The sequence below is a fragment of the Arachis hypogaea genome, chromosome 3 (genome assembly GCF_003086295.3).
Source record: "Arachis hypogaea cultivar Tifrunner chromosome 3, arahy.Tifrunner.gnm2.J5K5, whole genome shotgun sequence".
In the NCBI taxonomy this organism is placed as follows: domain Eukaryota; kingdom Viridiplantae; phylum Streptophyta; class Magnoliopsida; order Fabales; family Fabaceae; genus Arachis; species Arachis hypogaea.
In genome coordinates this window covers 4,201,500-4,464,601 of record NC_092038.1, presented here as the reverse complement: position 1 = coordinate 4,464,601, position 263,102 = coordinate 4,201,500, and the positions used below count along the sequence as shown (strand labels likewise).

Genomic DNA, 263,102 nt, shown 5'->3' with positions numbered 1-263,102 from the left:
TCACAACAATGATGAAATTTCACTATAATCTTCCAGATTACAAACTGTAAAGTGCTAACCCAACTTACAAGGGAATTCCCACAGAATCATGAAACACAACATAGATGTACAAAGGAACTCTAAGGACATCTATGGTTTTTTCTTTTAATTTTGCACTCTCTGCCTTTTTCCGCTCTATGGCTTTTTCATACAAACCTCACTGTTTGCCTTTTTCCATGAGACTCAAGACATGACAAAATTAAACAGAAAAATTACAAAATAGAATACATTAAAGGAGAAGAGAAATATGTTAGTTCAGGTAGCTCTGAGAACACTGTGCCACACACTCTCACACTTTCTCCTTACTTCAACCCATGGTTGTTCTCCCTTTTTATAGAAGAGGGAAGCCTCCACAGTTGAAGCCCAAAAAACCAAGCCAACTTCTTCTTCTCCAAAAACAAAAACCGGTTCGGCCAGAGAGAGAGAAGAGATAACCCATGCAAAACCCAACATGCAATTACCTCTAGTTCTTCCTTGGTCATCATCCTACATCAATCCGAACGCTCCATCCTTGGCTTGCTCTCCAAGATAGATTTCTGGCCCTTGATGCTTCATGATGATGATGGCTTCATCTGCTCCAATCTCTGCCTCTTCCATCACTTCGCCACTCTAGCTACTTCCTGTGGTGGTTGAGCAGAATCAGAGACAAGCCATGCCTCCAAAGATCTCATCCATGCTGGCCGAATCTCCTTCTACCATTTTTTGTATGAAGAAGCCAATATCTCATCACACAATCTTACTACAAGTGATAAGAATCTCAGCCACTATATTTTTTATATTTTCTTGCCATCATCATGATGGTCTTTAGGCTTGCTTTTCTTTCCTTTTGGTAGCTTAAAGTAACTTCCATGGTTGCTGTGACATGACCAAAGAAAGAGAGAAATGAGAGAGAAGATAGAGAAAGAAGAAAAGCAATTAAATGAATTAAGCAAATTAATTGAGTAGAAGTTGTTTTTCCTTCCATGAGAAACATGTAGACTTAATACCATCAATCATATCAATGACATTTTCTCTCTCATAGTTCCATGCATGTATTCATTTTACTTTAATGATATTTGAGTTCCACCACATGCTTCAAATGGGTTCCGTTGAAGGTAAACCTTGCTTTCATTCAAATTTGGTTTCGGACCCATCATGCTTGCCTTCATGCAATTTTAATTTTGGACTTGTAACAATGATAATCAAAATTGGCCCAAAGATATTTCAGCCATGAGATCCCATAGAAGGCATAGGGAAAATGGTAACATTTGCTTTCTTGATGGATTTTTGGATCAATCATTGGGGGCAACTTGCAAAATCTTGGGCTTAAAATAATAATGAGTAAAGCTGGCCCAAGTGACATATCAAACAATTCAGCCATATGGATAAAAGGATTTTATATTAATGCTGAATGACAACTTTAATTTGGGCTTGCATCAACTTTCCTTTCTATTTTCGGCCCAATATAAAAACCTGCAACACAAAATTATTAATTAACATATGCTTAATGAAAATCAAATTATTAGAACTGATCATAAAATTTTGTTGATAATTTCATCTTATACATCTTAAAAATTTCTTCCTGCCTATGTGAAAAGAAAAATTCAGTTATACCTAACTAAAGAAGTAAAAACATATTGACATAATTATTTTTTGGTCATTATGATTCACTTTCCTAATCTCTTAATTAAGAAATTAAGTGATGAATTATCAAATCATATTTACGTAGTTTATTGTTAGTGTTACCAAATGAATTTTGAACTGAACAAAAAATAATTTTTAAATTATAAATCTAAACAAGCAAAGTCATAATCCTCAAAAAATAAAAGATGTTAACACAATTTCTAATTAAAACGTACTTGAATGGAATTATTTTTCTTGTTGAGTTTCTTATTTTCCTTGTGAACTGTAGTAAGTTCTTCATGGATTAATTGAACTTCAATAATTCTAAGTTTTGTCACGGATTTTTAGAGCTCTTTACATTCTTCCTGATAACAATAATTTGGCACATACAAAATAAAATTAAGAGTGTTATTTATTATTTAAAATATAATTCAAATTTTGAGATGTATATCAATCAAGAATAATGTACTTTTTATATTGTATAATATACCTGTTTTCTCTTTCTCTGCCTCTCATTATATTTTCTGTTTCCCTCTCTTTTTCTTTCTTTTCTTAACTCTTCCTATAAAAAATAATAATGCAATTAATCTCATAATATATATGTACACTTCAATAATTGTCTAAATTCTAAAACCTATGTTTTTTGGTGTCTAAACAAAGAAAGAAACAAAGCAAAAACTATTCTAAATCCGAGCGAATGATTTATTAGAGATCAACACAAGGTTCAGACCAAATAACATGATTAGAGTTACTCTTGGCACCATATTTAGCCATCCAATTCGCAGCTCTATTTACTTCTCGGGACACCCATTCAACGTGAACAAGCTAAGGACGAGATAAAAGCTCCTGAATCTTGTGAATCAAATCTGTTACTTCAGATGAATACCCACTTGTAAGTTCATGCATGATGGACATAATGTCAAGGCAATCCGTTTCACATATAATATCCCTCAAACCGCAATTCTAAGCTAAAACAGTCCCCTCCAAACAGCAAATAATTCACATCTGATGATAAATCAAGGGGGAATGCTTCCAGAGCAGCCCGAGATCCAATCTCCCTTAGAATCTCTAATAATACACCCAAATTTCGCTAAATTTGAATTCATATACAAGCTTGCATCACAATTAACTTTAAAACTATTGCCTACCAGTAGTTCCCAACACAGGCAATCTTGGAGAGACCTAAAGGCATTGTTTTGATTCCTATAAACCTGTAAGTCCTTGGCGGTAATTCTGGCCAAGGCAACAACCTTGTGGTCTGTCCAAGGGTTGTCAGTATTAAATATGTCATTGCACCTATGTCTCCATACCCACCAAAGTCATGCACCAAAGGACACCTAATTGTTAGCTAAGGCCTTCTGAAACCACTCTTCAAAAGCAGTACCAGCCGTCGAGTCCAGGATACTAGGATCCAACATATACCAAATTGCCTTTGATCGTTCATAGTCTCTAAGGTAATGCTCCATAGTCTCCTGCGCCTTGTTACATCTCTTACACATATATGAAGAAGGTAAATACCGCTTGAATCGAAAGGTCTCAGTTGGTAGAGCATCATGTAAGCCAAGCCACATAGTAAATTTGAACTTCTCTAGAATGTTTGTATTCGACAACCAGTTCCAATTACTATTGCCATTCCAATTTAATGTTTTCTTTAATAACCATCTGTAACCCTCCCTTGCACTATACTTTTTTGTTACTGCAGGCCACCACTCCCAGTGTAGCTCCAACTCAATCGAACTAAGATATCTTAGACCACAAATAAACTGCTTAATCTCATGCGAAATAGGCGTGGTAAGACTATCAACCTCCCAAGACACCCCTTTCTACAAGTCAGCCACCATGAAATCTGATTCAGAAATATGTACATAAGAAACAAGGTTGCAAAGCTTACCAAAAGGAGTCCACTCATCATACCAAACAGATTTGTGGACATCTCCAATATTCCAATGAAACCCTTCCTTGAGATGCTCATAGGCACTAACAATGTTCTTTTAGGTAGGCGATGAAGAATTTTTACTGTTTCCGTTCATACCAGATTGATTCCTAAGATATTTATGCTTCAGAACCTGCACCCATAACTTCTCACTATTATTTAGACACTCCCATACCAATTTTCCCAGAAGCACCATGTTAGCACAGGAAGTATCCCTAATACCCAATCCTCCGGCCCTTTTAGGAGTTATGGCGACCTCCCACCTGACCAGAGGCAGCCCTTTGCAAGTCACTTGGCCTTTCCACAAGAACTGTCTCATCAAGGAATCAATTTTATTACATGCATACTTCGGGAAAAGAGAAATTTGCATTTCATAAATCGGGATAGAGGCCATAACCGATTTAACAAGACAAAGCCTCCCTGCCTTATTCAGCAGGCATCCTTTCCAACTGGAGAGCTTCTTCGAAATTTTTTCAATAACCTCCTGAGTCGTCTTCCTGGAAGCTCTGGCATGACTGATGTTAATTTTCAGGTATTTACTTAAATCATTGCAGAACTGGATGTTAGAAACTCCTGAGAGAACCTCTTTTCTCCTCTCCGACACCCTCTTGGAACACTGAGCCTTTGACTTATGAAGATTTACCTTTAAACCTGACGCTCTAGAAAACAAGTCCAAACAATGCATGACCTCTATTACTTAAGCTTTTGATGCCTTACAGAAAAGTAAAAGATCATTTGCAAACATCAAATGAGAGAGTCGTGGTCCGTTCCTAGAAACCGCAACTGGGTTCCACAAACCTTGGAAAATTCTATGAGAGATAATGCAGGCAAGTATTTTTATACAGAATACAAATAGATAAAGAGACATAGGATCTTCTTGCCTCAATCCTCTCTTTGGATTAAAATTTTGGAGTCTATTCCCATTCCACAAAACTACCAACGAAGAGGAAGTCACACAATTTAAAGTAGCTTCCAAAGTAGCTTTTTAAAAGCTATGTTTAACACTAAAGATTTTGTTTCTGAAAAATAAAATAAAAAATTCTGCTCCGAGGTTTCTAAAACAAGAAAGTGAGGCTTGTTTTTAATTTTTTATCATTTGTGCTATAAGAGACCAATGTTTATAGGTTTTTTTTCTAGTGTACCAACTAATTTATATGTATTAATAGAATAAAAAAATTATCGTATAAATTATATTTTTTCAATTAACATATTTTTTTTAAAAAAATATTATATCAATACGTAATTATGTAAATTAAAATATTTTTATAAATAATTATAAAACAGATATATTCTTATAATTTTTTTTGTAGCATGTTTTTATAATTATTTTTATTAAAAAATAAATAATTATATTTTATTATTGTGACACAAAAGTATTGAAAGAAAAAGATTAATCTAATAATTTAAAAAATTAAAAATTAAAAATAAAAAAATCAAAGAACAAATCTCCAATTATTTATCTCCAATTAAATTAGTGTTTCAAACTCAAAACAAAGATTGTAAATAAATGATGCACAAATTTTTTTTTTTCTGATTGTTTGATACAAACTTGATCCATATGTGGGGAGATACATTTATGAGGTGATTCATATTCAACTAATTAATTATTTTGGGAAGCTTAATTATCTTTGATACCAATACGAGTAGAGAGTTATTAATTGACTGTAATTTAATTAATTCTCCAACTTTTTCTTCCCACTTTAAGTTCGGACTATAACTTAATTACACACTAATGAAAAAAAAAATTGAAATAGAATTGAGTATTTAAATTTTGGCCCACTGGATTTCAAAAAAAAAATTGTAATGGAAGAATTAGAATTTTGTGAATGTAAAGATTAAAAATTTTGTACATTTAAATTGGAATAAAAATAGAATTTTGTAAATAATTAAAAAATATATATATATTAAATTGATTTGGATTTTTTTATCAAATTGATAAAAAAATAATAAAAAAAAGTAATAAAATACAATGGTACAACTATGTACATCTAATTTATTTTAATATATTTTAATTGAGTCTTTGTTACAAGGTTATAATAACAACGCTATAATATTCATTTGTTGAGTTTAATAGATTATATAAAGAATTTTTTTTAGAATAAAATTTTAAAAAAAATATTTTTACAAAAAATCATTTTGGGATTATATTTCAGAATCTATTTTTTTTTTTTTTTTGCGGGGACAATTTCATTAAAAAATTGTATGGAGAACTTCAAGGTCTCTATGCCTCTAATTTGGGAAGAACATATTTTTTGACCAAAATTCTTACTTCTCACAAAATTTAGTTTGATTTGGGTGAGAAAGAAAGTTGAAAAGTTAAATATTGGACAAACAATAAATATGTCTACTATTAAAGAATACTTACTATTAAAAATTTATTAAAAAATAGATAAAATTATATGTTCAAGTTATTATTTATTCAACTATCACTACAAGAAATAAGAGGTTTAGCCACGAAAAAAATTGTGGCTAAACTCTAAGATAACCGTAGCAACTATACATTGGCCACGAAAGAATATTTGTAGTCACAATTTTAAACATCGTGGAGACCTTTAAAGAGTCACGATTTGTATATCATTGTCCACGCATAATGCCGTGGCTAAATAAGAATAATTAAATAAAAAAATATAATTCTACTACACTTCATCCGTAGTTAATTTGTGCAGGCCGGGTTTTTTAGCCACATTTTTTTTGTGGCTAATGTTGGATTATTTAATCACACTATTTTTGTGGCTAACTCACTATATTTTTCACATACAATTCAGGACTAATTTGTGCTAATTTACTCTAATTGAATAATTTTATTAAATTAAAATTATATTTATATATATTACATTAATAACAAAAATCAAACTTTTTAAATATATAATATCTAACATTTTTCCATAAAAAAATACTAATAAAAATTCAGTATAATAATAATAATAATAATAATAATAATAATAATAATAATAATAATAATAATAATAATAATAGTCTAAACTTATATATAATAAGAAATAAAAAAAATTTAACATAAATAAAATAAATTCTAATCCCATGTCTAACATATCACTGGATAAACTAGGCACTGTATCAATGTATTTTGATAACAAAAATTTGTACAGAGCTGTTATATCCATAGTTTTTTTTCTAAAGTTTCATCCAGTTTCTCTAAATTTATCACACATCATACATTTTCAACACCAAAGACCTTTCCAATTTACAGCGTTGCTCTACGAGCCATTACACCCAGAAATCGTATCAATAAATTTACGTCATTATCTCGACTTTGTCCATGCCCATCAAGTTTCATAATGTCTTTTTCATCCATTTTCAAATGCCAAACTTAAATTGTCGTCCTTTTGCCAGTTGTAATTTCTCCCATAGAAGTGTCTGCAATGAATATAAAATTGAATAAAAAAATAAACTAAATATTAGAATTCAAAAAATCACGTAAAAAAATTGAAATTTCATATACCTTTGACATTCACAACTAAATGGTCATTATAATCTTTTCTGGTAGGTACAGTTGGTTGAGACTTATTTCATCCAAATCTTCTGCAAATTCTTCATTGTTGTTGATATTCTGTGTTATCGTAGTTCTGCTAAAAGGGTCTCTTCTGAATTATTATGTTTTTGCTTCACGAAAAAATCTACTAAAAAAACTAACAAATAACAAAGAAAAAATCGGTATTTTGAGTTTGGAGGATACCCTGTCATATGATAGGGTTCATATAGTGTGGTTAAAGAGAGTGCTTTTAAGGTGCTGCAGAAAAGTAGGAGTTAAAAGACAACGTGAATGATGGGAAGTTATATTAAAATTTGTCCGTGATTATTTTAACTTTCCGTCAAAAACTACTTCAGAAGTTAAGCGCATATTAAAATTTTAAATTTTAAAAATTCAGCTTGACCAATATTGTTTAAATTGTCTTTTAACTTTCTTTAATTTTAAGAATATTTCTTTCATCCTACTGTTTATTATCTACTAAATATACCTTAAATTATTTTATTTTTAATACAATAGTTATTTATTTATTTTTTAATGATCAAATATAATAAAAAATTTAAATTTAAATTTTGATTTTGTAATATTTTTATCTTTAATTTTTATTACAATACCAATAAATAACCAAAAAACTACTTTAATAAATATATGACCATCACAATCTCTCATTTCATGCGGTTGATAGTTGATGATTTAAACAATATATTATTATTTAATTATTTACCTATTATACATGAAACAATATAACAAGAGTTATACATTAAGTAAATTTTGTAAATATTTTTACCTGAAAATTTTAATGTTTAATAAATTTTAATTACTAAATTAGTTACTAAAATTTTATTACATTAGACAAATTAATTATTAAATAAAATTGTTATAAGAAATTTTATAAATTAATTTCTTTGTTACTTAATAAAATTTCAAACTTTTATACAAGTGACTCATAAATTAATTAGTATTAATTTTTTTATAACTGAAAATAATTGTCAAATAATTAATTAATGAAATATACCAATTAAATAATAGTAAAAATAAAAAATTTAATTCATAATTTTACAAAATAATTTTTAAAAAGATAATTATACATATAATAAGAGTACAGTACTCACAAAAATATATAGTATGTACTAAACCATATAAATAAAGACTAATTTTTTTTAACTTATTCTCATTTTTTTAAATTCAAAAAATAATAAATAATTTATTTTTAATAAAAACTAAAAAATCTTTTATACTTATAAATTATTCCTTTTTATTATCTATTCAAATTATATTATTTTAGTTAAATAAATTTTATCTTTATAATTAACTCAAATATTAGAATATTATCTTTATTTTTATAATTTTTTATTTTATCTAAATTCATTTTTTTATATTTTTAGATTTAATTTCATAAATATGTGTTAATGTTAGAATATTAAAAAAAATGATACTATACATTAATAAATTTATTTAAAAAATTAATTTATTCAAGATAGAATAGCCATGGTACATTAATGTAAGCAAGAAATACAGATATTGTTCGTAACAAAAGATTAAATTTTAGCCACTATCCTAATGTTTCGTGATAAATAGAAGACACGCTCATTTATTTTTATCACGATTTAGTGTTCGTAGTTAAAATTTGGTGGCTAAATACCGTTTTTGTGGTAGTGTATGTGTGACACATGTACATGCAGAAGGAATGGTGTTATAAGAATGATGCTTTCCAACACTAAAAACAAAAAGATTGTGAAACTGAAGTATTTGAAGTTCGTCAAAGCCTCAAAGGGCACGATAAATTTGACAAGGCTCGTTGCATGGCAAACTTTTCTCTCCCACTAAAAAAAATTGAATTTCGGGATATAATCTTAGATTAATTTTTCTATGGAATAATTTTTTTATTTTATTCTAAAAAAATTATTATATAAATAACAGTATTTCATTGTTATATAAATAAATAATTTATATTTTTGTTCGAGATCTATGTCGCTGTAAAAATGTGGGTAGAATATCCCGTATTAGGGAGAAAAAAGAAAATAAGAAGATAATAAGAATAAGCATGTATATATAATGTGAAACGATTGTTAAGAGAGAAATTCTCATGTAACGTGCTTTATTCACTTCTTTAAAGTTTTTGGAATTTTGAAACGTACTCTAATGGATTGGTTATTGAATTCTTTTTTCTTTATCATTAACTTCAAAAGAATATCTGAAACAAGTAATATAAGAAAAGAAAAGAAAGCGAGATTGGTTTTATCACTTGTGCTATATATATAATAATGAGAGATATTTGAGATCAATGCTCTTAGTTGAAAAACAGAAAAAATTAGTTAATTAGACAAAATTAATGCAAGAAACATACGTTGAACTCTTAAAATTTTTCATAATATTTATATAGAAAAATGTTACGTATAAAAAATTTGTATCAATCAAATACTTTTTGTTGATTTCAAAATAAAAGCAAAATTTACCCTTTTTTCCATGAATCCAAGATTAGAGATATGACTTAAATGAATAAATAAAACAAATTTTGGAACGGCAAAAAAAGAAACATGTATTTTTAAGTTATTCCAATTGATTTCAGTCATCTATAATATTCTCTAAAGTAAGTTACCAATCATATAAAAATAATAAAAATATTTTTTTTAATTTTTTATTTAGCCACAGTATAAAAGTATATTCTAAAAATATAGATTAATAATAAAAGTATAAGTTATAAAAAAAAATTAAAAATTTAAGAAAAAATAATTATATTAATGATTCTAACTAATATTAATTCAAATGACATCAAATTTTTTAAATTTATACAAAATATTTTTTTAAAAAAATCTCAATTTCACAATAAATTTTATTCTTCAAAGAATTCAAAAATAACTAAGAATTATTAAACTAAAAATAGAATAATTAACAAATGAAAATTGTTAGATTAAAATATAAATCTTCAAAAATCGGAGAAAAGAAAAAAATATTAAAAGAACAATAAAATTATAAATAAAAATTTAACTCGTAAAAAATTATTAAATTCGCAAAATAAAAAATTCAAAATGATAATAAAATGAAAGTAGAAAAATAATATTATAAGATTTATAAAAAAATTAAACAATATATTAATAAATTTTTTGTTAAATTTTAAGTTTTAAATAAATTAAAAAATTAGTATTCAAGTCAAAATATAATAATTTTAGGAATATAACAACACTTTTTAATAAAAATAATATTTTTTTATCAATGTTACGTGTCAAAAATATAATATATGACAATCTATTTAATGGATAAGATTAAACGTCTTTATTTAAAGATGTTTTTGTCCGAATCTCCATCCTAAAACAAAACGGTAAATTTTAGTCAGGTGGAATTATATTTTGTATTTACTTTAGCAAAAGAGGAATTTCTTCAATATAAATTATATTATTATTTATGAAAAAATTTTATCAAATAAAAACTATAATGCACGAATATTGATACGGACATAGAATATGATAGGCGATATGCAGATACAGAATTAAAATTCTTATGAGATACGGAGACACAATATATATATGAAATATAATTTTTTTTAGATAAATTATTATGATATTTTTGTATTTTATTGATATTAAAATATAAAATAATTTTTCAATGTTTTTTTTAATTATATAAAGTATTTAAAAAATATTTTTTGTTTTAATAATTAACAATATATACTATTTCTAATATAAACTAATTTCAAGATAGAATACATGTTATGATTAAAATTGGACTCGTTAACACGTGATGATATTTATATGTGTCTAAATGTATTCGGAGAATAATTTTTGAATTTTGCTAGAGAACCAAGAGGGTCTAGCCAACACTAAGCCAACAAATATTTTTTAATTATATTTTATACTAATTAATAACGTTAATTGTCATTGATTAGTGGTTATTTAATTTTTTTTTAAATATACAAAATTAATGACTATTAATTGCCTCTTCTTACTCTAATTTACCTTTTACCATTTATTACGCAAACACTAATTCTTCCTTTTAAAAAAAACTTTGAAACTCCAAAAAACAAAAAGTACCAAAAACATAAGATAAAGAATCATCCAAATCCTAAGAAAAAAATATATAAAACATAGAAAAAAGAATCATTCAAAACTAATAAAAAGAATCATCTAAAATTCTAGGAAAAAAACATAAATAACATAGGAAAAAGAATCATCCAAAACTAATAAAAAGAATAATCCGAAATGTAGAAAAAAGAAATATAAAAAACTAGCTAAAAAATATTCAAAACCAAATAGGAGCACGCAGGAGAAGAAGAGCCGCAGGGTGGCCGGCGACGACGTCTTGGACGGCATTGTGTGGACAGTGGGGGGACTCGTAATGGCGTGTTGCCACGTGTAATACCCGGTCTAACCGAAATTAATTAAATAATGAGTTAAGTAGGAGCGAATATGGTTGGAAGATTTGGCGATTGGAATTTGATGATTTCAATGTGATATTTGGATTCAGTGAATTTTTCCGAGTCGGAAGACATAGTTTTCTGCGTAAAAGCGCGCAGTGGAATTTTGACCGGCAGTACCGGCTGAGACCTGTCTGGTACTGCAGCTGAGAAAATTGATTATGAGTAAATAAGATTAAGAAATGAGGAATTATAATTAGGGGAGGTAGAAATATTTGAAGTGCGATTTAGAGCGCTAATCTTAAAGGTTTTGGTCCAAAATTTGGCCAACGGACAAAAATAAGTGAACTGGGCCTAAGTGGGCCCAAGACCCAACATATATAAACATTAGTTATGAGCATTTCAGCTCATTTTGCCCTAAAGAAGGTGTGTGGGGCGCTGAATTGAGAAGAGAGAAGAGAAGAGAGAAAACCTAACTCTCTTTGATCTTCAAACCACCATAACTTGAGCTACGGAGCTCCGATTGACGAGCCGTTTGCGGTCACGCGTCGCTCTTCTCATCCTCTACAATTCTATCTAAGTTTTGTGGTGAGTATTCCATTCATCTCTGCCCAGTTTTCGAAATTTCCCACTGTTACAAGTTTTTGGGAAGTTAGTGTTGAAATCTTGTGATTTTGGGTGTTTAGGGATACTCCAACATGGATTCTAAGTGGGTTCTATCCCTACTTCATATGGGCTGAGGTAAGAAGTGCTCAAACCCTTGTGATTTATCATCTTTATGAGCCCTAGGTTGATGTATGTATGTAATATTGGTTATGTTAGTGCATTTGATGGTTTTGGTGCACGATTGGGAGATTGGTGTTGCTTGACGAGCTTTGGTGAGGCTTGGAGCTAAGGTTGGTGGAGACTCCCAGAGAAGAGGCTCAATTGATTTGGCTACAAGAGGTACGGTTTAAGTTTCATTTAAGTACCGTGTGGTGTGATGAGAATTCCTAGGCTAGATGCCCCTAGGATTAAGTTTGGATTGTGTAAATGGTTGGTGCTAATATGCATAGTTGGTATGTAATGTGAATTAATGATTGGGTTGAGAATTGTGTGGCCTTGTATGTTTGGTGTATTGAGAATGGAATGTATGGGGTAATGAGTATTGATTTGTGGTTTATGCTTTTAAATTGTGAAATTGGACCGGAGGCCGAGAAGAGGTAAGGAAGGTAAGTTGATATGTGCATTGTATGATGACACAAGTGATTGGATGAGTTTTAAATAATGAATGTATGAATGATTGGGTTGGTTATTGAATAAAAAGGTTTGAGGAGTTGAAGTGTGGAATTTGGTAATTTTGGGTGAAATTATGTAGATGAGGTATGTTTGGTTTTGGTTGAGATATATTATGTGGTCATATATGTAATTACGATTATTGATGCCTTGAGGATATGATGATGCATGAGAGATATGTATGTTGTGATATATGCTTGAGGAATGATTAAGGTTGATGTGTGGGTGAAACCACGTGATAGTGAGTATAATATTGATTATGTATAATGATGACCGATTGGAAATAGTATTGTTGGAAATTGGGATGGGGAAGGATGTATGACATGTTAATGTGTTGTAATTTCGCCATTTGTTGAAATGGGTAAAAATGGTCATATGGCGATTCTGTGAATCGTGGTAAAGTATTAATGTATGAGTTGAGGAGGCTTGATGTTGATTTTGGTATATTTTGATTGATTTCAAAAAGGGTTAAAATTGGCATGTTTTGGTTGATTTTGAAAAGAGTTGAAAATGACTTGTTTTGAAAATGGCACTTTGTGGTTTTGTATGAAAAATATGGTTTTTTGGACATACTTTGACGGGACATAACTTGGACTACGGATCTCTGTTTTGTGCCAAATCTGTTTAGAAATGAAATTGGATCCGGGATGTCCATGTCGTTCGAAGGACGGGTGAAAAACGATTTAAAATGAGAGAGTTATGTCCGTCGGAAGATTGGGGGTTGAATCTGTAAATTCTGCAGCTTTTAACTTAGAAAATTTTTAGCAGAATGACCCTCCACGCGTAGGCGCACTTGGCGCGTACGCGTCGTTCTTCGAGAAGGCACCATCCACGCGTGCGCGTGGTGTGCGCGTGCGCGTCGATGCGCTGCACCCATTGCCCAGCCATTTTCCCGAGAGTTGTGCCAGAGTTGTGCCAGTCTTGTGGCTGACGCGTACGCGTCGTTATCTATTTTTCAATCCGCGCGTCCGCGTGAATGGCGCGTATGCGCCGATGAGTTTTGTGGCCATCCACGCGTGCGCGTGGAGTACGCGTACGCGTGGCCCTGTTTTCATCCCAAAGTTGATTTTTGAGTATTAAAAGCCAAATCTCATACTTCTAAGCCTCCGATCTCACCCCTTATGTATTAAATCATTATGATATGCCTAGCAATGAGAAAGGAGCTAGGGGATGTGGTAACTTGCGAGTGAAGCAAGGGGAAAAGTTATGATCAATGATGATCAACGATGATTATATGAGATATGGAGGATGACGGTGGGAGTACCGTGTATGCCATGAGCCGAAGGGCTATATTTATTGATAAATGACTGGTTCTTGATTGGACCATGAGCCGGATGGCTGAGTTATTGCCGGGTCACGGCAAAGCCATTATTGATTATGGCTGAGAATAATTGCATACATGATTAATGAATGAATGTGTTAAATGGATAATAATGGAAGATGTTGAAATGTGATGTGTAACCCCGGGTAGTAGGCAGTGGCGTTGTCCACTTGCTCCGGGTGTGAGACGGAAAAGGATGTTTATGATAAATGAGTTTAATTATGGAGTTTTGAATGAATGTATTTGTGATACCTGGGTAGTAGTAAGGGTTGTGGTTCGTCCCACTTGCTCCAGGTTAATGTTTGAGATTTGATAACAATGAGGATTGACAATATGAATTGAGATTGAATGAATATATGTTTGAGATACCTGGGCAGTAGCAAGGGTTGTGGTCCATCCCGCTTGCTCTGGGTTAATGCTTAAGATACCTGGGCAGTAGCAAGGGTTGTGGTTCGTCCCACTTGCTCCAGGTCAGAGATTGTGACGCCTGGGTAGTAGCGGCAGTAGTGGTGAATCCACTCGCTCCAGGTTGAGCTTTTAAACACCCGCCTGGGTAGTAGCCGCAGTAGTGGTTGTTCCACTGGCTCTGGGTTGAGCGGGTAGTAGCAAGGGGGTTGTAGCTCAAACCTACTTGCTCCGCAAGGGGTGTTTCTGTCCAATGGTTAGCTACCAGGACATGTCGGGTTGGCTATATAACCGACAGATGATATCATCAGCCATAGGGCAGGCATACATCATTTGCATATGTTTGAATTGTTTGGGTTTGCCTATTTGTTTTGGATTTCTATATCATACATGCTATGTTACCTGATTACGTGCTACTTGTTCTACTTGTACCTTATTTGTGTATTACTTGTCTGTATTGCTTGTGTTTGTACAACTGAGAGATCCCTCATGTTGGTGTCGGTGGATGTTGGTGGCTGTTCTTGATGAGATGAATTGATAATGCGATTGCATGATGATGATTTTTGAATGAGATAATTTGAGTCCCCTGGGTAGACGCAGTGATGTGATTTCACTAGCTCCAGGCGAGGGTATGATGTATTGATATAGAGTTGCTGAGACAGAACAACTGGTGATGGTTTTGCTTATGATTCTGAGTCTGATTCGTGTAAGAATCAGCGAGTTGAGAAACATGTGTAACATGAACTAGATTTAGTATCCCCTTACGACAGATGCCTATTTATGGATTAGTGAGAATCTAGGCTGGATACTTGGTGAAAAGGAGTTTAGGATGCTTAGTGAGTTTTTATTGCAGTGCATTGTATTTATTTGGCACTTTTACCGTACTGGGAACCCATGGGCCCGGGGTTCTCATTCCGTATATATCTCTTGTTTTTCAGATACAGGTCCAGGTGCTCAGAAGTGAGCTGTGGTTTGTCTGAGAGCCGGCGAAGATCTTTATTTTCTCTACTTTGTGTTTTGCTTAGAATCTCTCCACCTTTGTTTTGAAGATATTATATTATGTGTTGAACTCTTTTGGAACTTGCCTATAGAGGCTCTTATATTTCCTTTGGGAGAGATTAGGATGTTCTGTTGTCAACTACTTTCATACTGTACCCTAGCCGGCCTAAACTTCGCGGGTCGCGACTAGTGGCTATTTACTTATGTTATATATATATCTATCTGTTATCTATCTCTTAATCTCCTTTATGCCTTGTCCATATATCGCTTTCGGCTTCACGTTTTATCTTTTCGTTGTCGAATCGTGAGTGATACGTCTTCGCGATTTTATTTCTACTCTTTTCAGGCTTCTCGATTAATACTCCTTTCGAAATTACCTATGTTTATATATTAAAAAAAAAATCCACCTGAGAGTCGTACCACCGTAATATCATTGACTTATGACTCGAGCATAAGGATTTGAATATTAGGGTGTTATACCACGAGTGGAGGAGTCGTTATGGATCGGAGTAGTTGATCGTGCGTCGCGAATGGGGACCTGGTGGCGGCTGCGTTGCGATAGATGGAGAGTCGTAGGGTGCGAGTGGCGAGCGATGGGACGCGAGGAGGGTGAAGTAGAAGCGCGATGATGGCTGTCTTTCTTGCGCGAACAACAGATGAGGTAGTGGAGAAGGATGCAAGCTAAGGACGACCAGCGATGGCGCGCGAGGACGGCGCTGCGACAATGCTAGCGGTGCGAGAATGAAACCGCGACAATGTGGGGCATTGGAAAAAGGGATTAAGGTTTGTGGTTTTGTGTGGTGAATGATGAGTGAAGGTGAAAATAAATTAGGGTAAGTTTTGATTCAAAAATGTCTTTAATGTCAATTAATCAAATTTTGAGTTTGAAAAAAAAAATAAAATTAATCATTATTAATTGAGTTGTTCAATTCTTAACGGGTAGACACTTGACTCTCTATACTTTTTCATAAAGAATTTTTTTTTATTTAAACACGGATGAACACAGAAAATCGATTGTCTGTCGAATGAGTGTTATGTCTGAAATGTGTTCGATATGCGGACACAATAAATCAGAGAGGTGTTCGAATTTCATAAAATAAAAAATGATGTTATTAATTTGAAAATAATGATGATATTGAATCCCTTATATTTAGTAAAAAGAAAATGTTTTAGATTTTGTTATCCATAGTGTTTGAATTTATTTTAATTTCTCAACTTACTATAGCTAATTTAACTTGTAGCAATGTTCTTCACCGAATATCTTGGTGTTCACACCAAGTAGGACCACTCTTTTGAATATTTAAGATCATACAGCTTGTAGCTAGATAAATTATCTGTTTCTTTTGCTCTTAAACTTTATCTAATTTATCTCATACATATGTATATTGCTATTCCATCTCAATCTAATTGCTAGAAAAATATGCAAGCTTCTTAAACTTAATCCTATACCTTTGATAGAAAATTGGAAAATTAATTATTCATACTATAGAATGTAAGTTAGAATTTAAATCGAAATATGATTAAAACCGAGAGCATAATGTTGAATTATGCTGTCGTAATCAATTACTATTCTATTTGCTTTAATTTAGAAGCAAGAAGCCGTTTAATGAGACAAAGAAACACGAATATACCTTTCACATACCCTTTAATTATCGTTATTAAACGCCACTAATGACTTATGGAAGATGCTATAATACACCGAGTTGAACTTGGTACATTATACATTAAGATATTTAAATCTACACCTGTGAATATAAGAAATTGCCTTGACTTAAAAACTTGCAACAAGCTTGTGCATTTGCACTACTCTGAATTTGTTAGGTATACCAATAATTGCATTAGTAATAATGGGTGCATAAACATTAATAAAAAAAGATAATTCGAAATTTGGAAACTATCGAATAAAGAAAATACATATCAATCTATACTTTCAGTTTGTTGCCCATAATTAAGACACCAAAAAAAGAAAAGGAAATTATATGGTACAGATCTAAATCTGTACAGATTTAAAGATTTGCTTACACCATACTTTCTAAAGTCACACTTTAAACCGTAACTCTTCACAAAGAAAAGCGTCACCTAATGAAAAAAAGTAAATTAGAAGATTTAAGAGAAGAAATAATTAAGTTATCAAAATTAATAGATCAAAAATTAATGATTTTAACTAATGTTAACTGTAATGACACCGAATTCTTAAAATCAATACAAAATGAATTTTCTCAAAATCTTTATTTTACTATAAGTTTTATTGAAGGACTTCAAAAACCTGAAAAAACTTACTTTTCACACGGAATTTCTAAGAAATGTTACCATGAAAATGATTCCCCACATCTTTATCATACTTTTAACCCACAATTAAATTCTATAGTAGATATGCTTGAAGAAATATTAGTATCCGTAAAATTTCAAAGAAATAAGGAAAAAGAGAATCTCAAAAAAGAAAAATTTCAAAATATAATCAACATAACAGATTTAAAAGTAAAACCACCACTAAAATTATGAATATTGAGAAAAAATTAGAAGAAGTTACAATGCTTTTTAAACAATTAAAAATGGCTCAAGAAAATAATATTATGGAACAAGGATTTCAAATAGAAGAAGAATTAGTAAATTCTGAAAATATAGAAAATGAAGAACACATCCTAGATTATTCAAGTGACGAAGAACCAGCAATTCCAATACAAGTAAAAAATGAAGCTGGAACATCTAAAGATAATCAATCTCAATTTAAATGGGAAACAGGTTTTGATAATTATGCTTTCAAAAAAGGGTTTATAAATAAAGATTCAAAATATACAAAAATACCATCAAAATACGTTCCTAAAATCCAGGAAATGGAAGGAGAAAGAATGCTTGACTTAGACTGTAAAAAGAATGAAAAGGAAATTTTTGAAAACTGGTTGAATTCCTTCTTATTGGAAGCCTTTACTAATCCAAAACTTAGTGAATTGTCTGGAAGAGACATTTGGAATTACATAGGGTTTCATACTAAAGGAACTATAAGAGATTATATGACATCAATAGAAAACCAAATAATAGAAGAATTAGAAACAAAAACATCAGCTTATGATAAGATATTATATATAATGATGATTATATATAAAGAATTTTTTGGAAAAAATATTATAGATCATAGACAAGAAGTCTATAATAAAGAATATCAAGAAGCAAAAAATCATTTAGCTAATATTCAGATATATGATTTATGTAATGTAGAGCCTTATATATGTGAATATAGAATACATTATTACAAATTAAAAGAAGAAGATAAAAATCATTATCTTAGTATGTATATAACAAAACTTCCATATCCTGCTAATGAATTTATAATGGGAAGATTTATAAGAGAAATAAATAGAGGAACAATTGAAAATATTTTTGGTGGAGCAACCTCTGCAATAAGAGAGGAAATAAAAGAACGTTGTATGCAAGAAGCAACTCAAAAAAGATTTGCAAATATAATTAGAATTTGCTGTCAGGATAATGAGGAGATACCTCAAAAATATGGTTTTAATAAAAATTTTCAAAGAAAAATAAAATATCAATTTAGAAAAAGAAAATACTATCCAAACTGGAGAAAAAAGAGATATTTTAGAAAGGAAAATAATAATAAAAATAAAAGACAAAGAAATAACTATTGCCCGAATAAAAAAGAAAATTGTAAATGTTGGTATTGCCAAGAAGAAGGACACTATGCAAATGAATGCCCGAAAAAGAAGGATAAAAAGGATCTTACTAAACAAATAGAAATTGCTAAGTCTTGTTTCATGGAACCATTAGAAGAATCTGATGACAACTTAGACTATATTTTTTAATATGTCTCGGAAACAGACTCAGAGACTGAGTAATAATGCTACATTTATTACTATAAAAATAACAGAAAAGTTTATAAATGCTTTCATAGATTCTGGAGCAACACAATGCTTTGCTAGTTCAAATATAAAACTTGATTGGAAAAAATTAAAGAAACCATTAAGAGTTAGAATAGCTGACAAATCAATACATAAAATTGACCAAAAAGCAGAGATGGTTGAAATTTTTATTCAAAATTATAGGTTCATTGTTCCATCAATATATATGTTAGATTCTGGAATGGATTTCATCATAGGAAATAATTTTTTAAAGCTATATCATCCATTCATTCAAGAATTAACATATATAGTTTTAAAAGCTCCACACGATTCTTTAATAAATCAAAAATCAAAACGAATAAAAATACCGACTACTACTATAGATAAGATCTTAAAATTTAAAATATTCTCTATATTAGAGACATGTTATTTAAATCTATACTTTCAGATAAATATCCCAAAAAATAATCTTGAAATAAAGATAGAAGAATTTTTGGATGAAATTTGTGCTGAAAATCCTTTAGATATTAAAAATACAAATAACGAATTAGTAAGTATTAAATTAAAAGATCCAACAAAAGAGATAAATGTTCCAAATAAAATTCCTTATTCCGCAAGAGATAGAGAAGAATTTTCATTAGAATGTAGAGATCTTTTAGAAAAAGGAATAATAAGATTAAGTAAAAGTCCTCATGCGGCTCCAGCCTTTTATGTTGAAAACAATAATGAAATTAAAAGGGAAAAACGAAGAATGGTTATTAACTATAAGAAGATGAATGAAGCAACTATTGGTGATGCTCACAAACTTCCAAGAAAAGATTCTATTTTAGAAAAAATCAAAGGAGCAACTTGGTTTTCATCTCTTGATGCAAAATCAGGGTATTGGCAACTTCGTTTAGACGAAGAAACAAAGAAATTAACTGCTTTTACTTGCCCAACAAAAGAATCAACAAGTGTGTTGCTCTATGAATGGAATGTATTACCATTCGGATTAAAACAAGCCCCAGGTATTTATCAAAGATTTATGGAAGAAAATCTAAAAGAGTTAAATGAATTTGTTTTAGTGTACATTGATGATATACTAATTTTTACAAAACAGGATAAAGAAGATCATCTTAAAAAATTATTAATAGTTTTAGAAAGATGTAAAGAAAAAGGATTAGTTCTTAGCAAAAAGAAAGCAAGAATAGCAAAACAAGAAATAGAGTTTCTTGGGTTAATTCTATCCACTCAAGGAAAGCTAAAACTACAGCCAAATGTCCTAGAAAAGGTAAATTTATTTCCTAATAAAATAGAAGATAGAAAACAATTACAAAGATTTTTAGGGTGTATAAATTATATTTCTGATCAAGGATTTTTAAAGAACATAACAGAATACACTAAAAGTTTATTTCCAAAAATAAGTACTAAAAAAGAATGGAAATATGATGAAAAAGACAGTATGCAAATTCAAAGAATTAAAGAATTATGTGAAAAACTTCCAGAACTTTATATTCCAGATGAAAATGACTACTTAATAGTAGAAACAGATGCTTCAGACATAACTTGGTCAGGATGTCTAAAAGCTAAGAAAACTATAAAAAGTTTGGAACAAGAAAAAGAATAACTAGATTCTAAATATTCCTCAAAGGAATTACTTTGCAGGTATATTTCAGGAACTTTTACTCCAACAGAACAGAGATATACCACTCATGAAAAGGAAACTCTAGCAGCCATTAAATCTCTTAAGAAATGGAAAATTGATTTACTGCCCAGAGAATTTACATTAAGGACAGATTCAAGTTACCTAACAGGTTTCATACGATATAATTTAAAAGTTGATTATAATCATGGACGATTGGTAAGATGACAATTATTTTTGTTACAATATCCAATAAAAATTGAATATATTAAGGGTGACAAAAATGTTATTGCAGATACATTAACAAGAGAATGGAGTTCGCTTACAACGCATTAGATCAAGAAATTCAGAAATACGAACAAGAACTCGAAAAATGCAAGCATTGTCAGCAAATAAGGACACAGATCCAATCCCTCAAGAAGGCCATCGAAGCAATGAAATCAACACAACAACCAAAAACATCAGAGTTCAGCCAGCTAAGCGTGGTGGACAAATCAGGTGAAGAAAAAATTCCAGAAAATAAAACAATTGCTGAAATTATCAAAAAATCCACCCAAGATAAAAAATATTATGTAATTTATAATGGCCCCATGAAAGGAGTATATGATGCCTGGGAAAAAGCAGCGCCATTTACACATCAATCAAGGATAATTCATAAAGGAGGGTTTTTAACACTGGAAGAAGCAAAGGAATCTTTCAGGGAATATGAAGCTCTTCATCCAGAGCAAACCCTAAAAAGAGCAGATAAAGCTCCAATTCAAACCCAGAGAACAGGAATAATAAGAAACATTCCTACAAGGGCTGAAATCAAAGAAAAGAAAAGGGTCTGTAGATCAAATCTCAGAGAAACCCTTAACATAGTCCTAAATTGGACTGAAGAAAAAAAGGGCAATTTTGGGATATTATCCTATTGCCAAAGAACAGTTAACAAAGCTGGTTATATTTCCAGAAGCTTCTCCATCTGACACCTATCAGTTTTTCCAGTATGGATTAATTGATACAATTCTAATTTTTAATGATTTGAAAATTATTAGTGAGTTTCCTGCAGGATTCGTTGATGCAGTAAAAAGATTTAAAAATATGATTGACAACGTAAATCCAAGGGATATATCCCTAAAATTTACAAACAGTCAACCTATTTTTAATGAAGAAGAAGAATGCTTGGTTCCAGCACACCAAGTAATATTCATGTCCGTCTTCCCAGAAAATTTTCAACCAATTGATCAAGTTCAAGATTTAACAATCTACAGTCATGAAGGAAGATTAGCCAGCACACTAGCAAGGGTCTTCGAAAGAACTCAAAAGATAACAAGGAAATCTCACACAAGAATCAATTATAAAAGCAGAAATACTTTGCTGGTGTCCAGTAAAAGGAATGAAATTGAAGAAAGAGAGATGAGACTCTTAGTGGAATTTGAATCAGCATTCTACAACTTATCTGGACTCTTAGAAAAGCTCCCTGAAGGGATAAAGAGGAATCTCTGCTATTTGATAAAAGACAGAGAAGACCACAAGTGCCAGCTATGTGTCTCAGAGTTATCTGAAGAAAGCAATAATGAAACGGAATCAGCCCACATGATAAAGGAAGAAGACAACGCATCTGAAGGTCACATGATGAAAGAGGAGGACTGCACATCTGAAGCATCTCTCAATATTATTGCGTAGTGACGTAAGCGCTTAGGTCATAAAGCACCAACAATGTAGCTGGTGCAAGATAATAAACAATGACGTAAGCAATGACGTCATAAGAAGGGTAAGGATGGGAATTGTCCATCAGACCCAACCATTATAAATAGGTTGCTTAGGCAATTGAAGAAGGCATCAAACCATAGAAAGCAGGAGGCTAAGAGTACTCATATGCTAGGAGAGCAAAGAGGAAGCTGCCGAGGCGATTCTATAGTTTGAAGAAGAATTCCCTTAGGAAAAACCAATTCTAAACTCCCCTCTGGAGTTAGTATCTACAATCTCCCCTCTGGAGATAAAAACATCTTATGTAAAATATTCTAAATAAAGGAAGTTTTTCTCCAGAAAGGTACGCCTTTATCCTAATCTCTTAGTTATGAATTATTTAGAAAGTTTAGAATTAACAGAAGAATCTGATTATTATAGATTAACTGCTTTATTAGATAATGAAAAACAGGCTGTTCTAAAAACAGAATTAAGTCTCAAATCAAATAAAAATTTTAATAAACAAAATCTTTTAAAAGAAGTTTTTAATAGAAAAAATATAATATACTATGGAAAAATTCAACTTGAAGCCCCTATAAAGATAAAATCCGCCAATGGAGAACTTGAAATAGCTTTCATAAATGATGAAGAATTGAGTAAACAGATTGAGAAAATTAAGGATCAACAAAAAAGATCTAAAATTGGATGGATTCATATTAGTACTATACAAGTCTTAATCAAATCTACATACATGAAAGGAATTAATTCACCAATAAGCTTAGCAATCTGTGACAAAAGAATTACTGATGACCCAATAGACCAAATAATTGGAATTGTTCATGGAAACTTGGCAAACGTAAATGTTAAATTCAATGCCCATCTTGGATATGCTATACCTTTATCAACTGAAAACCTTGGAAGATCTATAAGTTTGGCTTATAAATTTCATAGAAAGAATCTAATGGAACAAGACGATGAACCTTTTTCAATTACATATGCAATAAATTATGCTTTAACAAACAGCCATCATAGTATAATATTTAAAAACAAAGAAAGAATTTATGTTGATGAATTATTTCAGAAAATTGTAAAAACAGAAATACCAAAATATAAAGCTATTGAAAACCCAGTTCTATTATTAAAAGAACCATCAGAAAAATTAGTTTCATCGAATTTTCAAATAAGAGAATCTAAAATTAATAGCCCTTTAAGCTTATCCAAGTTAAAAATTAAAGAAGAAAATTCTGAAATAAAAGAATTAACAAAAAAGGTCGAAAAATTAAATGAAACCTTAAACATTAAATTATGACAATAAATAGAGAAAAAATATATGTAACTTATCAAGACAAGAAACAAGAGCTCTTTGAAAGAGAAAATCGGTTGAATTATTTACAGTTTTCTGAAATAAATCAAAGAGCATTCAAAGCCCTAAAAATAATCTATGACAAGTTGAAAAGAGAAGTTGAAGAGCTAGAGAAATTAATAGAATCTCTAGAAAATAGTGATGAATCAATGATAGAGTTTGCAGAAATTCTAAGATAAATAATGAAGCATACAAAGATTGAAAGACCAGAAAACAAAATAAAAAGAAAAAAGGCGAAAAAATTAAAAAGTAAAATAAAGGAATATAAAAGGGAATTAAATAATCTTCAGTTCGAAATTAATGACCTTATAATAAAAAGGATAGAAATAAAAACAAATATAAACAAGTTGGAGCTAAACTTAAAAAATTTATAAATGCCTGAAAAACCATATTATGACTTAAAAGAATTAAAGCTGTTGAAAGAAAAAATGGAGAATGAAGTTGAAAAATTAAAAAGATATTTAGAAACAACAGAAAGTGTAGAAATAAAAGAACTTTTTGAGGATTTGAAAAATTATATTAAAGAAAAAGACAAACAGATAAAAGATTTTATATACAATAATCTATGCAAAAAAGAATATTATAAACTAAAACAAGATTGAAAAATTATAAAAATCAGAATTAGTAATAGTAGAAATGGTCAATACTTTCGATTATAAAATTGCAAATTATAAAGCACCACCAACCGAATCTATACAAATTACAAACTTATTCGAAGCAAAATATGAAGAGTTAATAGAAATTTCGAAAAAGAAGTTACAGAAAAATCGACGACTTTTAAAAATTGGTATCAGAGCCAAGTTAACGATTAAGGGTAACATTTTTTCTTTAAACAACACTTTTAATGATACGCTTTTCAGCCACAAAACAACAAAAATCTGTACATATCCATCTTTACACGGACCCAAAAAGAAATTGTGAGAAATATTAGTTGGAACGTGTCAATGGTAGGGAAATATTCAACTAACCTATAGTGAGTCCACACCCTGCATCATTTTATTCTTTGGCACCAATTTATTTTTGTCTCCTTTGGCTGCTAAATATTTTCTTAAGAAGAAAAAATAATAACCCTCATGCCACGTTGTGCTCTCTTCGAAAATAATAAATAATAAATGATTACTTCATAATAAATAAAATATTAATATATATTATATTCATTAAATAATTAATTAAATATAATAAATTATTTAATTATTCTCAAATATTACATTCACGTACAAACATCTTTACGTGAGTAGTTATTTAAATAATAATAATAATAATAATAAATTAAAAAAAAACTCATAAAGACTAATAATTTTTAATAATTTTAGTTATTATTTGATTAATATAAATATTAAATTATTTTTAATATATAAATTTTATTAATTTATATGTATAAATTTTAAAAATATAAATATAAACGATATTAATTTATGTATATAAAATTTTAATAAATAAAAATATAAATTATATATTTTTTATATATAAAACGTTTATAAATATAAATATAAAATATTATTAATTAAATATTAATAAAAATAATATAATATTTACTGATAAATTAAAGTTGTGTTCTAAATTTTCAAGAAGAAGCTAGGTAAGGCATGGGAGCCAACCAATGGCAATTATTTTCTAATTAAGTCTTCTTTATCTTAATAGTTTGTAACAGCTCATAAGTGTAGTCAAATCCAAGCTGCTGCTGCTTCTTCTTCTTCACATTATTTTCCATCTATACTCTTAAATCTTAATTCATACCTATCATACACTTTATTTTCTTGTTCTGCAAGTAATTACACAATTAATGGGAAAAGGAAATGGTTGCATACCGAGCAAGTCCAAGAAGGTACCGGTGCCGGTTTCCGAACCGGAAAAGATCCAAGAACCGGTTAGCGACGTGGACGAGAGAGCGATCGCGACTACTAGTACGAGCCGAGAAGTGGCGCCACCGGCGAGAGAAGCAAAGGAGAATCTGAAAGTGTTCATTGTTTTTTACTCAATGTACGGTCACGTGGAATCACTGGCGAGATCGATGAAGAAAGGAGTTGAAACCATTGAAGGAGTTGAAGGAGTGTTGTACAGAGTGACGGAGACGCTTCCAAAGGAGGTTCTGGAAGCGATGCAGGCGCCGGAGAAGGATGACGCGGTGCCGCTGATAACGGCGGAGAAGCTGGTGGAGGCGGATGGGTTGCTGTTTGGGTTTCCGACTCGGTTTGGGAGCATGGCGGCGCAGATGAAAAGCTTCTTTGATTCCACGGGGCAGTTGTGGAAGGAGCAGAAGCTTGCCGGTGTTCCTGCCGGATTCTTTGTCAGCACCGGCACTCAGGGTGGCGGCCAAGAAACCACCGCGTAAGATCACCGTAACTTCTCAATATTCAAATCTTGTTACTTTCACCGAAAATGGAAAATGAACTAATTTGGTATGACCTTTTTTTTTTCTTTTCTTTTTTTAGTTTAAATTTCAGACGATTAAAAAGTGATCTAAACCGTGTTTAAGACTTTAAGTAGCTAAATCAACTCCTGAATGACCACTTTAAAAAATATTTTATACAAATATCGAATTCATCCTACAAGTAAAAGGGTTAAAAAATACTGTAAAAAATTTAATTATTAAATTAGCCATATATTATATATATTATTAATTATTTATATATTTTAATATATATTTTTATTTTATATGAACAATTAATGAATGACTTATTTTTTATGTATATATTCTTAACATAATCAAAAGGGGTTTTATTTAACTTTAGTTATTTTATAAATCAAATAAATGCAAGTTTTTGATAATACAAAATTACTATTTACAAGGTGAACATGATTTGATAACATGACCGTATTATTACCGAAAATGAATCCTCTCAATTTTTTTAATAATTGAAGAAATAAAATATAATTTTTTATCATTAATTTTATAAATGGAATAAAAAATAAATATAAAAGAGAGAATAATAAAAGACTAAAAATTATACTTTACACTCTTTTTTTTAACAATTAAAAGGATCTATTTTCTATTATTAAATATTTGTGAGAAATTTTTATACTAAAAATTAAACTGTGTATGTAGATTATAAATACTATCAGAGCTAGAGTTTTATGGACCAGTAAATATTGTGATTTAAAATTCAATGTAGAGTAGGTTTTTGCATTAACTTGATGTGCTGAGAGAGCAGCTAATAGGATAGTACATATCATTATCACATCTTTATGATTAATTATATTCAGAACTAACAAATATAAAAGGTTGGATAGGTTTATAACTATTTTTTTAATTTTTAACTTATAAAAAGATATAGTATTAATGTTTAGTATAATTTTAAATTAAATTATAATTTTTTAAAAAGTTATTTAAGTGTTTATGAAAAATTTTAAAAAAAAGACTTTTTTTATAATAATCTTTTTATTATATTTCTTTTAAAATAAATATTTTAAAATTAAAAAATTAAATATAAAATAACTTATTTATAAATTATTTTTAATATAAATATTTATTATTTAAACTATTTTTTTAAAAGAAGTTATCGAAACTGGACCTTAAACTTCTTTGAATGTTTGCAACATGAATCATAATAATGTGCTTATTATCTATTAGAGAAAAGAATATAGTTCATTGAGAGTCTGGAAATCACAGCAAGTTTTAATATAACCATATCCGTTATTGGTGGTGGATCGGAACTTTACAATTGTAGCCAGCTTAGTAGTGAATATGATTTCAATACATGAATTGTTTATTCTTGGTGCGGGTATTATTAGTCTTTTTAGGGGAAAAATATGTTTTGGTAGGGTCACTGTAGGTCCCTATATGATTCTTTAGTTGATGTAGAATCTTCACAAACTCAGGAAGTAATATCAACATAGGATGGTAATACATACTTATCATTGTTGCTTAATCTAATATTGTTTCCTTATATATTGATTCCATCTAATAATCAGAAAAAAATATATCGGAAGCCAAACATTTTTTGCCCCAAAAATTTTAATATAGAAGAATTGGATGTATATACCCAAAAATGTATTGTGATATGATTAATAAAATATTCAATTATTATGTATCTCAATTTTTTTTTGAGTCATTATCATGATTGTGATATGATTAATAAGGGTCCATCCACTAACTTTAATTTGGCTAATGTAACATTTTATTATGTTGTAGTTGGACAGCAATAACACAGTTAGTCCACCATGGAATGCTCTATGTTCCAATTGGTTATACCTTTGGTGCTGGAATGTTTGGAATGGATTCCATCAAAGGAGGAACACCATATGGTGCTGGAACTTTTGCTGGTGATGGTTCAAGGCAAACAAGTGAAACAGAGTTAGCCATTGCTGAGTATCAAGGCAAGCACATGGCCACAATTGTCAAGAAATTAGCCGACAAGGATTAGATTCTATGTTTCTCATTTCAATAATGATTATAATTTATAAACCAGCATTATTATTCTCAAAATATCTTCCATTCAATGTTTTTGTGTCTATATTCAAATGTTGAGTTTGTTATTAGTCTAAGATGGTTAGGAACCTTAGCTTGTTCTTCACTGTCTTCATTCCAAGAAAAAAATGTTGTACTTTGTGATTGTGTTATTTATTACATTTATATGACACTAATTCTCCTTATAATCGTAACTTCTTTGGATTCTTGAGTTTGATGCTTGTTAAATTGTATTCATATCATATGATAATTTGGGATTTGGATCTTCTAATGTTAAAATTTCACTTTAAAGAGTAAAGTGTGAATAGTTTCTCTTTCATATTTATTCTTGGTCTCACCTATGAAATCAATGGTGAAAGATCACACTTTACTCCATAAAGTGAAATTCAAACTTTAGAAGATTCAAATCCAATAATTTGATTATTTTTACTGTTAATCAGATCATCTTAACTTTAAAGAATTTAATATAACCTCTTCATTATCTATGATTATTTATTTGCTGAGAAACGATCACTGAGTTGACCACTTTTAGAATTTTTTTTAATTAATGAAAGTTTTTAATTGCTAAATAAGCTGCAGAAAGACGAACACTGATTAAATTTGACATCAATGAATCAATTTGTTAGTCCCCCAATGCATTTTTATTATTTTCTTGGTTCATGGTCAACACTCAACACATTAGTTCAAAATTTATAACTAATTATGAGAGCATTCGTAGATGCTTTACTAATAAATATCCTAAAATCTAACGCAACATATAAGTCAAAGATTATAAGCAACACAATTGCTTGAGCCTCAAGTAGGGTTGACAACATAGACAAGAGTTTGATATAAGTTATTAATAGCAATATTATTGTTTTCTTTTTTTTTTAAATAACAATTAGTAATAATTTAGTTATAAATTTTCAAATTATAATAACCTGTTAAAATTTTGATAAAATTATAAATCTATTTAAAATACTCAGAAGAATCCGAGTGCAATATATCAAGAGACAACATATTTAACCACTCAACCAAAGTCTCGGTTACTAAAAAAAAATCATATAGAGTAGATCTAAATTGTATTGGGCTAGTCACCAAAAACGTATTAGGCTACTTCGGCTAGTGAATAAGCAGCCCACGGCCCAAGTATACAATAACTGGAAAAGCACACAATTCTTCAATAATTAAGGGGCCAAAATGAAAATACACAAAATTACAAAATAGCCCCTGCGGTGTGAGAAGACTTTGGTGAAAGAAAAACCATCACACTCTACTTGACTCGCAGTCGCAGTAGAGAGAGAGAGAGAGAGAGAGAGAGAGAGAATCAATCAGCTACAATGTCGAAGAAGCTCATCGTTCTTTTTCTGGGGCTTGTTCCTCTGTTATGCACCTGCTTCTCACCCGATACACCCTCGGATCGTCGCGTTCTGGTTTTGCTGGACGACTTCGCCATCAAATCCTCACACTCCATCTTCTTCAACAATCTCAAATCTCGCGGCTTCGATCTCGATTTCAAGCTCGCCGATGACCCCACTATCTCTCTCCAGCGTTACGGCCAGTACCTCTACGATGCCCTTATCCTCTTTTCCCCCACCATCGAACGTAAGATTTTCCGTCCATTTTCATTGATGTATTAATTGCTCTCAGATCTTTTAGTTTCGGTTACTGTTTTCGCGAAATGGGTATAGGGAAAGTTCTGTTTTTTTCTTTGACTTGTCTGCGATGTAAAGTGTCGATTTTTTTTTTCGGAGAAGTGAGGGTGGTTTGTTTGTTTTGGATTGTGTAGGTTTTGGAGGATCAATTGATGCAGCTGCGATTTTGGATTTCGTTGATTCGGGCCATGATTTGATTGTTGCAGCTAACGGCAATGCTTCTGATTTGATCAGGGAAATTGCCACTGAGTGTGGGGTTGACTTTGATGAGGTGCTTTAAGTGTTGAAATTTGATTAGTTGAATTCAATTTGTGTGTGATATTTGGTTTCTCTTTTGTTGGTCATTACCAGTTATTATGTGATCAATGCTTTCATTTGCAATTCGCAAGTTATTTTGGGCACTGGAGTCTTACTGTTTGTACCCCTTTCTTTTTTTGGTTAATAATTGTTTTTTAGGATTCTAGTGCATTGGTTATAGACCATTCAGGATATGCTGTCTCTGCTACCGAAGGGGACCATACACTGATTGCTAGCGATGATTTTATAAAGTCTGATGTGATTTTGGGAAGTGAGAAAATCAAGGCAAGTGCATTTTAAGCTTAAATGTTAGCTGCATTATGCCCAACATTGATAAAGGCATTAACAATTTAACATATTGTTGTATGTTATTAATTTCTGATCTTTTTGTTCCATGCAACAGGCTCCAGTACTTTTCCAGGGGATTGGCCATTCATTAAACCCTTCCAATAGCCTGGTATTTTCTTTTCTTTCCCCCTTATAATCTTGTAGTGTGATTGTCATCATTAGTCTTGAACCAGGTATAATACGAAGTTGGTTCCTTCATGCAAATGTGTTTCGTTTTCTTTTTGTTTCTTTTTAAATATGTCTTTAATTTCAGGTGTTGAAAGTTCTCTCGGCATCTCCTTCAGCTTATTCTGCCAACCCAAAGTCAAAGTTAACTAGTCCTCCTTCACTTACTGGAACCTCAATGTCATTAGTTTCAGTTGTACAGGTATCCCAACAATTCTTCCTCATTTTTCCCCTCATGTTGTTGCATATATGCATGTGTTTTGTATTGTTTGCTGTCCTCATTTTGATGCCTCTGGCCTCATGATGTCCTATTGCCTTCGAAACACTTCTTTATTTATCCTTTACATTCCCCTTTTTGAGTATCATTATTTGCCATAGTAGTACACAAATATGTTACTTTAATTTGAGTTTCTTTTTGTTTTATTGTGAAGCATGTTTTCATGATGTTATGTCTTCTGTAATGATATCTGGACATTAGCTGTATTTCCTCGCTCATTCTCTTCACGTCTGATAAAAAAAACTCACTTATTCATTCCTTATTCTTTTGGACAGGCAAGAAATAATGCTCGGATATTGATATCTGGCTCATTGAGCATGTTCAGTAACCGGTACGAAATGCTCACTTGTGAATCAGTTTTTTGTAATATGGTGTAAAGTGCATTTTTAACATGTCATACTTGGATTTTTTTTTTCTGCAGTTTTTTCAGGTCTGATGTGCAGAAGGCTGGGAGTCCAACCAAGTAAGTAAAGAAATAAACCTTTTCTTCTTTCCTGTTGTTCACTGCTAGAATAACAAGTTTTGTATGTTAACACTACCATAATAAAGTTTGTAAGAGCTAGTTTATGTGATGTTTTTCACTTTCCAACTTACGGTGGCTGTATGTCCCCCCACCCCGGTCCCCCTTCTCTTCCTCAATACTATCTTCAGCCAAGCATGCTATAAATAAAGTTGGTGTTTATGTTTAGTACTGTTTGAATAACAGACATGACAAGTCAGGTAATGAGCAATTCGTGACTGAGCTTAGCAAATGGGTTTTCCACGAAAGGGGTCACCTCAAGGTAATAAACAAAATGCTTCCATCAATGTTGTTTCCATTCTTTCATTCAGTTGATAATTGACAACACCGTTAGCATCATTTTTCTGATATAATGTCACTTCATGTTTTTATATTAAGGCGGTGAATGTGAAACACCACAAAGTTGGGGAAGTTGATGAACCAGCCATCTATAGGATCAATGATGATTTGGTAATATAGCTACTGTTTTAATGCTTTTTTTTTCCATATAAAAATAAAAAGTAGAAAATTTCTTTGGCTGTGGCTCACTTCTGAAATTTTCTTAAAGGAATACTCTGTTGAAATTTATGAGTGGTCTGGCAAAACTTGGGAACCTTACGTAGCCAATGATGTTCAAGTTCAATTTTACATGATGAGCCCTTATGTCTTGAAGACTTTATCAACTGACAACAAGGTGCTTTGGAATTTGTTTTGGTGATGCTTATTTATTCTTCTCATATAAAACCTTGAGTGTAATTGTCTAAATTATGCTTTCTCTTTCAGGGTTATTATTTCACAGCATTTAAGGTTCCAGATGTTTATGGGGTTTTTCAATTCAAAGTAGAGTATGAAAGACTTGGATATACAAGCTTGTCTTTATCCAAACAGGTAACTGCTGATCCTCTAATTCCATAACACCAATTTATCCCTTGGATTTACAATTATTTCTAAGCAAGGTTGCATTGAAACTTGTCGGCAAACATCCATAAATAACCCATCAATTTTACACACAAGCACCCTCGCCCATATGGGTTTAGAATTTCCTCTTTCCATGACTATGTCAACCTCTATTTCGAAAACTGCATAGATTATTACTGTCATCAAGGTATTGTTACAACACATCATTCTCAAATGCCTTTGAACTTTGTACGTAGATCCCTGTCCGTCCCTTCAGACACAACGAATATGAGAGATTCATACCAGCAGCATATCCCTATTACGGAGCAGCATTTTCAATGGTAAGTACCTTCCTCTCATTCTCATACATTGCTATAAATTTGCCAATTTTGACTAGTTGGCACCTAATGTAATGGTAACTATTTGATTGTGACGCAGATGGCAGGTTTTTTCATCTTCACTGCTGTTCATCTATACCACAAGTAGTTGTAAACCCTTTGATCCAAGATAATGTAGTATGTAGCACCATAACGATTGGATTTGAATGCTGAGATTGAAAATTTTGACTAGGATATAAAATGCAAATTTCTAATTTATTATAGAAGATGCCTTATACCTCTTTTACTTGTCTGTTACTAGTTTTGTTCCCGGTAAGCATCGATGCTTAGCATTTCTTGATTTAGCTATAGGAACCGCTAACAATAATGGGTTGCACATTTTAGACTAAAAATTGATTTCACATTAAAGATTTTCTATGAAACGATAGTTCTGTGTTAAGGCAATGTCTTTAATGCAATTGGGTGTATTTTTGCAGTATGCACAGATGGTATTAGATGGAGTGGAGTTACACAAATATCTATTTAAGTTTTTATTCCCTTATTTCATCCAACTAAAAAAAGGATTTCATACAAATTAATAATTTAATTCTATTTCTTTTTAATCATTTAGTTGAAGCTGAAAAATTCAATCATAGCAATAGAGGAAGTACCATAAACCAATTGAATTGTTTGGATGGTACAAATTAGAGTACCAATTCCAATTTTTTTTTTTTACTTCCCTTTTTTGTTCCTCCATTGTTATTAAAACTTAGTGCATAATTCCACAATGTAGTGCAACCGATTTAACTCGTTCAATGGCGTATTGTATTTTAAGAAAATGTAAAATCCTTTACAGCCCGAAGTATATCAGAAATCAATTACTATAATTATGTGAAAGAACCACTATTTCTTTACAAATTACCTAGGTTTCATCCAATTCGTATAACTAAAATTTCATACACAACTACAATAATTGGTACAGATGGCAATTGTTTGAATTCTTCGAACATCATGCCTTGAATTTTGCAACCTCTTATAGAAAATTTGCTATGTATACTTAAATATCAATCACCATATATATTTGTATATGGAAATTTTTTTTAATATATCTTTTATACTTTAATATGTATTCTATACATATAATAAATTTGATAATTGATTTTCAATGTAAATATAGCATAGTTGAATCTTGTATTTACCTTCCAAGATAAAGTGAAAAGGTTTTATCTTTCATTTAGTAAATGAAATGAATTTTAGTTATTAGGTTTATTGATATGATTATAAAATTCCTTTAATTTCTTTTACTTTGAGGCTCAAACATTGAATGGCCGGCCAATTGGCCATGATGCATCATAAATGGGGGCACTGATGGAGTGATGGTCATCCAAATACATAACCCTAGAGAGGACAAATTTCTATTCAATTCAAATTCAACAGCTTTCTTACTTGTTCCTTTTTAGGGTTTAACTATGATATCAATTGAGAAAAATAAAAGTTTAAATTTTCAATATGTTTATTAAAATAAAAAAATTTAAAAAATTCTGTTAATACCTATAATCCTTAACAACAAGGACAGAGGTAGCTAAATCTTTTATTTTAATGTACTAAAAGCTAGTAACTTAGATATTCAGGACTGTTTCATTACAATAGAATAAGGATTAATCTCAAAAAGAGAGTAAGCTAGTTCTGACCTTTAATTCGTTCCATACCTTGCAATTTAGAAACTTTAAGAATATCATAAAGACTGAAAAAGATTGTAAAATATCAAAACGGTTCCCTTCTATATATTGGATCATATATATAAATAAATAAATAATTTTTGTGGATGGTGAATTTCATAACCAAGTAAAAAAGCTCAGAAAAAGGGAAAAGAATGTATGGCAAAGTTACTAGTAAACGCCTTGATTAGATAAAACGAGATCGGCATTTATCAGCGAAACTTCCAAAATGTCGATTTTGGCCTCCCATGAATCAGTATAAGCACTCCATAGCTTATCTGGGATTATGAAGGCCATTATCGAAACCTGATAACATCAACTACCATCATTTCAAAATTCACTTTTCTTAAAAACACAAACAAAACCAGCACGCGATGCAAACTTCGAATGGAACCCTAGGGTTTTACGATTTTATAGAGACGGAGAGCGATGATTGAGACTTGAGAATGTTATATGTTTGGGTTGGGCTTGACTTATTGGGCTTCACTAATACTTGGGCCCAATGTTTGTATTTGACTACTTGGTCCTTAAGCTTCTACAAATAGCAAATATTTGAATATTTGCCCACAAGTACACGGGTAGAAAAGAAAAAAAAATGGTATTAGGGTGGGGCATAATCTGAAATCTTGAAATTTATGAAGGACAAAAATGTAAAAATTGTGTCTTAATGTTTGTATAAGTGACATACACCTAAAGCTGTGTTTGGTTAATATATAGGCGAAGACATAGACACAAATACATAAATATTGAAGATATAAATAAAGAAACACAAAATGTTTACTTTGTTTTGTAATTATGCACAAGACAGAACATAAATTATAAATGTTAATATTATCCTTATCTTAAAAAAAAAAATTACTATCATTAAAAATAAAAGTAAAAAAACTTATATCTTAACCTTTGTATCTTAGTATCTCAATAAAATAGTAGTACACAAATTTTATGTATTTGTGTACTAATGTATACTATCGTATCTCTTTTTATTTTAAAAACCACACATGAAATATGAGTGTGAATGTGTCACTGTGTCTCAAAATTTGGTAGGCACATCCATTAAACAAACACTACCGAAAATATCAGATTTTATGTTTCTGCATTTTCACTATATATGACCATATCCAATAATTTGTGGATTTTGCAACCAATGCTATATGTGTTTTAGACACTAAACAAACGCTACCAAAGACATATACCACCTATACTAACTTGATTAAATAATTATGTTATATATACACAAAAAATCAGCTACTAAATCAGTATATTTGTTGATTAAGTCAGACTTTTTGCTTAACAAGTTAAGTCTGTATCATAAATAATTTTTTTTAAATTTGACTTGTAATCTATTTGTTATAGTTTTTTTTTCCTATCAATATTGACCCTAGCATGTTCTCAAGTTTAGCCGGGCTTAAAAGTTGTTGTTAATGCTCTACAAATTAGGAAACCTATATAAACATGCCAAAGTATTTGATTGAGGATAAATCAGATTTTTAACTGTACATAGGTCTAAAGTTCTAAACAATTTAGATGTATAAAATATGTAAAGAAAAATGCTAGGGACGAACTTTCTTTAACCCACATTAATTAATATTTTTAAAAATTATATTATTTTTTTAATTTCAAATTCTAAATCATACATTTTTAATTTTACACTCTAAATTATAAATACTAAATCTTAAAATTGATTAATATTGATTAACTAAAAGTTATTTCTCTATAATTTTTTTTCATTATATAATGTCTAAAACAGGTTAACTATATGGCTTTTAGCAAATTATTCAGATGTATAATATACCTTTAGTATAAATGACTTATCAATAGTGCCTTTAAGGTTTCAATTTCATATCACTTTACTCTTATAGAGTAAGTCAATTGGTACTATCAAGCTAAATTAGGTGAAATTTTGTTTAAAAGAAAAAAATATTGACATATTTTTTTTGGATTTAGTCAATACGTGCATACATCCAAAGCCTATTTTTTTTCTTATGATATAGATTTTTATATATAAGTATTTTGTGATAAAAGATTAAAGAGTTGTTACGTTTAAAATGTATACTCAAATAATACATACCCCTTTCTTAGCTCTATTAAACAAATGATAAATAAACCCAAACAATTTAGAGCGAAACTGGGAATAAAATACAACTATAGCAAACTAGAATTAGATATAGCAAACCAAAGAACAACAAATGAAACCAAACATACAATACACATAGTAATTAATAACATACACAATTTTTTTTGTTGTGCCCAGAGTATTCTCCAGTCCGATAGGTCAATGACTAATCCGTCGCGTATTTGAGTCCTGTTTAAGGATCCGATATTGGCCAAGACAAAATTCAAACTTTCAACACTTATTTAAGTGGACCAGCGAGCTGAACATACACATAATTAACACATAGAATAACAAGTTACATAACAACATACACATAGAGAAACAATAATAGAAAGGAAACAAATGAAAAGACATGATCTTTGGATGTTCTAGCAACTCCATGAGGGATCTTTAGCCTTGCACTTAATAGGAAGTAGCATGGCCTTGGTAGGGTCAATACCATAGACACGCAAGTAAGGAGAGTCCTTGTAACCGCACAAGCAATCAAGATCAGCACCTCTCACTGCCTTACAGCAAGGAGAGTTGAATGATGGATCCACTGGATTGGCTACATTATTACTCACACTTGGCTTACAATCATTCAAACCACTTATTGGCATCTTGCAAAACGAGCCTTGACCATTGGCCATTGACCCTATCATGCAAATCACCAACATTATTATCATCATAACCTTCTTAGTGTATCCCTCCATCTCTCTTAGATATATCCAATTTGGAGAGAACCATGTGTCGTTGGCTTTTATAGGGAGTGAGAGAATGAAAGTGTGTAAGAACATGCATGTGCTATTATTGGGTATTTCTGTCTCCTATGATATATTAACAATAATATATATATTTGGAAAACTATTTTTCAACATCTGGTTATCTATTGTATCTGTGTTGCCTTTATTATTTCAGAAGTTTTGTGTGACTTTAACTTAATTTACCATCTAAATACTTCTCATTATTATTGATTTTACTATTGATTTTTGAAAGAATCCCGCTAGGGAGACAATGGACTATTTGTACAATATGTACAATGGGTTATTGAGTTACAAAATGAACATCTCCCATACTATCTAGAATAATCATTTGAGTATTAGGGATAATAAACATCTTTCCATATTATCTAGATTAATCATCCGAGTATTAGAGATAATAAACATCTTCCCAAAAGATTAAATTGATTGGTAATACTAATGGTTATATCTCTAATACTCCATAAATTTTTATTGTAAACATTGTACACGTATTCCATTGGCTAAAACAAAATACAAACGATTAATACTTACTTAAGCATACGAGTAAATTAACCATTCAAATCCATTTAAATTGAATCAGAAGTGGGTAAGTGATCTCGTGACAAATGAAAGGATTGGTGAGTGGTGGTTGTTTGTGATGATACGATGGGCCATTGTGTCACGGGCAAGTATAGTAGTGTGTTGGGGTGGTGCTTTTGATGAGTAATTGGATTTTAGTGATGATATGGGAAATTTTAGTGGTTTAATGTACATCTAAGGATAAAGAATTATTATTAGGTGATAAAGTATATGAAATAATGTGGAAACAAATGTAGCATGCATGTGAATGTGAAGTGTGAAACCAACAGATTCTCTCCCACGGGTGAAGCTTCATCTCTGTGTATAGAGACAATGCAAACTTATTATACATATATAACGAAACTTGATCGGATCCAAATGTGACAGCAAAGAAACACAACCAAAGCATTCATGAACATATATATAGATACATACATATAAGATACATCGTCTTAACCAAGTTGGGTTGTCTGGTGGTTAGTTCACTAGTTTATTTTTAAATAAGTGTCGAAACTTCAAATTTCACCTTGTGTATGTAGCAATTCGTTAGTCAACGACAAATTCTTAAATAAAAATTTGATCTGATTCGCGACAAATTATTTTTTACATGCCGGATTAATTGATACGGTGAAAAAAAAACACATAATCTTATACATATAAAAGATTATTTTTTTATGACTTGTGTAAATTTTGTATTGACATTTTTTTATCATTTTATTACTTGTCTTATATTAAAAAGATTTTTTGTTAATAAAATTAAATTTTAAATTTTTTTCTCATAAAAAATTTGATATCATATTATAAAATTATTTACTTTAAAAATTTAAACTAATTAAAAAAAGTATATTAATAATTATATTTTTAACAGATAAATTATATATGATGAGTCTAAAAAATAACTTAAATAGGTTCCTATGTTATTCTAGAAGGTTTAAGTTGGAGTCAGTTTAATTATAACACTTGACTTACCATTTGAATTAACTGATTCTGATCTTATGTATCTAGTATTAATCTTGGTGCGTGCGTACCGTTTAATTGTGAATTTTAATTTTTTTTGTTAATTTGTTTTGGAATAAAGTCTTTTTCTATTTGGCATTTGCATTTTTCAATGACTTCAATCATAATTATATAATACATTAGCATTTGCAAGTTCCAACTTGGTATTATGAAAAATTGACCACTGGTTTTGCTGAATAGTAGTGAAGCTCGTGACTTAGGCATATATAATAGCTTAAGATCACATAATAAGTACAAACTTTTGAGCGATAAGAGAAGCATATATTCTTGACAAGACCAACACATTGAGACAATTGAAGTCAATGTTTTCAAAGTAGCTAGTCTTGGACCATTTTATTTCTTAAAAATGAAGTTATATTATTATCTGCGAGAAAATAATATTCCACCTCTTATACTATTAATTTATTTATGCAGATTTTGTAGGTAAAGATTTTAACAGATGTTATCCTTAGTTATAAGTTCATAAATAGAGTCTAAAAAGAACTAATACTCGGAATTGAGTTGTTTATTTAATTTATAGTAAAAAGTTGAGTTAATAGTTAATACAAAAGATGTTTAAATAGATTGGACATCATTGAGATAAATGATAATATTTGTGTTATGTGTAATAAAAAAATTAAATTTTTATAATATTTATTTATTACGTGTGAGTATATTAGGTAGATGTAGTATATATGGATTATTGATGTGGGTCATATTTAGATCATCTTAAATTCCATATATAAAAGAATACTTTAAGTTGCAGGACGATGTCTTTAAAAAAAGACGTAAAAAAATAGTTAGTGAAATTCTTTTCAATTATATAGAATATTGTTTATGTAGAAATGAATTCAATTTTTAGAACAAAATAATCGATGTATTAAATTGTGTTATTAGATCGTTTTATTGCTCTAAAAAATAATATAAAAATTATCACATATTATTGATAACAATATTAAAAATGATATAAGGGTTGCTTTATTTTATTTTTCTGACTTTCGTACGTTCTATTGAAGTATTGAGTGTGTTGATGAGCTTTTTTTTAAATAAAAAAAATATTCCACCTCTTAGGCAGCATTAAAAATATATGATTTGATCATAATATCATTTCTATTAAAAATTTAAACCGAAAGTTTTAATACACCTCTCAAATGTTTTTAGGTTTACATAAATTTTCTTTTGTATTTTCTTTCTCTTTGTGTTTATCTTATATTTAAATGGTTTCTTTTGAATTCAACAAAAATTCGAAATCTAAACTTTTCATTCTCCGAAACAAAAGACTAAAGTAATTCGTCTCCAACAAATTAAACTAAATTTATTATTGTTGGGTTTTTTCTTTTTTTTGTGAGGCCCAAGCTCAATATTTTGGGGGTGTATTCTTGCACCCTAGTGTCACAACTCTAATTCAGTTTTTGAGGTCTTTTGAGAGAAAGAGAGAATAGCCACCAAGTGAGAGAGAAGAGGGAAAACAGAATTCCCGTTTTTGCCCAAAGCAGTAAATTTCAAATGGCAGTTTCTCAGTTGTTCATCGTTGGATCGGCTTGAAATTTAAACTGCATGTTCCTATCGTCTTTTTCTTCATTCTGGTCGGTGGAGATGTTGATTGGATGTTTGCAGTAGGAGAAATTGATTTCGCAAGAGAGAAATTAGGTTTCCCGTTTTTACACAGAGCAGAAATTTTAGAACGGCAGTTTCTCATTCTTTCACCGTTGGATCAACGTGAAATTTGAACTGTAGATTCTTCACATCTTGTTATTCATTCTGAACGGTGAAGATTTTAATTGGAGGTCGGCAGAGGGAGAAATTGGCTTCGACATCAGCTCTGTTTTTTGGGTATATTTCATCTTCTTGCCTATTATTTGTGAGCTTTGGTGCATTGATGTTTTGGCTGGTTATATGCACGTTTTTGTATTTTGTTTGAGACTCTCTTGTATCTCATTTGATTATAGTGGAGCTATTTCATTGGTCTGGACGACCCGTGGTTTTTACCTCTCACATTGAGGGGGTTTTCCACGTTAAAATCTTGGTGTGTTCTTGTTATTGCTTTACTTGCTATATTTTCTTGTTATAGTTGCTGCCATATTGTGTTATGAGTGCTTCCATATTGTTCTTGTGTTGGACATTGTTGTCGTTTCCGCTGCTAGGCTCTTTCATACTGGTATCAGAGTTTGTTGGTATTTTTCTGAGCTTGTGATTCTGTGAATAATGGAAGCTAATACTAATACTAGTAGGATGATCACTCTTAATGGTCCTAATTATGATTTGTGGAAGTCAAAGATGGAAGATTTGCTTTATGTCAAAAATTTTCATCAACCAGTTTTTGGTACAGAGAAGCCTAATGATAAGTCTGATGATGATTGGACTTTGTTGCATAGACAAGTCTGTGGATATATTAGGCAGTGGGTTGATGATAATGTGTTGAACCATATTATTGGAGAGACACATGCTCGAACCCTTTGGATTAAGCTTGAACAGTTGTATGCTCAAAAAACTGGGAATAACAAGATGTTTTTGATCAAGCAGTTGTTGGCTTTGAAGTATACAGATGGGACATCAATGACAGATCACTTGAATAATTTTCAAGGAATTATGAATCAGTTATCTTTCATGGGCATCAAGTTTGATGAAGAGGTTCAAGGATTGTTACTTCTTGGCTCCTTACCAGACTCGTGGGAAATTCTCAGAATGTCATTGTCCAATTCTGCTCCTGATGGTGTAATCTCTATGGATCTTGTCAAGAGCAGTGTTTTGAATGAAGAGATGAGAAGAAAGTCACAAGGTACATCAACTACACATTCAGATGTTCTTGTTTCTGAGTCTAGGGGGAGAAGCAAAAGTCGAGGTCCTAAAGGTAGAGATCAAAGCAGAAGTAAGTCTCGAGGAAAGTATAAGAATATTGAGTGTCATCATTGTGGTCAAAAGGGACATGTGAAGAGATTTTGTTGGCAGCTAAAGAAGGAGAAAGCCAAGGCAAGTAAAGACAAGAGCACAAATAAAGATGATGGTAACAAGGAAGACAAGGTTAATGTAACTCATGATGATTTTCTTGTTGTTGAGGAGTTTGAATCTGTTAACCTTGTTGATAATAGCACTAGTTGGGTGATTGATAGCGGTGCTTCTATTCATGTTACATCTAGGAGGGATTTGTTTACGTCCTATACACCTGGTGATTTTGGTGATGTGAAAATGGCTCATCAAGGTGTTGCAAAATGTGCTGGTGTTGGACAGGTTTGTTTAGAAACCTCCAACGGTACCAAGTTGACTTTGAAGCATGTGAAGCATGTTCCAGATATTCGGTTGAACTTACTTTCTGTTGGTAAGTTGTGTGATGAAGACTTGGATAGCTCATTTTCTCGTGATAGCTGGAAGCTCACCAAGGGTTCCATGGTTGTTGCTAGAGGTACAAGACACTCTACTCTTTATTTAACTCAAGCAAAGATTGTGAAAGATGTTGTTAATACTGCTGAGTTTGTTGATGAAACTGATTTATGGCATAAGAGATTATGTCATATGAGTGAGAAAGGCATGAATATGTTATCCAAGAAGAATCTTTTATCTGGTTGTAAGGTTGCTTTGCAAAAGTGCAATCATTGTTTTGCTGGAAAACAAAACAGGGTCTCTTTTAAGAGCCATCCACCTTCAAGGAAGCCGGAGATACTTGACTTGGTGTATTCTGATGTATGTGGGCCGATGAAGACAAGAACACTTGGAGGGTCTATCTATTTTGTAACCTTTATTGATGATCATTCTAGAAAATTATGGGTTTACACTTTGAAGACCAAAGATCAAGTTTTGAATGTGTTCAAGCAATTTCAAGCTTCTGTTGAAAGAGAAACTGGGAAGAAGTTGAAATGCATTCGTACTGACAATGGTGGTGAGTACTCAGGTCCATTTGATGCTTATTGTAAATAGCATGGTATAAGACATCAGAAGACTCCTCCAAAGACTCCTCAGTTGAATGGCTTGGCTGAAAGGATGAACAGAACACTGGTTGAAAGAGTTAGGTGCTTGTTGTCACAATCTGGATTGGCAAAATCCTTTTGGGGTGAAGCTTTGAGCACTATTGTTCATGTCTTGAACCAGACACCATGTGTTCCCTTGCAATTTGAAGTGCCAGAGAAGGTATGGTCAGGTAATGATGTTTCTTATGATCATTTAAGAAGGATGTAAAGCTTTTGTTCATATTCCTAAAGATGAGAAATCTAAACTTGATGTAAAGACTAGGCAGTGTATTTTTATTGGCTATGGCATGGATGAGTTTTGTTACATGTTTTATGATCCTGTTAACAAGAAGGTGATTCGAAGTAGAGATGTTGTCTTTGTTGAAGACCAAACATTGAAGGATGTTGATCATGCAGAGAAGCCAATGGTTCAGCCTAGTAATGATTTTTCTGAGATGGATATTACTCCCTCTATGCCTATGGTAGAAGATGGTAGAGTTGAAGCTCAAAATAATGAGCATGATACAAGTGCAGGTGAAGATGGAACAGTTGATCCGATACTTGATGAAGTTGGTGATGATGATCAAGATGAAGAACCAGCTTTGGAAATTCCTGCAAATACACTCAGAAGGTCTACAAGAGAGAGGAAGCCTTCATCAAGGTATTCTCCACATGAGTTTGTTTTGTTGACTGATGGGGGAGAACCTGAATGCTTTGGAGAGGCTGTTGAAGATGAAAGCAAAGCTCAATGGTTTGAAGCTATGCAAGAAGAAATGAAGTCCTTGCTTGAGAATGATACCTATGAGTTGGTGAAGCTACCAAAGGGTATGCGAGTTTTGAAGAACAAATGGGTATTCAGAATCAAGAATGAAGAACACAATTCTAAGCCTAGGTATAAGGCTAGATTGGTTGTTAGAGGTTTTAGCCAGAGAAAAGGTGTTGATTATGAGGAGATCTTTTCTCCTGTTGTGAGGATGTCATCCATTCGTGCTGTGCTTGGATTAGCAGCATCTCTTGATTTGGAGATTGAGCAAATGGATGTGAAAACAGCTTTTCTTCATGGTGATTTAGATAAGGAGATCTACATGGAGCAACCGGAAGGCTTTGTTGTTAAAGGAAAGGAAGATTTTGTGTGCAAGCTTAAGATGAGTCTTTATGGGTTGAAGCAAGCTCCAAGACAGTGGTACAAGAAGTTTGAATCTGTTATGGGGAAGCATGGTTACCGTAAGACAACTTCAGATCATTGTGTATTTGTGCAAAAATTTTCTGATGATGATTTTATCATTCTTTTGCTTTATGTGGATGATATTTTGATTGTGGACAAGAATGCTTTGAGGATTAATGAGTTGAAGAAACAGTTGAGCATGTTCTTTGCTATGAAGGACTTGGGTCCTGCCAAACAGATTTTGGGCATGACTATTACTCGTTATAGAGATTCCAAGAAGCTTTATTTGTCACAGGAGAAGTACATAAAGAAGGTGCTTCAAAGGTTTGGCATGAATGATGCCAAATGTGTTACTAGTTCTTTTGCTCCTCATTTTAAGTTGAGTACCAAGCAGTGTTCAATCACTGATGAGGAGAAACAAGCAATGAATGAAATTCCTTATGCTTCAGCTGTTGGAAGCTTGATGTATGCTATGGTGTGTACTAGACCAGACATTGCTCATGCGGTTGGTACAATGAGTCGTTTTCTCTCTAATCCAGGTAAAGAACATTAGAATGCTGTTAAATGGATTATGAGATATCTCAAAGGTACAACTAACTTGAGTTTGAGTTTTGGTGGTGAGAAACCTTTGCTAGTTTGCTTTACTGATACAGACATGGCAGGAGATATTGATTCTCGAAAGTCTACTTCAGGTTATTTGGTCAAGTTTGCAGGGGGAGCTATTTCATGGCAGTCAAGGTTACAGAAGTGTGTTGCACTTTCTACCACAGAGGCAGAGTTTATTGCAGCAACTGAAGCATGTAAAGAGTTGTTGTGGATGAAGAAGTTTCTTGCAGCACTTGGTTTTAAGCAAGACCGTTATGTCTTGTTGTGTGATAGCCAAAGTGCTATTCATCTTGCCAAGAACTCTACTTTTCATCCAATATCAAAACATATCGATGTTAGGTATCATTGGATACGGGATGTGTTAGATTCTAAGTTGTTGGAACTTGAGAAAGTTCACACTGATGACAATGGTGCTGATATGATGACAAAAGCATTGTCAAGAGAAAAGTTTGAAACATGTTGTTTGATCGCCGGAATGGCGAGGGCCTCCACCTAGTCGAGAAGGGGGAGATTTGTTGGGTTTTTTCTCTCCTTTGTGAGGCCCAAGCCCAACATTTTGGGGGTGTATTCTTGCACCCTAGTGTCACAACCCTAATTCAGTTTTTGAGGTCTTTTGAGAGAAAGAGAGAATAGCCACCAAGTGAGAGAGAAGAGGAAAAACAGAATTCCCGTTTTTGCCCAAAGCAGTAAATTTCAAATGACAGTTTCTCAGTTGTTCACCGTTGGATCGGCTTGAAATTTAAAATGCATGTTCCTATCGTCTTTTTCTTTATTCTGGTCGGTGGAGATGTTGATTGGATGTTTGCAGTAGGAGAAATTGGTTTCGCAAGAGAGAAATTAGGTTTCCCATTTTTACACAGAGCAGAAATTTTGGAACGGCAGTTTCTCATTCTTTCACCGTTGGATCGACGTGAAATTTGAACTGTAGATTCTTCACATATTGTTCTTCATTCTGAACGGTGAAGATATTAATTGGAGATTTGCATAGGGAGAAATTGGCTTCGACATCAGCTCTATTTTTTGGGTATATTTCATCTTCTTGCCTATTATTTGTGAGTTTTGGTGCATTGATGTTTTGGCTGGTTATATGCACGTTTTTATGTTTTGTTTGAGACTCTCTTGTACCTCATTTGATTATAGTAGAGTTATTTCATTGGTCTGGATGACCCGTGGTTTTTACCTCTCACATTGAGGGGGTTTTCCACGTTAAAATCTTGGTGTATTCTTGTTATTGCTTTACTTGCTATATTTGCTTGTTATAGTTGCTGCCATATTGTGTTGTGAGTACTTTCATATTATTCTTGTGTTAGACATTGTTATCGTTTCCGCTGCTAGGCTCTTTCAATTATTGCCAACAAACGGACCTCAACTTAGTCAATCACATTATGAGCAGGTTATAATAATCTTCATGAAGCTAAAAAACAATCCAATTAATACATATAACGAAACAAAAGATAAGACAATATATATAACTCGAGCTCCTAATATAGACACCGGGTATTATTTGACTTGCAACTTGCTATAAATTACTTTTTTCAAGTTTTAAATCTGATCTTGTTAAATTTAACTTGAACGAAGCCTGTTAAAAAAATTTAGAGAAAATTCCATTTTTTTTACGAGATGTTAAAATAATATTTTTTTTTTCTTATTTTATAAATGTATATTTTTCTTTCTTCTAATTTTTAAAAAATCTCATTTGTAATCTGTTTTAAACTTTTTATGTTAACTAATGTTAACTTTATCTATTTTTTAATAAAAAATAAATTATTTAAAAAAAAAATACAAACTAACAAAAAATTTTATCATTAAATTTTGTTTACCAAAATACCTTTTAATAAATTATTTTTTTATTGATTAAATTATAGTTTTAAAAAATTTAATAATTATATTATTTTTTTCTAAAATATCCTTCAATAATTTTTAATTATTAAATTATATTTTTATAAAATTTTTCGTTAACAATTTTTGTCATATTTTACTATTAATTTTCGATATCTATATATATATATATATATATATATATATATATATATATATATATTATTTTAATATTAAATAAAAAATTTTAGTAAGATTATTTTTCAATATTAATATATATTAATTTTTATACGTATTAACAATGGTAAAAAAAATTATTTAATGTTAAAATAATATATATTGACATCGAAAAATTAATAGTAAACTGTAAAAATAATTGTTAACAAAAATTTTGGTAAAATTATAATTTAATAATTAAAAAATTATTGAAGAGTAGGTATCTTAGAAAAAAATAATTTAATTATTAATGTTTTTAAAAGTATTTTGATAAAAATACAATTTAATCAATAAAAAAATTTATTAAATGATATTTTAGCAAGCAAAATTTAATGATAAAAGATAAAATTTTTGTTAATAGATATTTTTTTAAAAAATAATTTATTTTTTCTTAAAAAATAGATAAAATTAATATTAATTAACACAAAATATTTAAAATGGATTAAAGAGGATATTTTTTAAAAGTTAGAAGGGATGAGAATGTACTTTTATAAAATAAAAGGGAGAGGAGTGTCATTTTAACATCTCGCAAGAGAGGAGAGTGAAATTTTCTCAAAAATTTTATATTTTTTAATATATCAAATTCAATATCTACAATAATATCTAAGTGTTCAAAGTATTTGAATTTAAATATGCACAATTATTTATAATAAAGTTAACATATTCATTCAAGCTTCAAATAAAATAATAGCTTTTTTAATTATGACAAATTATTTATATATTTATTTATATTTTAAAAAGTCTAGATAGATGGAACAGTCAATTAAGTTAATTAGTAAATTTGATCATGATTTATTCCTATTAGACTAATTAATGAGTCATCAGGACTTAATTTATTAATTAATTACAATCCAATTTATTAATTACATTTTTTTATATTTTTATCATAGTACTTTTGATATATTAAATGCATTAAAAATATAAAAGTTACTATTCTTAGAACTTCTAAGGATACTTAATTTCTTATATTAATTTTTTAGTATTTTCTAACCCAATAAATTAAAAAATTAATTTACCGTAAATTAAAATTTTATTTAAGAATTATATTAAATAATAACTTTGTAGATATGAAGTTATTTTTGTACATATCAATTGCCCTAGCTATTTTTGGCATTTTTTTAATCTAGAAGCTAGTTTTTGGCATTATGTGGCAAAACTTAGATCTGAAGAAATAAAATCATATCATAACATAGCTAAAAATGAAATCATAATTCCATATATACTTGTGATTACTTGATTGGATGAATTGGGCGAATTTTTCGTTGTAGGTCTCCATCTCTTTCAGCTACATACATGCATAGTTAGCAGTTCCACTCTTTTATAAATCCAAGTTATCTTCATCTAAATTAAGGTTAGGACTTAGGAAATAAAAGTCTAGTTTCGCATGATGAGATAGACATGAACAATTGAGGCTATATACGTGGCTGATGAGTTTGTAACATTTAGATTATTATTATTATTATTATTATTATTATTATTATTATTATTATTAAGCTCGTGTATTATTTATGTTTCTTCATGCATATATATTTCCACCTTTAATTAAATAAAATAAAGTCAACTCGTATTTTAAAATTTTAAAAATTGTCACGTTTAAATTGTTTTTAGCAAGTTAATAATTAAGATTCTAATAAATTTCAATTTTTGTTGGGTTTGGGACTTTCGTCAAAATAAGAAATAAGTAGTTCTTATTTTAATTTGAAGGTTATATAGTAGTAAAAAGTTAATTGATTATCAATTTAATTATATGTCTTTTGAACTAATTAGATGCAATGCACCTTAGCTTGTTTATTTAATATATATTTGATATTTGATAGTTAACAAAAGATGAGATAATCAAGCCAACTCATTACCCATTAGGTTGCCGTGAAAACCAACCTAAAAATGACGACACGGATTGACGTTTGATCACGATTAACAATTTTCAGAGAGAGAAAAAAAATCATGAAGTTAACATAGTATGATTTTTAAAACTAAATGAATAATATAAATTTTAGGAAATTATATAGTAATTAACTTATAAGGTATACTTATCAATACACTTATATATGTATCATTGAAAATTTTTTATTTATTTCCTTACCTAAAGTTAATTAAAATAATATATCAATATTTTTATATATAAAAAACAAGTCAAATAACTATTTACATCGAGATATTTCTATGTGATGCAGATAATAATTGGAAATCATCAAATAATTTATGTATTTAACTAAATAATTATATTTTTTTACGTGAAAATATCTTTAGATAGATCATAGTCGCAAAACAAAATACCCTAATCCTCACAGCCGTCAAACTCTCTTCATTTTTCTTTTCATACCAAAGCTCATTGAAATATTGATGTTAATACTTTATCTAAAGAATTTAATTTTAATATATTGATAGTGTAAAATATTTTATATAATTATATAATTATATTTATTTTTTTAAATAATTATTTACTTAATTAATATAAAAAATAATTATTTTTATTAATATATACATAATTAAATACACATATAAAATTATTTTATATTTATAATAATTAAAATTAAATTCTTATCTAAATTATTAAGGAGTATCGTGTATGCATGAGTTGTGTATAATAATAAATAATGTAGTAACTCAATAGGAAAAATCACGTGAAGAGAGAAAATTAAAAGAACGTTGACGTAGCGTGGAATCTGTTTAGGGTAGATTTTCAACTTCAACTCGTACTGTGGGTGGCAACCACTGATTTCATAACACGTGTCAAAAAGGGTAACGTGGCAGCATTTAAACCGTCCAATTGAAACCGGAACGGAATGGAAGACGCGGGTATGATGACCTTTGTACACAAAACATGACTTGCCGTTGTTTATAAGCATGCTCTCTATTAATGACATTATTCATTAATTAAGATAGTAGTTATTCATCCTCTCTTGTTTACTTAGTGAATCTTTTTATAGCAATAAAATAGGTAAAGTGTCAAAAATCAAAATACATTCTGTTAAGTAGGGATGTCAAAACTTTCTGAGACGCGAGAATTTTTGTAGAGATTGTCCCGAATAGGGATCCGATTATGAAAAAATTTTTCTGTGGGAATGGAGATGAGGGACAAAATTCTCTCGAAGTAGGCGCGGAGACTCAAGCGAGAATCCCCGTCCTATTCTCGCTATTTTCCAAAATTTATGAATTTCCTAAATTATCCTTAATAGTTTATTTCTCGCATATGTTTTTTAGTCATTTCTCACACACACACATATATAGAAACTCAAAACTCCTAATCTTTATTTGCATAACCCTTCTTCAATTCAGAGATCCCTAACGCTGTCCATACTCCATCCAACCTCTCTGCAGCCACCCTTCTCACCGCATCGTCACACCTCACTGTGTCATCACCCTTACCATGTCGTAATTTCTATTTGCGGCGTTCCTTTTTGTAATTCTGCCGTCGTGTTCATTCTCCTTTCTATTGCCACGTCTCCCACCTCGTCCACTGCTTTCTCCTTTGGCTCGTCGTTGCGTCCTCTCCTCTTGCGTCATTTTGAAAGAAGTCACTATCGTGTCATTTAGACTTTTTGTATAAAATCTTGTAGTTTTTGTATAAGATAGATACTTGCAGCTCTATTCATATGGAAATTAATAATTAGTTAGAACTATTATGTAGATGGGGAATGGGGTCCCCGCGGAGAATGGAGTCCCGTAAAAAATGGAGATGGGAAGCAATATTCCCCCACAACGGGGAATATGGACAGGGATGGGGAACAAATCTGAGGGCAGAGATAGGGAGTAGGGAGGCTTCCCCCGTCCCCACCCTGCCCCATTGACATTCCTACTGTTAAGTAGACAACAAAAAATTTGAACAATGTGAATAATAAATTAAAAATTTGGTCTAATAAAAAAATCACTTAAATTATTCAAACCAAAAATATTATTCGATTATTTCAAAATTTTAACAATTTTTTCTATACTTTAATTTACCAAATCAATTTACTAAATCTTCTGATATCGCGTCTTCATCGATAATCCTCCTTTACCGACGTTAATCTCTCTCACCGAATATCACCGAATTGAACAAAATAACCATCCAATTAAAAATTAAAATAATCATTTACTTATCTACTAAACTGAACATTTAACATGTTTTACTTGTATTTACTTAAACTAGTCATCCTCATAAAAAATACAATAACTATCTGGCAACCTAGTGAACTAAACAACCGGCGTATTATTCGTTATCAATACATGAACTTTCACTGTTTATATTGTTAGATTGTTCACCCTTCACATCAACAGATACGTGAGAAGGAAAACACGGGTGTGACTGTGGCTACGGAGGGAATTACTGTACACGGTGAAACTGCGACAATGTCGGCGAGAGGTTGTAGCGGCGTCGGCACAGCCGGGGTGCAATGACAATGGGATGCATAGATGTAGCTGCAGAGGGATTTTTCTTTGCTACGAAGGGACAATGGCACAAGGTAAGATTTCAGCGATGTCGACGAGGGTGTTTCTTATTCTGGGTATTGGTGATGTTGTAAGGAGACATAAATAAGTTAAAGGGAGGTTTTGAGTTTGGTGGTTGGAGAAAGGGAGATGCGAGAATGGGTTTGACAATGTTGATGGGAGAGAGGGAAAGGAGAAGAACCTGTTTGAGTGTAGAGGAGTGTTAGGGCATCAATAAGTTTTGTGATTTGTAACCATTAATTAGTCATTATTAGTATTTTTAACGGTGTGAGATTTCATCCAATAGTGTTGGATTACTTATTTTTTTTACTGGTTAAGTACTAACCAAATTTTAATAAAAGTGTTAACCCCTAGACTTTCTCTTGTGTGTATTTTGTCTTCTGTGTTGGACAGTGATTGAAAGCTATTTTCATATTTTCATGCATGGACTGTGGTGTTTTTGTCATAGACCAGAGAACGACGACGGTAAGTTTTGGGTGTGGATCGGAGATTGAGAGATTATAAATAACCGTATAATAGTGTAAATGTATTTAATTGCTCATTCTAATTTTTTAATTTTATTTTTTTTAATTCATTGTTCATATTATTCACGATTATTATTATTTTCCTGTACTTTTTCGTCAAATAATATCTAAAAATTTTAAAAGATATTAATGATAAATAAATTTTCGAAAGATTTAAATACGCAATAAAAAAATTAAATATTAAATATATATAATTTAATTTTGATACATATAAAGAAATTTTTTACGTGTATTTAATTACATAATACCACATTAATAAAAATAATTACATTTTACATTAATCAATAGTCCTAAAAAAAATAAATATGATTATATAAATGTGTAAAATGTTTTACACAATCAGTATATCAAAATTAAACTCTAAATATATATTCTAAAAAATAATTTTAGATATTAGATTTTGATACAAATTTTTGCAAAAACTATTATAAAAATAAAAAATTTTCATCTTTAAATTTTGATAATTTTATATCAAGTGATTTTTTTTAAACAAATTAGTATGAATAACCACATTATTTTGAAAAATATAAAAAATAAAATTTAAATTTATTTCAAATTTTTTTACGCCTTCTAAATATTTATTTAAATATTATAAAAAATTTAAATCAAATAGTTAAGTTGTTTACTAAATATATATGAAAATTTTTTGCCATTTATTATTTTTATTACATTTTCAAATTATTTAAAAATTATTTTATTGATAACATTTTTTGAATACCTTTTTATTAGCATTTGAAAATTTTAAATATCAAATTAATAGTTAATTCTATCCTTAAAAGTTAACATCTTTAATAAAAATATTAAAAGATACGACTAAATTAACTCCCAAAATACTTAATTATATATTCGTCGCATAAAAATTGAAATACGTTAAATTAAACATTTTTTAATCAATAATCTTTATTATAGAAAATGTACTGTTACATATATTAAAAAAAAGTAATTACTATATATTCCCATATAAATATATAAATTATTTTATATATTTTTAAAAGATATTTTGTCAAATCAACTACTATAAAATAACTAATTTTTTTATATACATATCACATGGTTATCTTATTTTATATATATATATATATATGGTGTAGTTTATGGTGGTCACAAGTTTTGATGTCTATAGTGGCTATAAATTTCACAAAATGATATTTTCAACCAAATAAAATAAAAAATTAAAGCACGTTTCAGTTCTATTAATAAATAATGACATGTTTATGAGTGTAGATAAAAGAAAAAAATTAGTCCATTTATCATATTTCTTGACAAAAAAAATAATCTATCGTTTTCTTTCGTCGTCGGAAATGAAGTCGCTACCAATGCCCAAAATTTAAAAAATGATAGTATCTAAAAATACTTACATTGCATTGATATTTTTATTATCTACTTATACTTTTTTTTTATAATTAATAATTTTAAATTTCACTTTACTAATATTAAAATTTAATTAATAACAGTAACTTTAGACTTCAAAATTTTTATTGCAGAATAAAATGATTATTTTAATTAAAAATAAAAAATATAAATAATTATTTATTAACGTGAGAAAAAAATTAATGCAATGTAAGTATTTTTAGATACTATCATTTTTTAAATTTTGGGCATTGGTAGCGATTTCATTTCCGACGACGAGAAAAAACGATAGATCATTTTTTTTGTCAAAAAATATGATAAATGGTCTAATTTTTTTCTTTTATTTACACTCATAAACATGTCATTATTTATTAATAAAACTAAAACGTGCTTCAATTTTTCATTTTATTTGATTAAAAATATCATTTTGTGAAGTCCATAGCCACCATAAGCACCAAAACTTATGGCCACCATAGACTACACCTATATATATATTATATAGTGGCGGAGCTTGAAACGAAATTTTGGGGGAGTCAGATAGAAGATAATTGTCAAGATGTTTTTGATATGAATCTCATTTAAGATAAGTTTGTCTAACCTCATCTCTCTGATTTGGATAATATTGCCAAATTTAAAGCCATTTTTCAGGGTATCGTTATAAAGAATTAAGGTCAAACTTATCAGATATAACTCTTTAAACTTTTAAATGTTGTATCTTACTTTTTTCGTGATTCATTAAAGTAGAAGAACTATCTACAGGTGTTGATATTGTAAAAGTTATATGTTTTCCTTCTTAAATATTAGTCTTCCTCTTAAAAAATGCATCATCAACTCTTTGATTTTTTATGACTATTTTATATAAAAATTTGAATATATATCCAGTAAAATATGTAAAAAAAGAAATTAGAAGGATAAATATTAAAATTTATAATATTTATTGAATTTTTTTATCAATTTATACACATATAATAATATCAATACTTATTGAATATTCTAATATTTTTATCATATAAAAAATTAAATTAAATAAACAGTAAAATATAAAATAATATTAAATTACATAAATAAAAAATACCTAATTTTTTATATTTGAACTCAAAAGTAAAGGGAGTGTTGCTTATTGAATAGAGAGTTGCGAAATGCAAATACACTCAATTCAGTCCAAATCCAATATGTTTTGAATGTTTAAAACTAAAAATTATTGTGCAATAAAAGCAAGAGACGAAGATTAAATTTTGGTATTTTAAATCATAATAAAATATTTGAGCCAACTGAACTATTTTTTATTTTTTGAAAAAGTATTACTAAACTTTTTAATAAAAATTTGGGAGGACCATGGCCACCCCTTGTCTGAACTAAACTCTGCCACTGTATATATATATATATATATATATATATGAAACTTATTTGATAATCAAAATCTTCTTATTCTGTACATATATATCGACCGTCTAAATCATTCCTATCTTTAGTAGCATAATTCGTTTATTATGTATACATTATACATACATGTCTAAAGTATTCAAGGCAATCCATCTATATGTTATTTGTTGCATGAAAATATTAACCTCATCAATGATGATTGGCATAATTGATAAGAAGAGATTTGAATCTTAAAGAGTCAATTTCATTTCATTTACTAAAGTTAAAAACAATTTAGTAGATAATTAGTGAATACTTTTATAAATGTTGAAAATATTCTAGTCATCCCTGATTTTAGTAGAGCTAGGATGATTACTAGTGCTGAATCTAACTAAATTTCTACTAATAAAATATATATAAAAAAATGGTAGTTCCTTTTTTTCAGTTATTATTTAAATCATAATGTATTTATAAGAATAATATACTAAAAGGTGTTAATACATTTTTCTAGCTTTATCCATATTTCTTGTTATATTAACTAAAAATAACGTTAGGAAACTAATAATTTTTTTTCAACTAACATAAAAAAATTGTTTAAAATTATTTTATTTATCTTATATTTTTAGACTCTAAATTATAAACTTTTATTCTAAATTTTAAATTATAAAAATAAATTATAAAATTAATTAATGTTGACTAACTTTTAATTCTAAATTTTAAATTATAAAATTAATTAATATTGACTAACTAAAAAATTATTCTTATATTTTTTCTTAATTAAATAAATATAACAAGCATAAATTAGCAACGACTTTTATTGCTAATTACCAAATCAACCACCCATAGATACCTAATTCTTTTCGTTTTAGAATTGTTTCCCAAAATGGAATTCTATACACCTGTATATATGGAAAGGGTTATTCGATTCTTTAGACTAATAATGATTTTCTCATAAATGCCTTTGAAATTTTGAAAACGCCAGCTTAAATGCTATAAAGCATGTTTGGAAATCATCAAAGATATTTTTATTTTCACTAGCTTGGGATGACTATTTTTTGTTTTATTAATACTATTGCAAATCCAAAAGCTAAGGTTTTATATATAAATGAAAACTCACATACAGTTAATTAATAATTACTAGACAATAATTTAATTAAATATGTTAAATTATTTAATATTTTTAATTAATAAATTTGTATAAAGACAATTATATATCTCTACCATATATATATATATATATATATATATATATATATATATATATATATAATTTAGTTGCTATGTATGCATGCACTTATCCTTTAAGTATCATACTCTTAATGAGTTCTTCATTAATTTTCATAATAAATTCATTGAGTCTACGTAGCAATTCACTCTCTTTTGGTACAAGCAATTCTCCTTTTCATTAGAATAATAAAATTGCTACATTCTTTTTATGAATATCTTGATGGCTGCTACATATGGTGGGTCATTTGGTAATCATATAATAATAAATTAATAATAATAATGCTTCTAATTCCACACATGTAAAAACGAGAGATAATTAATAAATGATAATGCGACAATATGATGAGAGATCATATATAATACGAAAGGATGTTTTACGAATTACCATATGAATAAAAATTTAGTTAAATAATCGTGCGAACTTTTTATCTCTTAAAAAAAAGGAAAAGTATATATTGTTCACAAAAAGGAAAACCACATTATTCGAGTGGTAAAAATTTTTATATAGTTATTTTTATATAAAGTTAATATTTAAAAATTATTAAATAATTTAATAAGTTTAACTAAATTATTATTTAATAATTTTTAATTATAAATTTTATACGAAGACAATTACATATGAGTGTTAAGTTTACCTATACGAGCAACCAAATCAGATGCAAATTTTCGGGAAAAAAAATTATTAACTCAAACTTTGTTTAAGTTAAATATTTATAATGCAAATCATATCAAAATCATCGTTTTAGACGTTAATTATATATTGGAATAAGTGACAATAGTTCGAAAACAATAAACTATATATACTTCATTCTTAATACTTCACAATAACTTAAAAGAACTACGTAACACCTTCGCTTAATGTGTTATAAATATAATCACTAATCATCAGATATCACATTCAAAATATGAAATCAAATATCATCACATTACTACATTTTTTCCACAAAATGTTGTTTAGTTATACACGGGTGATGTGAGGAAAATTTCGAAGTCAAAAAAAAAAAAAATCTTTCGCACACACTACCTAAGTACCTATACTTAGCTTAAAATTATACGTAAAAATAATTGGCATTATGAGTATTATATATTTAGAAAAATATTAGATGCCTAGTAAAATTTATTAATTTTTGTTATTATTTTTAATTATTAGTCTAATTTTTTTAGTTTAACAATTTAATAATATATCTTAATTTTAATCAGTATTTTTAAATATTAATAATTAATTATGGTTTAAAAATAATAAATTTTATTAATTTTTTAATATTTTTTTCAGTCATATTAAATGTACATCAAAGTCAAATATTAGTATAAAATACATATTAAAAATAAATTAAATAATATATATTAATAATAACTGATTTTGATAATTAATTTACTGTGCAAATATATTATTTGGATATTCCTATATCACTTAAAAAGTTGGGACATTATTCACAGCAAAGTAGCAACCGTGTTTTCAAGTGACTTTCCCTTTGCAAACTTGATATACAAATAACCTCAACCTCTTTTCTTTCTTTTGTTCACTAGGTAAACAAATAAATAGATTTTAAAAAATATCATGTTTTAATATATTATTAATTATTTTCTATCTATCTATCTATCTATTATAATAAAGGATATAAAAACAGCGTACTGTAATTTTTTTCTTTCGTTTTATATAATACAAAACACATATTTTTACTATTTCAAAGACTTGAATTAAAAATTTATTGATTAAAATATTAGATATTTACGATTTTAACTATTTTTATATTTATTATTATATATATTTAATTCATAAAAAATATATTAATAAATACGTTGGTGTCAATTAAGGATAAAAATGAGTTGAGCGGATCCGAATTGAATTTTAGTTTTGATAAACCTGACTTATGTTGTAAATAGATAGTTCAAGTCTAGGTCTATTATCTTTTATAGACTTTTTTTTTAAATTCGAATCTAATTTTTGTTTAAAATCTGACAAACTCAGGAGCCTATTTGAAAAATATGTTTTCTGAATTATAACTTAAAATAATAAACTTAGAAGTTCTAAATTAACATTAAATATATTCTAAAATTTATAATTCATAATTTGTAAAGCATAATTCATTTATATATCATCAATCATTACTCACATATATCATCATAGCCATACTTACAATCTATAAACTTTTTCTTTGAACAAAAAGTTACAATCTTAACTAAGTTTTGAACAATAATTTTTTTAGTTTTGTTTTGTATTTAATATAAATAAATAATTAAAAATCAAAACTAAAAATAATTTATTTTTATAAAAAAATATTTTACGAGCCGACTCAACAAGTTTAATTTTGTAAGTTTTTTTTTAAACCTATGATTTGACATTTTTAACTAACATGCTTTATAAAAAGTTCAAACAACCTAACCTATTTAATAAAACGAGCTAAGTTTAAAATAAATCGAGTCACAAACCTCCATCGGATACAGGGACGATTCTAGGTGTAAGGGTATGGGGACAAATACCCCACTATAATTTGAAATTTTTTTGAATAGTACATGATAATAATATTTATTTGTCCTCATTAAATTATTAATTTTGACCTCATTTTTCTCAACTTTTTTAAACTTGATATTTAATTTGAGAATTTCATATTAAATGTGTTATAACGATCAATTCTCAAATTTAAATGAGATTAGTATTCTTTCTTAAAAATTGATTTGCAAGAATATTATTTATCTATTGATATTTCTTCTTTTGAAGTTAGTTTTAATTTTTTTTATGACAACTGTATTAATGAAAAGAACTTTCTAAACTATAAATATCATCAAGACTTAATTATATTGTGTGAAATGTGAATTTTTAGATGATTATTTAATGATACATGTAGACGAAAAATGTTTTAATTGTATTATTAATTTTTTTTCAATCTTTCTAAAATATGAAACTTAAAAAAAAATTTTAAATTATATGTTATTATTTAAAAAAATAAAAAATTAATCATATTTTATAATACTAATAATAATAATAATAATAATAATAATAATAATAATTATGCTACCTGTGCATAAAAAATAACTATTCGTAAGAATATATATTCGAATATAAAATATATATCAAAAATTATTTAAATAATATATGTATTTATATATAAATATATAATAAATAATTCAATAATTAATTTTTTATGTAATTTTAATATTTTTTATAAAAATTATTATCATATTATATATATCTATTTTCACTATCAAAATTTTTTAGATTCGTGTTATTGATTAAATAGCCTGACCCACTTTGACTCATAGTGCCAATCAATAACCAGTGCTAATAATAGAAAGTGTAAAAATATGTATTCATTATAATCGAATAATCAAGTAAGAAATACTTTTTTAGTAATTAATTAATCACTTATGGTTAGCATATACTTAGCATAATTAGTTGTGGCCTAGCCTGACCACTAAGCTGAATCCTATGCTTCTTGTTTTGTTGCTTCCAAATTTCTGTTATAAGAGTTATTATTTTATTATTATTATCATTATTATTATTTTGCTTTGCACCTTAAAAGTCTGTTCGTTTTTTTTTTTTGATTCAGTGTAGAAAGAGTTTCAAGAGAGAGAAAATAAGCCTCATTGCTTCCCGCGTTTTCCATCTTCTCCAATACCACTTTCTTTCTTTTCTTTTTCTTTTTTTTTTTTAATTATGCGTGCAAGCGATTCTCTTATACTCTCATCAAAACCCTACCTTCCCACATTTCTTGGTCCCCATAACACCTTTTGTTGTTTCTTTAAGCTTCTGCATTCACTTCCCAACCTCACATTTTCTTTAAATTTTTTTGCTTTTTTAATTTCCTCTTTCATCTTTCTTTTTCAAGAAGGAAATAAAAACACACAGAAACCGAAAAAAAATAACACCATTTTAGTTTTCTCTCAGCTCAATATCAATTTGCCTTAGCTTGTCCTTGTCTGGGGTTTCGTAATCTTCTTCAATCGCTTTCAAAGGTTTGAACTTTTCCAAATTTCTCTATTTGGCTCTGTTTGATCAAGCATGTTTTTTAAGCTTTTTGAGGTGACTAGTTAGTTAGGTACGGTTTCTGATCATCATAGATTCAATTACTTAGATAGAGATAGCAATCATTGCTTTGTTGAAGTAGTTTTGGTTTAACTGTTTGTTGGATCTCTCAAATTCTTAGAAAGTTGCACTAAGAATAATCTCATATATATGTGTTTACTTTTTCAATTATCAACTTCGATATGACAAAAGGAATCACTTTGTGGAACTATTGGACTTTCTTTTTTTTTTTTTCTTCTGATAAAGGGGTTTTGAATTGAATTGGTTCTGATCTCTATTGTTATCATTGTTTAGATCATTTTTCAATTGAACAATGGGAAGCCATATGAGCAAGAAGATCCCTGAAACATCATCAACTGTTAGCATCAGTACCGATATGCACTATCGAACCGAATTGAGTTCCTATGAGGCTGCTTGCAAGCTTGATGCTGATTTGCAGTCATTCGACAACATCCTTCAAGCTCGAACGAATCAGGTCATCAATACTCTCGCAACTGGCGTTGAAGTTCGAGCTCTTTCGTTCGATTCGCTCAAACAAGTCACAGAATGTCTTCTGGAGATGAATCAGGAAGTTGTGAAGGTAATCTTGGACTGCAAGAAAGATATATGGAAGAGCCAAGAATTGTTTGAGCTTGTTGAGGAATACTTTGAGAATAGTTTGCAGACTTTGGATTTCTGCACTGCATTGGAGAAGTGTCTGAAGAGAGCAAGGGATAGCCAATTGCTTATCCTTGTGGCCCTTCAGCAGTTTGAGGAGGAAACAGAATCCGGGGATAACCGGTACACGAGGACTTTGCAGGAGCTGAAGAATTTCAAAGCAGCTGGTGACCCTTTCACTGAAGAATTCTTCCAAATCTTTCAATCTGTTTACAAGCAGCAGATACTAATGCTTGAGAAGTTGCAATTCAGGAAGAACAAGCTTGATAAGAAGCTGAGATACATCCATTCTTGGAGGAAGGTGTCTTGTCTGATATTTGTGGCTACATTTGCTACTGTCTTGATCTGCTCAGTCGTGGCAGCGGCCATTGCTGCTCCTCCGGTTGCGGCCGCAGTGGCTGCTGCTACCTCTATCCCAATTGGTTCAATGGGGAAGTGGATTGACTCCCTTTGGAGGAACTATGAGAATGCATTGAAAGGGCAGAAGGAAGTGATTAGCTCGATGCAGGCCGGTACCTATGTTGCTATAAAGGATTTGGACAACATCCGGATTCTCATTGACCGGCTTGAAATTGAAATCGAATCTCTATTGCACAATGTGGATTTTGCTATAGAAGAAGAAGCCGTGAAGGTTGCCATAGTGGAGATCAAGAAGAAGCTGGGAGTGTTCATGAAGAATGTTGAAGATTTAGGAGTTCAAGCCGATATGTGTAGCCGCGACATTAGGAGAGCAAGAACTGTGGTTCTGCAAAGAATCATAAAGCATCCAAACAACTGAAGAACAATGTCTTAATTATACCTCGCCAATCAAGTAACTGATACAGTTTGTTGGAGATTACATTATGTGTTCCTTATGATAGTTTCTTGATCTTTAGTCATCTTGGATCCAAGAACATTTGGATTCATGTTAAAGCTAATAATTGGACTATACTATGTTGTTCATTCTGCTTGTCTAGGCAGCTGAAATTTTTTATTCTTTTCATACAATAGTGTACCAGCAATGTAAATATTTATTTTTTGTTTCATGATTTCATTATTTTTTATTAAAATCTTGTTTCTTTCAACCAATTACTTGCATGCTAATCATATAAAAATTTATCTATACATCACCTCCACATTAAATTAAACTTACAAATACGGTACACATGTACTTGTATAATAATGAATGTAGAATTAAATTGAGCTAGACAAATATAGAAACAGAGGTACATAAGGTAGAAATATTTGGTGTTAGATCATATCTGCATTAATTAGTGCCAAATATGGATAAACTTGGCATGCAAGAAAGCATGGAAAGAAGAAGCAAATCTTAAACAAATACGGGTATGTTATGACTTTGTTGTCCTGTGTAAGACTTAACAAAGTGGAGAAGAAGAAGTTACACGGAACTTGGAAGATTGATAATGAAGATAGTTAACAGATGGCAAATTAGGTAGGTATCACTAATCTTGATAGGAGAAGAGTCACGTTCTATTATCTGTATCACTTTTGGTTTATCTAAGAGAATATTATTAATCACTTCTTTTTTCTTTTCCTTTTTTATAAGAATCCTACAATTCATTGCCTTATATGTTGCTTGGAAAATTAGTGAAACTCAAATTTATTGCAAAAGTGTATTTAAATATGAAATGTTACATGTTTTATATCCAAGTAACCATATCTGCAAATACAAACTATATGGTCTTTGTGACATAAAAAACATTGTTGCTAAACACATGAATCCTAAAGAAGTTTTAAGAATTATAATAGGTATACGAGGCAAAACTTGGTTGATCATCTGAACGGGTTTTCATACAAATAGAATTGCATGCAGCAACAAATCCATGCTCTAAGGGTGACACTTAGATCTCGTCTTCAGAAAGCTGAGAATCGGTTGAGGCCGAATATTGAAAGATGTTGCCGGAATCAAATAAGCGCAGACTAAAGACACATAGAGTTTGAACCAGACACAGGAGAAAGTGTAGTATATGCATGTGCCGGTCACCATAATAACTGTGATACAATTCAGAAAGCTTTTTGCAGTAGGCAAGTCCAATTCGGTTGCTTGATCAGGAAACTGACCTTGAGATTGAAAATTCGCAAGCAGATGGTCCTTTACTTTGAATCTATCTACCAACCACATGGAAATTTCCTGTTCAGATTCCGGTATGCAATCAAGGGGAAATCGGCGGATGTGCATATGAACTTCTGAAGGTTCCACCCCAAAGACATTGTCCAAGAAAGTTGGGCAGCGGTATTTGTAGCCAATGGTCACGTCATAAACTGAAAAATGGAAGTTAAGAGGAAACAAAATTTATAGTGGCAGTATCGAATGACCAAAATTATGAACTATGGTATTTTATATATGATTATCAAAGTAGAAAAAGAACCAGTTAGTCATAGAGGCTGTAATAAGATATCAAGAACCAGCTACAAGCTTAAGCTATGTACTTTATCAAGAACTAAAGAACGTCGAAAATAAAGGGCGATAGGACAACCTGCAGTCAGAGAACCTCTCAACTCTCGCAAGCAGGTGCAGAAGCCCTTTGTCTTTGGAAGTAAAACATTTTTCAGAATCGGTAACCCATGTTCCACAGCATACTTTTGACTCCGAATACACTTCTGCTCACTACAAGAGAAAAGATTTGAGAGAATAAATGTGGAGAAAGTTATAAATGTTCTACAAACTGGTGATGGCTTATTGATGTTTCAACAGAGAAGAAAAAGCAATTCTATGATGCAAGAGACTTGGCACTTTACTTTCTCCCCCATTCTCATGATGATCATAATTCATAAACAAAGATATGTATCAAAGTTACCCCAGCATAGCAGTAACAAAGTTAAAAACTATTGAGAAGTATGAAGCTTACGTAAAATCGGTGCCTTCCGGGAAAAGAGCAAGCCAAAGAGGATCTTGGGGATCCTTGAATGTTGAAAGCATACGGTGCAAGGTTGATTCATCAGCCTCCCACTTCCTTTCCACCGGAATGAACTCTAATATGTGAAATGCCCAACCAAAAACCGGAAGTTTCATCAAGCTGCTCTTAAGTATATATCTTATGTATCCGACACATCCTTTCCGCAATGCAAGGTCCCATAAATACATCCAGTCAACCTCGGTTCTATGATTTGCAATCAGCAAGATTCTTTCTCTAGAAGGAACAATATCTCCAGAAAACACAACTTTAGTCTTGTTGATCTTTTCAAACAGAAAAGGCCACAAAGCTAACCATGCACCAAAGAAAAAGGAAGTTGCTCTTCTGCTGTAATTCATGCTAAAAAGTCGAACTATAACAGCACCATTGAAGCCAAAGAAGACTAACATTACAAATGCTGTTGAAAACAGCACCAACAAACAGATCAGGCCCCTTAAAACCCTCAATGGAGCTAAAGCATGATGCTTTTCGTCAAAATCTGCACCTACAGATTTAAGAACTGCCATATGCCTATCAATGACAAACCACAGACTTGAGTAAAATAGCTGCACTGCCTCGTCAAGATTTACCTCCTCGACAAAATTGGCCTATAAACAAATTTTGATATCTACTAATCTACACACAAAGAGTTTCCTTTTTCTGATGCCGACCAAAAAAGAGGCATACTCTGCTACCTGTGATTTGCTGTTTAGATTACTCAACAAGAGAATGATCTTCTGAGAATTTCGGCCACAAAATGAATGAATGCACCTAGGATAAAGTTGAGGATGCCATATCTTTTACCTTGAAGGAAGATAAGAATTGAGCAATGTCAAGTATAAGGAGATAAAAGTGGAGAACAAAATACACGTCTATTAAACAAAATCTTAAACATTCTAAACAAGTATTATGACAAATTAATGAAGACATATAAACAGCTGAAAGTGCATCGTTGCTTATGAAGGCTACACCTCAATAATTTAAGTCCAATAGTAAACAAACTCACTCTTAAGAAAATCAATCTTCCTTGTGTAAATCAAGTCAAGTAACAGCTAATAAAAAACACATCACTTGAACATAAAAATAAAATCACCAGCTCCTTCAATCACAGTCATGTCTAACATCAGCTAGAGAAAGATAAATAAAATGCCTAAAACATATGAAATGCAACGCATTCAGCATTCTGGAATATTGATTCTAAACATGAAAAAAAAAACAAGAAAATATGATCACTTATGAAGCTGATTACCTGAAGAGAACCTAGTATACAAAACAAAGCCACATTTCGCAAATGGCAAGGGTTTTTCCTTCTATTCACAAAATGATTCAAACCCCACTATTCAACAGGCTTTAAAGTAATGGAAAGCATAGATCTTTATCAGAAAAACATGCTTAAAGTACTGAAAAAATGAAAAAAAACAAAAAGGCAATATAATTTCTTACAATGTTGGGATAATACAACATAACCACCAAGGAATTTTTTTACCATGATAGACTGATAAACAATGAGGTTGAGTCCCATGTTTTTCTGTTTCTTTTCACACTCACCTTTCATCAATCATGTGATGGGCATTGAGATCAACAAGAAATGACAAAGTGGGAAAGTGAGTTTGTAAGAAAAAAGTGATTTTTTTTTTGTTTTTTGGTTTGGAGTTGAGGAACAGTTAGATTAGATAGAAGGAGTTAGAAGTGAGGTGTAGATTCTGGTGATGGTTCTGTTTGTGAAGCAACAATAATAGCAACCTTTCTCTGTCAATTACTACTACTACAGTCTACAGTTCCTAAAGAACTGAACAGAAACAAAGAGAGTAGAGAGTGTGGTGTGTAATAGCTAGAAAGCACGTATGACTATGAGAGAGAGAGAGAGAGAGGAAAAAAGAAAAGGCTGCAAAACGTGGAAAACTACGAAGCATGCCACCTTGTCTTTTTAATAGTTGTGGTGTTTATTTATTGTTTTAAGTAAGTTTTGTTCCAATTTCCAAAGGAAAGTGCTATTTCCCAAACCTTGTTGAAATGACAAAAATCATAAGTTTGTGTTAATTAATGTATGATTTGCTTAATTATTTGTTGAATGTGGCGTTAAGTTACTGAAAAGTGATCAAATGACAAATGTGTGTGTCGGTTCAACATAGAGTGGCCTGGTCCCACTTTGTTTTCTATTTTTTATCTCAAGAAGAAATAAAATTTACTGATTTAGAAAATGTGAATTATGTTTAAAGGAGATTATTATATACTAGTGTATTAATAGATATTAAAATATTTATTTATTTATTTTTATTTATTAAATATGTAAAAAATGATAAAAATAAAATTAGTTAAAAAGAAAGTAGTTATAATTTAACTAAAAAAATTTAAAATAAAAAATTTAATATATAGATATAGATATTTGATATTTGATATTGTGACAGAAAAAGAAATTTTGGTGTTACATAGTTATGTTGTGTTCACGAATTGCATGTGAAACATTTTCAAATTTCTTTAGGTTTAAACTTTATAATAACATCTGAAGTTATATATTTTGAGATTCTTTTTAGCTAATTGGGGGCATTATACTTTGGGACTTAGGACTCTTTAGGACCTATAGTTAATAAAATATAAAACAGTGATTGATTTATTTTTGGTATACTATGATGAATGATTTTAAATGCTTGTAAAATAAGTTACTGCCTGAGATTATATACCTGAGAACATGTGTAATTTCAAAATAGTATTTATTATAAAAAATATAGCTGAGATTGTTTTTATTTTATAGATAAATAAGTCGGATAATTTTAGTGTGTATTTTTTTTTATTATTTATAGTATTTTTTAATTTGATAGGCGAAGACTAATCCGTAACAAATCTGATTCTAATGTGTATTTACTATTATTATTTATAACTAGGTGAAACCTCATGCCATTTTTTTGGACCTGTGATCTCATGCTTTAAAAGTTATTTTCTGAACTAAAAACAAAATAGTTGGGCCTATCTCTAAGTTCCTTGGGCCTTGCTTAAAGATTATAGGCCCATTGAAAGCACTAGCTGGTTGACCAAACATATTGCATCACCAGTTGACCAGCAAAATAGTGAAAATACACTGAAAATACTAAAATAGTAGACAAATAATAATAAAGAAAATAGCGATAATCAGATTAGATATAAGCAACCTATTAATTTTCTTAATTTAATAATTAATACATAATGCATGTTGTAGTTTTTTTTTAATTTTAATATTATTTATGATGAATGATGATTAACAATAAACCTAATAATAAGTGACCATTTCTACAAAATTATGATAGTTGTTTTTTTATTTAAAAAAAGATTATTTATAAAAATATTTATTTTTCTAACTAAATTTTATTTAATTAAAGTTTTGTTTAGAGTAGAAGTGTTGAAGAAGCAAAGGAAGGAACTTTGGTACTCTCTCCCACTCTACCCTGCTGTGAACTCCTTCTTCAGCTGGGTTTTACGTTCTTCTTCTCAGTTCATAACAACATTAATGGAGATCGATTTCAATGAGTATCAGTTGCGCTGTGAACTCCGTGGCCACGAAGACGACGTAACATTCAATTCTCTCTCTCTTTTTCGAGTTTTTTTGTTTGTTTGTTTTCGATTTTTGAATTGATCGGTTGAATTGAACTGAATAATCGATTTAGGTTCGTGGAATATGCGTGTGCGGCAACGAGCGCATAGCGACGTCGTCGAGGGACAAAACCGTTAGGCTTTGGTCTCAGGACCCTTCTGAGAGACGCAAGTTCGTGTCTTCGAAGATTCTTTTGGGTCACACCAGCTTCGTTGGACCAATTGCATGGATTCCTCCCAACGACGAGTTCACAGAAGGTGGGGTTGTGTCAGGTGGAATGGACACACTCGTTTTGGTTTGGGACTTGAAGAGTGGTGAGAAGGTTCAAACCCTCAAAGGCCATTCTTTGCAGGTCACTAGCATTACATTGGATAATGGGGATATTGTTTCATCTTCTGTTGATTGGTAGGGTTCATTGACTTTGAAATTATTTTCGATTCGGCTATGTTGTTATTCAGTTTGATTGGTTTCCTTGTTTGGAAACTTGAACGGGGATGCTCAAATATAGAGATATCTATGTGTTGAATATAACTGTAATCACTTCTTCCCCAAGTATGTCTTCACTGTTTAGGAATATTGAATTTGAGATCAGCAATGTTGTTAGAGTCTAATAATTGGTTGTGATTCAGTTTGCCTGGTTTCTTGGTGGATAATTTGAATGTGGATAAGTATATTGAAGATGCACTGCATTGCAGTACGTTTGTTTCTTCTGGAGTAGCTTCGTAGGGTTTAGGGTTTACTTGATTTTAGTATTGCTCTTTCTTTACAAGATTTTCATCCCATAGGACACCAATGAGAATCTTTTGTGAAGCTTTTAGCTTTCAACCATCTAAGTTATTACAATTTTGATCCATGGTTTTCAAACTGTTGTTTTAGTTTATTTGATACCTTTCTAGTTGCTACCTGTGTTTGTGTTTATATTTTGTTTGTTTTTGTTCTTTTAGCGTATCCTATTCCTAGCTCTATTATGTTTATTGACTTTCCGAATTATTATGCAGTACCTTGAGACGGTGGAGAAATGGGCAATCTGTAGAGACATGGGAGGCTCATAAGGCACCTATCCAAGCTGTTATAAAGTTACCTTCAGGCGAGCTTGTTACAGGTACTGTCACTCATGCATTTTGCTCTCCAAAAATCTCTTCATATCTTTTTGATCTGTAGTCAACTAGTCATTCTATTCTATGAAATTGTTTATAATTGCTTTTCCTCAGAGCAATCATGAAATCCCATATCGTTAACTGAAAGTAAAAACTTTATTCTTGTAAACAATATTGAAATGGCATTATAGTAAGTTAAGTTATTTAACTTATCTTCTGACATGTTCTAGGTTCAAGTGACACAACTTTGAAGCTTTGGAGAGGAAAAACTTGTTTACATACTTTCAATGGACATGCAGGTTTGCTTTTCATCATCTTTAGACACATTTTAATGTTTATGTTGTCACCATATAATATTGATTTTGTAAGTTTTTCTTATGCATTTCCTTGGGTGGTGAGGACTGATTGAATTAGGTTAGTTCTTGATTAACAATTGAAAAAAGGCCAAAGTGACCTTGCAATTACATTACCTTGAGAACATGTTTCTTATGCTACTTTGTGTTGTTATGGGGTGCTCTTATTTATTTTGTTGTTTCATGGTAAATCCTGACGTCTTCTGAGGAGTGTGCAGATACAGTTAGAGGATTGGCTGTGATGGCTGGCCTTGGGGTCCTATCCTCATCACATGATGGGTGGGGGTTTATTTCTGAACACACTTTTAAATCTAATCAATACTGTATTCCTGCTTTGCATCAGAATAATATACTCCATTTGACTTGCTTCTATTGGTACAGTTCTCTGAGATTATGGGCAGTAAGTGGTCAAGTGTTAATGGAGATGGTTGGCCATACTGCAATTGTTTATTCAGTTGATTCACACGCATCTGGACTTATCGTCAGTGGTAGTGAAGACCGATTTGCAAAAATATGGAAAGGTGATTACATGTTTCCTACTTATTGGTGTGTCGCTGGAATATTTTCTGGAATATTGTCAGCGGTTCAGCAATGATGCTCAATATCGTCTAGTGTGTGTTTAATGAGCTACAGAATTAACATTGGTAGTCTCTCCACAAAGTTTATTGGGGAGGAGTTCTGTCTCTCACTCTCCCCCTTTATGTCTTGCATTTTTCCAGATGTTAGCAAGCAAATTTAGGAAACTGGTTCATGTTTGTCTTTGTCTGATTAGTTCAGCTTCACATTAAGCTTTATTATATTGGCTTATGCTAATTAATTTCTATTCTTTTTACAGAATGTGTAAAATATTTATTTATTATTTATTTATTTATTTCATTTGCTTATGTAACTTGTGTTGGAATTTTTTTCCTTCATAATTTTCAGATGGAGTTTGTGTTCAGAGCATAGAGCATCCTGGTTGTGTTTGGGATGCAAAGTTCATGGAAAATGGGGATATTGTGACAGCGTGTTCGGATGGAGTTGTACGCATTTGGACAGTTCATCCAGATAATATTGCTGACCAGCTTGAGCGTGATTTATACGCTTCTGAACTTTCTCAATACAAGACTAGTAGGTATAGTCAATTAGTCATACTCCTGCTGTTTCACAATGTCGTTTCTCCTTTTCTGTCTGTCCATATTGAAATTTTCTTAACCATCAGTTCAACTCTGAAATAGATGGTTGATTTGACCTTGCCACCTTGTTGTTGTTGTGTTCTTTTTTTTTATTCGAATTGTGTCATGCTCGGATTAATTATATATTGCTATCATACGTGATTGCGGACTAGCATTTTCTTTTAACTTTTGTAGAAAAAGGGTTGGTGGATTGAAATTGGAAGAGTTACCCGGCTTGGAGGCACTGAAGATCCCAGGTCTGGTTTATCTGTTTCCTTTTCAGTTTTCATTTAGCCAAAGCTTTTGTCCCCCACCCATGTTATTTGTTTCTTCTTTTGATTATGATTTCTTTTTTAATAATCTTCCGGTTATGCACAGGTACTAGTGATGGCCAGACAAAAGTAGTCAGAGAGGGGGATAATGGGGTGGCATATGCTTGGAACATGCCAGAACAGAAGTGGGATAAAGTAATTCCCCTTCTTGATTCTTTTGAGTTTTTGACTATATTGGTGATAAGAACTTCAAATCAACAAATATGTGTTCTAATGCTTCAGCCTCAGTCACTTGCCAACCTGTCTAACACAGGGTTATTTTTTATTAACAATTTATGTTTTCCTAAAGATTGGTGAAGTTGTTGATGGACCGGAGGAATCAGGTCGCGCTTTCCACGATGGTGTTCAGTATGACTATGGTCAGTTTCCTGTGGTTCCCTTGCACAGTTTATTGGCTTTATCTTCTTCAGACTCCTTTCTTATAAATTTTTACTTCTGCGGTTCAGTATTTGATGTCGACATTGGAGATGGTATGCCTATCCGCAAGTTGCCATACAATCGATCAGGTACACACTTCAACCACAAGGCTTTTGCTGAGGTGCTGTCATTTTATATTCTTGAGGAAACAATCTTTGGATTACTCTTTTGTGCTGCAGCAAGAGATGTAACTCTACTGCTTGGGTCTAAGCAACTTTTGTTAAAGAATCTCCCTTTTGGATGTGTAGCAAATTTTTCGGAGCCAGTAGAAGCATATTATTAAAGTATTTAACTAAAATAGTTTCTGTGTAGTTTTAGATATACCATATAATTGCCATTCCAAGTCTGTATATTAGTGGATTTATTTATTCATATTCCATTTGAATGTAAGCATTCTCATTTTGCTTATGCTCTGAACAAAGAATTCATTGTACTTTCAAGGCAGTAGAAAGTGTCAATCTACTCAAATATTCTCCCTATCATTATATGCAACAATCAACGGAAGAGACAAAAAAATTTCATATAGTTGCCAGAACTTGGGAGTGATTAATTAGGTTTCTAAGGCTTCTCATTGATGTAATGATCCAAAAATTCTTTTCAGCTACTTTTTTGCACATTTTCTTCCTTTTGTTTTCTTGTCTCTTGCTATTGTTTGTCTTATATAACCCAACTTGGATGTAGAACATCAATTTTTTTTTCCTATTTTAAGTAAACCTTTGAGTCATACTTTGAATAGCTTCATGTTTTGCTTGCTCAAAATAGTTTATTCTTGTCAATTAATAAGCAAGTTGTACAACATCTACAGATAATCCCTATGATGTTGCTGACAAATGGCTACTCAAGGAGAACCTTCCTCTTTCCTTCCGTGAACAAATTGTACAGTTCATACTTCAAAATACCGGACAAAAGGATATTACCTTTGATGCTTCATTTCGTGATCCTTACACTGGTGGTAAGTATAATTATGCCTTTGCTCAACTTTAAAAGAATGATGGTAATCAATGAGGTCAAATATATTTGTTATTCTTCTATTTTTGCTTGATTGTTTTTTCCTTGTTTTTCAGCCAATGCTTATGTACCAGGACAACCTTCACGAACATCTGGTGAAAATCCAACTTTCTTTGTCCTGCTTTAGTTCCATCCATGCTGCATTATGTGCTTGTGTGTGTCGGTCTCCATTAAAACAATTGTTATTTTTTAATTACAGATGCTTCTGCGAAACCTACTTTCAAGCATATTCCTAAGGTATACTTTCATATTAACATTTGGCATGTATATCAACAATTTTAAAAATGAGATTGTAATTTGTCTAGAGGCTAGGACTATGGTCTCAATACCCATGCTTTAAGAGAAAAGTTGATTTGTTCACTAATGTGCTACAATAGCAAGAAAGGACTCTTGGCACAAGTTACTTGGTTTATTTCACATGCAAAAGGGTCTCTTGTTCAAGAAAATTGCCTGATTAGTTTCTGTATCATTTTTTTTAAAAGAGAGGATTGAATAAGTGTTGAAACCTGTCTTATTGTTCTGATAATGGAACTTCATACTTTTCTTTCCCTCTTCAAGTTAATTTTATAATGTGAGCTAATGTTCAGCACTTAATTCTATTGCCAGAAAGGGATGCTTGGTTTTGATACAGCTCAGTTCGATGGGATCCTCAAAAAGATAACTGAATTCAACAGTGCTTTACAATCTGACCAGGTATGCTACATAATTCTAAAATTATCCCCAAGTTGTTAATATCTTGCATATGTTATTTGAAGCCATTGGAATATTTTGTGTAGAAAACCATACAGAAATGCTTTATCTGTGGTAATTTTTTACTTCAATATACCTGTTTATCAATGTAAAAATACAGGTTGAGTTTCAATGTAAAAATAACTTTTGATTTTGAACTGGGGAACTACATGTTATCAATCTCTTTTTATACAGCAGACAACATTGACCTGCTGCTTCCCTCCTTTGAAAAACAATTGCTTTGCATACGAATAGTATAGTTCTATGTCTTAGCAAGCTTGCTTCCATGTTCAGTGTGACAGTGTCATTAATTTTCTTGATTTTGCTATGGTTCTTTATGAATTGAAATAATGAATTTCCTGAGTACCTTGGTTGTGTTGTGAATCTCATAGGAAAAGCAGAACTTGTCTTTGACTGAACTCGATGTTTCCAGACTGGGTGCCATTGTGAAAATTCTGAAAGATACTTCACATTATCATTCTAGTAAATTTGCGGATGCTGATATATCCTTGTTGCTGAACTTGCTTCGGTCATGGCCAATTTCAATGATATTTCCTGGTTAGTTGTTGAACCAAAACCGTCGGAGAAATTTGTTCATTGTACGCTCATTTCTTAATCAGTCAACTTATCAGATTTTGGAACTTGGATTTGCTTACTTTTTCATGTTGTGCTTAATCTCTGCAGTCATTGATCTTGTAAGGATGATAGTTCTTCATCCAGATGGGGCTACTATGCTTCACAAGCATTTTCAAGCTGAAAATGGTATCAAGATTACCATCATATTGTTTTCTGACTTCAAATTATGAATTTATTATATCATCAATTTAAGTTCCATCTTAATTTTGTCAAATTTGCATGAATACTGAAGCCCCATTTAACTTTGGCCACCTACACTTTTGGTTGAGGTTCATTTGCTCATTGATTTTCTGTTCTTTAATATTCAGATATATTAATGGAAGTGATTAAAAAAGTCACTTCAAATTCATCAATTCCTGCAAATCTGTTGACCAGCATTCGTACTGTTACTAATCTTTTCAAGAATTCATGCTACTATGGCTGGTTGCAGAAACATCGCAGTGAGGTTAGCTGATGGCATCTTTCTTGTTTTATAATATTTTTGTGAAGAAAGAGGTGCATATAAATTATAGTAATGACTTTGCTGATTAATGCAGAGCTATCCATTACCCTACTTGTGTTAATAATTTAATATGAGCATCTATACATGTGCCATTTGTGACAAGGCCTTTTAATTGCTCAGCTGCTACATTTTTTAGTTTACTGTATTTTTTACCTGGGCCAATTTAGTGCAATTTTTGGTGAAGATTTTCTGTCCTAAAAGAACTACCATGTAATTTGTCCATCTTTTTTTTTTCTGTTCTAGTGATCTTGGCCATTTATTTGTGCTAATTCTAACTTTGTGAGTTGCAGGTTCTTGATGCTTTCTCGAGTTGTAGTTCATCTCCTAACAAAAACTTGCAATTGTCCTATTCTACCTTGATACTCAAGTAAGTCTTTGGTTGATTACTTGAGTTATGTTGGTTCACAGTGTTTGAGGGATAAACTGATACAGATGAGTTATGGGTTTGGTCTTTTAGTAGCTCGCATAATTTCGCTAGTGGATCTCATGCCTGTATTTATGTATGTACAATTCATTTATTTAGATTTTGAAGCCCTCTTTTATGTTGTTGCTTTCTGGTTGATTACTCAAAAATGGAATAAATAAGTTCCAGAGGGAAACTCTCGAAACCTTGGATTCTCCTCCATGTTCAAGGCTACTTATTTGAGTTATTGCCATTATTCTGCTGCATAAGCATAGATACTTTAGCTGCGGACCATCACATATTAAGATTTAAGATCTTAGTTATAATTCAGTATTTCCGTTATTTCAATTATTCGCTTTCAGAATTGCAAAAGTAAGGTTCCACAAAGTAAGCTTGCAATACCTTTTACTTCTCATGTAATCCTTGCAGTTATGCTGTTCTGTTAATTGAATCGAAAGATCAAGAAGGTCAATATCAAGTCTTATCAGCAGCACTTGAGGTATGATGTACTTCATATATTCACTCAATCACTCTTTACACCCATGTAATGGAGAGCTTCTAAACTGCAAAGCTTCTCTAGACTTGAAATAATAAATGAGGAGCTGCATAGTATTTTACATTTCCACTTTATTTGAAATATTAAAGTTGCTCAATTTTTTATGTCATCATTTCTTCATTTTTATATTATGCATTTTTTGTTGCAGATTGCCGAGGAAGAAAATGTAGAAGTTGATTCCAAATTCCGTGCTTTAGTTGCTGTTGGATCACTGGTAATTTTAAATGTCTCATCTTGTGCTTTGATGTTATCATGCTCCATGAATCACTTCACTCATTTTTTTTCATTCGATAAATCCTCTTCAAACAGATGCTTGAAGGTCTTGTTAAAAAGGCAGCGCTGGACTTCGATGTATTGAGCATTGCAAAAGCAGCAAAGGCTTCTAAGGAAGCCAAGCTTGCTGAAATTGGATCCGACATCGAGCTAGTAGCAAAGCAGAGTTGAATTCGCGACCTGGGTGACTAATCTCTTCAATTCCTCCGGATAGAAATGAAGGTAAAAAATGGGACATTATCTTACTGCTATGCTACATCTCATTAGTCATCAAACAAATTTTGCTTCTGAGCATCTGCCATTTTGTGGCACTGTTAGAGCATATTTTGTTGCTCGCCCCGGATTGTTTTTCCCTCCGCTAATTACTTGTGTTCTGCAGGACTATCTTTTCGCTGTTAAAGGAGGTGTCTCAGCAAGCAACATGGTTTCTTAGAGCTTAACACGGACATCATTCTTTCCGATGAATGTGCTTTTGTTTTCAAAAACTGCGAGCTGTTGTTAGGGAGATTCATTGAGTCAGGGGATATTGCATTCACAGTGACAGTCAAATAGGAAGTGATACAATTACAGATTCCTCTTCCCCTTTTGAGACAATTACAGCTCAACTGATGTCTTGTTAGCACATGAAAAGTTCTCAGAAACGTTGTGTAAAGCAATCCAATCATATGATTAATCGTACTTTATGACGAGGGAATTTGTGAAATTTTACTTAACAGGACCATTCTTATTTGTCCAAAAATGCAATAATTTCACCAAATTTCCAATCTTTCGAACTGTTATTAGTGATTACTAGTATTCTTATATCTTAATAAAGAATTAAAGATCACTGGCAAATACTAATTACCTCATTAAAAGTCCAATATAACCATGGCGATGATTTCCTCATGACTTATGTAGTAAGGTTTCTTAATCCATTTGCATAAATAACACATCAAGCTATTACTGTTTACTACTATCTTTTCAGTGTGTCAACTCTTGCACACCGCAGTATTAAGTAATAAGTATTATCAAAAAGAAAATAGATCATCTAAATTATTAGTTTAATATTCTTATAGGACTCGTCTGAAATTTATGTCAATCATTGTGATATGATTAAGTGGATTTTTCCATTGAATCTCCAAAGGGACTATTTAATTAAGAGTAATTTTATTTTGTTTTTAAGGTATTTTTCAATTCAACAAGTCAACCATTAAGTAATGAGCCGATACTTAATCAAGCACTCGATCAATTCAAGTTAGTTAGTAATTCTACTTAAATTTACTACTTGAGTCCAAATATAGCACTCTAGTACTCATTGAAAAAAAAAAAAGAAATCATATAATAATATCTGACAATAATAATAAAATATCTATATTTTGGATAAAGTAACCGCTGTGGTCGTTATTATGGCCTCAAATTGCAAGTACAGGAACCTGAAACAAACCGCGAGTGTCTCCGAAGTGTTGATCGATGAAGACACTCAGTCCCTTAAACTCCTCGAATCCATGTCTCCTCAAGACCCATTTCCTCAAAGTTCCCATCTTTAACCCCATTTTCAAGTTCAAGCCATTGCCACACAACACCCACCATGCAAGGATAGCCAAAGTTCCCTCATTTACCATGAACTCTAAGCTAAAAAGCTCTCAGGATATCAATAACACAGGGAAGAAGAGCGTTTCCCAGAAGATTGTGCTATCAGAAACTTCGCCTCCTCCACTTGCAGTTGATAAAGATGGCATCAATGGTGGCAGTGGCAGTGAGAGTGTCCCAGTTAGCTCAAAGAAAAAAGGAGGGGTTTCTGGGTTGGCCAAGAAGTTGAGCAAAAAGGTGTTGCAGATTCTCTCTAATTTGTCTTTGGCTATTGGAGAAATGTTCACCATTGCAGCTTTAATGGCTTTAGGTATATATGTTTGTGTTGTTCAGCTTTATTTTACTTCTATGTGTCTCAATTAAGCTGTTCTTTATTATTATTTTTTTTTTCATTCTATAGTTTCGAAATTCTATATTGTCTTAGGAGCTTGCTGGCATTTTAATTTCCCAAATGTAACTTCAGAAGTATTTATCATGTCGATTGTGCTTGCTTCCTTTTCTTGTTATTTAGAACATGCTCCACCATCCCCACAATATATTTAACTTTGGAAATTCGATCATTCAGTTACAACCCCACTAAATTTTCATAGTGACAGATATTATTGAGAGGAGAGACTAGATATTGTTCCACAGTTTCCTGAAGTTTGATGAGGAACTTAGTATGACTAGAGATGCTATTTGAGTTACTATACAACCATTTGAATGTTATTGTGGCTGCAAATTTTGCTTTAATATGAGTTAAATTGACTAAATGTTGGAGCTTTCTATGATAGGAACTGTTATTGAACAAGGTGAGGCCCCTGATTTTTACTTCAAAAATTACCCTGAAGATCATCCTGTGTTGGGTTTTTTTACATGGAGATGGGTTCTCACCCTTGGCTTTGATCACATGTTTACATCCCCTGTATTCATTGGAATGTTGGCTCTCCTTGGTGCATCTCTGATGGCCTGCACTTACACGACACAGATTCCGCTCGTCAAGGTTTCGAGAAGGTTCGGTTTGGACATTTTCTGTATTCATAATCTCTCATTTAGAAAATTTATTGATCACTTTTCGGGCTAAACTGTGTTGTAGATGGGCATTTTTGCATTCTGCTGAGGCTATTCGTAAGCAAGAATTTTCAGATACGTTGACAAGAGCATCAATTGAAGATGTTGGTACTCTATTGATGGGAGCTGGATATGAGGTCACTAATACTTCAAACGCTTGACAATGTCTTTCTTTCTTTTTTCTTCATATACTTAAGAATCTGTGTAGTCTTAATTGCTTGTATAGTTGTATTTACTAGCTAACAAGGAGCTTGAGTGTAATCTTTTGTTCTGAAGAAGTGTGGTGTTTGATTGTAGGTATTCTTGAAAGGACCATGTTTATATGCTTTTCAAGGGCTTGCTGGTCGGCTGGCCCCTATAGGAGTCCATATATCACTGCTGCTGATAATGGTTGGAGGAACTCTAAGTGCTGCTGGGAGCTTCAAAGGTTCAGTCACGGTGCCACAAGGGCTGAATTTTGTTGTAGGAGATGTTCTTGGTCCTACTGGTTTTCTGTCCACTCCCACTGAAGCTTTTAATACAGAGATTCATGTCAACAGATTTTACATGGATTATTTTGAAAGTGGAGAGGTAAATGTTGATTTCTGTTTTCTGTGAAGTTTTAGAGAACATACTTGCAACTGATTCAGGATTGAATTCATGGAACCTAAATCCAAAAAGAGATGAAAATATAAAATTTACAGTTTTGAGTTCTACCAATGTTGCGTCTCTGATCTATGATTTACTTTTTGGTTTTCGTTACAGGTTTCGCAGTTCCACACTGATCTTTCCCTCCTTGACATGGATGGGAAAGAAGTAATGAGAAAAACAATTAGTGTAAATGATCCTTTAAGATATGGTGGCATCACTATATATCAGACAGATTGGAGTATTTCAGCACTTCAAATTCTTAAGGACAATGAAGGACCTTATAACTTGGCTATGGCCCCTCTACAGATCAATGGGGACAAGAAACTTTTTGGAACTTTCCTACCTGTTGGAGATATCAACTCTCCTGATGTTAAGGGAATGTAAGTATTTTGAAACTTAACCGTGACACTAAAGTATAATGGAAACTCTAAGAACTGTGCTTATTAGGGAAGCATTCCTCTTAGGATATTCTAAAAATAGTTAGTAACAAATTTCAAAGAATCAGATACTTGTATGATTCTTATTTACTCTCTTGTGCCAAATTTTAGATCTATGCTTGCGCGTGATCTGCAGTCAATTGTCCTTTATGATAAGGAAGGGAAATTTGCAGGAGTTAGAAGGCCTAATTCAAAGCTCCCAATCAATATTGATGGCTCAGAAATTGTGATTCTTGATGCAATAGGGAGCAGTGGCTTGGACTTGAAGGTATCATATCAACTTAAACTCGTTAATCATTCACTTACTTCTTCTTTAGCTGCTATTAATTGATTTTATCATTGTCAAATTGTTGGTGCAGACTGACCCGGGAGTTCCAACTGTTTATGCTGGATTTGGTGCTCTCATGCTCACTACTTGCATCAGCTACTTATCTCATTCACAGGTGAGATTTCTGCTGAATAATACCTTACATAATGCATCATTATACAAAGCATATTCTAGTACCATGGCTTTAGAAAGCAAATTCTTTATTTTATGGCTTTTTTCTTGGGTTAGTTGCACTTTACTCTTGAAAGTTGAAATATATGCTGTGCACTTTAACCTCTATATTTTCAAATGTTCATTTTATGGTGGCTATGGTAGCTATGAAACTTTGGTAACATTTAAAAAGTGTAACTAAAATTAAAGTCACACTTTTTTACTATTTGTCAACACCTTTTAATTTTAAAAAGTTGACCTAATTAAAAAATATTGGCAGTGTTTTATAATCACTGAAAGTACAATAATAACAACAATAACAACAACAACAAAGCCTTGTCTCACTTAGTGGGGTCGGCTACATGAATCAAACGACGCCATTGTGCTCTGTCATGTATCATGTCTACAGAGAGACCGTTTACATGTAGATCTCGTTTGACCACCTCATGGATGGTCTTCTTAAGTCTTCCTCTACCTTTCGCCCTTTGTCCATCTTCCATCTCATCCACCCTCCTGATTGGATGTTCTATCGGTCTTCTTCTCACATGTCCAAACCACCTGAGACGCGATTCAACCATCTTTTCCACAATGGGTGCTACTCCAACTCTCTCCCTTATATCTTCATTTCTTATTTTATCCAATCGCGTATAACCACTCATCCATCTCAACATCTTCATCTCTGCCACACTCAGCTTATGTTCATGCTCCCCTTTAGCCGCCCAACACTCCGTACCATACAGCATAGCCGGTCTTATAGCGGTACGATAGAATTTACCTTTAAGTTTTAAAGGCACTTTTTTGTCGCATATAAAACCAGATGCACTCCGCCATTTTGACCAACCTGCTTGGATCCTATGATTTACATCCTGTTCAATCTTTCCATTATCTTGTATGATGCATCCAAGATACTTAAAACTTTTAACTTTTCTAAAGATGTTTTCTCCAATCTTCACCTCTATATTGGGATTTTCCCTTCTCAGACTGAACTTACATTCCATGTATTTCGTCTTGCTACGGCTTATGCATAGACCATACACTTCTAAAGCTTCTCTCCATAACTCCAACTTCTTATTTAGGTCTTCTCTTGACTCTCCCATAAGGACGATATCATCGGCAAAAAGCATGCACCATGGCACAGGCTCTTGGATGTGCTCTGTGAGTACTTCCAAGACTAATGTGAAAAGGTATAAACTTAAGGATGATCCCTGGTGTAATCCTATACCAATAGAAAATTCCTCTGTCACACCACCTTGAGTCTTCACACTAGTTGTGGCCCCATCATACATGTCTTTAATTGCCCGAATATATGCGATCCTTACTCTCCTCTTTTCTAAAACCTTCCATAAGACCTCCCTTGGTACCCTATCATACGCTTTTTCCAAATCGATAAACACCATATGTAGATCCCTTTTATTACTACGATATCTCTCCATCATCCTTCTTAATAGGTATATCGCTTCAGTGGTAGATCTTCCTGGCATAAATCCAAATTGGTTCTTTGTTATTTGTGTCTCTTTTCTCAACCTCCGTTCTATCACCATTTCCCATAACTTCATAGTATGACTCATAAGCTTAATCCCTCTATAGTTTCCGCAGCTTTGTATATCCCCTTATTTTTGTAGATAGGTACCAAGGTGCTCTTTCTCCACTCATCAGGCATTTTCTTTGACCTTAAAATCTCATTAAAAAGCTTGGTTAACCAGTTGATGCCTTTTTCTCCAAGACCCTTCCAAACCTCAATCGGGATATTATCAGGTCCTACTGCCCTGCCATTTTTCATCTGCTTTAGAGCCTCTTTTACCTCAAAGTTTCGAATCCTTCGATAGTAGTCAAAGTTTTGATCTTCTTCCCTTGTGCATAATCGACCAAGGCTCGAAAGAGTCTTCTGTCCCTCATTAAATAACTCGTAGAAGTAGCTCTTCCACCTTTCATTAATCTTCTCCTCTTGAGCCAACACTTCTCCATCCTTATCCTTTATGCACTTAATCTAATCTAAATCTCTCGTTCTTCTTTCCCGACTCTTTGCGATTCTATATATACCTTTTTCTCCTTCTTTCGTGCCCAAAGACTGGTAGAGACCCTCATATGCTCTTGTTTTTGCTTCACTTACAGCCACTTTTGTCTCTTTCTTAGCCGCCTTATATTTTTTTCCAGTTATCTGCATTGCGGTATAAAGACCACTCTTTAAAGCATTCCCTTTTTATCTTTATCTTTTTTTGTATACTCGCATTCCACCACCAGAACTCCTTGTCTCTTGGTCCTATTCCTTTAGATTCACCAAAACTTTCTTTTGCTGTTCTTCTAATAACTTCTGCCATCTCCCTCCACATCTCTTCTGCGCTTCCATTCACATCCCACTTTGCCTCTTCTCCTACCCGTCTTAGGAGGCTTCTTTGTTCCTCACCTTTCATCCGCCACTACCTCGTCCTTGGGTTCTTCGTATGATGTCTTTTCCTCAACTTTTGCTCAACGCGAAAATCCATGACGAGCACCCTATGTTGTGTTGTCAAACACTCTCCCGAGATAATTTTACAGTTAATGCAAAATTTCCGGTCGACTCTCCTTAGCAAAAAGAAGTCGATTTGAGAGCTTGTCATGCCACTCTTATAGGTTATAAGATGTTCGTCTCTCTTCTTAAAACATGTATTTGCGATGAGAAGATCAAAGGTTGAGGAAAAGTCCAAAATAGTTTTATCCTCGGCATTGATCACCCCGAAACCATGGTCTCCGTGAATACTCCCATATCCAGTCACTTCTCTCCCAACATGGCCATTTAAATCTCCTCCTAAGAAAATCTTATCTCCCAAAGGTATGCCTTGAACCAAACTCTCTAGATCCTCCCAAAACTTTATCTTGTGTTGTTCGTCCGAACCCACTTGCGGTGCATAGGCGCTAATCACATGGAAAGCACCTCCCTCCACCACAAGTTTGATAGAGATGATCCGATCTCCCACCCTCTTGACATCCACTACGTCCTTCTTCCACCGCTTATCCACAATTATTCCAACCCCATTCCTATTCTTCACCTTTCATGTATACCAAAGTTTGAAACCAGAAGTATCCAACTCCCTAGCCTTTGCACCAACCCATTTTGTTTCTTGTAGGCACATAATGTTAATCTTCCTCCTTGTCATGGTGTCCACCACCTCCATGGACTTTCCTGTTAGAGTGCCTATGTTTCATGTCCCAAATCTCAACCTTCTATCGCTTCGACCTTTACCTTTTACTTTGTGAACTAGCTTATTTACCCTCGTCCGTTCACGAAAACGCGATAACCCTTGCTCATTTAACACTACATCCGGGCACCGATGCAGCGGCTCTTGCTTTAACACCGTACTCGAGGCATACGACGCGTTGCTTCCGGGCAACGACCTAGCTTTAGTGCAATAATGTCTTTGATTCATGTCATAGGAGTTCGACTATATTTTTATGTTGGTTGCCGAAGACCTAACACAACCCTCCTCCTTTATCCGGGCTTGGGACCGGCTATGTACCGCAAGTGTAACATAGGCGGAGTTTGAAAGTACCATAATAAAATTCATCATTTTGAAAATGAGTTTAATTTTAATACACTGTTAGTGTAAAATTTTACACAATCATCCAATCACGTCCATTTTTTGGTTAACCATTCACGCTGTCAATGTGAAAGATAATTATTTTTGCTTAGGTGGAGTTATGTAAATACACCTGCAAAACTGTTTTACACTAATGTCTAGTGCATCAAAATTAAATTCTTTAAAAATTCTTAAATTGATATTTTGAACATTTTCAAATGTGCGAATCATCCTTATCTCTTATTTGAAAAATGATTAGGAGTCTGAACTTATCCTCTTAATTTCTAAAGAAAGAAAGTTTTGTATTTTTTTTATCTTTTTGATATTTTAAAAGAATACATATATATTTGAATTCTTATTCATTTAAGTATTAGAGGATGAATTAGGCCTTCTAATGATTACTCTTTAGGAAAATTAAGTGAAGGCAGGTCATGCAAAGTTAGAAAACTTCAAGAGATCAATGTACATATTTTCTTCAAAAAAAATAAAAAAAGGAACAAAACTACACATATACATGGTGTAAAGATGAAGAGAGTTTATGTGCATAATAATATAAATATATCATCCCATAAAATTCCTTACAAAAGAAATGGACTGCCGTGCCGTCTAATACTCTTAAATGTTTTTTTTTTTTCAATAGAAAGAGTAATGCTAAGCAGTCAGAAACACAGAAATATATTGTCAAGATTGTTGTTTTGAATATGCCTATTAACTAGTGATGTGTTTGATTAAGTCAATAATGCTAAGAAGTCACTGGTCAAAACTTTCAACTCAGAATCATTTATCAAAATTGTTATTAGAATTTCCCGAGGTATAAGAGTGATGGTTGAATAAGTCAATGGTCAGAAAACCATGCTAGAAATAAAATATTATGTCAATAACACAAAAAATTGTAATATTGAACAACTAAGACGACATAAATGACTGAAAAAACAAATATCTTTGACCAAAAAATTAACAAATTACTTTCTTGTAGATTTATCACATGCAATATGAAACTGATTATTTTTATTTATTGGTCAAATTCAAAGATATGGGCCATACAAGATGGAACAAGTGTGATTATTGGAGGGAAGACTAATAGAGCAAAGATGGAGTTCCCTGAAGAGATGAACCGTTTGCTTGATAAGGTTCCTGAAATAGTTGAATCTTCTTCATCTCAGCAAGTTGACACCATTACTAGTGGCTAGCTTATACCTTTTGAGACTCTTCAATTTGGATAAGTGCCACATTATGTAGCTATGCAATAGTAGTATTTTTGACATACAAATACAGGTAAGACTTCATCAAAATTCAACGAGGTCCCCAGCATGTGCCAAGGATTTGAGATTTGACCAAAGTGAATCAAGGAAATTGTCAAAGTTCTTCAGAGTTGACATTATCTAGCTATAATCAGTTCATTACATGTACATTTCCTGAAATTTTTTATGTTAATATAAATCCAAATGTTAATATTCTACCCTTTATCTTAGCCAATCATTCAATTTAGAGAAAATTACAGTGTTTTCTCAAGATTATGTAATATTATACTCTACACACTTTATTTTGCTATATTTATACTAAGATCTCTTTTGTGATATTAACAATAAAGATTAGTGTCATATCTCACTAAACATACAGCAATATCAAGTGTAATATCATTTTACTTAATGAGAAATAGTGTTAGTGTTTGAGATCAATGTCATTTATTGCTCTTATTAAGTTATTTGAGCATATCAGAAGTGTGATTCTTCCACAATGTAGAGGTTGCAACTTCATGAAAATATGAATCAGTAACTTTTATTTCTTATCTGAATCAAGATATTCCGGTTTTCAATACATTTTCATCTTGTTGCCAAAATTTTACAAATGTAACACTAATTGTCAGCAATAACTAGCACTGATATCACAACAGGCAACACTCACAAGAACTCGAGTTATTCTTCATATATAAATAAATTTTACAATACATGGGACTTTGATAGATTCTGTAATTCATGTCCCTGGTTTCACTTGTACATCAAATAGTGTATGCATCCAGGCCTACTCTAAGCGAGTTGCATTGCTTCTTCCCGTTTCAAGTCAAACACCTTGACAAGCACATCTTCCACAACCTATTTGATATACAAAAGAAATTAAAAAAAAATGGTAAGAATAGAGTAGTATGGTATAAGTTTGATCAATTTATAGAGTAAATCCTAATCTCATCCCTGACCAAACAAATTTGCCCCCCTAATAGGGACAGACAACAAATTTGATCGAACGCCTTTGACTTCCGTGCATTTGCCGGGGACCAGAACCGGGGATTTACTCATTTACAAGCAAGGCAAGAGAAATTACCTTGTCTGGAGTGGATGCACCAGATGTAACGCCAATCGTTATTGGACCCTTCGGCAGAAAGTTTTCTTTCTCCACCAGTTCACCATGCTGATAGACAAAATAAATAAATTAATACTACTGGTAAAGGGTGAAAGAGATCAGTTGATAAGGCATCAATTTCAGTATCCATTCTTACCATCAACTTGTGTGCTATCTTGTTTCCTGGACCAATTCTTTGCTCGCTGTCGATCCAGTAAGAAGGAATTCCGCGTTCCTCAGCAATCTCTTGCAAGTGTGATGTGTTGCTTGAGTTCCACCCACCAACGACTAGCAGAAGATCCATATCTTGTTCCACCAGCTTATACATAGCATCTTGTCGTTCCTGAAAGAGAATTTGGTTTAGCTGTTGAGTTGAATAAATACATATACACTAGCCAGTGCTCTGGCATAGACAAGTTATATATACAACAATCTATAACTGGCTTAAAACTCTGATATCCCTTCTTTTCTGTGAGAATACAAGGTAATCAGATTTTAACTATTCCTATAAAAAAGGAGCAAGAAATCTAATTGGCAGAAAAAGACCACCTGAGTGGCATCACAAATCGTGTTGAAGCTCATGAAGTGCTCATTGATGTTTTCTACACCAAATTTTTGCATCATAGTTCTCTCTACTAGTTTCCCTGCAAAACAATCAGTAAAATAATTATGACAAGGCTCGTAATCTCTGAAGAAATAGCATGAGAAGGAAAGGGAAAAAGAAAACTAACCTATCTCTTCGGTCTCTCCCTTGAGCATTGTAGTCTGATTTGCAATGCCAACTTGTTCAAGGTCCTTGTCTGGATCAAAGCCCTCGGAAATGGCATATTTAAATTTCTGGGAAACAAATGAAACAAAAATTAACCATGACATGGAATGAAGACCAGGATTTTCTAAACAATATTAAGCACATGACAGGAAAATATACCTCTAAAAATGCTTCTCTGGTTGAGCTTGATCCATTTAACTTACCACCAAGAATATAGTCACAAACATACTCTGCCTGGAAGAGGTTAACAAACATGCAAAATTTAAAAAAATTTCTACCATGCAACGCAAGACCTTCAAACACACACAAACACTGGGTATTATGAGCAACTTAGTGCAAACCTCTTTCATATTCTTCACAATAATGTACTTTCCAGCGAAAGATGCAGTTGCTACAGTTTCCTCATGCGCATATTTACCATGGATTATTGAGGTATAATCCTTTTTCTTGTGCTTTTCAACAGAAGTCCACACCTACAAACAATTATTTCATAAATACTCTTAACTCTCAGTATCTGGTGACAGAAGATGAATGTAAACCAGCACAATAGAAGGTCATGTTTTCGAAGAAATACCTTTGAAACCCATGGGCAAGTTGTATCAACAATTTGAACATTTTTCTCACTCAAAGTCAACATCTCATCCACTGCTGCTCCGAAAGCAGGCAATATGACTACATCACCCTTGTTAACAACCTCAAATTGTTTTTCTCCTTCCACAATAGGAATATCCTGCACCTTCATCTCTTGTAATCTCTGCATCAACAACTTACCAAGTTCAGCATTCAACATTAAAAAGGCCGATACGCACACAAAAACTTCATGTTTACAAAGAAAATCAACCATATCGAGAAAATATTTTAGGCGACCGACAAATTCTTATAACTTCATGCACTTTATGGTATAACTAGAAAGCACCGAGTTAAAAATAATCTGAGATCACTGATGGTGATCGATAAACAGAGAATATCAAGAGACCTTATTAACAGTTGGGTTGTGGATGATCTCATTGGTAAGCCATATATTCTCAGTAGGAAACTGCTTTCTCGCCTCGTACGCGATTTGAACAGCCCTCTCAACTCCCCAGCAGAAGCCATAGGCTTCAGCCAGCCTCACTGTGACAGTGCCCCATGTATACTCATAACCATTTTCCTTCAAAGTCTTAATTATGTCACCTGAAATTCCAAAAACATGACACACACACAGTCACTACATAAACACAGAACAAGGTAACATAACATCAATAACAAAGAACACCACGCTGCATGTCTTAATTCTCAGAGAACTAGCTACTCTGGATGATCATGAAAAGTCCCAACAAAAACTAAAGCATAAAGCATATCCAAATAAGCTCAACATCAATCTTCAAGAAAATCAGTTATAATCTGACACATGCAGTTATTCAAAAGTTAAAAAGTAACAAACTTCTTCATTACTTCGTAGCAAAAACAACAGAAAAACCCAACTCAGTTACAATCATTTCTATTTTCGTCTGAGAAGAAAATTTAAGTAATAACAAACTTTTTTTTTCTATGGTAAAGAAGCTCAACTCTAATTCTCAACTCAGTTCCGAATAAATAGATTAAAAAAAAAACCTTTTTTTCCAAAATAGTACTTTTATGCAAAAATAGTAATGAAATTTGATCCGGGAACTAAACTTTGACCAAAACCAAAGACACGGCCAGATATAAAAAAGTAAACTTTTGAGTTCAGAATTCGAAAACAAGAAAAAAAATAAATAAAGATTTAAATTTGCATGAAGAAGAATACTTGTGTATTCACGATTCATGAGCTTGAGGGTCTCTTCCTTGTGACCAAACCCTCTGCGATTATAATTCTTGCTACGAGTCAAATTATGCCTGAAGACCTTGGCATCGAAGTCCTCGGAGTTGTCAACGGCGACGGAAGACTCGCCGGAGCTGCATCGGACGGAGAGAGAGTGAGGCTTCCGGCATCGGAGCCTGGCAAAGGTCTCCGGCAAGGCGAGGTCGGTGCGAGTTGTGGGGAGACGACAACAGAGGTGCGCAGAAAGAGCCATGGCAATTTCACAAATTTCAGAAACACGAAGATGATAAGTCTTTGTTTCAATTCAATGCTCTCCTCTCTCTCTCTCTCTCTCTCTCTCTCTCCCTCTCTTCCTCGTTTACTTCTGACTCAGCTTTCAAAGTGGGTTCTTTTATTATGGAGTTTATGGCTGCTAACTCTTACTTCAACCTTCGTTTATTATACAATTTTGCTAACTTGTGTTAGATACATTAAACATACTATAAAAAAATTATTTTAATAAAAATTATTATAAAAGTTAACTTTTTTATTTTTAATGTATTAAATATATTAAAACATTTCTATTATTATATGAGTTTTGTTAATTTATGTCTTAAAAATATATGTTTAAGTATACTATAAAAAAATATTATAATAATTTATTTATGCGTACATACTATTCTTTAAAAATCTCATATTTTTGTTCTAAAATTTTTTTATTACACCAAAATATTTTATAAAAATAAGATATATAAATTTTTATTTTGTTCTATTTTTAAATAGACAATAAATTCTAAAAAATATGGCAAAATATTTAATATGTCTTACTTTTATAAAGTTCAGTAATCTTAATGTAATAAGATTTTTTTAAAATAAAAATATTTTATGTAAAAAATTTTAAAGATTTATCTATATATACTCTATTTATAAGAATTTAGTTATAGTTTTGTAGTATATTTTAATAGTATAATAATAATTTTTAATTTTTTATATGTTTAATATATTAATTTTTTAAATAATTTTTGTAATTAAAAAATGACTTGCATATTAGTCTCAATATTGTGAAATATGTAGATAATAATCTAGGCCTTTTTTATTTTTTAAATTCAATCATTCAAAATAATAATCACAGAAAAATATTTAATATAAAATTATTAAATTTTAAAAATAAAAATTTATATTTAACAATTATATTACATATATAATTGACTACTAAATTAATTATTGATATAAAATATAAATTAAAATATAAAATACATATTAACAATAAATTATGCTCATATAGTGTTTTTTTTTATTTTGTAATCACGTTGAACAGCGTCAAATACGACTTTTATACAAGTGGATTTAGAATGTTGAAATCCTATTTTATGAGTTATTTAATTGTTAGTTGTGGTGTGGTTGGTAGAGTAATAGTTAGGTGAGTGTGAAGATTGAAGAAGCAGAGCACCAGAGCCACCAGCACCAGCAGCTTTAAAATATATTCATTAGACAGGGATATTAAAATTTTATATATTTTATATTAACTAACAATAACGTGAATATAAGTATATTTTATACCAGCAAAATAACTTTCTGGATTTCTCTATGTTGACATGTTTTTGTTTTTGTTATAGCGAGAGGCAGTAAGTTTATGACATGTCACAATGCAATCTCAAATATTTTCGGTGTTTATAATATTTTTGTTATGGATATTTGTGGTTCAGTAACAACCTTAACTTTGTCTTCGTTTGAGTAATTATTTTGAACACACATCTGTCGCATTATCACCCATCTTCATATATGTTTCTCATGAACAATAGTCACATAAATTTGTTTTCTATACACAACCACCTATGACTTATGTTATATAAGGTATATCCCAAAAGCACAAGATTTTCCGATTAAAAGGTATCTCCCTTCGTTATGGTTTTATTAATTCAAAAATATTATTTATATATTAAAATTATAAAGATTAGTCAATAATATATGTATATATAAATATATAGATTTAATTTATTTTTAATGTGTATTTATATTTCGATATATATTTTCTATTGATAGTTAATTTAGTAATTCATTTTACTATATACGTAATGAGAGCGATTATACATCTAAGTTTTTTTTCACAATCAAGTTCAATACGTAAATTTTTTTATATTTTTCTCTTCTTTTTCTTTTTTTTTTCTATTTCTTTGTGTTTTTCTTTTTTTTCTTTGCGTTCTTTTTTCTTGGTTTTATTTCTTTCAAAAGAGAGTTAATTAAAAAGAATTTTGAGAAAACAAAATAAAAAGGAGAAGATGAAAAAAAATGAAAAAGAAGAAGAAAACTAAGCGAAAAATGAAGAGAAAAATGTAAGTGAAATAAAACCAAATAACCTAAATTAAACTAAGAAATAAATCGAAATTTTTTAAAGGATAAAAATTTGGTTAATACTTAACAAGCATCAAGTGAACCTCGGTTAATTTATAAATGAACTGAAATTAGTTTAAATTTGAACAAAAACTAATTAAACAGTCACATATGAACAAGTTCAGCAAATTTAAGTGAAACGAAACCAAATGAACCTAAATTAAATTAAGAAATGAATCGAAATTTTTTAAAAAATAAAAAATTTGGTTAATATTTAACAACAGTATCAAACGAATCTTAGCTAATTTATAAATGAATTGAAATTAGTTCAAATTTGAACAAGCAGTAAAAAATTTAATTATCAACAAAAATACATCGAAATTATTTTTAGACCTAAATGAATCTAAAATAAAAATATTAGCAAAATATTAATGTTGTTGGTGATGATGATAATAAAAGAGAAAGATAATAGAAAAGAAAAAGTCACTAACAATAAATATATGCACTTAAATTTAAAATATTTAGTTAAACTTGGTTCGAAATTTATTTATAAGTAATGTAATTGTTGTTAATTAGTTAGTGTTCTGCTCGTTAAACTTCTTGGCACTATTCTTTCTTTATTTTTCATTTCCTCTTTAATTTTTTTTTATTCTAGGAAATACAGTTGAAGCCGTGTACCTAATTTATTGTTTAAAAAATCAACCATATAATGTGTATTTTTTATTTTTAATATGTATTATATATATATATATATATATATATATAAGCGAATGATTTAGTAGTTAAACGTTTTACAAATAAAAACAAATATAACGGCAACAATAATAGATTTATTTTTATGTTTAGAATTTAGTTAACATATATTTTTAGTACACATAATAAATTTATTATTAATAACAAATTTTAAATATATTTAATAAATATAAAACAAATATATTAAAAATTTAAATTTTTTATATTTAATTTTTTTAATTTATAAATTTAATATATTTAAGATATAAGATAAATAAATTCTTGTGTTAATTATGGCGTGGCTCGAAAGAAGTGGAAGAACAATAATAACATTAATGAATTTGCGATTTACGATGTAGAGTACTGTTACTTTAGAACACAATTTACAAAATACTATAAAAACGTTGACCGGAAATTAAGTTTTTTTAGTAAAGTAATTAATATCCGATACATTTGAGGTAGACTTTTAAAAAACTTGGTAGATTTTTCAGCTCTTGACCTGATCAAAAAGAGATAATAGATTTATAAAAATATTACCAAATCAGCTCATATATATTCTATATTTTAATATAAATAACTAATTTGCTGGTAAATTTTTGTGTGCATATAACTATATAACATTATGCCAGGTACAAAAATCAAACGGTTGTTGTCCATAAAGTATTAAATCCATCCACAATATCAAATTCTTTTTGTTGGAAATGTTGGATGTGGCCATGTGCCCCTAGTTTATTAGGTATATATTGTTAGTATTGAGAAAATTATAAAAAAAAAAATAAAAATACGTGAATTCATATGGAACATAGAAAACCATCTAAATTTGATTCAACAATGGCGATTCCAACGATCTTGGATACCCACTTTCCAATATCCATTCCTTGAACTGCCGTACACAAAAAATGCTGCACGTAGAAAATTAGCTATTATGATTCCTATATAAATATATGTATTTTTAATTTATTTTTAATATATATTTTATATTTTAATATATATATCAATAACTAATTTGATGATTATTTTTTATGTATATTTAATATAATTGTTCAAAAACAAACCTTGAGATTATATTTACAATAAATAATTTTTTTGATAGAATGTAGTTAATATAAGAGAATTTAATTTTGATACACTCTCAATGTAAAGTAGTCTTGTACTTCACAGTAAAAATAATTACTGCGTGAATAATTATCTAAAAAAACGGATGTGATTATACTATTGTGTAAAATACTTTACAGTGTTAGTGCATTAAAATTAAATTCTAATATAATATATGAAAAATATAAGAAATCAACTTTAAAATTATTAATGTTAATTAATTTTTCAACATTTATTTTTGAAAAATTTTAAGTTTAAAATTACCATTTAAGATATAAAGTTTTAAAATATAAATGTATTATTAGTGAAATATTTTAATTTTTTTTATTTAATAAATACAAAATAAATGCATTAAAAATTTAAATTTTTTTGTATTTTTAATAAAAAATTTTAATTTGTAATCTTAACATATATACTCTTAAAAAACATGATAGATAAACCCGAACATTTATAATTAGAAAGAATTAATTGATATTAAATAAAAAGAATTAACTCTCTAACTGAACTCTGGTTGCTTTAAAGACTTGCTTTGAAACAATCTTCAACTTTTTATTTGCAACCTTGTACCGAAATTAACATAATTATAGTTAACTCCAACATAGTTCCTCTTTATTATTCCAAGCAATCATGTTAAAGAAAAAAAGAAGAAAAAGTAATGGCCTTGAAGAATCATTGATGTGTTATAGTGTGGGGCCATCATATCCTCACATAGTGGAAGATGCCACAACTACCAATCACACAAGATTCTGCTGGATAATATTATCATAACATCAAAACAAAACTATTCACAATCATCACATAATCATGATCATCACATTTTCTCAATTACCATTCTTATTCTGAAGCAAGCAATTGATCAAGCTATGCCTATGGAGTCTTTCTCACTACAATCACTCACACCAACCACCATTATTCCATCTTCTTTGTCTCCAAAAGGAGCTTTCTTGTCAGAGAAGCCTTGTAGCCATGTTAAGCTTCTCAAACACTCTGACTTCATCATGAGGTACCCTTGTTCTACTTCAAGATCCATCATCACTAAGCCTCACAAGTTCCACTACATTAGAGCTCAAGCTGCAGGTGATTCAGATAGAACTGTTAGATATATAATTTTGCTATACATGTTTGGTTTGTGTTGATGATCACTAATATGAATGTTTAATGTTTATACTCTATACAAGGTTCAACAAAAATTGAGGGGATTCCTGAGAAAACAGATTCCAAGGATGATAACTTAGTATTTGTTGCTGGTGCTACTGGTAAAGTTGGTTCAAGAACTGTTAGGTACATTTGTTAGTACTCTTCAATTCACTTGTTCTTTAAGAAGAAACTTCTTTTCTTTAAAATGCTATAGTTTCATTTCAGAGAGCTTATAAAACTTGGATTTAAAGTAAGAGCTGGAGTGAGGAGTGCTGAGAGAGCTGGTCCACTAATCAAGGTACAAGTTCTATCTTATGAACAAGATTTGGTATCCATTAGTGCTTGATGTGAAAAGGATGTGAATTAAGATATAGAACATATGCAGAGTGTTGAGCAATTGAAGCTTGATGATGGAACAAGTGGAGGGAGTCAAGGTAAGACAAGAAAGTTTATGGATTTCATGATTTGTGTAGGTTTGGCAATGAAGAAAATGCTGATGTATTGAATAACAAGAGAATGTTTTTGGTTTTTAGCCCAGCTGTAGAGAAGCTTGAAATTGTGGAATGTGATTTGGAGAAACCAGATCAAATTGGACCAGCACTGGGGAATGCATCAACAGTTATATGTTCCATTGGTGCTAGTGAGAAGGAAGTTTTTGACATCACTGGCCCTTATCGAATCGATTATCGCGCCACCAAAAGCCTTATTGATGCTGGTAAGACAAGATTCTTCACTCTTATGTTAAGATCTTGTTAAGTCCTAATCTTGAAACACAAAACTATCATAACAATTTGTTCCTTGTTATTTGGTTAAGACTAATGTCTTAATATGATGAAAACTTAAAATGGTTTTGTTTCTTCTATGATGCAGCAACTGTTGCCAAAGTAAATCACTTCATACTGGTTACTTCATTGGGAACAAACAAATTTGGTTTACCTGCAGCTATTCTAAAGTGAGCATGAATGAAATTCTTTCTGATATTATCATATTGACTTTAACAACAAGTTCAACTGATTGCTGAATTTCTGATTTTGAAGTTTGTTTTGGGGAGTTCTGATTTGGAAAAGAAAGGCAGAAGAAGCATTGCTAGCCAGTGGACTTCCATACACAGTGAGTAATTACCTGTGATCAAGTTTACAATTCAAGACTGGTAGAAACTCACGTGCAGTTTGTCTTCATATGAAGCTAATAGTTGAGAATCATGACATAGTTAAATAAGTCATATCATCTGACAGTTTTTAACTATCAACTTCCATATGAAAACAGTACTGCATGTGATTTTCCACTTTTAAGATTATGATGGTAGTTATGCCATAAAGCAGGATCCTAACTGTCTAAAACTATAAACATTGTTCTTCAGATAGTGAGACCTGGAGGTATGGAGCGGCCGACGGATTCTTACAAGGAAACTCATAACCTAACACTATCAACAGAAGACACTTTATTTGGGGGTCAAGTATCAAACCTTCAGGTGCTTAACATGTAAACTTTTGTGCTGATTTCCAATTTTGTAAAACTAGTCCTATGAATGACAGAGCAAAAGTAACAATTTCTGTTTCATGGTAGGTGGCAGAACTTATGGCAGTCATGGCCAAGAACCCTGATCTTGCATATTGTAAAATAGTGGAGGTAGTAGCAGAGACAACCGCGCCACTGACTCCCACGGAGGAGCTTCTTGCAAAGATACCATCTCAAAGACCTTACATTTCTTCACCAAAGGTATGTCCTTTCTTACATTACAAGTTATGACAAAGAAAATTTTTTACCTCACTGCTATAACTATACTAAGCTACAATTCGTGATTCATTGTTTATTGTGATTATGCAGAAACCAGATGCTGCAGCCATCAGTGATCCGGCTCCCTCGGAACCTGCCATTGCCACAGCCACTGAGAAGGAAACTGCACAACCAAAACCGGTTGCGAAACAGCCACTTTCGCCTTATACTGTGTAAGCCTAATTAGTACTAGCAATCAAATGTGCAATCATATATAAGAAACTTTGTTCTGCATTTCCATTATTTGATTAAAGATGAAATTCTCAATGTGGATTGTTCTCAGTTATGAAGACTTAAAGCCACCATCATCTCCATCTCCATCCAAGCCTGGTGTCAAAAAAGATCTAAAGATCATTGATTCAGTTCAAGAACCTAGTCCTTCAGAAACTCCAAGCAGCACACAAGAAATAGACAGCATTTCTCAGACAAAATCTTTCTCGAACAGCCGCGAATTTCTTTCGCCTTACGCAGCCTATGAGGACTTGAAACCTCCAACTTCTCCTTGCCCAACACCAAGCACTTCCAATGCAGACAGTGCTGCTAAAATCTCTCCTTCTAAGACTCCAACTTTTTTTCATTCTCCCTATCATGTGTGAGTCTAATTTAACATTTGTTGGAACAAATTACATTTATCTCTCTTGATTTTCATTTCAAGACTATCAAAACTATATGAAATCAACTATATTCATTTCAGATATGCTGATTTGAAGCCTCCAACTTCACCATCTCCAAGGGCACCAAATGCATCATCACCTTCCATATCTGCTGTGGAAAGTAGTGTGTCTCAGATTGAGATAGTGTCAAGTAATGGTCCACCCCAACTTCCAGAGGATGAACAACATCTTCCTCAACCAAAGTCAACACCACTCTCACCTTATACCATGTGGGCTAGCTAGCTTTCTTCAAAATTCATCATCATTTTTCTAGCATCTTAACTAACTATCCAAATTAAGTGTTTTGTTACCCTGTCACTATATATGTTCTTGAAAATGTTTTGACTATGTAGCATTAATATTCAGGTATGAGGACTTGAAGCCTCCAGCATCACCATCACCTGCCTTCAGAAAATCTTAGGAACTTCCAAGGTCAGAAATACTAAGGGTGCGTTTGGTTTGTATCTTCATTTTTTATTTTTATTTTCAGTGTTTTCTGTTTTTAAGATTTTGTGAAAGAAAAAAATACAATGAAAATGAAAAAAATAGAAAACTTAAATTTTTGTTGCATTGCATGTGCAATTGTATATCCTTGAATTATTATGTAGTTTGAGTTTGAGTTTGAGTTTTATTTAATGGTAACAGATCAGAAACTGTTGGAACAAATAGGGAATCAATCTTATTCAAGATTTTCATGCGGCAACTTATGTGGAGGAGTGGATAGTAACTCAGTTGAAGAGAGGAATCATTTTCTGCAAATTGAAATTTTCAGCATTGTTTATATCATTTTGTTTACCTTTTCTTAATAAGGAAAAGCAATTACTACTCTTCTTGCTAAATTTTACTCTAATGATATTTTGTTTTACTTTTACTTATCTACTTTCTGCATAATTATAATTATATTAGAATAGATCCTTTTAATTACATGATTCATTGGATTAGATTAACATGCTAGTCCTAATGGGCTAATTGCTTTTTAGGGAACAAAATAAAAAAAACATTTTTATCATCACACTTTTTCCTTTTCATATTATCAGAAATTTGAGTAGTGAATATTAATTAGCAGAAGTTTCAAAGAAAGCTTAGTTTTATTCTTTTTTAAGCTTAAAGCACAAACATATAAACATTATGGTATACATTCAAATCAACATCTTTCAATTATTTTCATAAGAAGTTACAGAAAGTGGTATCATCTTACTCCAAAAAAGTATCTTTCTCAACCACAATTGGACAATCCAATTTGAGGACTAAACCATTTGCATGTTGTTTTGTCTCATTAAAAAGGAGTTTAACACAGCATACTCCTAATTGAAAAAACTTAAAAATTTGAAAGTTAGAAAATCAATCTTGTTTGTTAGCAAAGTATAGATAGAGATTAAGGCTGATAACTATTGATTTAGCTATACTTTATAAAGCTATAGAGTGATACTTTATTTTATTATTTATGTACATAATACATATTACTATAATTTTTTATGCATAAAAATATGACAAATGTATTTTAGAAGAAATATTTCCTTTCTTTTAATATGAGAAACATTAAACAAGAGAATAATTATATGCTTTTAAACTGTTAAGCTGACAGTTATATGTGAGTTAAGTTTGTTAATAGAAATTAGGTTGAGAATTTGAGATCAATTTTATTATATTGTTAGCGCAAATATTTAAAATATACACCAAAAACAAATTTTATGAGAATTTAATGTAGTTAGTATGTTATTTTAATGGAGATTCCCAATAGAAAAAAAATTTATTGATTAATTTAAATTTTGTAATATTAAATTAATTCGATGGAATTTTCACTTTAAAAAGGGGATTTTTTTTGAAATAATAATAATAATAAATATTAAATAATAAACCAATGGGATTTTGTTGCGCTGAGCTGTGCGTTGCTGCTAGGTGGAATTAGGGTTTGGAATTGGGGTAAGAACGTCGAATCCTAATCAGACAAGCTGAGATTTTTCAGGGAATCATGGAAAGTTCAAATCAAAGCGCCAACCTTGATGACGATGATAACGCCATAACCACAATACCTTCGACTGTAAACGCGTACCTTAGTCCTTCTTACTGGTACTTACTTCACCAATCAAAGCTCCCGTTTTTCTCAAATTCCATTTTTTTTTTCATTTTTGATTAACTTAATCTTATTCTCCTCCAATGTTTGGCATGCTCTGTTGTTAAATTTTGTTGTGATTGTGGGTTTAGGGATGAAAGGTTCAGTAAGGAAGAGCAATATGAATGGTTCAAGGATTATTCCCATTTTCGCCACCTCATTCAACCCCATCTCACACCTCATTCCTCTGTAACATTCTAAATTTCTCTCCTTTTTTGTATGTATATATGCTTTTATAGGCTTGCTTCATTGTTCTTGCATTACGATTGGCATTGCTGTTCCCATGTTTGGATTTGATTCTTTTTGGAGGGAAAAAAAGGTTGAGTTTTTTACTTGGCCCAAATGATTATTATAAGCTGTTTTGATGCAAAATAACTGAATATGTTGTCTTTTTTTTATTAGATATTGTGGTTGATATTGTAGGTATTAGAGCTTGGATGTGGAAACTCTCAAATGTGTGAAGAACTGCATAGGGATGGAGCAATCAATATAACATGCATTGATTTGTCAACCGTTGCTGTGGAGAGGATGCGAAAGCGGTTGCTTTCGCAGGGATTAAAAGGTTAGCTTGCTGATCAAGAAAGGTTGCTACTTGTTTGTGAGTTTTGAGAAAAAGGGATGGAAGGGAAAAGCCTGGAGTATAAATTTGATTTTGTGACTGTCAAGCTTTTCATTTTGATCTCTTATTTTGCAACATGATTTTTTGTATAATTTCATTTCTGTGAATAGACATCAAAGTGCTGCAAGCTGATATGATAGAGCTACCTTTCGAAGACGAATGTTTTGATTTGGTTATTGAGAAGGGAACTATGGTAAATATAATGTAATTTTGGCTTGATATTCTGAATTTAGAATAAGTACATTATCAAGCTTTTGACGAGTAAGAATTAAATGTGAACATGGTATCTTTGGTTTTGAAGGATGTATTGTTTGTGGACAGTGGCGACCCATGGAATCCGAGGCCTGAAACTATGTCCAAGGTTATGGCAACATTGAAAGGAGTTCACAGGGTTTTGAAAGCAGATGGCACATTTATCTCAATAACTTTTGGCCAGGTTTCAAAAATGAAATGCTTTGTTCACCTTTCTTTAACTGGGGATTGTTGTGACTCTAATCTTAAAATTCATGGCAGCCGCATTTCCGACGCCCTATATTTAATGAGCCGGAGTTCAGCTGGTCTGTTGAGTATGCTACTTTTGGTGAAACCTTCCACTATTTTGTTTATGTTCTGAAGAAGGTTAGTTTATATGAATCCTGCTTTTATTTTCTAATGATGATAAGAAAATTTCTTGTTTTCATATGAAGTTAGTGCCACCAAGACTTTATTTAGGACCATTGATTACCTAAGTTTTGTTTATTGAGAATGCATGCTGATAAGGATCCTAATTCTTCATCTACTTGTGGTTTAAATTTTCTGCATGTTTTGACTACAAAGATACATGAACATTTTCAGGGAAAGAGGTTATCATATGATGATGTACCTGTTAAGAGGTTTGAAGCAGCGCCAATTAATCTATTTCATGAAGAGTTAGAAAGTGAAGATTTTGCTTTTAGAATTAATGTTGATGAATTGAACTGTTAAGAGTGTATTATTGGAAGTTTGTTTAACAATTTTGATTCACTTGCTTTGAAGGATGGAATTAAGTTACCCATCACATTTAGACATATTGATGTTGTACTAATGTAGTAAATTCTATTGAAAACTAAAAATTAAATCAGTTATTATATATTTTTGTATATATTTAATTATTTATACAGTTATACATGTTAATTCACATGTTTTTTCAATTAAATAATTAGTGGTCACAAGAATAATCAAACTTGTCAAAATAGGCAAGCAAATCTGCAATGAATGAATAATCAAACTTGTTTACAAGAGTATAATAAAAAAAAAAATTAATGAGATGCTAAATATATAGAGAAACTTTTGGGAGCCACTAATTTTAGTGATTTTGACTATCATTTGATGAGTATAAATATTAAATTATTTTTAATAAATATATTTTATTAATTTATATGTGTAAATTCTAAAAAATATATGTGTAAATTTTGATTAATATAAATATAAATTATATATTTTTTGTGTATAAATTTTTATAAATATAGATATAAATTATTACTAATTAAACACTTATCTAAAATAATAATATTTGTTGAACATGTAATATTACTCAAATATATATTTCTATGTGTGGTTATTGATTAGGGCTAATTTTAAATGAACACATAACATAATTAAAATTCTGTTCCGTGGAATGTGAATGAAGCCATCTCAAGTTGAAATATATTAAACTTTTTAATTTAAAATAAATATACTAATAGTGTGTGAGAAATTATTAGGATCACTAACGTTTTGGTAATTACTCTTCTCTAGTAGTTAAGTATGTAAGACTTAAATGTATGCTCAAATTTTAAAAGATAAAAAAGGTTTCTATTTTTTTTCTTTTGTATTTAGAATTGGAAAGATAATTGAAAGAATAAGCCAGGATTTTTAATTATTTTTTATCTTATATTAGACTCAATACTCTACTTTTGATTATATTTTAAGTTGAATTATGCTAAAGCTAAATATTTCATATTTATCGTTGTAATCAATTAAAATTATATTACTATTTATTACTTGGGACACAAGGATAAACATAGTTTATATAAGGATTAAATAATAATATAGTGTAAGTAGCAGCGTAAAGGGCTAAACTATAGTTTTTTTTTAACATAAATAAAACATAATTATACAATTTTTTAAGGCAATTTTGGTTACATGTGTTTGTGCTTTTTTTATATGTAAATTGTGTAATTAGTTTTTTTTATTTTATTCAAGTAAAAATTCCTAAATTATCATTGGATCCATTCAAGACTAAATTAATCGATTTTTTTTTTCAATAAATCAAATAAATATTTTATTTACTAACATAAATAATTTATAGCTTTTTTATGAAAATTCATCACATCTTTTATTTTGTTTCAACGAAATAATAATACACGTGTTTCGTTTATAGTAAATAAGTGCGTGTATATTTTATTTACAGACTTACAGTGTAACGAAATACATATATTTTTATTTTGTTTATACGGTAAACAAAATAAGTGTATTATTATAAAAAAATTATGATTAAAACAATATCAATTTTATTTTTATTTTTAAATTAATCCAATTTTTAAAAATTATATCTTACCCTACATATTTAAAACTAGTCATTTGAAATTGTTCAATACATTATTTTTTTAAAAATCAACCCATTTAAATTAGTACAAAAAAAGAACACATCAAAAATAGATCGGATTAGATTAATTTAAATTTCAATTTGATATATTTTTAATGTACTTTCTTTGAATACTAATTCTAATTCAAATATGTTCGGTTTTAAAAAAAATAATGTACTGATTTTAAATGGACAATTTTAAATATGTAAAATAGAATTTTAAGATATAATTTTAAAAAATTGGATTAATTTAAAAATAAAAATTAAATTGATATTATTTTAATCGCAATTTTTTTTATAATAATACACCTATTTCCTTTATAGTATAAACGAAATAAGTGTATGAAATAGATTTTTATAAAAATACTACAAATTATTTATTTTTGTAAATAAAATATTTATATTTATTTTATTTATTTAAAAAAATCAAATTGATCAAAATATGCTTAATTGCTTATGGTTTCAGACCCTGTACAAGAGACTGAGAGATAGTCAAGGTATCTCTCCTAAGGATTACTCATTACTGTAACTGAAAGCACAAAATCCTAACAAATCTCCAATTAGTGTGTAAACTCAAACTATATCAAATCAAACTTAAATAATTTTTTTTTTTTACAGAAAAAAACATTTCATTCAAATATACAAAGATCAAGAAAACAATTGAATGATAAATGATACATATCTACTAAATATTATAAAAATGGAATCTTTTATTATTTCCAACTTTTTATTTGATTGTAATTATTATTAAAAATCAATGAATTACATCTATTAAATTATTTAGAGGTGATTTCAGGTAGTATTATTGGCAACAAAAAATCCCAGAAACTAAAATACTTTATTATTATTATTATTATTATTATTATTATTATTATTATTATTATTATTATTATTATAAGCTGTGGACTGAATGTATTACTATTATTGCTAGTATTATTAAAGAATTAAATTCAAATTCTATTATTTAATTATGATAATATTAGAGTGAGAAAAATTGAAGGTAGGGGAAAAGGAAAGGTTGTGTGTTGTGTGTTGTGTGTTGTGACTCTCTTTGGAGAGAGACTGTGTTTCTCTGCTGCCACCTCCTCTCTCTTTCGCCGGCGTTCTCGTCGGAGATTCTATTCCCTCTTTTTTCTCTTTCCGATCGCCCAATTCCATCCATATCCCTAACCCTTCTCAACCAACTCATAATTTCGGCGTTTTCTTTCGTTGGGGTTTTTGCTTCCTTTGTGCGATCAATCAATGGAAGATTACGCTGCCAGCAGCGATGACGAATACCGTTACTCCGATCCGGAGGACTCCGTCGACGCCTTCGATAACGATGATAACGATTATCAATTAGTCTCTTCCAAGGGTCCCTCTACTCAGGTGAACTTTATTCCTTATTATTCCCAATCACCCCCTTTTCATTATTTCTCCAATTTTCAATCGATAGGGATTAGGGTCTCGTTTCTGAATCCCAATTTCATGTTAAAAGGAGTTGTCTTTTCTTTTTCCATGTCGGTGGTTTTCTGTTTCTTTCTTGCGATGATTTACGTCTTTGGGGTTTTGAATTTCTACTTATATGCATTATCTATGATCTTATACGAAAATAGGTTTGTTGAAGATAGGAGCTTTAGAATCGTTACGTTTTTTTTTTTTTTCGAGAGAGAAGGGGGGGGGGGGGTTCTTTTTTTGGGGGTGGACATGTTGCGGAACTAGGAATGTGTTTGTTTGGCACAATGGACATTTCACTGGTTGAATTTTTCGCTGCTTTGTTTTCGAATGATCGGTGTATAGTGGTGATGATTGTATGTTTACTTGAAATCTAACTGTTAACTTGGTTGTGATTCTTTTGCTGTGATATGTGACTGTTACATGCAGCTGAGTTATTTTCCTTTCCTTGCGCTTACCTTGTTCCGCTGAATTGCTTTGCCACTTGCAGGTGATTACGAAGGAGTCATTGCTAGCTGCACAGGTAATGCGAGAAATTAAATTATGAAGATGAATTCATTCACTGTGATCCATTATTCTATGTTGTGTTTATTGGTTTTATTAACATTCATGCAGAAGGAGGATTTACGCAGGGTGATGGACATGCTATCGGTGAGGGAGCAACATGCACGTACCCTGCTTATTTTTCATCGTTGGGATGTGGAGAAGTTGTTTGCCGTGTATGTAGATAGGGGAAAACATTTTCTGTTTTCTGAAGCTGGTGTTACAGTGGATGAACATCGCGACTCTAATTCGTCAGCTGCTCCTTCGACAATAATGTGCGAAATTTGCATAGAGGATGTTCCTAGTGATGAAACAACAAAAATGGACTGCGGTCACTGTTTTTGCAACGGCTGTGAGTGTTGTTTGGTTTTGTTACTATGACTTGTGTGTTTTGTTTCTCCCAAACCTTGTCAAATATGAAAAATATGTAGCTTCTAACAAGATTATGAGGTGGATGGCATGGCTTAATAGTTTGATGGCTGCTTGTGTCTATTTTTACAGGTTGGACAGAGCATTTTATTGTCAAGATAAATGAGGGTCAAAGCAAGCGAATCAGATGCATGGCACACAAATGTTATTCCATTTGTGATGAAGCTGTTGTCAGAACTCTTCTCAGCAAAAAGCACCCTGATATGGCAGAGAAATATGAACGCTTTCTTCTTGAATCCTATATTGAAGACAACAAGAGAGTTAAATGGTGTCCTAGTACGCCTCATTGTGGGAATGCAATACGTGTTGAGGACGATGAATTATGTGAGGTAGAATGTTCATGTGGTTTACAGTTTTGCTTCAGTTGCTTGTCAGAAGCACATTCCCCATGCTCATGTTTGATGTGGGAGCTTTGGGCCAAAAAGTGTCGAGATGAATCAGAAACTGTTAATTGGATAACAGTTCATACCAAGCCTTGTCCAAAGTGCCACAAACCGGTCGAGAAAAATGGTGGTTGTAACTTGGTTAGCTGTATCTGTGGTCAAGCTTTTTGGTCAGTATCCCTCTCTACAGGATATTTTGTTTTTCAACTTTCTTTGTTGATAATGTTTTCAATACAATCATTTCCTTTTTGGTGCAGTTGGTTGTGTGGTGGAGCTACTGGTCGAGAGCATACCTGGTCAAGCATTGCTGGTCATAGCTGTGGTCGCTATAAAGAGCAAGAAAAAACAGCTGAACGGGCAAAGAGGGATCTGTATCGTTATATGCATTATCATAATCGTTACAAAGCTCACACAGATTCCTTTAAGCTTGAGAGTAAACTGAAGGAGACTATACAAGAGAAGATTGCTGTCTCAGAAGAAAAAGATTCTACGCTAAGGGATTATAGTTGGGTAAATAATGGGCTCTCTAGACTTTTCAGATCTAGGCGTGTCCTATCATATTCATATGCATTTGCGTTTTACATGTTTGGCGACGAGCTATTTAAGGAAGAAATGACAGAAGCTCAAAGGGAAATAAAACAGAACTTGTTTGAGGATCAGCAGCAGCAGCTTGAGGCAAACGTTGAAAAGCTCTCCAAAATTTTAGAGGAGCCTTTTGAAACTTTTGAAGATGATAAAGTCATGGAGATAAGGATGCAGATAATCAATCTGACCACTATCATTGACAAACTTTGTCAAAAAATGTGAGCGCTGTTTTAAATAATGTACTTCATTATTACTTGACATTGATGATTCTGAAATCTGATATTTTATGTAGGTATGAGTGTATTGAGAATGATTTACTAGGTTCTCTCCATATTGGTGTTCACAACATTGCTCCATACAAGTCAAAGGGGATCGAGAAGGCATCAGAACTTTCAGTTTGTTGGACAAATGAGGCCAATAATACCGGTAAATTTCTATTGCAGTTTCTTGAATCGTAGTATACAGATCAGACTCTTAGCATTAGCCACATGTGAAGCTTCATCTCATTCCACCAATAAAAATACTTCAAACTGTGCATTTGAGTAGTTTGAGTTAACCATTGATTATTCTAACTTGTTATAAGCTACTAGTTTTTGATGGTTTAATGGTTTTGGTTTGTTGCAGCCATTTTTTAATACCTAAAGTTGCATGAAAAAATAGAGGTATCTACTATATTACCTCAATAGTCATGGTTATGCATCAACACTTCTTATACTTTGTAGCTGTTTTGGAGTTTACATAAAAATTTCGTTTCCGGCAAATTGAGGAGTGTGATGTGCATAGCGTTTGCAGATGATTGAATACATTTCTTTCAGTTTACTATGGAAGAACATGTTTTTAGCATGCAAAATGTTGTGCCAACCTGACTAGCTATTTAATGTTTTGAACTTCATTGTGTTATATAGTGTTATGAATATTCTTATATATCTTTTCTTCAGTTTGACTTTGTGGATGCTCATCAGAAATGTTACTTAGTGAAAAAGGATTATTGTATATATGCTGCAAGCGTAGGTGTAACAGCAGAACTCGATAGGCCTTCCGGATCAGGGAGCTCAGACGATAGTGGATGCTCTTCTCGCAAGCGCGCTAGGAAAGAGGGCCTCGGAGGCGCGTTTTTTGATCTAAACTTACCAGCAGAGTTTGTAGACAGAAATTGACTTTGGAAGGAAGACACCTTATAAATGACCACCATCACCATACAGAGATGCACAGGCCTAACATGAAATGCATTACTTTGCTGCCTTTGATGGAGTTAATCACTTTGGAAAATTACCCTTTTTTTATTATTTTGCTTCATAACTTTATTTTGGGCATGTCTCTGCAGAGATATGATTCCATCTTTATTTCCTACTTAAGCCATCTTCTACCTTTTCTTATATATGTTTGGAATTCTAGCATTGTATATAGCTAGCCTTGGGGGGCATTTATTTACTAATAGTTTTTTTTTCTCTTTTATGTAAATGTCTACTTGGGTTTCTAGCACCCTTGAGGACAACTTCTAGGATGCTTTATTCAGTAACTTATTATGATGGAGTTACAAGTGAAGGTAACTTCACTTATTTTTCTTATGCGTTTCTAAGTAACTTAGATGTTAAGATAAAGCTACTCTTTTTCAAAATTCTAGCAATTACAACTAGTTTCCAGTTCATGGATCATCATCTGATTCTCACTCAAGTTTTCTTGCAAACCATGCTTTCTCTCGCTTTCTATTTCATCCTAAAAGAAAACAGTTTTTGTTATGTTTAAATACAATGAATTCAACCCAAAATGGAAAACACAAAGTAGAACACTTAAAGAGGCCTTAAGAAAGAGCACTATTTGGTTTCTAGATTGATATACATTTATTAATCACTTCAACCAACCATATAAGGAGGGCTAAAGTTAGATATATGTTAAGTTAAATTTGGTGCACAACATACTAAAGAAATTTAATGATATATATGTTTTAGTCATATACTAAGAAATTTGAATCATTAGTTGTTTCTGTGCATGATGCTGTAAGTTTTGGTTAGTATACTATAGTAATATAGTATTGTTCATATTAATTAGTAATAAATTAAGTTAATTTCTTTGGTGAGTTGGTCCCTTTATTTAAGGCTTCTAGCCCAAGCAATAGGAAAGAGGCTAGGTTTTGGTTGCAACTGCTTTAAGAATAAGTCAACAACTTATAGCGAGATTATATCTTCATAGAACAATTCTTCATATTTTGTTTAGATCTGAAACAAAGATATTTTACTTGTGATTAGGAAGGTGGTTAGGGTAAAATTACTAAAGAAAAGTTCAAAGTACAAAATGCTCTAACTGAAAAGTAACTTAATCGCTAAAAAAAAGGAGTTATGATAATGGTATAGAAATAATGTAAATAAATAACTATAATTAGTTATGAAAAATAATTAGAACTTCTAACAAATTCTCTTAATTATCTTCTTAATTTTTTAATTTTTTTAATATTTTACTTTTTGATGTTTTTAAAAGATAACACATATATTTGAATCAACTATATTAGGTAAATATTAAAAATTAGTTATTAAATTAATTATTTTTATAAAATATTTATTAAAATATAAAATATATATTAAAATTGTATAAAACAGTATATACATTTATATCCAAATATATAATGATTTATTTGATAACTGATTATTAGTGTTTATATAATATTTTTGTATTTAAATTTTTATTCATTTAAATATTAAAAAATAATTAAAAAGATAATTAAGAAGATATATTGTCATATATCATCGGCTATTATATTAAAAGGTGTTAATCGGTAATGCTTAGCTCTAACAAACAATGGGTTCTTATAACTTCGCAAATATCGGTATCACCGATTATGTATGAGTAGTGATTTATGTTTTTTCGAAAAACAAGGAGTTTAAACTTTCAAGGATTAATTATGAATTCTTAAACTATGGAGAAGTGTCACAAAAAAAAAAAAAAAAAAAAAAACAATGGAGAAGTAGAAGCTAAGTCTTTGGACTTTTATGCCTGTTGCTTATTAAAAATAAAAATTCATTTTAACTTGTGTTCATATAGAAAAATCTTAATTTGATAATAAATACTATAATATATTATAGAATTTAGCTAAAACATATTTTTAGAGAACTTAACGGAGATAATGATAATTTCCTTTTTACTTTTTTATATATAATGTATTAAACTTATAAAAAAAATTATTTTTTCAATAATTTTTTTGCGCTTTACGGTGTTATTAAACAAAACCCTACATTAGTCACCCAAAAAAAAAAAAAAACAAAACCCTACATTATATATTATGTTATTTTCAAAGAGAAAAAAATAGAAAATTTAAACATAATTACTTTGATCCTTAAACTTTAAACATATTCGATTTTTTTTAAAATTAAGAGTGTGATTTGAATTTGAAGTCTCTAAATAAAGATGAAAAAATTATGTCATTTGAGATATGACTCATTGGTTTAAATATATTCAGTTTTATTCTTTAACTTTTTTCATAACATTTATCAATTTAATTATCAAAATACTTGCGGCTAACTATGATTAACTAAAAACTAAAATAATTATTGAATTAAAATTCAGTAACTAAATTGAATTTTATATTATGCATTAATATTAAAAGATAAAATATAGTTAAATTTTATTTTATTTTATATTTATTAATTTTAATAATTAATAAATATTAAATAAAAAAATTTTAATTAATTTATTTATTTTTTTATTATCAAATTTTTTCGTATATTATATATGCAAAGATTTTAAGTTTGTATGCTTTATTGCTTTTATGTCTCACACAAACACATCTTTATTAGTGGCGGAGTGAATACTCCATCTGATTTTTAACAATTATTTCGAAAGCTGGCTCCTAACAATTATTTCGAAAGGACAAGAAGATAAAAAAAAATATCCAATTCGATTCTTGATAATTTTTTTTAAGATTGATTAGCTCTGTGTCAAAAAAAATATTAATTTTTTTTTATATAGGAACTAATTCATCTCATAAAAATAAAATTTAGGAACCAAATTAATATTTTTTTGTCAAAAACTTTATTATTTTTATTGTTTTTTGAGATAATTGTCAAATACTATTTTAAATTTTTCTTTTAGTGGCATCAATCTCAACACAAAGATTCTGTGTTGTTGAAAGAAACTTCGCTCCCCGTCTGACATGCATGGTTTATGGCTATATAGTAAAATGTTACAAACCCCAACATGCATGAATGCATTGATTCTAATACTATGAATTATGAAAGGTGCAGTTACTCAAACTCATTAATGAAATGACACTCTTTACGTATTAATGACTAATGTAATAAATTATCATATTGATGTTTGTGCCTCTATAACAAACCTCAAAATCCAATACTCTAAACCCTGCCCTCTATCTTGTGCCTCAATTTTCGTTCCTATTTTGTAAGTTCTAATTGACCTTCCAGTTTTTTATACTGGTACCTATTATTATGTTTTAAAATACTATGTTAAAATTATAAATTAAAAAAAAATTAAATTTTTTTACTAATAATAGTTTTCAATATACACTAGCTAAAATTATTTTATTATAGCCGAGCCTAATAATAATAATATCTTAGTTAGGGTTATGTTGCACTGTTTCTAAGGTTTTGAAATTAGTAGAATATTTGTCTGTTTTGGATTGTTAAATAGAAGTAAGCCTCTGGCCTGCTGGTTTGTGTAATTAAAATCACAAGTATGTCTGTCAGTTTCCTCTTTTAATTAAAAATCAATTTGCATGCTACATAATTGTGTTAACTATTCACTTTGGATTTGAATTCTCTAAATTTTAAATTTTATTTTAAAGAATAAAATATAATCTATCACTATTTATTTCATAAAAAAAATATTCAATAATAAAAAAATTTACTTTATTCTCTAAAATAAAAATCTAAAATTTAAAAGATTCAAATTCATTGACTTTTGACTTGCACCAATTTTTTTATGGCACCATCCCAACATGAAAAAATACTAATAGAAATGCAAGATTATCGTCAGCAAATTAAAGTCTAACTTAATTAGAGAATAGGGAATATATATATATATATATATATATATATATATATATATATATATATATATATAAGAAATATTTAGTAACAAATAAAATTAGCTAAAATCAGCCATAATTTATTATAATTAATAAATATTAAATAAGATAAGTTATGATTTTTTTTATCTTTTTAGCATTATCGTATATATAAATAGTGTTAATTTTGATATCCTGACAATATAAAAGTGTAAAGCATTTTACACAATTTAGCAATTACAATCTTTTAGATGACCATTCATATGATTAATATAAAAAATAATTATTTTATTAATATAATATTAGATAATTCATATGATTAATATAAAAAATAATTATTTTATTAATATAATATTAGATAATTAAATATATGTGTAAAACTATTTTATATCTACAGTGCATCAAATTAAATTCATTCATATATATTGTGTGTGTATGACTATAATTTCTTTTGTCATTCACTTCATTTATACATGGAAAGTGAATAGTGAATGAATACATTTTGAAGCAAAGTATTAAAATGATGGTTATGCATGTGTGTTGAACAAGCATTTCTTTTGCCTAATGTGTAATTATGTCTATATGCACATAACCGGATTATTAATAAAATAAATATCAATTATGCTACCCATGTCTGTATTCACAATACACATAAACAGTAGACACATTATTTTATGTGTTAGTTACTTTAATTTATATCCCTACATGTATGGCACCCTCTCCAATATTAATGACACAAAAGGCAAGAAACTTTTATCTTTTTTTCTCCCACCAAACCAAAGGCATTGACAATGCATGGAAGAATTAGTTGTATCCAAATATCTTTGCTATCTATCTCCCATGAAATTAGATAGATAAAGGACATCCCACCAAAACCAGTCATTTCATAACAATCTAATAATAAGTAATAACACTGCTTCATAACTTTGACAAATAAACCTTTCAGCACTTTTGAGGCTATATGCTTTTCTTTTTCCTTTTAAGTGCGTCTCCCTTTTCATAACTTGTCACCAATCTTAATATATTTTCTAGCATCATATGGTGGAGGGGTCATGCCTTTAGGTTAACACTATAATTCTATATATAATATATGGTGCAAACAATACCATATTTTCTTATATTATGATAAATTTTCTTTGTATTTAAAATCATTATGTGTTGTTAGGTAATTATTTTATAATTAAAATATAAAAATATTGAAAAAAATCTGTTTAAAAAGAAAAGAAAGAATATTTCTATTTGAAAATAAAACTGACTTAATTTTTTTTCTCTGTGCCAATTCTCTTATATAAAAAAGATGGTACCATAATAAATTCTTTTTATTTATCTTGAGATACTTGTAAAATAAACCATAAATTTTTATAATTATGAACATCCTTTTTATTTTTGTTTAGAGTAAACTATTAAATATGTATCTGAATTATAAAATTGATAACAATATCTTTTAAATTTGTTAACACGATAAAAATACATTTAAAATGCGATAAAAATGATTAAAAGTATTTTTTTTATAAATAGAGACGATTTTTGTATTTGACAAACCGTTTGAGCATGTAAAAAATTGGACAAAAGTTCAATCTATAAATCTTTTTCAGTTTTTAAATATGTTTTGTCATTAACAAAAAAGTTTAAAAAACGTAAAAAAAACCAAATTTTAAGAATACAAATGGTTTTTTTTTGCGGTATTCTCCAACCCAACAAGTCAAGAATTAATTCTTTGCAAATTTGAGCTCTATTAAAATTTGTTTTGGACCAATGAGTTACCGTATACACAAGACGAAATCCGAATATGCAATACTTGATTTAAGAATACAAATATTAAGATCTTTTGGTCATGCTTGTAAAATATTGAGAGTATTTTTGTTGTTAACGAATTTGAAGAACACTTTAAAAGCATTACTCTTTTGTTTATTTATCATTTTAAATCTTTAGCCAAAATTAGTAACTAATAATAATTATTGCTGCCTTAGCTTACTGGCCTGAGTAGTGAGCTTTCCATGCGAACCGGTTAAGAGTAGGTGGTAAAGTTATTAAGCCAACGGTTTCACCTCCCATTGTAGTAGGAGGATAAAGGTTCTAGTAGTCTAATTAGTAGGTAAACTTTGTTTTTATATAAATAATTAACAATCAAGAGCCTTATTATACTTTAATATAAAGTCAAATTAAAACTTGCCAAGTTATAACTATTATTATTTAAGTGTCTTATTATACTTCAGTATTCATCAATACATAAATTATATTAGATTTTTTAACTTTAAAAGACAAGTTAAGGTTGAAAAATGTCTTCATAAATGTTTCTCAAAAACACTTAATTTTTCAAAGATAAAAAATACAAATACAAAATAAAATATTTATACTTTAAAAAATTTAAATCAAAACTTTACTAAATCGATCCTCTACCATAATTAACCATAATCTAAGGGATGGAGCAAATGATGAGTTGTGAAGTGGCATTACATGGGAGTTTGATCCTTGAATGGCAATAAAAAGAGAAGAAACCAGGTTGCACGAGTGGGACTCCATGATTATGTAAATGCATTCTCCAACAAGAAACTATCATATTAGTCACCACACTCTTTTTTGTCGCTTTCTACTAATCAAATGGTCAATGCTCTCTCTTCTTTCAAAAACATTGTAACAAAAGATAAAAAGAAATCCAAAAACTACTGATTTGCTTCTTTTAATAAAAAAGCTAGTAACCAGCATAAAAGCTTCAAATAAAGTAGGTATATCCCTTTTAAAACATGCATGTGATATATTTCCATGATTGTTGTTGATAGCACAATCTAATCTAAGCCATGAATGTATCTCAATCTCAGTTTATTAGCCTTCTTGTTTCTTGTCATTTCTTTCTTTTGTAATCCCAATGTTTTCTTTTAATTGGAATGAAAAAGGCATAACTTTGACAAAAAAAAAAAAGTCTTCAAAAGGGGTGGGTTAGCATTCATGTCACTAGTCAAAATACCAAAGAAAATAATAATAATACAATGGAAGAGTTTTAAGTATACCGGGAACACCGATATTCCAATTGTTTTAACCGTTAATTTAAATTTTAAAAAATATATATAATATATATTAATTGAAAAATCAACAGTTAAAATAATTGAAACACCGGTGTTTTCAGTACACTTAAAATTTTTCCTATGTTATTTATATACTAGTAACTATTCTATTCACGTAAAGTTATCTTGTATATTGTATATCTTTACAAGATAACAGTATTAGTCAAATATGTTGAATTATTTAACGACTTTCATGTAAAATTGTCTTCATGTGAGTGTTTGCCTTATATATTATGAGCTTCATATATATTCATAGATTGATAAAGCAGACATCACAAATATACCCCTGTAATGTCTTCCTCTAAGAATTATGGTTGAAGACACCATTTGCTTCTTAAGGGACAAGTGAATTTCTGTGTTTGACATATAAATAATTAAGATCCCATATGGTATTTTATAAGCACCAAAGTTGGTTTCAGCTTTTCAAGAAGTAGTCTTGTGAGAAGTCTCATTCCATGACTCTGCTGGTTGTAAGCAAAAGCTATGCTTTGAATTAATGTTGTTTGGAGGTATCTTCCATTTTGACAATGTCACATTGTCACTGTTATGATACTTTGTCAATATCTGGTCCCTTGTATCTGCAGCATTTAATGTTGTTTTGGTGCATTCATTGATTGGTTTTTATGCCAAATTCTGACGCCAAAAACATGCATCACAACATAAAGTGGCACCATTCTGGTTTCAAGCAATTCAGCTTCATGAACACCACAACAACAACAACTGTTTCAGTTTCCACTCACAAGCGCTCCATCAGGTTATTATTTTTCATTTTTAACTTTCTTTGTTTTTTTTTAAATAGAAAATTAACATTGAAGAATTTCCCGTTCTTTCTTTTTTCAGTAAGTTGCATCCTTTACTCTAATGACACATATTTTCTGTCTTCCAGCACATTAATTTCTGAATCATTGGTACTGTTCTAGTCCTTAGCATTACAACAAATTTTAACATGATCGTTTCGTTAAGAAAGGTCAATTATTGGAGGAATTTACTAAACAAAAATAATAATTACAGAATTAAAAGACAAAAATTTCACCTTACTCTACCCTACCTAGTAAAATATCAATGGTGGAAATGATCAATTAATCTACTCTTCATTAACAACAAGATCAATATTAACTATACACAATTAATTAATTAATTAATTAATTCTCTGTAGCATATGAACATGATAGGATCAAAGAACAAATTAAAGCAGGTAAATTTAGAGAAGAGTGATGAGAATGAAGAGAAGAAGAGCAGCAATGAAAGAGTACTTGATTGCAGCGACAAGAATGGCGAAGGAGATGAACAACAGCTGCCAGAGAACTTGAACACTCGCCCATGTCAGAATCCCGGTCAACCCAAGCGCAACCACGTTGTCTGGGTCAGGGTCAAAAAGGGAATTCCAACTCAAACTGAAAATTGTTCTTCTTTCTTTGCTGAAATTCTTCTTGTCATCTTCTTCTTCTCCATTGGAACCACTGGGTTTTTGTTCTTCTTTGTCTTCCACTTCCCTCACGGCTTCGTTATTCTCCTCTTCCTTCTTCTCGTTGTTCGCTGCAAATACCAGGAGTCGTTGTGGTTTCGGAGAGAGAAGAAATTGAGGTTTGACAGAGAAAAATTGCTTGCGGCGACGAAAGAGGGGGCCTGCTACTGGGATTGGGATTGGGATTGGGATTGTGATTGAGGGTCTCCATGAGAAGGATGTGAACCTTGCCATGGAAATTGGGATTGTTAGGGTTTCTTTCATGAAATTGAGAAAGAGGGATTTGCAAAACGGAAAGATGAGTTAGGGTTTAGAGGTTAAACGGTGCATTTCATTTTCTCTTTTTATTTAATTTAAATTCGTCCAAAAATTAGGGTTTTTTTGGAAATAAAAAAAGTTAGGGGACTAAAATGATATTTTATCTTTTATATCTTCTTAAGTTATAACTTAAAAGCTGGTTGGATAAGTAGTTAGTTCAATTGTCTGTATAAATAAATGACTAATAATAAATACAAAAATTCAAGTGCAGTCGACTTCACGTGAAGTTAATAGTTGGGAGTCGTTAGATAAAAATTTAGTTAAATTAATTAAATCATCTAATGGCTCTCCATTATCAACTTCACGTGAAGTTGACTGCACTTGAGTTTCCAACAATAATAAATTATCAGTAATAAATTAGTCTTTAGAGAAATAGTGTAAAAAACTAAAAAGATGTCAATTAAATTATAGAATCTTTCTGTTTCTTAGGAACATGATGCTAAATTAATCTGACAGTATATAGTTTCTTATATTGGATGTCATGTGGCTTAAGACATATATATAATATAATCAGCAGTTAGTTTTAGAAATGAAGGTACTATTATTGTTTTTATCTGCATGCCAAACCTGGCCCAATGAACAACTTGTTTGAACTTTGAATTAGTTCTGCAGTGATCTTCAGCAGTGTTAATTTTAATAATGTTTCTTTGTCTAAACTTGCTCTTGTTGACTTTTTGATACCATGTGGCAGTGAGCCAATGAAAAATAGAGCCATGGAAGAAGAACAAGTAGATAACATCATTCAACCTTCTTATCACCCTAAAATGGTATCTCTCTTTTTGTCTCTTTAAAAATCTTTATGAGCATCTTAGAATAATGACTGTCAGTTATGGAAGTTTTCTTTCTTTTTTATCATGAAAAGGAACTGGGAGAACTCAAGCAAAGCATTGAATCCAAGAAGAGGCAATACCATAATATGGATCTTCAAAGTTCTTTGACTCAAGAGGTAAAAATATTATTTAGATTTGAGTCAAAGAATGATGTGTCTTTTTTCTATATATATTCATTATCTTTTTGTGCATTTCTGAAGATTCTGCAGCTTCAAAAACGATTGCAGCAACAATTTGTGATAAGGCGTGCATTAGAGAAAGCATGTTACCTACCTTATTCACAGGATGCTACATTAGAAAATTCAATACCTAAGGTACATTTTTTTTTTAACTCTCTAAATGGATTGAAATTTGTTTGGTCTTGTTTCTGACTATGAATTGTATTTATCTTATAGGCTGCCAAAGAACTGATTAAGGAGATTGGAATATTGGAATTAGAAGTTGTGTATTTGGAACAACACTTGCTATCTTTGTATAGGAGAAGATTTGATCAACAAATTACAACTCTATCAACCAAGGAAAGAAGATTGGAAACAGCTTCTGACATTGAAAGAGGAACTGTTGAAGGTGCTACCTCAGAAAAGGAAGCTACAGTTATGCAATATAGTAACATTTCACCCAGTAATAATAATTCAACTAACTGTGAGGTCAAGGAATATTACAACCAGCTGGTACCTGATACCGTTTTAGGCTCTAGCGTTCATCGATGTCACTCAGAACTATCTCAGCGATCGGTATGCTTAGTTGAAGCTTCTCCTGAGCACATTAAGAGCAAAACTCTAGACAATTACCATTCTCTGCCATTATCCATGCTAGAAGTAAGTTTGATAAATAAAAGTATACTAGTAGTTGTATTTTCATATGCAACTGTTTATAATATGTGCCTTCAACATTTTGTTTCCACAGCAAGCTCAGTGTGCTAAATCCAGTTCAACCAGCCTGGGAGAGCATCTGGGGAATTTCTATGTTGATAATGTTCCAGAGACGCCGAATTGGCTTTCTGAAGAGATGATTAAGTGCATATCCGCCATATATTGTGAACTTTCAGAGCCATCTTCTCTTGGTCTTAAAAATGTTTCATCCTCTATTTCATTTTCATCATCTGGTTATGAACTTTCTTCAGAGAGCCAGAGTAGTAAGTTGGGATCGCAGTGGAAGAAGCGTTCCTCCTTCAATTTGAACTCCACTAACCCTTTCCATGTCAAAGGATCAAAAGAATTTAGTGAACCTTACTGTTCAATGGTAAGGATTCAGCAACTATGTACAGATGATCAGAAACTAAAAGAGATTGAATACATGCTACGGAGATTCAGGTGAGCCATCTTATAGTGCTTATCCTTTAATTCAAATTCATGTTTTCACCCAGAAACAATGCATTAAAACTTAAAAGCTTTACCATGAAAGCTAAAGAAGCAAAACTAGTATAAATGTAAAAAACCTGACATTATAATCTCTTGCAGGTCACTTGTTTCTCGGCTGGACGAAGTTAATCCTAGAAACCTGAGGCATGAAGAGAACCTAGCCTTTTGGATTAATGTGCACAATGCATTAGCAATGCATGTAAAATTTCTACATATGTAATCTGCTTTAATTAGTGCATGGTATTGAGCCCTTAAACCAAATCTTACCCTATGCTTCATTGTTCTCCACAGGCCTTATTAGTATATGGAGTTTCAGCCAATAATGTTAAAAGAATGTCTACAGTACTTAAGGTATGATGTTCACTCATAACACTGCAAGGATTTGACTCAGTTTTAATGCTCACTAACATAAGCTAGTGAATATTTCAGGCTGCATATAACATTGGGGGTTATACTATAAGCTTAGACCAGATACAAGACTTCATTTTAGGGTGCAGATTGCCTCGTCCAGGACAAGTAAATCTAAAAATTTTGGAAACTTGTACTTGGAACCTGTATTCTTATTTCATGTTAGCAAGAAAACTAGTTTTTGTAGAGACTAGAGACCTGTTATTGTTATCTTACCACAGAAATTAACTTTATTTTTTCTTTAAACAGTGGCTGCGGCTGTGGTTTCCATCAAAGACAAAATCCAAGGTTAGAGATGCAAGAAAAGGATTCGCCATACGTCGTCCAGAACCTTTGTTAATATTTGCGCTTTGCTCGGGAAGCCATTCTGATCCTGCGGTATACTTCTGATCTTTCTGTATTAGTTGCAGTTGTTTAACTAGTATAAACATAAACCTTGATGTTTGGTCTTATTTCCCACTTCACATGATAACTCAAGAAAACATAATTAGTACCATTGTCATGGGTATATTTTAAAACATATTCTTGCATTTATGTAGCTACAAGACATCTTAGAATCTCATCTGGGCTTGGTTGTTATTTTGGCAGCTACATGTGTACACACCGAAGAGAGTCCTTGAGGAGCTAGAATCTGCAAAAGAAGAATACATTCTGTCCACTACCAGCATAACCAAGGAACAGAAAATAGTAGTCCCGAAAATAGTCGAGTCTTTTGCAAAGAGTTCAGGTCTGGGAGCATTTGATTTGATGGAGATGGTTAAGCCTTATTTACCTGATTCTCAGAGGAAAAGCATTAGGGAGTTTCAGTCTAGAACAAGCTGGAAAGGCATTGAATTAGCCCCTCATAACTTCACTTTCCATTATCTGTTGTCAAAGGAACTAGGTTAGTAATCTCACAGGTGTAATGTGCAAGAAGGAAATGTGTCTGCCACTCTGCATAATTGGTGAATAATAATTTGCCTTTGGGTCTATGAGGATATTGAGTTAAATGGCAACACTTCAAGGGAAGGGATTGTAGCAGAGAATGATCTTACATTGGATAGCAAGCTACAATCTGAAAACTATGGAAGCCTGGACTATTATACTATTGTTGAATTGACCTTTTTTTTCTCCAAATTTATGGATGTATATTCTTTACCTCAACATCTGCTATGGCTGCAGGATCAATCGCAAATTCAGTTTTTTTCTTTTGAATGTCTACTCAGTAGAAATCTGTATTGCCATCCAGAAATACTAATGCAAAATTTTGTAGCTTTTGGGTCAAGTAGCATAAGAAGGTATGGAGAATTGTTGAAAAATAATTTCATTTACTCCTAAAATTTCTATGATCTTACTATGATACAAATAACAAAATCACAAAATTTCATAAGCACTAAGCATTAATCCATCTTCCTGATCCTTAAGTAATCAAATATGAGCTGTTGGGCACCACCTTTTTGTCATGAATAATTGCCTTGACAAAAGCTAAGTGTACAAAAGCTCCAATCCAAAAGTAATAAACTCTGACATATCTGTCTCCATAAAAGTTTGCATGCTCCTTTGACGGTCAAACTTTAAATCATTTTGCTAACATATGATTCTATGTTGCTGTTTACATAGTTGCAAAGATTTCCTGTCACAGAATAAAATGATTTTTCTTAAAATACCTTGGACAATATGCAGTAAAGATGATATTGGCAATGAATTGAGATGCATATACGTGTAAAGACTGTATAATAAATTCATTTATGCAATGGTTTCTCCAACCGTGCCGCATTGAAATGTGATCATATGATCACAAAATGGAAAATTATGCCCTCTACAATATTACCGAGTTTGACAAATCTTCTGTTGGAAAATAGACTTCCAAAATAATATTTTAGCTACTAGTTCTGTGAATGGTAAATACAAATTTACATTCAAGCACAATCAAGTTGCATATATTGCATCTCCTTTTGTATGAGATGCATCACCAGAAGTGAATACATGAATACCATCTGCCACATATATCCAACTGCAACCAGCAACCTTCTTAGCCTCTTTTTCTCTCATTTTCTCTCTTATTCTTCCCTTCTCATCCCATTTCCCTTTGGCAGCATAAAGATTGGCCAATTGCACATACCGAGACCCATTATCGACATCAATCTTTAACAGTTTCTCTTCTGCCTGTTTGACAAGGTCTGTATTGTTGCTCATTTGACAAACATTAAGAAATGCACCCCAGATTGTAGCATCTATCTGTATAGGGATCTTCCTAATAAATTCTACTGCCTTTTCTAGTTGATTAGCCCTTCCATACATATCAACAATACATGCATAGTGGTAATTATCAGGCACTACATTGTACTCTTCTTCCATGGAAATGAAAATATTTTCTCCTAGTTCTACTAATCCCCGATGCCGACAAGCCGAAAGGAGTGCAACAAAAGTAATTGCATCAGGCTTGACACTTTTCTTCGACATCTCCTCAAAAAGCTGAATAGCTTTATTTTCAAGCCCATGGTGAGCATAACCAGCTATCATAATATTATACGAGATTGCATCTCTGTTGCTATTGTTAACTAGTCTAAAGATTTTTTCAGCATGCATAATATTCCCACATTTTGAGTACATATCAACCAAAGCACCCAGCAATTTCTCATCCATGAGGAATTTCATTCTCAAGATGTAAGCATGAATCTGCCTTCCCAAACTAAGGGCTGCTTGCATTGTACATGCGCCAAGCACGCGAATAATGATCATCGCTTGAGGAACTAGAGCTTTTGTAGATATATACTCTCTGAAGAGTTTGAAGACTGCCTCGCATTGTTGTGATTTGACATAACCTGAAAATAAAGCTGTCCAGGCAACATAACTTCTTTCTGTAAGTGAATTGAAGAGCCTTTGAGCTTCTATCATGTTACCTTGAGATGAGTAGCATGTAATCAATGAAGAAACTGCAAATGGATTCTCAATCCCAATTCCTGCATAGACTAACTCCGCATATCTAATATTCCCACACCTACAGTAGAGATCAACAATGCCACTGCTAATAAATTGATTTGAAATGCAACCATTTCTCAACACCCAAGCATGAACACAGTTGCCTAATTTCAAGCACTTTAAACCAGAGCAGGTACTCAAAACACTAGCCAAAGTGTGTTCATCGCAGCCGATACCATTTTCAATCATCTCGGCAAACAAGGCAAGTGCCTTCTCCATATAGCCATTCTGAGCATATCCTACAAGCAACGTATTCCAGGATACAATGTTATTTAATTCATGATTTTTCCAAAACAAATTCAAAGCCATGTCCATCTCTCGTTCCCTACAACAAGCTGCAATCATTGCATTCTTTGAAACCAAATCCACCATCCCATCACAACCACTAAACACGTTGCATGCTTCGTGAAAAGAACCACATTTAGAGTACATGTCAATAAGAGAGCTTGTTGCAAACTTGCTTGAATCATTTGCAGTTTTCACCATGTATGAATGTATTTGCTTCCCATGGTACCCCATGCCTAGCTTGGCAGTCAAGTTAAGCATGGTTGTCAAAGTGATCTCATCAATCCCAACCGTGTCGCGCGCAGATTGCATTGCAGCAAAGAAATCAAGTGCCTCGGTTTCATAACCATCAGCGCCGACATAAGCCGACAACATGGAATTGTAAGCAACCAAGTCCTTGTGGGAGGCAGAATCGAAAAGTGATCGTGCTCGAGGCAAATTGTGTGCTTTTATGTAGGCCATAATAATGGCATTCCAAGAGAATTCATTTCGTTGATGCATTCCATCGAACACTTTCTGTGCCTCTTGAACAAAGCCATGGTTCGAGTACCTGTGAATGAGTTGATTACAAGTAAAAATGCTTGATGCCAAACCAGATTTTATAGCAAGGACATGATCATGGTACACCAGAGCATCTCTCACTCTCAAATGCCTCATTGCCCAACAATCTGCATTGGAATTTCACACCTTTGGTTTTTGCTTATGACTAACTTTTCCTTGATAAAATTTCACCATAAGCTTTCCCATCCTTCTAACCTTCATATATCATCATTTAATGCACTATTCCTTGTATTAATTAATTATTATTGTTGTTATTATTTATTAATGGAAATACTTAAATTTTACCATGAATCTTTCCAATGCCTACAAATATTATTTACTGTAAAGCTAATTTTTTGGGGCAAAAATTCAACAATTACTTTCATAAATATTACCTCTTGGTAAAAAAGAAAGATATTGGAATTAATATTTTGTCTTTGGGAGAATTTTGAGAAAAGGGAAAAGTTGGATTCTGTTTCCAAATTGTATGACTGTTATGAAGCCAAGGCAAATTGGGCGAGTGAAGAGTGTGATCTTCACAATTCACAATCTTGCCACTCAGACAGCGACACAAGAACAGAGGAAAGAGAGTATTTTTGGCACTTTTCTTTTTTCTCCCCTTTGATTGAAACTTAGGTCACACTGTCACAGCCACAACTCAAAGAAAGAGAGAGAGAGAGAGAGAAAATAGAAATGGAAGAAGAGGGAATAGGGTTAGTGTTTGCCAGAGCTACAGAACTCAGATTGAAGATTAGCAATTGCATCCACACCGCCACCGCCACCGCCACCACATCTAACCACGCGCCTCCCACTCTCAATGGCCCGTCACCTTCCGCCGCCGACGACGATGATGACGAAGCTACTGATAGGCTTCTCAAAATTTGCGATGCTCTCGAAACCTTGGAGACCCAGCTTGCTTCCTTGCAGGTTACCCCACAAAACTCTTCTGTTAAAAATCGAATATTTTTCAATAGGGTTTCTGATTTGGGGTTTTTCAGTTGTGGTTACTAGTTGTAAGGGAGTCATGGTTCATTTATTAGAAACATGGGTTATCTTTGTTTCTTTCTTTGGATAAAGTTTCCTTTTTTGTTATTCTTTTTAATTGTCTGAGGAAGTTTGAGATTTTGAATTTGTTACAATGCTGCTAACTACAGTTTGTAAGATTAAAGGTAGCTATACCAGTTATACAAGTTTACCAGTTTAGGTACCCTAATCGAGTTTAGAAATTGAGTTTCAAGATTCAAGTTTATTATTCTAGGTTTACACTCTAGTTTGGAAGTTTTTTCATAAGGTGCTATGTAGATTATTGTTGAAGCTTATTGGTATGTTTGACTTATAATCTTGATATTGCTTTAGTCTTGGTGGTTATGTTTATGTAAGATTTTGTTGGTTGTCCTATTCTCTGGGAAAAGTGTTCTATGTATGGTTGATAAAATGTTTGGGAATCTTAATTTTTGTGTTCAATTTCCAGGTTCTACAACAACAGCAGCGATATGAAAGAGAAACTGCCTTGGCTGACATTGAGAGCAGTCGTAAGGTGTTAATCGATAAGCTGAAGGAGTACAAGGGTAAGGAATTGGATGTGATACATGAAGCTTCCATTTTTGCTAGCGAAACTGTCGAAACCAATAATGATCTGCTACTCCCTCCGTATCCAAGCCGCCCCCCATATTCCATGTCTCTGGACAAGGAGTATCTGTCGCAAATCCCTTCTGTGAATAAGTCCGGTCGCAATGGATTAATCACACTCGATCCAATGATTGAGGCAAAAAACAGCCTAGGTGATAAGGAGCAAAATCGTGCTGCAAATGAAGATAAAAGTTTAAGAAAAGGGTTGGGATATTTCATAACTTCTGCAGCCAAAACAATGCTTACAGTTGCTGGAGTGGTATCAATATTAAGTGTGTCTGGCTTTGGGCCTAATCTGGGGAAGTTAGGCGTCCGATTCAATGTACAAGACCGGCGTCAAAGAACAGAAGATGAGAATGAAAGATCTGCTGCCCAGAATGTGAAGCATAGATCAATTACTCAGTGTCCGCCTGGTAGAATTTTGGTGACGGAAAATGGGGAAGCTCGATGTCTTGTGAAAGAGAGAGTGGAAATTCCATTTTCGGCTGTTGCTTCAACACCTGATATAAACTATGGATGTGGTTAACCACATCACTTGTCCCTCTGTCTTTTGTTTCTGTTTCTTGTGGATATGCAACTTCATCAAAATAAAAAAAAAATTATGAAGTTAATCAAAGTTGGCTAGTGATGTCATGGTTTATGGTAGTTGAATTTAGGTAAATGAAGTTAATCAAAGTTGGCTCTTTCTTTCTTTCTTTTCTTTTGGTTGTGAGAAATTTTTGTTTATCTCAATTGTTTGATGGTGTTGAGCTCATCAGTAGTGATGCTTCAGTTGCATACATGACACATTTTGCTTACAATTGACAAAACCGATAGAACACAAATTCCTAAGTGATCACAGCTGGTTAGAATTGAGATAGTTCTGTCTTCCATCTTAGTTTGACTTGTGAGAGATGACTCTTGGCCAGGAAAAATGCTTGCTCTAGTCCCCTTTATATTAAAAGTTATGACTGAGTTAGGGACTTAATTGAAGAATGTTGTGGACACAGAAGTTGTATTTCTGAAATGCTAGCATAAATTAGTTCATCAAAGATGTTTAGTGGCTCAAGTGGCTTATAAAGTAAGGTGAATGCTATGGTGTCTATCACTTTGTACCTAAGTTACTAAAAGAGGTAAATAAATTATATTTAATAAATTTTATATGATTTATTTTTTATTTTAAATATTTTATTTTTTACTTTAAAAGGGAAGTTAGACAATTTAGGCACCATAACAAAGGCACCGGAGAACTCACCATAAAGTAATGGTGGATACTACAATGAAGATGGCATAATTGTCTTCATATGAGTATATTTCTTTTTGACCTTTGGATGATGGATTGTATGGTTAGATTTTGATATTTATAAAAGTGTTGTTTTTGTTTAAAGTGTGGCTAAATAAATAAACCACACTTTTAACCAAAGCATCTTCATGAGAAGATATTTTGCCATCTTCATTGTAGTATCCACCTAAAGTAATATCTACCAAGTACCAACTTCATTGATCCTCTACAGCTGTCATGTGTTTTCTACTCTCTTTTCCTGCTTTGCTGGGACACCCCTTCACTCTAACTTTTGTTCTTTCTGCCTCCTTAGCTTTATTTGCATTTGGAGTGAATTTTTTAAAATAAAATTATGTATATATCTCATCTATGATCACATCTAACCTTTTTGTATGCAAATGATTGATATTGGTTTCCATTTCTCAGTAAGAAAATAAATACTGACTCACTCACCTTAATCATCAGTAAAATTTAAGCCTTATAAGACTAGGTCAACTTGTCACATGAAATCATATATTTTAATTGAAAATTCAATAAAAAACAACTAACATGCAATCAAATTTGACCAGTTTCATGGGTCATTGCTTACGCAAGAAGAGAAGTACAAATTTCCAAAGTTTTGATTGCAAATGGGCACAATACAATGGTTCATTCAAAACCATGTCTTGTTTCTCTTGTAAGTTGGGGCTGCATACACTATAACAATAACAACTACAGCACCTAGTTTTCTGTGCCCCTAGTAATGCTACTTTAGTACTTTTCTTTATCAGATAAGAACAACAAAAGAATTAACTGAACAATCATATCTGACCAACAAAGCATGCCAATTAACCCAACTATACTGGAATGGCTCCCCATTGCAATGAAGAGCCAACTTCTTCTCCAAGTTACACTATATATAAACTTTACCAAACCAACAAGCTTCAACATCAAAGGTTCCCCTCAATCACTTCCATAACCTTTCACAAAACTCTTAACTACTAGAGAATCATGAGCACCCTGGAGGCAACAGCATTCACTGAAGAGCAAGAAGCTCTTGTGGTCAAGTCATGGAATGCTATGAAGAAGAATTCTGCTGAACTTGGTTTCAAGTTTTTCCTTAAGTAAGTCATTTGATAACTCCTTCAGCCTCTTCAAATTCTTATTATTTACAACATGTATTACTCAACTATAAGTTTAATTTTGATACACGGTAAAATATTTTACAATGTTATTCAATTATAGTCATTCTTTTTTACGACCATTTACATAGTTAATAGAGAAAAACACTTGACAGTATATTAAAGTTAAATTTATTAATGAATTGACCAAACTTTTTGTAGGATATTTGAGATTTCTCCATCAGCTCAGAAACTGTTTTCATTCTTGAAAGACTCAAAAGTTCCTTTGGAGCAGAATCCCAAGCTCAAGACACATGCCGTGACTGTATTTGTTATGGTAATAAGTTTAATTTGCAAGCTCCCTGCTTTGACTTTTGCCACCATTTGAATCCAAGAACAAATAATGTCCAATAGGTCACTACATCTTCTAATGTTTTGTGTTATTGCAGACGTGTGAATCAGCAGTTCAACTGCGAAAGGCTGGAAAAGTGACCGTGAGAGAATCAAACTTGAAAAAAATGGGTGCTACCCATTTCAGAGTTGGTGTTGTAGATGCACATTTTGAGGTAAATAACATAACTTTGAATGTAATAACATCATTGCTCATCTCATATTTACTAAGACTCTGTTATATGCATTTTATGTTTGAAAAGGTGACAAAGTTTGCACTGTTGGAAACAATAAAAGAAGCAGTGCCTGAAATGTGGTCACCAGCCATGAAGGAAGCATGGAGTGAAGCTTATGATCAGCTTGTTGGTGCCATCAAATCTGAGATGAAACCTTCTGCTTAATTAATTAATCAATTCCCTTAGCTTTAATTGAATAAAAATGAAATCATAGTGCCCTCTTTGTACATTAAAGCATTGAGTGCTTTGGTGCGTTAAATTGTACTTTATATTGTTGCGGGTTGATACTTACGGATTTAATAAATAATATTATTTGAATTATGCTACATGACCAACAATAAATAATTTATATCTATATTTATAAATTATTTTTATTCAGTATTTAATCAACATTTTACATTTATATTTATAAAAATTTTAAACATAAAAAATATATAATTTAATATTTATAGATTTAATAAATAATTTGACTGATATGATGATTCCACGTGCACCACCAATACAGAGCATTTTTATAATGAAAATTGTTATCTTCTATTGCTAGATTATAAATTATAAATTGGAAACGTATTATATTGTCTCACTCGAGGAAGCTGAGTTTTATTTTATTTTATTTTTTCCGATCTCAATAACTTTAATATGGAGATAAACCTTAAATATGTATTTGATTCCCTTCATATATCCAACTTATCAATATTATTGGTCTAATTCTTTCATGTGGTTCTAGCTAGCTAGGAGATTATTATTATTATTGTTCCTACATAAACAGCCGATTTTAAGATATAGTTCGTCTTGTTTAACGCTTGAACTCTTTTTTTTTTTTTTGGAGTGAATGAATTATGCATCGGTTCTTAAATTAAAAAATGAATAAAATAATAAAAATAATATTCAAAATGAATGACGTATCTCTTTTTATTAAATCTTATTGTATTTATAAAATTGTTGTTTTTGTTGATTATTATTGGCATTTTTGAAACTGTTTAAACAGTTTTAGTTAATTATCTGATAACTGCATCTTAATAACTCGTTTGTGTGTGTTTAAAGAGATTTACCAAAAAAATTGTGTTAATTTAAATTGGCACGTGGTTATTTAATTTTGTTTGCATTTTGAATTCATAGGTTTTTTTTAAACTGAGTTATGACTAACGGATTAATTATTATTATTATTATTATTATTATTATTATTATTAGTGCACAATTAATATAAGCTTGGAAAAAAGAGTACACCTAACTATGCATAATTGTATTTCCTTTAGCATGTTAGAATAAAAACTTGACCATATTAACTTTTTTTTAACCTCAAACAAATTAAAGTGCTCTTGCATGGAGTTGATAAATGTTTATTGGTTGCTTAATTATAGATATTTTAATTTGTTCTCCTGGGCTATTGCCTTTTCTAAATCAATAGGAGATGGGAAAAGTGATGAGATAATAATAAACTAATTGAAAAATAAAAGATATAAATTATAAAGAATAAAATTAAAGTAAATGGACAAATTCTTAAACCAATTGCTAGCCACATGTCCACCTTTGTTTTCAAAAATATATTTTTTAAGTAAATACTCTTTTTCATTTCTAACTATTTTTAATTTAGTAGTTATCGATCATTAAAATAACTTATTTAAACGACAATATAAATAGTAATTTATTAATATATCAAGGATTCATTTAGAATAATAATGACTGCTAAGTTAATTATTTAAATGGTTGAGAATTAATTAAAAATTGTTAAATTATAAAAAAAATATTTTATCTTTTAAACAAATGATAAAGAATTGTTTTAATATTTTTTTTAATTTTTAACTATTTTTAGTATTAAATGTGCACATTAAAATTAAAGTGACACATATATAATGGGTTATTGATAAAAAAAAAATTCTAATATTGTATGTCTATTAAATAATAAATTCTTTAGTCTTTTAAATACGCAATAGTAGAATATTGAATATATTTATTGAATATTATTATAATTTTTTAGTGTTTCATTTTTATTCTTTAATTAAGAGAGGTAATAGTATTTATTTTTTCACAATATATCGATTAAATACATACTTAAATATACCTTCTTATAATTAACAACAGTAATATATAGAATGAAGTAGGAGGAGTACGTACTCTTTTAAATTATTTTGTTTGGATTTTTTTTTAAAATAGAATTCTTATCCCATTTCATAGCCATTTAAAATACATTCTCTCTTGTATTTTTTGAATTCTGATTGATTCTCCCACGATTTTAAAAATCAATGTCTGATGCTCATGAACGTGCTTACAATCTAAAGGTAAAATTCACGGACAAAAGATGTTTTGGAGTAAGACACCACGCAAATGTATCACACGTTTTCAACACATTTGCCAATGCTGTGGCAATGGCTTTGAAATTGAAGCATCAAGAACTCAGCACTCGTGTGAGGTATCGTTCGTTTCTTTTCAGTTCGCTGTTTTTCTTTCTAAAACTAAGCAAATCTAATTAATTTTCTGTTTTGCACTAGTAAATTGGCTTTAACAATAAAAGGAGGACACCGCAGTTGAGATTTTTGCTGAAAAAGAATTTTAAAAAAAAAATTTATAGTTGGAGTACATCTAAATAGCTTATATGATTCGCTATACCTAATACACAAAATTTTCTTATTTTATACGACCTTTTTGGGTGGTTTTAATACTATAGTGAGCTTCGATGAGAAAGAAAGATTAAAATCTTTATCTATTTATGAATGTGTGAATTTTATTAATGGTGGTAGACTAAAGGACTTGGATATGATTGGAAGAAAGTTCACATAGATTAATAAGCAACGAGAGCAGGATCAGATCAAGCAGGACTTGGATGCCTCGCGGTCTCGACTTGTAGAAAATGGTTCAGATCACGCGACCAATCCTCCTTGATACAAATCTGGCCATAAAAAAATCTAAATGAAAGTTTAAGTTTCACGAAAGGTGTGGTGTGATTTAGTAGAAATTCGAGTAATTATGACTGAAATTGGAAAGAAATGGGTGGATGGCTAAACAATGTTTGTTTTAGCTCAAAAATTAAAGCATTGTAGGCACCGTATTATTCAATGGCAGCAACAGAACAAATTTAATTCAAAGAAGGACATTGATGAATTCACATTTCAGTTTGAATTTTTCAGAGAGGAGGATATTATAGGGAGAGAACAAATTGAAGTCATAAACTTGAGGGTGTTTACTTTAGGAAGAAAAGGTACTAGAAGAAAATTTTTTGTGTAAAGTGGCTAAAAGAAGGGAACAAAAATACAAATTTTTTCACCAATCATTCCAATCCAGAATCCGAAAAAATAAAATTTATTAGAAACTGGAAAAGAATGATAGTACATATGCTATCACCGGTGAGAAAATTGCACAAGTAGCTGAAAGATACTTCAAGGATATCTTCAAATCGATTGACCAAGCTAATTCAACACATGCATTCGAAGATTTTGAAACCAAAGTTTCAGCAACCATGAATAGAAATTTAACTAGATCGGTCAATTTTGATGAGGTAAAACGTGCGGTCTTTAGTATTCACCCCAGAGCGTTTCAATTCTATTGGAGTTTAGTAGGAGAAGATGTTTTTAAGACTGTTTGCAGTTTTTTGTCAATGATAGACTATTCAAGAGCTTCAACTATACACAAATCTGTCTCATTCCCAAAATTTCTTATGCAAAGGATATGACACAGGTTAGACCCATCAGCCTTTTTTCAGTTGTGTATAAGATTATTTCTAAAATACTAGTCCATCAGCTATAGAAATTAATGACTTCAGTAATCAGCCCTAATCAGAGTGCCTTTATTAAGGGTAGATTGGTTTCAGACAATGTTCTAGTCGCTCATGAATGTATGCACTATCTAAAGACAAAGAAGAGGGACATATCGACTGAAAGGGCTATTAAATTGGATACGAGCAAAGCCTATGATCGTGTTGAGTGACATTTTCTTTGGTTTATTTTGGAGAAACTGAGATTTGAATCTAGGTGGATTGGTTGGATATAGGAGGTGGTGACTACAGTTTCTTACTATGTCGTTGTTGAAGGACAACCTTTTGGTTTTTTAAACCAAATAGAGATATCCGTCAAGGAGATCCTCTACCTCCCTATCTTTTTTTTTCTGTGCAGAAAGATGATCCTTTTTGCTAAATATGACAGAGCAAAATGGTCTCATTGAAGGTATTCATATCAATTGAAGATGTCATACTGTTAATAATTTATTATTTGCGGATGACTCAATCCTTTTTTACAAAGCGTCAAAACACAGTTGTGAACATATTAGAAGTCTTCTTCAGTCATATGAGGGGTTCAATGGCCAAAAAATTAATTTGCATAAATCACTCTATTCTTTAGTAATAATACTCCTCCTACTGCTCAATTACTACTGGCTCGAAAATTGAAAATTGCTCGTATTGGTACACAGGATAAATATTTGGGTCTTCCATCTACAGTCCAAAAATTAAAAAAGGCCACCTTCGGAGAAATTAAGGACAAGGTGAGGAATTGAGTTCAAAGGTGAAAAAGGAAACTTTTCTCCTCCGTAGGTAGACATGTTCTAATCAAAATTGTAGGAGAGGCTATCTTAATTTATTCATTATCATGTTTCCATCTTCCTGTCACTTTAATTAGAGAGATTCACAACATACTCTCCTAATTTTAGTGGGGTCAAAAAGGTATAGAGCAAAAAATGGTACGAGTTAATTGGGATACTATGACAAGACCGAAATTGAAAGGTGGACTAGGTTTTAAGGATCTAGGGGTTCAGAGTTTGGTGCTGCTAGCAAAACAATGTTGAAAAGTTGTCTCTCAACCACAATCACTCATTCACTCATATCTAGGTTCCTTAAAGGTAAATATTTTTGATACAGATCTATAATGAATGCAGATATTAGAGCAGTACCTTCGTGGGGGTGGCATAGCATATTGGAAGGGCGTAAGGTTGTTGAAAATGGGCTGGTTTGACGAGTTAGTGATAGGTCCATGACGATTGGATTTTTGATGGTATAGAATTTCACAAATGAATTCTCGTTGCAAGTATAGTTTCTAAACCAAGCAATAATCCTTTCATACAAAAAGTTGTTTGTCACTAAAACAAACCCCTAAATTTATAAACCGAAGTATTGAACCTCGGGTCGTTCTCCCTAGGAATTACAATAGAGTGTCTTGTTATTGGTTGTGAGTTATTTTGGGGTTTTGGATAAGAAGCATGAAAAGTAAATGGCAAAGAAATAAACTAACAACTAACAAAGCTCTTGGTAGGATATGAGAACTAGAAGTCCTATCCTAGTTATCTTCCTCAATTGCGATGAGAATTGTTCATTGCTACCACTTAGTTAACCCTTACTAAATAAAGGAAAGTCAAGTGGATGAATTGACTTGAGCCACAAGTCCTAGCCAACTCCCAAGGAAAGACTAGCTTTAGTGCACTCCAAACCAATTAGCAATCTCTCCAATACCAATCAACAAAGGAATTAGATAACTCAAGTGTCACTAATTACTCTACCTAGGCCAAGAGGAACAAAATCTATACTAAAACTAAAAGAGGCATTTCAACAAACACATAAAAGGCAATAAAAGTAAACAACATAAATTGCAAGAATTAAAGAGAGATCTAACTACAAAGGCAAGAGATCAACAATAGAAAAGTAAAGAAGAACAATTATTATGAATTACCTCTTATTGAATTGAAAGAAAATGGAAGGAACAATAGTAGATCTACAACAAAGCATAAGAACAACATAAAGGAAATTATAATAAAAGAATGGAAGAAGAAGGAATGTAACAACAAGGAATTGAGAAGATAGAAGTAGAAGAAAGCAAAGATTAAAACCTAGATCTAAGAACTAATCCTAATCCTAATCCTAATTCTAGAGAGAAGTGAGAGCTTCTCTCTCTAGAAACTACATCTAAAACTTAACTATGCTAAAACTAAACTAATGGTAACTAACATGTGTTTCCCTCTTCACTCCTTGGGTTAAATAGCATTAGAAATGAGTTGGATTGGACCCACAAGGCTTGTAAATTCGCTAGCCACGAGTTTGCATGAAGTGATCACGTGCACCAACGGCGCGTGCGCGTACAGGGCGCGTACGCGTCCTTATATGTATAGTAACGATGGCAAATCTTATATCGTTTCGAAGCCCCGGATGTTAGCTTTCTAACCCAACTGAAACCGCATCATTTGGACCTCTGTAGCTCAAGTTATGGTCATTTAAGTGCGAAGAGGTCGGCTTGACAGCTTTCCGGTTCTTTCATTTCTTCATGAGTTCTCCAACTTTTCATGCTTCTTTCTTCATTCCCTTGATCCAATCTTTGCCTCCTAAACCTTAAATCACTTAACAAACATATCAAGGCATCTAATGGAATCAAGGTGAATTAAATTTATTCATTTTAAGACCTAAAAAGTATGTTTTCACTCTTAAGCACAATTGAAGGGAGAAGTTATAAAACCATGCTATTCCATTGAATAAATATGGGTAAAAGGTTATAAAATCCCCTAAATTAAGCACAAGATAAACCGTCAAATTGGGGTTTGTCAACCTCCCCACACTTAAACCAAGCATGTCCTCATGCTTAAACCAAGAGAAAGCAAAGGGATCAACATTTATTCAATGAAAACTAACTAAATGCAATCTACCTATATGCAACTATCTACATGAATGCAATTGCTTGGTCAAAATAAATTAATTCCCAAGAAGCATATATAAGCACAAGGGCAAAAGGTATTAACAACCATGCCAAACCACAATTGAATTGAGCTATTAAATATTTTTACAAACTTGCATGAAAGGAGATGATCATTGGTGGAAACATGTAATTGAGCATCAAACCCTCACCGGATGTATTTGCACTCTATTCACTCAAGTGTTTAGGGTTGATTCACTCAATTCTCTCCTAATCATGCTTTCTAAGATTTGTTTTTCTTCTAACAATCGACATATATTTCATGCATGCATACAAGTATCATGAGGTCTTTTCTTTAGGTTGTATTGGGGCTAGGGTCAAGGTATGATGCATATTTGGTTAAGTGAGTTTGAAATTTGAATCTTTGATAAGCTTAAACTTCCCACCTAGCCTATGACATCCTATACAATTAAGTTCTAACCTAACTATCCATTCTTCACTTTTTCACATACTCATGCATTTTCTTTTCATTTCACAACACTTATGCATTGATCTTTATTGAGCTTCACTTTTGCTTTGGGGCATTTTGTCCCCTTTTTATTTCTTTCTTTTTCTTCTTTTTCTTTCTTTTTCTATATTTTTTTTCTTTTCCATACTATTTTTTTTCTTTTTTTTTCTTTTGTTTTTCTCATTTTTTTTCTTTCTATATACAAGAATCTCAATGCATAAGGTTTTACATTTGATCAATACATGAGTATGTATCCAATTTCCAATATTTTCAATAACAATACAAAATTACCCTTTTATTCACCCAATGTCCCAAGGTTCCCACACTTGAATGATATTCACACACTCTAGCCTAAGCTAATCAAAGATCCAAATTAAGGACTTGTATTGTTTTTCGCTTTAGGCTTGTAATGTGCTAAAATTAAGAACAAAGTGGGTTAATCGTAGGCTCAAATTTGGCTAACAATGGAAGATAAAAGGTAAGGCTTTTTGGGTAAGTGAGCTAAATGAAATGATGGCCTCAATCATATAAATGCATGAATACACAAAATAATGGACATAAAGAATCAAACAAATCAAAGATTACATTCATAGAAAGAGAATAATGCACACAAGAAGGAAAATAAGTGGTTATAAGATGTAACCACACCATTAGGCTCAAAACTCATTTGCTTGTGTTCTTAGCTTAAAAACATGATCCACAAGATATATAATTCAAGCAAGTTCTATGAAGAGTTTTCACTCAAATCAATTGAGGTGCCCTATACATAGAAATCTTGAAAATTTTCATTATTTTGACTAAGCTTATTGTGTATATATATGCAAAAAATAAGAAAATGCAACAAAAATCCTAAAATCTTAAAATAAAATGCAAAAGTGTTGGGATTAGAAATTTGTCACCCAAAATTGTCGACCGGTCGGACGACCTCCCCACACTTAAAAGTTTGCACCGTCCTCGGTGCACTCAAAGATGAGCAAGGGGGTACGGCGACTCTCCGGGTTGCTACGTGTTCTTAGTTTTGCTTCCGTTATTGCTTGTGGTGCATTCATCATGAAAGACAAAAATATAACACCGTAAGAGGAGAAGATATAAAAGCAAGGAAGCATACATTGTTGGAATGAGGTAAATCACTAGAAATGAGTGAGTGAATTAGCGTGACATTGATGACAAGTAGGTGTATGAATTCTAAATTGCGCGGTTTAGAACACACATTAGCATAAAAGCTATGTCACAAAAGAAGCATACACTTTACTCATTCTAGTATGCTTGAGATGCTCTAAGTGAACTTGTAAGGTAAGACAAGCATTAAAGAAGCATGAAAGCATTCAAGTCAAACACATAGGGATGCATATGATCATGAAATACCATGCATTAAGGTAAATGCACAACATCATCCATCATCAAGAGGTTGCCTAATCACAAAATAAGGCTCAAATCACATGGTGGCCAAATCATGTAATTCAAGAAGAGTTACAAGCTCGAAGGCAATTCTCATCACTTGGTATTTTTCAAAAGATAAGCATGAAAAACTCAAAACCAAGTAGCAAAATATAACCTCAATCATAGAATCCAACAAAGATGATCTAAAAGCATTCATGCTAAAATAGCATTTAGGCAATAAGAGGCAACAAGGTGTAGTAAACAAAGTCAATAATCCAACACTTATAATGAAAAGAGAGAAAATAAAATGAAAACTAACTAATTAACCAACTAAAATAAATGGTTATCCATGGTGTTTGGAAGTGTTGAATGAGGGATTGGAGGAGGGAAGAAGAAAGGAGAAGGAAAAGAAATGGAAAGAGGAAAAGAAAAGAAATGGATGGAAGAAAGGGCATCCACGCGCACGCACGCATGGCGCGCGCGCGTCGATGGCTTATTTCGAGAGTGGCGCGTACGCATCATGTGCGCAAGCGCGCAAATAGGTTTGTGCCTCAGGCCCAATTTCCGCACAGTGCAGGCCTAACTCTCGGGTCAAGGTATGGAAGGTGGAACTTCTCAATCCACGCGTACGCGTGCATGGCGCGCTCGCGTGGATGGTCCAAAACGCTTTATGCACGCGTACGCACGCAGTGCGTGTACACGTGGATGGTGCTCTGTTTTTCAAAATTTTTCTATGTTTTTACACCAATCTAAGCATTCCAAACCTCCAAACAGCTACCAAAACACCATAAAACCTTATTTAACATATTAAACTACCAAATATACTCAACTAACTAAACAAATCATGAAATTAGACTAATTCTACCAAATATTTACAAAAGAGAAAATGAAAAGAAGTTACCATGGTGGGTCGTCTCCCACCTAGCACTTTTGTTTATTGTCCTTAAGTTGGACTTATGGGGAGCTTCTCTCAAGGTGGCTTGTGCTTGTACTCATCTTGGAACTTCCACCAATGCTTGGACTTCCAATAAGCTCCATCATTCAAGATTAATATCTCCAAGCTTTGATGGAGTTCTTCACAAACCATGGGCTCCCAATGTTGATCCTCATGTGTTCCCGGATCCCATATTTTGTCTTCACACCCATCTCCAAGTTGATTATCATTAATCCATGTGGGTGGTGAGCAAGGTGAATTCTCAACAAAGTGACCAAACATCCTTCTAGACCCATGTACTCTAGTTATACACCAATCTTTGCTATCAAGCTTTGGACATGTGACCATAGTGAACCTAGAATGATGCTTCCAACCACTAACCATCTCCTTTTTACTCTTAAAGCCACAAATATATCTAAGTTGACCATCCGTTTCAAGCAAACCATATTCAATGGGGATAATAAAGCTTGAGTATAAGGAATTTACCCACTTGAATGAGAGAATGGATGGTGGTGGCTTGGGGAGAGGTATCTCCAATGTGCTTGCAAGCTCTACTCCCTTGTTTTCATCCTTGATTGCCTCCACCTCCTCATAAACTTCTTCATTCTCAATCCTTTGTTCATCAACTTCATCTAACTCTTCTCCATCACTCAAGTCATAAATGGGAGGACGAGAGAAATCTACCTCCATATCACTTTCAAATTCATTGGGAGAATGTTCTTCAAATTCAAAGGATTCTTCGCCAAGAAGATTGGATGCATGATCTTCATCACCAAGGGAACTCAATTCTTGCTTCATTCTCTCCAAGTCTTCATATAGAATATGCCTTGGAGGTTGTGCACATTCCTCCTCAACATCAACTTCAATCTTCTTGGAGGGGTTTTCTATAACTCTAGGTTCCCATGGAAGTTCCGCATCTCCTAAGTCTTCAACCACTTATTCCTTTTCTTCAATGGTCATAGGTTCCTCCAATTGTTCTAACACAAAGTAGCATTCCTCCTTTTCCACCGACGTTTCCAATCTCTTCTTTAAGCTATGCTCCTCTTTAGATTCTCCACATGTAGCTATGGGAGTTTCTTGAGTGTCCAAAAGTTGGGATGCTAGCCGGTTTACCACCTCATCCAAGGCGGTCATGAATTGTTGCACATCCCTTGTCATCTCCTCTTGTCCTTGAAGAAGAACACCGAGGGTTTCATCCATTAGAGATTGGGGTGGGTGGGAGGGTTCATCATTTTGGAGAAAGGGTTCATTATAGGAAGGTGGTTCTTCTTGGTAAGGTGGTGGTGTGTATTGAGGTGGTTCTTGGGAGTAGTAATCCTGGAATTGTGGTTCCATGTATGGCTCATGTGGTTCAAAAGTTGGTTGGTGTGATGGATAAGGATCATGGTCATAGGGAGGTGTTTGTTGAAAATAGGCTTGTGAGTGTGGTTGAGGTTCATGTTGAGGATATGACTCGTAGGCATATGGTGGTGGTTCTTGAAAGTCACAAGGAGATTCACCATAGCCATTTGATTGGTATGCATCATGGAATGGCTCTTCTTCATAGTTCATTGGTGGAGGTTGTTGCCAAGAAGATTGATCATATGCATATGGCTCCTCCCACCTTTGGTTGTCCCATCCTTGATACATATCTCCATTATAGTCCTCATCACCTACAACATAGTTGTAATCACACTCATAGCCAAAATGAGAATTCATAATGGAAAGAGAAAATAAGGAACAAAAACTAATAAGAAATAATGAAACAAAATACTAAGACTAGCAAAAACTAGCAAGCAATCCAAAAATCAAGCTATTCACAATATTCACATATATACAATAACCAATAACACAACACCATTGCAATTCCACGGCAACGGCGCCATTTTGACGATTGGATTTTTGATGGTATAGAATTTCACAAATGAATTCTCATTGCAAGTATAGTTTCTAAACCAAGCAATAATCCTTTCATACAAAAAGTTGTTTGTCACTAAAACAAACCCCTAAATTTATAAACCAAAGTATTGAACCTCGGGTCGTTCTCCCTAGGAATTACAATAGAGTGTCTTGTTATTGGTTGTGAGTTATTTTGGGGTTTTGGATAAGAAGCATGAAAAGTAAATGGCAAAGAAATAAACTAACAACTAACAAAGCTCTTGGTAGGATATGAGAACTAGAAGTCCTATCCTAGTTATCTTCCTCAATTGCGATGAGAATTGTTCATTGCTACCACTTAGTTAACCCTTACTAAATAAAGGAAAGTCAAGTGGATGAATTGACTTGAGCCACAAGTCCTAGCCAACTCCCAAGGAAAGACTAGCTTTAGTGCACTCCAAACCAATTAGCAATCTCTCCAATTACCAATCAACAAAGGAATTAGATAACTCAAGTGTCACTAATTACTCTACCTAGGCCAAGAGGAACAAAATCTATACTAAAACTAAAAGAGGCATTTCAACAAACACATAAAAGGCAATAAAAGTAAACAACATAAATTGCAAGAATTAAAGAGAGATCTAACTACAAAGGCAAGAGATCAACAATAGAAAAGTAAAGAAGAACAATTATTATGAATTACCTCTTATTGAATTGAAAGAAAATGGAAGGAACAATAGTAGATCTACAACAAAGCATAAGAACAACATAAAGGAAATTACAATAAAAGAATGGAAGAAGAAGGAATGTAACAACAAGGAATTGAGAAGATAGAAGTAGAAGAAAGCAAAGATTAAAACCTAGATCTAAGAACTAATCCTAATCCTAATCCTAATTCTAGAGAGAAGTGAGAGCTTCTCTCTCTAGAAACTACTTCTAAAACTTAACTATGCTAAAAATAAACTAATGGTAACTAACATGTGTTTCCCTCTTCACTCCTTGGGTTAAATAGCATTAGAAATGAGTTGGATTGGGCCCACAAGGCTTGTAAATTCGCTAGCCACGAGTTTGCATGAAGTGATCACGTGCACCAACGGCGCGTGCGCGTACAGGGCGCGTACGCGTCCTTATATGTATAGCAACTATGGCAAATCTTATATCGTTTCGAAGCCCCGGATGTTAGCTTTCTAACCCAACTGGAACCGCATCATTTGGACCTCTGTAGCTCAAGTTATGGTCGTTTAAGTGCGAAGAGGTCGGCTTGACAGCTTTCCGGTTCTTTCATTTCTTCATGAGTTCTCCAACTTTTCATGCTTCTTTCTTCATTCCCTTGATCCAATCTTTGCCTCCTAAACCTTAAATCACTTAACAAACATATCAAGGCATCTAATGGAATCAAGGTGAATTAAATTTATTCATTTTAAGACCTAAAAAGCATGTTTTCACTCTTAAGCACAATTGAAGGGAGAAGTTATAAAACCATGCTATTCCATTGAATAAATATGGGTAAAAGGTTATAAAATCCCCTAAATTAAGCACAAGATAAACCGTCAAATTGGGGTTTGTCAGTCCAATATACAAATCTGCAGCAATCCTTGGCATGCTCCTTCACATCTTTGTGTTGTCCCTCCATCTGAACTTCCAATCTGCAAAATCAACCACTATTGACGGTCAAAGACTTAATACTTTCTAATGGTCTGTGGAATCAACCTCTAATTAGAAGCATTTTTTCTGTGGACAGCGTGTGCTAGCAACAACAATTAGGGGGTGGAGAAGATAAATTTATTGGACCTTTAATAAAAGTGATTTGTATGAAATAAGTATTGGGTATCGTGTAACTTATGGGTTCTCGCATCCTCCTATTGAATTTTACCCAGAGATTATGAAACAACGAAATTTGTGGCGAGAACTGTGGAAGCTGAAAATTTCAGCGAAGACTAAGATTTTTCTCTGGAGGGACTTCTATAAAAAGCTTCCAGTTCTACAAAAACTTCATCATCGCATCTCATTGATTCGGCCCACTTGTCAAAGATACTTATAATTTCTAGAAACAATCAATCATTGCATCTTCCATTGTGAGAAATCAAAGGAGATTTGATCAAAGATGGACTTACTGGCTGTTAGAATGGGCATTGAAGACTCTGATTTCTATGTTGAGTGAAACTTGAGAATGGGGTCTTGCGTACCCAACTCAATAGTTTCTCTCAAAGGATGATGATAGTTATTTTGAGTTGGTTCTTATGGAATGCTAGGAACAGATTTATCTTTAATAATGTATCAACTAGTATTGAAGAGATAACGGCGTTGATTTTAAAACTGCAAAAGAAGCTTCAACTAACAAATCTCCAATTCTTAATTGATGAACACTTTACTTTCTTTTATTTCTCTTATTAGATTATTATATAATATTACCTCTATAGTAGAGTATTGGGATCCAAGTCATCCATTTTTTTTGTTTGTCCCATATATAAACATCTATATATTTCTTTCATTTCATGAATAGAATTATCGGACTAAAAAAAAATACCTTCTTATAACACTCATTGACTTCATATAAAGCAAAAATAACTAATAAAATCTACAAAAAGAAGTAATTATGAACATGAAGGCTGTGCATTTAATTAAGAAAGGAAAGGTTACATTTTAGAGAAAGAAAATAAATAAATAAAAATAACGTGTCAATAATTTTATTGTGTCTTATTATAATATATAAAATGCAGCACCTTGTTTTTAATTTAGGCACCTGGTATGTTGCGTTGATAGCAACATTAATAATTAAAACAAAATGTAAAAACAAATCATAGATAACCAAATTAAAGCTTGATTTGCATGCAAGAAGGGTTCTATAAATACTTTAGCTTTTCTACACCATGCTTAGGGTTTCTCATCCACTTCAGTTAATTATTTCTCACATTTCATCTCCTTAGAACTTAGCAATCATGGCACTCACTGCACAGCAAGAATCCCTCATTGTCAACTCATGGGATATGCTCAAGAACGATTCCGCAGACCACGGCCTCAAATTTTTCTTGAAGTAATTATAATTAAGCCATTTAATTCCTACATGTTTTCAGTTTTCTTAAGATTCTGCTAACAAGTTTTCTAAAAAAAAAAAAACATTAAACTGCATTTAGAAGGAAGATTGAAATTGAGAGACCGAAATTAAATTAAATCTCTATAATTTATATTATATTTGATATAAAATATATTGCATTGAGTTATATCTTAGTATTATGTTTAATTTAAAATAAATATGAAAATTAAATGATAAATTTGGTATTTAAAAAATTAAATAAAATTATTTTTTTAAAAATATTATTAAAATTTTAATCTATGTTTTTAAAAATTTTAATATTCTTACTTTGTGAAAGTACTGAAAAAACTAAAATTTTGGTATTTCTAAATTGATATTTTATTTTCAATCTCTGATCATCAAACACAATACTAAATCTCAGTAAATAAATGCTACCTTAAACAGTCAAAAATAAAAAAAATAATGTTTAAAAGTTATGTATTCACTAATACATTAGATCCTTCAAGAATTTACTTTCTTTTCTGATTTAATTATCTTGAGCTTGCTTATTGCTAAATGCATGACATGCATAATGTTCTTTTTTCCCCCAACAACTAATCTAAAATCACGATTCCATATTTGCATCAAACTACGTAGAATATTTAGTGCTGCACCAGAAGCAACGGCATTGTTCTCATATTTGAAAGATTCAAGTGTTCCTTTGGACCAAAACCCCAAGCTCAAGACACATGCTACTGTTGTATTTGTCATGGTATATATACTTTAACTTAATTTGGATAAATCATTATAATATATAAAATTTTGATAAATTAAACTATATATATGATTATGTTCATAATTCACAAGCCTCTCACAAATTATAATATATATTTCTAAACTTTATGATGTGTATATTACAGATTGCTGAAACAGCTATTCAACTGCGAAAAACTGGAAAAGTCAATGTGGGAGAATCAAACTTAAAACATTTGGGAGCTGTTCATTTAAAATTGGGTGTCACACATGCACACTTTGCGGTATACATTCAATTTCAATGTTAAATTATTAGAATAAAATTTGAGAAAATATTTCTTGAAGTTTTTGTATATATAAATAAAAATATAATAGTATTTTATCACGTAAAAATTTAATTACAAAATTTGATACTCAATAAAAAAATAAAAATTTAATAAAATAATAGAAACTGATAGAATAATTTAATTTTTTATAAATATATTCTTTTATTATATTTAATTTAATTTTTTATCAAACTTTTAAATCTTTGAAGTTTTGACCAAGCTATGACATATATATGTACTTGTTTTTGTTAATTAAATAAAAAAGTTGGCAAAGGCAGCACTTTTGGAGACAATAAAAGAAGGGGTACCATGCATTTGGTCAACGGCATTGAGTGATGCATGGGGAGTAGCTTATGATCAACTTGTTGCTGCTATCAAAGCTGAGATGAAGTAGTAATATATATGCTTATGGATTAGTACCTTCCTTCTCAAAATTTTCAATAAGATTGATGCATCCATCAAGTGTATGTGTTTGTTTGTTTTTTTGTTTCATCATCATGTATGTTATGTCAGGTGTTACTAATAATAAGTAATAACACTGTTCCGATCCTTGGGTCAAATATACACCCTTTACTAGGAGCAGCTTCTTATTAATTATTATTGTTACAAAACTATATAAAATAATAAAATTATATATATATTATATGGAACTCGTCCTTCTTATAGAGTTTATTATAATACTTAGTAGCTAGGGTGATGAAGTCTATCTAGTGCATTTGGGAGTATTTAATATAAAAAATATTATTTACACATTAAAATTAGACTAAAATTAATTATTATGTATTTTTATATAAATATATATATAATTTAATATATTTTAATATATATTTTATTTATATTTTAATATGTATTATTCTAATGATTAATTTAATAATTTTAGTGTACAACTAGCATAATTATTTAATATAATATAAAAAATTAGTTGGGTTTTATTTGTTCTTCCTTCTTTATTCTATGCTATCATTATATTTTTCTCATCTTCATCATTCGTCTCTTCTTCCACTCTTCCTCTCATTCCAATTGCTTCTTCTCTTTCTCTTCTCTCACCCTTCGCTTTTTCCCAATCTACAATAAACCCGTCTTCAAATTTATTTCCAGTGTCTCTATTAGCATCAATAGTTCCACTCCCAAAACTATTTTTTCATTTAACGTTGATACCGCAACTCGTCTTTCTCTCAAAAAAAAAGTATCATAAATAGATTCGTAGCCACGTCATCATTTAGTGCACTTCCAATTCAGGTAGCTCTTAGAGACAATGATAAACCTTTTAGAAAGGCTTTCTTTTTCTTCGGTCTAATCGAGAGTGGAAAGGGGAGGACCTACTTTTTCAGGTACCGCAATGAGGACGAAGAACTCTTGATAAATTACGATGACATTCAAGTCAATCTTGAACCCTCCACCACAATGATGCACTCCTCGACAATTACGAGGACAAAGGGAACGGTGGCGATTGGCAACGTCGCCAGCGCTCGCAAACTCCGGTCTACGATAACGATCTGTCGAAATTAATGCCCAGAAAAAGGCTCATCATGAAGGATGACACTGGGAGACGGTCGATGACATCGAAACTCAAAGACGAGGTGGCGAAAGAGGAGTATGAAGGAGGAGCGAGGTTCACGAAAAAGGGGGCGGAAGAAGGGATAAAGAGGAAGAAGGGGAAGGTGGGTGGAACGAAGTGGGAAGAAAGAGAAGAGGCTTAAGGGGGGAGAAGAGGTTTGCGAGTGGCCAAAGTGGGAAGAGTAGGTCCAAATTTGGAGAGATCTAAAAAAAGAGAAGAAGAATAAATGATGAAGATGAAGATTTGAGAGTTAGGACTTTATAATTGTGTATGGACCAATTTGAGTATTTTAAATAACAATCCCGCTACGTAATCAACAAGAATTCTACCAATTCCTACCAACTCTTGTTTATGGCCATGTTTAATGAAAATATCTTTGTAGATGTGTCTAATAAAAATATTTTTTTTTATGGCTGTATCTAATGGAAATGTTTTTGTGAATGTGTTTCCTGAGTATATCTCTTTATACATGTGTCTTCTAATGAAAGTGTCTTTAATATTAATTATTATTGATAATAAGTTGGCAGATAATATATTGATACTCTATACTTTTTCTTTAAATAAATTTAGAGCACTAATTTAAATTAAATTTATTGTTTGTTCACGTTAATTTGCAGCAAATTATCATATTGGTATTTAACTGCACATATCAATAATATTAAAACAGCGAATGATATTTGAACTAATAAAGATTCATGTTTCTAAAAGTGATAGAAATATTTAGTCATTTTAAAAGGTAAAAGACTTAATTGAAATGAATTAAAAATTTCAAAAATCATTTAATAAGATTTATCTCCATAATTAATAAAATTTATTTAATAAAAATAATTTAATCTTTATACTAAAATAATAGCGAAATATACTAAAAATTACTAACTTCTTATTGTGATGAAGATATATATATTGTGACTCTGTTAAGAAGACGAAATTGTGAAGAAAAGGAATTAAAACATATACTAATGGCTGGTAATTTAATCTAGGGGTGCATATGGGTCGGGTGAAGTCGAGTTTGATGTGACTCAAATTCGACTTGAAATATACACTAGATTTATTTATTAGATCCGAACCCGATTTTAGATCCGATAAAATCAATACACTTTCGGACCACAATTATACTGGATGAAAATTGGGCCGTTAACATTACATTACGTTGATATCTTCTTGTAAGCTAGCATGTAAAAATATCCAAATTTTCAAGACTCCAACCATTATTTAACATGGTAAAATTCACTTAGAAAAATATAACAAGAACCAACCCTTCTTCAAAATTAAAGCATAACCACAATCAATACTAAAGCAAAACAACAATCAATACTAATATTGTCTAATAATACTAAATATTTAAATCAATACAAATAACACAATATTATGCATTAGTCTAAAGTCTTATGCATTCTAAACATAAAATATTAATTATAGTCTTATAATGACTAATAACACAAAATATTAAGGTTTCAATACTTAAATTCCACATAAGAATAGTCATGATCCATCACTAATAACACAAAATATTAACTGTGTATGATGACCGGATCACCGGACCGACTTCAGGTGACCCGAACTATAGTCCGGACCCGATCCGAAATAATGACCGAGTCTAATTTTGATACCCTTATCCGACCCTAAATTCAATAAAATCACACCAAATTAGTCCCTAAAATATTCAAAATCGGACCGGACCTTTGAACCGGACCTGTGCACCCCTAATTTAATCATTGCTATGATATCGCAATTGAGATTACATATACCACAATATACATTTATGTAATACTTAGAAAGATTAAAAAAAATAGTTTAAATTTATTTTATTTAATATTTATTAATTATAATGACAATTAATAAATACTAAATATAATCAATTTTTACTCAATAACTTGAACTTTAATATCAAAATTCTTTCCTTTCATTTTTACTTTTGATTTTAATATTTTTATTGAAAATAATTTAAAATCTTAACTCATCTTTTTAATTATTCTCTAAATTTTTAAATAAAAAATCTTGAATTTTTTTATATTTTTAAAAATAACATATATGTTTAAATTTTTATTCATTTAAATATTAAGAAAATAATTAAGATAACAAATTAAAGTTCTTAATCATTAATTTTTTATTAACACTTAATTTTCAAATGTTAAAATTAAATAACATGACTACAATTAAAAAAATATATATGAAATGAAAAATAATAAAACTCAATGAAAGATGGATACATTTCAAACCATGCTCTAGGATTGGCCAAAACCATTATTTTATTTTTCTCCTCGCCGCATACAGCACCTAGTATTTTCGGCATCTGATGATGCTGAAACAATAATCAATCAATCAATTAATTAATTAATAACTTAATCTAAAATAACAATTAACAAAGCGTGGCAGCCACAACCATATAATATTAAAGAAAATGGCTTCTTGCTAGCTCCATTATTGCATGCCATGAAAAGCCAACAACTACTTACATTATTATATTATTGTACACTCTTAGGTTATCACTCTATAATATAAATACCTTGTGTTTATATCCATATTATGCACTATTCTCATCCATTATTATTTCACTTCACAAAAACACAAGACCTTATAATTAATTAGGTTTAATTTAGTAATCATCATCAATGGAATTCACTGAAGAGCAAGAAGCCCTTGTTGTCAACTCATGGGATGTTCTCAAGAACAATTCTGCTGACCTTGGTCTCAAGTTTTTTTTGAAGTAAATTAATTAACTTTCTAAAGCTTTTATAATAATCGGATTGATTTTTGTTTTTTATTTTAGGTTTAATTACTCTGTCTTTATATAGTAGTTTTGCGAAATTTTTAATTAGGTCCTTATACTTTTTTTCCTTTCAATTGGGTCCTTGTACCAATTTTTTTTTCAATTAAGTCCTTCTTGGTAGTAATTGACGTAATTGTATAAGGACCCAACTAAAAAAAAATTGGTGTAAAAACTCAAATAAAAAGAAAAAAAATAATGTAGAGACTCAATTGAAAAAAAATTTAGTGCAGAGACCTAATTGAAAGGAAAATAAAATATAGAGACCTAATTAAAAATTTTACGAAACTATAGAGGACAAAAGAGTAATTAAACATTTATTTTAAGCACAACTGTGATTTTAATTTTTTTCAGAAAATACTAAAAATAGATAATATATAACTAATTAAATGAAAAATAGAAATCAATTAAAAAACTAATATATTATTTGTTAATATCAGTTTTTTTTTAATTTTGAATATCAAATCTTAAATCGAATTCTCTAAAAAGTAAGAATTAGAAAATAATTTTATAATAAAAAAATAGTTAATAGTGACTAATTAAAGTTGCTTTTGCTAATTTGATTTCAGTTTTACTCATGCTAAAAAATTGAATGGTTATGAATAAACTTCATTTGCAGAATATTTAGTGCTGCTCCAGCAGCTACGGCATTGTTCTCATATTTGAAAGACTCAAAGGTTCCGTTGGACCAAAATCCTAAGCTCAAGACTCATGCCACCATTGTTTTTGTCATGGTAAGCTTTCATGTTAAATTCTGTATATATAAAGTGGTCAATGGAATTAATAATAACAACCTATCAATTTATATAAAATTACACATAATTAAGTTTAGTCACTTAGGTAGCGTTTATTTTGAAGTATTGAGACAGAAATGGGGAGACTGAGATTCAGTATCATATTTCAGAAATTAGTAATAAAATTTTTGTTTCTGTCTCAAAATTTCAGTATTTCAGTACCTCCAGAAAGTAGAGACACAGGAGACTAAAATTTTTAGAGATGGAGACTGAAACTTTAATAATATTTTATACCTAAAATACCTTTATTTCAATTAATTAATTTTAATTTTATCCTTTGTACAAATTAAATTAGAATTTCATTCTTGTTTCAGTTTCTGTCTCCCACTTGCACCAAACAAAACACTGAGATTTATTTCAATTTTTGTCTTTTAATCTCTGTTTCTCAATCTCAGTCTCAGTCTTTCCGTCTCTGTTTCTCCACCAAACGCTACCTTATTGGTATAATTAATTTTACGGTAACACTAGGAATACAAAAATAAATAGTCAAAACTTGTCTTATTTAATATTCATTAATTAAGATAAATTCTCACTGTTTTTGGCTAATTTTTTTTTGTTACTAAACATTTTCGCTAATTTTATACTTACTGTGAACATCTTAATTATTGATGATGGCAGATTGGTGAATCAGCAATTCAACTCAGAAAAACTGGAAAAGCCATGGATGAATCTGACTTGAAACATTTAGGTGCTGTTCATTTCAAATTTGGTGTACTACATGAGCATTTCCAGGTGGAATTACTCATATTAATAACTTATAAATTTATCTCTAAATTTAAACTTTTATCTAAAATAACATCTAATTATTGATTATATAAACATGCTTTTCCGGAATACTCATCAAAGGTGTGTATTTATATTCATTATTGATATCTGATATACGGATTTAGCTCTTTTAATTATTATTAGATTTTATTTTTTTTATCATTTTTTTGTTGTAATGAGTTAGGATTATATAAACCACTTTAATCAGTGTTTTATTCAAAACGTATTTAATATTAGAGTAATAATATCTTAAATCATCAGTTCCCAAAAAATTGTAGTGGAATACTTTAATTCCGAATAAATTTTAATTATCAAATAAATTTTTAACATTTTATTTTATTAGCAAATTAATATTCACGTCAAATAATTTTGATAAAAAATTAAATAAATTCGTCTCTATAATTATTTAATAAAAGCATAACAAATTAATTAATATCTCTATATTAATGAAGTCATCATAATATCTTAAATTATTAATTTTAAAAAAAAATTAGTCGAATACTTTAATTCTCAACAAATTTTAATTATCAAATAAGTTTCTAACATTTTATTTTATTAGCAAATTAATATTCACGTCAAATAATTTTGATAAAAAATTAAAAATAAATTCGTCTCTATAATTATTTAATAAATTCGTCTCTATTAATTATTTTGATAACAAATTAATTAATATCTCTATATTAATGAATAATCCAATGTGAAAGCTCATTTAATCAATGAAACAAAATTTTAATTTAAAAATTGATTTAAAAAATAAAATTTGTTAAAAACTAATTAAAGTGTTGGACTAACTTTTTTTAGACAACGATGAATTTGGGCTATTAGTTATGTTAGGTAATCAATAATTTTCTTGAATAATATAAATAATTACTAATTAAATTAAAATACACTATATTTTTAAATTATTCATCTAAATTTTAATATTAGAATAATCATTCACATGCCTAATAAAATAAACATATGATATATTTATTATTCACGTTTAATATTTTCATTGTATACTTTATCTTGTAATAGTTTTGGCCCTAAGAATTAATGATATATGGTATTGTTTGGTAATTAAGGTGGCAAGGAAGGCACTGTTGGAGACAATAAAAGAAGGAGGAGGTGAATTATGGTCACCGGCACTGAGCAATGCATGGGGAGTAGCTTATGATCACCTTGTTGCATCCATCGAATCTCAAATTAAATGAAATTAAATGAAACTCTCATCGTTCATCAATTAGCATATGGAAGACTATTCCTCTCTTCCAATCCACTCAAATTGAATAAGATTGATATTGCTATGAGAGTGCTCAATTATATTTTATTGTGTTATATATGTTATTTGAGTTTGATACCTTGGAAAGAGGTTGTTAGCAATTTAGCATTTAAGAATAATTAAGTCACTAAATCAAGTAGCAACTTTTTTTTCCAATATTTATATATGTTTATTCTATTTTTTTTTTCTCGTCTTATCCACTCCTAACTATACTCTAAGAAAATGAAGTAATTATATTAGTGTTATATCACTTTCATCGTAGCAACTTTAAATAGATATTTTTTAGTATTATTTTTTATTTTTACGGTAATTGAACTAACTTGAAATTAAAATTTGTGTTAGATATAATTTTTAAAATGATACTAATATTATTAAAAATATATCGTATTATTTTAAAAAAAAGACTAATATAATATAATCACTTGTATATCTATCAAATTCATTAGATAAATATTATAATATTGTTAATAAATTAAAATAAGACCAGACATTAAAATGACAAATCTCATATTAAATATCAAAATAATTTTTATGATACATAATCCTACAAATTACTTATGTGGTAGTTTATAGAACCTAAACTAAAATTAAACTAAAATCAATAATATTAGAGATGCTCTCATTATCATCCACAAAATTTGGGATTTAAAATACCAAAATCTTATTTGTGAATAATATATATATGAAAAAAATATTTCATATACACTAAAAAATCACTCCTATCAAATTAGTCATTATGAATTTATTTTTTATTTAAATAATCAAATTTATTATAGTAGAATAATTAAATTTATTTATAATAGTATAATTTATGAATATTTTGTGTATCTGTATCGAGTGTGAGAGTATTTTCATCAACTCTATAACAATTAAGTGTAGAGACAGATATCTCTCTAAACAAAATAATATAATTGTGTCTTAAAACCACAACAAATATAAGATTTTATCATCTTCTTAATCATAATTTTTCAATAATTTTAGAGAGATATTTTTAAAGATGGCTCAGGATCAAAATACTACATTTAAGATCATGAATCAAGAATTTATTAAGTTAGATCGCTTTGATAGAATGAACTTCAACTGTTGGAAGGATAAGATAATATTTCTTATTTTGGTTCTCAATCTTGCATATGTAATTGATCTAAAGACTACACCAATTATTGATGCCGCTGAAAATACCACACCAGAAGAAAAGGAAAAGATTACTTAATTAAAGAAGAAACGTGATGAAAATACTTTTGCATATCAAGGTCATATTCTCAACACTTTATCCGACTGACTCTACGATCTCTACATGTCAATTCAATTACCACTAGAGATTTGGAAGTCTTTGGAAGAAAAGTACAATACTGAACGACAATGAACATATAAGTCTGTTATGTTGAAATATTTTGAATTTATTATGAATGATACTATGCCTGTATATTATGGATCAAATTCATGAATTACAAATCCTTGTAAGTAGATTTCGTGATCTACAAGTGGTGATTCTTGAATCATTACAAGTTGGAATAATTATTTTAAAATTGTCTTCATCTTGTAATGGTTATAGGAAAAAAATTTTACATCTTGGTGAGGACTTCACAATTGAGAAATTATTAAGGCATATACGTATAAAAGAGAAAACTCGAAAACGTAATGATGTGTATCTTTTTCAAAGTTCTAAAGTGAATCATATTAAGGACATTACATCAAAGAAAGGACATTACATCAAAGAATATAGACTTCTGAAAAAAAAATATTAAGGACCAATTTAGTGGAAGAAAAAGACTTAGTTATTATATATGGTTGTAAAAAAAGTACAAAATATACATATTGTATGCTATGATTATAAAACTCAACATGGCAACACAAAAATAATTACTTGAATGGTGGTTAGATTTTAGGGTTATTGTTAATGTTTGCAATGATTGCAATCAATTCAAAACATATGAAAAAATGAATAATAAAAAAGTCTTTATTGGCAATGACAACTCAACCAAAGTCTATGGTTAAAAAACTGTGAAATTAAATTTTATATTTGAAAATAAATTAAGTTTAGTAAATGTATTTCATATTCTGAATTTGAGAAAAAATTTAGTTTCTATTAGTCTCTTATATAAAATAACGATCTAATCTTGCTTTGGAACCACAATAAATATAAGATTTTGTCATCTTCTTAATCATAATTTTCTAACATAATTTTTATGGACCAACAACAAATTTAAATATAATTTCTAAAAATACTATGTGCACACTAAAAATCAATCATTATATATTTGTATATAAATATATATTATTATTTAATTTATTTTTAACATATTTTTTATTTTAACATGTATTATTATATATGAGTGATTGATTTTTTAAGTATACCTAACATGATTGTATAATTTAATATTTAATAATATCTCCAATAATAATCACAAAAGTTATTTATTTATATCTATATACTAAAATATGCGAAATACTTTAGAGAGTAAAGTATATTTTTGTCTCTAAAATTTGATAAAAGTTTTAAAAATACTTCTAAGTTTTATTTTTTTTTAATTTTGTCCCAAAATTAAAGTTTTTGATTTGCATCAAATATACTCTTGACGGCTAATTTTTCAAAAAATTTAAGACTAATTCAACAACAATTTCATAAGAACAACCCTCAACACAAGCAAATCAAGCATAATTTTCATGCATTATTGTTAGATTGGTCTTAAATTTTTTTAAAATTTTGCCGTCGAAGGTATATTTAATGCAAATCGAAAACTTTTGGAACAAAATTGAAATAAAATAAAATTTAAGAATATTTTTAAAATTTTTGCCAAATTTCAAAAACAAAAAGTATATTTTACCCTACTTTATATTCACTAACAAAATTTAAATAGCAGAAATTGCCTTTTGCAGGCTGAGAAAGGATACAAGAAGTTGGGTAAAATAAAAATAAATAAATTAATGATGACTAAAAATCAAATGATGACAACTTTTCAAATTATGTTGTAGCCAAATGACAATGTTTAATTAAGTCGTGGTACCACCATTGCATTACATGAAGGGCCAACTACTTGTCCATGCAATGCACTATAAATATTTCACACCAAACCATGCATTCTTCAACATCAAATAAAGTTTCTTCATCTATTATTGTTAACAAAACTTGGACCTTAATTAATTATTAGCAATATAATCATGGCATTCACGGCAGAGCAAGAATCCCTCGTGGTGAACTCATGGAATGTTCTCAAGAACAATTCTGCGGACCACGGTCTCAAGTTTTTCTTGAAGTAAATAATTATTAATTGATTCCAATTTCTTTATAATTTAGCTTTAATTTATTATCTTGATCTTAATTATTGAAGCATGCACACTATCAAAAAAAAAATGCTTTTAGTAACAAACTTTTAGTAACAATAATATAGTGGTCATGATATATCTTATTTAATTTATATTTTTACAACAATTATATATATGTTATTATTATTATATGTTATAAATGGTAATTATATATTTTTTTGTAACTACTAAAAATTTTTTAACAATAAAATATAAGACGATTAATATTTAATTACCAATAAATATATTAGTAACTATATTTTTATTATTGATAAAAATAAAATAAATGCTCACTAAAAATAATTTTTCTACCAGTGGCATGACATGTATAATTCAAGATATTATATTTTATATATTTATATTCAATGACTGACCTTATAATATACTCCAACAAATTAAAATTTTGTAGAATATTCAGTGCTGCCCCAGAAGCAACGCCATTGTTCTCATATTTGAGAGATACAAGTGTTCCTTTGGAGCAAAACCCTAAGCTTAAGACACATGCCAACCTTGTCTTTGTCATGGTATATATAATATATGCTTTGTCTTAATTACTTGTCCGTGTCGCCATTTTATTTGATGTGGATAAAGAATCTAACCTTTCTATTTTTCAAATTAAACTCTATAATATATAATCATGATAATACTCATAATAAGTATAAATTATGACTTTACCAAAAAAAAAAAATCAAACGAAAATCAATACTCTATCTATCACTTTTTTATTGGTTTATGAACATACTTTATCATAATAAGTATAAATTATGACTTTATCACTGTATATATATCATTACATCTATCAATAGAATTCAATTAAGAGTAGTCAACTTTTTTAGTTAATATTAGTTAATATAATTTTTTTAATTATTTTTATTCTAAATCTTAAATTTTAAATTTTACAAACAGATAAGAATTTGATTAGTTTTCTATATTTATTCTTATTATAAATAATATATTACATTATTGCAGATTGCTGAATCCGCAGTTCAACTACGAAAAGCTGGAAAAGTGACGGTAGGAGAATCAAACTTGAAACATTTAGGCGTTGTTCATCTCAAACTTGGTATTCAAGATGCACACTTTGCGGTATATACACATACAATTCAAATGTTAATAACATAACTATTTATTTTAATTCATGATATGTACAACAAAAATGCCGTCAAATAAGATATTTGTATAAAATACATGTTAAAATATAAAATATATAATTAAAATGTGTAAAAAATAATATATACATTGATACATAAATAGTAAGTATTGTTATATTGTTAATTTTTTGGTTGGTTTTAATTTGTTAATTAATGAAAAAATGAAATAAAAAAAGGTGGCAAAATCGGCACTTTTGGAGACTATAAAAGAAGGAGTTGGTGAACAATGGTCAGCAGCATTGAGCGATGCATGGGGAGTGGCTTATGATCAATTGGTTGCTGCCATCAAAGCTGAAATGAAGTAGCTTCCTTTCATGCATGCATTCCATCTTCTTCAAATTATTAAATAAGATCGATACTTATTCAAGTATCATCATGCATGTCAGTGTTTGAGTCTTATATATTATATAATATATGCTTTTGTTTTGTTGAGGTTTGATATAATATATCTATGGAAGAAAGGATATATAGATGATCAATAAATAATCTAGCATTATATAGTAGCTAGAAAATAATGAGAGATTAGATATATATGTATAGCTCTCATGAAGACATGTATGTCCTTGCATTGAAATATTTGAGGGTTTCATAGCATTGCATTAGGTTAAGGACTCAATTAATCTTTAAAGATCACTATATCCTTTCATCACCCCAATAATAATGTTCCATCTAGCTCCATTAGGATCTAGTATTATTAACTATATATTAAGGGAGAAAACAAAATAAAATGAAAATTATTATTATTATTATTATTATTATTATTATTATTGAAAAGTATGAGAAGCCAATAGAATATTTATACAATATGTACAACTAAGATTTATGGAGTATTAGAAATATAATAATTAGTGTTACATTTTCCATCAGTTGAACTTTTTGGGATTAGTTGTATCATAACATGGTATTAGAGCGCTAAATCCGAAAGGTCAAGAGTTTGATCCTTGGTGAACTCTAAAATCAGTTTAATTTTTCGAGAAGATATTTATTATCCCTAATACTCGGATGGTTATTCTAGATAGTATAGGAAAATTTTTCGAGAAGATGTTTATTATCCATAGTACTCGGATGGTTATTCTAGATAGTATAGGAGATATTCATTTTATAACTCATATTTATTTTATAACTCAATAACACATTATATATATTGTACAAATAGTCCATTATCTCCTTAGCGAGATCCTATTATTATATACCGCGTGCTGTTGTAGGCTTGTGGCCACTATACCACTTATTATGAGTCTAAGGCGCTCTTTTTTTTATTTTGTTTTTTTTTTTTTGGTAATTAAACGTTACAAAAAGCTCAAAACTCAATGAAGGAAGGAAATAAATTAATAGTAAAAATGAAAAAAGAAAAAGCAACAGAAAGTAAGTATAATTTTGACTCTTAAGATATAGGAGTTGAAAAAAAAAATTTTGGTCTTTTTTGTTATAAAATGGTCTTTAAAATTTAACTTAATTTTAAAATCGTTCTTCGATTTAAAATATCATTTATGTTTCCCTTCTTCTCCAAAATTAACCAAAAATAAAGCAAAAACAACAATGAAATAACAACAACTAACCAAAAGTAGAGAAATAACAATAATACCAACAACAACAATAATAAAATTAAAAGCAAAATTAATGTAATCAGAAGCATAAATAAAATTAGAATCAGAATGAAACAAAACCAGAAACAAAAACACAAAGATCAAAGTTTAATAAACACAAAGTATGATAGGACGAAAAAATTCTCCATTATCAATTTACACACACAATATCAAACATTCAAAGAGAGGAGCAAATATATGAAATAATGATGATGAATTAAAGCCTTGACTTGAAAATAATAGCTCGGATGACTATCTCTGATGGTACACGGTAGCAAGAGCAACTCCAGTAAAAGGTCCAACCCAAAAAATTTACTGCAATAAAAAAAAAGACATGAAATTCAGAAAAAAATGAGTGAGAAAAAAAAAAGCCAGAAACGAAGAAGACATATTTGATCATTTCATGCATAGACTCTGTTGAAGATGATAGCAGCACCAAGGCTCCTAACTAAGTTAATCCTAGTTATAGTGATAGAAATGGTTGTCAAGTGGACCAAGAAGATAACAAACTCGATCAGAAGCAGCGGCAACCGGCGACCAAGCGAGGAGGAGAAGCAGAAACGGCAATGAGAGAGCGGCACGCGACGTCCACCCTCGCAGATCTGTTGGCGTCGACGTCGATGAGCAATGGCAAGGACTGAACGACGAGGAATAGCAGCAAGATCCAGCAACCAAACGACAAAGAGCAGCGACAGCGGATTCCCTTCCCCTTTCCTTCCCCACCTTCCCTTCCCCCTCTTCTTCCATGAAAAAACCGACCTCCCCAAGTGTGTTTAACCCTTTCCCTATTCCCTAGCCCTTTAGCATGTTTTTCTTATATATATAAAATTAGAAGTCGTTTAGTAATAAAAATTAAAATTTCGGTAAAAATAACAGTTTTAAAATTCAGTTAAACTTTAGGGACTATTCTGTAGGTAAAACAAAAAAACAAAAAAAAAATTTAACCGCACCTTAAAGATTAAAATTGTGCTTAACCCAAAACAAAATAATTAAGTGACTTTAAATAAAGAACAACTAAATATAATTTGATTCTGTATCATTAATTTTTTTTTCTTATTATTACAGCTAAACTTTAATCTCTTTATGAGGATAGATATAATTTTAATTTTATGTGGCCAGGTTGAATTCCCATATAAAACTCTATCATGAGCATCTCCTTTATCATCATCAATACATATATGTAAAATAAATAACATAACATATAATAAGTAAATTGACTCGTAGTGTTGAAACTGTATGAGAAACAATTTTGGTTTTCTCATTGCTTGATATCTTTTGAGAAAGTTAAATAACATAAGACGTTAGATAGTAGTTAATTGTTAAAATATATAAATAAAAAATTAAAAATACAAAAATTTATAAAGTTGGATGAAGTACCATGGCGAATTTTGTACCAAAAGATTTCAGAACTTTGCAATATATATCCTGTTTAATTCGATTGGTGGTATAGAGGATATCTGGATATGTGAAAGAATATGTTCTGGATTTTATCCGTTACTATTTTTATGATTGCCATTCAGTACAAAACAATAGGCACAAATTCTATTCTAAGTTGTCTAGAATAATTCAGATCAATGTATTAGCAAAAATCACATGTAAGGTTCTGGTAAAAAGTAGTGCAAATATTTATATTACTTTTTAATATATATTTCACATCAATTCTACATCGCTCTAATAATGGTATGTTATTTCTTTTATTTTCTTTTCATTTTTTGGCTAAGGTATATTATTTCTTTTTAAGTTTTTGTTATACATATATTGTTATTGTACAAAAATTTCATGATATTGGATCAGTCATTCTTGTTACATAGATAAAAAATGGTTTCTTTTTTATACAATAAATATACAAGTTACTTTTATCTAATTCTCAATATTTAATTAGAGATTATTATAATTATCTTTTCACATAAATAAAAATAAAAATTTAGCTATAGTTTTATCTGAAAATATTTGCAAGTGTATTAACATTTCACAAAAGAAAAAGTTTAAAGCGCTAGTACTTTTATTAAAATTTGGCTAGCACTTGACCAATAAAAAAAAATGAGTAATCTTATAGGATGAAATCTCACATTATTAAAAACACCAATAATAATTTATTGATGGCTACAAAACACAAAATTTATTGCCAATAACACTCCTCATAAAAACTTGTTTAGATTGTGACTAGATTATTTTTCATTAGTAATAAAAATTAGTTTTTTTTGTGACTTAAATAGTTAAACAAGAAAAATAAAGGAATTGTTTAAATAGAAGAACAGTCCCGTTTAAGACTACTCTCCTCCTAAGAAAAAGAAAACTCTACTCGATGAAGTTGTAATCTCATCGCTATCTTTGTCATGATGTCTGCCACCGAAAGTCGTGATTAGTAACAAGATTAAACACTTTCACACAATCCATCTCACAAATAACATCTCGTTGACCTATATCCTATGCTAAAATATTCTCTCCAAATAATAAATAATTTCTCTTAAAAAATATTATTCTTCTCAATTATTTTCAAACACCTCTTTTATCAATTCCCATTACAATCTTTAATAACGTAAGTAAAACTAACACTATTACTAAAACCAACATAACTAGCATCACAATTAATCTAAAAAAGTACCAATAGATTAAGCATTCTAAGAAGAGAAAGGATATAAAGTGTACCTAATTAATGTATAAATGTAATTACTTTTTTTTAGTAGGAATACACCAAAAATACATAAGATGTAACTACTTATAAAAAAATTAATTACATCCATATATTAAATAACTAATTTCTATTACTGAGAGAAAATCATCTGGGTAACTTCTTTTTTAAAGGAACAACTTAACAGCCATCATTTAGTTCTACTCTGAAAAACAGCAACAAATGCTTGAATGGAGAGATTCATTATATGAAGGAGAAAAGACCATGAACTCAAATAGTTACAAACTTTAAATTCACTCGGCTTTACAGCTATTAGTAACAATAATACACTGAGTGGATACAAGATCCAAAATGATACAGGTTAAATAAAAGCAATAAGATAAAAATCATCTAAAACTCTAAGTTAACATTCAGATCTCCCTGAAAACCTTCTCTGCCGCTGCTATTGTCTTTTCTATGTCATCGTGGCTATGAGCCAAGCTGGTGAACCCAGCCTCAAACTGTGAAGGAGCCAAATAGACACCTTGTGCTAACATTCCCCAATAGAACTTTGCAAACTTGGCCGTATCACTCTTCTTGGCATCTGCAAAATTGTAAACAGGTCCTTCTGTGAAGAAAAACCCGAACATCCCACTTATATGCCCACCACATATAGCATGCCCTACCTTCTTCCCAGCTTCAACGATGCCGCGAACAAGCTCCCCTGTAATTTTATCCAAATATTCATAAGTTCCTGCCTCCTTAATGCGCTTCAGAGTCTCTATACCTGCCGTCATAGCCAAAGGGTTCCCACTCAAGGTCCCGGCTTGGTACATAGGTCCAGCAGGTGCTACCATCTCCATAATATCTCTCCTCCCTCCATATGCTCCTACAGGCAGACCCCCACCTATGATCTTTCCTAGTGTTGTTAAATCAGGAGTTATGCCGAAATATTCTTGAGCGCCACCATATGCCAAACGGAATCCAGTCATAACCTCATCAAAGATTAGAAGGGAATTGTTCTCCTTGGTGATTTTGCGCAGGAAACTAAGAAAATCAGATTTAGGGGGAATGAAACCAGAGTTTCCAACAACAGGCTCAAGTATGACTGCAGCTATCTCTCCCTTGTTATCCTCAAAGAGTTTCTCAACAGCTGACAAGTCATTGAAGGGGGCTGTAAGAGTTTCATAAGTAGCAGCTTTAGGGACACCAGGGGAGTCAGGAAGTCCTAGAGTCGCAACTCCACTACCTGCCTTAACAAGAAAAGGATCTGCATGCCCATGATAACATCCTTCAAACTTGATGATCTTCTCCTTTCCGGTATAAGCACGAGCCAGACGGAGCACACCCATGCAAGCTTCAGTGCCTGAATTAACAAACCTAACCATTTCAATGCTGGGTACTGCAGAAATAACCATCTTAGCCAAGGAATTCTCCAGAAGACAAGGTGCACCGAAGCTGGTTCCCTTCTTCATTGTTTCAGATAGAGCTGCAAGCACCTGATCGTCGGCATGACCAATGATAGCAGGGCCCCAGGAACCTACGTAGTCAATGTACTCATTGCCATCGATGTCCGTCATGCGAGATCCTTTCACTGAATCAATCACTATTGGTTGCCCTCCCACGGACTTAAAGGCACGAACGGGGGAGTTCACTCCTCCGGGCATCAATTCCTACCAACAACAGAAAAGGAACAAGAATTTAATCAGAATTCCGTTCCCCAATAGCATAAAAGAGAGGAGAGAAGAGACAAACCTTGGCAGCAGTGATAGCTTCTTGGGACTTGGTTAGTGTGAGAGACTTGTTGGTCTTCTCGTCCAAAGACACAGCCATTGTAACCAACGAAGTCCGACTCCTAACCGCGGAGGTGGAAATCCCTAAGGTCAGGCCAACTCCTGAGATGGCGGTGGCAGCAGCCATTGCTCTCTCTTCTCTCTTTCAAAGTCTATAAGAATGGGAGTTCCAATATCAGATCAGATGATAAGATAATGCAGATTTTCAAATGCCACCTCACCCTTATCAATCCATCCGTTACATTATAACTTTTCTAAACTTTTTTTTAAGTAGTTACACATTGTATACTCCTATTAAAAAAATTAATTACATCCATATATTAAATAACTAATTTCTATTGGTAATAGAAAATGGTCCAGGTAACAACTTTAATGTAAAGAAATTTTAAGCCACTAAAAATAGTTTGGATTGAATTTGCTGTATTTTAAATAACAAAATAAAATGATTGTGACTTTTTAAGTATGAGAAAAAGGATTCTAATTTAAGCATGCTAGATAAATTTACATGAGTGCATTCTACATTTTGAAGTCCTTCATTGATTAGTAACTAAAATATCATGCTAAAATAATTACAATTTTAAAGCTCAGATAGTCAATTCCCCCTCTATCAAATATGTTGAAGCAACAACTATTAAATTGAAACTATATCAATGTGAATATGTATTATGTAATTATATTTAACGCTGCTGAATCACATATACAGCGAAAAACTAAAAAGGAATATGAACCGTACGCACATACATCAAAGTGTTCCAAGCTTGTGGTAATATGTGAAGGATATGAACAGAAATAATCAGTACTCAAGTAATTGCATTGCAAAGAAGGAATATTGGATAAAAATGAGAGTAAAGATTATATTATGAATAATTATTCATACTTATACTAATCTATAGAAGTCTAATTGACTTTCTTAATCTCCTAACAACACTCACTAGCCTTTTCTCCTAATTCTACAACTCGACAAAAAAAACACATAAATTTATAACAATTCCATCGAAAATCTAACATAAATAACAATCTCATCAACAATAATAACAAAATTTTCTGCAAAAAATTAAACCAAAAAAAAGCAAATTAACAACTATCTGAAGGAACAAATTAATTACTGTCTGAAAAAAGGTTAAAAAAAAAACAGAGACAGAATAAAAAAATAAAATACAAAATCAGAAAATGATACCACAAATGCACTAACTGAAGAAGAGGGAGACAACACAGCAAACTGGTCAGACGAGGGCGGCGATGCCCGACGGTGTCAAAAACTCACGATGCACTAACAACGGAGCTCCAAGGGTAGTAAATCGCGCAAAACTTTAGCCGCTGTGAACAGTGGACGTCGGGCGAGACTCTGAGTCTGTGGGAGAAGAGAAAAGTGATGAGTGATGATAGGGTTTGTTGGATGTGACTATTGTTGAGGTACTCTATGCGGCGCTGAGGACGTTAGGGAATTTAGGTTATTTTATTGATACGTTTATCGGAATGCGATTCGATTTGGTTCCATTTGTTTAAAAAATAAAACAAATGGAGTTAAACTATGTACAAATCAATTCAAAATAGCTTTTTGTTTTAAGTAATTATATTTTAAGTAATTTTTATGTATTCTTATTAAAAAAATTAATTATACTCATATATTAAATAATTATTTTTTATTGTTAATAAAAAATTATTTAAAATGAATGAATTATAAATTAAATAGTATAATTTTTTATATTTATCTAAAAAATAGTTAGTTCGAATTTTTTTATCTTTGGTTAAAAAAAATGATTTAAGTAACAATATCTTCAATGTATAGAAATTTTATGCCACTATAAATAGTTTATCCGAGTTTTAAATAATATACATGAGCTTATGAATTTGTAGTCCAAACCTCGTTCAAGTTAAAAAATAGTACTCCAGTTGCTATTTTCTTTTTTAATAAAAAATAATTAAGTGTAGTAGGGAACTCCAGGATAAGATTCGTTGCATTATTCTTCTGCAACTTTTCTTTCTCTTACATTAACATTATTGTGTGTCAATCAATGTTGAATGGATCGACTTAGGGAGCCAATCTTTTCCCATGTTAAATTATCTAAAGAATTTTGTTGTTTCACTCAACATAGAGATAATGGCATATAGTTTAAGAATAAAAATATTTTTCTTTTACTCAACCTAGAGTTGATGGTCTAGATATTAAGAATATAAATGAAGTCTATGTGTGTGAGAGAGAGAGTCATAAGTGTACTTTCTCAACCATGAAGAGCTTAACTTAATTTTCATCATTATATTCGTGTGGGGTAAAATCAATTTAATCATGAAATTTTATAATTTAAAAAAAATAATCTAAAAAAATATAAATAACAAAATAACCTCAAAAATATGTTTCGTTTCACAAACTAAATTAAATATTTAATCAATTTACTTATACATGGTTGGTTTATTTTATCAAAAAATTATTATTTTTCGAATAAAAATGACTATTTACTCATACATGCAAACCTTGTAAAATTAACACTTTCATTGTTGATAATTCTTTTTTAGGAGAAAAAGAAGTTAAAATATGAGAAATACACAGTAAAGATATGCAAGTGATCATCATATCTTTTCCAATTTAAACATAGGAGGATCCAAATTTGTGAGACACACTTTGAAGAGTTGAATGTGTAAAACAATCATTCCTATGTGAAACGGAGGAAGACTTCAACATTGAATTAGTGGCAGAATACTCTGAGTGAAGAACAAGTGCTGCATTAGCCTTGATGGCAAACACACACAATTCCTTAAGAGAGAGTGGTATGTGAGATTTGGAGAGTGGAACAAGGAAGTAAATCTGATCCAACTGAAGATCCTCATTCGGATCCACGTGCGGCAACACCGAGCCTACATACATCTTTTCCGAGCTGCAGAGGAAGCAGTCCGAATTCTTGAACAGAGCATGCTCTGCTTTTATGGGCTCCTTGTATTTCTCTAACTTACCATCCATGTCAATTATGTTCACTGAGGATTGCCAACGTTGTTTCCCACTTTTGTTTGTGAATTGAGATGATGCACAAGCTCCCATAAGTGATATAAGTGAATATTTAGTGTGGTTTTGTCTGAGTTTTTTTCAAGTGCAATGTTGGAAGCATCAAACAGGGGAAAACAGAGGCATTGGTATTTATTTTGTTTTTGGGGGATGGGGGTGGTGGGAGGGTGACTTATATAGTGGAAGAGGGGAACTTTGGTACAAAAGAAACGTTCAGAAAATGAAAAAACGAACAATTATAATTAACTTTGTTGACTTATTAATGATGGTAACATATAACTAATGTTAGTTGGATATAGTATCACGTGAGAACTATCCAAAAATATTTTGGAATCAATAATAAAAAAATCATTTTAAAACAGTTTAAAATTATTTTATTTCATGTTTTTAATTATTAAAATAATGAAATAATATTAAATGTAACAAGTGTGTAATTATAAATATTACATACATGAGACTATCAATGTTAAATTAAGTAAGATAATTTTAGGTTATTATTTTCTTAATATTATCGATAACTATTTATTTCAAGTAATGTTTTAACTTCGAATAATATGAGACAAAAAAAATATTTTTTGGGATAATACAAGATAAAAAAATTATTTTTTTCTTTTAATTTTATATGATTAGTAGTGTAGAAGATTTTATAAATATAGTGATTTAACGCACTAAGGATTTGAAATTTTAAATCAAAACTTTATTGCTAAAAGTCATATATTTTGAACTATGAATTTCTTTTGAAAAAGAGGGGAAAACTATTTAATTACTACCTTTAACTTAATAGACTAATCTTAATGTAATACTTGTGACTATATGAACAAAAATAATAATTAACATAAAACTTAAAAGAGGCTATAATAATAAGATTGGAGGATTTTGAAGACGAAAATGTTGACTTGGGGAAAAAACAAATGGGTGATATTTCTGTTTCTGAGTTAACAACCTATGTCCTATCTCATTATTGAAAACAGTATCTGCCAAAATTTCATCAATTGGATTAATGCAATACGTACCTGAAAATTTATATGTCCCTTGTTACTTGTTAATTGTCTTTGTATTTTTCATTGAAGGTAATCAACAAGAGACATGAAAGATAGAGCTCTCACATGTTATGTTACATTAGAAAATGTTACATTTAATTATTTATTTGAAATTAGGTATTTACTCAAATTACTTATGTTATAGGCTTAAAGTTTCCTACCTCTTGCTCCATTTTTCAGGGGAAATGTGCTTCTTAAGGTATGCAATTATGCATTGATCCTATTATACAATTTGTAGAGACTCTTTTAGAATTTCGAAATTTGTTGCAATAAAGGGGAAAAATTAAAAAATTCTAGCGGTGTAAAATTCAAAGAAGTGCCATTATATGAAAATGTATAGGTAGACAATGAGAATACTAAATAATATGAACAATAGATATGTCAGATATTTAATTTAATAGGTATACAGATATTATGTTCATTATTTTTAATAGGATGATTATTTTTTTTATTCGATTTACTCATGCACAGTTACAATGGCTGGATGTTCAATTCATTATGTGTGCAGATGGTTATCTAATATTAAGGTTTAGGAGATAATTTGGAGGCGAAGTATTTTTTTATTTTATGGGTCAATTCTAAAATTTATTGTTCACATTATTTACAAAAATATTATCTACCTAACAAAACCGTTACTATATATATATATCAATTTTGACTGAAGTGTTATCGTGCAGACAACAAAAAAAATTAACCAAAATAACAGAATTTATTTTATTTAATATTTATTAATTATTATTATAATTAATAAATACTAAATAAAATAAATTTAGATTTTTTTTGTCTTTCTAACATTACCGAAAAAACATTATTGGATTTGTGTAATCCCATGCATCATGTATAGTGTGTTTCACTTTAGGAAGTATCCTTCTAGCTTCTTGGTTAGTTCATGCATGGTTTCTATTTTCTTCTCATTGCTTTTGGATTATTTCAGAATATTGGATTTGTGTCAAATTTTATGCTTCACAGCTTCATATAATTTGGATGGTTGCGCTAAGTGGTGGTAGCTATCACATTTATTCATGTGCTGAAAATATTTACTAGCTTTTTGGAGTCACCTTTTTGGCCCTTCAATTTTTCTTTTTTGAAATTCACAAATCATCATAAAATGTTGTCTCCTGTACAGTGAATAATTACATCCACTTTTGAAGCTTTTATTGTCGTTTCTTATTTTTATTTATTTTTTTCCAAGTCAACATATATAATAGTATATTTGAACAGCAATATGTTGGATTATGTTGTAGACAAGCAAAAATTACATTGAATTTTAACGTTTTAATCATATTAATTATACGTAAAATTATAGGGTATAAGTTGTAGTTGACATCATATAGTATATATTTAAGCACTGAATTTTTTTTAATTAAAATAGGGCCCGAGCTCAAAAAAAAAAAGAGATCACATATCAAAAACTGAGGTTAGGGTCCAATAATCTAAAAACAATGAAGCTATAATATGGCCTTCTTCGGTCCAAATGCTTTTTTTTGGCATAATTAGATCACAATAATATATCTTTTTAGAGAGTATAATTAGGCCATAACATATTCAATCCGAATTATATTCATAATGAATCTCGTTAAATTCGATAATAAATCTGATTTATATTTATCTTAAATTTTTTGAATGTGTTATAAATATAAAGTATATATTTTTTTTTGTGGAAATATATAGTATATATATCTATATATTATATATTAGTATTTGTAGATATTATTCCATTTTTTCTTCTAACTTTTCACTAAATTGAATTTAGTGAAAAGTTAGAAGAAAAAAAAAAGCGTCCTCAAGTGCAGTCGACTTCACGTGAAGTTGATATTTGAGAATCGTTAGATGATTTGACTAAATTTTCATTTAACAGCTCTCAGGTATCAACTTCAAGTGTAGTCGACTTCACCTGGTTTTCACTATATTTTTTTTAATTTTTATACCTCTTGAACGATAATTGATTATTTGAATGTTAGAATCACTTGCTGATAATTGATATTAATAACGGAGTGAATGCTATGGTGTCTATCACTTTGTATCTAAGTTACTAAAAGAGATAAATAAATAATATTTAATAAATTTTATATAATTTATTTTTTACTTTAAAAAAGAAATTATGCAATTTAAACATCATAACAAAGGCACTATAAAATTCACCTATTAACTGAAAGTCTCCCTCCTTTTACAAAGAGTAGTAATCTTTTATTAGACTTTAGTTACTGCTGAACAGTGAACACCTACCATATATATAAGTTTGCTATTGTAGGGAACTAGCTAGGTGCTTGGTGTGGTTCATAAGCTATATTATTAGATATTGATTAGTGGTAAAAGGTAGAAAAGTAAAATTAAAAATTAATTCTAGTTCTATATTTTTAGTTTAATTATTTTATTAGTCTCTACAATTTTACTAGATTTATAATTAAATTCTTATATTTTATATTTTTTAATTAAATTTTTATACTATTTTTTGTTTCGTAATTAGGTTTTCTTTATATAAAATATACTAAAATTAATGAATTATTTCTCTAAAAAAATATATATAATAAAAAATTTAATTAAGTCCTTGTAAATATTTTTAATTTGTGAAAAATATTCAATCAATTCTAATATCTTTTATACTAAAAAAATTTAATTATAAAATAAAAATAATATAAAAATTTAATTAAAATAAATATAAAAAACTAATTATAAAATTTAGTGAAATTATAATAATTAAACCTACGTTTTACTAATACAATATGTACAATTAACATGAAAAAAAATGCTAAATACCTTGTCGGTGGGCCCACAACACAAATGTTCTTGAAAGTCAATTCTAACAAGCAAATTTCAATTTGTAAGCTTTTGTTCCTGTTCCTATGATTTAGAAGTCCTGTAGTGTCCTGTGACCTAGAAAATGAAACTTGAACCACTTCCTTTTGAACCATAGTAACTAAGGATAAATACAAGAAATAATAAAAATCAATGTTAATATGAATATTAGAGGTATATTTTTTGTTGATTAATTTTTATTGTCTTTCTAATAAGATCGGCTAATAAAATGGCACCAATAGAAAGTACAAGTTTAATATAGTCAAATGTTCAGCTAAATACATAAAGATGCTTATACATCCCCTCCTATTTTCTCTTACTATTATATCTTGTTTTTCTTCTTTATTGTGGGTAATATCCTATTCTTTTATGCTATTTGTCGGATGGACCAACATTAATTAATCAATAATGTGATATATTTTTGTTAAAAAAAATTAAAGATGATTAATTATTTAACTTTAAAATATCATAAAATCTATTTCATGAAAACTAGAACATTTTTGTAACATTAATGTAGTAATAGTATCCTTAATTAAAATATAAAAAAGTATAGGATACTAATATATTATCTGTTAACTTATTGTCAATAATAACTAATATTAAACACATCTTTACTAGAAGAAACATGTATAAGGAGATATATTTAAGAGACACATCAACAAAGACTTTTTTATTAGTCACACATTCATAAAAAAATATATTTTTATTTGACACATTCACAAAGACGCTTTCATTAAATACAGCCATAAATCGTAAAAATTGACAGAAATTGGTAGAATTCTTGTTGATTACTTAACGAAATTTTAAAATATTCATTAAGTAGTATTTTTGAAAGTAGTTTATATAAAGCTATATATCATAATTTTAAAATATTAATTATATATAATTTTTCCTTAAGTAGTATTTTTGAAAGTAGTTTATAAAGCTATATATCATAGTAAAATGAAACTAGCACCTAGCAAAAGTTTTTGGTGCCCACCTTTTCCATGAAAATTATCCAGGTCCTCTGTATCTCTAACTAGAAACTAGGTCTATTAAATTTCCAACATGACCATGGTGCCAATATCTTTCAAGCTCCACACCTCATGCATTATTAGTGAGTTCAATCATTTATTGATCATTTCATGTCACCCCAAAAGTATTATTCCACATTAAATAAGAATCTTTTATATAAAGACCTAATCAAATAAAAAATGTTGCTACATAGAAAATAAATTCAATAATAAAAGCATTAAGTGGACACACAAAATTAGCTATCATATTAAATTATAAAGAGAATTGAGATTAAACCCTTTACAAAAAAAAAAATAAAAGAACATTATATATGTATTTATTTACTATTTTTGTACGGAGAAGAATAATCCAACGTGAAAATTGTCATGGATGACGAAACCTAATTGGAAGTGGCACCATAGAACGCGTTAAGGCCCACATACATTCGTCTTTGTGCACCACACATAAATACTTATCATAAACATAATTTAATCATCAAAATTCAAAAACTTATGAATTACACAACAAATAATATTTGTATTAGCTTATTGTATGTACATGTACACAATTTGAATTTTGCTCATACTTCCATATTCTTCATGTTCATATTTTCACCGCCTATATATATGAATTACTAAATTTAAAATCCGTGACTAATATCTACTCCCTAAACAATACAAACAAATAAAAATGAGATAAAAATCTAGGTACAGTTAATTTCATGTGAAATTAATATTTGAAAGTCGTTAAATGATTTGACAAATTTCATTAAATTGTCATCTAACGACTTTAATAAACTATCAACTTCACATGAAGTTAACTGCACCTAAACTAATCATTAGTCACTGTTTTACAGTAGATAGTAATACTCAAAACCCTTCGGAAGCAAATGAATAGAATCAAATCGAACCGAACCAAATCAAACCGTATCCATCAAACATATAGAGCTTGAGTTCTTCATCACCATGATGGAATCATCATCATCAACATCATAGAGGTGATTAATTAAGAGATGATAAAACTCAAAGAAACCCATATAGATGTTGATCATGTAATAAGAATTGGGTGTGTTCGTTGAGGCTTCTTCCTTCTAGAAAGAGGAACTTTGTTATTACAAGGCTTGAAGTTATTATTATTGGAAGAAGAATGAGCAAGAGCTGCATTGGCCTTGAATGCTAATTGACCCAAATCCTGCATAGAAAGAGGAACCCGGGATCTGATTCTAGGAACAATGAAGTAAATATGATCCAACTGAAGCTCTTCACTTGGATCCACAGCTTTCATTGTTGAACCAACATTGATTGATTCTGAGCTGCATATGAAACAGTTTGGATTCTGAGACAAAACATGCCATGCTTTCAAAGGCTTCTTCAGTTGTTGCAAACTACCATCCAAGTGAACTATGTTCACACAAGATTCCCATGATGTAAAGTTTCCACCTTTCTTTGATGATCCTTGAATGGAAGCACAGGTTCCCATTATGAAGAAGAGGGTAGGGGTAGGTGTGTTTAAATGTGAGTGTGTGTGGGTATTTATAGAGAAAATTGAAGACAAGAAGAAAAAAAGAAGACGTAAGTGTGTAAAGTAAAGTAATGTGAAGTGAAGTAAGGAGTCACGTATGCAGTTTGGTACTATAAAAATATTATTCGTACACTAAAATTAGTCATTAAAATAATCAGTTATTAATATATTTATATATAAATAATTTATTTTTAATGTGTATTTATATTTTAATATATATTTTATGGTGAAAATTCAGGTGCAGTCGACTTTACATGAAATTGATACCTGAGAACCGTTAGATAATTTGATTAATTTGACTAAATTTTCATCTAACAACTTTCAGATATCAATTTCACGTGAAATCAACTTCATTTGAATTTTCACCATATTTTATATTAATAATTAATTTTAGTGACTGATATTGGTGTATACGTAACATAGTTGCATTCATTGATAATATGTTATGTGAATTAAAGTCATAGGACAAAAATTAAGGACATTCTTGGACACTTTTGTTAATAAGTATGAATGCAAATAACTTGATGAATTTACAATTTATTCTGTCTTTTTCAACATTCTTAGACGCGCTTCTATTGCCTTGTCCAATTGCATATGCTAATGTATCTTGTTGATATACAGTACAAAAACAGCTATATTACTGTTTTAGATTTTTCTTTCCTACAAAGTTTTTTGCCTTTTTGGTGTTAATTAAAAGATGACTAAGATTTGGTTTCGAAAAATCTTTCGAAAATATATTTAAACTTTTTAAAAGTATAAATATCTTGTTTTATGTTTGGTAAATAAATAAAAAAGTTTATATATTTGTGTTGATAATTTTAAATGTTATTAGTACTTTTAAAAGTATTTAAAAAGAATTTTTTTTAAAGTTGACTTATATTTATTAAAATTAAATGTCTAATATAATTTCATTTATTAATTAATATTTAAATTTAATTTTATATTAATATCTATTATATTATTTTTAAATTTTAAAAATTAGTTTATCAAATATGTTTATTGTTACTTGTACTTATTAAAAGTTATTTTTAATTTAATTTACTAGATACAGATATTATAACTCTTAAAAAATTATCTTTTAAAAATTAGTTTTTATAAGTTATTTTTTAAAAATAATAAAAGCATCAAAATGAATTTTGATTCAATTAGATGCAGGGATGGATCTAGAAATTTTACTATAAAGAGATCGAATTTTAGATAATTTTTTTATTTCATAAAAATAATTAACATATAGTTATTAGAATTAATTTTTTAAAAAAATTATCAATATATATATAATTGTAATTTTTTTCACAATTTTATTTTTAATATAATAATTACATAAAAGAAATATAATAATATCAATAGTACATTATAAAATTATAAAATACCAATAATTTATAGCGTGTTTAGTTAAAAATAATCACTTATCTTATTAATTAAAATTAATTCTTTTAAAAATTTTTAAAAATTTGAAAATAAATTATAAATTATTAATTATTTGAAAGACACAGTATTCTTATAAAATACAATATATAAGATATTTTTATAAAATTTTTTCTTTTAACAACGTAAATTTTAAAAAAATGAATATTTTTTACAAAAATATAATAAAGTACATAATATAATATGATTACCAAAATATAACTACGTAAATTATTATTAATATAATAATATAAATGTTAAATATATTAATATAAAAAATAAATATATAGAGATTATTATTTAAAAACTAATTTAAAAAGTACAAAGATTTGAGGATATGATATTAAATTAATTAAATAAAAAATATTAGTGAAATAAACAATTAAGACATAAATCTATCACATAATAAAAAATAATACATATGAAACTATTAAATTATATAATATTTTTTATTTTTTAAATATATATCTTATATATAAGTATAGTTTCTTAAAATTTTGAAAGACGAGGTCACTATTTGTCCTTCTAGATATGTCCCTGATTAGAGAAACAAATTTTTTCATTAATATCAGTTAATTTTTTTATTTTAAATTAACTAATATTTATTAATTAAAATTTAAGTATTAATATATGTTTGATATTTTAGTTACCATCTTCTTAGACAAATATCTACGTCTTAATAATTACCTAATAAAAACATCGTGTCACAAAATTATGGTGCTTATATTAGAGAGATAGAGGGTTATACTAAGTTATAATTTTTTAGCAACAGATATTTCTTTGATCAAACTAACATATAATTTACTGTTTGAAGAATTTGTATCAAAACTAAAATGTTGTTGTAACTTGCAAAATAAAAAAATTAAAAGAGAGATGGTGATGGAACTGTTGGATGGATAATATCACGTAATGCATATATTTTGATTAAACTGTAGACTATACCAAATACAGATAGGGCCATTTCATGGGAAGCATCCTTGAATTTTCTTAGCCACTCCCAATTTTGTTTCAACGTGCAATCCCTATCTTAAATAGTAAATAATGGAAATTAAGTAGAGTTATTTTCATGTAAATTTGATTAAATTATTATTTAATAATTTTTAATTATTAATTTTATGCGAAAATAATTATATATGAATTTTTATTATTTTTAAAATTTTTGTTTATTATTATATATATCAGACATATAAATAAGAATATCTTTTTCTTTTATTAAAGATAGAGATATTCAAATTCACAACCTCTTAGATGAATATAAAAAGATTATACCATTTAAATTATAATTTATTGACAAAAATAATAATATCTTAACTCTTAAGTGTTCTTCAAGTGTAAATTAAATAAAAGCTTTTACTTTATTCTATTTATATTGTGACATAAGTAATATAGATTATTTTTGTTGTTTAAATTGAACCTTTTAAAATTCAAAAAATCAATTTTTGAACTAATTTTCTCTTTTTTCAATATTGATGATGCATCATAATATGAATGGAATAGAATAAAAATTCTTATTTGCTCTTGGGGCAGCAAAGAAATTTCCCCGTTTAACTTTTATTCAATAATGAATATATTGAGTGGATAGACGATAGAGATGCTTGGATGTATTGGAGTAAAAATATTTTTGATAAAATATTATGACCAAACAATAAAAACATGACATGTAAATGTAACACAATTTTTTGTCAATTTTTTTTTTTTTTGTTGAGCCGAAATTAGTTAAATCCAAGGGCGGAGCCTCATACGGTGAAAATTTTATTTTTTATTTTTTATATAAATTTTAGTTTAATCTTTCTAAAATTTTTATTTTAATTTTATTTTATTGTAAAAATAATTTTTTATCTCTTTCTAATATTTCATCTAATTTCACCTCTGGTTAAATTGAAAATAATTAAACCAATTGAATTTTTAAAAATAAAATAGTTAATACTAATTAAGATTACATTTTTGTCATTAACTATTTTATTTTATTAAAAGAAGTGATTGATTCAGTTGATTTTGTCATTTTCAATTCAATCATTTTCAGTTTAACAAAATTAAAAACCAAGTTTGATAAATAATAAAATCACATTACATATCACGCTTTTATTATACTTGTTTATCATACTTTGTATAAAGAATTTTGTCTCCCCTTTATTTGTGGTGAATCGATATAATGTGGTCACATATCATAATAACTCTTAGATATATGAAAAATAGATCCTTTCAATTGTTAAAAAAAATTAAGAGTGTAAAGTATAATTTATAATCTTTTATTATTTTTTTATATTTATTTTTTATTTTATTTATAAAATTAATAATAAAAAATATATTTTATTCCCTCAATTATTAAAAAAAAAAAGTTGAGAAGATCCAGTTTTGGTACGTAGTTGTTCTTTCAGAATCCTTAAATGAAAGATTGAGCTTGTGGTAAAAAAAAAGAAAAGAAATTGTTGTTTTAATTTTTAAAAGGTGATTAGGCTTGTGTAATCTCGTGGTGGTGCAAGTGAAACACGAACTTGTTCGTGTAACAACAATGAACGAAAAAAAAAAAGAGAAAAGAAAAGTCCAACATGGTGGATTGGGTAATGAAAGGTACGTGATAATGGTGCATCATGTGTCTTGAGACCTTGTTTTTTCCTGTGGGAGTGAAGCCAAAACAAGTAGTAATATTATTTAGATTCTTGCTCCCATAATTCTTTTTTCTTTTTCGGTCAAGATTCTTGTCTCTTGCCTTCTTGGTTTCAAATATTTTTGGTCTTTCTTCTTTTACTCTTTTTGGTAGATCTCTTTTTTCTCTTTTTTTTTTCCATGTATCTTTAGGGATATTGGGCCTATATATCACATATAGCCCAATTCTGAGACTGAAATTTAGATTTAAGAAGTGTTAATGAGTGGATATGTGAATAGTGTAATGACAAAAAAAAAATACAATGTAATTATATATCACAAAAAAAGGTTATACATACATATAAAGATATATAGCTATAAAACATGATTAGGAGTCCTAGTTTATTTTTCTACTTTCTAAATAAATAAATTTTTGAATTTTTTATCTTTTTTATGTTTTGATAACATTTCATATCGGTTAAATCTCAATTTGTTCCTGAAATTTGGCCTGATACTCAAAATAACTCTTACAATTTTATTGCCCCAATTAGAACCCTCAAATTTGTAATTGTAGCTCAAACTTATCTCTGGGATCATCTCCGTCACCGGAATGTTGATTTAACGCAATTGTATGACATGGTGGATACTACTTAAACGACGGTGCATTGGTTTCGCACCCAAATCCTTTGGAAACCACGTAGTGTAAGGGTTTTTTTGATATTTTACAACTTATGATCATCCTAGTGGAAAGAAAGAGAGTTTTAACCCACAAAAAACAACGTAGTTTTCAAAAGGTTTGGGCGCGAAACTAATGCGTCGTCGTTTAAGTAGTATCCACCACGTCATGTAATTGCATCAAATTAATATTCTGCTGACGAAGATGATCGCAGACGTAAGCGAGAGCCACAATTACAAATTTAAAGGATTCTAATTGGGACCAACGAAGTTGTGGGGATCATTCTAAGTATCGGACTAAATTTTAGGGACTAAATTGAAATTTAACTTTATTTCATATATATTTAAATTTTTATCTATTTAAGTACTAAGAATATGAACTAAGACTCTCAATCATTACTCTATTAGTATATTATTTTAGTAAGTTTTAACAGAATATACAAACTTTTATACATGAGCGAAAAATCAAGTACTCTTATTTAGATTATTTTTATAGCTAAATTTATTATATTATAGAAAATAAAATAGCACGTTTAATTTTAGGTGAATGCTACTCTATCATCTCTAAAGTAACATGTAAATTATCCTCTTTGATATATTATATTTTAATTGAGTTTTTATTTTCTCCCATGAAAATATTTTCATATATATATTGTAGTTAAGAAGTTGAACGTTTTAATATCTTTAACAAAATTATTTAACATATATAATAATAATATATTTATATTTTAATTATCATCTTTATATTATACGAAAATCTTTTCATATGAGAGCTTTTTTGTATAGGGTTGAATTCAAGTCAAAACTAACTCAAATTCTACATTCAAGTTATCAAATAATTCAAAATTCAGAATCTATGAAAAGATTTACTGGTAATCAACACGATTTTGTTTACACAGTAATTATCTTAGATATATATTAAAATACACATAATATATTTATATATAAATACAATAATTAATTTTGTCAATAAGTTATAACTCAAATAATATAATTTTTTCCTACTCTTTCAAGAGATGCGAATTCGAGACTTTATATTTTTTGGTAAAAAAAAAAAAATCATCATGATAGGCGCGCATAGATTCGTATGAGATTCTAAGAAGTTGAAATGAGTGAGGCAACAATGGCAGCAATGAGAGGCGTTGGATCACCCAAGATGGCTGAGATAACAATCTGCAGAGCAAATGCTGCAATATCACAGCATCTGTTCTTCATCCTCCCCTTACTCCGATGCACACTACTCTGCATGCTGATGCTGATGCTGTTTCTATAAACATGGTGCCAATTCTCCACAAGCATCTCCCTCACACACGCCACATGAACGCTGTAGCTCTTGCACTTCGACCTGTAACTCCAACTACCTCCCTTTCTACCGCAATGGTGGCACCATGACCTCACTTTTCTGTACAGGTAAAGCTTCACTTCACCCTCCTCCACAACCATCGGAAGCTTCGCGCAGCATGGGTGCAGATCATAGCCGCATGACCTACAATGGTACACGAACCCATTCACGTCCTTCTCACATGCATTGCAGTATCGTCCCGTCTCACCTGATATCACCCATTCACAAAATTTTAGTACCGCAAAAACACATAATAAAAGGGCATACACAGATTGATTGGTCGAGTGGTCAGCTCACTCATCTGCTTAAGTAAGTGTCAGGAGAGAAAGTATAGAGAGTCAATAGAGTATATATACAATATGTACAATGGAGTTTAGGAATATTCGATTCAATAGGATATTAGATGTTTATTATCCTGGTACCCGGATAGTTATTGTGGATAGTATGAGCATATTATTTTTGAGAAATTAGTAGTATTTTATTCTGAATGTTTATTTTTTTAACTCATATTGGGCAAAATACACATTGTACAAATTTTCCATTGGCTCTTTAGCGGAATTCGAGATTCGAATCTCATTTTGTGCATGCAACAACTTTTGACCAGCGACAACAGACCCTTAATATAATTGAACAATTGTGTAAAATGAAGGGTAACCTGGAGGGTGAGACATGAATTGGAAGTTGCATTTTCTGTAGAAAGGGTGGAAGAAAGTAGGGGAAGGTAATGCACATTGCATGTGAAGATCATAGTCACAAAGGGTGTTAGTGGAGCATTTGTAGCGTGACCCTATGCCTACTTCCTTGCATCCATCACATTTGAATGGGATTTCAGACTTCTCGAACTTCAGCTTGTGATTAGGGTGGTGAAAATGGTATATCTCATTGTATTTCATGCTTCTCTATCTCTATGTGTTTGTATTTGTGATTATTATGAGAATGGAATATTGGTGTCAAAGGGTTATTATATATACATTTGTTGAATTTGGGGTTAAATTTGGCTTATGGTTGAAGCATTTCAAAAAGAGAATTATGCTTGCTTAGCTTTGAGGAGGTGTTAGAGTTCTTGGGACATACATGCCCCCACTAAAGAATTTATGCCACTTGTTTTGTTTACTTTTCATCATTTTTCTTTCTAAATTTGACTGATTCGATTTCAAGAACTAATGAAGGGATCAATGAAGATAATAACTACAGATCATGCAAGTATTTTATTCAATAAGGTGGATAAAGTTAAACACATTAAAGTTAAGAAAAGGAATAAATTCCTCTTGCTTGATTTAAAGGCTAGCTTATCCATTTGATTGTATCTTCAACAAGAATGGAAATGACCCATGATGCAAATTTGAGGAACTGATTCTTGGATATAAATTAGTACGCATATAACAACTTGTTTCTAACTTTTTGAGGTCATGCAGTTTTCTTAGAAGAGCATCACCAAAGATGTAGAGTGGTTAACTTTGCAAGGTGTCACAATTTGAATAGATGTTTTCCGCAGTGAGTGCTTTTGAGTTCTGAGAATTTGTACTGCTTCTTTGAAGAACAAATGTCACAAGCTAGTTGAACAATAATGACAAAATACTACTTTAATTTTATGATATCTCTCTCCTTTCATTTTGTTTCTTTAACAAACATGAGGAATGTTATCCATTCTGCAGCAATTGTGTGGTGGCCTTTGTTTTGTCCATGTCAAGAATGAAATTTGTTCCCTCCAATTTCCCTCTCAACCTTTCAAACTTAAAGCGGTGTGGTAAGGTAAGGCAATCCATTTTGTAGATGTAAGCCTTTATTGGCATAATTGAGTGATTTTATCAGTTTATCCAATTCAATCTCTCATTAGAAGTATAGATAAATGTAAAGCACTTGTTTAAGAGCGATTGAAAATATTACATGGATGGATATTAGTCTTCACTCACTGCAACATATTGGTTGCTACTTTTGGCAAATCATGTTCTTTGGGTTAAACAAATCACGTGTTATTACATCAATGGTTCTACTCATATTAAACCGACAGATTTTCAAACAAGCAGAGTCCTATAAATAAATCTTTGGGTTAAGTGCTACTTGGCTTTTAATGCTTACTTTGATCTGAAATTTTGATTAGTCCAGTATTTTTATTATTACCTTTTTCTGAATGATCTTTTATTTTTTGTCTGAATGTGTTTTCTTAGGCCTTGTGCTTGAATCCTTGACATGATGATGGTGTTACTTTGTGATAACTGTATGATTTGGTTCCCAAGAAGAGTTATTTAAGTGTTGATAAAGGGGTTTGTGTTCTGAATGGAAGATGGAAGAAGCTTTGAAGCTTCAAGCAGAGATGGTGCTTTTGTTGTGTAATATTTCATTCCCTCTGAATATATTAAATGTCATAAATTATTTATTGTGTAGTTGCAGAAATGACAGTTAAATTGATAGACAATGACTTTACTATAGGATCCGTAATAATGCATTTTTGCCATTGCATTCATCATATTCTTAATGGTGCTCATGACCTATGAATATGTAATGCTACAAACACCTTTCAAATTCATATATTTGATTCCAAAGGTTTCTATGGTGCCCTTTTGTAATATAGCACTTCTTCCATTGGTAAGTAGTTAGAGGCACCAAGAATCTTCTTTTTCATTGCTTATTCAAAAGTCAGACATGAGAATACATAATTGAATGTGTGTATATCTAAAAAAATACCAAAAAATGAAATCTAATATTATACAGGAAAATTACAAAGAGGGTAATAGCCAAAGATTGAAAAGAGAGGATGCCAAAGACAGAAACCATGAGAAGAAGGCCATGATTGCAGATATCCTGTACCTGCTGCAAAGCTTTGGAGGACAAAAATTGCCATGGGAATGGAGCAAGAGATCCACAACACTAGCTGTTGAGCAAGCTGCTGCTAATGTCAGTGTTGATAATATCTGTTTACACCCAAAAGATATATAAACAAACAGATTGTTGCTACTTGCTAGGCTAAGATTTAGACCCAGTAGAAATATTGTAAAATCGATTAACTTATTCAGAATCGTAATACCGAAAGATTCGAAGAGTTAAATCGAAATTCTATCTATTATAGTTGCTATATATCTATATGTCAAGTGATACAAATTCTTTGATCAGAAGAAAAAGATGGTTACAGTTACATACCCAATCTCCAACAACAATAATCATGAGAATTCCTGGTTGACGAATAGGGCATTTGACAAGAACTGAATATCCATCAACCAATGCTAAAGTGAAGCTCCAAGGTATCACCAATCCCATAATTGTTACCAAATAGCTAAAAACAACAGTGAACCCAAAAACAGACAAATTCAGTTATGCAAGCAGAGTTTATGGATAAAACTACAAGTTAAACATTCACCAAAAGACTCAATTATGACGTGAGATATATGATTCATTAGCCTATGTATGAAGGGACTTAACAACAGATCCTAAAATCTCCAGAGAATCTTAGGCAAGCCAGAAAGGAAAAAGAAAACAAACCAAAGCAGAATTAACAGAGAAATTAAAGTCAAAATCCCTTTTTTCTGAGATTAGGAAAAAAGGTGGGGACCAGAAAATGTAGGAGAAGTACCAGAAAGCTGTGTAGCTGTAGAATTCAACTCCCAAAGACATAAAGAGGAGTGAAGAAGATGAGAAAATAGCCTGGCCCAATCTGAGGCTGAAGCTGGCACTGGTGCCCACAGAGCCAGGTAATTCATCCATTAAAAGCAGAAATTTAATGCATGGATTGTACTCTACTACTACTATTAATTCCCTCTTCTTTTTCTTCTTCTTCTTCTTCTTGAATTCCCTTATTATGACATGCTTCTATCATTATCATATCTGTCCTTCAACACTGAAACCACATCCACAGCACCCCCACCACTAAAGTCTTGTAGCTTTCCAAAGTTATAATTCATTCATATGAAACTTTTTGCTGCTACAAACACACACACATGAACCACAACAAGATAAGATCTCACAGCTCCCAAGACTAACTATTTTCTGTAGAAAGAAAGACAAAATTCCCACACTCAATCACCAGTCACCAGTCACAACCCCCTTGTGTTTGTGCCAAGTGTGAAACAATACAATATGAGGACTATAGGAAAAGAATTCCAGTACGTAAGTAAAGAACATGATGATGGGGTGTGCACTTTTTTATAACCATGATGAAGCAGACATCTCTCTTCCAATTCTTTTTTTTCTTTTAGATCATGGAAGCTTGGAGTGGCTCAAAGGTTTTTTATCTTTTGGGTTTGTTCTGCTAATTGAGTAAATGATGTGCTTAATTATTATTATGATGGAGCTGACACATGGTGTTACTTTAATTCCTCGTTCGGTGGCATGTCCTTCAAGGCACTAAATAGGTGAGACTATGACTCTGAGAGGTTTCTTTAGGTACAATGAGAAGACATTTATCCTAACTTTTTTTCTCTCTCTTTATTTCTGTTTATAGTAGAAACGTTTGTGTGCACATAACCCTCCTAATTTGAGAGACTTAAATTTAAGGTAATATCTATTCAAATAAACAAAACAAAGATTATGAAAAGATGATTCCTTTGATCAAAAGATTCGATTTCTTTTCCCTTAATATTTCTTTTTTATATTCCATGACATGCCCTCCTTTTCTTTCACTAAGTTGTGGAAGGCATCTGTGTCGAAATTGAATTAATAAATTGTATGAATATGCTGTAGAGGAACATTGTCAACCAGTGCTTTCAAAAGAAGGAACTTAGATTTGCCATTTGTCACAAGTGTTGTGACCCCATTCTCGTTGGAAAGTGATGTTATCATGTGAAACTAGTGGCAGTAGAAAACCCTCTCGGTGGGGGTGGTAGCTATAGGTGTCAACAAATCATTGGATAACAAAATAATCAAGATATAAATAAATAATATTATTACATGTTCACTTAATAGTTAATACCAATTCAATTATGTTTGCATCTATAATAGCAGTATCTTTTTAGAATAAAATGTATTTCATCACTTGTACTCCTACCTAAATACACCTCATTTAGTAAGCATCTGATTAGTTCCCACCAAAACACATGCAACTTGTGCTTAATAAAAAGGCCAACTATAAAGGGGAAGGGGAAAATTTTGTGTAATAAAATTTTATGCGTCTACGTACTCTGCCTCAAATATTCTCTGTTTGTTTCATTTGGTTTAAAAAAATAAAAATAAAATAAAAAAGAAAAAAACCCTTCACATCACACGGTTTATCAATGTGGTTAAACAGCCATACAGTGTCTACTCACCATTCCAAATGTAAATGGAATACTAATTTTAAACTAACAAGCAACATTATGAGATGGACTAATGATTTGCAGGGTTACAGTGACACATAATTCCCATAAATTCTTTCCGAATCCAAGCACCTATTCCTCCACATCAAGACAGCTGCACAAATTAAGAAGAAACTAGCCATTAAAACAAGTTAATGAACAGAAATGTGGCAAGGTATTAAAACAATATCAATAAATGTAGTAGAAGAAACTACAATTGAATGGTAGACACCAAGAAACTGGATTTCTTAAAAGAACGCACACAAAATAAAAATAAAGATGTTCAGATAACCATAACTATATACAAGAACAACTACTATAAAGGATGATATACCCACCTGAGATCCTAATTTTTGAATTTTTTTTATGATTAATCAGCACATGATTATAAGTTCATCTTTAGCAGAACACACGACAAAGGTTAGGTACCACTACCTCTGTCCAGAATTAAGTGCAATGTTTTGGAACGTGTGACCTCAAATTATGTCTAAATACTTCCAAAATATGACAGTTATTTCCGAATGGAAGGAAATAGGGTGAAAAATGCAATCACTTTATAACTCATGTTTTAGAATAGTTGATTTTATAATTCATACTAATAATCAAGTTGAAAACAACCACATAAACCCAATTTTAAGATGTATACCATATACTATATTCTTTTAAGAAAACATGAATGGCACAATGTTATAACGTCAACAAAGATTAAAGTATAGTCCTCATCCAAAACTAAATTCCTCACATGATACACTCAATTTTCAATTAACTGACCCTAATTCGTCATAAATCCTAACTGAAACAGCATACTGTATTTGCTTTTAAGCTACCGAAAATAAACTCACAGATTCCAAGTCAAATACCTGTTATGTAGAATAAACTACAAATCTTATTGTGTTAACAACAGGACGTTTTAACAGAAACCCTTAACGTAACAATTCATCAATTATTTGCCAAACCAGAAAAGTCAGAAACTTCAAGCAAATAATGAGAGAATTCCCCAAATTCGCATACAAAAAATTGAATCTAAAATGGAAGTGAATTGGGGCGGGGGGGAGTTACCTGATGAAGCTGGAGCCTAAAGCTCGAGCCTGAGCTCGAGGTCGTCTTTGTCGCGGTTGAGAAAGTGAAGAATGTAAGGGGTGATTCGAACGACGACAACCCAAGCACCGAACATGGCGACGTGAGATTTCAGCTGCTTCAATGCCGCAGCTTTATCTGGCTTCCGCATGAACATTCCTGGGAACATGATGGCTGCCTCCTCTTCTGATTTCTTCGAAACTGATCGAAAGCTTAAACCCTAGCTCCCAAATTCGCTCTTCTTGTTCGATTTAGGGTTTTTGGTTCTCCAGCTATTTCTTCCGTTTTGTTATTTGTACCGCACTCTTTCCTGTTTTTTTCATAGCGGTGAGAGCCCACAAGGCCCATATATTTTTCTTTAAAAAGGGATTGGATCCATTATTCCATCGTGTCCACATCCTGTCCAAAAAAAAACCTTGTCTAAATTCCAATTCACTTACAAAAAATAGTAATTTAAAAATATTATTAAAAGAACCTTCACACTCACAACGATTACTGCTACACATACAAGTTTTTTCGACAAATAAGTCCAAACAAATTAACTTTATCTCAACAAAATCCACTTCTATAACACACGCCTGAAATTACGCAGTTCTTCTTCGTGTTTCTTCTCCTTCGCGTTCCTCCTCCAAGGTTTGTACCTCGCGTTCCTCTTCCTCTTCCTTCTTCTTTGCGTTTTTCCTCCTTTTTCTTCGCGTCCTTTCTTTTTCTTCTTCGCGGGTTTCATCCTCTTCTCATTTTTTTATTGCTGTTGTGTTGGTGCATTTTTTCCTCTTCCTCTTTTTTTGTTGATTTTATAACATTATGTATTTTTTTTCTTTGGTTGATTTTTTCATTCCAAAAAATTATGACAAAATGAAATAAGAAGATGAAAAAAAAGAAGAAGCAGCAGAATATGAGAAAGATGAAGAATTTTAAATTATGCAACACTTATCAGAATAAAAATACACATTAATTTCTTAATAATAACACATAAATTTCTTAGTTTTACACTGAAATTTTGTTACAAATGCACAAAAATATTTTTTTAATGCTGTATTTTTTCTTCTTTTTTTCTTCTTTCTTTCTTTTTTTAGTTGAATGAATATAGGTTTACTATCTTTCAAGTAATTTTGCAGTGTTATGTGTTTCTCTTTTTCTTTATTTAATTTTTTTATTTTTATTCTTGTTAAGAGACTAAAACAAAAAATTGAGAAAGTAAAATAAGAAAGAAAAGATAAATAAGAAAAAAAGAAGATGACGATGATGATGAAAAAGAAGAGGAATAAGAAGAAGCAAACGATAAGGAGGAAAAAGATGAAGAGTTTTAAATTATGCAAAACTTATTAGAATAAAAATACATCAAAATTTCTCAACAACAACATATAAATGTCTTAGTTTTTACACTGAAATTTTGTTATAAATACACAAAAATATTTTTTTAATACTGCATTTATTTTCTTTTTTTCCTTAATTTTTCTTTCTTTTAGTTGAATGAATGTGAGTTCATCCTTTTTCAAATAATTTTGTAGTATTATGTGTTTTTTCTTCTTCTTTGTTTAATTTTTTTAATTATTATTAAGAGAGTAAAATAAGAAGAAACTTGAGAAGGTAAAATAAAAATAAGAAAAAAAAGATGATAATGATGATGATGAAAAAGAAAAAGAAGAAGAAGCAGTAAAAGATTAGGAAGATGAAGTGGAAGAATTTTGAATTATGCAGAACTTATAGAATAAAACTATACCGAAATTTCTTAACAATAACACATAAATATTTTAGTTTTTACATTGAAATTTTGCTATAAATACACAAAAATATTTTCTTTAATGCTGCATTTTTTTCTTTTTTTTAATTGAATGAATGTATATTCATCTTCTTCCAAGTAATTTTACAGCATTATATGTTTCTTCTTCTTCTTTGTTTGATTTTTTTTAATTATTGTTAAGAAAGTAAAATAAGAAAGATGATGATGAAAAATAAGAAGAAGAAGCAGCCACAAAAAATAAGGAGGAGGAAGAAGAAGAGGAAGAATTTTGAATTATGCATAACTTATCAGAATAAAAACATATCGAAATTTCTTAATAATAACACCTAAATGTGTTAGTTTTTACATTGAAATTTGAGCAATGCTAGGGGGTCAGCAATATTTGTGATTGGTAGCCATCAATTAGCCATCAATGATGATTTGATGGTGTGAGATTGGTGTGAGATTTCATCCGATGGCTCACATTTCTCTGCTGGTTACATGCTGGCCAAAATACAATAAAATTGCCGGCCCCCTAGACTTTTCATTGAAATTTTGCTACAAATACACAAAAATGTTTTCTTTAAAAATGCATTTTCTTTTTTTTCTTTATTTTTTTAATTGAATAAATATAGATTCATACTCTTCCAAATAATTTTGCATCATTGTATGTTCTTCTTCTTTTTCTTTGTTTGATTTTTTGTTTTTATTCTTATTAAAAGAGTAAAACAACGAGAAAATTGAGAATGTAAAACAAGAAGAAAAAGATGAATAAGAAAAATGAGAATACGATGATGATGACGAAAAAGAAGAAGAAGAAGCAGCAGTAAAAGAGGAGGAGGAGAAAGAGGAAGAGGAAGAGCAAAAGTTTTGAATTATGCATAACTTATCAGAAGAAAAATACATCGAAATTTCTTAATAATAACACATAACTTATCAGAAGAAAAATACATCGAAATTTCTTATAAATATGCAAAAATGCTTTCTTTAATACTGCATTTTCTTTCTTCTTCTTTTTTATTTATTTCTCTCTTTTAGTTGAATGAATGTAGGTTTATTCTTTTCCAAGTAATTTTGTAGCATTATGTGTTTTTTTTTCTTCGTTTGATTTTTTTATTCTTGTTAATAGAGTAAAACAAGAAGAAAAAAGATGAATAAGAAAAAAAAAAGAAGATGATGATGATAAAAAAGAAGAAGAAGAAGAAGCAAAAGATGAAGAGGAACAATTGGAAGAGTTTTGAATTATACAGCACTTATTAGAATATAAATACATCAACATTTTTTAATAATAATATATAAATGTCTTAATTTTTATACCAAAATTTTGCTATAGACACACAAAAATATTTTTATTTGGTGCTGTATTTTTTTCCTTTTTTTCCTTCCTTCTTTCTTTCTTTTAATTAAATGAATGTAGATTCATACTCTTTTAAATATTTTTGCAGCATTATGTGTTTCTTCTTTTTTTGTTTGATTTTTTTGTTTTTATTCTCGTTAAAAGAGTAAAACAAAGAGAAAATTGAGAATGTAAAACAAGAAAAAAAAAGATGAATAAAAAAAAGATGATGAATATGAGGAAAAAGAAGAAGAAGAAGAAGAGCAAAAGATGAGGAAGAGGAAGAGAAAGAGTTTTGAATGATGCAGAACTTATCAGAATAAAAATACACCAAAATTTCTTCACAATAACACATAAATGTCCTAGTATTTTACATCGAATTTTTGTTACAAACTTCAATTAACTCAAAAAATGCACCAAAATTACTTAATAATTGTGATACACAAACTTAATTTGGAAACAACACAAAAAAATGACTGAATTATCAACAAAAACACATTCAAATCAATTTTGGATTAGGCAACGTTATCAATATGGGAAAAATTCTACGATAACGATAACGACGATATGTATAAGAAAAAGACGACGATGATGATAATGAAAATAATTGAGGAGAAGGAAGAAAAGGAATGAGGAGAAAAAATTCCAATTAAAAAAGAAGGAAGTAATGTTGGTAACGACGATAATGAAAGAAAAAGAAGAAAAAGAAAAAAAAGAAAAAGTATTAGCAGAAGAACTTACAATAGAAGCGCAAAAATAAAATAAGTATATGTAAGAGTAAATAATTTAGTTAAATTTTTGGTGAAAACTCAAGTGAAGTCGACTTTACGTGAAGTTGATACCTGAGAACTGTTAAATGATTTGATTAATTTAACTAAATTTTTATTCAACGACTCTTAATATCAAGTATCAACTTTACGTGAAGTCGACTTCACTTGAATTTTCACCAAAAATTATTTGATTAAATAATTTATAAATAGAGATTAATTGAAATACTTGAGAGTACTTCTTTATATGAAATAACTAATTTGAGTCGATAGCGTTTGTTTTAAAATTGCATTATTATAGAAGTAACCTAAAAGGAAAAATACAACCTAAACATTACAAATATAAGGTAATAAAAGAGTATTTATAACTTGAAACTAGAATAGAATGAGAATGTTAGTAGTAAGAAAGTAATAATAATGTTTGAATGTTTGGCGCCTAAGATGGCAGAAGCAGAAAGATGGCGCGTGGAACAGAAGATGGAAGGTGAAGGCGCAGTTGCAGTTGGGTCTAAATTCTAAACTCTTAAATTCAGCAAACCATGACGTGTCGTACCACCACAACCCACACATAAACCTTTCTAAGTGCTGCCAAAAAAGTCAACACCGCTAAATTAACACACGCAATCATTTCTCTCTAAAATAAATGTCTTTTGTGACATCTTTTGCTTGCTAAATCAAATCAAAGTTTTGCCAAGACTAATATACTATTAAGCAAAATCCAATAAATAATTAATGTTTTTTTTCCTCACTCGATGATTAACTAGTAATATTTTATTTTTTAACTGATAAAATAAAAACCTATATAATTACACTATTTTTTTTCATATATTAAATGCGATAATTTCATATACAAATATTTTTATATAAAATTAATAATTTGTAAGAATGAATTTGAAATAGAAATAGATAGTGGTTTATTTGAGGAAGAGGAAGGATTTGTATTAGAAAGAGAAGTAGAAGAAGATAAATCCACAGTCAACGGTTTAGTTTTGTGCATTGCATTATCAATTGCACAGTGTCAGAGACTCACTCTCTTTCTCTTCTCTTCTCTTCTCTTTTTTCTTTTTCTCTCTCTGTCTCATGCAGATGCATCACCGTCATCATCCTAATTCAACCTCCATCATGCCACCTTCTTCTTCTCATCATTGGATATGGCCTCCAACACCATCTCCATCTCCATCTCCATCTCCATCCGCCACCTTCGCCAAGTCAACGCTGCCGCCACCGTCACCTTCTAAGTCTCCGGTGGACTTCAGCCCTCCCCTCATAGCAATGGTTGTTGTCATCGCCGCCGCCTTCCTCCTCGTTACATACTCCCGTCTCATAGCCCGCCACCTCACTCCTCCACTCCACCGCCTCATAAGACGCTTCCGCCGTCGCCGCCGCACTCATTCCTTCCTCCCTTCCTCCTCCGGCGACCTAGACTCCCTCCCTTACTACTACGACTCCCCCTTCGACCCTCATATCCCACCCTCCTCCTTCTCGCCTTACGGCCTCGACGACTCCGTCATCAAAACCATCCCTTTCTCCCTTTACGCCGCCCTATACGCCGGCGAACTCAACAGCACCTCCTCTCGCCGTTCATCTTCACGCCGCGACTGCGCCGTTTGCCTCTTCGAATTCGAAGACGATGATTACGTTCGAACCTTGCCTCTTTGCTCACACACCTTCCATGTTGATTGCATCGATGCTTGGCTTCGTTCCCACGCAAACTGCCCTCTCTGCCGCGCCGGGGTTCTCTCCGCCGCCTCGCCGTTTACTCCCATGTTCGCCGCCAGGATTCGACCAAGTCTCGACGACGATGCCATCTTCCACCGGATAGCGGCGGAGCACACTCCGACTCCGCCGGAGGACTATCGTCATGCTACGACGGCGGTTTCGGCGGCGCCGGAGATTACCGTGGAAGTTCCCGAGGAGGGGTTCAACGGGAGGGACTTTCTATTGAAACGTTCTTATTCGTTTGGGTTCGAAAGGAGCTTGGCGTCGGAGAGGATGTTGGTGATGGAGCCCGCGACGGCGTCCCCGTGGCGGTACCGGAGAGGAGGGAGCAGCAGCAGTTTCTGGAGCAAGAGACCTTCGCCGTTTGGGTCTATTGGGAAGCCGAGGGTGTTCTCTTTCAGATACTACAGAGGGATGAAGTCACCGTTTTTCCGGCGAAGAGGGTTTTTTCCGTTGTCGGAGTCAAGCATGAGGTACGCCGGTGGCGGCAGCTCGTCGCGGCGGAGTAAGTCCATCGCTAGCCCCATGTTCTTAAGGTCTTCCGTATTGACCTCGGCAGCTGGCGCGGCGGGGTTTTCGTCGAGCCGGCTGAGATGCGGAGATCCCGAGGCGCTGCTTTCGCCGGAGAGGTTCAACAGAAGATGAAAGAGAAAAAGAAAAAAAGGTGAAATTTGGAACTGGGTAGGAGAAAAGATTAATTTTTTGGTGGAATTGAGTGCAAAGGGGACACGTGGAAGATGGTGATTGAAGGATGGTTCATTGGAAGAATCGCCGGAGAGAAGGGAGGGGTTTGAAGTTTGAAGCGGTGGTGGTGGATGGCGGTGCGGTGGGTCAGGTCAATGGTGGAATTAAATGGTTGGGGTGGTCGCATGCGTTTAATTTAATGAGATTGGTCTGGCAATTTGTAGAGCCTCATTAATGGCACCCCTTTGCTACAGCATTTATTTTAGAGAGAGAGAAAGAGAGAGGTATTATGTTAAGTATTGTCTCTGTGACTCTCTCTGCTCATCAGAGAGGTGAGAGTTTTAAATGAGGAAGGTCATAAATGAGAAGAGATGGTTGTGTTTGGTTCATTGGAGAATGAAGAGTGAGTGAGAGAGGAGGGTGGGTTTTGGAATTTTGCATAATAATAATATAGGACTATATAAATATTTTTTGTTATGGCACCGACTTATGAGATCCGAATGCATGTGGAAAATGATAATAGAGTATAGAGACTATATAGCTAGGGTTAGTTTTGTATAGTGGGGGGTTATGAGTTATTACTTACTATGAGTCATGGCCAGAGACGGAAGGCATTAATTGTATATGGCATTGGGTATGCTGACAAGCAACATTGCTTTGATTCGTTTAATGTGTCAATGTGAACCCTTTCATCATCACATAATTAATGCCATTTATATGCTTTTCAACTTGGGAATCTTTCCATGCAATTTTACCATGGTCACTCACTCTACCTAGGGTTACCTCTTCTCGATTTTTTGTGTATGGTCTACCTCAATTTCTATTATGTCTCATTATTCAATGCCTATATTTCTCAACTTACGTGCATGAATTCACCTCCTTTCTCTTTTTTGACAAACCACATCTCAGGCCGTAGTCTCTACCATGCTATTTCCGCCATCAATTATTATACTAATATTCTACGTGTTTATTAAAATCAACAATATCAATCCTCATTATAAATATATATTACAACATAAATATACATTAAAATTAAATTAAATTATATATATTTATACATAAATATATTAGTAATTAATAAACTTTTATTATTATATTACTAATAGATTAATTTTTTTTCGTAAATTTTACTTCTATTTTCATATTTCCATGATTTAATTATTAATGGGTAAACTACATCAGAGCTCTTTAAGCCAAATCCGGCCCATATTCTCTTCGGAACTTTAACAAGCCCATCAATTTGGGCCACCCAATCATGTAGTTAAACATTGAAAGAATTGGGGCTGTCTAACACTAATTTCGCAGCTGCTCAAGTAATAATCTATATGTCTTTTAATATGTTGTATTTGGGTTCGAATTTTAGTAAATATTCTAAATATTGAAAAGATCTTTTTAATATTGTGTAAATTATTGTAACTCTTTTATTGTCAATAAATACTATATTTTAAATATACACTATTTTTAAAGAGTTATATCTTTTTAGCTAAAAATATAATGTTTTCAAATATACAACTTTTTTAAAAAATTATATCTTTTTGGCCAAATAATATTACATATCGTTATTATTATTAACAATATATGAACGATTTGTAACTGTTTATTAATATTAATAATAACACTAATAAATTAATTAAATATGTAAATACCTTTTATGGATGTTATACCAACTTGATCCAATCTACCTGAACTTTTAATATATAATGATGAGCATGTTCATATATATAATGAGTGGATGGGATTCGAACTAGATCCCTCTTTTATATACAAGTATTTTATGTTGTCAAACTAAGCATTCAATCTGCTAATAATACAAAAATTTTGTAACTTTAGATAGACTTAATGATGATTATGTTATTTTTAATTTCTAATATAGACATAATTTTGTAATTTTTATATTATTAATGTTTATAAAATGTGAAAGGATTAAATATTTTATTTGTTGAAAATATTTTATTTTATTTTTTACGAATGTAACTGCATAGGGTCATGTGGAAAGGTTTAGGTGTGGGTGGAATTTCGATTAAACCCGCAGCTAAGATACAAAAATACTATTTGTACACTAAAATCAATCACTAATATATTTATATATAAAACTACAAATACATGTGTGGTTTAATTCATTTTTAATATGTATTTATATTTTAATATATATTTTATACTAATGACTGATTTTAGTGTACATGTAATATTACTCGCTAAGATAAGAGAGGTTTTAGAAAAATAATTTACACTCAAGAATAGAATTATGGTGTAGCTTGAATCATATCCTACTTTAATTATTGCTACCCTTAGTGAAACAAAACGTTTGACAACATGAATTAATTGGAAGTTCGTTTATTAATCAATCATCTATTTATGTATATGTTTATTTATTTGGGTAGTTCAACTCTTGAATTTTTCTATTTATTAGTACATTATTTCTAAGTTATTCTGTGATAGTAAATACTTATTAAAATTCGAGACTTGAGAGTTGAAAATATATAAATTCTATATTAAGGATTTTGCAACCTTAAGAATGCACATGTTTGACAAAAGGGTACACTTTCATGTGATTACGAAACACACACAATGTTTATGTTATAATAATAATAATAATAATAATAATAATAATAATAATAATAATAATAATATGCGACACTTCAATTATAATATTGATGAAAATATTATTCAAATAAATAAGAACAATAACTTGTATATTGGGGGTCACCTAATTTAGTTAAGTGTACACTATTGTTAAGATTTTAAGATGGGTTTGACTTGGTATACCTAATGATACGCTAACATATAAGCAAAGCATTAATTAAACTTGCCGACCTTATCTACCAAAAGTCATTTTTCTTCAACGGTGGTTTTATTCTACATTTAATATATTTTATTCTTCTTCAAAATGTCGCTTTAAATTCACATTTATCCAATGGTTAAAAAGTCAAGGCATGCAAAAGGGATGATGGAGACAAAAAAATATAAGTGGTAAGAAGATAGGAAAAATTTTAAATATATCTAAAATATTTGTATTTTAATAATTTTAACCGTTAATTTAATTAATATATAATATATATTTTTATAATTAAAACGAACAATTAAAATTATTAGAACAGTAGTGTATCTAATATATTTAAATTTTTTTAAAAAAAATCAAATTGATGTTTAATTATGGCAAAATTTTTATCTAAAAAAACACACAATAAAAAAGATACTGGTTCATTTTTTTATAATATCGTGTAGATAATATCTATAATTATATATTTATTATATTTAATATTATTGTTGGTGATTAAATCTAATATTATTTAATTATTCTAAAAATAATTAAATATATAAAATAAAATAATTTATTTAAAATAATTTTTCATTATCTTCTAAAGATTTTTTATATTAATATTAGGTGGTTGATATTTAAATGTGCATTATTATTGGACAGGCAGGTGGTTTCACTATCAACAATGGACACCATTAATGCACCTGCATTAGTAGCCCCCCATAAATAATTACTACACTTCTAATAGTAATATAATATGCCTGCTACATAGCAGTTGTTTCAATGAGGTATATATATATATATATATATATATATATATATATATATATATATATATATATATATATATATATATATATATATATATATATATATATATATGAATAAATTTGGTTTTTGTTTTTAATTTTATGTTTCTATTTTCATCAACCCTTGTTTTCATAACTTTTGTGAATTGCTAGTAATAAGAGATCTTAAGCTTCTTTATACATCATTATAGTTACACAAAACGGTATTAGGTATTATTTCATTAAATAAATGGTGAAAACTTATGTGAGGTCAACTTCACGTGAAGTTGATATTTGAGAACCGTTAGATAAAAATTTAGTCAAATAAGTCAAATCAGTCAAATCATCTAACAGCTCTCCGATATCAACTTTACGTGAAGTCGGCTTCACCTGAGTTTCTACCTAAATAAATAAGTAACAACAATAAAGTGAATAAACTCAATTAGTAGTATATGATTGGTTAGAGTGACAAATAACGTTTTCTCCCTTTATTGTTTTCCAAATTCAAAAAATAATAAATAGGAAATTAAAGGAGAATTTTCCTTATAAATTTCTGATTTTTGGGATGGCAAGGTTCACCAAACTTTTACAGCCAAAATAAATGCATTCGGCCATTGATGTGGTACCTTGCTCAAATCATGCAAAAAGCCAGATATCATCCATAAGAGGCCCATAAATTATAAACACTGCTACCCAAATATATTTTTTTCTTTTTAATATATTTTTATATTGGCAAAAAAGAATTTGAGATTCACATTTTTTTTTTGCTAATAACAGGAAATTAAATTGAATGTATGCTTTTATATATATTTATAAAATTCTTAAATAAATTAGATTATATGAACAATCATAGTTAAGACATATATACATGAAAGTATATGGAATAATTAATAATTTATGGGATTATATAAGTGTGGAAACTTTTATTAAATGTTGATTGTAATTTATTGCTTCAGCCCAACGAACTTTCCTAACACCATTGTCCCTCTGATAAATTCATATGTACTCTTTTATACAAAGTTGAAAATGATTATTAGATAGTAAGTAAGAAAGAAAGAAAAGAGATGAGAATGGAGGAAGCATACATTGTGAAGGTGGAGGAAGGAAGAGAAGCTAGTCATGATAAGCCTTCAGCAGGTCCAGTGTACAGATGCATCTATGCCAAAGATTCTCTTCTTCACTTGCCACCTCACTTGGATTCTCCATGGCAATTCTTCAGGTCACTTTTCATTTCTTTTCCCATCATCATCCTATGTTCAAAAGCAGATAAATATTAGCTTCTCAATATAATGAATTATCAAAACAATGCTGGGCATTTTTAGTAGAGGGAAAAAAATTTAATTTGGCCCATGCAGGTCTCGAACCTGCGACCTTCGCGTTATTAGCACGACGCTCTAACCAACTGAGCTAATAGGCCAGTTGTTATAGTTATTGATAAAGTAAAAATATTTTCTCAAGTTTGATTCATCCTTTTACAGGGACTCTGCAAGCAAGTACCCCAGCAAGGCAATGCTGGGTCGTCGTCAGAAATCTGAATCAGAGGTTCCAAGATTCATTTGTTCTTTCCTCTTTCTTCCTTTCATTTATTTCCAGTGAAAAACAACATATATACTTTTGTCATACTTTCCAATTTAAATATAATCACACCCTAATATGTAAGTATACCGAGATGCCAAAAATTCAAGAATGCTATTTAGTATTTAGTATTTATACATTAAAATTAAATATTAAAATTAGTGGTTATGTATTTATGTATAAATACACATATAATTTAATTCATTTTTAATGTATATTTTATATTTAAATATATATCTAATTTTAGTGACTAATTTTAGTATATATATATAATATAATTGTTAAATCATCTTTAGTCAAAAATCAATTATTGGACCATGGCTAAACAAATGCACACACTCACTATTTTATTTTAAAATTACTCTTTTATTTTTTTTCCCTTTCAAAATTACAGTCATTTTTGTCCACCTTATATCCTAAATTCTCCTAAATTCTCCTAAATTCTAAACCTTAAATTAGTTTTACTTTATTCCAATATTCCTTTTACTTAAGTTTTGAAAATTTTTTTATTGTTTTTAGTTTTGAATATTTCTTTGTAATGTTCATTGCTTTCCAATTATTGGGTAATTTTAAATTAATGGGCTGAATTAATGTTGACTCTTAACTTTTTGTTTAACATGAATAATAGTGATAGATCAAAATTAAATAGACTTTTATTGCGGAAAAATAGAGGGAAGAGGTTATATGTAAACAAACTAACAATGATATAAATTAAACTCATAAGCCAAAAATGATTTCATGATCATATAAAATTCAAACATATTATTTGTATACCAAAATAAGCCACAAAAATTACACATTAAAAATAAATTAAATCACATATGTATTTATACATATATATATTGGTGACTGATTTTAGCTGCTAGTTTTAGTGTACAAATAGCATTTTTGGTTTGCAATGTTAACTATATGAACTGGAATTGCAGGTTGATCCATATAAATGGCTGACATATCAGGAGGCTTATGAAACAGCTATCAGAATTGGTTCAGCCATGAGTAGCCGTGGTGTCAACCCTGTAATAACCCACCTCACGATCTTTCTCCCTCATGCTAATTTGTAAATTTAACACAGCTAGTATAACTACCTAGCTAATACTTAATTTTATATGTCATCAATAGGGTGATCATTGTGGGATATATGGAATTAACTGTCCAGAATGGATAATTACAATGGAGGTATATATAAATAAATATAGTACCTTGAAATTTTGTAGTGAAAAAATGATACTTGATCAGCAAGAAACTGTTTAGTACTAAACTTGATTTAAATTTGGTGGATGCAGGCTTGTAATAGCCATTCAGTAACATATGTCCCATTATATGACACACTTGGTATGTTTTTCATTCCTTTTCTCACTGATTTCTAGATGCTTTTTATTTTTCCAAACATTTCCCTAATGATTCTTGAGGCACCTAAGAACAGGTCCAAATGCAGTGGAGTTTATCATAAACCATGCTCAAGTTTCAATAGCATTTGTACAGGAAAACAAGATTCCTTCTGTGAGTTCTACTTCCTGAGTTTGCATTTGAGTTAGTTCTTCAATTTGTTGGAGATGATTTAACTCTTTCTGTATTTCACAGATTTTGTCTTGTCTTGGGCAGTGTTCTTCAAATCTCAAAAGTATGTCAAATGATTCTACTTTCTTTCAGTTTCTGAGCTTCTGTTATATTAAGGCTAATTTCCTTCTTTTCAATGCTAACCAACTTCTACAATCTAATAATGTAGCTATTGTGAGTTTTGGTAATGTTTTGACCGCGCAAAAGAAGGTAGCTGAGGAACATGGTACATCCTGCTTCTCTTGGGAAGAGTTTCTCCAGTTGGTAGGAAACAAAGCTTGATTTTTAATTGCATATTCATGTTTAAAAGCAAAAACTTTGAACCACTTTGATTTGTTTAATCCTGTATGTTCTGCTCTGCATGCAGGGGAACTTGGATTGTGATCTACCACCAAAAAAGAAGACTGACATCTGTACAATCATGTACACAAGTGGAACAACAGGAGAACCGAAAGGTGTCATAATTAAGAATGAGGCTTTCATGGCTGAAGTTTTGTCTATTGATCAAATACTTCATTTAACAGACAAAGCAGTAAGATAACAATCTTCTTGAATGTTCACAAGTTTCATACCACACCTTGTCCTGTTTCGATTTTTCTCTACTCATAATATATACTACTTGCTGCAGGCAAGCGAAGATGATGTGTACTTCTCTTTTCTTCCTCTTGCTCATGTCTATGACCAGATAATGGAGACCTATTGCATTTATAGGGGAGCCTCAATTGGATTCTGGCAAGGCGTAAGATTCGGATTCAGTTTTTATCATTAGTATTTTGCTCCTTTCTTGTATATGTCTCATTTTGATGCTTCATTCCATGTTAATTGTTTCAGGATGTGAGGTACTTAATGGAGGATGTTCAGGTGTTGAAGCCAACTATATTTTGTGGCGTTCCTAGAGTTTTCGACCGTGTTTATGCCGGTAGAGAGACATTACTTTTGTCCTGCTGCTACCTTAACTCATAAAATGTCTTTATGTTATAACCAATGACTTGTGCCTGAAGGTATCAACAGCAAAATTTCATCCGGAGGAGCGTTGCGAAGTGCATTGTTTCAGTATGCATATAATTAGTACGTTTCGCCACTAAACAATTCTATTTTAGACCCTTAATTTCCAAAATCATGCAAAGTAATTAGTCTAGATTCTGATGACAGCAAGTTGGGATACTTAGAGAAGGGTCTTCCACAAGACAAAGCAGCACCATTTTTTGATAGGCTTGTATTTGATAAGGTAACTGCACTTTACTGTGATTTCTGTTGGTGAAATTTGACCTGAAAATTGGATTGATGTTTTCTTTTATGACAGATAAAACAAGGCTTAGGTGGAAGAGTTCGGCTTCTGTTATCCGGCGCTGCTCCTCTGCCTCGGCACATTGAGGAGTTTCTAAGGATCACTAGTGGAGCTACTTTGGCACAAGGATATGGTATGATAATATGAAATTAGTATCTTAGTTATAATTCTCTTGATCATACTAATTGCTATGTTATATTGATGTGTTATCATTTTGATTATGTGACAGGTCTTACTGAAAGTTGTGGAGGATGTTTCACAGCATTAGGCAATGTGTTTTCCATGATGGGAACAGTTGGAGTTCCTATGACAACAATTGAGGCCAGGCTTGAATCCGTGCCGGAGATGGGATATGATGCACTTTCCAGTGAACCTCGTGGCGAAATATGCCTTAGAGGGACTACCTTGTTCTCAGGTTACCATAAGCGTGAAGATCTTACAGAAGAGGTCATGGTTGATGGCTGGTTTCACACAGGTAAGTTCTTAATTGTTGTTATGGAACAAACTTTGGAGAATGACTTGAAAATTGGTGTTTCTGAATGATTTTTCAAACCATTGCAGGTGACATTGGAGAATGGCAGCCTAATGGAGCTATGAAAATCATAGATAGGAAAAAGAATATCTTTAAATTGTCTCAAGGAGAATATGTTTCTGTAGAAAATATCGAAAATAAGTATCTGCGATGCCCTCTTATAACATCGGTATGTTTCTGCATCAGTCACAGAACAATGCTGTTAGAGATATAACCATTTATGTAGTAACTCCTCCTATTAGCTAAAAAATTATGCAATAATCTAGATAGTTTGTAGAGTGATATGGTTTTTTTCCTATGCAGATTTGGGTCTATGGAAACAGTTTTGAGTCATTCTTGGTGGCTGTGGTGGTGCCAGATAGAAAAGCCCTTGAAGATTGGGCAGTGAAGCATAATTCATCAACAGATGACTTTAAATCTTTATGTGAGAATTTGAAGGCAAGAAAATACATCTTAGATGAGCTCAACAGCACTGGTCAGAAACACCAAGTATGAACATGATTTCTTGAGTTATAATACAGTATTCTGATATTGGTATTGGTAATAATGGTGGTTAAATTTGACATGAATGAAATCTATTCTCTTCAGCTTAGAGGCTTCGAGATGCTAAAGGCAATTCATCTGGAACCAGCTCCCTTTGACATGGAGAGAGATCTAATAACTCCAACATTCAAATTGAAGAGACCACAATTACTCAAGTACTATAAGGTTTGTCTTGTGTTCTAATATGCTAAAGTGATATTCATGTAAGAAAAACAAATCAATAGTGTTACTGCTTATTTTATTTTCAGGATTGTATTGAGGAGCTATACAAAGAAGCCAAGGGAACCAAGGTGTGAGCAAAGTGGCAAGAGAGACTTTTATATGCACTATTTATATTATACTATTTTCTATATGATACAATGAAAAATCCAATAAGACCAGTTGAAAATATATTGGGCATTGCAAAAGTTGAAACTTTATTTGTTTAGAATTAGCAAGCAATGAATTTGATGGAAACCCAAATCATCCTGTAATATATATTCCACAGTAGTGAAATTTGATTTTACATTGTTTACACATACAATGATACAAACTATATAGGTCATACACAAATGAGCCATGAAGTAATGAAGTTCAACAAATGAATGATGCAAAAGACAAAATAGTTCAATTTACACAGAGCAAAAACCAAGAGTCTAAAATGCTGCTTCTTTTTTTTTTTTTTTTCTGGTATGTTCCTAAAAGAGGATAACCACCAGGGCCCAAATGGGATAAACCAAGAGAAGGATTATGCCAACAGAATTGGATATGCCATGGGCTTTGGTGAAAGAGTTTCTGAATCCACCAGAGGCTCTAATGTGTTCTTGCAGCAAATAACATGCTATGATTAGGCATACTACCACACCAACAATGTTGTTTCTGAAAGTGCTTGCAATTAGAGATGGTGCAACAACAATAAGAAGAATCAATGCAGCAGGCAGTTCCAACCAATCTGCATTAACATGTATAACAAGAATCAATGCTTGTTAAAATATTATTGAAATGTACAACAAGAATAGCAGCAAAATATTTGCATGTTCAATGAATTGATTAACAACAAAGAGATTTCACAGATTATTAAACTATATATTATGCATCTTATTGTGAACAAGAGCAGGGTTACTCTCAAGTCTTAGAAGAATTTGTATGTATCATACCAGGGAAGTGTTTTGGAAGGAAAAGCCTTAGAACAACAGCAATAATGGCAATCCATTTTCCAATTTCTCCCCTGCATTAGCCAAGAATAAAAAACAAATTTAATGTTAGAGAAAAATGATAATAATACAAATCAAAAAAAGAAGAAAGAACTGTAACAAGATATTGACCTGAATACACCAAAAATAATTGAAGGCAGGCTGAAAAAAATATATGGAATGAGTAGTGCTGTAAGAATGTTTGTCTTCCAATTTGTACGGTCCAAAATCAACAAGTAACTGTAGAAAACAAACAGAAGTAACAAGTTAAATTTTAATTAAACAAATTTATATATATGAAAGTGATTACTATTTTAACCAGTAACTGTCAACTTTCATATAATAGGACAATCAATATTCAATATAAGTTGCTTAATGCACTAATGGACCCTTCTTAGCACTATGATTGATTATCTTCTTTGATCTTATCAACAAACTATAAACTTATCTATCACACTATCACCAACCCTATTAAGTATGAGACATTTAAGCCATACTAATACTTAGGTAAACCACTAAATTAACACTAATTTATTATATTCATCTCAAAATTGAAAAGGGAGTATTGATAATAGTCTAAGAATTCCTCAAAAAGTAAAAACAAGATAAAGGATGGATTAAAGAGCATAGAAGGAGAAGGAAGAGTTAGAGATAGGAGATGATGAATTATTATGGTTTGAGAAAACATACATAGCAGCAATGGCAGCAATCAATCCAAAAAAGGAAGCTCCAAAGCCTAAACCACCAAGCTTGATGGCATGATCAGCAAGCTTGTGAACAGCCAAACTCAGCTCCATGAGATCAGAGCTAAGCAATTTTGCTGCTGCTTCATCTTGAAAAGCCATTGATCCCTTCCACATATCCTTTTGAATCAAATCAAGAAGAAATTTTATGAATGGAAAAGTCAAACAGTTATAGATATTATAGGTGGTGGCAATAATACTAAAAAGTTATTATTATAAGCATCCTCAAATATTGCATTTACATGTTACATGACATGGTATGGTTGATTCCAGAAAGGCCACGTGGAGGTTCACTAAAGTTTTTGTTTTGCAATAATTCTTTTAAGTTTCCATGTATGCCGAATGATTACATTACAGCTGGCTTTTTCAACATCTGGAGTTTACTACTACTACTAATAATAATATAAACATAGAAGTAATTTAAATTGTATTTTGAGAAAGAAAAGTCCCACAAGTAACATATATGTAGGTATTATTATGTGCATGACTTTCATTTTTATAATAATATAATACTCACATGGATTTGCTTAGTATAGAATTTAGGAATAAACTTTCTTTTATTCAGTGAACTAATGATTTATAGTGTGTCAACAATGAGTAATTAATTGAGCAAATATAAAGTAGTGTTTATTTTTAGAAATTATAATTGAAATTATAAAATTGATATTTAATATTATGTTTAGATTAAAATTAAAATTTGTTTTAGAATATAAAATTTCAAGTTCTACAGTGTCTTTAAAAAATAAAAATAGAAGAGACTAAAATTTTTTACACAAAAAATTAAAATTTTGATGATATTTAAAAAAAAATTATTTAATTTTTTTAAATTTTAAATTTATTATTTAATTATAATATTTAAATATAATTTAATCTAATTTTACATTAAATATAATACAAAAATTTAATTTAGTTTGACTTCTAAAAGTAATAGGATGACGTTGTACATGTTATTATTCATTGTACTTTGATATTATTATAGGATAAGTTGTATCTCACTCTATACTATAATAATGAAAGGAAATAGCAAGTTTATAAATAAATATAACTAAAATGAATCATTAAATCGTTTTTAAAATTTCTAGAACATATACATTTTTAACTTCTAGTTTTGATTGATCCATTCGAAAATTTTCTGATATGCGCGAATATGACAGCATTTGAAAATAATAAAAAAGGATTTCTAGTCTTTCTTCATGAAGATAATATTTTTTTCTCTTTTATAGATTTATTTTACTTAAAAAATATTATTCAATAAATTTTTTTAAATTACTCGCAATAACAAAGGTTAATTTATCGGGGATTAAAATTTTATTTAAAAGTCTGTCATTGACTAATAAATTATTACATGCATAATATAAAATTCGAATTTCCGATATTTACTTGAGTAGGATTGAATAAATTTTTTTAAAATAATAGAAACAAGACAACCAACAAAAAAAATGTAACACAACAAAAATAAAAATAAAAACAGAAAGGTATCAATAATAATAATAATAATAATTCATTTATTTTGGGCTATATTTATTGCCATCTGTTACCAAAGATTGGGCTTCCAAATACCACAAAGATACAAACATAATGATTGGGCTTACATTTTGTATATCCTTCCGGTTAACGTGTTCATAAGATGTTCAATTAACTGCTTACCAAAAAAAAAAAAACTTTAATCAATTTGATTCTTAAAAAGGTTATTGTTATAGTGTCTAAAACTAAATGCCAAACACAAATATAAAAGAGTCGAGTTCACTTATAATTTCTTCCTCATCACTAAAAATTGATCATGTTTTGATAAATTATTAGGCAACAATTTAAAGAGATCATAAAATATTTCTCTTAAAAATAAGGGTAACTGTCATTGATAGTCTTTCTGTGCCACAGGTGGCAATAATATTATGGTTACAGCCGACTATGTTAATATATAAATAAATAAATACGTACAGATAATGAGATAAACATTGATGAATAAGATAAATTAAACAATGTTACCACATAATGACACACTAATTAAACCAAAGTGTGGATGTGACATAACCATTATTCATCATATAGACATATATAATTAAAATATAATTTTCTATAAATGCATGCTTTTAACCCATACAGTTCTTAATCTTCCTCTACAGCTAATACCCTATTCCTAAAAACTCTTTTCTAATCTTTCAGAAGCTAAATGGCATGCTCATCTTGGAATCACTAAAGCTCAGGTAATTTTCTTAAAAATATAATAATTTATATATTTTTTTATTTATTAAAAATTTTAAAATAAACAATGTTATGATATAATATAAAATTTCATGACTGCAAAAAATAAAATTTGATTTTTATAATTCTAAAAAAATAGCACAAAACTTTTATAAATTATTTAAAATTTTAAGACAAATAATTTTAAACTATAAAACTGATGAAACTACTTGCTTGGCGGCAAAACATACAATTATGATAAAAAGTCCCACGTACATTTCATCAACAGCATCATAAACATCTTCTACACTTACGGCATCTATAATTCGATATGATATATCTATCAGAAATAAATGAAAATGTTTAATAAAAAATATTAATAAAAAATATTAAAATTTATTATTTTTAATTTTATTTAATATATTTTGTAATAAATAAATATTAAGTAAAATAAATTTGAATTGTTTATACTATTTGAACTTGGACCATACAAACATCGATCGACAGCAGAAACAATAACCAAGCACGAATCAAGCTACCGAAGAATCCTCGGTAAACCAAAATGACTAAGATTCTCATACCACTAAAGCTCGGGGTCAAATTCATATTCAATCCCCCTAAAAATTTGAGCACTACTCCTGCAATCAGTTGCAAATATTAACCACACTCTCTATATAATATGGTGAACTAACCTCACAAAACACACAACAAAATACCGTGAATACTATCTATTCTGGAAAACAACAACATTTTCACTACAATAACATATTACTTCGTCTTTCTCTTTATAAAGAAAATTACTGACTTGAGTGTCAGAGTCTTTCTTGCAGGTTCTATGCCGGAGTCCGAGTTCCGAGGACAAATCTTTTCGAATCACAAGAGCTTACGAAACAACGTGCCATCGAGCTATAATACAGAAGAATATCATTTGATAGAACATTGGTGTCCACCGTGAAACCTGTAGTTTACCTAACCCCACTATTTCCTCTACCTTTTTTTGTTATTTCTTCTGCAGGATTACCAATCCTCAAGTATGGAGAATAACGGGGTCCAACAGCCCACGCAAGCCGATCTCACGGCTTAGATCGCCAAGCTACAGGCTGAGGTTCGGAAGATAGCTGAATGGCCGTCCAAAATCCACAACGGCAAGCACAGCGAAGGGGACCCTAAAAACCCTGGTGGGAGTAATGCACAATCGCGGGAATTAGAACCCCACGAGATTTCCCCACAAAAAGAAAGGCTGACAATAGATGATCCTTTCTTAGAGGACATTGTCAAATTCCAAATGCAGCAGAATTTTATGCTACCAACCAGTCTCCAACTATATGAGGGATTCGGTGACTCCCGTGTCCATGTTAAGAAATTTCAATCTATGATTTTTTTTAATGGTGCCTTTGAACCTATTCTTTACCGAGCATTTCCTACTTTCTTAGATGGTGCTGCATTACTTTGGTTTTCTAAGTTGGCTGTAGGTTTAATATCCTCTTTTGAGGAACTGGCGCGTTCTTTCATTGATTACTTTGTTGCGTCAAGGATGTATATGCACGGATCAGACTACCTAAACACCATAAAGCAGGGGCAGCATGAGAGTTTAAAGGACTATATGATGCGGTTTGCCAAAACAACAATGAAAATTCCTGACCTAAGTCCAGAGGTCCACCTACATGCCCTGAAAAGCAGCATCAGGCCTGGCAATTCCAAGAAACAATAGCAATGGCCACCAACCACCTCACTATCTTTGACCACGTTAGTTGAGGAACCTTCCTTTTCTTTCTTTTTAGCTTTAGACACAAAAGCCTTTAGGTTTGCAGTAGTCAAAGTGGAGGCTTTCTTATCTAGAAAGAAAACAATCCACTATCAAAACAAAACACATGATCAAAACTCACAAAATTTAACATACAAGCCTAAGATTACCTAAATACTCCTCTATCGCCTCCCTATCTTCTTCAAGCTTCAATAAACTAGATATAGATAGCAATTCAGACGAGAGATAAAAAAATCTAGAACATATTCCTCACTCTTTACCCTATTTTCACAATCTAATATTTGCTTCGTCTCAGAAGACCAAAAAACAGGAAACCTTTCGTTTAGCAGTGAATCCAAAAAGAACGAGTAAAACTCCTCATCAATCTGTACTTTCACGAAGATTTTCTTGAAGTCTTTAAAAGACTGTTTGTACAAGCTAAACACACTACAACTTGGGCAACTGCTTAGATTAACCCAACCCCCCTTCCAAACACCTTTGGCTTGAAACTGCAAAAAAAAAAAAAAAAATAACCCCAATGAGGGATAACATTCAAGGTACTCCATCAAGCATTCGAAAGCCTGGATAAACGCGCACAAGTTGGGATGCAACTGTGTTGGCGCATAGTTTAACTGAGCCAACATTCCACACTCAAAATCAAAAAAAGAAAATCTCATACCTAACTCAGTCAACATGCAAGTATAAACATAAAAATAGGACCAATTTGACCTTCGTTCACACACTCTATCACTATCATCACAAGGTAAAAACTTGACCCCCAACCGTTCATCATTTCTTACATACCTAGCCTCATTTAACTGGGAAACCAACTCCACACTACTAAAGATCGACATACGACCTTTTACATCACTATCAACCCCACCGTACGAGTCCCCTTCATCTACCACGACAATCTCCTTTTTTCTTATTACCCAACAGAAAAAGCGAAGGTGAAAAGTACAAAAAGCAAACTAACCTTTCTTACTCATGATTCCTTGTTTAGTAAAATTGTACAACTTTAGAAGACAAATAGTTTCCTACAACAACTAGTAGTTAAAAAGACACTAAAAACAGTCTCACCTCCCACTATCCACACGACCCCCACCCCACTAAGAGTAAAACAAACCATAGAGGAGCAAAACGCAAAACTGGCCCACGATAGAAAGCCCAAAAAAGAAAAGAACACGTTGAACTTTGGAGGCTCATACAATATATCCTCCACAAACACTTTCTAAAGCCAAGGATATAGAAGCTCAACCCGTTCTTAACATGCTAAGCTTAGGGGCTGTGGACCATACCAATATCCTCGACTTCAAAAACAATAACTAAGCACGAATCAAGCTATTGAAGAATTCTCGGTAAACCATAATGACCAAGATTCCTGCACCACTAAAGCTCGGATCCAAATTCATAATTTTCAACTCCCCAATATAAAAATCTGAGCACTATCCCTGCAATCAGTTGCAAATGCTGACCATAGTCTCTATATAATACAGTGAACAAACCTCACAAAACACACAATAAAATATCGTGAAGACTATCTGTTCTGGAAAATAGCAACAGTCTCACCACAATAATATATTATTTCGTTTTTCTCTTCATAAAGAAAATTATTCGCTTGAGCGTCGGAGTCTTTGTTGCAGGTTTTACGTCGGAATCCAAGTTCCGAAAACAAATCTTCCAAAATCACAAGAGCTTACGAAATAACGTGTCACCAAACTATAATACGAAAGAATATTCTTTGATAGAATATGAACCTTTGTCAATTATAATAATATGTATATATATACATACATACATATTCTCTAAACAAATTAAACAAATCAACTATTGACTATTGACTATTGACTTTAAATACGATGAACGAAGTCTCTTCAAATCAACTATTGACTCGTCGCATTCTTTTTTTTTTCCGTGTAAAATGATCCGATCGATGATCGTTGAACCTTTGATAAAGTCCACAGAATTAACTATACAATGCTACAGTGGGAGTAGTTGGACGTTATGGGTCAGTTACATGAGGCTCTGCGACCTGAGAGGCTAGTAAATAACAGAGAGGATAGAGTGGTGTGGAAATATGATAGGTAAGGTATTTTTACGACTAACTCATTTGTGCAGGTTTTGCAGGAGGAATTGTTACCAGATGATGTATCCAGTTACAACTTCACTAAGACCTTCTAGAAAGGCTTAGTCCCCCCAAAAGTGGAGTTGTTTGTTTGGTTCGTCTTAATAGGCAGGGTGAATACAAAGAAAAGACTGAGTCGGTTTGGGATTATTAGACAGGAAGATAATGGGTGTGTTTTATGCAACAAGGATGTTGAACGGGTTCATCACTTGTTTTTTGGTTGTGAGTTTGCTTGGCAAGTATGGAGTGCGTGGATAGTTGTGATTGGCTGCCAGTGGACTTTTTCAGGTTCGCTGAATGAGCATTTTCTTAGTTGGACAGAAGAGCCGTGTAGAAAGAAGGATCGAAAGCAGAGATTAATATGTTTCTGTGCAATAATCTGGAACATCTGGCTAGAAAGGAATAGAAGAATTTTTTAGTATAAAGCCAAAGGTGTAGATGAAATTGTCAACTTGGTCTTCCTTAACTGCAATGAGTGGAGATGTGTTGATTCCTTTTGTTGTTAATGGTTATATAATTTTCTTGATTTTTGTTAACTGGTATTTCGTTGTCTAATTCTTTCTGTTCTACTTTAGCGTGTTGAGCTTTTTCGATTAAAAAAAAAATAGAGTGTTAGTATTCTTAATTCTTTCCAGAAAGAAATTAATCCACAAATATGAGATTTCTCAATATATAGTGCTTATAGCTTCATTCATAAATCGAACATTTTAATTATTTATAGTTATTTAACAAAGAAATTGTTCCTTTTCCCCATTTAATTTGAAGACACAAACATACACGCGAATAAGGCGTGTGATAATGTCCCGATGACATATGCTAAAATGTGAACGCATGGAAAAACATATATATCATGCATGATAAAGATCGTTTATTAATTTCGAAAATAATTTGCTTGCTATTTACATATATTAATTTTAGGGATGGCTAGTGGGCCAACTGTGCATCATCAGATAGGCAGTGTATTAAGCAAACTTTTTATATATGATAGTCTTAACATTTTAATATGACCCAACTTTTTAGCGAGTTAAGCGAGTCAATATTATATTATGGATATGATGAGGGCGACACTTCCTTTTACAAATTGTCAGCTTCACTTAACATGCCAGATATGGAGACACTTAGCTTAGCCGCACTTGTGGCGATAGATCTTCTTAATTACATTATACGTACATTCTTTTTTTTAATATAATTAAATATTTTTTAAATATTTTTCTATTTTGTTTTTAAAAAAAAAATAAATTTTTTTTAATTTCTTAAATAACTGATGTATAAAAATAAATATTTAAATTAATTAAATAATAATAAATTTTTATAAAAACGGATCAAAAACTAAATTTTAAAGAATAAGTAGTATTTTTTTTAAATAAAAAACATAGAAAAACAATAAAAATATTAAATAATGTGAATAATAGATACGTGGAATGTTCAATTCAATAGGTATAAAAATGACTATTATTACACAACAAAAATTGGCATATCAGAGGTATGTATCCTACGAACGTATAATGTATACGTAACCAACGACGGAGTCACGGAATTTCTTTAGGGCAGAGGGGTCAGGGGGACAACCTCTCCCCACAAAATATAGATATTTAGAGAAAATATAGGTTATTAAAATCAAACACAGAAGAAAATACCAGGAAAAAACCTTCAAAATCGAAAAAAAAAGGATAATTAAAAAAATTTAAAAGTTACATATATATATACATCGCACAATATACACCAATTTACGTACAAACAACATGTCCATGCAACGAAGATAACGTATATTTACACAGTGACTCACATAAGACAAATTTGTGCTTCTTTTCTTCTTAAATTCCTCTCTACCTAAAACCTTTTCTTATTCAAGGAAAAAACAAGAAAAGTATTGTCGTAGGTGATGTTTTATTCATTTTGACAACATTGAACTTAGAATAATAATAAGGATCAGAAGGTTTTTAGGTAAGGTGGGTTGTCACATCTTGTATTATAAGTTTATAACGATAACAAGTACTTAAAAATTGGAGCACTTGGTTAAGGACTTGATGGTAACTGTGGGACCCAAAACAAGTGGCTTCCAATCGAATGCAAACGTGTCATAACGCAAGAAGAACTCCACCAAATACACCCTACACAGCAGCACCACAAGATTCTTCGCCGGGCACTGCTTGTTATCCGCTGTGGGCTCGTCCACCTCACGCCCATTAGACCAGAACACGTTTCTCAACAGCCTCTCTCCATCTCCAATAAACCTATGGCCCACAAACTCTTCGGGATTCTCAAAGATCTTCGGGTCCTTCGTAGCGAACGGCTGATATCCAAAGATCATCTCCCCTTTCTTGATCTCGTAGGCCGCATCGTGGCTCTGCACCACCAGATCCTCCCTCGCTTTGGCGTACTGGTACGGCACAGCAGGCTCTATCCTGAGTACTTCGTACACCACTGATTTGGTCAAAGTCATCTTATCCAACGCTGCAAGACTCACTACCCCGCCTTCGTCCCTAACAACGGTCCTGATTTCATCAGCGAGTTGCTTGTGTAAACCTTCCCCTGCCAAACCTATCCACTTGATTAGGATCGGAAACTGGTTCGATAAACCACCGAAAGCGTTGAACCCTAACATGAAAACAAGGTTGTGGCATGCTTCGTCTCTTTTGATTCCTAATTTCTCCGCTTCGTCCAGCACCGCCGTCCCCGCCGTCGATACTCCTTCGTAGAGCTTGTTGTAGCTACCTTTTACGGCCCACGCCGGAAACGGCACCGTTCGGATCAGTACATCTTCGACGTAGTTGAAGATTTTCGGTAACCCAAGGGTTGCGAGAGGAGCGAGCTGAGCTCCGAGCCAAGTCTCCACGAGCTTCGGACCTTCGCTTCCGATGACGGTGGTGTTTGGATCCTTGTCAGTGAGGAGACGGAAGATGAAAGTGAAGGCGACGGCGCCGATGGAGGTGTTGTAGCTGGCTTCTTTGGACTTTCCGGCGAGGCTCTCTTCCATGTTATTGAAATGATCGGTGAGAAGGCTTCGGAAGAGAGGGAGGAAGATGTTGTGTTTGGAGGAGAGAATATGGAGAAAGAAGGATTTGAGGAGAGAGTGTTCGGGTTCAGTAGTATCTTGGAAGGCGCAGGTGCGGTAGCCGCCGGTGAAGGCGGTAGAAGGCATGAAAGTGCCGTCAAGGACGTCGCGCTTGTCGACCTTAGAGTTGTCGAAGAGGATGGGGAAAGAGGCGGCGTCGAGGAGAGCGATGACCTTAGGGTCATGAGCAATGAAGGGACCAGGCGGCATGTTGGTTCTGATGACGGTGGAGTTGTACTTTTGGATCCTGGTGGCGAAGAATTCGTCGCGGCCTTGTTTGTAGAAGTAGTCGTGGCGGTCGTGTAAGGGACCCAAGAACGGGAGGCCGTAGCTTCCCGGAATGGGCTTCAGCGGAAGATTATTATTATTATTGTTAGGGGCGGAGGATGCCATTGTTGTGTGATAAGTATGAGAGTGAATGTGTTTCTGTTGGAGCACTTGCTTGTATTTGCTGCTGATGCTTCCAAACACCATAAATAATGGGGGAGGAAGTGCTTGGCACAATCAAATTACTGTTACATATTTAAGATTTTTTAAGAATAAAATTTCACTAATTCAAATAATAAAATTTAGAATAATATTAATTATAATTAATTTTTATTATATTAAGTTAATTTAATTAATAAATAAATTTAAATGGGTAGTATTATTCAATTAATATTATAACAAAAGTATGTTAAGTATCATGTAATAACCAGCACTTACTACGTGTGGCAAGTTGTTTTATTTATCACTTATAAAAAAAATGATGGTTATATTATTCTCGTTGGCATATAATTGGTCAATTTTGCGTAAGTGAAGCTATTCAATTGTTAATTGTATAAGCATTTTATGTTTAATATATGTTCAGAATTCAGAATTTATATAAGGAATTAGTGTATGTAATATAAAAGGTTTTTTTGCACATTTAAAATTACAAAATTTCTGAAAATAAACTCTAAATTACAAAAAAATATTCAATTAAATTTTATCTCAATATTTAAAAAAAAAATCTTCTTATCTTGTATTCTTTCTGTATAACTTTTTTACCTAAAGATTTCACAGGATAATAAAGTTACACTTTTTAATTAAAAAAATCATCAAAGCAAAAATTTGAAAATTTTTCCTTGGCACGTATAGATTATCTTAATTTAACTAACCCCAAATCAAAATAGTTTAACTACTGAAAAAGTACTAAAAGCTAAGCTAATAGATGAAGTAATATGTATACTAGTTAATTAATTAATTCCTTATTTTAGCTGAATGAATAACACTCATTCTACTTTGAAGGACGATAGTTAAAGTCTTGAGACCCCAAAGATTACTGCTCAACATTCTAAATCTGACTAGACTGTGGAATATTTGAAATATCTTATAATTTCATCAATCCCAAGTCAAAGAAATTCATAAAAAAATAGACACATATAAAATTATGTATAAACTAAAAAGATAAAATCTTTCATTAAACGAAAAAAGAAAGAAAGGATTATTGGAGACAAATAACTACTAATATAGAAAATGGGAAGGAGGCGGTGGCACTTTTTTGAGATGGGAGCTGCGGGAAAGAGGCACAGAGGTGGCACTCTAAATTTTTTTTTTTTATTAATATGTGCGTGCCAATTATATTTTTAACCAAGAACAATAACTAAGTCATCCTGCACTTCTTTTTCATATGTATGCAGTGTATAATACAAAATTTTTAAAAAGTCACATATCTAAAATCTTAATTTATCTAATGAAATAAGTATTATTTTTGTTTTCTAAAATTTAAGGTCAAAACTAAATTCATCTCCAATATTATTTTTTATTTAAAATCATCTCAAATATTTTATTTAATATTAAAATTATTTTTTAATAAAATTTTTAATTTTATTATCAAATTATCTTTATTTTAATAAAAAATTATAACTTAAAAAAAAATAACGGGAAGAAGAGGAGAAAGAAAAAGAAAAAGAGAAAGAGAGAAAAAAGAGAAAAAGATGAGAAAAAAAAAGAAGAGAGAGAATTGGGAGATAGCACCGGCGAAACTTGGAGCTGTCGTTGCCGTCAAGAATCAAAACCAGAGGGAGAGAGAGCTCGCAAGGAAGAGAGGAGACACGAGTCAGGGAGTCACGCTCCGCCACTAACGCCACTGCTACCAACCTCGTCGTCACTTCACGTTCTCGCGGCTGCATCTCGCGGATTCGGCTTCGCCTTTTGCTTCTGTTTCTGCATCTGCTTCTTCTTCTTCTGTGTCTGTGTTTGCTTTTGCTTTTGCTTTGTTTTTGCTTCTGATTTTGATTTGTTATTTTTATTTTATTTTATTGTTGTTGTGTGTTGATTTTGTTGTTGAATTTGATATTGTTAGTTTCTAATTTTGAATAATATGTTATTGTTGGTGTTCTTGAATCTGATTATTGGTATTTGATGAGAATAAGGAAGATGGTGATGATGATAAAGGTGGTCGTATAAAGTCAAAATGACGATTTTAATACCAAATAAAACGTTAGAAACAATTTTAAATTCAAAATAATATTAAGGATGAATTTGATTTTAATCCTAAATTTTAAAGACCAAAATAATATTTACTCCTTTATCCAACTAACAAAATATACTGTATTGTTATATATAAAAAATTCTTTGTTATATCAATAAATTTTTGTGATATTCACAAAACTTTGTATGCTATGTCAATAAAAAATCCAAAAAAAAGGAAAAAACATCTATATATTGGATGAGTATAATTTTTGCTAAATTTAGATTAATTCAATTAAATTTTATTATCAAAAATATTTGTAAAATAGCATCGGCGTCTAATTTAGCTTGTATATATAAACATTGATAATAAAATATCAAATGTTTAATATGTGTTAATTATTTACCGTTAACAAAAAATATTAATATTTTAAAATTTTCTATTTTATTTGATTTTTAAAAAGAAATTATCTAGAGCGACTACTGCTCACACAGATAATTGATTAGTCGATTATGATAATATTATGGTCAATATACTAACTGTACAATAAAAATTAACTATTAATTAATTACTGCATATAAGAATATATATTTAGTATTTTAATTTTTTTTAATTATGTTATTTCAAATTAAAGAAGTTTTGATTTAGTGCCTAAAAATTAATGTACATAAAATATTTTTTAATTATAATAAAGTTTTACATGAACGTTGGTCATGTCGACAAACGTAAATCTCAAAGTCGTTAAAAGTAAACTATTAATTAAGAAGATGGAAATTAAGGTGTAATCGACTTTACGTAAAGTTGATAATGAGAGTTGTTAGATAATTTGATTGACCTAACTAAATTTTTATCTAACAATTTTTAATTGTTAACTTCACGTAAAGTCGACTGCATCTGAGTTTTCACCGATTAAGTATGGTTTTTTGAAGAAAATAAAGTTGCACCATGCAGTGCACGCTATATTTGTGATAAGCATGAAAGAAGCTAGGTGTAATACAAGGGAAAGTAACCAAGATTAAGAAAAGGAAAACTCATAGCAATTTTTGGATCTATTAGATTTATGAAGATTTAATTTAGAGCATCAGAGACGTAATGCTTTTTCGTGATGAAAATTCACCCACACAACACAACTGCAGGTTTAATTAGAGGAATTCTTGTTTACGCTAATTATTGTCTTTTATATTAATATTATAATATTATGGAAAAGTCTAAGGAGTCAACTATAACTTAAACCAACTCAAGCCAATCCTTTGTATTCTAGTTTTGAAATTCGAAAAATTAGAGTAGTGGAATATTGTTTTTTCTTTTTTATAACAGACCTCTTGTTTTTCAACTAGTTGATTATCCTCCTAGTTGGTTCTCTAGTAGAGTTCTAATATTATTATTATTTTTAATTTAAATTTTAAAATATTAATAAAATAAAACCTTTAATATTAATTTATAAACTGTATATTCTAAATCTTAAATTTTAACTCCTAAAATCTTAAATATTCAATTTTAAATAGCTAACATAAAATAACGAAATAAATGACATAAAAATAAAATATTCATTTGCTCTCAGAACATACAAAAAATTTTAGTTTGATTATATTTTTATGTTTTTTATTTTGATAACGAAAGTGTAAATTATGAGAAAATGCCACATGAAAGAATATATAATCATAATATAAACAGTGAAGGTAATACTGATTAAATAAACAACATTTACAGCAAATGAAATAAAATTTAAAATAATGTTACATCGCACATATATAATATAATAAAAGAATACAATGAAATAAATGGGAAATGAAGAATAATGTAAAGCTTTAAAAGAGAGAAAATGCCACATGCAATAGTAGCAAAGAACTTTAATATATATCAGGGAAAAGTCTAGGAACCTGCAATTTTATTGAATTTTGGTTAGCATGTAACTATTAGAAAAAGATGAGCCATTAGATAAAATCCCACACCAATTTCACACCATCAAATCATTAGTGATGGCTAATTGATGGCTAACAATCACAAAAATTACTAGCCCCTAGCATTACTCTATTATAATAATACGGATAGATAGGTAGATAATTATTTTTGTTACATTTTTATTACATTAATCGATGTGAACATGCTTTTTAATTAATTAAACAATCTCTTTCTTAATAATGCTGGTTCTGGACATCGCATTTCACATGGTGGGGTCAGGGGTGTTAGGAAATTGTCCAAGAAAATAAATAAATAAATAAATAAAAGTAAAAGAAGAAGAAGCCGAGCGGCAATCAAGTAGTATAGTACAATAATTAGAACGATTAAAAGAATTAAAAATTAATTAGTATAAGATCATTAATCTAATAAGGAAGAGCATCTTTGGCTTCGTGATCCCACGTGTTTAATCTGATTAAACTCCACTAAATTAAATGGGATAATAATGTCGATTTCTATAATAATAATTGTGATGAACGATAATAGTACATACATGTGGATGGGCATAGTAAAGGTGCTTCAATTAAAAAAGGACAAGAATTGTGACAAATTAATTATGACTTATTTTACATATATTGATTTCTAATGTATAAAAAGATTAAACATGACAATTAATTTAAAATGGAAGGAGTAAGTGATAGTATAACTAAAGAGAGTCTGAACATGAAGATTGTGGCTTGTTTTAGTAATCTATAATTCTATATTAATTATTAGGTGAATTTTATGGTGTCTTTTATTGTTGTGTTTACATTGTCTAATTTGTTTTTATAAATAAAAAATAAAATGTATAAAATAAAAATAAAATATTTAAAATTTATTAAATATTATTTATTTACCTTTTTTAGTAAGTTAGGCACCATAACTTTGGCACCATAACATTCACCTAATTATTATCTGTTTGATGGCTGAAAACTTTGATTACTTTGTGTTATTATTTATATATGACAATTCCATTTATTCACATTGCTGGAAAACAGGTATAATATAACGGCATAGATTTTTCAGGAGAATATTATGATGCAGTAAACCATGCATTAAGACAATTGGGTATTATCTTTTTAATCATGATGATCAGTTACCATTCTCCTCATAATTTAATTTAAACTTGAAATTGCTTAAATTATTCATGATACACCGAGTTAAACTTTATTTAGACAGGAAGCGTAATATGGAGCTTAAATGGGTTGGTTTGCAATCTATCTATCTTAGGTTAATTAATGTTATCCTTGATTTGGTTAATCATGTCTCTTGCAGGCAAATTAAAGTTAGTCTTTGATGGTTTTCAGCTGCAACTATACTGCTTCGTGCACACAACATAGGTTGATTTTATGTGACATGCAACCAATCAAAACAGTTGAGTTTTGACACCTTAATTGCTGAGTATTTTTCAAGTGAATGTAAGAATCAATATCGAAGAGAGGGGATGAGTTTTACGAACTTTGTAGTATAAGGAATTCTAACATTGTCGTTACTCTTAATCAGGGACGAATCTGAGTCCTCCAAAATTTAAAAAATGAGATATGTATTTAATACTTTTATATGTATTATTTTGATTATGTAATAAATTTATATCTCAATTATTTTTTATTTAACTAATTTAATATTATACACTCAAGTCTTTGTATTTTTTAAATTAGTTTCTACATATTCATCTCTATATCTATTTAAAAAAAATATTTACGTTTTTAATAATAATAAGATATTAACATATTTAGCATTACATTATTATATAGAATATTAATAATGACTTATGTATTTTTAAAGGCTGTGTTGAGAATTACCTTCAAATTAATTTGCTTTTCCTACATTAATTAATGAAAACGATAAAACCTCTTGCATATAAAAAGTTTAGGTCATCATAATTTTTCTTTTTTTAAGGAAAAAAAAAACATTGTGATACAAATTACACTAAATCAATGTAGCCTTTAGAACATGGAAACATCTGGGGGTGGTCCATATAATGTCCTCCAAGAAAGTGGAACTCGCCATTTCTCACCTTCAATTCCTCAAACACAATTATCCAAGTTATTAGTTAGTCCACAATAAAGTGATACGTCAGCATAGGAATTAGGAAGAATCATTTATTATAATTAGCTGGGAAAATAGTGACTAGTGAATTAGTTAGATGAATATTAAAATTCTGATTAGAAAAAGACAAAGAAAGGCTCACCAGAAGCAGATGTAGGGTGACTTAGCTTTAGAAATTTGCTTACAGCCTCAGCTAACTGAAAGGCATCAGATATGTTGTCCCCTTCTGAGCAGTAACATAGCAAGCATATCACCTTCAAGTCTTTAGCCTGTTAAAGAAAAACACTCCTTATAATCACATATTCATTATCCATATCAATGCTTTCTTATGTTTTGCATGATGAGAATGTTGATCTGATTTCCCTTTCTTGTTCCTTTGTTGAAATAGTTACATACAAGTTATAAGAGTATCAACCAGTAAAGCTTATCATTGAAGAGAACTGCGCTCCACAAGTTACCTTGAGAAAAGAGAAAAGTGCAGCAAAAGGCAAGCTAGCATAATAGTTTTCTTCTTCTTGTTCATCTTCATCGGAAAGGATATCTTCCCGTGTTACATTTCCTTCAGCTAAATCGCCGAGATATTTCCAGTGCTTTTGAGAGGGATCATACTCCTTTAGTTTCTTCCACCCAAGCTGTTCACAATTTTCATCCGTTCCATCGATATTGGCACTGGAGACATAATACATCTGCAAACCACTAATACAACAACCAATAGTTGTGTCAGATGGAAAAATATACTGCAAATCATCCTATACAAAGCTAGATTCATACATTCTACAAGATTGCCAAAGTGACAAAGGCTATACTCTGAAGTCTTAACTTCTTAAGTTATAATTGGTAGAAAAGTTACAATCACAAAAGTGAATGAATTTAATATTGTAATGATAAATAGGTATCAAATATACAATTTCAACATATTCATGTCTCACCTTGACATGTCAACATTTTGCCACATTCTGAAATCTAAGCTGGAAAGAACAACAACATGCTTCTTTCCACTACCAGCAACAAAATCAGCCAAGTTTTTTGCAAACTCTAAGATCCTTCCCTATTCAAATGACTATGTATTTAGTAACAATTCTCGATTCATATTCCATTACTACTAATGTCAAGTCAAGCATTAAGGATAACAAAACTCATTGAACATTGAACACACATTAACAAAAGGGGGTGAGGGCTAAAATATATAAGCAAAAAATAAAAACAATAAAGCCTAAGCTTGTCCACATACCAATTTCACTACAGGAAAAACACACACACTCTCTTAGTTTATGAGTGAGGAACAATTCACATGATAATAAAAAAAATAACTTGACAATAACCTAAAATCAGCATCAAACTCAGGCACGCAATGTTAGATAAAGTAAAGGAAAGGAACAAAACAAATGGTGCCTCAGGCTAATAAACCGATACCTTAACTATAGGGGACCTCTGTTGGAGGATAGTGAGAGCACTGGAAGAGGACTCATAAGCTGCAAACCTCATTAAAACAAATAATAAGATAATAAATTATACACAACTTACAAAAAAAATGCCAAACATGCAAAGAAAAAGAGCACCTTCAAGAGGAAGGGCAAGAATTCCTTGAGGAAAAGGTCCATACACATCATTCCCAACACAGGGCAGAACATAAGGATCATCCAAATACCCAACTCTCTCTGCATCCATTGATGATATCAAAAGGTCTGCAGCTAGCTGCCCCACATTCCCAATCGACAGTGCAGGCTTAGAGGCAGAAAAAACACCAAGTTAATGTGTTAGAAAATTAAGATAACCCCATCATTTCACATACAGATATTAACTTAAAGTTAATGCCTTTTTTAGCTAAATAGAAACATTTAGAGACAGTCGTGTGAAAAGCTAAACCATAGGGAATGATACATACCACAATCAAAGTGGAACAATCTTCATGAAGGTGCTTGCTTTCTTCAGGAACAAACTCCATCTACTACTTCTACTTCTATGCTAATGTTGAATTTGTCTAATTCCTTTCCGCTTATGATTGTATGCTCAGTAATTTGCTGTGCTCAAAATTCAACTTCTTCTTCTTCCTTTATTTTCTATTTTTGGTCAAAAGAAACTCCAACTTGAAGAAGAGTATTGAAGAAAGGTGGCCCAAGGATTAAAAATAGTGAAATACCAAAATCTTAAAAGAGTAAAAAAAACAAACGAATTAAGAACCCAAAAACGAAAACCACATAAACCCAAAATTTGAAGGGATATCCTCCAATACCAAGAAACCTAATTCATTTTAATTTAGATGACCAAATCTTAACTATCTTACCTTATCTGATGACTGCAGTGACATTCAAAATGTCATTGTCGCCACTCGCCACAGCAGAGGTGAAGCCGTGATAGTTATCAGAACCGAACCGGTAATCGATTTGGTCATACGACTGGGTCACCGGATCACTGGTTCAGCCGGTGGGTCACATGTTGGACCGGTTGACCCAGTCACAATTAAATATTAATATAAAATTACAAAAAATAAGTTTAAAATTAAAAATTCAAAAGCATGTCTTCACATAACAAGTATCAATTCTTAAACATAAGTAATGATGCAAAAATAGAAAAATAAACTAGTCACTAGTACAAAATACTTTCTCAATTTAAATGAAGAGAGCAAAACACAACACAATAACTAAATCAAGTCCAAGGAGTGATCTCAAAATCGGCATTTATATCTTCATCAGACAAATTTGGAGTTTGACCAACATTGCCTTCATTTTGATTTGCATCTATATCTTCCATTGCATTGTTACTCGGTCCATCAATAAGTTAACAAACTAACTAAAAACTAATTAACTAATTATACCGAATCAATACTTCCTATGTAAGAATCAAATCTATTCTTACAGCAACAAATTCAGCTCATTGATAATTTTTAACAACAAATTCAACTATGATCATTTTCAGCAACAAAAAATTTAGCTCCAAAGATGATTTATAGCAACAAAAAATTTAGCCAAGTGATTAGTTCAGCAAGACAGCAACAAATTCAAGGTTTAGTGATGATAATGAGCAACAAATTCAACTCAGTGATGATTTTCATCAACCAACAAACTATCTCAGTGAGATTTTCAGCAACAAATCCTAGTTTAGTCATGATTTACAGCAACATTTAGATCAGCCAAAAGGCAAATTAATTGATTAGCAATTCAGAAACATCTCAAAATACAGGGAGAAGGGAAATTTGGAAAAGAGAGAACAGGGGAAGCGATGATGAAGGGACTCACCAGAAAACGACGAGCGACGGCGACCCGCCGGAGACGAGGATCCCACGGACGAGACTCGAGTGAGACGACGAGGAAGGCCGCGAGACGAACGACGAGAAGCCGGCGAGTGTGACTGAGGGAGAGACACGTTCTCGAGTCTGAGGGTGAGAAAAGTTAGGGTTTTTTTGGTGAAGATGAAAACAGAGAAGCAACGATTTTTTTTTGAGTTTCAGTGGATTATGGGCTTTTTGTCAAAACAATTATGGGCTTTTATTTCTCATGAGTACATTGGCCCAATTCGTTGTATTGGGGTCAGAAAAAGATACATTAAGGCTTCTTTTTATATGAACATATTAACGAAGGGTTATTATTATAATTCAGTACAATTTGCTCTAAATAACTAAATGCAGAGTAATAAGACTCTAATATCATATTAATAATCATACAAACAAATTCAAAATTGAAAAAGCATTGAAACGAGAGGATTTACTAAATAATAAAAGTGTTAACTTAACCATCAAGTTAGTCGAATAGACATGTAGTTAACTCACTTGTTTGTTTAAATAAGTATTAAAAATTCAAATTAAACCTTGTATATATAAGGTATTAGAGCACTTAGCTTAGTAATGCAGTAGATATAGGGGTGAAGTTAGGTGAAATATTATGAAATATTAGTATTTGGTTTAATTTGGTAAATTGAGAAATATCATAGAGAAAAAGAATCTTAACTTACTATATAGGAAGACACCTGAATATAAAATATAGGTGCAGAATGATAAATATAAATAAAAATTATATATTTTATATATAAATTTTTATAAATATGAATACAAATTATTATTATCCAACTCAAAATGATAATATTTACAGGTATTATAGAACTGGTGTTGTATCTTGCAACAGAAATGCACAAGTCTTTGTTTTTCAGAATTTTTGCTGCAATTTGCATGAGATTCAGAAAGTTAAACTAAAGGAAGAATGCAAGGCCGCAATTAGCAATGTTTAATTATTATGCAAAAGTATATAACGATAATTCTAGAAACTGCAATTATTGGTTTCAATTTTCTATCCATGCATGCATCGTATACATACAGTGCACCAGCAATTGACGCGTGCACTAGTCCTATCCATATTAATCACTTGAAATTAACACCTGTCCAACTTAAGAGAAAATTTATCAATTAAATTAATCCAATTACACCTTAATTGTATGGCTAAACAAGGTTTAAAATGGTCATAAAACAACGCATGCATAATTATCCCTTATCATGTATTACTATATATTATTAGAGACAATGTTGCAAAGAAGTGAAATCCTATCATTAACAATGATTATTGATCACAAAATAGGAGATATTTTTGTGGTGAAAATTCAGGTGCAGTCGACTTCACGTGAAATTGATAGCTGAGAGTCGCTAGATAAAAATTTAGTCAAATCAATTAAATCATTTAACGACTCTCAATTATCAACTTCACGTAAAGTCGACTACAACTGAGTTTTCGCCTATCGTTACATAACTAGTTGATTGAAAGAGGATAGCATGCATGAACTTTATTCATTACTTAGCATTGGAGACACTACTACTTTTTTCATATAAGGTATATGGTGTATATATGGGGCCAAAATTAATTAAAATAAAATAATTAATGAAGTTAAGAAGCAAGCAAGGAAATAAACTAGGCCATCCATGTGTACAGCACTAAGAAGGGTTATTAGTTAGTGGCTCCCATGTTTTGGTTTATTTGGTAATTGGTATACAACTTCTGAAACCCTACATACTCTTGTCCCTCATGATTATTATTACTATTGCCCCACCATTTATTTTGCTCTTGTATGGTCTAATAATGCCAAGTGTATAGCACTAAGGCCTTATTCATCTTTTTTTGGAAATTCTAGATATGCTCCCCACTTTTATTTTATATTCCACTGCTCCAAACTTCAAAAATGATTGCCACATCCAATAAATAATCCCATTGGGAATTGTTTAATTATATATTTTTGTAAAATATTTATTTTACTCGTTATACAAGTTATTATATATACCTATCTAGATAATATTAAGATAATAAAATAAAATAAAATAAAATTCAATCCAATTATAGATCTTTATATTAATATTGAGCAATGCGAAAAGAAATTAAAATTAGGCATGCAATGAGGCCACGTGATAGATGATTTATTTGAACAATCTCAAGTGGATGGCATGTGATTATAAGCAACAATAATACTATGGTACTGAGAAGTACTAATTCTATATTGACCACTATTTATGAATAGATCAGCTAGTAAAGTGCACGCATGTGTTATAGCATGTATATAAGTTTATGAATCAAAAGAAAGGCCATATTAGATAATGGCTACCATCATAATAGGAAAAATTATTCACAAACTTGTGAGGTTTAAACCAATAAAAAAAAAACAATATTAATAGTTATATTTTTAATATTTTTTAATTAATCATTGTTTTAAGAGATTTATTAAAAATTAAATTTTATATTTTTTAAACATAAAATTTTAATGCTATATTATGAAGTTAATAATCTCAAAAATTTAAATTAATAAAAAATATAACATTAATAATTATATTTTTAACAATATATATTATTTTTAGTATATTTTTCTATATATAGGAAAACAAACTTTTTTCCCTATTTTTTCTTATTTCTTATCGATATTATTTATGTCTTCTTGATGTTATATCCAACTCTATGATTGGCTTCATATATATCCACCACCAGCCATCCTATAAGACTCATCATGACTCTATATAAAAGGAGCAGAAAGAAATTATCCTTATGTAATTCTAGAGAAAGAAAAAAAATTCAGAATTTCTCTTAGTATTTATTAATTATTATGGTAATTAATAAATATTAAATAAGATAATTTATAATTTTTTAGTTAATTTTTTTATTTATTAAATATTTTTGTTATCATTAGATCCAACTTCAATCCATCGATCACATTGGATCATTAATTATGGATCCTGTTAGGGAGACAATGGATTATTTGTACAATGTGTATAATAGGTTATTGAGTTACAAAATGAACATCCACGTACTATCTAGAATAATCATTCGAGTACTAGGGAATAAACATCTTTCCGAAAAATTAAACTGATGTCACTCATTCCAAAAACTTCAACTGATGAAAAAATGTAACATTAATGATTATATTTCTAATACTCCATAAACCTCCATTGTACATATTGTATAAATATTTCATTGGCTCCTCATACTTTTCCATTAATTATAGCTTATTAATATATAGATTTTTATGACAAAATGGCAAGAAGCTATGATGTATGCACATTAGATTATTCTAATAAACTATTAACTAATTTAATTATATAATTAATTTATTTGTCTGTTTAAATAAGTGTTAGAGTTTAAATTTTATCATATATATAATATATAATAATTTATTAATAAATGATAAATTTTTAAATAAAATTTAAATTTATAACAAATTAATCTTTAATTTATTGACTGATCGAAAATTAGAGTTCGTTAATTAGCGAATGGAAATTGCTTTCAAATATCTTTCATGTATTATAAAATAAGGACTATTTTCATTTATTAGGCGGTTTGGAAATTAATAATATGTATTATTATTAATACCAACTCTTATATGATAACGTATTGTATTATTATATTTTGTATAATTTCGAAGTAGCCATAAACCATGACAGCTTAGTGTACACTTGCCGCTAATAGCAATTTCATCGCCTAGATTTTTTGCTTCCATCAAACCCTAGACTTCATCATTCATCAATATCAATTTTCTATAGCATGCATCATGCATCATCAATTCATCTTATATATCTTGCCACTTAAGGATATTATTACGTAAGTGTAATAATGTTTAGGGTTAGGATAACGTGCTTGATGATTAGCAGACACAACATCGTAATTAACTTAAACTATTCAAGCACAAAACAATTACTAGTAGTAGTTGAATATTATTACTTTTTGGTTGAATAGTTGAGTAGTAGTGTACCTAAAATAAAAAAGAGAGTAATTTACATACCTTCTTTATATACTTTAATTTAGAGTATTATTTCTTTTGTGACTCTATGCAATACCGAAAAGCTAGATTGAGATATAATTAATGCAAGAAAATTAAGGGAACTTCGTCATGATCTAAGACAAATTATCAAAAACGTTACACATATTTTGCCAAGTGTCCTAAGACAAAATCTTGGGCACCCCCTAATGTAGGTGAGAGAATATTGACATGCTGTGGCCTTATAGCGGACACGTATATATGTTGTTAGATTCACGAAACTTTTTCTCTTAATTTTTTAATAATTTGCATGTATATGTATGCATCCGATACGGAAAATCACAGATACTATATACTAATACTCTCTAGATATCTTGTGTATAGTTATAGTAATTAAATATATGAACCATGCGTGTATATTACGATTCAAAGTGGAATCCTGCCAGATAAATTAATTATTCATTCATATATATAGATTCACTGAATTTCAAGTATATATGTATACAAAATTACATTGTGAATTTAAATGGACAACCAAGTATTAATTTAGTATTGGGAATTTGAATTTTGTTTTGCACATCTAATAATATATTAGTCAGCGATAATAAAATTTTTGATAAATTAAAATATATTTTTTATTCTTAAAATTTATAATTTTTTAAAAAATAAAATATTATTTTAATTTTTAATATTTAAGATAAATTTTATTTTAATTTTTAATATTTTAACTGTTCTATTTTTATTTTAAAATATTTAAAATGACATTAATATTACCATCAAATTTTTTACTAAAAATTAACAAGATTAATGTATCGTTAATAATATTTTTGTAGAAATTACATATGTTTAGTTCCTTTCTTCTACTTTTATCTTTTCAATAAATCTAAATTTCATTTTTCTATTTCATTCTTCTTTCTATTCAAATTCATTTTAAAGAATTAATAATATAAAAAGAAGAAGAAAATAAGAGAAAATAGTATTTAAACTTGTTGAGAGGATAAAATAAGAAAAGAAAGTTAAAAAAATGTAACTTTAATAAAAAATTTATTAACTGTACATCAAGATTGTTAATTGTTGGTGAGAAATTTGACATTATTTTAAAATATAATTTATCCCTGTTGAAAACTAAAATAGTATTTTATCATTTTTTAAAAATGTCTTTAACGTTTAATTTTATTTAATTTTATCTCTAATAAATTTTAATTTTTAATTTTATTCTTAAAATTTTTAATTTATTTTAAAATTATTCCTAAATATTTTTAATTTTATCTCCAATATTTCAGATATAGAATTAACATCCAAAAATAATTTTAATATAAACCAAAAATATTATAAACAGAATTAAATACAACTAAACATTAAAAATACTTTTAAAAAAATTACAAATATTAAAAACACAAAACATACTTTACTCTAAATGTTTAAATAGAAGTTCATAATTTTTAATTATAAATACCTAAAAAATACTTCGTTTTTAACTTTAAAATTTTGAATAGGTATAGAATTTATTTGAATATTGTTCAAAGTTCCAAGAAAGCACTGAATATAAGAAATAAAAAAAATGAAATAAAAGTTATACTTTAAAAATTGTGAAACACGAATTGTTTTAATTTGACCATGCAAAAAATTAATCCGATCAGGATCAGATATATACTATCATATATATAATTTTTTAAAATGTGAACCATATCTAATGAAATCTAATTAATTAGTATAATAAGAAAATGCTGGTCTGGTTGTATATGCTAGCGCAAAATGGCACCCAATCCCAGACGTAGTTACAAACTTACAATGAAATGATGCATGCATATTTTGAAGTCAAAATAATGTAGGTAAAAAGGGTTTGGTCACATTTTAAAGTAAGCTGCAATAATAATATTATTACCTTTACCTACCAGGAATAAAATATCCTCTATATATACTTCAAATGGTGTTAGTTCATTTGTTTTTATTAAATAATTATTTACTTTTTAAAAAATAATTTTATAACATAGTATTCAAAAAATTTAGATTAAAAACTTTTTATTTTTTTATTTTGAAGCTATATATAAAAGTTATTCAATATGTATCCTCATTTATATTAGGAATAGTTTATAAGCAATGTTATGGTATTTAATTTCTTTTTTATTTATATTTTATAAACATAATAAACTAAAAAAAACATTGCAATTTAAGATTAAAAAAATATAACTTAAAAAGAGTTGATCCAACTCCTAATAATCATTTTAAAATTATATGAAAACCAAAATAATTACTCTTAATGCTCAAATTCTTACTATAATAAGACAACAACAAAAATACTTACTATAATAAGTATATATTCAATATTTAAAATAGGAAGCGACTCGGATAAAGAAGGTGAAAACGTCATTTTATAAAAATATTTTTTAATAATTAAAATTTAGTATATATAATTGATTAAATCGTGTTATTTTTGTCAAAATTAAGCTAGACAAATTGAGTTGACCGAAAAATAGTGAATCAAATTTTGAATTAATTTAAATTAATATTATTTTTTTTATAGAAAATAACTACAATACTCTATTATAGAAAATAGCTAAAATACTTCTATTATATATATTAATTTTAAAAATCCTAAATTTTAGTCCTTTATTTCTCTATTGTAGAATTAGAATTTAAAATTTTTAAAATTAATATATATATATATATATAATAAGAATATTTTAATTATTTTCTATAACAAAAATATTTTATAATTATTTTTTATAAAAAATAATATTAATTTAAATTAATTTAAAATTTAATTTATTATTTTTTTAATTAAATTAATTTATCTAACCTAATTTTAATAAAAATAATATAATTTATTTAATTATATATATTAAATTTTAATTATTAAAAAATATTTAAAAAAAAACGTTTTAAACGTCTTTATTTAATTCCTTCAAAATAATATTTCTCCATGCATTGCATGTGAATTTCTCATTATATTGATTCCTCCTGAAAAGTGAAAACAAGCAGATGTGGTTCACCACCAGAAAATATGTTATTTTCTTTCTTAATTTATTTTCTCCGGCTTTTATTTAACGCCGTGATCACACGTGTATACGTATTACGTATTATATAAAGTTCAATGTATTATTAGGATTCAATAATAAAAATGGTCATTGAATTGATATATAGCCAAGCTCACTGTTCTAGTAGCATTATTCGTAATGCTTACGTACACATGCCAAATTTGTCCCCTTAAATCGTTTCAAAGCTCCACAGGCCAAACACGTAGATCTTATTGCACATGACAAGTAAAAAATCTCCTCACAAGAATAAGAAAGTTGTAATATCGGTTATTAATTTTTTTTTATATGAAACACAGGAAAAATATTGATATTTTTGTTAAAAATTAGATTATTTGAAATAATGATATATGAATAAATTTTATAGATAAAGAGTTAAAGTAGGTATTGCACATACCACGTAAGATACATGTTAAACATGTGTTATCATTTTACTAACACAAAATATGTATTGAATATGTGTTATTATTTTGACAATATATAAAATATATGTTAACATATTTTTTTTATATTTCTATAATATTGTTCAATTAAAACACTATTTTTATCTTCATATTAAAAATAATTTCAATAAAATATTAATTAATTTGGTTTTTTATTTTTTTAACGATAATGATTAATTTCATTTTTTCATTTTCAGTGTTCCTTTGAACCATGTATGTTAGTTAATTTTGATCCTTGAATTATCACACGAATTAATTTAATCTTCTAATTTTACGATTAATATATCTTTTTAATAATAAAAAAATCATAGATACTTTTAGAATTGAAGGATTTAATTTTTAATATATTAACAATATAAGAATTTATAATTATTTTAATTAAATTTATTCAATTAAATAAATTTTTAAATAATAATTTTTTAAAATGAGTTATTTTTAATAATATATAACAATGATATACGATAAGATATATGTGTAGAATTATTTTATACTATCAGTATCAGTATATAAAAATTAAATTAAAAGAAAATATATGAGATGCTGCCGTACATATCAATTCCAATAATTCATTAACCAAAGACCTCTACAACAACTCATTGAATAATTACATATGAATCCAATGAAATTTTCTACTCTACATTATTCAGGTTATATAATTTGGCCAGGTCCTTTTCACACCATATGATCATCACCATAATCAATTCTAAGGTGGTCCTTATTTATACACTAATAATCCAAATTTAATTTAGAACTACAAATAAACAAGATAAAGATTGCGATATGGTGAAGACGTAGCTAGATTACTAATTGGTGCAGTATTTAAGCATATGAAAGGTATTGAAATTATTGCGGCGTTGAAGAAATGGTAATAATTAATAAATGGTTCGTACGATTACCATAAAGGTGCATATATGGTTCAACCAACTTTATGACTTGGCAACATTTCATTGTTTATGAAAAGAAGCAAAATGGAAGAGAAACCGAACCCATGTTTTGGCTACACGGCAAACAAAACAAACCATTCAACAAAGTTTGTCTTTCTCATTTTTGCTCCTCCTCTTGTTTGGAACTTCCTATGTATACAATTTTGACTCACTCTATTATACGTGTTGAAATCTTACCATATTGTATATGGTTCTAGATATATAAGTAAAAATTCGTCACATGTATCATGTATCACATATATATAGCTCAGTAGTCACGTGTTTCTTTATAATTTTTGGGTTGTATTAACAAAAATTATTATTATTATTATTGGTTAAATATATATAAGTTTAGCATTAAATTCATGAAAGATTTTCAAAATCTTATAAAGTTAGGTGATCCGATCCCTTGTTTGAAAATTAACAGTAGTTAATTAAAGATGTCTATATACATTGCCGTTGAAACTGTGCATCACAGTTTGCAAGCAAAAGTCAAGGGTTATGAAAGGGAAAAAAAATGAGATTATTCTCGCATGGTATGTGTAGCATTTACTAATCATGAAATTAGTTCTCATTTTGATTTATTTAAGAAATATTTATTATTATTATTATTACTTCTAAGTGGGAACTACTTATTGAGTATATGTATAGTATCACAATAACATAAATAATTATTTATTATTTATATGTCAATAATTAATCTATTGTGAATCTGAGTTTTATTTAAAAATTTATTATTGATTAATGATTTGGTAGATATATAAAACGAGATTCAAACTCTCATTAATTACTTAGGCAGACAAATGAGCTGAACATTCAATCAATTAAAATTGGTTATTTATTAATTAATATTAAGAATGGATAATTGAACGGGAGTCACTTAGATAAAGACGTTTCTAAAACGTCTTTTTTTAAAGATATTTTTAAGTAATTAAAATTTAATACATATAATTGATTAAACTTTATTATTTTTATTAAAATTAGATTAGATAAATTATTTTGACTTTGAACCGGTCTAATTTAATATTTTTTTATAAAACTAATTACAATATTCCTATAAAAATTAAAATAATTAAAATACTCGTATATATATTTATTTATTTATTGAGAACTTTAAATTCTAATTTTTTTTCCTGTGTTATATGATTAAAATTTAGAATTTTTAAAATTAAAAAATATATAATAAAAATATTTTAGTTATTTTATATAAAAAAATTATTTAAATCGATTCAAAGTTTGGTTTATCGATTTTTCAATTAAATCAATAATTTATCTGATTTAATTTTGACAAAAATAATACAATTTAATCGATTATATATATTAAATTTTAATTACTAAAAATATTAAAAAAAACATTTTAAACATTTTTATTAAAATGACTCGTTAATTGAATAGAATCTTGGAAAGCCTAATCACATCCCATCCAAGCCGTCCAGCACAGGCCATTTGCATTTGCATGGAGGAGCTGACTCTACAAATTATATACGATGGTGAAAACTTAGGTGGAGTCGACTTCACGTGAAGTTAATACCTGAGAGCTGTTGGATGCAAATTTAGTCAAATCAGTCAAATCATATAACGGCTCTCAGATATCAACTTTACGTAAAATTAACTTCACCTGAGTTTCCACCATATACGATACGAAACGCTCCAAAACGTGGTCGTGTCATATTCATTGTTGACAACCTACAAAGTCAGATAATACACGAGACTATACACCCCCTTCCTTCTATGGAAATTTCAAATGTCAAACATACTATTCTCGTTCCCAAATATTTTTTATCTATACAAACCCAAAAATACAATACTAAATTTTAACACTCAACACAAATAATTGTTATTTCTTCTTGGGCGCAGAAAAATGAAAAATCATAATCATAATTGATAACCATGTCCATATTGAGTTGCTAGTTTCCAATTAGAACCGGCAGTCCCGGTTTCCCATTAGAACCACGTGTCCACCACCGAGTGGCCACTGTTCCATACAACTCTATATATAACCACTACCCCGCTTCTCTCTCCCAACTTTCGATTTCATTATTCCTTCATTCCTATCAATCAAACAAATAATTTCACAACGCACACTTTCTTCGTATTGATTATTAGATGAAAAATACAAAAGGTGGTGGAGGCGGCGGCGATAGTGGTGGCACAATGTTAATAGAACAACGAAACGGCGTCGTTCGCCGACCTAAGCTAGGAGCTATATTTCGTAGCTCCGATCCAACCTCGCTCTACACACCCAACCACTTCGACGAAGATCACAACCGCCGCGTGACCAGCGGCTCCGCCCAAGCGGACAGCAGCAGCAGCAGCAGCAATAACGCCTCTCCTTACAACATGTCTCCATACAACAACACCACCAGCAGCGTCTCTTCCTCTCCATACAACAAATCGCCATGGCTCTTACCTTCGATAAACTTCTTCCACCAAAACGAAATCGAAAACGACGCGTTTTACTCCCAAAACGGCCTCATCGGATCCATCGTTCGCGAAGAAGGACACATCTACTCCCTCGCCGTCAACGGAAGCTTGTTGTACACAGGCTCCGAGAGCAAGAACATTAGGGTTTGGAAAGATCTCAAGGACTTCGCCGGATTCAAATCCAACAGCGGATTCGTCAAAACGATCGTAATCTCCGACGAGAAAATCTACACCGGTCACCAAGACGGAAAGATCAGAGTCTGGAAGGTTTCTAAGAAGAATCCAAGCTCATACAAGCGCGTTGGAAGCTTGCCAACGTTTAAGGAATACTTTAAGAGTTCAATGAACCCTAAGAATTACGTAGAAGTTCGGAGGAATCGAAGCGTCGTTAAGGTGAAGCATTTCGACGCCGTTTCGACCTTGAGCTTGGACGAAGAAGCAGGATTGTTATATTCTGGATCTTGGGATAAGACGGTTAAGGTTTGGAGAATCTCCGATTCCAAGTGCTTAGAATCCATTGACGCCCACGAGGACGCCGTGAATTCGGTGGTTGCGGCGTTTGGGGCGTTTGTGCTCACCGGCGCCGCCGATGGAACCGTCAAGATGTGGCGGAGGAAGCAAGTGAATGAGAAGAAGACGAGGCACGTGATCGATGGAATTTTGCTGAGGCAGGAGAACGCCGTGACGGCGCTGGCGGTGAACCGGTTGGCGGCGGTGGTTTACGCCGCGTCGTCCGACGGATTGGTGAATTTCTGGGAGCGGGATCTCAAGGGCGGCGGGCTGTGTCACGGCGGAGTTTTGAGAGGACATAAACTCGCCGTGCTTTGCCTTGCCGTGGCCGGAAACTTGGTGTTCAGCGGCTCTGCCGATAAGAATATATGCGTGTGGAAGCGCGACGAGAGCGGCATCCACACGTGTCTTTCGGTGCTCTCCGGCCACACTGGGCCGGTGAAGTGTCTCACCGTCAAAGAAGAAGAAGACCGCCGGCAAGGTCAACGCCGAAAAGGTGACCAGCGATGGATTATTTACACTGGGAGCTTGGATAACTCTGTGAAGGTGTGGCGCGTGGCTGAAAACGCGCCGGAGTTGAAGATGATACAAGGGTGGCCATTGCCGAGTCATGGCGGCACACCGGGCTGTGATAATTCTTCCACAGCAGGATCGAGTCCGTCGTCTTTGCCGGTGACAAGTGCAATTAGCGGCAATTTCAACAATAATCTACAAATAAATATCAATAATATCAATGATGTCTACCCAAAGAGGTTGCAGTCTCAAAGTTAGAAACATGAGACATTTTTCTTTTTGTGAAGCTTAATTTGCAGTTTGATACACACGTAATTATTAATTGTGTGTATTTTTTTTTCTTTGGGACGATTGAATAGCATGGTTGCTTTGCATGTGTTGTGTGACTGCGTGTACATATTACAAAAAAAAGAAAAAGAAATTATTAAGACGGCTTTCTCAGCATTATTTTTTTGTTCCTAGTTTTAAATTGATGTACCTTTTTTAATTACCTCTTACAATCTGTTGTACATTTTGAAAAAGTACTTATTAATTAAGAGGAGTGCTAGATGTCATTAAGTTTTGTTATTTGTAGTTATTAATTAGTTATTATTAATATTTTTAATGGTGTGAGATTACATCTAATACTGTGAGATTATTTATTTTTTTATGGTTAAGTGCTGACCATATTTTAATAAAAGTGCTGACATCACTAATTAATTAAAGTGAGTTTTGAGTATATATTACCAGTCCAACCATTCATATTTTGGTAACATGAAAATGGTGAAAAAATTAAATACCATTGACATCAACGAACAAGGCTATATATGTAGGAAATAATCAAGCAATGGGTATAGGTATGTAGAAGAGCAATTAGTTGAAAAATTTTCAAAAAGCAAAGGCAGGAAGAAGGGAGGGTGAGGCTCCTTTTGAAAGTCTTAATGAATGGGGCCTTGGAATTTTGGACGGTTACTTAGTCAGAATAGAGACACAAAGGATTTGGTACCTTAGGCCAGAAGTAATAGAGTATATGGACCAGTTTGGTTTTTGAAAATATGTTTTTGGAATGCATTCATGTTCTTAAAAATTTTAGAATTATAATTAATATTAAATAGGCCTAATTCAAAGAATAAAAATGCCTCACACTTAGATTTTTTGGAGCGTACATCAAACTCTGATATTATATTAAAATTCACTCAAGTTCAAAAACTTTGTAATAAGTTTCGTTTTCTTAGCTAGGCACTTGATATTTGTATTTGGTTATTTGTGTGACTGAAAATTACGGGCTGGCACATTCCCCGAATTGGAGGGACTAATAGTGGCCTTACTCTCGCCATAGATGATGATGATGTTTTACAGTTCTTAATTATTATTAGTGTTATTCCACAAGTCTGCCTTCCCTTTCAACACTTCTAGATCACAATTATATTCTTTAACTTTCCTGAAATTGAAAGCCTCAGTTACCTTAAATTAAATTTGTGTCTATTATTGTTTTGTGCCACGAAAGAAAACGTCAACATTATACTTGTATTGCCAATTTGCCACTATCTATATTTGTGGGGACTGGGGAGTATTACAGTAATTACAGTTCTTAATTAATAAAGATATGGTTTCTCTAGCTGGACTTAGCTTAAGTTGTAGTTTTGATGTTTCTACGTTATAGAATTTGAAGCTTGTCAAGTGCATGCGCATGTGTTGGTTACATCATATTTTAATGTTTGATCTACGTCAGCATTTTGTTATCAACATAGACGGTGTAAGGTACAAATCCAGATTTGCCTAGCATAAATAACCATATTTGAAAGATAAAATTTACCCTGGCTATCAATAGGACTTCGTAAATATAAAATGAAAAGAGTCCCGTCTTTTGGATCTAGAACTTTAATACTATGTTATAATACTACTCATCTCAAAAGCTTCAGTTAATAGAAAAAAGGTAACGCTAATGGTTATATCTCTAATATTTCCTAAACCTCCATTGTACACATTGTATAAATATTTCATTAGCTCCTCGTACTTTTTTGATTAAAAAAGCACTTACACTACTTTCATATGTTAGTTCTCATACTATTGTTTTGGATTAACCTTTTTTGTAGTCCTAGTCATGGTATGCTTTTTTTTTTAATTTCTATTTAGAAAATGTGATTTTTTTTTGTTTGTATGATATATGAGCCAACCATGATCTGCAAATGACAATTAATAGAATAGTGACTTAAATTTTTGGTTTTTTATTGTATCTTTTAATTTGGTTGGCTAAGAATTAATCTGCTGTGGTACTGAATCTTTAACTAAATTCTATTTAAGAGTTTGCTACTAGTTAATAAGTTGTTGTATGTACAAAATAGAATTTGAATATTCAACACTTATTTAAGCGGACTAATGAGTTAATTATTAGACCAACCCAACTTAGTTAACAGTAACATAAATTTATTGGTTGAGTTCAAGTAAAGTGAGCCCAAATTTATTGGATAATTGAAGCGAAAACACTAATGGGCCTTTAAATGAAAGTAACAAAGTCTACTACCAAACCCAACGATGACCCAAAAAGAAAAGGTCAACTCTCAAACACCATCAGAATTTTTATATTTTGTATTTTTGTTGTTCACTTGTTCAGTTGTTCATTCATTCATGCACTTGAACTCAAAATCAATCTTAAAATTAAGTAAGTATGTAACAACGAAGCCTCAAATGATATAGTAATTTAGAAGTCTCATATTCAAGTTTCATTCTTAATTTAAAAAAAAAAAAATAGTCATATTGATATACAACACAAAATAGAACGTGCCTCTAACCTCTAATTCCAAGAAGCTACCAAAAAGAAGCATTCAAGTTCAACTCACGAATTTCCAAATATGCGTGGGGATTACTTCCAATTTTCTTTTCTTTCATATAGCAAAACGAGTAATAAGTTTTCTTTCTTTATTAACAATGGGGTTTAGATCAAAAAAAAAAAAAAAAACTAAAAACATCAGTTTTTAAAAATAAAATGCCAATAGAATCAGTATGAAAAACATGTTAGTTAGGTAGTTATATCACCTTATATTATTATGGAGGTGTTATATTTGTTTTTGGTTTGAATGGTTCCAAGCCGTCATTGTTGTCCATTTCAGCATTCTTTCTTAGCAACTTTCCAAACGCGTTTCGTTTTATTTTCCAAATTAACATATCCATCCTTGTGTTTCACTGTTTTCAGTTTTCACTCATGTCTCCTTCATATCACAACCTTTGACTTTGTCTCCTCACTACTTCTCTCTTCACTTGACATACTTTCTTCCTTCTTTCTTATTATGGTCTGTCTTTTGATATTCGTTTTTAACACCCTCAGCTAAGGAATTCCACTAATCCAACTCGAGAAATTGTGTTTATCTGCTTCAACTGGGAGCATGCCTACCACCTGTTTGAGTTTATGATCATTTAGATTCTCATAAACATGGCTTCTCTTCTGAAGAAACTAAGACCTGGGGTCCCTTCAGTGGTTGTTGATGATGGTGGTGGTTGTGATAGCAATTTCGAATTCTCCATTGCCGAGGAGTACAAAGGTCCTCCATTGAGTTACTTCATCCCTGAGGTACCTGCTTTCAAGCTTGACCAAATCCCAGTTGCTCCTATAGCTTCTTCTCCACCTCATCATCAATCCTCATTAGTAGTCCCAGTTATCCAACCTATCAGAAAATCAAGCAATGCTACAACGAAGCTTAAAGATGGTGGTAATGAAGATCATAAACATGGTGTTGTAGGATTGAATCTCATTTCCAAGAATTCAGATACGGCAGAAGAATCTGGATCATGTTCTGCTTCAGTATCTTCTGAGATATTTTCATGTAAAGCAGAGGATGAGGACATGGATGATCCTTCTAGTACTCCAACACATGTGAAACGCAATTCTGCTGTTAGATTTCGTGATCCCGACTCGAATGAAATGGTGGATGATGATTACAATGATGACGAAGTTTTTTCTGGTTCTGAGTATGAAAGTGGAATCAGTACTCCTATTATGAACTACGTGAGGCCAATTCATGCTGCGAGACCTGGGAAAAAAGGCACGTGCTACCGTTGCCTTAGAGGGAACCGGTTCACTCAAAGAGAGGTTTGCATTGTTTGCAGTGCAAAGTATTGCAGAAAGTGTGTGCTGAGAGCAATGGGGTCAATGCCAGAAGGAAGAAAGTGTCTCACTTGCATTGGTCAGAGGATTGATGAGATAAAGAGGAGGAACCTTGGCAATTTTTCGAGGATGCTCAAGTCCTTGCTCTCTGATTGTGAAGTGAAGCAAATCATGAATGATGAGATGTTTTGTGAAGCAAATCAGATTCCAGCAGAGCAAATTGTTGTGAATGGGGAGCGTCTTGAGAGGGACAAGCTCATGCTGCTGCTGACATGTCGAAACCCTCCAAAAGAGTTGAAACCAGGCTTCTATTGGTATGATAAATCAGCAGGACTTTGGGGAAAGGTGAAATATAAACCTCATTTACAGCAGTTTTTTCGTTTATCAGTATCAATATACACTAACAAAACAGGTTGGGAACCACATTCTGATATGACACTTATGGCATTAGGTCTGTTAGTCCTCCCAAATATATATTATTCAGCCAATTCAAAGTTAATGTGTGAATAACATGCTCAAACTTGAAATTTAAATTAACCTCTTTGCATGAACTTGCCTCTGATGTTTTCCTCAGAATGGAACTAAAATATATGATTCTTGATTGTGGTTGATTTGTGCAGGAAGGTCAACGGCCGTGTCAGATTATAAGCCCTGATATTGATGTTGGGGGTAGCTTGCAGAAAAATGCAAGTCGTGGAAAAACAAGAGTAACTGTAAATGGTCGTGAGATTACTAAAGAAGAGTTATGGATACTAAAGGTTAGTTTGTTAACACAGATGTTGATTCTCTCATTTACCTGTATGCCAAGTCTCTCTAAAGGATTCCTTGAAATTTAATAACATATTAACATGTCATGATTCATGCATCCATTACTGTGCTGGCTTTCTACTAATTGTGGTTTACTTTGATTGATTGCAGCTTGCAGGAGTAAAATGGGATGGACCAACTGATTTCTGGGTGACTGCTGATGGATCATATGTTGAAGTGGGACATAGGAATGTCAAGGGCCGAATATGGGATAAGGTGATTGGTTTTATGCACATGAATATCTTGCATTGTTTAGATTTTCTTGTTTTAGTTAAAAAGCATTGGTGAATAATTTTTGCAAACTCTGTCAACAGTTTGGAGCAAAGGTAGCTTTGGCATTTCTGTCCCTGTCACTTCCACCTAATCTGGTGACTACTCCCAGCGAAGGTGAAGGCAAAGGCGAAGGAGTGAACGGAGGTAGCCAAGACAACAACCATCAGCAGAAAATGCTTCACAAGTTTCTACTTGTTGGTTCTGCCAAGTCAGGAACAAGTACAATATTTAAACAGGTAGGATGTTGCTAGACAATTATTAATGCACAATTCATGATTGTGGGTATTTGTGTAGTGTTAAATTTAGAGTATATCGGTAGTTGATTCTTGTCTGTAAAGTTACTGATATATATTATATTTTGTTAAAGTTTCCTTACTTTTGTTGACTACAATCGGATGACATCTGAATAATTCTGTACATCTTTTTGTTTAAGTCTTGATTTAAAATCTGACGGAGTCTATTATTGTAGGCCAAGCATCTGTATAATGTTCCTTTCTCTGAAAATGAGCGCCAAACTATCAAGTTGGTGATTCAGAGCAACTTGTTTACCTACCTTGGCATGCTGTTAGAGGGGTGTGAATATTTTGAAGAGAGGAGTTTACTGGAGAAAACGAATACAGAACATGTCGACGGATCCACTTCATCTGGTGATTTTTCTCCTAAATTCTTTATCCATTCCTGATAGTTTGTTTAGGATCTTTCATCTTTATCTATTGATATTTTCCGCTATTCTATTAGCCCAAGATTACAAGGTTTCTCAGATTGGCTAATCAAATACATGGTTTCTGGTAACTTGGATACAATATTTCGAGATATTATTCAAAATTATGGGTCAATGGTAGAGGAGCTATGGAGTGATCCAGCAATTCAGGCCACATACAACAGGAGACATGAACTAAAATTGCTCCCCAGAAATGCAACTTATTTTCTAGACCGGGTAAGATGATGTTCGGAACTAAAATCTATTGATCACATGTACATTCAGACTTGTACATATAATTGTTTGATCAAACGCTTATCACTGGGTCAAAAGTTATTTCCTTATAGTTTCTAAGAATTGCATCTAACTTAAGGGGATAACCTATACAAGCTCCACTGGGATGTTAGGTGAAATAAAACCAACAATATGTAACTGAAGTTGAATAATGTGCATAGGAAAAATATAAGTTTTTCGATTTTTTAGTTCAACAGGAGATGACAAAATTCTGATCCTTAAATTATTTGGGTCATCGGTGCATTAAACCAAAAGAAACTTACTTATTTATAATTGTCTAAACATTTCTCCGAAATGCAGGCTGTTGAGATTTCCAAGATAGACTATGAACCTTCTGACATGGACATCATGTACGCTGAGGGGATAACCTTGTCCAACAGCATTACTTCAATGGAATTCTCTTTCCCTGTGTTAAGTGGTGATGAGTCTTTGGATCATGAATATCAGCATGATCCTTCTTTGAGGTAATTTAGCTCTAATATCTCTCGGTTCTACATTTGAGTATGCACTACTTCTGAATTGAACCCAAATCTAATGAACATCAGTGGCAATCTTCTGCATTTGGACAATGCACTAAAGCATATTGTACCCCCATTTTAGAAGCTAGCTAATACTACTCAAATCAAAGATATTCTAATGGATAAAAAACAATTTGGCAAAACATTGAGGTGGCGCCAAATATTACCGATGGATTTACAGACGAGTTATATTATCCATCTACTATTTAGTACCATAATTCTCTTATCGTTTTCCAGCGGATTTACAAGTGTCTTTGGCAGTAACTGAATTCTTACAAACTTTTTATGCTACGCTTTATAGATACGAACTCATCCGAGCAGATCCTACAAGCCTTGGAGCAAAGTGCAGGTTGTTGGACATATTTGAAGACATTGATGTTGTCTTATTCTCTATTGCCTTAACTGATTATGATGAGTACATTGTAGAAAGTAATGGAGTTGTCAGCAACAAAATGTTACTAGCCAAGCAACTCTTTGAAAACATCATTACTCATAGATCCTTCAACAACAAGAAATTCCTTTTACTTCTAACAAAATATGATCTGCTTGAGGAAAAGATTGAAGAGGCAAGTCTAACAAAATGTGAATGGTTCTGTGACTTCAATCCAGTTATCAGCCACAACCAAAAGAAAGGTAGAATTAATGATCATACCAATAGTCCTCCATTAGCTCAACGTGCTTTTCAATACATTGCTATGAAGTTCAAGACATTGTTCAAGTCTCTTACTGAAAGAAAGCTTTTTGTTTCACTTGTTACTGGTTTGGAACCTGATACTATTGATGAAGCTCTCAGATATGCAAGAGAGGTTATGGTGTGGGAAAAATGGGATCCTTCTGCCATAAATAAGTCTGAGATTACTTCAACAACCATTGATGAAGCAACCCTCACTTAATGATTAGGGTAAAGTTTTGAATTGGTCCATACCTTTGGGCGTAATCATGTTTTGGTCCTTAAGGTTTAATATGTCCTATTTGAATCCAAAAAAATTTTATTTAATTTTAAAGTAGTCTCACTGCAAGGTCAAAGTTAAATAATTAACGAAATATCCTATATAACAAGGTCGATATTTTCCAATGCATCAATATATTTATTTATCATTTTTTTAATTCTATAGAAAATCTTTCATTTAAATTATAAGAAAAATAATAAATAAATATATTGATGTATTTACGGTTGATTTTGTGCTTCTGAAATTTGTACTTATTCTTCAAATTATCGACCTTGTTCTTGTACTGCCGTCATGTAGGACATTTTGTTAATTATTGAACTTTGACTTCACGATGGGACTACATTAAAACTAAATGGAACTTTTTTTTTATTCAAATAGGACACTTTAAATCTTAAGGACCAAAACAGGATTACGCCCAAACGTAAGAAACTAATTTAATACTTTATCCTAATGATTATGTTGTTTTTGTATAAATAAAAGATATAGAGCTTAAAAGATTGATGTATGAAGATAGATTTATGAGATGATTCAGTTTTGACTATAGATTCATGAAGTCACGATCAGAGCTACAACATTCTGTAACAAAATTTTTTGTATATGTACACTACAGGAAACATGCGAAGATTTAGAGTATAGAAAATAATATTATTCTTTTTCCCTTTAATATAAATTCATCTCTGTAAATGGAAGTTAGATTCCTTCTTTATCTTTAGATGGAGTATAAATGTTTTTCTTTTTTTCTTATCTTGACTATAATACAAACCAGTCAATACTCAATAGTCTTCATCAGAAAAGCAATGGTAGCAATTTAGTAACCTATGAATATAGCTTTCTGTTTCTAGTGCTAACCAATGAAATTTTCTTTGAAGAGTTTACAAAATATCCAGATGTGACAGAGGAGAACTTTATCAATAATATCTGCAAGTTCTAAACTTTGTTCATAAAAAAGAGTCTAAACCTTTTTTAAGACCAGTAATTCAACATTCATAATAACTAACCAGGAATTAGGCTTAACCAAAGCCACATCCATGTCATCCTAAGAAATTAACAAGAATCCTTTTAGTTATATACTCTTCCTTCTTCTCTATTGATTATAATTGCTCATTTTGGTATATCCTTAGATTAATATAAATATACTGGTAAAAAAAAAAACATACCAGCAATTTACAAAGAGAAAAACAGAGAATATCCCACTTCCATGATTGCATTGTTTGTGTATAAAATTCAACCTCTAACTTCTGAACTAAATAAAACAAGCATGGACAATAGATATAATATTTCTACATTAGTTAATAACATTTGCCATTACAAATTCTCATGGACTAAGAAAACACATGCATAGAATATATACAAGAACCAAGAAGCTTATACAAGAAAATCTTCTTGGTCAACAAGATTTGTCTCCATCATAATTCACCAAGGCACAAACCTATCCATAAGCAAACACACAGTTGCCTCAGACATAGTTGAATTGTCCATCTGAACACAAATCTTCTCCTTCTTATGTTGTTCTTTTTCCACCACTTTTGATGAACTTTCTTTTGCTTTTGCTCCTTGTGTTAAGAAGGGACTTCTTGCAAGAACCTTCTCTCTCAGCTTTGTTAGCTCCCCAACCCATACATCAACCATAGCAGACATTTTCTTAGATGATAAAACAATAAGAGCCTTTAGCTTTTACTTTTTTGTGCTTTTTGCTTCTGAATGAAGTCTTAAGGTTAAGGCTAGTTTGGTTTATATAGGAAGTAATAAAAGGAGGGTGATGATGAATGTGTCATGCATAATCTATGAGCTTTTTAATGGCACGTTGAATGTGGTGGCACACAGAAAAGTGACATGAATTAATATAATAAGGGATATGCCAATTTGCTATGTTCAATTGCTCAAATTTTGTTTGGTATATTCTATGATTCTATCTATTGGCTTCTGCTATTACCACTTTTCTTTTAAGCTGTGGTCCATTCTTGTGGGCCATACTTTGATGGTTCTACACATTTTCTATTCATATATAGTGATAGTGAGAATCGTATCATACTTTGAATTTTACAAAAATGGACAAGGATAAGATAATCTCAAATACTCTAATCAATGCTTTTTCTTTTTTGTCTCCATTGACACGTGTCCTGATTTATGAGGGTGAATGATTAAGGCTTGGTTTGGTAAAACTTTTTGAAGATGTGTTTGTGCTTTTTAAAAGCTCAAGCTCCTCATTTTGTGTTTGGTAAATCAAAAAGATCATCTGCTTGTACTTGCAGCTTTTAAAAAATCGGGGTACTTTTGAAAGCACCTAGGATAGAGCTTTTCAAAGTTGTCTTGTGCTTTTCAAAATTTAAAAGTCTAATATAACCTCATATGTTAACTAATTTTCAAATTTAATGTTTGCATTTATGTCTATTATAGTATTTTTAAATTTTAAAAGCTATTTTACCAAACACAATTGATGTTACTTATCTTTATTAAAAGTTATTTTTGATTTGATTTACCAAACATAAATGCTACAACTTTTAAAAAGCCATCTTTTAAAAGTTAACTTTTATAAACTACTTTTAAAAAGTAAAAGTTTTACCAAACTAAAAATAGCTTTACCAAACTAAAAGTAGCTACTTTTGGTAAATTTAATATTCTATGCCTCCTTCCAATTTTTCCTGATTGTTGTAAAGATATTTTTTCCCTTCTAAAAGAGACTCATAATTTTAATTTCAATTAGAAATTTAGAATCTCACAACTTCTGATAATATTCACAGGTTAAGTTAATTGTTGTTTATATTTTCTTATTAAAGAAGAAAAATGTGAGAATTTTAGATAGGGATATTTAGAATTTATTTAAATCTTTAGAAATGAGTAAGGTAAAATATAATATGCAATAAAAAAATTAGAGAATATAAGGATATAATTTTTTAAAAATATATTACATATTCCTTTTAGATTTAATTTTCTATTATAGTGTATAAAGTGAGCTAATGATCATTTTTTTTGGTAGGATATAAAAAAAACACTTAATTTACTTTTATATTCGCACGGTCAAGTCTTACATCCAAAATAAATTTTTTTTTATGTACAAAAAAAAAGTACTGAATAGAAGATAAAAATAACAAAATAAAAAAATATATTATTATATAAATTAATGTATTTTATTTTGTCAGTCCAACATTTTATTCATAGACGTTAAGTTTATACATTAAAGAAAAAAAAACATCCCTTTAAAAAAATATTTTTTAATAAGTCATAACCATCGAATAAGTCACGACTTTCTAATAAATTCCAGCTCTTTCGTTTTTTTTTTTTTTGAAACATAGAAAGCTCAACACATTAAAGTGGAGCATAAAATAAAGAAGAAGACACACAACGAGCTACCAACCAAACCAACACCTAACACCCCAGACCTATCAACAGCCTCCCCCAGAATCACCACCACGCCATTCTGTATAGCTCATCACCGTCTTTGTGTGGATTACCTCCAGGCTTGCTCTTGTATTCTTAAAGATTCGTGCATTCCGTTCCAACCAGATGTTCCAAATAACTGCAAAGAACACTGTCATCCACATCTGCTGCCCTTGTTGTCTATTATGCAAGCCATGCCAGCTTTCAAACATTTCCCTAATGGTTCCAGGAAAATATAACTTTCGTAAATAATGATTATATATATAAACAATATCACCAATACAAGCATATCGTCGATTACACATCAATTAGCGGGCTCTGCTGTTATCGGCTACATTCAAATGAATTTGAAGTTAAATTATATCATTCTTATTTTATCTAGTTTTTCAGTCCAAGACTTGAAGTAAAAAAAATATTCTCTATTCAACAAGAAAAAAAAAATTGCCATGTTTTTTCCTCCAAAAACCTCTTTCCTTTGGTTTTTATTATTTATTATCTTAAAATAATTACACCAAAAATGTGTTTCATATAATGTTTGTTGCAAATTTATCTTAGAATCCACCATTTCGGCAATTAATGAGCAGTGCCATTGAGCTACAATTTTGTTGGTGTAGTTACGTCAGAAAAGACGTGTTGTCCATTTTATTTGTTAACAAGCTAACACAAGAATCCTGAGTTTGATTTTGTGAATGGTGATGACTCAAAAAAATGGACAAACCTCATATCAAGGAAGAGAGAGGGAAATTATTATGGAAAGGAAAAGCAAGAACAATGAAGATAAGCCTCCCCATTGATACTAACACAACATTAACACGTGTCCCCATTGTTTTGCTTCCTTACGCTTCATTATTTGTCCCACAAGTTCACAAGAAATTAATTCATAATTAAATAATCACTCAAATTTATTAAACATTTACTTTCTTTTATTTCTGTCCACGTCGTTTTGGAGAAAAAAATTCCTAATTTATCCTATAACAATATTTATATATCCAACACGTATATTAAAAATTTGATGAAAATAATAGGAAAATCAATGTTAAAAAGAGTAATTTTTAAAAGATTTTAGATAATCAAAATGTTCTGCTATAAACCAATTTAGATATTTATTCTTTCATCACTTCAAATTGAATAAGATTAAAACTAATTAATTAATAATAATCCATCATTGTGAATCTTCTAATTTCATCAATTGTTCAAATACTGTATTGTCTTGCTATTGTGTGCACCCTCAGCCAGTTTTACACCCTTCTTCAAATTAAGTGCACTTTTTTTATTAGGTGGAAACTCAAACGAAGTCGACTTCACGTGAAATTGATATTTGAAAATTATTAGATGTTTTGACTGATTTGACTAAATTTTCATCTAACTGCTTTTGGTATCAACTTCACGTGAAGTCGACTTCACCTGAATTTTCACATTTTTATTATTTAAACTTGAAGGTCCTAAATTACATTCAATAGGTGCACCAAGTACAGTGTATGTAACCCTCGATGAAAATTTGTACTGGTTGAGCAAAAAATAAAATAATAAAAATAAAAATAAAAAGTCTTTGATAGTGAACACCTTTGAACCTTTCAACATAGTGGCAAGTGATGCCAATTCTCTTAAGTAATTATCAGTTAGCAACTTGCTATGCAATTGGGAAAATTAAACTTGGCAATTATAATAAGAACATAACATGCAAGAAACACCAAAAGCTAAAATATTATTATCATTAATATATACATAACTATGAACTAACACAGGACCTTTATTGGAAATAAATACAGATATTATATTCTCTTACAAAAACAAGTTAAGATGATAGATGTTCAGTAGTGTTCAAGGGCTAAAGCATTCAACAAACATGGAAAGTGAAGCCTCAGAAAACATGAACCTAGGCTTGTTAACATGAATGAATTTGCCATGATCACTTGAACTCTTATTCTCCTTTTCTTGGAACACTTGTTGCTGCTGACTAGAATTGTTGCTTTTAGTGTCATTTTCAGTGTCACCCTTTTGCTGAAGCTTGGCCAGCTCACTTGTCCACCTGTCCACAAGGCCAGACATAACTCAAAGCAACTTCTTCAAATTAAAAGGAACTGATGATGTTTGGTTTTTCAACTTTGATGTTGCTCTACTTTATATCTTGTTAAATTCTCAGTGAGGTTAATGCTTTATATATAACATAAGAAGAAGAAGATAGATAGAGGTAGTTCAGATAAGGAGAGTGTCAAAATCATTAAATCAAAACAATATAATAGTGTTTTTTTATGTCTGTGTGCTTTGAAACAGGAACCTCAAGCTTTGATTTCATCCTCTGTTACTATATAATAATGGAAGCTTTTCACCTGTTCCAGTGTACTTTTTGGAATATCACTATTCTATTGTTTGTAACCAATCAGATTTAATATAAAAAAATACAAATGGTCTAGATTTAAGAAAAGAAAATTTTGTGGACACTCACAAAGATACTATATGGTAGGCATGCAACCGTTACATCCTTTGGACAGTTTAATTGATTTGAAAATGTCTTTTTTGTCCAAATTAGTTTCAAGCTAGTTTGAATAGATGTATTTAAAACTGCATCATTGGACGAGTTAGGCTTTGTAAGATTTCTATTCTTTTATAAAAAATGAACTTACATATTTGGTTAATAAAAAAAGTTGCTTAATAAAAAATAATACTTTACTAGTAAGGCAAGTTTATTAATTTATTTTATTGAAAAATGATATATTAACTGTAATTGTCACTAAATATATTTTTAATTTAATTAATTGAATGTAAAATAAGTTAAAAAATATATATTTTAAATGACTAGAATAATAAATAGGACAATTTTAAGACTAGTATAAGCTAAATTTAATTGCTCAAGTAAGCACCATTATAATAGTATTAATAAAAAATTGTACAAAAATAATATTACTTATATTTTAATTTTATCAACTAAACTCATTTCAAAGTATAAGTATTAAATTTAATGTGATAAATTTTTAACAATAAAATAGAATTTCACAATAAATTAATTTTATCTGATATTTATTAATTAAAGAAATAAATTTATTAAAATCTTTTTTAATAATTAATTAATGATAAATCTTAGGAAAAAAGCTAATTTCATCATTCTTGTTAACTAAATTACGATATAGGATAGTTTCATGAGCAGGACTTATCAAGAATAACTTAGAAATTGACAATAGATAAATAATAAGGGTTGATAGAAAAAATAAATAATAAATTTTGTGCATTATTAATAGCATTGGTGAAAAATATTTATTAAAAAAATAAATTATTAAGTCATTAATTAACATCTTTAAGTGAAAGATATATGGAGGCTTAATTTGGTAAAAGGGGAGTAAATCCCCATAGTGGTCCTCGAGATTGACGCCGTGCACTAAAATTGTCCATGAGATTTCAATTGCACCAATTACGTCTCTGAGATTGGAAAAACTGCACCATAGTAGTCTCTGACTCGTTTTCCGTTAACGGCGCGCTGATGTGGCTTGATGATGTGGACCTTTGGTGACACGTGTCGCCTCATGGTTTGGCCACGTGTAACGGCATGATGACGTGTCGGTCAACGACACGTGGCATGCTGACGTGGATGGGTATGCCACGTGTCACAATGCTATTTTTCAAATAGCATTGTGACACGTGGCAAAATAGCATTGTGACATGTGGCATATCCTTCCACGTCAGCATGACACGTGTCGTTGACCAACACATCATCATACCGTTACATGTGGCCAAACCATGAGGCGACACGTGTCACCAAAGATCCACGTCAGCGCGCTGTTAACGAAAAACGGGTCAGAGACTACTATGGTGCAGTTTTTCCAATCTCAGGGACGTAATTGGTGCAATTGGAATCTCAGGGACAATTTTGGTGCACGGCGTCAATCTCGGGGACCACTATAGGGATTTACTCGGTAAAAGGGTTTACGATTTTGGTCTCTAAGGTAGAAACTGAAAATTTATTTTATCTCTGACATTTTTTTGCTACAAAATGGTCTCAAACGTTTATCTTAATTTTAAAATCGTCATTTTTACCAAAACTTTAATTTTTATTATTAAATTATCCTTAATTAAAAAAATATAAAAAAAGAAAAAGAAAAACAGGTTAAAGGTTAGGGAACAGGGGAAGAGTTAATCATGCTCGGGAGGTGGGTTTTTAATGGAATAAGAGGGGAGAGGGAATGTGGGAAAGAAAAGGGGAAGGGAATCCGCTGCTGCTGTTCCTCGCCATCGCCGCAGCTCTTTGTCATTCGGTCGCTAGATCTCATCGCTGCTCCTCGTCGTTTGGTCCTCGCCGCTGCTTTTCGACGTCGGCGCCAGTAGATCCGTTCGGTTCTACTTTTTAAAAGTGTATCATTTATGTTTGCTAAATTAAATTAAAAATTATGTTAGGCAAAATTGCTTTTAAAATTTAAAAATACTATAAAAGACATAAATTTAAACGGTAAATTCAAACACAAAATGAAGAGTTTGTACTTTTAAAAAGCACAAACACCTCTTAAAAAAATTTTACTAAACCAAACCGTATTCAAATTAAAAAAAAAACTAAAATTATAGACTCACAAATTTTGTAAAGGCATAATGAATTAATTTTTTTGTATTTAAAAAATTATTTTAATAAATAAATTTAAAATTAATAATAAATCTATTTTCGTTAAGTTTTATTAACTAATTGCTTACACTTGTAAGTTAATGATAATTACTTATGCTATTTATAATTGATTAAATAGAAAATTTTAGAATCATAATTGTCCTAAATTAATATTCTTTTGTTTGACTCTTTTTTCTATTTTATTTTATGATAAAATTTAGTTTAATATTTTAAAAAATAATGACAATTCTTATCAAAAAATAAATGAGCACATATGAACTTTTTTGTTGTGATTTTTTTAGAATCTATTTAGAATAATCATCTTTTAATTTAGATTTTAATAAGTATTGTTGTTAATATTTTTTTCATACCCTATACCCTATGATAATTAAGAAAAGTAAACGAAGAGAAAAGATTTTAATATTAGTAAATTAAAGATGGACGAAAAAATATTAAATAAAAAATATATCAATTTTATTATTAAGATGTATGTGCAATATTTTTTACTTATATTATGTGTTAGTTTTTCAAGATAACAATATTTAATTTCACCTTTAATATATTATAAATAAGTAGATAAACAAAAGCAAAGAAATAGAAAATTTGAAAAGAATGAAAAAAATATTTTTAATTATATAGAGATCTATTTAATATTTATCACCAGTTTTTTTTTATTTATCTTTGTTTTTCTTGTTTAAAATAATATAGTAAAAAGACAAATTTCAATAATATATTATAAAAATATTTTTAAATCGATATATTTATACTATATTTAAATACTATTATATAAAAAAGAAGTCATTATATGCAAGGCAAATATGATTGTCTTTTTAGTTCATCTATATTTATTAAAGAGAAATAGTATTAATATTAAATACATTGAATAACCTAAAGAAAAAAAATAATGCTATACATCTAAGTATTTTTGTTAATCAAGTATAACTAAATTAGTTTAAAATAACAAAAATCAGTTATAACTAGTATTATTCCAAATCTTATTATTTAACTTGGTTTGACTTTATTTATAAAAAAACTTGAATGTGTACAATTACTCAAAAAATATTCTATTTGGATTAGAATTTTTTGGTGAAAAAACACTTTTTAAAATAATAAAGTATTTTTATTAAATTTTAAACGTATTTGATACATTTGAAAGAAAAATTTTTACCAAAAAATATTATTTGATTGTTCTAAAAACCAATAATAATTTGATTTTAAAAAAATAAAAGTAAAATAAGTTTTAATTATTTTTTTTACTAGGCATATCATTTACCAAAATTAATAATTACAATTTATATTTTTAAAAATAAAAAATAAATTAATCAAATTGAATAATTTTATTTGAACAATGAAGAAGTAAATTATAGCAACATAATGTTATCATATTTACAAATATTAAATTTAAGTCTTTATTAATTTAATAATTTGTCATGTATCATGTATAAAATAAGATTAAAATTTATTATTTTAATTTTTTTTCAATTAAAATCAATGTGTCAATTATATAAATTATAATTTTTCAAATTAAGAAATAATATATAAAATAAATACATAATTATTTAATCAATATATAATAACATGATATATATAATTTTTGGAATATAAAAAAGTATTGTTTCTTTTAATAAACTTTTTTATTTTTATACATTTAGCTCAAATTAATGCAACTAATTTTACTTTTAAACATCTTGTAAACAATTTTTTTTTATATGAGATTTCACAAACAATATAACTCATAATAAATAAAAAAATAAAATTTCTGCACATGACTTTTCTGTACAGCAATGCAAATTTCTTTAAGGTTCTTTTTGTCTTTTTAGTTTTTATTTTATGATTGAAGGGCTATTTTCGTCATTTTATGAATAACTATAAGACAAAAATTCAACCTGCAACTTAATTGTACATGGAATATTGGAGTTCCAATAAAGTAAGTGGAACACCTGAAAACTTTCCTATAATAATAATAATATGTTCAAAACTGTTGGCCATAGTGGTACTACAAAATATATTAAACAACCTGCGCCAAAGTAGTATTAAATTCTGTTGTGATCACTCTAACCTTTGTGTTGGTTCAATCAGATTCAGATAAGGTTAGCTTTAACTAAAGTACTTCCAACTATGGACATGTGCATCCGCCATGTTCCAAGCGGCAAGTGTAAGGATACGCCCCAATATGTTGATGTTAATAAGATATTTTCAATTAAAATTTTAGCAATAAAAAATAAACATCCAGAGATTTTTAGATTTGACACTTCATTTTGTAACAAATTTTTATTTTTTATAAAGTCTTTAATAATTATCTTATAATTTTAGATTTAATTATTTTATAATAAAAATTATTAAAAACTTATATATCCTAATATTAAAATTTAATTGATATAGGTAAATAATCTAATGTGTCGGACGAGAATAATTTTGAATACTTCAAGAATAATAAGATTTATCCAAAACTAGGAAAATAACTCCTCTTTATTTTTTTAAATATTAAAAAAATAAAGAATGATTTCTCATTTTTAATTCTATAAATAAGACCATAATTAAATAAAAAATAATAATAAAAAATAAAATTAAACATTGAATATCATTCAATTTTTTTTCTGTTAGAGAAGATCCACTCCCCAACATCAGCTGATCAAACTAAAATTTGTTAGAGACATTTACCCGAAAAAAAGTTAGGTAGGTTATGACTTATGAGTACTTGCCCTTCTTTTAGTAGTACTTTTCTTTTCGATCATCTTTTTGAACAATTATATAGATGTTAATTGCATAGACAAAAAAAAGGGCCAATTAACAATAATCTAAATAATTTATTCATATACATAACGAGATAGTATCATTTAATCTAACATAGAGCTAAGCAATCTAATAAATAGTTACAACCTTGAATTTGAGAAATTGAGAGAATATACTAGTACTGTATGAATCTTTATTTACACAATATTAAGAGGAGAGGAGGAGTTGTGGTCAATATGCAAATTTTGAATATTCAATGGGTCATTTTTTACATTCTAAATTACGGGTTAAAAGTTAAATTAAAGGTGTTAAATGCAATTATTTTAACAAAACAAATATTCAATTCTTATGACTAATTTTGAATGTTTTAAACCTATGAAACGAAATTAGATTTTATAATAATAATAAGAATGAAACCTTATTCTGTCCCTAATAATTTCACGAAATTCCTTTCCGCCTCTTAACGAAAGCATAATTCCATTGTGACCCTTATCCATCACTTTCGTTCTGGTCCTTCCGTCAATAAGAGGTGTATAACCCCATCCCGACCCCTAATCATCACCAACATTTATCACCATTCTCTACATTCTCTCTTTCTTTTTTGCACCATTTTTAGCCACTATCATCACCAACATTCACCATCATTCTTTGCTTTTACTGCACCACTCCATTGCCATCATTCTTCTTCTTTTTGACCGAACCAAATCCATGTAGCCATATCTCTCCCCCTACTTCTCTGTTCACCATCGATAATCCCAATGCTGCCATGGCTACCCTCTCTCCTTTTTTCTTCTTATCCTCACAATCCCTCTCGCACTAGCTTGCCTCTGTCTCTATTTGATTTCACACTAAATCCCAAATCTACATCCCAAGTAGAGAACCTTACATCGAATAAATTAAAACACCGACACGCCCCAAAATCATCAAATCACTCTTTCACAAAAAAATCGATGCTTTAAGTAAATATCCATATTCAATCATCAAAATCTAAAAAAAGACAACTCGTAGGACCATATCCTAAATCAAATTCAAGTATTTAAACAGATAAAATTACTCAATTGAAAGGAGATGAGAGTAGATTGGTACAGCAAAAGAGGAAGAAGAGAAAGAAGAGGTGGCAGTGGGTTAGTGCAGTGAGAACAGAGAATGGTAGTAGATGTTGGTGGCCGAAAATAATTTTGAGGAGAAGGAGAGAGAAGAATTAGTTTGGTGGTATTCTAGTTTATAAAGAAGAAGAGAGGAGAAAAGAGAAGAGGAGACGATTTGTCCTATTAAATTGTTAACTTAACGGTCATCCATTAGCTCTAGACGAAAACATTAATAGAGGGAGAGAAGGTCTCATGGAGTTAATCATTCTGGGCCACGATGGAATCATACTTTCGTTAAGAAACAGAAAGAGATTTAGTGAAATTGTTAGGGTCGGGTGAGATTTCACTCTAATAATAATAATAATAATTGATGCAAGTTACTAAAACATAGAATAATGTATCCCCCAGTGAATAATGAATACACCAGCCTTGTGAAGCTTAACCTCTACATCTAAATTCTAAATGATACATGTATGTATATGTACACCATAGCTCCAGCTAGAACCAGTGCATTGCATAATCCAGCTACTCAGAAACATTCAGCATGGATAAATATACTCCTCAATCACTAGGCAATGCAGCAGTCCTTTGTATTCTTTCAGCCTTGGAAGAGCTAAGGATCCGAAATGTAGTCCCCGATCAATACGGCGATTCGAGTATCAGACGTTTAACAGAAGAGCAGGCATGGTGAATTAGTGATCCTTTCTCAACTCCCATTAGACCAACTTTGAGCCTTGAACTTCTTTGTGGCATGTATGGAATGGCACATGCAAGGTGTGAAATGAAAACTCTGCCCGGAAAATGCAGCAGCCAAATTGAATGGCAAAGGCTTTAACAGAATACAGAGGCCATGGATAAATAGCAGTAGTAATCAATGCCAATGGCAGATTTTCGATTACGCGGTTGTGCCAGACAAATTTGACCTGCAAAACCATCACTGTGGTGGCTCCCTTATCACAAGGAAATAGTGGCAGGCCAAAAGGGCCTATTTGGCTATTCCTCGCCATGGCCAACCTGATGGGACTCGAATGTAAGACGCTCTAGTCTCTGTGAAACTTCAAATCCATGGTGTCCAACCTTCATACATGTTGCATAGATTATCTACACTAGTAGCTTGCTTGAGCAGATAATCTACTTGCTCTGAGATACCCATTTCTCTGAAATCCAAAGGATCACTATTAATGTAAACTTTAAGCTAAAGATGATTTATAAGAGTAAAGAGGGGCCATTACTGTACCTCTTATCAGAAATATCTCGACCATCAATTTTCATCTCAACCCGCCTCAGTACTGACAATGCATAAGCATTTTTACCTAACAGATTTACAGAAAGCCACAAATCAAAAAGGGAAAATATGAATTCCTTTTATTTTCATACTCCTTTCCATCCCAAGATATTATGATGAAGACTTGGGTGTGTAAGAATTTTTTTTACTATTTCTTCCACCCTTAATATGTAGAAGTCATTCACAATTGAGATATAACAGTTTACGAATCTCTTCAGATATTAAAGTGCAATATACATAACTTACTCTAGACATACAAAAACGTGAAAAAGAGAAAGATACAATGTATTGTTTTATTAGCAATAACAACCACTAAGCACACCCCCAATAGCCAGAACAGGTTTCATGGATCAAACTTTGTTACAAGTCCCATCATAAATCATGTTTATATTCAAACATGGTTAACACAAGGTTCCGCAAAGAAATGGAAGTAAAATGGATCTAAAAGGCTCCACAAAAATACCAAAAAGGAAACTACTGATATACAGGGTTGGGTAAACCATACACCCACTTCTCCTGCCCTCTGGTTTCATTTTCATTTTGTTTTCTATAGCACATTTATTTATTGGAACAACACAACAGGGAATGAAACCAATTATGAAAGAAAACCTTAGTATTATAATTACCAAATGGGATTAGTACAATAAAAACGTTAGATAAAAATATGCATAGAAATAAGACTTTGTACATACCCCTTCCTACTCGACTACTGGCATTCGTGTTAGGATCAGGAGCTTCACGTTGTTCAGCTTCATTCTTAGCTTTACTGGTAGAGACCAGTTCATCCTCACCCTCAGACTTTCGTAAGTTCTCACTTGATGGATTCTGGGAGCCATCAGGTAAGGCAACTGATTTGTCACTTGGCAAAGCTATAGCCTGGGAATGATCAGTGCCGTCATCAGTTAGGGTGTACTTCAAGGGACTAGAATGATTGACATCAGCATGTATGGGATAAGGTTCTGAGATTACAAAAGGAGATACTTCTTCAATATCAGTTGGAGACAGTGGAGTAGAATGTACAAAACCAGACGGGTTTCCGCTATTAGATCCCTGCGAAAGCAGGTCTTTATTTTCTGCAGAATCATTGAAGCTATCAGGGAGACTAACTTCAGCTGAGGTAATGTCAGATTCTGAGCTGCTAGAACAGATGCTATCTGGTGGCGATAACCATCCTTTATCTTCCAAAGAAATTTGAGAAAATTCACTAGAATCTTTGTTGTCCCAAACATCGGAACCTGAAAGACTCTCCCCTTCTTTGCCATCAAATTCGACAGCATCCCCACCACCACCATCTGATCTTGACAAAGTAACATCCTGTGATTTCACTTCCTCACTTTCTCCTATTCCTTCAAGAGCCTGAAATTAGAATGCATGCATCAATAGGGACAATACTGATATACATGTGCAAGGAAAACGAAAAATCTAGAAGCAGTGTCACATTACTTTGTGCAGATTGCCAGCATGAAGACTAGCAGTCCTTGCCAGTCTAGTCAGCAATGAATAGAGTCCCTTTACAGCTGATGTCAGGGATGGCACCAAAGGCTTAAAGTTCTGACAAGCCTCTCTGATTCTTGAACAGTAAGATTGGTATATAGCTTGTCCATGGATGTGTGATATTTCTTTCTTGGTCTCTCTTTCCCTAGCTATAGAATCAGTCATAGCAGCTACATCCTTGGACAACACTGATTCAAGCGGAAGAAGTGTGGCATTTGCCTAACAAAAACGTCAAACATCAAAATACAATTTTGACTTTTGGGAAGTTTAATGTCAGAAAACACAGATTGAAAAATCATGGGCCAAATATCCACAAAAAAAGAAAGAAAGAAAAAGAACCTTTGACAGATCTTCCATTAGAGAAAGATGTATAGCAGCAGCCTCTTTCCCCAGATTGAAGACATCATGTATATCTTCAGTTATTGCTAGAACCTACAAAAATAAAAGCAACGATAGCTTCTAAAGAATTCAAAAAACACAGGATCTAATGGTAATGGAGGTAACCACAAATGCTGTACATAGATTCTAAATCAATACAAACATCAATTTCTACAAATTATCTGAAAAAATCAGCTCAGAAACTATACTGCCTAGTCATTTATAACTACGTCAAATACTCAAAAGACCATACCTCCTCAAGCATAGAACCACATTCAGAAGTCAAAGCAGTATGGATCCTTGAAACCCGAGCAAAAGCAGACAGTGCAACACTAGCCTCATACGCACAATCCCTCATTGAAAGAACAGTGCTTTGTAAATCACCTGCAAAAAGATAAAAAAACATTGAATCATCACATGAGCCACGACACTGAAAGAAAACATCCATACATGAACTGCAATGTATATGTGAAAAGTAATGAAAATGTGATATCTACCTGAAGCTGACTTTGCTTTCAGAGAGGCAACACAGAGTTCATTAGTTGCAGTGTATAATCCCTTAGAAGCAGCTTCCATAGTGCCTTGTGCAAGCTTCCACTCTTGTTCAGAACCTATAACAGTAACAGGAGGGCATATGTTCACCTTTATGCAGAAGTATGAGTTCAAGACTTCAAGCGTTCAACTAACATGAAGAGACTTCAACTACTGAAAAATATAGTAAACTCACGTGTATAAGAATGGAAAGTAACATCCAGTCTTGTAAGAGAATTCAAGTACACCTGCTGCCATGTTTTTCCATCAACACCACTCCTGAAAGGGTATGGCTGGCCAGGTATAAGCAAATACCCATCTCTTGATGCTTCGAATTCTAATACAGACATACATAACTTTACAATGTTAGACGCCTTTTCTTTAAATTCCCATAAGATCTGCCTCCGGGCCGTAATATGTTCATGAAACTCGGGAGGAATTCCTGAATTTTTAGATGTGTTCCCAGAAGTACTAGAATTTGGACCACCACAAGCCCAACTCATTGCTCTTTCAAGCTGTCCTTCAGCTACAAGGGAAGTCCGTTCACTGGTCTGAAGGCAATCAACTGACCTCATGATTTTCGAAACAGAAGACTGTATATTTTCCAATAATTTAGATCTGCTGAGGTTTAAAATGATTGCATACAAGCTGTCATCGGTATCTAGATATTTCTCAAATCTGATTCTTCTGCTATAAGATGGGTTCAAATTAACATCATGCATCCATTCCATCTGAACTACCTCAAGGGCAGTCTTCCTGAGAGCTTCTTTCAAGTCATTCACTTGTCTTTTCATGAGAGATGCAGCTGATTTTGCTGCTCTAGCAGTTTCATGTGCATTACAATATTCTTCAAGCATAACCAAAACCTTTTTCACAGGTGCACCTTTTTTCATTGGATCTAAGGCAAGTTCCTTTGATGACTCTGTTAATTGCTTCAAGTGCTCATCTTCTTTGTCCAAACAAGCCAGGAAACTAGGAGCAACCCTTTCTATCAAATAGTGACCAATGTGTTTCTGTAGTTGGATTTCAAGTTTCTTCTTCATGAAGTTTAGTGACTGGTCAAAGCCAAGATTTTGCTCAACTGAGGAAGCTATATCATGTATGCATGTGTCAAGAAAAGAATCCATAACACCTATTTTCCAAATAAAGAAGGAATGGTCATCCAATAAGCCTCCAACCTTCCATACATACTCTGATATAGAATTTCCAGAATTTATCAAATCTGCCAGAGTATGAAATTTACTTGAGGTCATTGTAACAGAAACATCAACCAGAGACAGCATCTTATCACTGGATTCCAATTCCATGAAGGGCCTAACAAGTGCAGCCAATAGTGCTTTGCTTCTCAAATATGTAGTTCCCTTTCTTCTCCCATACCAACAAGAGACTGAAATTGACGATTCACGGAAACTAAGGCATTTTTTATATCAGCTTCTCTCTTCATAAGAGAAGAAGTCCTTACATCCCTCTGATTCCAAGTTTGATGAAGTTGATCCAGTTGTGCTCTACAAGCTTCCTCTTGCGATGCAAGTTCCTCTGCCTCTTCCCAAGAAAGATGATCTCTTCCCTTAACCGCAGCTTCTTCAAGAGCCAGTTGCTGTTCAGTAATAAGACCGACCTTAACAAAATAGTTCTGCTCAAGCTCAACCAGTGATGCTCTCTCCATTTCGACCTCCACAAGCTGCTCCACTGCAGTTTCTATAGACCCTCGAACTTGTGAGATTAACCCAAATGCATCCATAACTTCCGAGTTTATTGAGACAGCAGATCGTATTACCTCTGGCAGAACAACTTCAGTCATTTGACTAATCAATTCCTTACAGGAAATCAAAATGGCTTTGAAAATTGAGACCCAATTACTGTCAGAAGAAAATTTCAAATGAAATTTGTTGGCATCAGCAGAAGGGATCTCCTTTCCAATAAATTGCCACAAATCTTTGAAAAATTCTGTCAGAAGATTACATTTTTCAACTTGTTCTTCAAACTCGGTAAAAGTAGTTCCATTGTCAGTCTGCAACATGTTGTGTTGATTTCGTCCCCCGGATAAGTCACCATATATATTGAGTATTCTATGCTTAACCTGACCATAAAGTGAACTTGTAGCAATATTCAGAATTGATAGTGCATTCTCCTTCTCCTCTCCTAGTTCACCTAAAAGTCTAGTATTGTTTGCCCCATCTTGTCTTGATTGAGCAGTTGATAATCCGCCTTCCTTTCGTAAAATTCCAGCAGAGTGCATAAGTTTCATAAAAGCTGACAACAGGTGATCCTTAGTTTTCAATTCTGACTCCAAGCCAATAGAACTCTCTACCTCAGCACACTCTTTTTCCAATTTTTCTATTTCTACAGCATACTTCTCCACCCTGAAACAAAGTTCATCATGATTGCTTTTGATGGAATCCGTGCTATCTCCATGAAATTTTGCCAAAAGTTCAGAAGCCTGCCTTCTGGCAAGGGAGAGAATCTCAGATGACAGGGTATTGATAGATAGTTGCAGAACTTGTGCCCAGCTATGGACTGCACTTGTTGAAAGATAATTTAATGGTAGAATTCTTTGCAGAGCCAAGGAATATGCTTGCAGAGAAGTTACAGCAGAAGTAAGGCCATCATCCAACTCAGCTATGAATTGAGATACTTCCCTGTCTATATCATAGCATTGTACTTGAGTGGGCTCAGGAACAACAGTTAGAGGAACGCCTGCTACAGTAACTGCAGATGTAAGAGATAAGCCTACTTCCATGTTACTCAGCTTAAAGCGAGTACTTATTTCTGGCAATAAATCACATCGTAAAGCATCAAGAACTCTTCCATGCTGCTCAGCCCAAGTCATTGCCTCCTGAGCTTTCTCTACAACCATCGCCTTTGCTTGAGCAAATTCCCGTGCCTGAATTTCAAACGAAGCTCGAATTTTCTCTAAACTGCAGGTTGCTTCAGCAACAATTGACTTAGCTGAAGTCTCATGCAATATAAGGCTAGATCTCTCCTGATCAGCTCGACAGTATAGAGTAGAGGCAAGCTCGTAGTGATTTAGAACATCAGCAAACCTCTGGTAAAAAATTACTCCAAGTCAATTCAATCAAAGCAATATCTGATTCAGAATAATCCCAACATAGCCAACAAAAGTACAAGGCATTTCATCATACCTCGAGAGCAGATTCAACAGCTGGCAGATTGGTCAACAACTGATCATGGTGCTCCTACTCACATTTGGGTTAAAGAAATCAGCAATGTATCATAGATTAGATTAGATAGATCTCAAGAAAGCATGACAGAATATATAAACTGGAAATTTTTATTGGGCCAACTTCCACAGAAGGCATCTACTAATTGAAGGAATAAACCAAGGATGTGAAATAAAAATTAAATAAGAACATGTAAATTTATTCTAAACATATTAAGCAAGGTCTGGGTATCTCACGTAAGATGGATAACCTGCTCAAATTCTTGAAACATATATACATGCACATGCACAAATATTAAGGTGGGCACACCCTTAAATAGAAGGCATTTTTGGGTTAATTCAATATATGTACCTGTAAGGGAACTCGAATTTCCTGCACTCGAGATGCAAATAGACTCAAGCTGACAGCCAACTCCATGCCTTTTCTTTCTTCACCGCCAATAGCAGCTTCATCATGAAAATCACCCCTTGTCCACTCCACAAGTGGGTCCCAAACAAACACTTCTAATAACATCAGAAGTATGTCTTTGTTCTTCCTTAAAGTTCCCACAACTCTCTCACAGTTTGCTCTGAAGCTACCTTCTATTCCAGTCATCCCTAAAGCTGCTTCGATCATTTGGGTAAGGCGGAACGGAACAATCTCTGGAACTTTCAATCTCTGTCCCTTATCAAAACACACATTGTAATCAATATGTACAACATCCCCGCTACAAAAATCTATCAGAATGTTGTCTAAATGTCTGTCGCCAAGTCCCAAAACATGACCAACCATACTCATTGCAGCAACACTACAAGAATACCTGCAGACAATGACAGTGACGATGATAAGAATAATAATCCTAATAACTGTACAACATCTTATCTGTAAGACATAAATTTTCACCTCTAAGCAATGCACATAATATCCCATGCAAAATTTTGTAAGCACTTTAACATAGAATAGTCAACAAACAGAACTCAGTACTTGATAAACCTAATGATAATCAGAGGATCATGCAAAAAAATTGGTTACCTCCACTAGAAAATAATGGAACAACATCTAGGATATGTTAGATACAATAAAAGAATCATCAAAGTTCAAACGGCAAAATCATTATTTTTAGAGCAATTCCAAGCCCAAGAATGAGGCAGTAAAGGCAAGCCAAAAGAACATATGAATCCAAACAATCTAGATGCATTTATTGTGGGAATTTAACAATTTGATTTAATGATATATTATATAACTTCAAAATGCACCAGTAACAGATTCAACCTAATGTACCTCTTCATCTTGGAGCTGAACGCTTTATATCCTTCGCTAGAACACCATAGCTCTTGGTAAAGAAGATGTCTTGGCACCTCCTTCATGAGATCAAGAAGAACTTTACATTTTACTTCATGAGGCCAATCCCTTCTAGAAATCACTCTCTTAATACCTTTCTCTTTAAGTGCTGGTATGATCTTCCCATAAAACATATCACTAGGACGGGGAACAGGTGGAGGAGCTGAGGATTTTGTATTTGCTGTGCCTACTGCTGAAAACTGTGCTAGCTGGACACGAGTTTGCCAAGATTTAAATACGCTGTATATACTTATTACATTATCCACCCACTGGATCAAGCCAGCCCGCCCACTGATTGGAGTTACAGAATAATAGCGAATACCGAGAGAGTTACCATATGTAGAAGAAGAAGAATGTAGAAAACCATTTATAGCCTGCAGTAGTTGCATAATTCTAGCATCAAGGCGTAAATCTTCTCGTCCTTTAAGAAGATATGTATACTTCTGACCATCTGAACCAAGTATACCAAGTTTCTTAGGCTTGGTCTTTGTTGATAAGATGGTGACTTGTTCATGGAAAGAAGCAATTGTAACAGCACCTTGGAGATCAGTTGCTTTGTTAGACTCTGGAATTTTCATTTGTTTTTCAAGACCTGGCATTGGAACGTCGGAAGATGATAACATCGCCAAGTGAGGTGCAACTTCCTGTAAGGAAACTGAAGACTTCCTCTGGTATGAAGCCAAGGATGCGGCAATACTATCAAAAGGTCGCCATACATCTCCTAAAGCCGCAGAAGAAGCTGGAGGTGTCTTAAAGGATACAATAGCTGATTTTAATTGATCTGTATACTCTTCCTGGAACCATGCTTCATGAGGAGTCCCGGGTTTTCGGGAAGTTGAAGCTAAACGGCGTTCCAGTGCGACAACTATTGGAGCCATCATTGCAGAATAACGTGCAGAATTTATCTTGTTTTTCTCATTCTGACTAAGCGTGACATTTTCTGCAATTCTTGCAGCCTCCTCTTTCAGCACATTTATTCGCCTCATCACATCTGCAACAAATAATAGTCAACCTAATAACTTCACGAATAGCAAATACTAGTTCCAGAGTATCAAAGGAACACTGAAATGAATCCCTCAAAAATTAAAAAAGTCATTCATTCTTCCACATAAGAAAGGGGAGCCTTGGAACGACGGTTAAGTTGTCTTCGTGTGACCTCAAGGTCACGGGTTCAAGCCGTGGAATCAGCCACTAATACAATTATCAGGTTAGCCTAGCTACATTACATCCTTTGGATGCAGCCCTTCCCCTGACCCTGCATTAAAGCGGGATGCTTGTGCACCGGACTGCCCTTTTTTTTTAATTCTTACTCATAAGACAACAGAGAGGGATGAGATCAATTATAAAGTGTTGGAAAAAAGAAAATCGACCTGTGTGAAGATCCTGAAGAGTGCTGAGCCATAATTCCTCCCAGAGAACAGTAACATTTCCAAGTTCATTTATCATCAACTGAACATCCTGAACCAACCTAGGGTAAAGCTCCCTCTGCATTAAAGAAAGGCTCATGATTGGTTCTATATCTCATAAACCAAACGAATGCTCATCCAAAAAGGGCTAAAATACACAACAGACATCAGAACTACCAACACATCTCCTCAATGGAAAAGGGACAATTTATCTTCCCAAGACTGTTAATAGGGAGTAAGATTTTTCTTGCCTTGATCTAAACTCAGAAGGCATTTTGAACAGAATATTCATGTTTTGCTTTGTAAAAATAAAGTAAAATATATAAACTATACAGTGCACATAGAATTCTTTTATATTACCAGACAACCCAGCACATGATGAAGCTCTTCTGAAGGTTTTCCGTCATAAGCATTAACATCAACTAGTGTTGGATACACTATGGAACAGGGTGATTGCTTGGCCAACATCATCAGTAAACCTTCCAGCTGCTTCCGTACAACTTGTTCATGATGAGAGCTTATCCTTGCAAATAGTTGAGGGGTAACTTCCTACGTAAAACAATTACTTCAAAATATAAACAACATATCCTCTGCTTTAAAATGAAAGAAGCAAAATTGACCCAAGATCTCGCATGCAAACCTGCCATGGCAACAAAGGAACAATTGAAAGAGCAGACTCTAAAGTATCTTTCAATTCCACACCATAATTAAGAAGTATATGCAATATATAGAGTGTAGCCCTCAGGGTGTAGCTGCCAACTTTATCCTTCACAGGTTCATAATCAGAACCACGCATCCGACAATGGGAAAGTTGCGAAGATGAAAATGAAAGATACTGCATGTAACCATGAGCTGCGTGTCCAAACAGGGATACTCTTCTCCTCCTCAAAGACCACCAAATGTCAATTATGTCTTCCAACACAGACATTATGTCAGATTCTTCCAGTCCAAGATTTGCATGCAGCAAACAGATCCTCAATTGAGAAGATAACACAGCAGAAAGACGTTCACCACCAGAGTCTTCTGCACCTGGTGCTCCTGCAGCAGTTTCAATAATATTCACCATGTTCCAAACCAGTGTCAACAGAGGATTGCCATTACTTCTGCGCTCTGCTGAATCAAGCAAAAGACTTCCCTCTTCCAATTGATCTATGAGACCTTTCATGTCACCATTTCCCTGAAAAAGACTCACAACCAACGATTTAACTCTTTGCACCTCATCTCCAGTCAACTTGAATCTCTCTGGTGAGATTTCTGGAGCAAGTATGGGAGAAAACAAGCATGCATGGAGAGTAGTTTCGCTTTGACCAAGGAGTGACTCTTTGGCTTGGTTAAAGCACCAAGAAGCATAGGAAATCCATGACTTGCCCATGGTGGGGCAAATACGAGTAGAAAATTTTGTTGCTGTACCAATAATTTCCTCGGTAATGAGACCCAGATATTGTTGACGATTGGTATGTTCTTCACTACTGCCTTTGGTTGGTGAAACTGATTCAGCATTATAAAAATCTGCTGGCATCTTAAGAACGATACTCTCTGGACTCCAATCTGAATAATCCCGTCTTAACCAATCTGAGAGTTTCAAGCATGCTTTGGCCTTCAGAATTCTCTCATCAGCTTCAGATATTCTAGATGCCGAAGAAACCATGCAAGGAAGCAATAATGACCAAAGGTTTGTTATGGCTTCTTCAAATTTGTTTTCAGCATGCAAAAGTAAAATGCTCTCATACTGCAAATTTAAGACAAGAAGATCACGTTGCCTCTCCTCAGAGCAAACAGCTACATGATCCTTGAGATAGCAATTCAGACGATTTGCCAACAAGAGGTTTCTCTGTTTACGAGCTAAATTTAGCAAATTCATGCAGAATTTTAGAGTAACTGGAGAAGTCGGCGAAATGTTTTGATAAACACGTAGAACTTTCAGCCATGGATTACAATCTTGACGGATATTACTAATAGATGACACCGGCTGAAGAGAATTTAATACTGATTGAAGTTGTTTTCCCTTCTCAGGGGTTGATTTAAGCTTGCAATCCTCTTCTAATAGGAAAATGCAATGCAGCTGAATGGCAAGAGGGGTCGCTTCAACTAACCCATCAAATGGCAGAACAGAAAGTGATTCCTCCAACATTGACCTTGCCTTTTGCAAATCATGCAGCACCTTATCACTCTTTCCCTCCTTCAAGAAAAGCAGTGATTGTAAAAGCATTTGTTCACTCCGCTGCAAGGCTATTTTTGGGTCAAGGGTCAGCTCACTGTTACTTTTAGGCGTCAAATCAAGGCATGACCAAGCACCCTGATAATCACCCTCGTCAAAACGTGCTAATGCATGGATTGCATTAACTTCATTGCCTGCCATTGTCAGAGCACCAGAATAACCTTTACCAGCATGCTTAGCACGAAGCATTTGCAGCTCTAGTAGCCAGGTCTCAAGAGATTTCCAGTCACATACAGCTACATAACTCTCAATCACACGTGAAATAACAAACTGTATACCATCCGAACCAAGGGTACTGAGTGACTCTTCAGTTTGTAGCATGTGAGTGAAGTGAGCAGCAGCATTTTCATACTCTCCTCTTGCCTGATATACAAGCCCACTTATCCATGAGAGTGGTCCAACAGTTCCATACTCATTGAAGGATTGATTTTCCTCACCAAATATGGAGGAGAAAGTAATTGACACCCATTTTCGTAAGCCGGTCAAAGAATCTGGTTCAGAATTCTTGCAAAGGGCAAATGAAAGATGTCTTAAAACTTTTAAGATATCTGCTCTGTACCTGCCTCTAATATTGTGGGTATCAGTCACTGAAGGCCTTGATTTTTCCTTCACATATGACATGGTGAGATTCTTGAACTCCTGCAAGCGATGCGTGCAGTATTGAATAACAGCATCATTGCAATGCAAAGCCAATCCAGCATTCATCATTGGTTCACATATACGAGAAAACCAATCCTCACATACTTTTTTGTTTGCTCGAAAGAATAAAGAACTCTGACGAGTTGCAGGTGGTAAAATGACAGAACCCTCATATGCATTGTATACATATTTCTTTAGAGCCTCAACAAAATCCAACAGCAGTCTCATTGGTAACAAATGAGCACCAGAAGACCCGATCATACTTAAGTTCCCATCATTTTGTTCATTGTCAAGCTGTAAAAGGTGTGCAATGTCCAAGAGCATGCGTTCAAGAGCAGCAAATGTTTGGGTAGGCCCACCAAGATTAGTCCGAAGCCGTGTTGCAATACAGTATCGAGCTGCTTCTTGAACAGCCCACCAGGCACCAGCTAAATTATTGACAGCACAGATTCTTTCAAGTATGTCTTCATCCACTTGTATATCCAACCATGGAGAATTTGAACCAACATTTCCTGTTTCTTCAGGCTGACTGGAAATAGCATCCTTAGAACTCCGGCAACTATGAATTAGCCGCTGAATCCAAGAAGACAGAGGGGACTTCCATCTTTGTGAAATGTAACTTAAGATTGTCACAAGCTGTTGTGAGTGTAAATGCAGCGGCAGCTGCTTAAGTGCAAATAATTGTTTCCAGTGCATCTTAGAACTGTTTCCTAAAACAAGGTCAACAGGCTTAAATCTCCCATAATCATAGAGACCACATGAATAAACAGTTGTAGGCAAAATACAAGCAAGCAGCCTCACATATGCTTCCCGTATATCTATATCTGGATCACCAAGTTTCTCCAATATTGCTTCAGCTAAGGGATATGAACATACAGGGTTTAAAAGCTTTGCTTGCATTAACATCTCCAAAGTTACAGCAACATGTGATCTTACTTCTGGTTCCCTCTCAATTGTAGTACCTAAAAGTGAGAAAACTACATTCATTATTACACCGGTATGTCCACATATTCCGTAGGAGAGTACTTTTGAGCTTGAGATCTTGTTTACAGCGATAACATTCTCACAGAACCTTTGTACCCAATCAAGAGCCACTAATTTTACTGCTAGAGGAGTTGAAACATGAAGAGCTTTTATAAGAAGTATGCTGTACTTTCCTAAATGCTCAGAAGTCACAGCCAAAAGCCCATCACAAGCTTTATCATCACCCTTCTCGATTGCAACTTTGTCATAATTATGTTCTCTTATGGAGCAATTAATTAGGAACTCAACCGATGTTAGCCTCTCCAATGTTCTGAAAACAGCCAATTGCAACTCCATGAATACCTGAATAGGTGATTCAAAAGGATTCATCTTTTTCATAATAAAGGACACCAACTTTTCTAACCTCCTAATATACAACGTAGTGGTTTCTGTTTGGCCAACCAAACTGTTATCCCCACCTAAAGACACACACGCTAACAGAACTTTCAAATCAAACTTGATTATTGCAAATAGTTCAACTTTTGATAGTGTTTTAGACGATATAACATAATTGAAGTGATCAGAATAATCAGTGTTTTCCTCTATCACACCCTTTAACAGTTCCAGCTCATTGATCAACGAGGTGACTGCTTCATCAACAACTTCTTTATTCCCATGTTGAAGCAAGAAAATATAAGTAGCAGCAGCACTTCCAGTTACCAAATGATTTGGATGCAACCTCACATGAGAAATTGGTGCATCAAACTGCAATAACTTCCGCACAGATGATGGGAGGAGGCCAAGCTTCTGCAGTGATAGCAACTGAAGATTTGTTTTCAAAACCCCATGAACCTGAAAAGAGGTAATATTCCTAAACCCTTCCCGTTGTGCAGCTGCCCCAAATTTCAAGCTTTGAAACAATATATCAACAGCAAGAGGATAAAAACTCGAAAACCGTTCTCGCAATATTTCCGCCAAAAGTGTCAAACACTTCCAAGAATCTTCAATCCATTCTGCCCATCCAAACTTCTGCCCAATTAGAGACAAGCACCTCAACAGGCGCGGCAGCATCCCTACAAGAGGCTCACTAATCTGTTCAAGAAGATTCATTTCCAGTAACCCGGAAGCCGTAGCCTGCAGGATCGTCGAGAAACAAGACAGCAAGGCCAGCAGCCTCCTAAACTGCGGCGGGGTTCCAGGACTGGAGTCCTGGAGCAACGCCTCCATGTCCCCCAAGAACTTCGTCAACAACCTCAATGACATCGCCAAACTACCCACCCAATGTTTCTGAAACTGCAAGAAGCTATCCATAATAACCTTCCTATCCGAATCAGCGAGGTCCGGCACCAACGCCCAACCGAGAAGCAAATCAACAATGTCAGGGAAATGAGGCTGAAAGCACCTCAAGAACTTTAATGATATCAAAGTGATAACCCCAACAAGCCTATGCAACAAGCTCAATGAAGTTCTCTCATCCTCAAGCAGCACCTGACAAGCTTTGAGAATTGGCAAAGCATATCTCTCAGCTCCACCAATATCCCCAACATTAAGAAACTCACGCAAACCTTCCAATGCCAATTCCTTCGTCCCATCAACGGCGTTGACATTGCTCAACAAGGGCAACGCCCAACCTATGAAACGGTCAACCAAACCACCAAGTATAACATGATTCTGTCTCCCGTTTGATGTCACGGGAACCGAACAGATCACTGCACATAGTGCACCGTACGCTACAACAGCCGCTTGCCGAACCTCATACAACCTAAAGCAAAGAACGACAAAAGAGGAAATTTTTATCGGAAAATTGGGGAAATTTTTGAAAACTGAAAATTGGAGAGTGGGGATTAGGGTTTAACTTACTTGTCGGAGAGAAGTTGGGAGAGACCTTGGGAGAGGAAGTGAGCGGAGTGAGTAACGAGGAGAGAGTTGTGAGGATAGAGGATGGCGCGGTGGAGGGAAGCGATGGCGGCGAGGCGAGGGGAAGGGTCTGGGAGCGCGACCGATGAGACAGAGGTGGAGGAGGAGGAGGGAGTGGGAGTGTTGTCGTCGGAGGGGAGGGCGGCGGAGAGAAGGGCGGCGAGCTGGTTGTGGTGGTGGTGGTGAGGGTGAAGTGGTTGCTGCTGTTGCATCATCATTGTGGTTTAGCAGCATCTCTTGCTTTACGAATTTCTGAAAAGCTGTGTGTGATGAGTGAAGTCAGCAGTGAGAAGCAACGGAGTCTAAAGAGTTTCTCTTCTTCTCCGTCATGTTGTTTATTGCAGTGGTTACTGCTTACTGCTCAACCTCAACCTCAACCTCAACCAATTCTCATCATTCGCGCAAAACCTGAATCTGCCAACAAAAATTATAAAAGTAATTAAAAAACTAGAGAAGTTAATTTACAAAAAATATTATACAATATATTTATTTAATTTAGTAATTTATATATAATTTAATAATATTATTATTTAACAAAAAGAATACAACAAAATATCCGTTTTAATATAATATAAATAATAATTATGTTTAACCGTTATTTTGTAGTTTAATTGAATAATAATATGAATTAAATTTAATTGATTAAGAAAGTTAAACTTTTGTTTAGTAGCATATTAAAATTAATTTAAATCTTATAACGATTGATCATAAATAATAATTTAAAATAAAAAAATTAATTCAAAATTTAATAATTATAAAAAAATAAAATTATACATAAAAATATTCAATTAAAGTTTATTGACCTAATTTTATATAATTTTTTATTTTTTAAATAGGTACTTCTATTTTTATAATTTTTTTTAAATTATATTTAAATATTATGATACAATAATAAAATTATTAGATAAAATACAAATATGAATATCATTAATATTTTGATAACTAAAAATAACATTCAATTTTTTAATTTTATTTCTTCATGAATAATAATAATATGTATTTTTAATAATATTATTACAACTAAATAATATTAAAAAATATAAATTATTGAAAAAAAGTGATAAATAAATAACAAAGATATTACATAATTTATGAATATAGTCATATAATTATGTAATATATACGTTTAGCAAATTAAAAAAATTAATTTAAACTAATTTTAATTTTAAAAAATAAATTAAATTAAAAATTAAATACAATTTTAAAATTTTGATAAAGATGAGAAACAAAAGTGTATTTTATTAAATAAAAAAATTAGCTGAGGGAGGTGACATGTTATATATTGGAATAGTTATAGGAATCAAATTGGTCAAATTACTAAATTAATGAATTATTGATTCAAATGCTGAGTCACAGATTGAATAAGTTAATCTAGTCATAATTAAAGAATTATATAATTTTTTTTATTTTTATAATGAATGTTTTTTTAGTTTTATTTTATATTCAATTAATTATTATTTTAAAATTTTAATAACTCATCAATTAATTTATATTTATTATATTCTTATTTATAAATTTATATTTATTATATTCTTTAAGTATGTATAAAAAAGAAAATAAAAATAACAATAATAAAAATAGAAAATATATTGTAGTTGATAAAATATTTTTTAATTTATAAATATAATTTAATTTAATTTAATTTACATAATACATTTAATTAAAATATATGTATGGAAAATAAATTTGTTTAGCTCAACTGGATTTGCCGGATCAATTTAAACCGATTTAAATGAGTTTGAGATTTTATTGAATTTGATTATATTTGATCAAGTTAATTATTTAACTGATTTAAATGATGATCTAATCTAAATTGAATGAATTGAATTTAATAATTATGTTTGAAATTCTTCCTTTATCTCATTTATTACTTGTATGCATAATACATTATATGAACAAAATATATAAATAGAAAAACTTTAAATGTTCTCGATATTTTAATAAT

At 31.2% G+C, this 263,102-nt stretch overlaps 31 protein-coding genes, 1 long non-coding RNA gene and 3 other non-coding genes across 52 annotated transcripts; 19 read left to right on the top strand and 16 right to left on the bottom strand.

Moving 5' to 3' along the window:
• Positions 1–25,484: 25,484 nt before the first annotated feature.
• On the top strand, positions 25,485–28,531 carry LOC112788946 (probable NAD(P)H dehydrogenase (quinone) FQR1-like 2). Its single transcript, XM_025830634.3, has 2 exons — positions 25,485–26,243; positions 28,048–28,531. The coding sequence occupies exons 1-2, from the start codon at positions 25,699–25,701 to the stop codon at positions 28,277–28,279; spliced, it is 777 nt and encodes a 258-aa protein (XP_025686419.1). The 5' UTR covers positions 25,485–25,698; the 3' UTR covers positions 28,280–28,531.
• A 1,019-nt stretch (positions 28,532–29,550) lies between these two features.
• On the top strand, positions 29,551–33,059 carry LOC112788945 (dolichyl-diphosphooligosaccharide--protein glycosyltransferase 48 kDa subunit). The gene is made up of 13 exons (XM_025830633.3): positions 29,551–29,907; positions 30,092–30,228; positions 30,414–30,539; positions 30,658–30,711; positions 30,856–30,969; positions 31,320–31,375; positions 31,466–31,507; positions 31,751–31,826; positions 31,943–32,014; positions 32,112–32,237; positions 32,327–32,431; positions 32,698–32,781; positions 32,879–33,059. The coding sequence occupies exons 1-13, from the start codon at positions 29,643–29,645 to the stop codon at positions 32,924–32,926; spliced, it is 1,305 nt and encodes a 434-aa protein (XP_025686418.1). The 5' UTR covers positions 29,551–29,642; the 3' UTR covers positions 32,927–33,059.
• Positions 33,060–34,628: 1,569 nt separating this feature from the next.
• LOC112793581 (small nucleolar RNA snoR83) lies at positions 34,629–34,760 on the bottom strand. Its single transcript, XR_003198277.1, has one exon. It is a non-coding gene; the product is annotated as a small nucleolar RNA snoR83 (small nucleolar RNA).
• A 24,255-nt stretch (positions 34,761–59,015) lies between these two features.
• Positions 59,016–61,267, top strand: LOC112788944 (UPF0496 protein At4g34320). The gene is made up of 2 exons (XM_025830632.3): positions 59,016–59,476; positions 59,841–61,267. The coding sequence occupies exon 2, from the start codon at positions 59,860–59,862 to the stop codon at positions 60,979–60,981; it is 1,122 nt and encodes a 373-aa protein (XP_025686417.1). The 5' UTR covers positions 59,016–59,476; positions 59,841–59,859; the 3' UTR covers positions 60,982–61,267.
• Positions 61,268–61,787: 520 nt separating this feature from the next.
• Positions 61,788–65,018, bottom strand: LOC112788943 (probable 1-acyl-sn-glycerol-3-phosphate acyltransferase 5). 4 transcript variants are annotated; one of them, XM_025830627.3, is made up of 4 exons: positions 64,646–65,018; positions 63,053–63,901; positions 62,681–62,811; positions 61,788–62,465 (listed from the first exon to the last, which is right to left on the bottom strand). In XM_025830627.3, the coding sequence occupies exons 2-4, from the start codon at positions 63,622–63,624 to the stop codon at positions 62,032–62,034; spliced, it is 1,137 nt and encodes a 378-aa protein (XP_025686412.1). In that variant the 5' UTR covers positions 63,625–63,901; positions 64,646–65,018; the 3' UTR covers positions 61,788–62,031. The 4 variants fall into 4 exon arrangements, with proteins under 4 accessions (XP_025686412.1, XP_025686413.1, XP_025686415.1 ...); XM_025830628.3 differs by having other exon boundaries at positions 64,541–64,994; XM_025830630.3 differs by having other exon boundaries at positions 64,347–64,949.
• A 1,415-nt stretch (positions 65,019–66,433) lies between these two features.
• On the top strand, positions 66,434–74,888 carry LOC112788941 (uncharacterized). Its single transcript, XM_025830626.3, has 23 exons — positions 66,434–66,638; positions 66,736–67,067; positions 67,661–67,764; positions 67,990–68,058; positions 68,331–68,391; positions 68,494–68,633; positions 69,037–69,226; positions 69,462–69,523; positions 69,645–69,733; positions 69,888–69,957; positions 70,045–70,104; positions 70,821–70,967; positions 71,080–71,118; positions 71,223–71,260; positions 71,630–71,716; positions 72,145–72,310; positions 72,437–72,514; positions 72,697–72,833; positions 73,181–73,257; positions 73,723–73,792; positions 73,998–74,063; positions 74,159–74,344; positions 74,502–74,888. The coding sequence occupies exons 1-22, from the start codon at positions 66,579–66,581 to the stop codon at positions 74,291–74,293; spliced, it is 2,277 nt and encodes a 758-aa protein (XP_025686411.1). The 5' UTR covers positions 66,434–66,578; the 3' UTR covers positions 74,294–74,344; positions 74,502–74,888.
• Positions 74,889–75,463: 575 nt separating this feature from the next.
• Positions 75,464–83,519, top strand: LOC112788939 (cytochrome c biogenesis protein CCS1, chloroplastic). Its single transcript, XM_025830624.3, has 8 exons — positions 75,464–76,001; positions 76,465–76,684; positions 76,767–76,878; positions 77,039–77,311; positions 77,486–77,751; positions 77,920–78,076; positions 78,168–78,251; positions 82,872–83,519. Exons 1-8 carry the CDS (start codon positions 75,572–75,574, stop codon positions 83,028–83,030), a joined length of 1,701 nt encoding a protein of 566 aa, XP_025686409.1. The 5' UTR covers positions 75,464–75,571; the 3' UTR covers positions 83,031–83,519.
• A 74-nt stretch (positions 83,520–83,593) lies between these two features.
• Positions 83,594–87,187, bottom strand: LOC112788940 (4-hydroxy-3-methylbut-2-enyl diphosphate reductase, chloroplastic). Its single transcript, XM_025830625.3, has 10 exons — positions 86,715–87,187; positions 85,923–86,119; positions 85,521–85,700; positions 85,288–85,419; positions 85,106–85,180; positions 84,909–85,014; positions 84,727–84,821; positions 84,335–84,520; positions 84,160–84,246; positions 83,594–83,933 (listed from the first exon to the last, which is right to left on the bottom strand). Exons 1-10 carry the CDS (start codon positions 86,980–86,982, stop codon positions 83,868–83,870), a joined length of 1,392 nt encoding a protein of 463 aa, XP_025686410.1. The 5' UTR covers positions 86,983–87,187; the 3' UTR covers positions 83,594–83,867.
• Positions 87,188–91,506: 4,319 nt separating this feature from the next.
• LOC112788938 (protein TIC 62, chloroplastic) lies at positions 91,507–95,307 on the top strand. Of its 2 annotated transcripts, none has more exons than XM_025830623.3 (14): positions 91,507–91,943; positions 92,045–92,147; positions 92,229–92,301; positions 92,389–92,437; positions 92,542–92,718; positions 92,874–92,955; positions 93,041–93,113; positions 93,364–93,474; positions 93,570–93,722; positions 93,831–93,952; positions 94,063–94,371; positions 94,474–94,662; positions 94,799–94,864; positions 95,078–95,307. In XM_025830623.3, exons 1-13 carry the CDS (start codon positions 91,730–91,732, stop codon positions 94,851–94,853), a joined length of 1,710 nt encoding a protein of 569 aa, XP_025686408.1. In that variant the 5' UTR covers positions 91,507–91,729; the 3' UTR covers positions 94,854–94,864; positions 95,078–95,307. The 2 variants fall into 2 exon arrangements, with proteins under 2 accessions (XP_025686408.1, XP_025686407.1); XM_025830622.3 differs by having other exon boundaries at positions 91,510–91,943; positions 94,799–94,880.
• Positions 95,308–95,440: 133 nt separating this feature from the next.
• LOC112788937 (uncharacterized) lies at positions 95,441–98,272 on the top strand. The gene is made up of 7 exons (XM_025830621.3): positions 95,441–96,502; positions 96,638–96,734; positions 96,969–97,107; positions 97,275–97,357; positions 97,466–97,600; positions 97,678–97,782; positions 97,999–98,272. Exons 1-7 carry the CDS (start codon positions 96,405–96,407, stop codon positions 98,125–98,127), a joined length of 786 nt encoding a protein of 261 aa, XP_025686406.1. The 5' UTR covers positions 95,441–96,404; the 3' UTR covers positions 98,128–98,272.
• A 2,396-nt stretch (positions 98,273–100,668) lies between these two features.
• On the top strand, positions 100,669–104,690 carry LOC112788936 (probable E3 ubiquitin-protein ligase ARI1). Of its 3 annotated transcripts, XM_025830618.3 has the most exons (8): positions 100,715–101,116; positions 101,673–101,705; positions 101,798–102,077; positions 102,227–102,707; positions 102,795–103,340; positions 103,415–103,548; positions 103,747–103,784; positions 104,061–104,690. In XM_025830618.3, the coding sequence occupies exons 1-7, from the start codon at positions 100,991–100,993 to the stop codon at positions 103,755–103,757; spliced, it is 1,611 nt and encodes a 536-aa protein (XP_025686403.1). In that variant the 5' UTR covers positions 100,715–100,990; the 3' UTR covers positions 103,758–103,784; positions 104,061–104,690. The 3 variants fall into 3 exon arrangements, with proteins under 3 accessions (XP_025686402.1, XP_025686403.1, XP_025686405.1); XM_025830617.2 differs by lacking the exon at positions 103,747–103,784 and having other exon boundaries at positions 100,669–101,116; positions 104,134–104,690; XM_025830620.2 differs by lacking the exon at positions 103,747–103,784.
• Positions 104,691–111,357: 6,667 nt separating this feature from the next.
• LOC112788933 (uncharacterized) lies at positions 111,358–112,991 on the bottom strand. The gene is made up of 2 exons (XR_011876786.1): positions 112,452–112,991; positions 111,358–111,892 (listed from the first exon to the last, which is right to left on the bottom strand). It is a non-coding gene; the product is annotated as an uncharacterized protein (transcript).
• On the top strand, positions 111,775–116,844 carry LOC112788931 (uncharacterized). Its single transcript, XM_025830612.3, has 11 exons — positions 111,775–111,952; positions 113,673–113,748; positions 113,844–113,927; positions 114,012–114,125; positions 114,207–114,629; positions 114,718–115,124; positions 115,272–115,371; positions 115,464–115,523; positions 115,602–115,688; positions 115,830–115,958; positions 116,169–116,844. The coding sequence occupies exons 1-11, from the start codon at positions 111,822–111,824 to the stop codon at positions 116,466–116,468; spliced, it is 1,911 nt and encodes a 636-aa protein (XP_025686397.1). The 5' UTR covers positions 111,775–111,821; the 3' UTR covers positions 116,469–116,844.
• A 472-nt stretch (positions 116,845–117,316) lies between these two features.
• On the bottom strand, positions 117,317–119,801 carry LOC112788930 (putative pentatricopeptide repeat-containing protein At3g18840). Its single transcript, XM_025830611.3, has one exon. The coding sequence runs from the start codon at positions 119,481–119,483 to the stop codon at positions 117,489–117,491; it is 1,995 nt and encodes a 664-aa protein (XP_025686396.1). The 5' UTR covers positions 119,484–119,801; the 3' UTR covers positions 117,317–117,488.
• A 258-nt stretch (positions 119,802–120,059) lies between these two features.
• Positions 120,060–121,690, top strand: LOC112788932 (plastid division protein PDV2). Its single transcript, XM_025830613.3, has 2 exons — positions 120,060–120,293; positions 120,838–121,690. Exons 1-2 carry the CDS (start codon positions 120,060–120,062, stop codon positions 121,519–121,521), a joined length of 918 nt encoding a protein of 305 aa, XP_025686398.1. The 3' UTR covers positions 121,522–121,690.
• A 1,135-nt stretch (positions 121,691–122,825) lies between these two features.
• LOC112788935 (anaerobic nitrite reductase MHB1) lies at positions 122,826–124,303 on the top strand. Its single transcript, XM_025830616.3, has 4 exons — positions 122,826–123,359; positions 123,579–123,693; positions 123,806–123,922; positions 124,010–124,303. The coding sequence occupies exons 1-4, from the start codon at positions 123,247–123,249 to the stop codon at positions 124,145–124,147; spliced, it is 483 nt and encodes a 160-aa protein (XP_025686401.1). The 5' UTR covers positions 122,826–123,246; the 3' UTR covers positions 124,148–124,303.
• Positions 124,304–138,117: 13,814 nt separating this feature from the next.
• On the top strand, positions 138,118–140,005 carry LOC112769332 (anaerobic nitrite reductase). The gene is made up of 4 exons (XM_025813822.2): positions 138,118–138,297; positions 138,934–139,048; positions 139,197–139,313; positions 139,621–140,005. Exons 1-4 carry the CDS (start codon positions 138,203–138,205, stop codon positions 139,747–139,749), a joined length of 456 nt encoding a protein of 151 aa, XP_025669607.1. The 5' UTR covers positions 138,118–138,202; the 3' UTR covers positions 139,750–140,005.
• Positions 140,006–143,435: 3,430 nt separating this feature from the next.
• On the top strand, positions 143,436–146,658 carry LOC112788929 (anaerobic nitrite reductase). Its single transcript, XM_025830610.2, has 4 exons — positions 143,436–143,620; positions 144,300–144,414; positions 145,093–145,206; positions 146,304–146,658. The coding sequence occupies exons 1-4, from the start codon at positions 143,526–143,528 to the stop codon at positions 146,430–146,432; spliced, it is 453 nt and encodes a 150-aa protein (XP_025686395.1). The 5' UTR covers positions 143,436–143,525; the 3' UTR covers positions 146,433–146,658.
• A 2,923-nt stretch (positions 146,659–149,581) lies between these two features.
• Positions 149,582–151,703, top strand: LOC112788928 (anaerobic nitrite reductase). The gene is made up of 4 exons (XM_025830609.3): positions 149,582–149,754; positions 150,213–150,327; positions 150,773–150,889; positions 151,131–151,703. Exons 1-4 carry the CDS (start codon positions 149,660–149,662, stop codon positions 151,257–151,259), a joined length of 456 nt encoding a protein of 151 aa, XP_025686394.1. The 5' UTR covers positions 149,582–149,659; the 3' UTR covers positions 151,260–151,703.
• A 3,692-nt stretch (positions 151,704–155,395) lies between these two features.
• On the bottom strand, positions 155,396–158,481 carry LOC112788925 (glutamate-1-semialdehyde 2,1-aminomutase, chloroplastic). Of its 2 annotated transcripts, none has more exons than XM_025830606.3 (3): positions 158,122–158,481; positions 156,907–157,096; positions 155,396–156,824 (listed from the first exon to the last, which is right to left on the bottom strand). In XM_025830606.3, the coding sequence occupies exons 2-3, from the start codon at positions 157,069–157,071 to the stop codon at positions 155,583–155,585; spliced, it is 1,407 nt and encodes a 468-aa protein (XP_025686391.1). In that variant the 5' UTR covers positions 157,072–157,096; positions 158,122–158,481; the 3' UTR covers positions 155,396–155,582. The 2 variants fall into 2 exon arrangements, with proteins under 2 accessions (XP_025686391.1, XP_072082092.1); XM_072225991.1 differs by having other exon boundaries at positions 158,137–158,448.
• Positions 158,482–165,818: 7,337 nt separating this feature from the next.
• LOC112788924 (uncharacterized) lies at positions 165,819–166,250 on the bottom strand. The gene has a single exon (XM_025830605.3). It carries the CDS (start codon positions 166,248–166,250, stop codon positions 165,819–165,821), a length of 432 nt encoding a protein of 143 aa, XP_025686390.1.
• Positions 166,251–171,812: 5,562 nt separating this feature from the next.
• Positions 171,813–173,316, bottom strand: LOC112788923 (uncharacterized). The gene is made up of 2 exons (XM_025830604.3): positions 172,955–173,316; positions 171,813–172,507 (listed from the first exon to the last, which is right to left on the bottom strand). Exons 1-2 carry the CDS (start codon positions 173,190–173,192, stop codon positions 172,053–172,055), a joined length of 693 nt encoding a protein of 230 aa, XP_025686389.1. The 5' UTR covers positions 173,193–173,316; the 3' UTR covers positions 171,813–172,052.
• A 294-nt stretch (positions 173,317–173,610) lies between these two features.
• Positions 173,611–175,434, top strand: LOC112788922 (uncharacterized). Its single transcript, XR_011876764.1, has 4 exons — positions 173,611–173,793; positions 173,955–174,051; positions 174,468–174,629; positions 175,012–175,434. It is a non-coding gene; the product is annotated as an uncharacterized lncRNA (long non-coding RNA).
• On the bottom strand, positions 174,894–177,147 carry LOC112788920 (CASP-like protein 5C1). Its single transcript, XM_025830602.3, has 3 exons — positions 175,868–177,147; positions 175,438–175,570; positions 174,894–175,211 (listed from the first exon to the last, which is right to left on the bottom strand). The coding sequence occupies exons 1-3, from the start codon at positions 175,996–175,998 to the stop codon at positions 175,017–175,019; spliced, it is 459 nt and encodes a 152-aa protein (XP_025686387.1). The 5' UTR covers positions 175,999–177,147; the 3' UTR covers positions 174,894–175,016.
• Positions 177,148–177,376: 229 nt separating this feature from the next.
• LOC112788921 (mitochondrial import receptor subunit TOM6 homolog) lies at positions 177,377–178,856 on the bottom strand. Its single transcript, XM_025830603.3, has 2 exons — positions 178,623–178,856; positions 177,377–177,678 (listed from the first exon to the last, which is right to left on the bottom strand). The coding sequence occupies exon 1, from the start codon at positions 178,807–178,809 to the stop codon at positions 178,639–178,641; it is 171 nt and encodes a 56-aa protein (XP_025686388.1). The 5' UTR covers positions 178,810–178,856; the 3' UTR covers positions 177,377–177,678; positions 178,623–178,638.
• A 3,964-nt stretch (positions 178,857–182,820) lies between these two features.
• LOC112788919 (RING-H2 finger protein ATL65-like) lies at positions 182,821–185,597 on the top strand. Its single transcript, XM_025830601.3, has one exon. It carries the CDS (start codon positions 183,547–183,549, stop codon positions 184,828–184,830), a length of 1,284 nt encoding a protein of 427 aa, XP_025686386.1. The 5' UTR covers positions 182,821–183,546; the 3' UTR covers positions 184,831–185,597.
• A 3,393-nt stretch (positions 185,598–188,990) lies between these two features.
• Positions 188,991–194,426, top strand: LOC112788917 (probable CoA ligase CCL6). Its single transcript, XM_025830598.3, has 19 exons — positions 188,991–189,634; positions 189,894–189,957; positions 190,917–191,006; positions 191,110–191,166; positions 191,274–191,322; positions 191,414–191,490; positions 191,572–191,611; positions 191,717–191,811; positions 191,915–192,079; positions 192,176–192,286; positions 192,379–192,466; positions 192,549–192,615; positions 192,700–192,775; positions 192,851–192,968; positions 193,065–193,310; positions 193,397–193,536; positions 193,671–193,856; positions 193,956–194,075; positions 194,159–194,426. Exons 1-19 carry the CDS (start codon positions 189,480–189,482, stop codon positions 194,204–194,206), a joined length of 1,992 nt encoding a protein of 663 aa, XP_025686383.1. The 5' UTR covers positions 188,991–189,479; the 3' UTR covers positions 194,207–194,426.
• Positions 189,759–189,832, bottom strand: TRNAI-AAU (transfer RNA isoleucine (anticodon AAU)). Its single transcript has one exon. It is a non-coding gene; the product is annotated as a tRNA-Ile (tRNA).
• LOC112788918 (cold-regulated 413 plasma membrane protein 1) lies at positions 194,356–196,197 on the bottom strand. The gene is made up of 4 exons (XM_025830599.2): positions 195,773–196,197; positions 195,215–195,322; positions 195,047–195,117; positions 194,356–194,841 (listed from the first exon to the last, which is right to left on the bottom strand). The coding sequence occupies exons 1-4, from the start codon at positions 195,940–195,942 to the stop codon at positions 194,588–194,590; spliced, it is 603 nt and encodes a 200-aa protein (XP_025686384.1). The 5' UTR covers positions 195,943–196,197; the 3' UTR covers positions 194,356–194,587.
• A 7,352-nt stretch (positions 196,198–203,549) lies between these two features.
• On the bottom strand, positions 203,550–205,492 carry LOC112788916 (allene oxide synthase 3). Its single transcript, XM_025830597.3, has one exon. The coding sequence runs from the start codon at positions 205,402–205,404 to the stop codon at positions 203,872–203,874; it is 1,533 nt and encodes a 510-aa protein (XP_025686382.2). The 5' UTR covers positions 205,405–205,492; the 3' UTR covers positions 203,550–203,871.
• Positions 205,493–211,134: 5,642 nt separating this feature from the next.
• LOC112788914 (uncharacterized) lies at positions 211,135–214,785 on the bottom strand. Of its 11 annotated transcripts, none has more exons than XM_025830596.3 (9): positions 214,588–214,785; positions 213,636–213,763; positions 213,237–213,411; positions 212,911–213,076; positions 212,765–212,823; positions 212,281–212,399; positions 211,810–212,047; positions 211,494–211,620; positions 211,135–211,319 (listed from the first exon to the last, which is right to left on the bottom strand). In XM_025830596.3, exons 3-9 carry the CDS (start codon positions 213,294–213,296, stop codon positions 211,249–211,251), a joined length of 840 nt encoding a protein of 279 aa, XP_025686381.1. In that variant the 5' UTR covers positions 213,297–213,411; positions 213,636–213,763; positions 214,588–214,785; the 3' UTR covers positions 211,135–211,248. The 11 variants fall into 11 exon arrangements, with proteins under 11 accessions (XP_025686381.1, XP_025686376.1, XP_072088356.1 ...); XM_025830591.3 differs by having other exon boundaries at positions 211,135–211,328; positions 214,588–214,779; XM_072232255.1 differs by having other exon boundaries at positions 213,237–213,437; positions 214,588–214,762.
• A 10,198-nt stretch (positions 214,786–224,983) lies between these two features.
• Positions 224,984–226,861, top strand: LOC112788913 (protein JINGUBANG-like). Its single transcript, XM_025830590.3, has one exon. The coding sequence runs from the start codon at positions 225,077–225,079 to the stop codon at positions 226,673–226,675; it is 1,599 nt and encodes a 532-aa protein (XP_025686375.1). The 5' UTR covers positions 224,984–225,076; the 3' UTR covers positions 226,676–226,861.
• Positions 226,862–229,581: 2,720 nt separating this feature from the next.
• LOC112788912 (extra-large guanine nucleotide-binding protein 1-like) lies at positions 229,582–234,710 on the top strand. Its single transcript, XM_025830589.3, is given in 7 exon segments — positions 229,582–230,843; positions 231,119–231,256; positions 231,417–231,521; positions 231,620–231,814; positions 232,048–232,515; positions 232,873–233,036; positions 233,392–234,710. Coding segments are annotated over 7 exon segments (2,679 nt in total). The 5' UTR covers positions 229,582–229,826; the 3' UTR covers positions 233,984–234,710.
• An 11,455-nt stretch (positions 234,711–246,165) lies between these two features.
• On the bottom strand, positions 246,166–250,819 carry LOC140183696 (uncharacterized). Its single transcript, XM_072232260.1, has 8 exons — positions 249,709–250,819; positions 249,479–249,592; positions 249,235–249,365; positions 248,943–249,035; positions 248,553–248,822; positions 247,802–248,465; positions 247,062–247,137; positions 246,166–246,981 (listed from the first exon to the last, which is right to left on the bottom strand). The coding sequence occupies exons 1-8, from the start codon at positions 250,817–250,819 to the stop codon at positions 246,882–246,884; spliced, it is 2,559 nt and encodes an 852-aa protein (XP_072088361.1). The 3' UTR covers positions 246,166–246,881.
• Positions 250,116–261,591, bottom strand: LOC112788911 (uncharacterized). The gene is made up of 8 exons (XM_029295356.2): positions 261,101–261,591; positions 256,061–261,002; positions 255,781–255,969; positions 255,385–255,499; positions 253,955–255,005; positions 253,046–253,493; positions 252,656–252,709; positions 250,116–252,558 (listed from the first exon to the last, which is right to left on the bottom strand). The coding sequence occupies exons 1-8, from the start codon at positions 261,373–261,375 to the stop codon at positions 250,858–250,860; spliced, it is 8,775 nt and encodes a 2,924-aa protein (XP_029151189.1). The 5' UTR covers positions 261,376–261,591; the 3' UTR covers positions 250,116–250,857.
• Between the last annotated feature and the right edge of the window lie 1,511 nt (positions 261,592–263,102).

Excerpts from the sequence above, each read along its gene's own strand:
- LOC112788940 (XM_025830625.3), bottom strand. The coding sequence starts at position 86,982 with ATGGCTCTTTCTGCGCACCTCTGTTGTCGTCTCCCCACAACTCGCACC. Across the intron at positions 86,120-86,714 it reads CATGAATCGTGAATACACAA|GTGACATAATTAAGACTTTG; the intron begins GTATTCTTCTTC and ends TTGGAATTTCAG. Across the intron at positions 85,701-85,922 it reads ACAACCCAACTGTTAATAAG|AGATTACAAGAGATGAAGGT; the intron begins GTCTCTTGATAT and ends TTGTTGATGCAG.
- LOC112788943 (XM_025830627.3), bottom strand. The coding sequence starts at position 63,624 with ATGGCAGTTCTTAAATCTGTAGGTGCAGATTTTGACGAAAAGCATCAT. Across the intron at positions 62,812-63,052 it reads CCGGAAGGCACCGATTTTAC|TGAGCAGAAGTGTATTCGGA; the intron begins GTAAGCTTCATA and ends TTTCTCTTGTAG. Across the intron at positions 62,466-62,680 it reads GAGAGGTTCTCTGACTGCAG|TTTATGACGTGACCATTGGC; the intron begins GTTGTCCTATCG and ends TCCATTTTTCAG.
- LOC112788924 (XM_025830605.3), bottom strand. The coding sequence starts at position 166,250 with ATGGGAACCTGTGCTTCCATTCAAGGATCATCAAAGAAAGGTGGAAAC.
- LOC112788930 (XM_025830611.3), bottom strand. The coding sequence starts at position 119,483 with ATGAGGCATTTGAGAGTGAGAGATGCTCTGGTGTACCATGATCATGTC.
- LOC112788944 (XM_025830632.3), top strand. The coding sequence starts at position 59,860 with ATGGGAAGCCATATGAGCAAGAAGATCCCTGAAACATCATCAACTGTT.
- LOC112788916 (XM_025830597.3), bottom strand. The coding sequence starts at position 205,404 with ATGGTGTTTGGAAGCATCAGCAGCAAATACAAGCAAGTGCTCCAACAG.
- LOC112788918 (XM_025830599.2), bottom strand. The coding sequence starts at position 195,942 with ATGTGGAAGGGATCAATGGCTTTTCAAGATGAAGCAGCAGCAAAATTG. Across the intron at positions 195,323-195,772 it reads ATTGCTGCCATTGCTGCTAT|TTACTTGTTGATTTTGGACC; the intron begins GTATGTTTTCTC and ends TGTTTTCTACAG. Across the intron at positions 195,118-195,214 it reads ATTATTTTTGGTGTATTCAG|GGGAGAAATTGGAAAATGGA; the intron begins GTCAATATCTTG and ends TGGCTAATGCAG.
- LOC112788941 (XM_025830626.3), top strand. The coding sequence starts at position 66,579 with ATGGAGATCGATTTCAATGAGTATCAGTTGCGCTGTGAACTCCGTGGC. Across the intron at positions 70,105-70,820 it reads GTTGCCATACAATCGATCAG|ATAATCCCTATGATGTTGCT; the intron begins GTACACACTTCA and ends CAACATCTACAG. Across the intron at positions 71,717-72,144 it reads GTGCTTTACAATCTGACCAG|GAAAAGCAGAACTTGTCTTT; the intron begins GTATGCTACATA and ends TGAATCTCATAG.
- LOC112788919 (XM_025830601.3), top strand. The coding sequence starts at position 183,547 with ATGCAGATGCATCACCGTCATCATCCTAATTCAACCTCCATCATGCCA.
- LOC112788938 (XM_025830623.3), top strand. The coding sequence starts at position 91,730 with ATGCCTATGGAGTCTTTCTCACTACAATCACTCACACCAACCACCATT. Across the intron at positions 92,148-92,228 it reads GTTGGTTCAAGAACTGTTAG|AGAGCTTATAAAACTTGGAT; the intron begins GTACATTTGTTA and ends GTTTCATTTCAG. Across the intron at positions 93,114-93,363 it reads CCAGTGGACTTCCATACACA|ATAGTGAGACCTGGAGGTAT; the intron begins GTGAGTAATTAC and ends ATTGTTCTTCAG.
- LOC112788946 (XM_025830634.3), top strand. The coding sequence starts at position 25,699 with ATGGGAAAAGGAAATGGTTGCATACCGAGCAAGTCCAAGAAGGTACCG. Across the intron at positions 26,244-28,047 it reads GGCGGCCAAGAAACCACCGC|TTGGACAGCAATAACACAGT; the intron begins GTAAGATCACCG and ends ATTATGTTGTAG.
- LOC112788928 (XM_025830609.3), top strand. The coding sequence starts at position 149,660 with ATGGCATTCACGGCAGAGCAAGAATCCCTCGTGGTGAACTCATGGAAT. Across the intron at positions 149,755-150,212 it reads GGTCTCAAGTTTTTCTTGAA|AATATTCAGTGCTGCCCCAG; the intron begins GTAAATAATTAT and ends AAAATTTTGTAG. Across the intron at positions 150,328-150,772 it reads CCAACCTTGTCTTTGTCATG|ATTGCTGAATCCGCAGTTCA; the intron begins GTATATATAATA and ends ACATTATTGCAG.
- LOC112788917 (XM_025830598.3), top strand. The coding sequence starts at position 189,480 with ATGAGAATGGAGGAAGCATACATTGTGAAGGTGGAGGAAGGAAGAGAA. Across the intron at positions 191,167-191,273 it reads AATGGATAATTACAATGGAG|GCTTGTAATAGCCATTCAGT; the intron begins GTATATATAAAT and ends TGGTGGATGCAG. Across the intron at positions 191,323-191,413 it reads CCCATTATATGACACACTTG|GTCCAAATGCAGTGGAGTTT; the intron begins GTATGTTTTTCA and ends ACCTAAGAACAG.
- LOC112788932 (XM_025830613.3), top strand. The coding sequence starts at position 120,060 with ATGGAAGAAGAGGGAATAGGGTTAGTGTTTGCCAGAGCTACAGAACTC. Across the intron at positions 120,294-120,837 it reads CCCAGCTTGCTTCCTTGCAG|GTTCTACAACAACAGCAGCG; the intron begins GTTACCCCACAA and ends TTCAATTTCCAG.
- LOC112788937 (XM_025830621.3), top strand. The coding sequence starts at position 96,405 with ATGGAAAGTTCAAATCAAAGCGCCAACCTTGATGACGATGATAACGCC. Across the intron at positions 96,503-96,637 it reads TACCTTAGTCCTTCTTACTG|GGATGAAAGGTTCAGTAAGG; the intron begins GTACTTACTTCA and ends TTGTGGGTTTAG. Across the intron at positions 96,735-96,968 it reads ATCTCACACCTCATTCCTCT|GTATTAGAGCTTGGATGTGG; the intron begins GTAACATTCTAA and ends TTGATATTGTAG.
- LOC112788913 (XM_025830590.3), top strand. The coding sequence starts at position 225,077 with ATGAAAAATACAAAAGGTGGTGGAGGCGGCGGCGATAGTGGTGGCACA.
- LOC112788945 (XM_025830633.3), top strand. The coding sequence starts at position 29,643 with ATGTCGAAGAAGCTCATCGTTCTTTTTCTGGGGCTTGTTCCTCTGTTA. Across the intron at positions 30,540-30,657 it reads TGGGAAGTGAGAAAATCAAG|GCTCCAGTACTTTTCCAGGG; the intron begins GCAAGTGCATTT and ends TCCATGCAACAG. Across the intron at positions 32,015-32,111 it reads ATAGGATCAATGATGATTTG|GAATACTCTGTTGAAATTTA; the intron begins GTAATATAGCTA and ends ATTTTCTTAAAG.
- LOC112788931 (XM_025830612.3), top strand. The coding sequence starts at position 111,822 with ATGCCAAATTCTGACGCCAAAAACATGCATCACAACATAAAGTGGCAC. Across the intron at positions 111,953-113,672 it reads ACTCACAAGCGCTCCATCAG|TGAGCCAATGAAAAATAGAG; the intron begins GTTATTATTTTT and ends ACCATGTGGCAG. Across the intron at positions 115,524-115,601 it reads GAATGTCTACAGTACTTAAG|GCTGCATATAACATTGGGGG; the intron begins GTATGATGTTCA and ends TGAATATTTCAG.
- LOC112788914 (XM_025830591.3), bottom strand. The coding sequence starts at position 213,296 with ATGGAGTTTGTTCCTGAAGAAAGCAAGCACCTTCATGAAGATTGTTCC. Across the intron at positions 212,048-212,280 it reads CAAAATGTTGACATGTCAAG|TGGTTTGCAGATGTATTATG; the intron begins GTGAGACATGAA and ends TTGTTGTATTAG. Across the intron at positions 211,329-211,493 it reads TCACCCTACATCTGCTTCTG|GAATTGAAGGTGAGAAATGG; the intron begins GTGAGCCTTTCT and ends ATTGTGTTTGAG.
- LOC112788935 (XM_025830616.3), top strand. The coding sequence starts at position 123,247 with ATGAGCACCCTGGAGGCAACAGCATTCACTGAAGAGCAAGAAGCTCTT. Across the intron at positions 123,360-123,578 it reads GGTTTCAAGTTTTTCCTTAA|GATATTTGAGATTTCTCCAT; the intron begins GTAAGTCATTTG and ends AACTTTTTGTAG. Across the intron at positions 123,923-124,009 it reads TTGTAGATGCACATTTTGAG|GTGACAAAGTTTGCACTGTT; the intron begins GTAAATAACATA and ends ATGTTTGAAAAG.
- LOC112788936 (XM_025830617.2), top strand. The coding sequence starts at position 100,991 with ATGGAAGATTACGCTGCCAGCAGCGATGACGAATACCGTTACTCCGAT. Across the intron at positions 102,708-102,794 it reads ATCTGTGGTCAAGCTTTTTG|TTGGTTGTGTGGTGGAGCTA; the intron begins GTCAGTATCCCT and ends TTTTTGGTGCAG. Across the intron at positions 103,549-104,133 it reads AAATGAGGCCAATAATACCG|GTGTAACAGCAGAACTCGAT; the intron begins GTAAATTTCTAT and ends CTGCAAGCGTAG.
- LOC112788939 (XM_025830624.3), top strand. The coding sequence starts at position 75,572 with ATGAAGACACTCAGTCCCTTAAACTCCTCGAATCCATGTCTCCTCAAG. Across the intron at positions 76,685-76,766 it reads CTCGTCAAGGTTTCGAGAAG|ATGGGCATTTTTGCATTCTG; the intron begins GTTCGGTTTGGA and ends ACTGTGTTGTAG. Across the intron at positions 78,077-78,167 it reads GCAGTGGCTTGGACTTGAAG|ACTGACCCGGGAGTTCCAAC; the intron begins GTATCATATCAA and ends TTGTTGGTGCAG.
- LOC112788911 (XM_029295356.2), bottom strand. The coding sequence starts at position 261,375 with ATGATGATGCAACAGCAGCAACCACTTCACCCTCACCACCACCACCAC. Across the intron at positions 255,970-256,060 it reads TTCCTTTGTTGCCATGGCAG|GAAGTTACCCCTCAACTATT; the intron begins GTTTGCATGCGA and ends TGTTTTACGTAG. Across the intron at positions 253,494-253,954 it reads TTCAGCTCCAAGATGAAGAG|GTATTCTTGTAGTGTTGCTG; the intron begins GTACATTAGGTT and ends CATTGTCTGCAG.
- LOC112788920 (XM_025830602.3), bottom strand. The coding sequence starts at position 175,998 with ATGGATGAATTACCTGGCTCTGTGGGCACCAGTGCCAGCTTCAGCCTC. Across the intron at positions 175,571-175,867 it reads TACAGCTACACAGCTTTCTG|CTATTTGGTAACAATTATGG; the intron begins GTACTTCTCCTA and ends TGTTGTTTTTAG. Across the intron at positions 175,212-175,437 it reads TTATTGTTGTTGGAGATTGG|ATATTATCAACACTGACATT; the intron begins GTATGTAACTGT and ends GGGTGTAAACAG.
- LOC112769332 (XM_025813822.2), top strand. The coding sequence starts at position 138,203 with ATGGCACTCACTGCACAGCAAGAATCCCTCATTGTCAACTCATGGGAT. Across the intron at positions 138,298-138,933 it reads GGCCTCAAATTTTTCTTGAA|AATATTTAGTGCTGCACCAG; the intron begins GTAATTATAATT and ends CAAACTACGTAG. Across the intron at positions 139,049-139,196 it reads CTACTGTTGTATTTGTCATG|ATTGCTGAAACAGCTATTCA; the intron begins GTATATATACTT and ends TGTATATTACAG.
- LOC140183696 (XM_072232260.1), bottom strand. The coding sequence starts at position 250,819 with ATGGAATTGGAATCCAGTGATAAGATGCTGTCTCTGGTTGATGTTTCT. Across the intron at positions 248,823-248,942 it reads TAATGGAAGATCTGTCAAAG|GCAAATGCCACACTTCTTCC; the intron begins GTTCTTTTTCTT and ends CGTTTTTGTTAG. Across the intron at positions 248,466-248,552 it reads ATGCTGGCAATCTGCACAAA|GCTCTTGAAGGAATAGGAGA; the intron begins GTAATGTGACAC and ends TTCTAATTTCAG.
- LOC112788921 (XM_025830603.3), bottom strand. The coding sequence starts at position 178,809 with ATGTTCCCAGGAATGTTCATGCGGAAGCCAGATAAAGCTGCGGCATTG.
- LOC112788929 (XM_025830610.2), top strand. The coding sequence starts at position 143,526 with ATGGAATTCACTGAAGAGCAAGAAGCCCTTGTTGTCAACTCATGGGAT. Across the intron at positions 143,621-144,299 it reads GGTCTCAAGTTTTTTTTGAA|AATATTTAGTGCTGCTCCAG; the intron begins GTAAATTAATTA and ends CTTCATTTGCAG. Across the intron at positions 144,415-145,092 it reads CCACCATTGTTTTTGTCATG|ATTGGTGAATCAGCAATTCA; the intron begins GTAAGCTTTCAT and ends TGATGATGGCAG.
- LOC112788925 (XM_025830606.3), bottom strand. The coding sequence starts at position 157,071 with ATGGCTGCTGCCACCGCCATCTCAGGAGTTGGCCTGACCTTAGGGATT. Across the intron at positions 156,825-156,906 it reads AAGCTATCACTGCTGCCAAG|GAATTGATGCCCGGAGGAGT; the intron begins GTTTGTCTCTTC and ends TGTTGTTGGTAG.
- LOC112788923 (XM_025830604.3), bottom strand. The coding sequence starts at position 173,192 with ATGAAATACAATGAGATATACCATTTTCACCACCCTAATCACAAGCTG. Across the intron at positions 172,508-172,954 it reads ATTCATGTCTCACCCTCCAG|GTGAGACGGGACGATACTGC; the intron begins GTTACCCTTCAT and ends GGGTGATATCAG.